This window comes from Hippoglossus hippoglossus, chromosome 5 (assembly GCF_009819705.1).
Source record: "Hippoglossus hippoglossus isolate fHipHip1 chromosome 5, fHipHip1.pri, whole genome shotgun sequence".
Taxonomy (NCBI): domain Eukaryota; kingdom Metazoa; phylum Chordata; class Actinopteri; order Pleuronectiformes; family Pleuronectidae; genus Hippoglossus; species Hippoglossus hippoglossus.
The window spans coordinates 11,037,989-11,319,967 of record NC_047155.1 but is presented as its reverse complement, the minus strand read 5'-3'; the positions used below and the strand labels follow the sequence as shown (position 1 = coordinate 11,319,967).

Below are 281,979 nucleotides of genomic sequence, written 5' to 3'. Positions count from 1 at the left end.
GTTTCTTTTTCCCAGCTCGAGCTGTTGAGCTGGAGTTCTTTTTGTATTTGTTGCTCAACCTTCTACATGTTACAATAAAAGTTTAATGAGAGATGCCAACACTTGCTTTGAACCTGACAGTAAAGATAAGGTATGTGATCTGCAGTGTTGGGTGTGCCTGGGCTCTCCCTCTCATTACATAGGGTTGCCTAATATTGACTTCTTTATTGTGTCGAACCACTCTCCAGTCTGTGCTGACACCAGACAGAATAACGGAAGATGTCAGGGTGTGCGTGTTCACGATGAATACTCACATAAATGGACCATCGTGTTCACTGGGTTCTCCTGTAACACACAAAACACACTTTTACAGCGGCTTGTCTATAGCTATATAACTTTATATGCACTTTATATACACAGTCACACATTAGAACACACGTGTACTGAGTTCAGAGCCTGTAAACCTCACAACAATGTCATTCAACGTTCACAGTGCAGCTCAGAGGGATGCTAGCGGCTAACTGTAGCATCTGTTTGTGCGCTACGTTAAATTCGCTCAAATACCTCAGAGGACGTTGAAGGACATGAAGTCAAATCCTCCCGCGGCTGTCGCTTCTTTCTTAGAGCTCTGAACAGTTCAGGGAACAGATGTTCTTCACTATTTGTTTTCCACACGAGCAGTAGTGTGACATTTGTCAGGGGGCGGCCATGTTTTGAAGGCGGAAGTGACGTGCAGGGCTGCCTCGGCGTCTCTGCGTCGCTAGATGGCGGTGTTGCGCCGCTGCTTGCGACGTGAACGTGGAAGAGTCCAAATCCAAAAATAACACGTTGAGTCAACATGAAATAATTAGTAAACAGTCCTAAAATGTTCTTTAAAAAAGTTCCTTTAAATAAGATAGCAACATTACACTAAAGTTCTTATGAGGCCAGTTTTTCTAGTGTCTTGTGTTTATTATATTCTGTTTTTATAGTTTATACATTTTTTACATTTATGCTTAGATAAACATGCCACAGCAAATTCCTTGTATGTGTATACCTGCTTGGCAAAAAAACCCAGATTCTGATTCTAATTCAGATTTTAATTCTGATTGTGATTAAAATTTAAATTCTGATTCAGATTTTACTTCTAATTTTAAATTCAGATTTTGATTTTAATCCTGATTTTAATTCTGATTGTGATTTTATTTCTGATCTGATTCTGATTGTAATTCTGATTCTGATTCTGATTTAAAATTTTAATTCTGATTGTCATTTTAATTCTAATTCAGATTTTTAATGCTGTTTCTGATTTTGTTTCTGAAGTAGGTCTTAAGTATGTATCATCACTTTTGGTCAGAGGTGGCAGTAGAACTCAGATCCTAACTAACCCTAACCCTATTTTCTGTGACTTGCCAAACATTTGGACTATTGGAAAGTATACAAATAACATTACATTACATTTCATTTAGCTGACGCTAACACGTCCAACAACACTGGTTGCTGGACAGAATTGACAAAAATCTAAAGATGAAAATGTCCACACGCAAGTTAATGCTCCCATAAACGTATTTATTTGTTGTGTTTTGGTCACAGACCCTTCCGCAGGCGAAGGAAAACGATACCTGCCTGTGAAGATAAATGGGAGAATTAACTGGACATTCTCGTCCGGCCCATCCCACACAGGATAACAGAACCTGGTTATTTTACAAAAAAATACAACTTCCATTAATATATATATACAAAGACAAAATAACCCAAAAAAAGGTAAATTAGAAATATTTCTATTTTCTTTTAAATTACATATTCAGGTGGAATATAACATACTGCAAATGCTCTGCAAGCACAGAGATGTCATCATACAGAATTACGCCTTTATAAGTGTTTTCGTTGATTTCTCAGAGAATTAGAGGATCTTTATACATTATATATATATATACATATATATATCTTATACTGCGGCTGCTATATTATACTACTGTATTAGTATTACTATTGTACATTAACATGTGTGCAGCATTTTATATTTTAACTGGTTGAAATGGGGCTAATCTTAGTTACTGTATGTACCATTTGCTGTAGTTGTATTTATATCATGCTGAGATCATACATTATAAAGATCTCACGGTATATTCTGTTAGTCAAATCTTAAACTAGTCACTACATCTGTAAATCCAATTTAGTGAGGTTAAATGTACAACATCTATACAATAACCTATGATATTACCCAGGAGTAGTGCAGTAGAGGAATCAAGTATATACATTGGAAATACTCAAATAATGTAAAACTATTTCACTTAACTATCGTTGAGAACTTACGCTGTATTTTGTTCCACTGTAATTTTAGAGCCTTATTAATGTGCAGTGGCTGCATTTATTCTACTACTGCTCTCAGTGAATGCCTCTGTGGATAAGTACATTAGCTACAAATGCGGCTAAATGCCTGAAATGCATGAACGTGTAAATGTGCTCACATTTACCTACTGTTTATACAGCAACGCTTTCTATTGTTAATGAAAGTAATGGGGCTGAAATGAAGATGCTACAGAAACTGATTTATAATTAAGATTAATGTTACGATCTACTGCTCAGTGTGAGACTCTCTGTGGTCGTTCAATCCTTCACATTGTTGTGTGTGTACTTTCTATTCGACGTGTATCATGTATCTTACATCAGCACACGCACAGTTTCAAATATCCATTTCCACTGGTGACCCCAGAGGAGATGAGACACTGGCTCTTCTGAATGAATTCAGGGGTCACTGCTTAACACCCCCCCCCCCCCCCCCCCCCCCCCCCATCTCCACTCCCCCATCCTTTCCTACAGTCTTGGAACATGGTGATTTCACACTCCTGTTGTGTAAAGCTTGTTTTTCTCTTTCTCTCTCTCTCCCTTAAGTGTGTGTGTGTGTGTGTGCATGTGTGTGTGACAAACACATGGTTTCTCTGTGAGAAGAGGTCACTGGAGACACACAAAAGAGACGGGCCCTTGTTTGTAAATTCTGAAAATATCCCACTGTCCCTCCATGACTCTTCATACATAAGGCTGTGACTGATGAAAAAACTGATAAAAGACACGTTACCTAAGAATATTTACGAAATACGTCTGTTTACTCGCATTGATTATTCGATCAATTGAAAAAACAAATGCTCTCAGTAAAGGAAAACATTCATACTTCACAACTTCATCTGTCACATAGTCCAACTAATTCTAAACCACTAATACAGCACTGTAGTCGTGATGTTTTGGCAAATTATGGGAAAACATGGGAAACAAATGAAACACTGCTTTAAATCACCAGGATGAAGAGCACTGAATGGTATACTGTATGTAAAACCAATCCAATTGACAAAATGCATCACCCTATCCAAACACTCAAACTCGTCTGTCATTGAAAAGAATAACAAGATTATAAGCGTATTAGTTCAAAAAGATTTGAAAATTTTGACAGTATGGTTTGTCACAGAAGTAATCTCAGCGACCAGACAAATAAAGCAACACAAAACACTTTTTCCTCAGCGAGCCAGGGCTGAAATCTTTAATAGGAAAGCCTCATTATTGAGCTGACCACGTTTTTTCTGCGTAAAAATCTGAAAATGAATAGAGGCTTTACACAGTTAGGGAGCAAACAAAATGCATCTTACATGGTGAATCAGCAATGCGTGATTATCTGAACGATGACATTGATTCTAGTTGTGGATAAGTCTCTCGTGAGGACCCCATGCTCTTTGGGATACCAAGACGAGTTGTTCCTCCTCTAATCGTCTGTGACAGTTCAGTTAGAGACGCTCAGATGACCAGATATTTTACTTGGAAAAAAAAAAGAGAAAGAGGAGTCTGCTTTAAACGAAGAATTTAATTTAATTATGTGGAAGATGCCGCTAATATCTTCTAAACACTGAGCTTGCTCTTACATTGTGAACTTACAAACACCTCTCACCATCTCTGTAAGCTAAATTAAAACAGGATTTCAGATAATTCACGAGTTTATTTTTTAGTGCCTCGCTTCTTTGTATTTTCTTTCAGAGTTTTTATTGTCGATTTATGGGGTTAAGTTTAAAATTTCTGGTGTTTGATTGTCTTGTTTTTCTCTGCATGTATTACAAATGTAATAGATCTTCCTTTCTTTCTCCTGTTTTAGAGTCAAAAATATTGTTTTGATGCTTTTACAAGCAGATACATGTAACACATCAGAAACATAATGATATTTAAAAAAAATATTTGCTCACATAATAGCAAAGAAGCAGAACTGACGTGGGACTGAACAGGTTGTATAGTAAAGTTTTAGTAAAGGTACTTTCTGGCATCACCACTGCAGCCAGACGACCTGTAAACTCCTGTTTCCAGTCTTTATGTTAAGCTTAGCTAACCAACAGCCACAATGGTATCGGCCTTCTCATCTGACTCCTCAAAACAGAAAAGCATGTTTCCCAAAAGGCCATGTCAATTGTTGTTTCAATCTTACATTGGATAGAGACCTTAGTTTGGCTTATTAGGGAAATTCGGAGCATATCTAAAGTGAATGGTTTTAAAAACAGAAGTTTGCGTTGCTAGAAAGCATGAAGCAATCACGTGGAAGTCAGCCACTCTCTACAGGAGAATGGTTTTTTAGAACAATCTGTATCATCGATTATATAGATCGCGTACAATCGAGAGAGATATTTACATGAGGGCCTATCGTAGGTTCTTCAAGACTGAGAGATGATCTGTATTGGTGGTGAAACTATTATAAACATGTAATCATTTTTAAACCCTGTATTTCTTTGGGTTTATTGTTAAATTTGAAATTTGAAAATGTAATATGTAAATTTGATATTCAAACTACAATGGCTCTCACTAGAACTCATACTTCTGCCAAGACCCAACAGTTCCCTTCAAAATCCATTAATTACTCCGTTGTAAAACAGTGAAAATGTGGAAAAACGTTAAAGAAAGGTCAAATAAATCCCAGATCCTCCCCCTGATCCAAATCTGCACGGAAATTGAATGGTTTCTTCCCTGACCCATACTGCATCCTACCACCAAGTTCCGTGGAAATCCATTCAGTTGTTTTTGTGTTATCTTGCTCACAAACAAACTAACTAACCAACAAACAGACAAGGGTGAAAACATAACCTCCTTTGCAGCAGTAAAAAGCATCTGTTCTCCTTTTCCCACCTGCTTATTTTCAAAATGGAGCCAGTTGAAGCTCGTACATGTAAGGTAACAAGGCATTTTGGAGAGGAACACAAAATTACTATATACGATCCCAGTCTTCCCCATTCCGCTTGCCGAAGTGTCCTTGGGCAAGATACTGAACCACAAAATTGTCCCTTCTCATAGAGAAAGTGCTGCACATAGATGCACTGTATTGTAAAGCACTCTCAGTGTTCATCAAGAATATAAAAGCTCTGTATAAATACAGACCATCTACCATTTACATTTATTAATACAATTTGAACAATGTTGGATCTTCAGGTCTGTCGATGGCCCTTGAAATGTGGGATGAAGCCATTTGAGTGCACATTAGAAACCCACAAGAAACACTGGGAAGGCGTGAAAACATGCACTACACTCAGAATGAAGCACAGAATCATCCAGATAATGTAATAAATCACAACAAGAAAGATTCTCTGTCCTGATCAAGAGGTGAAAGACACACAAAAATGTAATTTTTCATGTTTTTAGTCAGGGAAACATTAGAATACCACACAGAAAATCACCAGAGATCAATCCTGGATCTTCGTGTTAACCACTGAATCGCTGTATCACCCCAATCTCTTCAACAGCTTAAAGTATTTAATGCTAATTACTTCTAACCACCATTTCTGCACCAAATAATATATTTTCTAAGGTCAATTATCGGGAAAACAACCAGTCAAAGTGCCCGTTCAGACTGAATGACAAGCAACCTCTTTCTCATGGATCGTTTCATTACTTCAACCTCGGTCTAACGTTGTGGTAGCTGTGATATATGATAATGTTATATATAATCATGTATGATTTCTTTACATACATATTCATCAGGGATTAATGCTCTTGACAACTATATCAAGACAGACCTGTTTACAACTACACTATAATGCTGTTTAAAATATTCATGTTTATATATTTTAATTAAACACAACATAGGAGTGTTTGAATTAAAATGTTAATGTTTTTTAACGGTTTAATTTATATTAAGGGATGTGAGAATTTCTCAAGTCATAAAAGAAACTAAATGCTTTAGTTCCTCTGAGCATTGCTCATTAGATAATGCACTGATATCTGTATTTAATGCTTTATTGCAGGTGTTCATATAAACCCACCTTAATTTATGCAGCTGTATTGACGTGCAGTTGGATTGTGAATTGTGCTCGCATGTGAATTTGCATTAAGAATGTTTCTTTTTTTACATTCGTACATACTTCATCCGCACGGCAGTTGTTGTTTCAACTGTTTGTTTTGTTGTTGAAAGAAAGAGTATATGCATAATATTCTTCAGTTCGGTTAGTCGGGATAATGGACCTTTTCAGTCACAGGCACCGTGTGACTTCTAGTCTGTGAGGTCTTTGTGATGCCCACTGCTTTTTTAAGCATCTGTGTCCAGCCCGAGCGGAGATAGACGTTATGGTTGCGGAGAGCACCTAATGGAAAGACAGGGCTCGGTCACAGATGGGGGGTCAAGTGATCTCCCTTCTCCGGAAAGATCTTGCAGATGGTTGTGGTGAGACTAATTGTGATAGCATGCAAAATGGAGGCATTACTTTTATCTTCATTAACAAAGAGACTTCTTCTTTTTCTCTTACTTTTTTTTCTAAGATTTGTCTACTTTTGCAGCCACTGATTAAAGCAGAAATGTTCTGTCTTCTTAGGAATTGAAAGACATGTGGTCGCTTGCCTCTGGCAACAAAGTAGTAAAGGTTGTGGCTGATACACAACTATCTCAGTTGTCATTGAGCTTAAGTCCCAACATTCAGTTTTGAGTTTCATTTATATTGTTATTTAAATATCACATTTTACCACATTTATTGATTACAAATTGTTTATGTGACTCCTTCTTCATACATCTGAAAAGAGTGAAGAGTGACACGAAGGAGAGAGAGTGATGAGATGCAGTAGTTTGTTCGATGGGAGTTGAACTGGGGACTCGCTGCTCTAACCATTCAGCTCTTAGGTCACCCTGTATGGTGTATTATTTGGGTCTTAAACACACTTCAATGGGTTCGTCATTTCTGAAGGTTACCTTTTGAAGACCTAGATGATTGGAGATATTGCAGACATCAGTGAAATCATGATATTCAGGATTATGTAAGATGGAAAATCACATTTTATTCGGAATTCTGTTGAAGAAAACAACATCTGAATCAAAGACAGAAATAGAGAAAACTTATTTGTGCAACTTGGGAAATGCCATGGTCCAGTTATACAAGTACATTTACTGTATGAATTAGACTCTTTATACAAAAAATAAGATGTGAACAATTGTTATATCCAACAGTAAATAAATACTCTGTCCCAACCAACTTATATGTTCATGTATCATTGATAATCATCCATTAATATAATATTATAATATAATATATGTAATAATAAAAGCCTTACAAGGAGGGTTGCACTACATAATGCACTACACAAACTTTTAATTGAAGTACATTTTGCTGATATAACTTATGTTACATCAGTTTCCTTTTTAATGCAATACTTATACTTGTAGAGAGCTGAATACTTCTTCCACTTTCCAACTCACGCAAAGACGCAAAAAGAATTTCACACACCCAGAATAATCAGAATACAACATTTCTCTTTCCATTCTTTAACATTTTTCTTCCTGAACAAAGAAAGATAGTAAGTGCAATAATAATTTAAATATTAAATATTGAACAGAGACGGCTGAATTTGACATCAAACACATATCAGATGATAAAATAACTTACCAAAATGATATATAAATACAATAAAGGTCGGTGGAAGCAGACATAGTGAGTGTAGCTGGCAGAGATTAATATAGAATTGGTCAAACTCAGTCAGCACATCACAGTGTGATTTGTGCTATAAGGGGTCGTGACCTGCTTCCTGTGCCGCTGCTCTCCACAGACCTCTGCTGGCGGAGCCGAAGCGGCGGAACCACACTCGTAGGTTGTGTGAGAGGACAAGTGGATTTGGCATGCACATCAGAGCGTGATACCCAGGCATTTTGGTTCTATCACATGCCACACACACTCACACTCACACACAGTACAACACACACACAGAGCATTCTTGGTTGCGTAAAATGGATTGCAACACTGGCCACTGTAATGAAATGATAGCAGCAACCCCACAGAATTCCTTTACAGCCAAACCCGCTGAAGGGTTCAGTGCCCTCACAGTGTCCAGTGTTGTCCTTACAGCCAACAGAAGGAGTTTCAAATGTGTTGTAAATAATCTGCATGTTTCGTCCTCTGACTGCAGATGAGGTGATACTAAGGCAGCCGTGCTTTATTATTCCCATTTTCAAGTACAAAGAAGTTTAAATTTGACAAATGTTAAAGCATAAATAAAGTTTTACCAGTTTCCCCACTAAACAGAATTCTGATCAATAGAAAAAAGCTTCTGGTTATTTTAGTTTAACCTTTGATTTTCTTCTTAATTTGCTGGTTCACTGATTTAGTCTCAGAAGCTTTTGTGCACGCTTCAGGGAAATTTGCTCATCTGTGATCTTTCACATTTGGGTGTTGGTGGAATCTGTTTATTGAACACCCAGTAGCAACTTCAAAATGTCTCCGTATTTAACTGTTGTGATGCCCCCATTTTATTTTATTATTTTTTTTAGGAAACTGACACTAAACCAAGAGCAACCTTATCTTGGGGACATCGTAGGCGGCCATGACAGGTTATACACCATTTAAAATGTTGCTATTTCTCAATGCGGTCGTGCCAGTCTGCGGCGAATCATCAAAGACACAAGATCAGCGGCTGGCTACGACATGGTACCTTGTTTACGCACAAGTCAGAGTAGCGGGAATCGCGTTAAACTCTCCAGCGCCGTCCCAACAAAAACAAACGTTTAACAAAATGCGCTCGGAGTGGAAGTGTGATCTCATGTGACAGTAACACAGAGAGAGGTGCTTTATTGGTTTCCCTTTTGCGTTAAACAGAGGAGGACAGGTGAGCTCTGCTGTGCGGTGATAAGAGCCTCGGGATACACGGACAACAGGTTTCTTATTGTGTTGTTTAACGGGGGATAAAGGAGCACTGTTGAACATCCCGAGACGCTGAGGAGGACAACAGCCATCAGCAATGCTTTGTCATGTGCCTTGTATTTTCTACTTGTTTGTTCCCTGTTGCTTCCCGGCTGCGAAGCGTGAGATCGCTCTCATTTTCAGACCTCAGATTGTCCGTGTTTGTGCAGCACATTGTCCTCCGTCTCCATTATCTTCCACCTGTTCCTCAGGGATCAAACTGGATTTGCGCTCTCTCCCTCCCTTCCTCCCCAGACCTCTCTCTCCAGTGTCACATCACTAGTTTTGTGCTGCTCGTGCCAAGTGAAGGTGTTACACGGAATTCACACTATAATGAGCAGTGACAGGATGTCACCCGCTCTGCCACAGATCAACCCCCACCCGCCTGCCCCTGCACCCACCTGCACCCATGCAGCTGAGTCTGCCTGTTTGTGTGATGTCACCTGCACCCTCCCAACAATCTTTGCAGAACCGATCGGTCCTGCTGATGGTGGTGCAACAAGGAGGCAACATCTCCCTGCTCCAAGCCGCTCGACTTGCCTCCTCATTTAACACCCCACAGTTTTACCATATTTTGTTTTTCATGTGTGCTTGTCCAAGTTTGACCTCACACTGATCTCTGATCTCTTTGGAAAAATCCACAACGCTGCTCCCCTCTCTCTCTCTCTCTCTCTCTCTCTCTCTCTCTCTCTCTCTCTCTCTCTCTGTAGCCTGTGGCTGTGTTTGATCACTGGCTGAGTTATAGATGTCACCATGACTCATAACTCAACACACCAGACTCAGTTGTCAACATAACATATGTTGCTTTCCCCGCTCCTCTGCCACACATTGAGTCTGTAAAGAGATGATGCAGGACAGAGTAACGTTGTTGTCGGAAATCTTGTGATGAAACAAGAAAATGATTTTGGTTCCAGGTTTTTTTCAACTCTCAAACCCCGTACATATGGTTTCAGGACCGTTGCTCCTCTGAAGCTGTTTGCACATACAAAAATGGGAGTAAAATGGGATCCGCACATTTTCTGTAGTTTGCCTTTCACATATGATGAACGCAGCAGGAGATTTTTCATGTCAGACACAGAAACATTTCTGGAACATAATGCAAGGGGTGGCGCCTGGGTATGCAGGAGTCAGGACATAACTCACACGTAGAAATCCAGTGTTTCATCGACACCAGCGTTGCCTCCTGCTGCCAATTTCGTTGTCTTTCCAAGTGGTCACTTTGTTGGGGTCTCCGGCGTTCACAGCACCTCTTATTCATTCTGAGAGATTGGTAATCTTTGGTTTTGTGTCTGTTTTTTTGCTCACAGTTAATTTTCGGGACCTTCTCCTGCAGTTTTCTCACATGGGCTCACTCTGAATATTTCTGGATTAATTTACTCAGACATTTGCATTCTCACACACAAGCCCTCTGGAAAGAGTCTCCAACCCTGGAAGCCGAAATGGTTTTACACACTCTAGACTCTTTATGGTTATGTAAATTGACTTGTCCTTTTGAGAATTCATTGAATTTTTCCAAACCTTACCAGCCTTGCCTTTGTCCGACTTTATCTCGTCATACTTCTGTGTTTCCTATATATGTAGTGTATTGAGCCACCTCGGAGGAGAGGGAGCAGTGTGAGTTCAGGCAAGGTTCACACCTAGGCTAACTTGTTCCAAATGACTGTGAGGAATTCCTGGGCCTTTGCTCTCCCCATTAACCAAACATCACCTTGTCAGACCCGACATGCCTGTTCAGAGCTTCTCCCTGTGCCACACATAATGAGATGAGTAACTCAAATCAGCTTTCTTTAATTAAAGGTACAACACAAAATAAGCCAGTCTCCTCCTAAGACTCTCTCTCTATCGTGATAAAATAATTCCCATGAGGAAGTGATTACACATTTGGATAATGCCGAGCAGATGTGAGAATGTCTCAACAAGTTAACAAGGCAGTGGCGGACGTGCACTTTGTCACCGTTGAAGCAGTTTGTTGCGGCATCACAGAAACTGTCTCACAAGCCTTGAGCCTGGCAGTGGACGTGATCTGATGATTTAGTATTTCTTTTTTTTTATAAATGATTGGTTTTCATCCACTGAGCAACTTCCTCCTCCTAATATTTTTGGTGGTTTTGGTGGCCACAGAATCAAGATGTGAAAAATGTGGTCGGTCGTTCAGAGTTTGTCTTTCATGTAGGACGCAGCAGGAAATTGTGCGTGAATGACTCGTTCACAACAACAGGGACATTTTCATAACATTGAGGCGAGTGCATGGGAAGAGCACTCGGATTTCGGCGGGAAATCAACAAACCGAGTCGCTGCAGCTCTTTTGAGAATTTCAGTGTCGCCTTATCGTTGTCTTTCCAAGTTGACATTGTCATCGGCGTCTTCTACGTTTATGGCTCCTGATTTTCATCCTGAGTTGTTTGTATTCTTTCAGCTTCACGTCCATCACGTGTTAGAAACGTCATCACTCGCTCGCTGTGAATTATCCGGACATTTTCTCGCTGTATTCTCACATGGGCTCACTCGGACATTTGTTTTTCTTCTGGAAAACAACTTGGACATTAGCGTTCAGAGGTAACATAGTAACCACTCTTTTATTGCATGTATAGACTTAGGCAGTTGCTTCAACTTGAGAAGAATTGAGGCCAGTCATCACAGGAGAAGCAGAACGAAAATAAAGATTATTTTGAAAAATATATCTGCTTTCCTTCAGCATTAATAGGCATATTAAATGTAAAAGAAAAGCTTCAGGATACTAATATAGTTTTGATTTTTACAGCGCAGGTTAGTAGGGATTGGAAAACTGCAGGAGACTGGATGTTTGTCTGAATGTTTTTCGCGTTTTGGGAATGTTTATATTCTGAATTGTCTAATACAGCAGTTTAGTTTTACTTGTGTGTTTTACATATTTAATGTCTGAGTTTAAACCTAGCTCCTCAAGGTTGTTCCCTTTTAATTTCATGCAGTTTATTCATCGCGGGGAAACAGTGCAGCACAGAGGTTTATCAGCTCTGACAGACTTCATTCAGAGCAATGTGAAATATAAAAAATACATAATCTAAAAGACAGAATGTATTGTTTGTTTGGATCTAACGCTTCACCCTCACCTTCTGGAAGATAAGAGAAGTGTTCAAATTCAAATAAAAATAATGTTTATATGCACTTATCGTCTTTGTTCAGCTCGGAAAAAGATAAAGACAAAATTGGCGATGCCTCTAAACCAAGGTGTTTTCTCTTTTGTGCTTCTGTATAGCGAAAATACACGTAAAGAAGAGAGAGGAGGGGGAGAGGGTTCACCTACAAGCAAGAAAGAAACTTTGGTAATTACCAGAACACAAATAATGAGAGGCTATGAGGGAAAGTGTTTGAAGAGAGACCCTGATCAAGATAAGATTGCAGACTGTATCGTGAGAGAGAGGAAGAGTTTTTTTTCTGTCTGCTGCAGCTGAGAGGAAACTTAAGTGACAGAGTTATATACATGAACCAGACGCTGAGCTGAACCCTGCAGAATCAACCACAATAAATGTGGTTTAGGGTGTGACGAGGACGAGTGAGATTCAGATGCTATTCGTGGTCAGACAGTAAGGAAATATGATGCATACACAGCTCTACCTTTACGGGTCTGTTGTTTGGAGCTGCAGAAAAACTCCAAAAGGAGCCAAGTTGAGCTTTTCTGTCCTTTAGGACATAAATCAACTGACAGAAAAAAGATGAAGCAGCCGTCGCCCACTAGTGGACATGGTGCCAATGCCTAAATGGGAACTTATCCCAGCAGAAAACACAGCAAAACCACAAACGAGCATTTGTAAGATTAAAAATCAGCTGTTTTTGTGATACACTCTTACTTTGTGTTACTGAGGGTCTAGTTTTACTTTATTAACCTGCTAATAAACTATGAAAACTCTTAATAAGGAGCCTATGATAAACAGTTTTTGTGGTACACTCTTTCTTTTATTGGCTAAAGCTATCATTTTACTTTATAATCTGGTGGATAAACTGTGAAAACTGTTAATAATGAGGCTGTTATAAAACGTTTACGTGATACACTGTGTTTTTGTCATTCAAGGTTTAATTTTACTTCATAAATCAGCTGATAAACTGAAAACTCTTAAAAGGGACATTGTAATAAACAGTTTCTGTGTTAAACCCAAAGTGTTTGTTACCAAAGGTCTAATTTTACTAAATAAACCTTCTTATGAACTATACATGTCTTAATAAGGAGGTTGTAATAAACTGTTTTGTGATATGTGCTGAGTTTTTTCTTTTTTTGCTAAAGGTTTAATTTTACTTAATGAATCAGCAGAAAAACTATGAATTTCTTTCATAAAAAGAAACACAAACACAATTACAATATAGTGATTTTCAAGAGGTAATAACTGCTGCATTAGATGAGCTCTGTTTTCATTCCACTCTAAAGTCTCTTATACGTTGTAAGGTCGTCGTCCTCCTCCTGCATGTTTGTCTGAAAGGGAATCCTAAATTAGACATTTTGGAATCATATAAAACTTGTTGGGGGATAACAACATTAAAGCTGAAGAAAGATCTTCAAAATAGACAAAAAACTAATCAGAATCTATAGGATAAACTGTGGCAGTGACCTCCAGATGAGAAACACATCTGCCTTTATGTTTGAAAAAATATTACACACCTCACACTTAAATTCACAATAATGTAAATGATGCACATTTCACAGCCCACTCTAAACTCCTGTTGTTTTATCAGCAGCTGCATAACCAATGAATACCAGGCTAATAATGATTAGAATAACAGAGGCCAGACCTGGTGGTGGTGAACCAATGATATTTGCAGGGATACGGGATTATTAGCTTGATGTGCGTGTCCGTGTGATTCTTCTTTTTAAAAAAAAGAAAAGAAACGAAAAGAGAGAAAGAACATACCTGTTGCAGCAAGGGAGAGGAAGAGAGAAGCAGGGGAGGTGGAGTATTTAGAGGAACATGCTTCCCCATAAAGAGAAATTGGCTATTGTTTGGATTTCACATGATTGATGCTTGACTTAATCCAGTGCTCTTTGCGCCTTCCCGGGAGGGTGAGGCGGCCTCTTTGTGCGCCCCTGTCCCATGTGAAGCAAACCAAAGCGGGAGAGTGAGGGTCAGAGCTATTCGGCAGGGTACCAGATCCTTCCCACCGGCGCATCTGCATGTGAAATCGCCATTTCACCCCTCCACACTCCCTAATTGTTGCTAAAATTATTTGTGAAATTGCCTTCCACCAGGAGTGTTTTCCACGGCAATTGTCACGATTTTATATGCACGGTGGGCCCACCGAGTTGACACACGCACCTCTCCTTTCTCTGCCACATGTGCGCTTTTTATCCCACTTTAATAGTAGCGCATCATTTCTCTTTCTTTTTTCTTTTTTTTTTATGAACAATTACCTTTAAGCAATTACTCTCGTGTGTACTCCTGTTGTCATCAAATGGCGGGTCGATCCGATGGTGTAATTACCACAAAGGAAAAGCTATAGGAGCGATTCAGATGTCCACGCTGCGCACATTTACTTAATTGAAAGGTTAACAAGCCTAAAGCATCTGCTGGACCAAACCTCCGCCATTAAGCAGGCGCGCAGCCGCGTGTACACGGAGCCCGGTCCATCCGCCCGCACGTCGCGGTCCTCACCTCAGCTGGTTCAGGTGCGAGGTCTTTTTTGGGGGGGGGTTCACACCAGGCGATGGGTGCCGACGATTCAATATATTTTATCGAAAATGTGACAATTTCGAATATAAATTCTGATATTTTTTCCAAAATGTATTTTTGAAAAGTGTTATTATATACAAGCAAACTATTTTTTAACAACTTTCAATGCTTTTTTTAACTTATGGATTTGCTACTGTTGCATTATGTGTTTTTCATTTGTTTTGATTTTTACATTTACTGTGATTATCAAAGAAAGAAAGAAAAGAAAGATCGAATATCATCTTTTTATAAACGCATTAATATTCCACAGGTTTGAGCGGCTGAATATCAAGGAGGCAGACACACACTTTTTTTTTTAAAGACGGGATTTAGAATAACATTTAGATTTAATAACATTTTGAACTGGGTTTGGTGTGTTGGGGTCTTTTTCTTATGAGGGAGGCAGCAGTGAATTAAAAGTGGAATGCGCGCCTCTGATTGGTCCGCCGGCTACTGGATAAACCCAGGAGAGGCCAGTGAGCCAATGGGAGCGCGCGGCTGTCTCCTCCTACGACATGCACGAAAGTTGGCCACTTAAACTACTTCCAACCAGCCAGCAGACATTATACTCAACCCAAACTACAGCAAGGGAAAATAATAACATTGCCGTTTTCTCCCCCAAATTCCCATCCATAACTTTTGGTGCGTCTCCTCCGGTCTGCAGACTTAAGGGTGTTTTTATTCCATTTGTTACTGACTTTTTATTTTATTTCGTACATTCATCGCAGCAGAGGAGAGCATCAATTTCATTCTTCCCCCGGTGGAAGAAGGGCTCGTCCAGTTTCTCCGCCTGGGATTTGGGATTTGACAGCGCTTAGAGAAAGAAAGAAAGAGAGAGAAAGAGAGAGAGAGAAAGAGAGAGAGAGCATCTTTTTTGAAGCATTTTTAAAGATATTCAGTTTTTTATTCTTTTTGACTTGGACTTTGTGAGCGTATCGCAGGTTTCGAACAGAGTCCGTGTTCTGTGTGAGTAACTGTGGGATGGCTACTTTGCCAGGAACAGTGCCTCGGATGATGCGCCCTGCACCAGGACAGAATTACCCAAGAACCGGCTTTCCCCTGGAAGGTAAGAAAAACATGACACGCAGCTTGTGACTCTGTCAGTTTGTTTTTGTGTGTTGGTCAAAGTGTTTATTGCTAAGAAATAAAACACTGGGTGAACAAATGCAACCTCGATTTAATGATGATTAAAGTTTACAACCAGAATAAAAACTGACCTTTCCTGTGGCTGCAGATCAGCTCACAGCTTTTAAATTCTTTATTTATTAACAATATATTTTGTTTGAGCTTTATGGTGTTTTCCATGTCTGTATTTAATTGTAGCATATTTTAGTTTGAAGCTGCACACACTCCCAATAACTCCTGCTTTTTTATACAAAATAATATTCCTATTAATATATTTTATTTTACATTTTAATGTAGCTGTTTTTATGGGTTTTTTAAATCATGTAATTTAAATTATAAAAGAATAGCTTTTAGATATGCAAGGCCTGGAAATTATTTTATTTTCGAAATTATCCTCTGTATTAAAATCATGCCCATTTACCAATAATTTGCCTTTATGAGAAATTAAACTAGATAATAATCAATGTTTTGGTTCCTTATTTCAAGGAGCACTTTTACAAGTCCATCCTCGATTGTTACACACACAAATACATGCACGCACACACTCCCACAAGCACACACAAGCAATTTAATTGGTAATTTCTGAAAACTTCCAAGCCCGCCACACTCCAGCCGTCTGAACATATGGGCGGAAAAAAGATCACTTTTGTATTTGCATGCATTTACGGGAGCAGTTTTCCCATTACGCCCGCTGCGTGCTCAAGTGCTCTGGAGTGAAATGGACAAAAACCACGTAGCTCGCAAGTGACTCGAGCTGCGGGGATTTGTTCAAGTGTCCTGCTGCTGGAAATGGCAATAACACACACGGCAAAGAGACGGCTCAAAGGATCACATCAATATTTGTACAGCATGACTAGGAATAATCAAGGTGGGAAGTGTCACCCTGCTCAGTGTCTCTTGAATGTGGAGCTGCAGCCTGGAGTGGCCTCGGACACATCCTGTCACTGAGGCTGGATGAATCTGGCTCTTGAAAATGTATGAAATGATAATGTGCGTAACCTGCGTCCTGGTCAAAGTCAGCCACATGGCAAAAACAACGCTGCTACTCCACCACACCTCACAAACTAAAAGTGCATCCACTCAGAACACCCTGCCCCTTGTGTGGTGGTTGTTGTTGTTGTTGTTGTTTGTTTCTGAGGCTGATGTTGTTGTTTGTTGTGGCGCAGTGTCCACCCCTCTGGGCCAGGGTCGGGTGAACCAGCTTGGCGGAGTGTTCATCAACGGGAGGCCGCTGCCAAATCACATCCGACACAAGATAGTGGAGATGGCCCACCACGGCATCCGACCGTGCGTAATCTCGCGACAGCTGCGGGTGTCTCACGGCTGCGTCTCCAAGATCCTCTGCCGGTACCAGGAGACCGGCTCCATCCGTCCCGGGGCCATAGGAGGCAGCAAGCCCAGGGTGAGTGGCGGCCCGTGGTGATCGGGCTCTGTGGGTCAGAGAGGGGCGAGGATGGGTGGGTCAGAGGGGGCATCACACCTGAGGAGCCCTGATCGGATGTAGTGTTAACAGAACGGTGTGATGGGAAGATCAAGATATAAAAAATACTCTGTATTTGCACCTGAAATGTAATAATATTAATATCAATAATATTAGTTATTATTTTTTCAGCTAAAATTTAAGTTACACATACAAGCTCCACTCTTTTCCTCTTCATATAACTTAATTGCTGATTTTTTTTTATGTTTGTATAAATATCTAATATTATACATCATTTATTAAAACAAAAAAAACTGAATGAAAAATATTTATTCAAAAACAACCCTGAAGTTTTAAAATTTAAAACACTGAAAAGTTATTTTTTATCAAATTTTTTTTCACAGGGTGTTTTTGGTAATCAGATGTATAAATTATTATTTATTATTGTATAATAAGAGCATTTAATTCTAAACATTAGACGTATTTTACCTTTTTCTATTAGAGCACATTTGTTGATATATTATAATACATGGGGGCATATGGTTTTTCACTGGTGTCTAATATTTTGTTCATATTTCTGCTAAGACATGTCAATGGGCCTATTGGAATGATAGTGATAATAATACTGATATTTAAAAATTATACATTATTTATAGATCTGTATGTCTTGTACAATGCACTTGCATATTTTTCATGTTCCTTTCAATTAAAAGTCTCTGTAAATTTCTCTCCCTCTCTCTCTCTCTTCACGTTCACTCGCCATTTCACACCTAAAGCAGGTGGCAACTCCCGACGTGGAGAAGCGCATCGAGGAGTACAAGCGAGAGAACCCGGGTATGTTCAGCTGGGAGATCCGGGATAAGCTGCTGAAGGACGGGGTGTGCGACAGAAGCACTGTTCCTTCAGGTGAGGCCTCATCTGGTAAGCTGCACTTTTTTCTCCCTTATTACCAGCGAACACTGCAGCATCACCAGCAGAATGACCAGCACCAACATGTTTTAAGCCCCTTTAAGTTACTGATAATAAAATGTTGGAGAGTGCCAGGAGAGCTCACCCTCAGCTGGTCGACCCAGAAATAATAAAAAAAAAAAGTCATCCTTTTGCTTCTGCACTAGTGAATCTATAGCTGATTATTGTATTTACAGTATGACATTGCTCCTTTTTTTCTTTTACAATTTCATTTTCAACATTTTTCTCAACTGAAAAACTTTACCTGTGCTTTATATTTATATTATTTATATTTTGTCCTTCTAAAATAAATGTATGATAGGATTATTATGGTTCTTCTATGGGTTTTAAGGGCTAATCACCCATTTACTTTTTTATTTGCCATTAGTGAGCTCCATCAGCCGCGTATTGAGGGCCCGATTTGGCAAAAAAGATGACGAGGATGACTGTGATAAGAAGGATGAAGATGGAGAAAAGAAAACAAAGCATAGCATCGATGGCATCCTCGGTGATAAATGTAAGTTAACAGCAGATAGTATATGGCCCTTTTTGTACATGTCTGGAATAACAAATTATCATTCACACCACACAGATATTATTATTATTGTATTGTCATTATTATTATTATCATCATTTAAAGTAAATTGCAGCCTTGTAAGCAGGAAGCAAATGTTTTCCTTCCTCCCTTCAACGTCCTCTTGGGAAAATTGTCCCACATCCGAGCTGCAGCTAAACGGAGAATTTATTCCTGCTTTTAACTCCGAGCCAGCAGTTGTTCATTTGCTCAATTATTTATGAGAGCCTTGGCAGAAGGTATTTAAACTGCAGAAAATTAATTTGTGTGGCGAATGCCTTCCTCATCCATTCACTCATTTAACGAGCCCCTAAACGACAGCTGACAGTTTGACCCATTTCACAATCGATGTCAGTTCACTGACATTTCACCACTTGTCAGTTAAAGAGGAAATCAATGTCCACATTATTATTTGCTCTATTAGTAATGCTCTGCGAGGAGGGGGAATAAAGCTTTGATGCAGGTATTCACTGTCACTATTTGTCAATAGAATTTATAGGGTTTTAATATCCTTAAAATGTATTGGTATGCGATGTGGGTTTCATATTTTCTGTGGCATGTTTGGTGGATTTAAATGTAACTATGATATTGCACCCGGGGACATAATTAGACTCTCAATTATCAAATGTGAGGATTTTCTTATTCTAGATTATTTCCTAACACGAGTAGTAGAGTTTAAAATTTTAACTCACTGCCAAAAATTCTTGATTTTATTCTCATGTTTTATTTGAGCCTTTAGTTTAGAGGTTCCTTTGGTTATGAGGAGTGAAAATGGCACAATGCTATAAAGCTGTCTGGTGATCAAAGATGTGTGAATGGAGTTTAGATAAGAAAGAAACGCCCTCTTCTTTCCCCACCTCAAATAAAAAAAAGACACTTCCAAAAAAAAATTTCAAACTTGAATTTGGACTTCACAAGCAAAACCTCCCCTCTATTGACGCCTTTCTAAAAGTGAAGAGTCCGAGGTACAAAAGCAAATCCTGGAAAGATGGCAGCGGAGGAAAAAAAGAGGAGAGCATGGGCCCGTCCATTCACATTCAAAAAACCGGCTAAAAGAGAGAGAAAAGTTTGGACAAAGGGCGCGCAGAGACATAAAAGGAGATGAATTATTCAGTGCGCCCCGCTGCTAGATAGTTTTGTAATTTTATATAATGGCGTTGGAGAAGAATCAGTTGATAGCGTGAAAACGGTCTCTCTTTTTCTTCTTCTGTCACACCACGCATTAATGTTATGAGAAAAAAATGTCACCGTTTTGTTGGAGATGTCTCCAGTGTTCATTTTGGATCCTGCTGGTTACAAATCACCAGCGGTTTTTTTCTGGAGAGTCTAGTTCAGCCGCGCCCAGGACGCGTTTTCTGGATAATGTGATAGTTTGACTTATGAAGTGTTAAAACACAAAATATCCTCATAATGTCCCTGCTCCTGTGTGTTTTTTCTCGTATTGCTGCTTATGTTTTAAATTGGGGCGGCATTACGCTGCTATAAAAAGAGACGCACCCTCATGCGTAATGCAGTTTAGACTACCAGCATCCGGATGGCATTTAATAATGTTAATACTTATTAGAGTAAGCAGTGGAAACGATGGTTGCTGAATAGGTGGCTGTGTTCGTGCCGGGTGTAATAGCTCGCAGGCATGGTAAGAAATGTATTTATCCCCAATCAGCCCCTCACTCTCCGAGTTTGAAGCACAGCCCTTATGTGGAGAGGGGTTTTAAAGCAGATTAAATAGAGCCTTTTATTTCTTTTCACTTTCATCTCAGAGCGGAGCTCACAGTTGCTCGCCCTGGGCACAAAATTCATGAGATTTTTTTTTTCGTTTACTTATCCAGATTTTAAGACTTTATTTATTTATCTATTTGTTTATTAGGTCTGTGTATTTGATTTTCTCGGAGGTTATATCACGGATTTATCCAAGCTCTAATCTAGCTTTATTAAAACGTGTATTTAAACTGTTCAGCACATTACAATATTTGTAAATTCTATTTTTGCTGCATGGATGTAAGTGTTATTTCTACGAAAATAGTTCCACCTAATCGGCCTTTTTTCTTTTTTTACCGTGTGGTGATCACCAAGCGGAGATCCTGCTCCACCCACCATTCTGTTTGTGCAGGGACAAGTTCCTCATCCATGGTGCGCACATTTGCGCGGCTGTTTAAGTCTGTGCCAAAGTTTAATTACGCGCAAGGAATGGGGTAAAGGTTGCTGTGCAAACTTGGGCATCCCTTTGTTTTGCGCCATGCGCACTCAGGGAGAGAAGGAGAATTTGAATCAGCTGTCCGGCGTCCAACCGCCACCGCACTGACGCATCCAACCTGATCGTAAGATGAGGTGGAGACAGGCGATGGACACTTGAGCGAATCGCAGGCTTACCTGAGTTCTTCAACCTAATTAAACAGATGCCACGTGGGATTATTCCCGAGCGTCAAGGATGGAAAGTGACAGCCCGGTGGAGGCGCGTGAGGGACAACCCAGAGAGCCAGGTTAGGAGTCAAGGGGGAGGAGGCTTCTGTTAATTCAAATATAATTTAAGACTTAATATATGGCACACGCTTAGTTTTAAACATATTTAGAGAAAAGAAAAGTGTTTTCATTCCTGTATCACTTTTTCATGTAAAGTAAACTACATGTAAAGGCTTGGAAATTTACCTCGTGCGTCAAGCAATTACGCACAGATTATTTCAGGTTTATTCTCAATTACCGGGTACAGCCATGTTTTACAGCAATAATAATTATAACATTGATAATAATTATAATTTCTAGCTGGTATTAACACTCAGCCTACAGTGATGAAGAGTGAGAAAAGCTGCCCCTCACTCTTCTTTTCCACGTCACAAACACACATGAGGGCACTCGCGCACGAACACACCAACTATAACACACACTTCCGCGCGCACTCACCCGGTCTCTAAGTGTATGGTAATATAATGTAGCTATATTTCGGGTCTAAAGCCGTGCTGAATGAGAAGGACAGGGGAATGAAGCGAGAGACCACTTCAAACAAATCCATCTGGAACAGTGTGTGAGAGAGATTCAGTGAAAGTATGGGGAAGTTATTTAGCTATTAATAACGTTTTTTCCTCAGGCATTGAGAGTGACTCCATCTGCACTTTCTCGCAGCTATTTGGCTGGGTGGAAATTGAGGGAGACCCAAATGTTGGGCAGAGATAACATACCCATCATAGCCCAGACCCTGCGCTGTGCTTCACTGCATTAAACTCGGATTAACCTCCCCTGTCCCCGCAGCCACTCAAGCCACATTTCACTGGAATTTACATCGGTGGGCCTTCATTTTTTTTTCAAAAAGGGGGCAGGAGCTGAAAGACAGGATGTGATCGATTAAAATAAAATAAAATAAAATAAAATAAAATAAAATAAAATAAAATAAAACAAAATAAAATAAAACAAAATAAAATAAAATATTTTTTTCAATAAGCTAAATTTATGGTTACATTTTTAGGAGAAATTAATAAAACTAATAAATGTGGCAAAATATTAAATTCAACTTTTAGGGTAATTAAATAGTTGGCCACTAAAATAATTTTTCCCCTCAATGTAAACTGACATTCTTTCTAATGTTCTAAAATTCCTCAGCTATTTATAGTAAACACTGTCAATTTAATGAGCTAATTTATGAAAATGTTTTACACTTAGGAAAACACAATATTAGTCAAATGAGTTAGTTTTGTCATATTGCAGTTTAAAATCTGACATAACTCACATTAAATCCATGTGCCTATAACTTCACTGGCAGGTAACTTCGTAACCTACTCCGTTGCTTAGTAACCACTAACTTGATTAAACGGTTTCTCAGTGAGCAGCCTGTCTGCGCCTAAAATGGCGTGACAAATTTCAATTTCAGTTAAGTAATGCACCAAAACTGTAGTTTTTGTTGTCACCCTTAGCATTTAATTGAGAGACACTTTTTTTTGGTTAAACAATAAGAAGACTTAAGATGATAAATATAAAATGATGAATAAGATAAATATAAGTATTTCAACAGAATATCTTTTAAGTAATAGATAATGAGTACAGTGACTTCATGCATCTAGCTCACATTGTAATGGGCCTAAATTGTATTTTAAGTCAATCATTAGGCCACGAATTTTAAAATTAGTTCAAGTAATGAGCTAAAAATTTGCTTTTTGGATGGAGAATAAATTACATGTTGGCTTTTGCGATTTCATTTATTTCGTCAGGGCTACTACAATAATGAGCTGCATTGAAATATAATAACCCCCCCCCCCCCCCCCCATAAAGTAGCCTTTACCTTCAATATTTCATTCAAAAATAAGTTCTTAGAAATAAATTCAAAAGCAATGATGTGATTGGCTGTTCGTGACATATCGTGATATTTGATGACCAGGGCTACAACCTGTGTAATAAATGATCGTGTTGCCTCCCGGGTAACTTGAGCAAACCCTGCAGCATAATAACACGAAACCCTGCTGCTTATATGAGTATAATGAGTAATGCATGAATGTGAAGGTGTGCACTTTAAGCTCGTAGGCCCACCACACCACAGAGACGTGTCAGAGTCGGGGGCTTTAAGTGTCGACAGCATTAGGCTGAGTTAAAAAAAATGGAGCAGGCTTAAATTCAGTCTGTGCTGGCATTTGACTTTGATCACATCAGAAATATTCATGGAAGCACAAACAGTGGCTCTGCCGCCATTATCCAGGCTGACAGTGATACCTCTCAAGGCTGTCTATTAATTAAAGTGGCGCTTACCATGTGGGACGACTCCCTATCTGGGCGCAAAAATGGTTTTTCCATCTCTTGTGGGGCTCTTGAAAAGGAGCAATCTTTCCTCCCCAGCTTCTAGTGGGAAATTTAAAAGTGTACAGAGGAAGACATGGGGATTTCTAGCTCATTTATAAAGACGAGTTTATAATCCTTTCCTGCTTAATAACTTAAAAGGATTCAATTTCTCCCCTCATTTATGGGGTTATGATCGCACATTGTTACACGCAGATAGTAGCATTTCAAGGTTAACATTTCCTGCTCGAAAATATCAGAATATAAGCTGTAAGCCCATAGGTGCCCTTTGTTTAGCCCGCAATTTCCCCCGCACATGCTGATAGACCCGTTTTAGATGTTGTTACTATTAATGTGATAACAACGAAAGGAGACGAAGAAAACCGAGTTGATAAGATGCCTCCACGCCACTGAGCATTATTTTCCCCAACATGATATGATATTTAATTATAGCCCATAATTTAACCATCGAGAATTAAATTTCAGGAGGCTTATGTAGACTCGGAGGATTGGATGTGTGGTTGGGGGTCTCAAACCATACGAGACAAATTAAAGAGGAAGCGTTGCCCTCCAGGTATCCTGTCACAACAGTGGGGTGCTTCAGCGCGTCTCCCGTTTCTGTCTGTGTTTTATTCCGCCAATTTTCACCGTGGGGCTGCGGGATCCTGGACTGTGCCTGCGGGGCTCTGCTCCAAAATAAATACAAAGCTCACAGTCTCCCTTCCCTGCTGCTGCTGCTGCTGCTGCTGTCTCTGGTCAAGTTTGACCTGGGTCCCTCTCTCTCTCTCTCTCTCTCTCTCTCTCTCTCTCTCTCACTCTCACTCACACACACACTCACACACACACACATAGCCTCCACACGTCCCATCAGCATCACACATTCTTGTCAACAGGTGAGGGCGTTAGTAATGAACGTACAGGCCTAAAGGAAGATGGGTTCCTTTTTTCATTTGTTTGTTTTGTTTTCGGTGCAGTCTATCAAAAAGAGTTATTTTGGCTGGTTTATTTTGAAAACGACAATTTATCAATTATTTGCTAACCTAATAATGTAGAATAAAATCAATTTCGTGGTATATCAGGAAATTTGGAGGAAACATTTTTGTGGTGTTTTGGTTGAAATTGGGTTAATATTTTGACAAATTCAATTGTTAGTGTTGTGACAACTATTCTAGGAAATGTTGCTCCTAAATGTCAGACCCATTTGTTGCATTGTTCTTGTGGCAAATATCTAATATAACAACTACAACTTCAGATATTTATATAGACTATAAATACTTGGTCAATTTGTTTATATGTATTATTATGATTATAGTGATTATTATTATGATTATTATAATAATCATAATAATAATTATACTTGTGAGCCTATATATTATACCGACATCACCTCAGACGTTTGCATTTCCTCTCCGGGTACTTAACGCAGCCTCTGGCCCGGATTGGCGTCGCTTTGTGCGCAGTATAAAGTTTAATTGGCTGGAAGAAGATGAATGAGGCTGACAGGAATCAGCTGTCCACAGATTCCCCCTGTGAGTCTGACTCGGAAATCATAACCTGACCAGCTTTTCCTCCTCTGGAACCAGCTCGTTGAACTTGTCACATCTAATTAGGGTGTTAACGCGCACCGAGAGCATCGGTGGGAAACAGTAGGTGGTGAGGACGGGGCAGCCAATGAGGCCTTTTTGGGTCAGATGGTGGAGGGGTGGTGGTGGTAGGGGGGGGTGCAGCCTGGTTGGATGGTGTTGTTGTTGAATTGAACCGCTGCGGGCTTTTATTTCTAAGCAAGCTTTTTTTTTACCCCCCTGCTATTACTTCAATTATGGCCATCCAGCGGGCTAAACAGGCAAGTCTGCACGGACTGCAGCCTTGCTTTAATTAGGTATGAAATTAATTAGAACAGACATCTATTAAAGACTTTTAAGTTTGGCTAATTTTGTTTCCACAGAGTTTAAAGGTATGACAGTGGATTAATGGCTTACAGCCAAAATTACATTTTATTGCATCCCATCATTTTTCTCCTGCTGCCTGTCTAACAGGTGTCAGGCAATCTCCAACAGAAAACTATTAATTTAATACAAAAATTTCCTCTGTTTTCCACCTCCAGCAGTGTTTTAATTTAGACATTCAAACATTTTCATGACTTTCAGCAAACAGCAGGTCATGCAGTTTCTGCAAAACATTAATGTCATTTGAACTCCATGCTCTTACAAAACCTACGAAAACTTAAAAAACAAACAAAAAAACCCAACAACTCGACATTCAGCTCACTCAAAAATCATTTTGTCCGAGTCGCTTTAACCTCCTGTGCAAATGTGAAAATTCAATATTCCTCCATTTCCATTTTAAGAGGTCGCTTTCTCTGTTTGTTGAATACTTCCCCCCCCCCCCCCCCCCCCCCCCCCCCCCTTGTATTGGTACAAAAAAAGCCCTGTGATGTCTGACAGGCTGCTCTCACCATTGTTAGATGAACAGCCACTAGAAAAGGACGAGAGAAAGAAGAGGGAGGAGAAAAGGCCCCTCTGTTATTTTCTGTCTTGAGACTTGCTGCATAGGCTATTCAGGCGAGTTGATGAACTCCTCCAAAAAGTTTATTAAGGGGCCGAAAACAATACGAACTAAAGCCTTTGGGTGCCTGGGCAGACAGTTTATAAACTAGCTGCTATTGTGCCTCAAAGGCAGATGCATGAATACTTTTCAATGGGGCCTTCAAACTGACACGATCAGGCTGGACAGCAGCAGTTTTAAAGGAAGAGAGGGCGCTTCTGCAGCAGCTCACAACGCTGCCTTCTTTTGCATTAATGTACATCTGCAAAGGAAGGAGGAGGAGAAGGAGGAGGAGAAGGAGGAGCTGAGCACTGTCTGTCATGGCCTTGCTTGTTTACTGGTTTTCTCTTGGTCTTTATGTATGTTTTTCAAATAAGAGAGAAAAGTCAGTGTATTTTCATGTTTATTTATCCTTAAGAGGTAATTTGAAAGAAAACTCCAGAAAGTCTGGCTTTATGTGCTGCATCAAATTTTTTCTTATACCACTAATTTTATATTTTGAGTGTGGAAACTACACAATCTGTTGTGTGCAGACCGTGACAGTGAGTTTCCTGTTAATGCTACATTTTAAACAAAGATTTCAAATGTTCCTGCTCATCTATGAGCACATCAAGCGAGGCAGAAGTCTGCTGTGTGCTCTGGTGACGTGGATCCACTGTTGATTTCTTTGGACGGGACACACCAGCTACGCGCACTCAAGAAGATACATTATTCCCCTCCTTTTCAGCAAACAATAGACTGTCACTCTTTATCCCTCTTCCCTCCTCTGTTCCTCCCTCCTCAGCTTTCTCTTTTAGTCCGCTCAGTCTCTGGCTCTGTGCCTCACAACATCAGAGGGAGTCCAGTGATTTGTGACCCCAGCAACCCACACTTAATCTTGCTAAAGAGGGGGAGCATCCAGTTTGCAGCTTGGCGGGCCCCAAATAGACCAAGCCTGCTCTGGCAGGTGTCAACATTAGCAAACAATTGGTCCCCAGTCCCATGCCCCGTACCCCAGTGCGACACTGAACCTAAACTATTTGAGGCGCGCTGAAAGAAAACCACATAATAGGGAATGTGGAGGGGAGGAGAGGAGGGGGAGGACAAGGGAGAGATTACACTCTCAGACAGCTATTAGCAGGGATGAGGCTTTTCTAAACAAACAAAAAAAGAAGACGATCAATACTGTGTTAGTTTACAAAGTGGAGCCATCATTGTGGCTTTGGAGTATTTATTTTCTGCTCCATTGTTTTTCTCGACTTCTCAAATGTCTGTGGGCCGTATTGGCAATCCAATTTAGTTTGGAGGGGGGTCCCTTGGACGCCTATTTCTTCTCCCGGGCAGTCGTGTGTTTGCGCCTGCGGTGGGCAGTTCATTGGTAGATTTGGTGTTGTAATGAATCCCGATTGGTGAGTATTACCTTCAGTGGTGGCGGACAATGACTGGGCTGTCCAGAGGGAAAACAACACTCAGGGATGACAGACCCTGTGGGGTTGCTCTCCTTCATTAGACAGAGGTGTCTCGGCGACGAGAGCGCAGGAAATGAGAGGAGAATGAGTTGACATGTGGACTGTTGCTGCTCTCGAGTGGAAACGTTACTCGACAAGAGGGCCAATGTTTTTCTTAGAGGCCATTTATTTATCTCTCACTGCTGATTCCTTGCCATGCCACGAGGAGAGACAAGTGTTCTCAGCAGGGGAGATTAGCTGCAATGGTTTTAATGGGAAAAAGAAAAAACCTATAGTATTTGTTATCAGACAAAAATCTCATTTAATTGCTTTGAGATGTCCTTTTTGTGTCTTTAACCTATAGGCATCTGGAATAAATACAAACAAGTGTAGTTCAATTCAGGTAACATCCACCAAAACAAACCTCCTGCTGCAGTTGTTCTGTTATTAGAAAACAATGCCATTATTCTGCTACAATAAACAAATGTAATTAACTGACCTTGTCACCTTTACAGACAATGGAGCCTGTTGTCAGAAAGCACCAGTAACAATGTTAACAGGCAGTACAATGTTCACGGTATTAGAGCATCGCACAACTCAGAAAATAAGCCCCAAACATCGACATTTCTCCCGTTATTGTCCTCATGTAGACTGGAGGTTTTTTGTTTTGTCTCGACTTAGGTGAACTGCCAAATGATGACAGACAGTAATGTCAGCTGTAAGCAATATTTAAATAACCATGTCATTTCATAAATCGTAGTCATTTTTGCCTAATAAGTTATCCACCAAACAATATAAATGTTGTCACTGGATCACAGATTAAATAATGACGAAGCCCAAAAAGAGTCCACCAGTGATTCTGCACAGTGCAGGACGGAGTCATCAGGAGACGAGGGCTTACAAGTTAAGTTGTTTCTATGATTTAAGCCAAATAAAAATAGAAATATATTAGTGGGTCCAACTAACTAAATTATGTCTATTTGTAAATGTGCTTTTCAACCCTGTGAAAGGGTTTTGCAGATATCACTTTGATCCCCTATAATAACCACATTGGTGTGTTCCAATACATATAAACGTGTTTGAAAAGGGTTTTTATTATTTCCATTACATTTTTCAGGAATATTTATTAGGATGCAGTCCTGTAATTACCAATATCTGTTTCTAAGAAAAAATTATTTGTCCATTTTGACGAATATAGAATAAACGGTATGGTCTAATTGAATTCCTCGCCTGCCTGAAAAAATCTCAGGACAATGTTTAAAATGGACAGTGTAATAATGACAGAGACCTTTGGCAGCAAAAGGTCTTTGTCTTTGTGATTAAACGCTTGTTATATTTCCAAACAATAAAGCGGAGTGTAGCATGAATGAGTGTGGAGCCCATCGGGACATCTCCAGCTTTATCATGCCCCATGTTAAATTCGGTAATAGATGAGCAGGTCAGAGCCACGTAATTTACTGAAAGAAATGTAGTTTCCTCCAATTTGCCTTGGCGGCTCGGGTTGTCAAACTCTGACAGCTGGCACAGATCACGGTGGTGTTCTGCATTATGACCGTCCACTGGTTACCATGGAGCTGCATTAGAAAAGACAAAAAGCATTTCTGGCTAATTTTATTACAATACAGGAATAGCCCACATAATGTGCAACAGTAATTACGTTTCGCACAGTGCTCTCCCTCAGTGATAAATGAGAGACACTGACCATGGTCTGCTAGTTTAAAAATCGCCATTAGCCCATGCTACTTAATGCCAGAACATTTCACATTTTATGCTCTTGATGTGCTTCACCACTGAAATATTCATTTGTTTTAATTGTGCATGTTTTTTCCCCCTCCACGACCACAAAGACAATAAACACGTTCCCTTAAGTGTTGCGAATCAGAAATGTGTTTTTTCACCACCGAGTTTAAATTTGAAAGCTGTTGTCCAAACAGTGGGGCGGGGCTCCCGTCCTACAGCCGACAAAATAACAACTTCGAATGTTGTCCCCCCCCATTTTCAACTAATGGGCTTATTTCTGCATCGTCAGTCATTCTCTCCTTGGGGAATATGTAGTCTCAGTATAAAAAGCTTTGCTACTGTGCCACATTACAAACCCTCAATATGTGAGGAATATCTCAAACTAATGCCAGGCACAGTGATGCTTCACTCTGCCCAGAGAAAAAAGGACTTAACGGCAAATATTCATTTAATTTCTGACAACAGTTTGTTCACTTGCAATCAGGGGACCATAATACAGTGTAGAATAATAGTATTTTTGATAATATATTACATTATTTTATTTCAAAGCGAGCTATATTGTTTTTATTTTATTATTTTTCATATTTAAAAGACAGGATGTACAAAGGAGTATTCGAATATATGAAGCAGAAGCCAAAGTAGATACAAACCTTTATTTTACTGCACATTAATGAAACGCTTCGTTCACATGAAGGTTTTATTAAAGTTTCCATCAGTCTTCACAACTCGTCCTCCCTCCATAATGTCCTCTGTATCACTCAAAACTTTTCCACAATATTTGCTGCCCAGCCTCGTCCAGAAAATTAGGAAACTTCCCTTGGGCACATAAAAATGTCCGCTGTGCATTCCTATACTGTGCCCAGTAATCTCTCTTTGGCTTTGTTGAGAAAATGATTTGTTCCTCCAGGAGACCTCAGCTCATAGCCCTGAGACATCACTGTTTGATTTCCTGCGTAGGTTTTTTGAGCCTTTTGCTGGGGGACCGGGGCTCTGGCTCCAGTGCCATTTGGCAGAGACCCCCAATGGGCTTTCTTTTTTACTTTCTTGTGCTCTCTGTTAATTTCATTACTTTCGCTGTGACCTCAATTAGTAAAGACTTAAGCTGAGGCGATGACATTCTGCTCTAAATAAGAAGGAGAAGAAGAAGAAACCTGGAGTGAAGCTCAGTCTTGGGGAAGTGACGGCTGGAGACAAGGTTCACATTTAGTTTTCTAGTCTCTATGTAGTTTTGTTAGATCCTCTGTATTCTGACTTTATTCTAAAAACTGCCAAAGTAGAGGAGCATATAAGTAAAACAAACACATTTATGTACATTTTCCCTCATGTTACCTTACAATAAAAAATCAAACAAACTTAAACAATTGTCTGGTGAACAACAGTGTTTCCCTCGTGTAGAAAAAGAGCCAAAAGCAACAAATCATATTGCTGTTAAATTACTCGTTTTAGTCAGTAGTATATTAAAGAAAAAGAATCCCACCCTTCAAGCCCTTCACGCTTTCACACTCAGTGCAGTGCAGAGGCATGGGGAGTCAATATGTCAGCGTTTATGGATGCCCTGCGGAGCTGCACAGGGCTGTCAGGCCCCTATTCATGCTCTAATGGCCCCCTGAGGAGCTCGTCTCTCCAGGCTGAAAAGGCCGGGAGGCCCAGTGGACGCCCTGTTGTTGAAGGTGAGCGTGCGCTCTCATGGACGCGCCGCGCCTTCATCCATATGACAAGAGCCATAAAAGAGCATCGCTCTCGCTGCTTCTCCCTGTCCGTCTCCTCTGCTTTCTCCCGCACCCCCTCCTCTTCACTCTCTCTCACTTTCTCCCCACCTCAAACACAGAAAAGGGGGCTAATTGTTTGTTGTGAGAGCCAAAGATTATAGAGCCTCCCATCTTTCTTCCTTCCTTGCATTTTTGTCCTCAAGCCCCCGTACTCCTTTTCTAAAGAATGTGATTCTGTCCAAGAGACAAGGGAAGAAAAGTATTGGAATTTTCTTGAGGAATGCTGATGTAAAAGAGTCTAAAACTCTGACACCGCCACTGAGGGGTTGTGCGTTTGGTAACAAAAGAGAGGCAGCATTTTCTAACATTTTCATCAATCCACTTCAAGTTCCTTTAAGTGTAATTTCCGTACAGGTAGAGCACAAATTTAAGTTCACTTCCACTTGTCCTCTCGCAGCGGGTACACTCTGGGACAAGTGCCCTTGGCCCGCAATCACCTGCTACTGTATTGACACAAGGCATGAGACAAAACTTTATCCCATGACATCTGTCCCTTAAGGTGAGAAGGATTTTATTTTAGATAGGTGCATTTAAAATATCCTTATATGTAAACTTACACTTCTCCTCCAGATTCAATTTCAGCTAAATGTCAAATCACTGCCCAGAGAAGGTCACTGACAACCAGTGGAAATTGATTATGTATTATGGCATGTCACCAAACCGAGTAACGGATAACTTGATCGGCCACATTTACACTCTTTTTTTGTATGTTGATCTGAATATATCTAATATACAGAATAAAATCTCCACGTTGCCGAGGCTGTACGCTCACGTTGAGAGTTTTGTTTTTCGTTAGCAGGGAGATAACTAGGGGAAGAGATTATTCATAGGGAATTTGTCTTTAAACCATTCTGGTTATCGCTGTCGTCTATCTTGTATTCACATAAGGTTCCTATCTCAGATACATCCTTCGGTAAATGCCTTGAATCACATGCCTCCTTTAACTTGGCAACCCCTTTGGGATGAACAGGCAAGTGCATTAAGCAGAGATGCTGCACCATTCTCGGAAAAATGCAAATTGGGAAGTTGTTAGCTATTTGATGTTGCTGCGCGATCCCCCACCCCGCCCCCGAAAAAACATCCCTCCACTCCAGTGTTAGCGGTTGAATTGCGTGCAGTCCCGGGGACAGGCAGGGCTGTTTATATGCAGGCCTGGAGCAGCAGAGACAGCACAGAGACAGATGCATGTCAGAGATAGCAGATCCCATCTCAGGCAGATGCCTCTTATCACAGGCCTGTTTGCATAATTAGGTCTTTTGATATTCACCCCCTCTGACTGACAAAAAGTATAATTGCAGCATCAACTACGACAAAAGGTAGGCACAAAATAAACAAGTCAACATAAATAGGGAGAAAGGATGCGGTGTTATTTTTGTCCCGTGGGGGGAAAAGAGGGAGGAAAAAACAGCATTTTGAACTAAATCTGCTGTCAGTCACAGTCAACTGGTGTGACTCGGTGCTCAGAGGCTGGTCCTGTGAATGCCTGCAAAACACTGAGCGTGAGGCCTGATTGTAATTATGCTGGAACTAATATGCTTTTCAAAATGAGCCATTATGAGCTAATGCTGCACTGCCAAAGCCCTGTCTGTTTTTGTCCCTGTGTCTTGGATAGTTTGCGAAGGTATGGCTGATATGGAGGCCATGGGTTGTGATATCAGAGACAGTCTGACAAGGTGCAGCTTTAGAGTGCAACTTTACTTTGAGTCAGTACTGCTCACAGGTGAAGGATAAAAAATGCTTTACACCTGCACAGCTGCAAAAGCATGATTTAGTTTAGGGACATTTTTTATTTCTGTTTGTATCTTTAAATGCTAAAATATAATAATTCCCCGACCTTATCATTTGCTAAATGCATTCATATTTGAGGGAATATAGTTTTTATTTTATTATCTTTTGTACATTTTTATATTTTCACATCAGAATTGATACAGTCATTTATTCTTATTGTTATTCTCATTCTTATTTTTTTTGTTATAATATAAAAACTACATATGAAAAGGAATAAAGCAAAAATTATTACATTAGATTACATTAAACACAGCGAACACATAGATATTAGTTTTCATAGTGGTGACAGTAAACGTCTTGTAATCATTTACATTACGGGCCGCGATGTGTTTCATTCAAAACCTCTTCACAGTATCGAGTGTCCTGATGCAGTGTTTTCAACAACCGAGCAGACATGAAGTTCATTGCTGTTGTTATGCATCGTAAATCTGGAACTTTAAATATCACTTTCTTTAATTGCCGGTATTGAATGGACAGCTGCCTGTTTAATCGACGTTACTTCAGCATCTCGGGGGTAAAGGTTTGAGGGGTTGAAGGGAGATGAGCAGAGCAGTGAGTATATAGGTGGGGAGGGGGGGTCGATATGAGGAGGTGATGAGGATCCCATGTGCCTGTAGTCTGAAGAGTCTGTCTGTGAGGTCAGCGGTGAAATCTCCGGGGAGAGAGAGCGGCCTTTAAACCTCGGAGTCACCTCCAAACTATTAACTAGCTGCTTGAGTCCTTCAAGAGTGTAACCCAGTTTTATCCAAAAAGTCTGGTCGGAGTTAGAGCTTCATTAAAACAAAGTCACATCAGGGTCAATGTGTGGTTCTCCACGTCCATGGGATACGTTAATAACTGCACATTAATTAACAACACTATAATTGTTTGTGGACGACAGTTTCTGTGTAAAACTCAAGTTCTCCAGGAGAATGATGTACCCATAAAAACATGATATTTATCAAAAATAAAAAAACTGTTTTAATTGTGTAGAGACAGATTTCTCGCTAATTAGCTGCATGTCCCAAAACGTCACTCCATCCAAATCCCGAACCAGCTTTGAGTATGTAGAGCGAGTACACTTGACTGCACTTGAATGCTGTTGATGCACAATATTCTCTGAAATGAAAAGAAAACTTGATCACAGCTGGAAAACATTTCAAACTAACCGTGAATGATGATGCTCCAGAAACACTTGAGAAAAAATGTGCTGAAGAAAGTATTTTGCTTGGAAAGTGAACAGTAAGGTTGTTGTTCAGTTGACATCTGGCTGAATCAGTACTCTATCATTACCTGTTAGTATAAAGCAGTGCATCATGGTGATTTATACTATAGAGATCAGTATAGTTTATAGATTGTTAGAATGTAATGTGCATTTGGAAGAAAACGGTTATGTTTGTTTGCAGAGATTAACATCAGTCCTCTTATTAGTTTATCAATATTCATTCAGTTGTCAGTGATCGGCCCTCTTCAGTACTGAAGCCGTGTAGTTCAGTCATTTCACTCCCGGCATTCCCGACAATTTAGGTTAAGGTAGTTTTTACTTCAACAAAACCCAATGTTATCTTAAATCATAATCAAGCTCTTACCTCAACAAAGCAATGTGTAAACCTAATTAACTCCTCCGATTCATAATGGGCAGAATATTAAATCAATACCGGGGCAAAACCTCAGAGGGCCCCTGGAGGAGAGTACACGGCAGTAATCATGCCCACTGGATGGCACATAATTAGATTCTAATTGGACGATAACTAATGAGACAAGGCAGGAGCTGTTTATCAATATCCCCTGAACCTTTAAATGGAAATTACACCAGTTGTATTATGCGAAGGCGTAATCACAGTGCACCTTTTTGTGCCGAGAGAACCATCAAGAAACGGACCTCAGCTGCCCTGCAGGGATTTTGCTACCTTCGCCAGGGAGGGTGTGTTTTCATTGCTGTTACTTGGTCTGTCTTACTGGTTTAGCAAAAACTACTGAATCAATTTTATTGAAACTTGGCAGTAGGGTGGGATATGGGCCAAGGGAGAATCACGGGGGCGGATTCAGGATACTTTATTTTCACTTCCTTTAACTCAGTTTAGAGATAGATAAGGTGTTAGCCTTGGCGGAGGTATCCGTTCTCCTAGCACCCTTCCAGTTCGCATATTTCCTCATTTTGTCTCCGATTATTTACTTTGGCATGTGGGTGAGATGAAAACAGACTGACATGTTATACACTTATCTACATCTTGAAGTGTTTCGTTCAGGAAACAGACAGAAAAAGATATTTACTGTCATGCAGCCTTTGAGACCAGTTTCTAAACCATCTGCTTTCCATGGACGGACTTGGTCCTTTATTGTAACACCACCGTATATTAACCAGAACGAAGAGTCTGGACAGCAGACACATGTTTTCTGATGTCCTCTGTCTTTTTATTCACCAGCATATTGATGAGCTTTACATTCAACCCCAATCCCAGTTGGCCCCCATGCATCGTGGGCCACTTTCCATTTTCCCTTACTCATTACAGACAGGGCTGTCGACCTTGTGCTTCTGGTTCATGTACAAGAGCAGATGTGTTGTGCTCAATTGAGAGCAGGGTTATGCGCCATTGTCTGCTGAGGTTTATCAGTCATTAGCCTGATAGCATGCTAAATGTGACATAGATTACCGCAGTGGTTTACTTGCAAAATAAAGTCTGCGAGAGAACCTCAAACAAAGGAGGAGGAAAAGAAAATAATTTGAACAGGAGAAGACTTTGGTGTCTTTCTCCGAGCCCCTTGAGTGCGAGACGACTCGAGAGTCTCCCTGTAGGACGCAGAGGTGACTTTGGAAAGTGATCTGTACACTGCTGGGCCGGTCTCAAGTGTCGTCACGGCAAGTTACCGGGCAAATGGATATACGCATCCTCATGAAAACCAACAAAGGGATATGTGGTGTATGTACATATTCAACTTTGTATGTTCAAGGGTGTTCTGCAGTGGAGAGAGCCTGTGCTTCAAGAATCAATCTTTATTAAAAAGGATAAGACTGAAGAATTGATTTAATGAATGCGGCCTCATGTCCTGCGGCCACATGTAATCCACAGAGAATCATTGAGCATGAGCTCAGGGGGACAAAAATGTTCGTAGAAGACTCATGGAGTGGCCTGTAATGATAGCTTCCATATAATCCCCTAATTCCTTGTTTAATTAAACTCTGGAGCTGGCCTTGAGACTCCGCCAGCTCTGTTGCTCTTTTGTTCTCACAGTTGTTATTTGGAGGCGCGGTCTGAGTATTCTTTTGTCCACTTACGCTGAAAGATTTGATGTTGAAGTGAGCTTGAAACAGACAAATCGGAGCAGTGTGACAATGAATCAGGCGACAGGAACTCACTCAGGCAAAACATTCAGGTGAGCGTTATAGTTTTCATTTGAGCTGAATAGCGAGGGGCCACTGTCAGAAGCGCAAATCTCTTCTTACACCCTCTTCTTCAATATCTCCCTTTATTTTCCCTCTCCCACACTTTCTGGACGGTGCGTGATGCAATCCAAAAGGGGCCTGGAGCAACACTGGCACATCACGCCGCCTTGTCAATGTCTCAATGAGGAAATTATGAAAATGTGAATTTTATGACATGAAATGAAAAGGGCCATGTAGTTTGAATAGACGTGCAGAGGAGGTGAAAATGATGCAATTTTCTAAATTCAGTTATAACGGTAATGTGCAATGGTAATGCGTATTTGCTGTCAAAAATTTCCCTGTCGGCCCGGATTGTGCATCTTTGTGTTGTATCTATGTTCCTCGAGCAAAAATTCAGCTTAGTTGAATGCCTAAAAAGTAATGTAAAATATGTTGTGATTCATTTAATGACAGCAGATGGAAACACATGGCGCTGAATGGTTTCGGTGTGATATTGTGTTCTATTTTATACACTCTGGCTGTGCTGTGTATGAGCAGTGTGCCCTGGGCCACTGAGAGAGAAAAGCAGGGTGAGGAGCAGCAAGGTGGCCTGTGCAGATTAACCCCTCTACCCACGAACACCCCCACTCCCCCTCAGCCCTCTGCCTTCACAGCCTCTGGGGCCCCTTTCAGAGGCAGGATTGTGTATCAGGGCCTCCTCTACATTAAATAAATATCCACAGATTAAGATAATATTCTCCCGGTTGTATATTGAGAGAGGAGAAGCTGTCATTCGAATCTTCTATGTTGCCAGTCCCCCTCTCTTCTGCAACAAAAGAGGCTCCAAAACGCAGATAATGCTGTTAAAACTAATTTATGATCACTTTCAGCTCACATTTGATGCCATTTTCCTCAAACACCCCTCGGTTAATTCACACAAAAGACTTCTCTTTACTTGTTTTCACTCCACGATCACACACAAATGGCCCCGTGTCCCTTTCTTCTCACCTCAGGTAACCGCACAGATGAGGGCTCAGATGTAGACTCGGAGCCCGACCTGCCCCTGAAGAGGAAGCAGAGGCGCAGTCGCACCACGTTCACTGCTGAGCAGCTGGAGGAGCTGGAGAAGGCCTTTGAGCGGACACATTACCCCGACATCTACACCAGAGAGGAGCTGGCTCAGAGGACGAAACTCACAGAGGCCAGAGTACAGGTCAGACTTAAGCAACAGCACACAGACAGATCTGAGCAAACACATTGTTCTGTGACAGGCCTGCATGAAATCACATATTCTCACATCTCTAGTGATAATGTGCCATGTGGAAATCTTTTCCATGTGATTTCGGAGAAATCTAAGGGACGATGGGAGGATTTTGCATCTTAAAAACTAGAATCGCACTAAAAAGATAGTATACCTCCGCAGAGGCCGACAGTCCCCTTACATTTAATCAAGCTGCACCAAACCGTTCACAATCAGTTTCTTAAATATGCTTGATTTTCTTAATATATATCTATTAATTATTCCCTGGGAAATCAATGAAAACATAAAAGAATACCAACATATTAGACTGGCAAAGAAAGTGATAAAAAAATATTCCTGATCCAGATATGCATAAAGATTTTAAAGGTTCTTCTCTGACACGTTCTACATCCTTCCACCATTTTGTAGAAATCCGTCCAGTACTTTTATGTAATGCTACTAACTAGCAGAAAATAAGCGTAGATGAAAACCCTAAACTGTGTGGTTATAACTAAACAGCAACTTGTTTTTCAAAAGAAATGAACATGATATTCAGGATAACTCCTGGAGCTCAATCAGATTTTTCACAGGAACTATTTCTTTGGGAGAACAAAGCTCCAATCAATCAGCTGTTTTGGAGTGTGACATAGAAAAACAGGTTGTCAGTAGATTTTCTTTCTTCCATGTAAACAAAATTACATTTACCTCCATGGTATTGAAGTGGGGGTGGGGTGAGAAATCTCAGAACAAAAATAGCTGCATGCCTATAGATCCCACTCGAGGTAAGTGAGGCAACACTTAGCAACCGTTTCTTTGTTGTTTGAGTGTACCGATCCTTTAAACACATGTGTAATTGGACATTAGCCATGCTAACTCTAAAGGCTGCACCTGTCAACATCAATGTGCTGCAGTAGCTCAGTCCTGAGCATCACTGAGGCAAATATCTGGCTTCTGCTGTAGCCTGCTGTAGACGCTCACACTCTATCACACCTGGTACATGCCTCGCAGGGCTCTGCGCTGCTGTAATTCCCCTAAACACACCCATAAAAAGCATAACACCTGCCTTCACTCACTTACTAAAGGTTGTGAAAATATTAGTCTTTCACCCACGGCAATGCTGCATTCATCTCTCAGGAAGATGTGACCCTTTTTTATTCCCGTATCAGAAAGTGCATGTATGAGAATTTGCTGCTTACCCTTAGACTCCATGTTTTAAGTGTTCTGACAGCGATCCTCCCCATCTTCTCACCTCAGACCCGCAAAACTATTTGACAGCCTGGGTGCCCTGTGGTCGTATGTAAGATTGAAGGAAGATGTGTACAGTAGAGTTATAGCAACAGCTGTTCTTCCAAATACTGAGAGAGGGGGTTGGGGGGTGGGACAGAGGAGAGAAAGGGAATGCATTCCTGATGGATTTCTCATTTCGGCCTTTGGCCAGGATCTCATCCCCATCACTTTCAAGCTCGCCGCTGCTTGTAAAATCTTCCACATATCACACAGGGTTCCTCATCCTCTCTTGGGAACCTATGCCCCGACAACAACATTAATCAATCAGCCGCTAGTAAAAAAAAAAAGGTCTGGGGCACCGCTCTCCTCTTACCACAGTCGTTCACACTCCCTCTGAACCCCCCAAACTCCTCACCGCATGCTAACTGTTCATCACACTACAAACATGCAGTTGGGGGTAACTGATTCCACACATGTCTTTGTCCATCTTAAAAACCCCCAAAATGCAGTGATGTCCTACGTCTGAGCGTTTAATGCCTCACTCAAGGGAAGAGAAATTTATCTCTTGTCTGTTATAGAGCAATATATTGCCTTTTTTTGCGTGTATAAGAAGTAAATGAGGAAAAAAGGTGGGATAACTAAAGGCTGCATCAATAAATCTTAGGGAAAATCTACTCGAGCACATTCTGATAGTATTGATTTAAAAGTAAATTTAATTTCGCATTTGCTTGATTGGGTTCCAACACTCTAATATGATGGAAATTAACCGCACAATTGCGCAAACCAACATATTTATTTTATCGTTAATGCCACGTATAAATACATCATTCTTGTGCGAGTCATAGTGATCACAGAGGACAGTGACACCTCGGGTCTGAAAGAATAATCCATGCCTGTATTAGAACCTGTGTATTTATGGAGGCGAACAAAAATATCCTGAAAGCGAGAGAAGAAAAGGAAAACGGAATGGCTGCAGTCTCTCTGCTGTTAGATGATAGACTTAAATGATGTCATGTGAAGACCTGAGGAATTTGAGTCATGGCTTTAATTTGTTAATGCTGTTTTCCTCCTAATCTAATTCTGAAAGTCTTTGAAAGTCTCAAAAGGTCAACTCAAACTTGATTTTCCAAGAAGGCTACGAAGCAATAATGGCCAAAGTTGCACTTCAGTTCGAGCGTGTTTACGAGAGGATATTCTACAACATGAGTCTGATAGTTGCTCGATGGAGTGCTTGTTTTTCAGGTTCTTACACTACTATAATATCACACTCACATAGAAACACTTAACCCTTTTAAATGAATACAATTATAATAATAAAGATGACAAAAATGAGCTAAGTGCAGATTTTGGGGATTTAAATGTGAAGTTTCTGTGTGTGCGTGTGTGTTGTCTGTATCGCCGTGTTCTACAAATGTCCACCAGCTGCGCTTTCACATGTAGGTGCCCAAATGGCCCATCACAGGGCAGGAGAGAGGAGACCCTTTGGCCTGAGAGCAAAGCTTCTCCAGCACAGCTGCAATGACGCATCTTCCAGATGTCGCTCAGAGACTAATCTGTTTGAGGCTGAGGGAGAAGCTTCAGGCTGGGGGTGTCGGAGGGGTCTCTCACACTCATATTTTAAGTTGAATTTGTGTCCACAGTCATGGTTCACTCGTGTCCGTTTGTCATTAAAAACGGCGTTAATGTGGAAAGTAGTTTCCTCAGATGGAGGTAAACGGTGCTGGTGAGGTGCAGACGCGGCTGCACCGGCTCTCCACCTCTGTGTTGTAAATTAAACTGCTCCATTCTTGTGGAAGTGTTTGGCTTAGCGCTGACTCCAAACCCAAACTCATAAACAGAGCTAATTCCCTTGTGTCTGCCCTCGCCTGCCATTTAAAGACCTTTTCACCATCCATCTTTATCAGTCCCGCTGTCCCTTTCAGCAGAGCTACCAGCGCTGCTCCACCACCACAAGCCTCACAATGGTTTTATCACCCCAACTGACAAATTGTGGGATATGATCCATATCTCTCAGCGATTAGTTCCAGGCTGTCTCGGTGGGAGGAGATACTGCCAACTTCTACCTTCAGTGTACGCTGCGCTGATGCAGTGAGCGCTGCCACTTTCCATCTGATAGCCCCTCAGTTTTAACAGGATCTGGCGGCAAAGCCATTCCATGAGCTATTAGAGAAGAGAGCAGCGTTTGTGTCCGATCCCTCTGTGGGGCGGACCAGGTGGGGGTAGCGGCGAGGAGGATATGGGCTGCAGGCCGCTGTAAATCAGCACTCACAGATGAAGCAAATTACTTTCTCCTCCATTTAGACTGAAGTTTTTAAAGAGACTGACTTCTGAGTCTCGGCTGAGGCTCATCTTCGCAGCATGCCGCCACCGGCTCACTTTACCAAATCTGTCACATAGATCCTCTTTCATTACCAATAAACATTCTGCATGTAGCTATTATAGTTCGTGGAATCTAATAAGGTATAAGCATTGCTTTTTACGAAGCGTGCAAATCAATTTGGTAAAAAGTTTCTCTCTTTATCTGTGGCTTGTGCTGGCCTGTTGATGTATGGAATGAGCACTGCGGGAAAAAAGACCTAAATGGAGTCTGGCCTTCTCCGCTTTTTTGTGAAAGACCAGTGCAGCCAAATTCAAACTCACGCTGGTGCTGTTAAACCACTTTTCAACATAGCTGCTGAACATGTAATCCCATAGGGAGGTATGAGGAGGCAATACACAGTTTCCTGATTGTTATAATATTAGTCAAGTACCAGCGGCAAGAGAGGGAATCACAATGGAGCCGAGTGCTGACAAGCAAACCCAACAGGCAACTGTATTCCCGCCAGTGTGGGTTTATGTTTCATAAAGGAATAAATAGGATTTGTGTAGATTGTCGGGGAGAAATTGTTGCAATGCATCAGTGTGAATGTTCTAACAGTTTTCTTATTATTAGAATTTAAATGACTTTGGTACAGTGCTTCTGTACTCCTGATACTTATCAAGCTAATCCCACTCTCCTCTCAAATTCATACTCCTAGCTACTTTAATTAGCATAGTGCCAGTCTGGAAGGCAAGCAGGGAGGGAATCAGAGAGAGAGAGAGAGAGAGAGAGAGAGAGAGAGAGAGAGAGGGGAAAGAAAAGGGGAAGGAGAGAGGAGAAGGGGGAGGTGTGCGGGTTCGGGGGGGGGAGGTATTGCGTGGTATGAGACAGAAGAGGATTTGTATGTTGAGGCTGGTTGCATCACCCCTCTGTGTTTTTTGTGGATATGAAGTCAGCAGCACATTTTGTTTTGTCATTATCTCGGCTCTCGGTATTCATCTACCGAATGTTGCAAATTGGCTCCTGAAAGGCGTCACACGCATTCAGTACTCGTCTTTGACAAAATAATTCATGGAGGATTGACTGAACGGGGGGAATTCTGAAATATGAGCGATCCTGTTTAAGAGAAAACAACACAGACGTTTTTTTTTATTTTCCCACTGCACTGCAGTGTCACGCGTTTACAATGTTTGCAGCGTATTATCGCTGATCAGAGATGAAAAATGCAAAGTGCCTCTAGATCGCTAGGAATCTATTCTTTTGGTGTGGAGTGAATGGGAGATTGAAAGCAATGAACCGATGCAGGCAGCCAAACTGGAGCTGGAGACTGAAACGTGTCCCTGTACTGAACGTCGTGTTTGCAGGTTTGTCATCCGATTGCAGGTTGGAGGTTTTTGTCTAAACCCTCCTCTGCTGTGGAACAACCTTCACCCTTTGTCCACCTCCAAGTGGATCTTCCTTCAAGCCGTCCTCTTTGGTTCACAAGCAGCTTGACTTCTATAAGATGCACTTATATTCCCCTATTCCCTCTCCAAAATATTCACTCCACAACGATTCAGAGATATGCTGCCAATATGTCCAAGTGTATTGGCCCTGGGAAACCTCTAAGTCCATGACAGCGAGACAGAAGTGAGCCACATGCATGAACTGCACGCTTGTAGGTAGAGGGGGGGACATGGAGGAGCGCGGCGGCTCTCTGTGCAGCAGCGAATTAAACCGGATTGGGGAAAGCAGAGGAGAATCTGTGGTCCAAGGTGACTTTGTGATCAGGTTCCAGAGCGCAGCCTCAAATCCTCAGCTCCGGGCTGTGTGATAGTCTGTGTGAGAGCACATGTGTTTGTGCATGTGTGTGATACCGTATGGGCAGCTGGGCGCATGTGCATCACCACTGGTTCACATGTTTATCCCAGTCTGTGCTGAGGGCCCGGTGATTACTGGAGAACACACTTGACATGAACTCGCCTCTTGTGACTTTTATCAAAGTGGACACAATGCAACCGGAGTTCACGCACAATAACTGAGTAGAGCTGGAGACTCATTGGTATTTTAGCCGAGTTAAGTGTATTACCATCGCAGGAAGCCTGTTCAAGGCCTAAGAAAACTGCCAGTTCCCATAAATTACGAGTATTGACTTCGCTCTATGGCCCTTTTCATATCTGCGTATTGGTTAATATGATCCCACCATGACAGATTGAGATCCAGTCGCTCAGACCACATCTGGATGAGGTCTGGGACACATTCTTGGCCTCTTTTATTCTTTTAGCTGTTCAGCTCTTTTATTCTTTTAGCCGTTGAACACGAATGTATCAACGGGTGTCCTCTGTGTAAGACGAAGAACATCAGCGAGTCAAGATTTGATGACGTCCATACATGTATTTACATTGCGTCAAATGGGTGCTTTGATTTACCTGGAACCAGTCTGATTTGTTTTGATTTCTTCTTCTTTTTTAAATTTCTGGCACATTAAGTTCTGCTGATTGCTGCCTCCTGCCAGTTAGAGCCGGGAAATAAGATCCAATCACAAGTCGACTCAGGAGACATTCTAATGTCAGGTGTGAACTGACGCACTCAGAACTGTCCACTTGTGATCAGATCACTTGAGAGACACTTTGATGTCATGTCTGAACCAGGGACTGTTTTCTGATGTCAGACAGAATCATCTCCCACAAGTTTTAACAGCAAATACATTTTAATAAAATATAAGGGTCGCGACTAAAGAAAGATTAAACTTATTTATTGTCATGTTTTGCCTCTCGCAGGACTTGGTCAGGAACGTCCTGTGAATGTGTCCGTCTCGAACAATCTCCTGCTGTATTCTTCATAGGTGAAAGACAAACTTTCAGAATTTCCCAAAAATTGGATTCAGACATTTTTTGGAGTTCACATCTAAAAACAGCTTAAGTAATTCTGCTAATTATTTTCACCTTTAGTTTTATGATGACAGGCCTAAACATCTAATGATTGATAAATGTTTGTTTAGTGTCTGGCCTCATAAAGACTTTGTCAAACTTCAAACAACAAGCTCAGTGTTTATGATGGATTTCATTATCAAGATTAACATTAAATCCACAGTGATGGGAAATTATTTTAATTAATAATTGAACGATAAATTATTATTGCAAATCGTTATAGAGCAGCCACGAATAAATAAAGGTGCCGTGAACTTTACTATTTTAGTAAAGTGAGGGACTGAAGGAAAAAAGACCAAAAAACGAAAACGATAAAAAGCTAAAAATAAAAGAAGAAAAAAGCGACTTTAGCGTTTAAGTGTTTTGTGTCGGCCATGATTGAACACCTCCTTCCTAAGCCTGGATGACAAAGGGGGAAGGAAGTGAAAGTGCAAACATAAAAGATGGGCGGGGTGAGTGGATGAGGTCGGAGGTGAAGTGGCACTGTGGGGTGCGGAGATGGGGGGGTGTGGAAGGAAGGGGTGTACCCCACCGTACCCCCCCCCCCCCCCTGCAGGCAGCTGTTTGTCTGGCCCAAGTAGAAGCTTAGCTCAGACCCTGGTCCACGCTCCACTACATCCCAATGGCGAACATTTCACCGCAGCCACACACCACATTTGTTTTGGAATACTCGATTGAGGGATTCAGACGGGGGCTTGAGAGGCGACTCGGCCTCAGATAAAGATTTCATGTTGGTTTTTCAGTTGTACGACTGAGGTTTGCAAGTCGTCGCCTGTTGAATCCCGTTTTCTTTCGAGTGAGCGCTCGCCACTAAACTTTAAGGCCCCAAAAAAAAAGTTTTTCACAGAGGCATTGACCGTGTGGGAAAAGAAGCACATTCAAATTGAGATCTCTGTTGGACTGAGATCCCTTGTAGGCCTTTACGAGTTTATATGTATGTTTGTGTGTACAAAAAAAAGAGGCAGCCCCTGAAAAGCAGCGAGTATGTTGCTGTGTAAGTCCCCTTGAAAGTGTCCCTCTTTAAGACCTGTTTAAAAGGGACGCCCTCCCTTTGTGTCCACTGTTCTCTGTGGCGTATGGAGGGGCTTTTGTCCCCCCTCTTTCATGTGTCCTCACAATGGCCCGGGCCGTTTGAAACACAACAGTAGATGAACTGCTCTGACAGTGTATTAAACTCTGATGAATTGCCTGTGCGAGGCATAGATCAATGTCCTTCAACCCTCGGCACACAGTGAAGCCGGGGCCTTGTCTCGGGCTAAATGGAACAGGTTGCTGGCTCCTTTCAAAACAGCCTGATTATATTTGTGTTTTGTTGGAGCAGAAGCCTTTTTAAAATGTGTAAATCTTTGCGGTTCAAAAGACTCCGACCCCCCCCCTCCTGTCTTTCAGGGAGTTGACATTGTGTGTCTGCGCTTTAGTGCTGCTCATTTTGGGAGCATTTTGCCATTTGCTGGCTCAGAACTCAAGAGTCTCAACTCTGAGGTTAAAACACTTTCTGGAAAGTGAATTTTAAAGCTTCAAAAACAACCATGTTTAAAACCGCACGGTGTAGCAACACAGCCAGATAATGTTGCCCTTTGTCTCCAGAGGTGTGATGGCCTCTCGCAAAGCATTTAACAGTTTGAGGTGTGGGATGTGGAGACTGCTCACCTACCTCTGACCTTTGGATGACTTCTTCCCTCTGAAGGAGGCTTAGGGCAGCCTGTTTACACAGATCACAGCTTCAGCCACTTAAGAACAACAGGGACAGACCACTGAGCCTCTGTGGCAGCTCCCACAGGGACGGCAGCTCGCAGCCACCACCAGCACTTGCACTAACCGGCAGATTGATCACAGGTGGCAGGAGCCAGCACACTCTGCAGAGGGTCTGCATGCTCGCTGCACTTAGTGTACACAAGATGAAATAAAAGTATTTGTGAATCGAAGAATTTGAACTTTGTTTTGAAATCCTGACGTTAATTTCTCCTGTGTAGGTGTGGTTCAGCAACAGGCGAGCTCGGTGGCGCAAACAGGCTGGGGCAAACCAGCTAGCGGCCTTCAACCACCTGCTTCCCGGAGGATTCCCACCTACAGGCATGCCCTCTTTACCCACGTACCAGCTACAGGACTCCGGCTACCCCGGCTCGCTATCGCAGGGTAAGACCACCACTTCTGCACCCAGGCACAAAACCCCTTCCATTTTGAGACTCACAGTAGGATCAGAGGTTAATCTAATTTTGGTACAGATTACATTAGTGCTCTTTATTTGGGGTATGCCATCCATATTTTATGTTCATGGTAACATCATTATGAACCATGTGCTGCATATAAGAACCATGCAGCAAGTAGTTATCTTTACAATCACAGCTTTGTCGCAGTGGGACAAAAACAAGCCTTCACTTCTTCTCTTGTGAGACGCAGGTCATTTCTGCAACACTTTTAATGTTCAGCCTTGTGTTTATTGGCTGAAGAATTTGTAGGAAGGACATTTAATCTGTGATTTATGACCTCCTGAACTGGTGATTCATGTTGTTGCTTCAGCGCAGAATTTCAATTTCCGATTTGCTCTTACCTGTGCACTTTTTGTGTTGTTTTTTTTTTGTCAGAGGGCGGCACGTTGCACAGACCCCAGCCCCTGCCTCCATCCTCCATGCACCAGGGAGGTCTGGGTTCCGACGGCAGCTCTTACGGCCTGACGTCCAACCGCCACAGCTTCTCCAGCTACTCTGATACTTTCATGAGCCCCTCGGCGTCCAGCAACCACATGAACTCTGTTGGCAACGGCCTCTCCCCACAGGTCAGTCCAATAGGCTTTACCTCCATATATCACGGCTATACCTTCCCCTATAGGTAGCGCTAACATCCCTCCATCCTCCTCCTCCTCCTCCTCCCACTGCTCAGACTAATTGCATTTGACTGAAATTAAAATTCAGAAACAGCTTGTTCAGCAAAATAACTGCCAGTGTGGGCTTTTATGTTCGCCTTCCAAAGCCCTGGATTTACTCTAGCTATTCTAAATTGCTACATTTGTAAAACAATTGGATTAACATCAACAAATTAAAATTCATCTAGATAGTAGCACAAGTGCTCAAGCTGCTCCAAACAGCGGTTTTCCGACTTTCCTGGGACGTCTTAAATCCTGCGCAGCGCAGTGAGAACACATGCAGATGAAATAATTAGCTAAAGCTTATAAATGTAGACCCCATAATCTTCTGCATATAATTGTCTGCAGCGGGAAGACTGCGGCGCTGTATGTGTGATTTCCTTCTTGTGAAGCTGCATGAGTTCCGCAGGCAGCTCAATGCACAGAGTGATGGAGGTGTCGTGATCTCCACATGAGGTTTTTGTAGACCTGCTGTTCACTTGCCGCGCACTTCCTCGTCTTCTTAGGTTAAGTCCTAATTTGAATCTGCACAAGGCCCTAAACTATTTCCCCTCCCCTGTCATGGAAAGCCATCATCTCTGTTCCCTTAGCGGCAGGCTCCTTTGCATCCTTCTGCTGGATTTTGCATGCTAACCCCTTTGTTAATGCGTCCATTAATGAGCGTTTAAATTCAGCTCCTGTGCTAAGGGTGGAGCTTTAAGTAGCGCGGAATAAAAAAAGTGATTTGTGTCGACGCACATCATGTGTACAGAGCGAATTACACACAATTACCCATCAATACTGGCCAGTCTGGCCCACCCTCACCAACAAGATGTGGTTAACAGGCAGAAAATAAGATTGAAATGGTGTGTAAAGAGTTGAAAATGAATTTCAATGCCGCATTTGTCCACAATTACCCCGTCGTTCACACGTGTTTTATTGGGAGTTTTTTTTTTTTCTTCTCCAAATATTTCTCAAAGCAGATTGGAAACATTCTTGGTATTACCCTCTTTCTTCTGAGAAAAAAAGAATTAAGGATTTTGTGACAAAAAAGAGATTTTCTCTCCTGCCGGAGCGACGGAGGATAACATGGAGGCTCACAGCGTGTTTGATTGTTAATCGTGGCACAGGGGCTTTAACTGCTAATGCTCTCACTGCAAACCTGCACAAAAACACCAGGAACATGGAGTCATTTTTTTTTTCATTAATGGCTCTCTCTAATACTGGCATGGGGCGCACTGTCGCTTTCTCTCCCTCTCTGCACAGGCATTCAAGAATGTGTTGGGATATTGAACATTTCCTGTCATAGCGAGGATTAGAACAGGAGCCTTTGGGCAACTGTACAGCTTGGATTTCCAGTATTCAATTACCCTATCAAGTGGGTTTGACGGAAGTCTATAAAAACCCACCTGAAATGCAATTTATTTGTATTTGTTTTTTAAACTCATATATTTATTATGCAGCTGAAATTGTGGATTTTGTTCATCTTTTCAGAGGGCTGGTATATGAGTGTGGTGTGGATGTTTTGATGTGTCACACCACGTTTGCACTGCGCAGAATTGAAATGTATTGAATGCATGCAGAATGCTGTGTGGCATTCCTATCAGTCTCTCAGCATGGAGATGAATGTTCCCACTGACAGCAGAATCAGAGTTCACTCCACGGTGCAGCGTCCCGCTGGGCCGGGCACACCCCACATCCCCCCCCCCCCCGCCCCCTCTTTCTCTCTCCTCGTCACTTCACAAACATGGAGCTCTCCACAAACACACAAAACTCACTCAACACAACATTCAGTTTCCCGTGTCCGAGTCAGAACTTGCGTTGTCTTTCTCTTTAATTTCGCTCAGTTTCAGCTTAGGAAAACTGTCGATCACACATCTGACTACTTGGCGTGTATTTTTCATGATTTACAGCATGTTTTTCACTCGCCTGCCTTCGCTGCCCTGTAATGGGAAAAAGGGTCGAACACAAACACACTCTCTATCGAGATGGAAATGAGAATTTTGATATTGTAAGTTGCAGACAGCATCTGCTTGCTGGAGATATGCTTGTGCATTTGTATGTGTGGAGCTATTTTCTTCAAGTGTCTGGCATTGATGGCCTCGCTGTACAGAGATTGACAAAAATTCTCTGATTCCCCGGTAAATGGGCCCGCGGTGGCGAGGTGCCAAGTCTGTAATGGAATCCTGCAGCGTTCAGCGGCCCCGACAGGAGCTCGCGTCCATCCCAATCCCATAACCTATCCCGACAGCACACATTTTCCCATTACAGGCGGCGGAGAAGCTATCCACTCTCCAAACTGGTTACTGTCATTGTGGGATATACAACATGTTTGGCTGGTTGAGGGAGGCAGCGTATTAGAGGTGGTGAGAGTGAAGCTGTGCATGGCTGGGCAAAAGGTATGAAACCAGAAGTGCGTTTTGTTGTTGGTCTTGTTTCATTTAGCGACACAGCAGGTGTTGGAAAGGAGGAAAGGCAAGGGCATGGAGGACAAGCATCCAGGTATTTTTCAGCCATGTGCACCTGGAGATTTAAGCTTATTTCTGCCTTTTTATTATGGTCCTTCTCATCTCTAATATTTCATTTGAAATGAGTCTCTGTGTCGACCTCCTTCGAAGCTACTATGATGCTTCAAATCTGAACTTTGCATAGTCCAGACTAGAAAAGAAATAAGCAATATTTGCTTTGGACAGACAGCAGAGCTTTAACTGAAGAGGTCACACTTATTTAGACATTTATGTCTAAAGAATATTGTATATTTTCCACAAAACCGGACAAAAAGAGCCTGTTAGATACTTCTCCAGTGATTCCTAGAAGCCGTGTTCATTGGCATTTCATTTGCAGGGAGACATTTGGCCTGCATTCCTCTTTACTGCATGACAGGGACACCTGCTGGGAGAGGAAAGAAAATAATTGAAGTGCACTGGAGGGCTAAAGCCATGCAAGAGGAGCTCGGTGGCAGAGCTTGGGTTTCATTCCTCAGAGAAATGGCTGGAAATAATGGCTGGGAAAATAGGGGAAAAAAAGCATTTTTCTTACATTGTAAAAGTGGGAAATGCACTGGTGAACGCATGCGGCGATGTGCTGTGTTCCCCCAGTTGGAAGTCGGTGACCTCCGTAGGTTGGTGTGGTGGGTAGAGATTTTATTGCTGTTTTGATGAGGGGAAGTTTGCAAAAGTTTTGTGAGGAACTTTTTTTTCTGTTTTGCAGTTTTTATGAAAGTGTTGTGTGTTTTGGAATGACAAGGATGTGCGTGTGTGTATCTGAGGAGGGCCTTTGGGCTGTGTGAGTGGGCCGGGCCTGCACACATTCACACACACACACACACAAACGCACACGCACACACGCACACACACACACTCACACACGTACACGGGATCAGAGGCAGAGCGGCTCTCAACCCTGCCTCCCTTTGATCTGTGTCCCCAGGCCTGCCTGCCCGCGCGGCGCTGCACCGTACCACGCACGCTGACACCATGCTCACCAGCGACTCCCCACAACTGTCTGAGAGAGATAAGCCAGGGGAGACTCCAAACTGTGCTGCTGCTCTTCCATTAGCTAGTGCAGACGCTTCTTTTAAAAGCGGGATGAATTATTTTTAAGAAGCAAGCTCTGCCGTTGCCAAAAAAAAAAAAAAATGGAGAGGGGAAAATGTACGGAACAATCTGGAGCTCTGGCTTCATTCCGCCTCCCTCCCTGACTTCTAACAAGACATTCTGCACCTGAATACCAATGAGAGGGGGAGATTCATGTAGTCCCCCACATTATTAAAACTTGGGCATTAAGCCTCTCACCGGGCACTGTGTCAGCTGGCAGGCTCCACTGACAACAAATCAAAGGGGATGAGCACATAGCCTGCATTCACAGCTCAGCCACTCGCAGAGCAAGAGGGGGAATACATACTGGTTAATTAGAACTCCCATTAAAACAAATACTGTTTCAATTTGGCAAGTATAAAAAAAGATGTAAGAGGCTTTGAGAAAAAAGAGTCCTGCTGTCGGCAGCTGCCAAGAAAATCCAGGGACTGTAAATCATATCCACTGGCTATACTGTTTCTGAACAGATTATTAGTGTTTGCTGTTGTTTTGCAACACTTTTGAACTCTGAGGAAAGATTCTGCATCTGTGACACAAGAAATCCACGTCTGCACGCACCACCGCTGCTGCGTTGGCCTTCACCTCTACTGTATGTGATAATGCGTTTTGGTTTGTTTTCCACTGAGTCGCATCTGCCGCTTTTATGACGCGAGATAAAACTAACAAACCAGCACTTTTTTCAGCATAAACTCAAAGCGTGTACAGAACCAAAGAGCGCCACTTGTGGAGTACACCGCGGTTGCAGATGCTGCTTTACATGCAGAGACAGTTCGGCAGTTTCCTACTCGTTTTTTTATACCTGTGCCATTTGTTGCTCGTTGCATCTTTCAGGTCTCAGCAGCCCCGAGTGAAGCCATTTTCCTCACTCTTCCAAAATATCTTTGGTCGGAGCTTTGTGTATTCATCGTCTATTTTTCACCTATCAACCTTCCTTCCCTCCGTTTGGCTTTTTGTCATCCCATGATGCCTTGCCAATAGTGCTTTGCTCTCTCTCTCTCTTTCCCTCTCTCTCTCTCTCTCTCTCCCCACCTTCCTCCCTTGCTCCAACTCTCTCCCCTGGAGAGGCGGCTCTTCTCCCATACGCTCAGATGAAAGGCTATGGCGGACAATAAAAATGCTATTTAAATGCAAGGGTGTTTGTGTGCGGGTGAGAGATATTTCCTGCTGAAAGTGAGCTGCTGCATCCTGATAAATAGTAAATATAAGGGAATGTGATTTACATTTATCTTGCAGAGGCAGCCAATATGAATTTCAGTAAATCCTAGAAGATGGGGATTTAAGGAGGAAAATGACTGAGACTGATTCACATGCTGTGTCCCACGCAGTCGAAATGCCTATAAGGTGGATAGTGCCACTGCCTTTATTAAAGTGTAGGCACAGACATCGATCATATCTGAAATACCTATTACACACAGAGCCTCATACATACACACATTTTGAAGGTGACTTGCACCGGATAGAAATAATAATAAGAATAATATTAATAATAATAATATCTCCTACTTGTAGTAGGAGGCTGCAGGGCAGGTGAAGTGTCTGGGGTGCATACGCTGGGTGACCTATCTCTGCAGGGTGAGGGGTCAGGGTGCACAGGGTTATGGGACGGCTGGGGGAAGACAGAGCGCTGGCTCGCTGTGAACCTGCCCAGCTATAGCCGGAGGTTTGGGATGTTGTCGAGCTGCATGTGGTTCCCGTTAGTTCCAGATGCCACTCTGACAGGTGCATAGCCGTGATTAATACTCTCTCTGACTTCATCTCTCACCCACATTTTCTCATTTCTGTCCCTCCTTTCCCGTTCTGTCTCATCCTGCATGTCCTGCACTGATCTTCTCCGCCTATACCCTCTCTCGCTCATGACCCGCAAGCAAAGTTTATCCAAAACTTGTAGTTTTCTTTGCCTTCGTTTAAAAAAGGGGCTAGAAATATGAGTATCCACAAACAGCATGCTTCATTTCACCTGTCTCTTTTCTTCCTCCTTACAATGAGATGAGACTATGGGAGGTGGTTGGGTCCTCAGCTGGTTGTCTCATGCAGAAGCTCGCCCCTCTCAGTCTCCAGCTGAGAGCTATTTCACTATGTATTTACATGTAATTATGGCTATGAGGTGCAGATATTAACACTGTCAAGAACAATTTGACCTGACATTTTTCACTAGACCTGGCCCCTGCTGTTTTTAGCAAACAACCCCCTCCTCCTCCTCCTCCTCCTCCTGCCGCTTTCTCTCCTTCACTCCCTCGATCCGCCTCGCTTTTCCTTCTGGGGCTGCTCCCTCAGTTACACACACACACACACACACACACACACACACACACACACACACACACACACACACACACACACACACACACACAGGCCCTGCCGCGCTGAAACCACTCTCCTGGAATCAGAAAATCTGCCGTTTAATTTAGGAAAGGCGTCAGTGCAAGGTGCGAAGAGTCGAAGGCTGTGCATGTGTGCGTGTGTGCGTGTGTGTGTGTGTGTCTGCGAGAGTGTGCACTTTGAAGGGGCCTCTCTTGTTCCCAGTGGCTGAATCCATCCCATAGTTACTCAAGCATATCACTAGCAGAGAATAGAGGATTGCTCCCCACACGTTCTCCAATTGCAGTCCAATAGACGGCATATTAACCTCTGGTTAGTGCAGGGCCAAGTTTATAGCTCATACTGTGGGATGTTTAGGAGCGAGGGGGGGGGGGCCCTTCCTCCAGCTCCAGCAGCTGTGCTTTCTTCAACACTTAACGCCAGCATGAGCTAAAAGTGGGCTCAAAAGGATTCGGCTTAATGGAAATTTGCAAAGAGACACAGAAGATGTGTAGATGAACCTAAAATAGACATGACTTCTATTGCACTTCCGCTTTGTGTGAATAGAGAGCTTCGTGGAGCCGAGGCAGAGGAGACGCAGGCGCATGGCGGCTAACACGTTGTGAGGAGTGACAGCTTGTTCCAGTGCCCGCTAATCGTCCTCATCTGTGCCTGACTTGTCAATGCCCAGATTCTGTCAGTGCCAATCAGCCACTTAATTGAACACAATTAGCGCCCCGCCCCAGCCCCCCCCACACACACCATATTCTTCAAAGGCCAATTTCTCCCCCTCCAGCACCAGCCCCCCCCCTCCCAACGCCTGCCGCTCGCCCGTCGCCCTTCCTCCCATTCTACCCTTCATTCCGCCTCTGTCTCTTCATCCTAAAGGGCGCATGGCGGAAGACACTTTTCAGTTTTTATTAATGTGCTGCGGCCAATTAACGCAGTGGCATGCAGGCCAGAGCCGTCATCTGCTGCCTGCCACCATCCCGGCTGTCTGCTGTGGCCCCACGCCACCCCTCGCGCCACCTCCACCGTGACCAAAACGCTTTAATTCAATTTATGCAATCACTGTTATTTTTAAATAGTCATTTTGTCTGCTCAGATGAGGGGCCTTACTGCCCGCTGGGCCGGCCCTCTCATGTGAGGGATGGGGGAAGGGTGGGACGTAGTGGGAGCAGGAGTCGACCGACTTGAGCGTGTGTGTGTGCGTTTGTGTGTGTGTGGGTGGGTGGGTGGCTGGTGGGGTCCCTGATATTTTCATTTCTTATTCCTTCATTTTTTGTTTTGTTTCTGGTTATTAGATATTTGGTTCTGGTTTTCTGAAAAGGGGATTTGAGGCAATAAAAAAAAAATTGCTAACAAATTCTCAAAGAAAATATCTACATTTGCTCCACAGTCGCATATTTTACGGGTCTTAGTATTTTGGCTGTTCTCACTGGGTGTGTGTGACTCTTGGGGTCACAGATTTAAACACTATTCTTTTCCTGTAATCACACCCTCAGGACTGGCCTTCAAATATTGATCTGAAATTCAGTGTCATCACTGTGGATCTTTAATCACTCTGCTGGGGCGAGTATCAGCCGGGCAGATCTGCTAAGGTGCAAGATGCTATTCTGCAGCGCTCAGATAACTTACAGACATTTGGAGTGCTCATTTTTCCCCGTCTGCCCCGGTGACCTCTGCCTAACTTAAAGGTACATCTCGGGGGCATTTTGATTTGGGCAGAACGGGGAGCTATCGGTGACAGAGGAACTAATCCAGTCTTGCGCAGATTAAGAGTATTTGTGGAGTGGGGTGTGTTGGCGCTGGCGCCGGGAATGGAACAGAAGGGGCTCCTATCAGCTCTCCAGGCAGGCTAGCCCTCAGGCCAGTGCAGTCCTACAGGAGTCTTTGTACTTCCCAAAGCCTCCACTTTTCCTCTCACTCACTCTATATCACTTTCTCTTCTCTCCTCTGCCCCCCTCGCCCTCTTTCTATAGGCTCTCATATTTTCGCCGTTCCATTTACTCCCCTTACATTTGTGTATTTGTGTTGTTTTTGTCCAACACAAAGGTCTGTGCGCCCAGTTGTTATCGCCACATTCTTGACAAACAGTTGCAATATGAATTTTGAGACATAGACATAGACACGCAGAATACAATAATTAATTGTTCCAGTGACGACACAAACTTAATATTCTGGCACGTCTGCATTTTCTTTCTTCACTAACTTCTCTCCCTTTCTTTTTGTTTGTGTTTTTTTCTTGTCTCACTCGCAGTGTTTCTGTCTCCGTCACATTGTTTTATTCTGGAAGGAAATCCAACAACTCGTCAAACATTAGCACAGACAAAAAAAAAATGTAATTTGACTGTTGAAGAAATTAGGGAGGTATGAAAGAGCCCCTTTTTGTGTCTCAAATGTACTATTTATTTATCTGAAAGGATGCACATTGTATCAATTTACACTTCCCCATTCACTTCGCCACAGGCTGGAGGCTCAGAAGTTGTGAGAATTAATTACTTTTTTATTATTATTTATAAAGTAATCTATCTGTAGAGAGGCAGTGGAGGAATAGAGGAGGAGAGGGTGAGGGGAGGGTGTGTGTGTGTGTGAGAGAGAGAGAGAGAGAGGCAGGGAACGCCCTGGAGCATTGTCCTTTAAACTAGGTCCTGGCTCACATTATCTCCCAAACCAGCACTCACACAACGTCGAACAACAAACGAACTCTGGGCTGCTGAGGACGCTGTATGCAAGGATAGGGAGAGAGAGAGAGAGAGAGTGAGAGAGAGAGAGAGAGAGAGAGAGAGAGAGAGAGAGAGAGAGAGAGAGAGAGAGAGAGACAGGGGGAGAGAGGAGGGGGAGGGAGGGAAGTCATGAGAGACAAGGAAAGGAAGAAGTCGCAAGAGTATGTTAGGAGAAATATTGTGAATAAAGGTTTTTTTCTTCCTTTTTGAATTTTAAACTCCACAAGTCCTGGTTAAATTACCTGGTTTCATACAGAGATGATGTCATTACAATTTTGAGCCACAAGCTGAGTGCCACAGATTCAGTGAAACAACGTCAACAATAACCGATCATCTCACCTTGCTTTGTATAAACTTAACAAAAACCTAACAAAAAGCTTTTTATCCCTCTGTGAGAGTAAATATGCTGAGTAGGAGTTTGAGGGGGATTTTGAATCAACGCCACATTACACTTTATGCCAGATCTACTTTATCTATAAAGTTTTGTTTTACATGTAGTGACAGAAATATGTGACGGTATGCAGCTGCTAATGTTTTTTTTATGACCTTATGTGACTAAGTATCATTTAACACTTGGATGTGAACTTAAAGATCTTTATGGGGACACCAAAGTAGCAACTATAGAATGGAACTCGGTAGAGTTCATGGAACCACATTTAAGTTCACCAGATCGGGAATTTAATTTGGATCTGCACTAGAGTTTACACACTCATAAATAGCAGTCACCTAAACATGTCAGATTTTTTTTCCATCAAGATCCGTGAATTATTATTTGAGGTATCAATGAAAATAAGGAAAAACGCCCTATTCCACAATGTAAAAGAAAGTTAACGAGTTTCATGCTAATCCGTCCAGTAGTTTTTGCATAATCTTGTTTACATACAAACAAACCGACCAATAAACAGACAGGGGTGAAAACATATCTTCCCTTTCCATGGATAACATAAGAGATTTGGATAGAAAACTCTTCACACAGTTTTGAGTCGTGTTTAAAGGCTGAAGTGACTCTAACTCTGAATCCGACCCGGCACCTGAAAGATTTTTATTTTGCTGGATGAGCAAAAAATACAGACTAATGAAAACCCCATTACTCGAGAGGAGCTTGTACCTTTTTCTCCTCCAGTAAAACTTATAATCAGGATGGTCCTCTTCTTTTTGGGGAGGACGTGTGAAGGGTAACTACATCTTCGCAAATGACAAACTTGACAGACTCTAAAGAGGCCGATCCTAATTGGCTAAAATAGCAAAATTGCAACATTGTCGATGATAAGGAGTCATTTTCTTTTGAAGAACTTTCATGAGCATGAATTATAATAATCGAGCCGTTTGTTGGCTCTTCTATTTCACTAGGAAGCGATGTAATCAAGCTTCAATTAAACCAATGACTAAAATGGACTCATGCCCTCCAGCTGTCGCTCTCAGGACACATAAAGAGCGCCCCCCCCCACCTTCGCTCTCAGCCATCACATATACTGCTCCTCATCTTCCTCCAAGTGTGCAGCTCGGCTCCATATGGGAGGGAGCATCACATGTGTCCGGCATGAAGAGGGCCATGAATCTCCCTCTTATGGATACATGTCACATGCTCTGTCTGCAGATGTGGAGGGGACGATGGGGGTTTTCCATACTGATAGAATTAACATGTGGAAATGACTAACCAGCCGTTATGTTTCTGATGTGCTCCGAGTGCTGCAGATTTCCTGGGAGGCCTTTTTCTAAAGATATGATTAATTTGCAGAATATGGTTAATTTTCCCTCTGTGGGATATTCCTGGCTTCGTGCGTCCTTTGTGGACTGTTTGGCTTGCGTTGCCTATATGGTTGTGTTGTAAGTGTGTGTGTGCATGCGTGCAAACATATGTCTGCATGTGTATCACCCCTGTGTAACCACCTCCATGATGGGCTAATTGGTTTAGCAGCCAAAGGGCCAAAGGCCAGTGCAGCATAGCGAAACTCAACATGAACCTGATGTTGAAAGGAAGGCTTCCCTGCAATAGGAGGGAAGCATGTGTGGGACAATTCCCTTCTTACCACCCCCTCTCTCACACACACACACACACACACACACACACACACACACACACACACACACACACACACACACACACACACACACACACACACACACACACTCGCTCGCCACTTTCTCTTTTTCACTTAAAGAAACTCGCAGCATAAGAAAACAAAATTCTTCACACTGTTCTGGGCCTCTTCAGACTGGAGTAGCACCAGAGGTAATCTCTTCCATTTTAACATATTTTGAGACCTTCTTCTGACGAATGTCACATGCTATTACAGTAATCTAGAATATTGAATTGGAAGCTTTTATGCACTATGAATAATATACACACTGTAATATTGCAGCGAGCCCCAACCTGCAGTATCAGCGGGCCCCTCAGTAATGTTTGTGCAGCCTACTTTGTGTGGGGATCTGAGGGGATCATTTACCAGTTCCAACTCCATTACTATTCATGAGATGGGTAGGCTAGGGGCGAGGGATTAGGGACTCCCTTGGTGCTTGTTGTGCTGTAGGCTCGGGCTCAGGCCTCAGGCTCCAGGACAGGGGCTGTCTGGCACGGATGGTGGGTCTATTATCACCCTGGGACCCTTCTGTCCCACAGCAGAACACTTACTGGCACCGCCAACTAATGGAAACAGTCTCTCTTGTTCCCTTTCTCCTTTTTTTAACCTCATCACCCTCCATGTATCCTTTCCCCTGCTCTCTCTCAAAAAAAGAAAAGAAAAAGAGATTGGGAAGTTTTTCCCTTTCCCTATTTCAAACTTGAAATGGTGTATTTCTATCGGCATCTTTACCGTGAAGTGCTAGGATGGCACTATATTTCCAGGAAAAAAAGTACTTTCCCTCAACTCTGTCAATGCTTTGATCCTCAATTTTCCAAATGTATAACATCCTCTGTTCCCCCCTTACCCCCCAGGTGATGAGTATCCTGAGCAACCCCAGCGCCGTACCCTCCCAGTCCCAGCACGACTTTTCCATTTCCCCCCTGCACGGCAGCCTGGACGGCTCCATCCCCATCTCGGCTAGCTGCAGCCAGCGCTCCGACACCATCAAGAGTGTGGACAGCCTGGCCTCCTCCCAGTCATACTGCCCCCCCACCTACAGTGCCACCAGCTACAGCGTGGACCCCGTCACTGCAGGCTACCAATACAGCCAGTATGGCCAGAGTAAGTAAACCCCTGCATGAACATTTCACACTGAGAGACTTGTCTGTCTGGGTGAGAAGAACTAGAGCAGGTCATTTGTTTCTGCAGCCTCCTTTTGACTAAATTTGAAAAAGCATCTGAAGTGATGCCCAGGCAAGAGAACCTCCTGACCTTTGCACCCTGGTTGGTTGAGGCAGACACGTGCTCTTGATAAAGACCCCCCCTCTCTCATCCCACCACCTCCATCCTCCCAGAGAGCTGCCTTAGTCACACCCCACTCCACTTGGATGGGAAAGAGGAGAGGGCCACTTCAAAGAACGGCACACCCTCAGGGGCCACAGTGTCCTCTTGTCCACCTCTCTCTTTCCTTCTCTCTCGTCTCCATCACACACACACACACACATACACACACACGTACCCTCAGGGCAGGAAAGAGTTTGCTTTATTAGATTAGCATAATTGACTGATGCTGTCACAGCCATTCATAAGAGGTAAAATGAAGCACACTTCCCCAGCAAGTCAGCCAGCGTCAGCAGGCCAACATTTGTTTGTATTTATGTGAAGGTTCGAGTACAGATCTGTTTGCATTGTGCATCTGCTGGTTTTTCCTTTTTTTTCTTTTATAAATCTCCCTGGCCTGTGTTGCGGATGCACGTGAGCGCTCGCCAATCCGTCACGTTTCTGTGTGTGTGTGTGCGCACCAGTGTTTTTGTCAGCAGCACGAAACTGATGGCAGTGCGGATGTGAGCTGATGTGAGGTTAATTAAGATGGTGATTGAGCACAGTAGATGGGTAATGAATGGAGGAGAGAGGAGAGAGCTGCTGTCGGCGGAGGAAAATGATCGGCCATGTGGAGTGTGGAGGGCATGAAATCAGAGATGCCAAGTGTAATGAAGACTGGCACATAGAACACACACAGGGAGCCGTGTGAGTGACAGCATGGAGACTTTACCAGGATGCACATGCTCGGTGCCAGCGGCGTGCCAACCTCAGACAAGGGACCGGGGAGGAGCTTTTTTTATCTTTCACTCTCTCTCTGGGAATTGTTTTTTCATTTGACTCACCAGTCTCTGCCACAACTTATTTCAGCCTTGTTCACAGGAATTAAATTGGAGAGAATAGGACGTATGTCTCAGGAATCTACCACCTGTCTGACGTGTGTGTTTTCTTGTCTTTTTGTTTTTCCTGTGTAGCTGCTGTCGACTACCTAGCCAAGAACGTGAGCTTGTCCACCCAGAGGAGGATGAAACTCGGAGACCACTCTGCCGTGCTGGGACTCCTGCAGGTGGAGACGGGACAGGCCTACTGAGGCCCTCGGGACGCAACCCCGGACCTCTCTCCTCCACCCTCTGCCACCCTCCTCCATGATCCATCAAGTCTGGACTCCCAACTCCAGCTCACCTCTTCTGCTGCTCGATGTGCAGCCCGGGCCATGACATCAGCGCACAGACACGCAGCCATGCAGTGTTATCAGCGAAAAGTTACGCTTGGGGGTGTGAGAAGGATCATCTGGGAGAGATGGAAGTAAACTTTTCACACCATCCTCAACCACCAGGCAGCTCTGCACCTGCTCTCCTCAAATCTGTGGGCACCCCTGCCTGCTCCTTGTTCTCACACCCCTTCCCCGAACCCTGTTTTGTTTCACGGGGCCAGACAGGACCCCAGACGACCCAAGAATGGTCGGCTGCCTTGGGCCGGTTTCCTCTTTGTCATGGCTGCAGTCCAACACACATTACGAGCCATCAAAAACATGTACTCTGACCTAGCTGTTCATAGTAGTTAACAAAGCCAATATCATTTCAGTGACTCTTATTCTCGTTCCTTTTTGATATTGTTAAGATTATTGTTGCTGTTATATGATTATGGTTAATGTGATTTACGTTGTTCTTTGATTCCACTCGTATCTCTTTTCTCTGTTAGATGTCGGTGTGTAAAAACACAGTTGGATGACTGAGACCATTTGGGAGTTGCGTGTCTGTTGCGTGTGCATGTTTGCGTGTCGGCACAGTCATACCAGAGAGGATGATTGTTTTCCAAGCTGCTGCTCCTCTGCCTGCTCCCTGAGCTCTAACGCTCGTGAGCGATTTGACCTTCCCACTTTCATATTCGTCTTGACATTCCTAAAGAACTTGGCCACTCTGTGGGAAGTCTGGCTGGATGGATTCTGCAGGGAATTCAAGCGGCGTTTGGTCGGCCAATAGCTTTCCCCTTCTAACCTCCATCCCATCCTTAGCCATGGTCCGTGGGGAGGCGAGCATTGTTTGCAAAAACAGGATTGGGGAAATTAATGTATTTTGTTTAGAAATATGGACCTTGCCAAGGAGGGCTAACTCGATTCCCCCCTCTGCTCCTCCCAAATCCCCCTCTGCCAGGGAGTCTGTGTGACTTAAACAGTGTAAAGCAGATTAAATCACACAAATATAGCGTCGACACTAATTCACAGTGACCCTTCCCATCACCAGCCAGGATTTCTGTTTTTTTTCTTTATAGAGTATTTAGCACATTCTGTAAATGCACCTTCAGTCGTTTTTCCACTCTCAGACTAAATAATCATTCCTTTTTCCAAACATTCCTCAGGCTCCATTTACAAACACATACTATGAGCATTCCAGCGCTCTCTGTTATGAGATTAAAAAGCACGCAAGCTGAGCCATTCACATGCACTCTGGAAAATCATATAATCCAGTCAGTTGTGAAAGGGCACAGGTAACAGCACTGATTGGCCCCCCCTCCCTCGCTCTATGGTTTGGACCGTAGCCCCCCCCACCTCACCTCTAATCCTCCACTTTGACGTCCTCTCTGAAATGTACAAAAAGAAGAAAAAAAACCCTTAAAGAATAGTGAATATGAGACGTTTGTGTAGCACTCATAGTTGAGTTGACACGATCCAGGACCTGCTGTTCCCTTGAGATGTGTGTGATTATTATTTCCTTTCATCGGCATCAGTGCGATATTGATGATGTTTGTAAACTTCATCTCGAGACAGAATTAGGTCCTTGGTCACCTTTTAAAAACTGAAACCTGTACAGTAGCTGGAGCAGATTGTGTATTGTTTGTTTATAAAGAGTATGTTTTATACTAAAACAACACTATGTGGAGTGGTAGGCGAGCAAGGGATCTGTGGAAGTATAAATGTTTGAGTTGACTTTTCATTTTGAGTTTCTTTTACTTGTATTTAATTGGTTTTTAGCTGTTTTGACCAAAAGTTTTTGTTTGTTGGTTGGTTTTTTGGGCCCAGGTGAGAATGAATTTGTATAAATTTAGTAAAATATAAATTCCATGAACAAAAATAATAAAAATTGTATAAAAGGGGATCGGACTGAAACACAGAGATACTCCCTGGACCACAGGACCGCTGTATATTTGAATAAGTGTCCGGACGAACGTCTTCGCACATCAGAGCGTTTTGAGGGTGTTCATGACCACAGACTGATTATTAATGCAGACCGGACGCGACTGGACCCTGGACCTAACACACCTGAACTCCTGAGCCTGTCGGTGTAAGGGGGGACCAGTGATGAGGAAGCCTGCGGAGTCGGCCCCTCGGCTCTGAGGGGAAACTGAACCTGAGTCCTGTTTGATTTGTGGACCAATGAGACTTCACGGAGGAAAAGTCCAAGTCGACTCCGCACTGAACCGCAGCAGTTTCCGGCTGCTCCGCTTAGACGCCTCACTCGTGTATATTTTAAAAAGGAAGAATTTTAGAATTGTCTTTAGTGTATCAAACCCATTTCTAACAATTGCGTCAATAAACATTTGGATATTTAAAAGCATACAACTCCTTATCCCCCTCCCGTCTATGTGACCCTTAACCTTTTTAGTTCCTTTCTGACATCTGTGCTTTGCTTTAGTCCTTCTTTCTGTTCCGCATGTGTATATATTATCATGGTATAATTTATTCTGCTGTATGAAGTATTAGAGTAGTGGGAAACTTGTATTGGTATTTACTACCTTCAGCCTGTTGGTGTGTTTACTGTAACACTGGCGTAACTGTTATCAATTAAAGATCCAAAATTTCTGCCATTTGTCTCCTTTCTTTATACTGTGTGTTTTTAAAAATTTACATTTTCAGTATCTACTACTATAAATGTGCGTATGAGCCCACAGGACAATCATTTACAACTATTCTGATGATTGAAGAACCATTAAAATCATCAATTAGGCAAATTTTATGGTTCCAGCTTCTCAAATCAATTTGTTCGTTTTAGTTTAACGTCAATGTGAATTGAAGATAGATGAGTTCTGGGCTGACAGAGTTCTACCTGGGCTGAGAGACAATTACAATCAGTATTTTTACCTCCACCATGGAGGTGATGTTTTTGTTTTCTTGGTCCTTCTGTTAGTTCAGTGCAGGATCACACTAAAAACTAAAACACTACAACTACTACACTATGACAAATTTCCACAAAACTTGGTGGAAGGAGTGGGTCAGGAAATAACCGATTAAATTTTGGAGCGGATCCGGATCAGGGGTTGGATCCTCTTTAATTTAACAATTCCATATTTTCATTGATTTCTCAGAGAATAATTTCATGATTCTAAAAAAAAAAAATCAGACATGTTTAGGGGACTGATATTTTTTGAGTTTGAGCAATTCGGTGTAGATCCCCCAAAAAATGTGCACATATTGAGAATTGAAAAGTGGTTTCGTTAGGAGACTGTTGGGCCCTCGTGGAGGTACGAACTCTCTTCTAGTCATAGTATTTGCTCACATTTAATAAGTAAATAATAATAAAAGTAACATATATATGCATATAGTTAACTAAATGAACATGCGTGTCCTCATGTTTGCGCGTCCTCCATGTGTTCAAGTACATCAGTGGAGCCAGTGGTGTCTGTTCCAGTGGTGGTGATGTGATTAAGGAGTGATGAGAGCTCAGACGTCCCAGACTCACAGACACAGAGTGTGAGTGTGTCTGTGTGTTTCTGTTTGCAGCTGTAGGAAGTCACTCATTCATGCTCACTGACCAGCAGCGCTCTCCTCTCCCCCTCTGCTGCTGCTGGCCGGGGGAATGTTGTCTGCACGTCTCTGTGGTATGGCGTGCATGCAGGGGAACTAACCGGTGGGGTATGTAGGCATCGGTTGTGCTTTATTTACACTGGAGCTCATTCAGGTTTTCACCCTTAGCACTGTTGGAGGTATGTCGGACACGTCGGAGGCATGTTCACTCAGAGCTGACTGATTTTAAACACATTTCAAACGTGCTGGACGTGCCTGATCAATGAAGACACACAATGTCAACACGTAATCATGCCAAATTATACCATGAGATAAGGTATTTACATTTTATATACAACAAAACAACCACTAATTATTTATTTACAATTAAATGAAACAAATGAAAGGCATCATTAATCACAATGTTTGAGATTGTTTACATCAAATTGTATAAGGACATACATTTTAAGCTTAATAAAGTAAGTACTGATCAGGATAAACTTCTATCAGAATATTTTATTGTGAGGTAAAAACATCATTGATATTGAATAGAGAGTCATTTGAGGACAAGCATGAACAGATGCAAAATATTTAGTATTCACCCAGGATGTATTGATTCAAAACAACTAAACTGCAGTTTTATCACTATGTTAAATAATCAAGGCTCAAATAGAAGATCTCTGATTCAAAAACACACATTTAAAACAATTTGTGTTTTGCAGAGTGGGCTCTGCAGAACTATTTCAATGAGGCAGGAGTATGGCAAATTATTAAATTGATTCCAAAGCATACTTTCTGTCACTCCGAGGAGACTGACGGGTTTCAGTGGATCCCCTCAACACTTTTTTAATAATATACATTGTGAGGTGGCTTTTTGCCTGCCATGTGTCATCCCTGATATATTCCTCTGAAAGTTTGTGTTCTGGTTGTCCAGATTAGACCCTGGCATGTGCCATGGTTGTCCCCTTTGCTCCAGCTCGTCTCCTGAGGTGCCAGCCCGGCAGTTTTGTCTCCCTCTGGTTTGCTGTCACTCAGACTGGACAAGGTGGCAGCTCAGGCGGTGTTGTGTGGGAGAGCTTTATGACACTTCGCTCATCTCCCCCTTTGATCCCCTAATTGATTGACTACAGGAGCAGGGGATAAACAGAGCCCACAAGAGCCGATTCCACTCGCCTCTCTGGAGTGGTTTAGATAAAGTGCAGAGGCCCGAGCGCTCCGTTCTTCCTCTCCTCTCTCTATATGGACACGCGGCCATTGAAGGTGGCTCTGTGCCATGGTAGCTTAGCTGTGGGCTGTGTCCTCAGGCCCGGGGCTTGCGTACTGCCCCTGTGCATAAATGGCTGGCGGTAATGGGTTTGTTTAGATCACAGGGATGGAAATGAAACTCCTGAGCCTCGCTGTAGAGACCAGGAGGCCCTATCGCTCAGGAGGCAGTGATAAAGAAGTCCCAACCTCAGCCTGGTCATACTCACTTTCAATCTGAGCCATGGAATAGGAGCTGTGATTCAGATCTAATTTAGGACCGGGCTCTTCAACCTGACCATGCTGTGATAAATAACTGGCTGCTGAAGAGCAGGAAACCCGTGAAGACGAGGAGGAAGAAGAGGAAGAAGAAGAAGAGGGTAGAACACAAACAGCCACCGAGGGCCTAGGAGAGAAATAGGCCAAAAAATTTAAAGAAATTGTGTTTGAAAACATGACTTTAGAATGATTTATACGTGATATGATAATCATATTCTAATTTTACAAATCTGTCTTCAGAAAGTGAGTTCAGAGCCGTGTGCAGGTATGCTAAGAAATGATTAAGAGATGCTCTGGGGGTCTTGGTTTTATTCTTCGAGATTATGTGTCACAGGGAGTAAAAAGCTCCCAGCTGTCGCCATGAAAGCACTTACAGTATAATAATCCCCCAAATCCTGTAATTATGCCAGCATACGCCGTGTACCTGAGCCTCAGCTTTGTGCTCGTCACCTCAAGGATCCCACTGACACAGACGCACAGCTTGCTGTGCATATATCTTCTTCCCAACGGTGTGTTTTGCATAGGGAGAAAATCATATTTTCAGAACATTTGAGGTATTTTGAATTTCACGGTTACCCCCCTCATGTATTAGACAATCTGTCATGTATAAGTAATAAGTAGAGGCTCAAATAAGGTATTGTCGTAGCTTAAAGTCGTCTGATTTAGCAGAAACTCACAATTGTAAAAATCTTTTACCTATATTGCGTTAGATTCGTTTACATTTAGTTTATGAGAAGAGTCAGACTTTTTTGTTTGGTATTGCAAATACACGTCCTTGCACGAAGACTCACACTAATGCACACACCTCCCTCAAAGCAGTTTAAAAAAAAACGAAAGGAGACGGGGAAAAAAAGTCCAAGTAAAGTTATAAATCTAAGAAATCTGAGTGAGATAAAAATCTCTGTGAAGCCAAGCTTGATTTACATTTAAAATCTGAGCTGTGCTCTCAAACTAATTAATATTAATAACAAAAATGGAAATGAGTGCAGTGGCGGCCCTAAGTGAAGAACAAGCTGGGTGCATTCAGTCAGGAGATTCATATATAAGCCCTTTCTCAGGAGAAGTGGGCTCTAAACAGGCGTGACGGCAGGGCATAGACCGCCATACACAGAGACAATTTTTCTAGATAATAGCCTATCACGCAGGATACAATTTAAATTAAAAAATGCAATTTTCACCTTGAAATGAACAAATGATTACAATTTCTATACAAATTAAGGCATCCAGGCTGTGCCTCAGTACTGTGCCAAGGCCATGAAACCTGACATAATTACCATGAAATACATTTTCAAATATTTGTATTTTGTCCATCGCTTTAAAACATGCCACTCTGCCTTCTGTGGGTTTGTGATCTCACCTTCTGGGGGAAATACATAAAAAAGAGGGAAAATCATCAGAGATGAAAAGCTCTTCAACAGGAGAGATAAAAATGTGGAAAAAAACAGCCTCCCATACACACAGTAAATCAGCGCAGCTCAGCACAGCGGCCCCCAGAGCTATCTCTAAAAGCCAAATTACTGCTCCTTATCTAAGGAATCATATCTACTAGTTATCTGCTCCTGAGATAGGCGCCCCTCTCTCTCTCTTGTGCCTTGTACTCATCGCCAGAAATGCTATTTATTTGTGATTACAGACACCCTTTGAATAAAAGATGTTTGTGTTTGAGATCCAAAGTTTCGGCAGATTCTGAACTCCTCAGATTCTTCAGAGAGGAGAGCACTGAAGGCAGAACACCTTATTTGGGCAGGGTTGCTAGGGGTGGTCTACTACAGAGAGAGGGATGAAAGTGTAGCCGATGGGAAATATGAGACAAGACCTCAAACTTCTCTGACTCTTCATATCACATACGCTTTCGGAGGGGATTCATACTGAGATGAGGTGTCGAATTGACTTTAAATGCAGAACCTTATGTTTGAAACACACGGAGGTAGGACGTTCTGGCATGTATTTTGCAGTAAGCTGCCAAGAGCCGCAAAGTTTGAAGTTTTCCCGAGTTTCTCGACTCGGAGATACGACTGCCCTCGACTGGGAGGAAAAACATGAACATAATGTTTCCAGCACAGAAATGGAGAAGCTAAGCATCTATTTACATGAGTGGGAGTGATTTAAAATGAAAACAAGGCCAAATACAAACGCTGAGTCCAAATATTGAACATGACCTGGAACAAATGGACACAAATTGTAATGATAATATTCAAATTCATGATCACAGGCTCTCTGCAGTTCAGAGCAGTCAGGTGAAGTCACAGGAATGTTTCTGATGAGAACATGTCCACCTCCCCTCAGAAGTATTAATTTCAACATCATCTGTCGTGTTTATTTTCTATTTCCTTTAAGATGGATTTTTTTTCCCAGGTGAAATCAGATCACGTGTCAAAAATGTGACTGTTGCTGCAAAATTGTGTTTCTCACTCCTCTCACATATTCTTTAACTTTTTTATTAGAAAGTGATTTTTTTGAGACACAGCCCAGTAACACACATCTTGTTATAAGATGGTTCTTTCCCTGTTCTTACCTTCCCCTCTCTTTCCCTGCATCTGTTGAAGTCCCTCAGCCAGAGAGGCGCACATCAGATTTCAATAGTTGACCTCTTAATGCTGAGGTCAGTGCTGCACCGGCAGCGATTTCACACTCAAGATGAAAGGGAAATGAACACTGAGGATGCGAGGGGTGACATGGGGCCCTGACCACACCAGCTATTGCCACTCTAACCGCTTCACTGCACCGGGCTGAGATGTGAGAGGAGCTGAGGAGGAGGCGCTGTAAGATGGAGGTCGGCCACCTGTATATTATTGGTTCACTGACCTAAAACAGATACGCGCTGATTGGTTTGTTGATTGATGTTCAGTGGTGGAGGAAGTACTCAAACATTGTATGTAAGTACAAGTACAAATAAATAGACCACAAAGTACCACATTAACTTTTTTACTTGAGTAAGTTGCTTTTAATTAAAGTATTAAAAGTAAAAGTACTTGCTGAGTGTAGCCTATATTCCCTAATGCAATGGTCCATTTTCATCTTTATTATATATTACTACCTCTTCTGAATTCATTACCTCATTACAGGGGGCTGACCCAGGAATTTTCTTATCACTTTCTTTAACATTGCAAGATCAGACGTTTTTTTTGACATTTTCACAAAAATCTGCTAAAGTAAAGTACAGATGCATGAACAAGGTTCTTCACCACGGTAACAGCTACATCCCACCTCTGTTTATGTTAGAAATGTGTATCAACTCCACAGCACTGTTGATTGATATCTGATGCAGCACAAGAAATAGAGACACTGACAGAAGTAGACACGTGTCACTCTACTATCGGCAGGTCTGGAGAGCTGATCTCCCATCAGACTGAAACACATCTGAAGCTCCTGGTGTCTCTAACAGACTCCATCACATTTCCCTCCTCCACCAATGAGCCTGCACCTTCTACAAAGTGTCCTGATGCTCAGCGCCGGACTCACCGGCCCGCCTGCTCGGCTACAACGCCTCATTACTGGTGCATTTCTCAGGGACCATTATTGAATGAACACTGAGACAAGGCCAGCGGTGAATGGACAGTTTGGTTACACCGCCGTGAGGCTTGAGCTCCTCGGAGTAATGTACCGCTTAAGTACCTGTCAGCTTTATAAAGGAGGGAGTAGACTGTGTAAATGTGTGTGTAAATAGAGTGTCAGATCAGGACCCCAGGGAGCGGAGGTGGTGGGGGAGTGCATGTGCCTGAGTGTGTGTGTTGCGTGCATGTGTGTGTGTGTGTTTGCTCTTTTGCTCACTGACACATATGTGTGTGCATGCGAGTGTCACTATAATGATCATTTAACCCTCCTCAGCAGTCCCCAGGGCTCCACGTTCCCCTTTTGCCTTCATATTGCTCCAGCCCCCCCCCCCCAACCCCTACCTACCTCTCTCTCCCTCTTTCTCTCCCTCTCTCCCTCTCTCCCTCTTCCTCCCCTGTCTGCTCCTCACGGCTGGGCACAGTCGGGGAGCGGCTCCTTATTCATTCATGAGAGAAGCACCGGATAAATAAAAAGGTTCATTACTGTGCTAAAGTGTTACTAATGACATGTACCTGCCACTGAGCACCTCCGAAAATCTAATGTGACACACTAGAATGGAAAATCTATTCTGCTGCACCGGGGCCTCCAATGGTGCTAGCGAATACTCTATGGAAATTTCTCTCCGCTTGCCCTCCAATTGTGTCTCCCTAAAACCAATATTTACAATCCCATAGCCATTATGTCCTACTACGCCCTGTGCGCCTGCTGCTGCGACCTCCGTATTAGCTGAAAATTGGACTTTGCAAACTTAGCAGGGGAGGAGAGAGTCTTCTCGTAGATGAGAGGGGGCAGCACCGGGGAGCTCAGCGTGAGGCCTGCGGCGTCTCTTAACTCCCCGCTGCCCCGACCCCTAAACCAACAACACCCACCAGATGACAAACAGAAATAAAGAAAGCTCACAGTGTGGCATTTCATCATTTACTGCAGGCAAATTCAAAGTCTGTAATAGGCAGATGCTAATAAAAAAAACGCAAATATAACACAAGTAAAAGGTTAACTGACCTTTTATAAAAGATAAACATTGAAAAGAACAAAATGAGGAATGCTTTTGCTGTTGTTTAGTTAAAAAAAACAAGATGCAAGCACAGAGTTTATTTGATCAGAAAAGGCCTGGATGAAGAAGTTTAGCAGTATAGCTAAGTATTAATTAGTATTACTCAGTAGTAATATTAAGAACAGCTCCTACAGCTCCTGCAAAGACTTAGATGTCACACTCAAGTACAATTTCTTTTTAAAATCTTTTAATAATATCTTAAATCTTAAACCTTGAATCTTGAATCTTGAATCTTGAATCTTGAATCTTGAATCTTGAATCTTGAATCTTAAGTGTCTTATCTTAAATATAAGCCTGATTTATAAAAACATTTATAAACTATACCACCTATACCCGGGGTCGCAGGGGGCGTTTAAGCCAATCCAAGCTGACATTGACCAAGAACCAGATCGCCAGCGTATCACGGGGCCAACGCACAGCAACCATTCACATTTACACCTCTGGTCAATTTAGAGTCTCAATTCAAAGACCTCAGCCAAACCGTGATTCAAACCAGGACCCTTCTCGCTGTGAGGTGAACTAACCACTAACCACTCTATTACCATGCAGACAGTAAAACATGATGCTGTAATTGTTGTTGCTGCTATAATTGCATTTTATACCTTGCTTGTGCTAGATTTGTAGCATATGTTCGTTTTGTATATATTGCCCAACGAGATTAAACTTCAGTCAGAAAATAAGCTTCCTTCTCAAAGCAGAAAGATCTATTTTCACTTTCAGTAAAGTAACTGACATTAAAGCTGAATGAGACGCTGCTCGGTCACTGAGGGAGAACAGACACCGAGTGCTGGTTTCAAAGTGGTTTCAACATGCGACATGTTTTGAAGATTATATTGAGAGGATAAAAGTCTAATTCAGAAATACATGCCAATACAATTTCCATTACTTGTAAATAAAATATGCTGGATAAGTATTATGCCAGCCGGCCAAGTGTTGAGCCCCAATTCACATGACTAATGTTTTAGAGATTTTGATGTTGCTGGATTTAACACGTGTGAGCCAGTTTCTGATGCAACACGGAGCAACAGCCTGTTGTTTTTGTAGCATGGTTGACATGTAAAATGTTCTAATGTACAATAAAGTTAAATGTGAATTGAGAAAAAGAAGTTTAAATGTTTCCACTAATGAGGCTGTGTTTTACACGTGTGGATATCAAGATGTGTTCAGCCTCTCCAAAACTATTTAACATATAATATTTTGTTATAAGATTAAATATAACCAAAATTCACAATATACATATATATTCATGTTGATATCAATATACCATCGCTGAATGATTTAGCTGGTCCTCGGTGGATGTGTGTGTCTGTCAGTTTTCCGGGTTTCTGTTGAAACCAGCTGTTTCTGTTGTCCTGAGAAAAGACTTGTTGCATCTTTAAGAGCTCAGGATCTAATTGAATCACAGCTTCCATCAGTGTCTCAGCAGAGTCTTAAATGACTGTTTGCTCAACATGTCTGCCCATTTCCACTGATTAATTCATATGAGGCCAAACGAAATGTTCTGCCTTGTTTGTCACGTTACACCCGAGCCATGCAGTCCGTCACCGATCAGAATATCACAGTGTTTCAGAGCAGAAAGAAAACACAGAAGTATAATGAGGAATTTTCTGATTAATCATAATCAGTTTAAATGCAATAAGATTTTCAGAGAGACGCATGTTCTCATGTTATTTATTGTGTGATTTGTGTCTGTATATATCTGAATATTAAATCATAATAATTTAAAATGAAAAATGTGGTTTGTAGGTTTACAGAAGCAGCATAAACAAAGGTATATGTCCCAATATTAAGCTTTAAGTTTCAAGTCATGAAAACTCATCATTTCACACACAGAGTTATTTGACCAATGAATGGATTAATTAACAGTAGACACCAATCACTGCCATTCATAATGAATAAGAGAAGCTCCCTGTCTTGTATAAAATTTTACAATTATCATTCCACATATTTCAACGTGGTGTTTATCTATTACATTTTTCTGATATATAACCAGGGAACACCTTGGCTTCCTCCCATTGGGAAAAAAACCCACCTTGTCATTTGTGATTTGATGAGGCAGAAAAAAAGGCAACGATAATAAAGAACAGGAACAATGTGAGACCAAACGTATTCCGGAGCAGAACAGATTTAACATCACTGCGTAAACCTGTCTGTGTTGTCCCACGCTAATTAAATGGATTATTCAGATTATTTAACATTAGTGATGCATGGTCCAGTGTCCACTTGTCAAATAACCTCACAGCAGAAGGGAAGTCCATTCTGATTTGACATTTTCATGTAAGGGCCCACTGAGCGTGATCAGACTGTGTTTTAAGACGACCTTACAGGCTGCTGCTGGTGAATGTGAACCAGAGGATGCGACGATCTAGATCCCCCCCTGGTGGCACATTGCTGTATACGTCATAAACCCCGCCTCCTCCATGTTAGTAGATGGAACATGGACCAAACAAAAAAAGTCAAAATACATATCAACTTAATTGTATGTTATTTATGATGTTTTCTATAATTTCAGGTGGTTCTTATCACACTGATGTGAGTGCTCATTTTTCCAGGGTGAAACGTCGTGATTGACAGCTGCGACTGTCTCACGATTGGTCGAGCCGTGTATGGGTGGGACCTTGCGACCTGGGCACCACGTTAACTACTCAACAGAATCATGCTCCAAATTACGTCCTTGCGGCAAGATGGTAGCATTTGTATGTGAAATATTTCGGCTTCATTTCTGGATCGTGGGAGGAACTGGAGATGTGTCGTCCATCTTGACAGAAACAGTCTGATTACGACAACAGGTGAAGTGAAGAATTATAATAAATGTTGGAAAGCGACTATTTGCTGAATCCTTTTTATTCAGGCAAGAGTATGTCATACCTGTAAACATATATTTAAATATGTGCTGTAAGTGGTGGCTTATATGTGTGCGTATTTGTATGAGATTGTGGTGTTTTACACTCCAAAGCATGTGTTACGGTGTTATTGTATTTACAACGACAACAGAAATTCAAAGATCATTAGTCCCCTGATTGATCAGTGTGTGGTTTAAATACTTAGTGGTGTCATTTTATCACCAACCTTGTGACAGCCCCTATAATTATCTCCCCTCCCTCCCGACGCTCCCTGGGGTCCTGTAAACCACTTTACCCCAGCAGATCATTATTGAAGGAGGCCCCGTCTCTGAACATTACTTAACCAGTCCACTGCAGCATTTACATTTAGGATTTCAACTGTATATATTCAAATATGATGATTTCAGTCTGTTGTGTCCTCGTTTTTTTATTTTCTGGTATATTTTAAACACAAAACAAACTTGTCATTTACACCCTCGTATTGTAAAAATCTAAAATGAAGGCTTGATTGAGCGTGCATCTGTTGCACTGTGTCTCCCTGAAAGGCCGGCTCAGTCCCTTATTCAGCAACCTGTTCAGTGCGTGATTGACTTTTCCCTCCACACCCCTTCGGCAGATGAGGGAACAGAGCTTAAACCTGTTACTGTCAGCTTCTCACCTGGATCATAAGAACTCCTGCTCAGAGCATGCAAACCAATATCCCCCTATTCTGTGCTCAGCCGCCCAGGATTCACAGCAATAGCTCTTCACAAAGACCAGGGCAGAGCGTGCTCCGTGTTATCTTATTGAGTTACCTGTAGCTAAGCTCTGAGCGAGCACACACAATGGCAGGCGGTTAATGACAGCACAGGGCCTAACCCCTCGTCCCCGGCCTTTCCCTGAGCCTCATTTCCGCGCGGCGGCTGCCATTTCACAGCTGTTAGCCACAGACTCTCTTTGTCATGATTAAGGACAAATTAATAGATGCCTCCTGGTAATCAGCTTTCATTAGGGTTGTCAAACCGTCAGTGGCGTTCGCTCCGTGCACTGGACACGGGATGATCACCTCCCAGTTGAGAGACACTGCGGCTGGCTGTGCTCGGCTGTGGCGCTGCCGCTCAGCTGCTGTATTTGTGCGCTTAGTGTGGCTAAAGTGTGGGTAACCAGTGCATTAGCACGCTCCTTCGTGGCACAAGTGCTTGTAGTTGGTGCATTAACAGTGCTCCGTGTGGAGCTGCAAGATGGAGGTCATCGTGGGAATGACATAAAGAGTAGTCTTTCTGCTGGGTGTAATTGGCCCCAGCATGCTGAAAATGGACTGTGAAATGTAAGGGGGGGTCAAATAATTGATTTTCCCCCGAATGCAGAATCCAGGGCAGGGATGTTTAGTGAGTAATTTACAAGAGCAGTTCAGCTCAGGCTGACTGGCATATCTGTTGAAAGTTCCCAGGGGCACAGGAAGAGATAACACACACCTGAGACCCTGGAGCAGATGGACAGCAGTCACTGTGCTACTCAGAGGGCAGAGAGGATTCACATCAAACTTACCTCCACACATCTATGTATGCAGAGGGGATACACACACACACGCACACACACTCACACACACACATCCACATGCACACGCTCAGAGGTTGATGGACACAGCCTTTTGTGTGTAGAAATGGACTCTCTTCTCTCACTCTGTCCATCTCGCTCCATCCGTCCGTCTCTCTCTCTCTCTCTCTCTCTCTCTCTCTCTCTCTCTCTCTCTCTCTCTCTCTCTCTCTCTCTCTCTCTCTCTGCAGCATTTCTGGATTTGATGAAATAAACTCATCAGACTTCCAGCAAGTTTGGCATTGTGCGCCAGAGCTGAAGTCATTTCAGTATGCAGATTTCAGACTTAAACCCATAACCGTGTTGCGTGGTGCATGACCACCCCCACCTGCTGGAGAGAGAAGGCCAGGGTGTGCATGATGGGATAGGGACATCTGTAAGACAGGATATAGCCTGGCCCTCTGTGTGTGTAGTGATTTTGCTACACCACAGCCGGAGGGAATTAAGACAATAGCCTTATGTCAGATGGCATAATCTAGTGACAAAATGGCATTTTATTTGCTGTGCCAAAACCGGGCTCAAATACATGTGTAAGCTAATTGAGGAGAACCAGCTGCTTAGCCATCTGCAGCGGGGAAATTGGTTTCATCTTTGATTTGGAAAATTTCATGTTAAGTAAAAAATGACGACTGGAGATGGTCAAGATCTGTGATCTCTATAATTTGAATTTATGGAAAACACAATGATTAGCTATTGTTGCACCAGAAAGTATAAAAAAAAAAAGGTGGATGAACGTCGGTGATGCTTGCACATTGTGTTTGTCACAAACGACATTTGTATGGGGCACAGTCACTGCTCTTCAATTTTCATAAGCATCTCAGTAAATTGCACCAAACAATTTTCAAGATCAATTCCGGCATCAAAGAAAAACAATGCACACAAATCCCATTTCTTCAGCCCACATTGTGTTGGAGAGGGCCCCTGTGTTTGCATGAAGGTAATTACAGTGGGATTTGATGTTGTGGTGTGCCCAGAATTCTCCAGCTTTAGATCAGGCTCAGGGTGCTCCACCCCATTAATACTCCATATGGGGAACCCAGCTGTGATCAGAATTGGAAGAGCGGGAGGGGAAATCGATTTCATTTGCAGGATTATTGATGTAACCGAGATGCTGTTTGTATGAAACATAAAGTCTCATTTCAGAGGTTATGGATAAAACTGGATTGAGGGGCTGTGTGTTTGTTTTATTCAATGAAACATTACAGAAAACAGAGAAGTCAATATACACACTGCTGTACAGCCCTCACCCGCATTGCACCACATTACAGCTTTGGAACTAGTTTTTTTTTTTTTATTGTTTTCTTCTCTTTTCATATTTGCCTGCTTATACTGACACAAACTGCTGCATGCAGCCCAAAGAGCACGAGACAAAATTCAAGGTGGAGAAATAATCTGGGAAAATAATAGACTTTAAAAAGAGAACATGGAAAAATTAGCTAAATAAAATAGATTTATTGCATTGCATGAGGTTTTTAAAAAGCGGGTTCAAAGCGACACACACAATGTTGGCAGAGAGAACAGACCTGGCATTCGGCCTTTTTCACCCCTTTGCCAAACTTCCCCTTCCACCTGTTCCCTACATTTTTTAGGAGGCTTTATGAGTCAGGCTGATGGGCTCACCCATATATTAAAAACAATATCAGACTTTCCCAGGGTTCACATGGTCTAACAGCTGGATCTTTCAACCGAATCCATTCTGTTCCCTCTTTCTTCTCTTCCTCCTCTGTGCCCAGTGACGACCATTGTAGTTCCCACACGCATAACAGCAGTTGGAGCGATGGCAAACCAGATGGGAGATTCTTTTTTTTCTTTTTCGGGGGTTCACAGCATTCCTCTGATGACGACAGCGCGGGTCAAGGCAAGGTAAAGTCCTCTATAAAAATATTTCCTCACACTTTTGATTGCATTTTATAGGCAGAGGGAGAAATTCAGCTTCTCATAATGCAAACGTGTTCGATACATGTATGAGACTTCCGTAGCGTGACCACATGTGCGGTCCTTAAGTTGCTGTAAAGTTCACATTAAGTTCTTCCGTCAGAGAGATTTTAACAAGCTCTCCCAGTCATCAAATTAAGGCATCGAGGCGATTCCGCTCCTCTCGACTCACTGTCCTTGTTCAGGAGCAGATGTTCAGTGATGGGCAGTGTAAAAGCAGGCTTACACATGTTCATGTCACCATATCGTTACAACATGGAGGAGAAAGTTATGTCATCGGGCCAGCTGGCTCAAATATGAGCTGCAGCAGTGTGTGAAAAATATGGAGCAGGGGTGGAGCCAAAAAACTCAAGTTTGGCTGCAGTTGAGTTCAGCGTTTCTCGCTCGGGGTTCAAGGTTCAGACAACACGATATATAGGCCACAGCAGAGTTTCTCCCATAAGTATGTCATTAATTGCACACTGATGCACAGACTCACGTGGTCGCCCTGTCAATCCGCCCCGTGCAGCTTTGTTTTCAGTGAGAATAATTATGGGGTTTAACAGTCGCGAAATGGGCTTGTTGCAGATGATGAAGGAAATTGCAGAATTCCATCATAGAGCGTTTGTATTTTGACAGGGAGAAAGCTGAGCCAAGTGAAAAAAGAGAACATGCCATTTTGCGCGGCATGTCTGCGAGGGGGCCGCTGTTTTGATACGGGCCCTGTGTGGAGCGAGGAGGGAAAGTGGGTCCCTGTCTGGGAGAAAGGGCTGAAGCTCTGTTACGGAGCTTAGGCCTCCATCTATCCTAATAAAAAACACTTAAGCCAAACAGCCTCCTCTTGCTCTCCTTGTGTCTGATCCTGGGAGCTACCTGCAGGCCCTCCGCAGAGCACATTTAATAATGGTCTCCACCCCGAGCCAAGGCAGCCATATAGACTGCAGGCTGGGGCCTACGTTTGGAGCAGCAGCGCGGCATTCTGGGAAGGCTGGGGCTTGTCACAGTGGCATGATGGGTGTGGTGCAGGGTCCCTGAAGTGTCTGCTACGGAAATCTAATAGGGCTGTCTTTTTCAATAATGAGGTTTGGCTTTTGCCCAAACTTTATTGAACATATCCCACTCTTCAGCTGACACATTTTATGTTTATTCTTCCCCCTCGTCCCTATTTTTTTAAGTCACTATTCTTTGATGGTGTTTATGGAAGCAGTTTGAAATGGTTTTCCTTTGCGACCGTAATCCCAGTCTCTGTTCCACACAGGCCCCGATGTGAATGAGCGGGAGCGTAATGAAAGACTCGTGCTCTCGACGATTTAAACCTGAATAAAAAGTGGCATTTTTTATTTGTTTTGCCTCGTGTCTGATTCTTGGTAATGCAGACAATCAACAGGGTAGAGGAGTTAAGTGCATTATAAATTACTGAGAGGGAGCCACCTCGCTCTTGGAGCTCATCCTGATGCTGCTGCTGCCACTTTGGGTTATGTGAGGAGTAAAGTACTTTAGTCGAGACCGTGGAGCTGCTCCACAGCACTCCTTTGCATATCAAACAAACAGCAGGGCACGATGGCGGTGCCAACCCAGACAGCTATGTTATATATGTACGCAGCAGCGATGCACATGCATGTGTCTGTAAAGGTGCCACTGAAGTCTATTGAGTGTCTCCTGTGACACACATCATGGTGACACAGTGTCTGAGGTTGGTGGTTTTGTGTATAGAGGAGATGTTTCAAATGGAACCTCAAGATGAATATGGTAATTAAAAACAAACCCATTCATGGAGAATATAATGAGAAATTATACACATGAGAGATTTCATATCAGCACGAGAACTGCACTTCACCGTTCGCACTGGTTTTGTGTTTATAAAACTACATTATGATGATAAATAGATACATTTGAATAGTGCGTGTTTTTATTCTCAGTTTTTTTTAAAAGAGAGAAAGAGAGAGATGGGGCTTTTCATGCTGCAATCCCATGTTTATAGTCCCCTTTTCTGTGTCCTCAATCCGTAAGGTGACGATCCATGACTCTTATTTTCATAACAAAACGTCCCTGGGTCCAGCAAACAAACTGTTGTATGGATGTACTATTGATTTCACATTCACACGTCCGGACTTAAAGGGACTATGGGATTGCCCATGAATCCCAAATCTGTGTGCTACTCACAGTCTGTCAAGTTGACATCCACTCTCCTCTGTAAACTGGCAAGATTATTCACTCAACAGGATCTCCCTCTCTTTCATCCCGCGAACTACAGGCCAATCCGGCCGCTGACAGCCAAGTGATAGCATACAGATGGAAATGAAGGCGAGCGGGGGGGAATGGTGCTGTTTGTCAAATGCTGGAGGAAGGAAGGAAGGAAGCTTCTGGGTTCAGGGAGTATAGACAGCCACTTCCAGAAACTGGGTCCTCTGATTTAGCTTACTGTGAGGTTTCAGCGCCCGAAATCTTATACTTAACACCGCGGTCGTGCATTTCGTTTGTGTGGTTAAACTTAAAACTCGATATGATCTGATTATGTGTTGTGCAAGCTTGTTGCGAGAGAGTACGATTCCAGCCCAAGACACATACAGACGTAAAACCCTTTAATATAAGTGACGATAAAGTACAACAGTGCCAGTGGTTTTACAGGCGCGGAGATAATTTATTTCCTCCCTCAAATGCCCTCCAATCTCTCTATTTTCAACAACATATCCTGAGCAAAGAAGAACCTAAGGAGAACCTTACCGTCTGCTGAAGGAGATGTCAGTTGTTTGTGTAAGGTAAATTACATACAGCCGCTATACTCTGATAACAATCATACAACAACTCAACTGGTCTTAAGAATTGATATGAGCCGTATGCGCTGTGAAATGTATTTCCCTCTCCTTGGGCAACAGATGAAATGCATTCTTCCCCCGTCGTCCACCGAGCGCACACAAAGAATGCATTCTGCCTTTTCACTCGCAATGTTGGCTTCTGCTCGGAGATGGTCGTTGTGCTTTCTGGATCACAATTCACAGCCACTGGAATGAAACCAATTTGAGCTCCTTTCAAGATAATGCAAATAAATATCAGCCCTGATTTGCCAGTTTTTTATTTTTTTCTTCCCTCCACAACTTTTCCTCTCTTCACTCCCTTATCAGCACACAGAGCGTTTCTCCCTTTCTTAGGGGTCGAATGAAAGGTCTCTCTTTTCTCGTGAATCAAGGCAGAGGAGAAGCCTGGTCCAGGGCTGATTCATGTCGCACACACTGGCGGGATGTTATGCATGGATAATTGATTGTCGAAGCAGCATGGCCACCGTTGGATCTTGATGGTGCTGCCGAAATGTCACCTTACTGATGTTACAGCGGTGCCGATATTAAAAAGGCCGGTCTCAAAGGCTTCCATCCGAGCACACTCCTCTCCCACTGTGTCTGGGAGAGACAGTGCTGTTTGTCAGGCTTCTATTTCAGAAAAGGCAGATCTCGCATTGGCAACCTTATCTGCACAGGACAGCGCACCCTCCTCCAGAAGTGCATTGAACATTTCCAATCATAGGAATATATCACTCTGCTTTTAAAGTGGAAATCAAAAGTGTGGGAATATTGAGAGGGGAAGAGACATAATTGAGATTGCATAGGATTTATTTATAGCTAGTTTGTCTCCTTCCGAAACCCGGAAAAATTACACTCCGAGCCGCAAATATCTCCTCCGACTACAATGGAGGAAGCATAATTTTTGTGGGAATGTTTTCATACCAGTTCGAAGATGTTTTAAGGGAAAATTGTTTGGAGACGTCTCAGACATTAAGTCAGATAATGCAGTATGCGTTTGTATAAAAAGTGAGGGATTAAGTGAGTGGAATCCGGTTAATTTCCGAGTTAGGATGGTGAACCAAAAGCTGAGCATGGGCTGGTAAACTGTGTTAATCTATAAAGGCTTATGCAGGTAAATATAGACTACACCTGCATGCTTTTTTACCGCCATAATACTTTGCATGGCGAGACTATTGAGCATCCGTTTCCATTACCAAGGAATGGAAAATGGATGTTTTGCCATCGGTTTTCTGTGTGGCTTTGGTACGTTGTTCAAAGAATGAAGCATATAGAGCCGCCATCATTTCCGAGGCCTGAGCAGGACAAACCAGAACGGAATCAGAATTTTTTGCCACATTTATTGCACCGTGAATTATGCTGAGTTGCAAATACATGAAGTAAGAATCAAACTGCTCAAATCACTCGATGATTTCTTCATAAAACTATTATTTTTAGTAGGAATCATGTTAAGTATGTTTTTCTGCTCTCGTACCAGTAATATGAGTTCCAGAACAAAAGCTTAAATTTACAACATCCCCATTGTGTCTCTTGGGTGGACAGCATTGCTTCCTCTCTGCCATACTGAAACCATTCAGAACTCAGGGCTTCCCCCATAATCAAGTGTGAATGAACATGTAAACTTAGCCAAGTATTAACAGAACTTGGCCTTTCTTCCAGACACAGCGGTTCATGCTGCTGTGTGAATCCTGGTTGGCGTGACAGAGGTAAAAGGCAAACAGCTTGAGGAGAGAAGAGGACCCAGAACAGACAGGCGGGAAGAGACCACGGTGTTGGGCAGAGGGCTGCGGCACAGGAAAAGGGAGCATTAATAGCCACCATATGGCTGCATATTCTGGGGTCTCCGGCGTAAATTTCATTACCCCCCGACGCAAAAAAAAAGGACCATCTAAAAGATGTGTGTAACGTGGCCTGAGACAGCTACCGTGTGAAAAGCGGACCTTTATGTGCGAGAGCCATGGCCTGATCGGTCACGCTGGGGTTTTTAAGGAAAAACGGGGGTAGCAGCTGTTTGGTTCACCTGTCCTGTCCTGTACACGGCTCTCCATCAAACCAGAGGCTTCTGTCCTCGCAGGCCTGCACCCACAGACACGTTCCTCCACACTAATCTCAGATGTAACACTCCTATCTAACCTGACAACATTTTACAAGACCACAGCCACTCTGTTTATCAGACTTGTACAATTATATGGTGCTCTATTTGGTTATAGTGAGAGAGATATCCACAAACACAGTGTGCAGCCTTTTGGTCTGCCTGTGCTCGGAATCACACCGCGTTTTTCCACCGGACGCTGAGTGGGAGAACTCAACAAAGAAGGACAAGGCGCTGTTGTGGACCATCGGGTCTCTGTGTAGGTTAACCTACACCATCGTAGCTTTAATGGCGGCAAAATTTCCAGCGCCTGCTACTAGCTGGAAATTTTGTCTGACTTCACTGTGGGGAAAGTCTTTTCCTCACAGCGCGACAGTGTGATTGAATTAAATGTAACTGTTTGCACATATGTTCCCTTGTTTAAAGGGGAAAAGTTACTACAGCACTGCTTAAGCCCTGGATTATCTGTCTGCGTCCTCTGCCTCTTTAGCATCAACATGAATTCACCCACTCAGAGTCTATCACACATCCACAGAGCTCCCTGAGAGAGAGCGGACCTTAGGGAAGACCGAGCAGTGGGGGGGGGGGGACCTCGACAGAGCCGAGCGGAGCTGAGCAGAGCAGGGCTGCGGTTGAGCCCATGGGCATGGCCCTCTCACTCTCTGGCAACCACTTTGTTAGGCACACAACACTAATCCTCCTTGTGTCTTTATTGCCCTCTGTGTAGAGGAGCAGGCCGGGGCTGGGGCTGGGGCTGGGGTGGGGGGGCACCGCTGCAGGGCCAGTATCACCAGCATTCCTGTTTGAAGATAGGCCACACTGTTTAGCATTAAGGCATCTAATAAACACACTGAAACTCACTGAGACAGAGAGGCAGAATAAAGAGACAGAGGAGTCACACCGGCACCTCCCCCTGAAATAATACGGGCCGGGGCATAATTTGAGGATTGGCAGATTATTGCAAACCAGAAATGACTGTGAGGCAATTCTGGTTCATGTTGCTACACACACTCAGTAATCTAAACAACACATTAATGTGCTGCCTTAATTTGTAATACTGCCTCTGTGGCTGAAAACCATTTGTCATGCATTGGATTTGCAGGAATCTCATTTTGGATAAAGAATTTAACACAGAAGGTTTAATGAAGGCTGAGACGTAACATGCAAACATATCTTTGTTCGGTTTATCTGCTCCGTTCATAGAAAACTATACATCTGAAAACTTCTGATGATTTGACAAAGACAGCTGATTGCCTCTGCCGTCGCCTTCCGAAGTCAACTTTTTGTATTATTTTCTTTTTTATGATGGTTGAAAATGTTCTCACACCATTGGCCTTTGCTTTTGAACCCTCCTGCACCAAGTTGAACTCACTCAGCTGGCGCCATCTTGTGTCTGCACTGCACCGCACGACCCCCCGACACAGGTGCATAGAATTCAATGTCACCTTTTCTCCCATCTCCTCACTGTCCCCCCCAGCTGTTGCCTGAGCTCTTGGCATCATAAGGTAATAGCATCAAGATGCAATCAAGATTATATGCTTGTCACTCATTCCACTGCACAGTGTGTGAAACAGACACTGGATAAAAAACCCTGTGAACAGACAGAAAGATAAAACGCTCCAAAATATTCATCAGTTTTCTGACTGCCGCAACACAAGCCCTGAATGCTGCCATTAGATCACAGGGAAGAGTCACCACTGAGCAAAATGAGGAACAAAATGAGTTGGAATGTAGAAATGCAAAGAATAAATAGAGAGAATATCGTCTGAAAAATGTAATCTCTGCCTGTGGAAGCAAATTTTGTGTAACCACTTTTGAGTGTTGTGGCACTCTTCCTTCCCGGGGATCTGAAACAGGGTTTGCAGCTGTGTATCTCAACTAAACAGAGCCACTGCTTGTAAGCTACATCCACACTGGCAGTTTATTTCCATGTTTACACCATTTCATATTCTTTGCAATAGTAACAGGATTACCTTGTGACAAACGGTAATTTGTGGAATTCCCTCATTTCAGTTTGAGGATTTTCATTTTTTTCCCCCCTCTGTCCCTGTCTTAAAAAAACGTTTCTGTATTCTAGTCGCCCCCCCAGAAGGTTTGGTTTCAGAAAGCCTTCAGGTTTTTCAGCAGACCTCTGTGAACGGGCAGATAAAGCAGAGCGAGGCCTGGTCATGGAGGAACATGGAGCACGAGAAATAATAATGTAAAAAGAAATCCACACGATGAGCACCCACACCAAGTACAACGTAACACATAAAGTATCATTCGTCGCCATGTTACACTTATGGATAATACATATTTGTAGATTTTTCCCAAAAATTTGGGTAAAGATCATTCAGAGAGGTATTTTTTCTAGATGTATTTTTTAATGTTAACAAACCCCATAAAAAGTCCACAACCAAATCTGTTCATAAGTTTGTCAATATTTCCCAACCTCCTTATCCTGTGTGCGTCTCTCAGCCACAAGTCCATTGATTCCAACTGATTACAGATAACATTGGTCACAAATAATTGATAGGTTCATTTAAAAAACATCAAGTAATTTCTTATATGGACTATTTCCAGTCGTGGATTAATGTGTGCATTAGAAGCAATATGGCAGCAGCACAGTGTGTGTGGGGCAAAATAAACTACACTTGTTTCTCATAAAGATAAACAGTTAGGCTCATATTGTGTTTTTAATAGTGGAAATCTATGGCAAGAAATAAGGGTAATCAAGGTCCGGGTTTGTCCAACCAGGCAGTTCTTCTTACTAGGTTCAATCTATTGATAGTTTATAGGATTTTTCTCTAATTAAAAATCCTGAAATCACCACCCTTCTACTTTAATGTTTTATTTTTTTCCAGGAAGTTGTTTTAGTTCATTGTGTTGTATAAAAAAATAAAAACTTAGAGGAGATGAGAAGATGAAGCAAACAGTCAGATTTGATCCTTCATGTGTTTGTTCTCTGCATCTCAGACATTAATTGTCATTCTTTACTCCTGTGTCACGAGTCACTTTGACAGATTTGCTCAGTGTGATCGTGCACTTGATGATCACATAGGCCTACTGGAAGGAATTAGCACACGTATATACGTGAATTAATGTATGGAAATGAGTGCCACCGCGGGTCTGGTTCAGTTGATCCCCAGCTGCATATGTTGGTAATCACCACTGGCTCTTGGATTCACTCGCAGGCACGCAACAAACAACCTGCTGCCAGCACCCCCTACGCTTTTGTCTAATCTGCCATTTCACTGAGCTCGAGCTCGACACACAAATATGAAAGTGGAATCTCAGCAGCAGAATGTACAGAGGCACATTAACTAGGATAGGTGCGTGCAACACTAAAGCCCCAGACATTAAGCCTGGGATTTGATTCACTAACTTTCTGGCGAGTTTGCGGCAGAAGTTCTCAGACAGATTCTGGAGAACTCGGTGAACCTGCAGAAACAAGGCCTGTATTGTGGTGACCTCTTGCATGGTGATGTTTTGGAAAAGCACATTCATCAGCTGACTGAGTTAACCCTGAATCACTCTGACAATTAGAGTGTGATTAACTAACAGGGCTCATGGATTTACAGGGAAAATAACACTGATTTGTTATTGTCTGTGGATTTAAGACTGTGGTGAACACTGATGGAGGAGAAACTTTCTTTTTTGAATCTTGAAGTAAGGCTACCACCTGCTGGAATAAAACATGTACTGCCTGGTATTAGGGACCATAATATGCACAATGAATTCATGGCTGCTCACAGCTGAAGTATCATTAATACTTGCAGAAATATACCACACAGAAATGTTATTTCTCTGACCTTATAAGTGTGTGTTTAATAGCACCAGAATCAATGTACTTATTAGAATGGAAACTACTTTCTGCACTGATACTGCCAGGTAAATATACTGCACTCTTAAGCCAACATGTAATGTGCAAATACACAGTTTGAAAGAAGCCAAGGCACACTGTCATGCAAAACATATCAAAGGGGGTCAAAGGTCATAATTGTATATACATGTAAGGAAAATGATCAATTTTGATAAACGCAAAGCAAATTTGTATCAAACCACACAGGTCAGAATTCTTATCATGAGCTTTTGCACAATGTTTTCATCTGCATTTGCTTGTTTATTTGTTTGTTTATAAGCAGGAATCTGCAAAAATAACTACAAGACTAATTACCATAAACTTTGTGCAAGGATGTGGTATGGGTCCGGATCAGGGGGCAGATTCAGGAATCTTTTTTTCCACTTTCTTAAATATTGCGACACCATTTTCGTTGAGTACATAGATCTTGATGAACAAAAAAATCAAACATGTTTAATTGAATGATATTTTTGAGTTTGTGCAGTTTGGTGCAGATCCACAAAAAAATCTGGATGTGGTGAATTTGAATATGGTTTCATAGGGGGACTGTGAGTGCCGTCCTAGTTTTAACTTTATTTCTCTCTGCAGAGGACATAGAATTAAAGAGTGGTTTCTCTGTATTTGCTCTAAGTCTCTCTTTAGTTCATAAGTTAACCATTGATTAGTTCAGTGTTGACACTCTCATTACGTTCTGTTGTTGGTAGGATGGTGCTTTCTCTTTGAAAAGGGGGGATAGAGGAGCTAACCTGGCAACCCAGCCTCTGTCAAGCTGCCTCACAGCAGACTGGGTCAGTTCCAGTTCCTGCTGCAGGAAGTGACCGTGTCTCTCTGAGTGTGTTTGTGTCCCAGCTGAAACTCCACCATGAGTAAGAAGGCGTTAGTGATCCTGGCTGCAGGTGCAGAGGAGATGGAGACCGTCATTCCTGTGGACATCATGCGGAGAGCTGGGGTCTGTCTGCGTGACGTGCTCTGTGTGTTAGCAGCTAGCTGGCTAACGGTGGTGGTGCACAACCTAGCCTGCTAGCGTCACTTTAAAATTAGCCTGTCCCCTCACGTATATGATTTTTAATGTCTCACTGATGTTAACGTCTCTGTGACGATTATTACCATGTAACCGGTATTAAATACAAGCTAATGCTAACATGAATCAGTCAGCTAAGTGCTCGACTAGCAAGTAGTTACTCACTGACCAGTCCCAGGTTGAACTGGAGTTTAATGGGCTGAGTGTTGAACTTTCTCTCAACCTCTCACATGAGACCAAGTTAAATGTCAAAGTCCAACGTCCTTCCAGCTCTCCGCCATTTGATACCTTTCAAAATAAGAGTCACAGTCAGCCCTACAGGATGCCATGTCTTATTCTAACGTGTGTGTGTGTGTGTGCGCGCGTGCAGGAGTTGGACATGTGTATAAAGGCAACTGGACATGATTGTGTCTCTGGAAGATGTTCTCAGATCATCTTGATGAGAGGTGTCTTCAAGAGACACAAGCAAGTCCAGTATCCTGTGTACACATCACATGTACAACTCCCTCCTGAAGACACCAGTTATCTGAGGCGTATTCACTGATATTGTGTGTTTGTGTTTGTGTGTGTAACCCTGTAGATTTCAGTCACAGTTGCGGGACTGACCGGTAAAGATCCAGTTCAGTGCAGCAGAAATGTGGTCATCTGTCCTGACGCCAGCCTGGAGGAGGCCAGCAAACAGGTTATACACAGTATCTACAGCTGTATGCACACATTCATGGAAACCAGGGCAAATTTGATTTAATATATTAATATGTTGAAATAAAACAACCACTGCTGCAAATAGTCATTAATGACAAGCCTATATCTCCAAATCCATCCCTCCACCCATCTATCAATGATCTGTACCACTTATATTCTATGGGTTACGTGGGAGCTGTCGGTGTGTGAGAGGTGGGGTACACCCTGGACAGGTCGCCAGCCCATAACAGGACCAACATACAGAGACAAACACATACTCAGTGCTAAACACTGCACCACTGTGCCACCCCCATCTCGAAATTAAATTTTTTGAGTTAAATAAAGATTTATTACTCATTGTGGCATGTGTGCAAGTCTGGGCACTTTACTGAGTCAGGATTTATTAACAACCTCCCTTCTTTGCCAACTCCTATATATACAAGAGGGAATATTCTGCTTTGGGGTTGTGTGGCAGTCAGGAGTACAGGAAATATTACACTGATAAAGATACGACCTGAAATATCACCAAATTCTGGATCAGTCAAGAGAAACTGAAAGGACCACGATTCAAAGAAGAGAAGAAACCCCAAAATCCACAAAAAAGTACTTCAAGAAACACAATCTGAAGCTTTTGGAAAAAGCCCTCGCATTCCCTTGATGTGAACATTATTGAAAACCTGTGGGCATTGATAATAGACATGCCATGTGTGCATGACAATCCAAAAATATCCCAGAGCTTGAGATGATTTACTGGGGGAGTGGGTAAAAATTCATATAACAAGAATAGAAAGACTCTTAACTGGTGACAGGAAGAATTTACAAACTGTGATATCTGCCCATGTGTCTGCTAAACTGGGGTTACTAAGTACACATGCCACAATTAATTTAATTTTAAAGAATAGCTCACCATGGATGTTTATTTGCTGCAGGTGTTGCAGTAATCTTTCACTGCAAAAATCAACAAAATATATAATCTGCACACAATGCTATGTTTCATCACTGTCATTACATGTTGGCTTAATGCCCGGCTTAATATTTCGAAGTCAGATGAAGTATAGAGTTTTTTATTGTATGTTAAGTTTGATTCACCATGAGTTCTACAGATCCTGGTTATTGTTATGTAATGTTTAACCTCATCTGTTTCCCAGGGCCCTTATGATGTGGTGTTTCTTCCAGGAGGAATGCCAGGGGCAAAGTATCTGGCAGAGGTGAGAAGCAAACTGCACTTGGTTGGAACAAGTCTCTTCATATTTTGTTCTGGCCGGGTTCCAGCCACATAAACTCGACCCATGCTTCTCAAAATGTCAAAATTTTTGTCAAATTCTCAACTGGGAAAATTGCTACAATGAATTGAAAAATCAATCGATTAGTTTACCAACAGACAATTAATAGGCAATCGGCGCGGACACACCTCTGCATGTTTAGTACAGCTCTATGTGACCCTGAACAAGATTAATGAGTACAGAAACTATCCTCAATATTCATATTTAAGAGTATATTGATTATTGCTGCCATTGGTGGTACTCAAACCTTTTTTTAAAATACATTTTGGGGCATCAGAACTGAGAGAACAAGATAATTACTTAGTGCACGTTTTCTCTATTATATTCTACCCCTCTGTTCTGCTTAGGAAGCATGGAGAACTCTAAATGTTCTAAAATTGAAACTTATTTAATGTTTATTCCAAAGTACAACTTTTAATCAAACTCATCTGATCAATACGATATAGCCACGTTTAGATGTAATATTGTAATAAATATTTTGCTGTTTTGAAACTGTGATGGGTTATTTTTCAATGTGTTCAAAACATTGTCAGTTTGTTTTCAGGAGTATAACGCAGTCAGCATACACACTGTGCAATCCCAAATGAGTCACAGTGCGTCTGGTTTCCATGCTCTCTTGCAGTCTCCTGCTGTGAAGGAGGTGCTGCAGGAACAAGATGGCAGGAAAGGTCTGATCGCAGCCATCTGTGCAGGTACGGTTTGTGAAAACAAACTAAAAACAGGATTACACAGGGCCAGCTTCTTATAGAGATGCCTTTCACTGGGTTAACGTGAAGTTTGACCGACGTGTGGTGCTTTTAATGAAGTCGATTTGAATCACTCCAGACACATTGCTGTTAACTCAGGTCCTTGCTATGTAGCTTTCACTACATTTACACTTAATTAAGACAATAGTCTGAATAAGACACTGCCATTTAAACAGCATTTTTAATACTAATACTAGTAATAAGCAATAATGGAATTATGACATGTGTATTACGATAATCGCATTATATAGACATGTATACATCTAAATCACCTTATGTAGTTTTCACAGCAGTTTTTAACATCGGCAGCATACAGCAGTTAACAACAGGACACATGCCCTGGGTTCGAGTTAAACGGGTAGTCACAATCAGTTGTGCTAGTGATTTGGATTTTCTCACAACTGGAGTTAAAGATCTCAACAGGGGAAAGGTACAGTTTTATATGAACATGGCTCTGAATATGGGGGATTTCCTGGTACTTACCTGGTAAAAGGATGAGCCCTTAAACATGTTTACCACTAACCTTTACCAGATTGTGATACATGTTCAAGGTTAATAAAAAACACGCTCTGTTAACCAGTGGTCATTTGTGACCCTCTCCCTCTTTTGCCGTTTGAAATAAAAGCGCTTGGGTTTGATTAATAACTTGGCCCGGGTGACCCCCATAAGCACTGACATTTCATTTGACGGCCTCTGTGCGCAGAGGAAAGGACACTGGAAGGACATTTTGAATAGGACAGGGAACCAATGCAGCAAAGTGGATTGAAGGGTGTCCTAGAAAATGACTGAAATCCTCTCAGGAATATATAGTTTAATGAACCTGCCAGCATGAGGGCCGATTGCAAGCCTTATTATTTTGCAGAGCATGAAAATTATCCTGACATGTTGAAAAGGTCTGTTTAAAAATGACTTGATTGAAAAGCAGTTTAATAATAGGTGTAAAGAAAAGAATCTGATTAACCATTATTTGCTTCTCTTTTTGATGTGATATTTGTAGATGCATGTAAGGTTTGTGTCCATAAAAAACAGATACATGGTTTTTCTATCAGACGATTGAAAGATGGTCATCGCCCTTCTCTCCCCGTCAGCTTGCTGTCTGTCTCTGTTTCTCAGAAGGTCTCTCTCTCTCCCTCCCTCTCTCTCTCTCTCTCTCTCTCCCTCCCTCCCTCTCTCCCTCCCTCCCTCCCTCCCGCTCTCTCTCTCCCTCCCTCCCTCTCTCTCTCCCTCCCGCTCTCTCTCTCTCTGAGTGGCGTCCTTTGGGGTGGGGACGGCTTGTAACAGGAGTAGCTTGGCTTTAACTGGCAGTCTGCTGTTCTGCCAGGGGAAAGTGTAATCTTTAGACTGCACGGGAAGGCAGCCAAGTAGCATAATCAATAACTTTCTATTTATTAACAGTTTTTGTACGAGCTCACTGCAGTGCTAGGACGCTACCAAAGTTAATGCAGCAGTAATGTCTTCAGCCTCCTCCCCCCCCCCCCCCCCCCCCCCCCCTCTCTTTTCAATGTGGTGCAGAGGCTTCAGGGAGAGGCTGAAACTGTAGACTGCATGTGTGTATTCTTAGAAACAATGGCACAGTTGAGGACACCTTTAGGACATAATGTTGTCATCAAATATTTTGCACTTAAGTCATTCATTTATATTGCCAACTACAATCCCTTCTGTGGTTTCTGTATTTAGATTGTCTCTGGCTGAATATTATTTTATATTTAGTGTGTAGCTTGAAGGGGAGGGTTTTGAGGACACACTATTTTACCCTTGACTCCCGCAACCATTTTAAAACAGCACTGAGATGGAAAACTGGACTGACATAAGCAAAAGAACATGTTCTGAAGTGTCATTTTATCAGAGGAGGCTGTTAAATGAACCTGAACAAGCTTTGCCCTTCCACAGGTCCCACTGCTCTTCTGGCACATGGCATTGGCTACGGCAGCACTGTCACTACGCATCCTGCCATGAAGGAGAAAATGATGGCTGGAGGTAAAAAAAACAACTCAATACAATGAGTAATGTTTTTAAATGAACAACTGTATAAAAAGATGGACGAGACATTTTCACTTCCACACATTATCCAGAAAATAAGCTAAAATATCGGACGCATCGAATTACGAACGCTACCATTTCGCATTTGAAACCAGAGATTGCACAATAATGATCGTGGCGTGGAGCAGCGGTATCGAGGTCCTGACGATGAATCTGGAGTAGGTCCAAGCTGTCATCATGACGTTAAAGATGATAATTTGGACAAACATCTCTGTGATATAGAACTAGACAGAAACCATGATGTGTACTTTGACTTTTTAGTTTTAGTCCAAGTCCCATCCACTATCATGAAGGAGGCGGATTTATGACCTATATTGCAGCCAGATGCTTTGGTTTCACTCTTAAAGAGCCGTCATTTCGTCCATCTTAATATACAATCAAGAATTTATAGCTAGTTGCTTTAACGTGTCCTTCTGTACCTCAGAAGAACCTAAGATATTGTAATTAAAGGTAAAGGGCAGCAGATGGTGCTGTACTAGCTTTTTCCTGCCTATAGAATAATCATGTCACTATGCAGTAGGGGAGAGGCACCACTCAGAGGTGAGAGAGGATGCAGGAATTTGACAGAATATACTAGAACTGGGTCAACTGGAATAGTGATAGATTATCTATGATAAGGCATTTTGGGGGTTTACGCTTGTGGCTTTAATCTCTCATATTGTGATTATCCTTATGCTGTTGCTCTTTGCATTTTTCTTTTTTTAGACCACTATAAATATTCGGAGGCTCGTGTGCAGAAGGATGGCCACTACATCACCAGCCGCGGGCCAGGAACCAGTTTTGAGTGCGCACTGGCAATTGTAGAGGAACTTCTGGGGGCTGAGGTGGCAGCTCAAGTCAAGGCTCCACTTATTTTGAAGGACTGAAAGTAGCTGTGTGTTCATTTTACATCCTGCAAGTCGCGCTTCCTGCTCCACAAGTGTGCCACTACTGAGACAGAAGATCCTGTGTAGCATGGTGCAATGACTCAAAGTCACTAGTCACAAATCACTCTGCCCAGAGAATAAAGGTGTTTCTGCTCTGATAGATTATTGTCTTTCTTAGTCAGCAATGAAATGCATACAACACAGTATAGGCTAGAATTGCACTCAGTAGAGCGCATGCCTCTGCCAAATCGCCTTAAAGCCCTAAATGTGTCTGATTTTTTCATCAAGATCCATGAATTATTCCCTGGGAAATAAGTGAAAATATGAATAATAAACATTATTTATTTGAAAGAAAGTGAATAAAAAAAAATTGTAATCTGATCCCTGATCAAAATGTGAAGGGTCCTATCCTGACCCATACCACATCTTTCCATTTTGTTGTTTTGTGTAATCCTGCCTACAAACAATTAGGGGTGAAAACATAACCTCTTTGGCAGCGGTAACAATGAATGGACATGCTTTCAAAATCTGAAATGTATTTTGTTTGATTGTAGTTTCTCCACTGACACTTCTGTCATTATACTGACTGCTTTATTACTTCACTTGCCATATACCTTCAGATAAGATAAGATACAACTTTATTGATCCACACACACAAAAGAGTATGTACATTATATACACCTTTCATTGTAGTGGTTTGTATAGATAAGTAAAGTGCAGTGGCACGGGCAAGTAAAACACTGTACATAAGAAGAAAACCCTGTTTGTACATATACAAATATAAAGTTATTTTCTGTTATAAATAGTGTAAAGGGAATCATTCGTGGATCTTGATGAAAAAGAATGAGGTGTTTCGAGGGGCTGATATCTATGAGTGTGAGATTTGGTGATGCTTGATTGAATTTAAGGGGCCCCATGGGGACAATAAAGTATATTTGATGAAAACCTTTTGTCTGAATCTGTTTGTCTCACTCTGCTGTGTAATAACACTGGAGGTCACTGGTCTCCATACCCCTGCAGTGGCTGAGAAAAGGCTGCATCACATAATGTGTTGATGCTGCTGCTGCTGCTGCTGCCTGAGACGCGGGAAGCGGAATCCAAACAGATTGGCAGGCGACGCTGGCCAATGAGAGGCCTCGAGCCGGCTGCGGCGCTGTTCTCGTCGGCCAATCGCGGCTGGCGGCTGGCGCCTGGCCGGGGAGGGGCGGGGCTGTGATGCAGCGCGTGGTGGTGGTGGTGTCAGAGCAACAGAAGCTCCTCAGTCAGACACGAGACGGAATCCGACTGAAAGGTAAGAGATGAAGTGCTGTGTGGGCGAATTCACGCTTTTAATGGCGGTGATATTCATGTAGAAAAAGGGTTAACGTCGTCAGGGTACTGTCATGTCTGCTGTTTGTTGCTCGCGAGGCTGTTATCGCGGCGTTAATCACGGTAACTCGCTCCAGACGGTTATCGAAATTGACGCGCTGTACTCATAACAACAGCGGGGACAAGTGTTGTCCACACCGGTGAGAGAGAGAAGGCGTCTGGGAGTCGCCCCTGTGTCTTTGTTAAAGCCGCGGTTAGTGTGTGAACTGTGCGGAGCGGGGAGCCTGAAGTTCGCTGCCATTCCCGGGCTAAAGTGGACCGACACCAGCGTCTCAGATAGACCGGGCAGAGTTGTGAACGTTAGCCCGACGCAGACGCTCCTGCACCGGATTGCGTCCAGCACAGACGTCCACACGCGAGCGGCGGTGGAAATCCGCAGCTCCATCACTGAGGGATCTGTGTGCAGATGTGAGCCGACACGGAGATGTCATGTCCCGTAGGCTCTCCATCCTCAGATTGTGCTGCATTCACTGACTGTAGCTAACACAGTGCGGCAGAGGCCAGGTTCATTCCCCCCTGCAGAGGAAAAGCCCTGTCAAACACATGAAGTGAAATCATCACAACATAATAAAAATGTATTTTAGCATGATAAGAGTTAAACATGATCCCAGGCAATGTCATAATAGCGAGATTAAGGTCACGTGGAAACCGACCATAGCTGTCATTAGAATGACTTAACCTCATAAAGACATTTATTCTTAATAATGAATGTATAATAATAATAATAAATGTATTAAATGTACCTGAGCGGAGCCTGTCTGCCCGGGGCAGCCTTCTGCAACACGAGTTGTCTTCACCGGAGACATTTCCTCCACAACACGAGGCCTGTCAAGATTTGTGCTCATCATTTTTTTTGCTTGAACACTTAAAACAGGAAGAACCAGGGGTGTTATCATCACCTCTTTCACTTTTCACCTTTTTTTCTTCTTCTGGCATATAGGCCATTTGCATTTGCATAGGCATTTGCATTTGTCAGGAAGCTGCCTCTTAGTCACTCTTTGCAAAACATGCACAACCACAGCAAGTCAAGGGGGGTCATTCAAAATCTGTAGGAGGGCAACTTAAGTGTTGTTTTTTTTTATTCCACCCACCATTCTTCAACAACACTAAAGTGAGCCCAAAAAAGACTGAGGCTGCCATTACAGTGCATCAAGAGATTTTTGTTCACTGCTAACATCACATCAAGTCAAAATCTAAATAATCAGAATCATCAGCATGCACTTGTGTATGACTATTACTTCAGGTTGCACTATCAAGGTTGCAGGCTTGTTGTTTGTCCTATGACAGCCTTGAACACTTTAGATGGGGCCGTGCCTGTCACCTTGAAGCAACATCACTGCATTGTGTGCCTGAGCTAATATGCTCTATATCCATGTTCCAAAATGAATCACAAATTGTTTTCCACTCGCTGACAAACGGCAGCTTTGGAAATATGTGTCTCGATGACAGTTGTATAGCAGTCTCATTAATGCTATGTTTTTCAGTCGGGTATTTCTGGAACGTTAACATTTTGCGCTGTTGCACATAACATGTTAGAATTATTCTGCTTGAGCAGCTGTACAGTAAAGAGCTGGAGGCTTGACTCCCTATTTCTGGATGGGGCAGAAGAGGGAGTGGTGGGGGGAGGGTAAGACTGAAGTCACTGTGACTGAGTCATTGGTTTAGCTAATGATGCAATTAGAGTGCTGCACTTTGCATCTCCTGATTAGATCCCGTATACACATGTTGGCCTGCAGACGATGAATGCTGAATTTTTGTGCCCGAGTTACTTCAGCAGATAAATGTCATGAGGTAATAGACAGTTTGCAAGCCATTGGGATTTTGTCAAACATAAACATTTTTTTTCTGTGTCATCAGCAATGAGTGAATAGATTTTTCGATCTTAGCCACTTAACCTAATGTGGAATTTAAATTATGGCTGTATGTCAGTGATTTCCATTCTTAACTTTCCAGTAAATTATGTTTTACATAAAAATAAATTAAATATGGTTTCATTTGAAAGACTCACTTTCTCTACATAGTCACTTGTATCAATATGTACTTTAGTATAACACAATGTTAGCTTTAACATGATTGATATGAATGTTTGTTTTTTACCAACCATTTCCCCCAATGGATTCATCTGTTTGCCAGAAAATGCTTTGATGGACATCTACAAAAGTATAAAGAACCAGTGGTAGTTTATTTTTTAGAAGATAAGATGAGAAGGTAATTGCATCGATAGAGAATTTAATATTGAACATTTTCAAATGCAAAGGTTAATGGGATACGCTGAACTTGGCGGTCCACAGTTACACTTATCACTCTGTTATTAGGCTGTCTGCACAGCTCTTGTAATTCATATTTCCATAAACACAACAGGGGTCCAGGGCTATGTGAGGACAAATACACATAAGTTTTATCTTAATGGATTTTTATGTTTTTTTTATGTATTGGTAAGATGTAGCCACATACTGGAGTTGGGTAATTTTATTGTCCAGATTTGACTGATAGACGTCAAATACTGTCTGCTTTCTGCATTGTATTCTGCTGAGGTAAATACAGTTGGCAGAACTAAAGGTCAAACTTTTACAGGTACAAATTAGGATCTTAAACCTATTCAGCTTGTTTGTTGTCTGGAAAAGATTGGATTTATTTGTCTCCTCTATGCAAGTAAAGATGAACAAATACATGGACATGTGCTGATTAAGGTAACGTCCTGAAAGTTGAATTTGAATCATAAGACCCCTCAAGGTTCTTCAAGTCTTTTTTTTTTTTTGTCAGTCAGTGTGAAAATACGTCTGGGTACATAACAGTCCCCAGAAGTATCTGCAGAGTGAGTGCTCCTCACTTTCACGCTCTAGGGTAAAAATATTCCACTACTGTCAAGTCGACCTGTCCACTTGGTGAAGGTGTCTGTGACGGGTACAGGTATCTGCGGACCAATCGTTTGTCTGAGTGAGAATGAGGCAGCTGATGGTCCGGCTCCATGACCAAGTGTCATCTTCTGCTTTCTGCATAGAGATGGTACATTTACAGCTCACACCAATTTCATGCAATAAGTTTTGTTTGATATCTACGGTCGGTATGGGCCGTCATTAGTGTAGTATGCGTTAGCTTGGAGGGATAACTTGACTTTTGCCATCCGTTTGCTTCCTTCACCTGTATGTACATACTACATATACATGTTTTATATTTGCATTCTAGTGGGAAGTTTTGCAGAGGAGACTATTGCAAAGCACTGGTTTAAATGCATAAAATTATATTTCAATAGCATAATCACTGTCAGGTATGAACCCCGATTTCTGATACTAGCTCACGGCATTTCTTTAGATTATCTGACTCTGTATGAAGATGGAAGTCCAAACCTGTAACACTAGTATGACATCATCATCCACTACTGTGTCAATCTATTAATACTACTTTACACTTATCTATAAAATCAGGACCGGATTACGAATTGTGTGGCCTCCTGTGTTGTACAGGAAGTTGCAGACCAATACCTCAGTGCCTGTAATTTTGTGTACTTGTGTAATGCCTGTCACTTTCTCTGTTCTCTGTAGTGATCCCAGTGAGACCGTGCAGGCTGCAGTACTAAAAGCCTAATGCTCCTCTACTCAGCAATACTCATAGGACTTGAGAGTCAACTCATTATGGGGTTGAAAGAATAACCAACTGCATGTAAACTATTGTGTTAAGTGTTTTTATGCAGAGTGGTAATAATTTGGAAGCCACCTCTATTCTCTTGTCCATTTCCCTTCCCCTGATTCACGTGTAGATAAAAATAAACGGTCTAATGATACTTATAAGTTCTCATCAGTCAGGAATAGGCCTGTTTTTACACATGTGGGCTAAAGTGCTCAGGAAGCCTAATGCCTCATCTCCAAATAGCTCTGTTGAGTCATGCAAATCTACCATTCATTTCTATTGGAATGTCCATGATCTCCAGTGTGTTGGTGGAACTTTTCCCAATTTTCCTGGAGTGTGCTAACAAATTAACAAAACAAATATGGTGGATTTTGGACTATATGCACTGTGTACCACGGTGAGTAAGTATATAAACTAATTCGCAAACAAGCTAGGATTGTTAGCATACTAACTGTGTAACAAACAGAAAACTGGTTGCACAACCACAACAACTGTGACAACTTTTTGTCACATGTTATATTGGTCCTGTTGTCTCGGTAATGCACTGTGTGCCATGGCTATAATGGCGTCCCTCTCCGTCAGCAAAGAAATGCATTGACTTGTGTTGATCATTACACATCATACTTTGTATATTATACAGAATTACAGCCACAAAACTCTGGACCCCCGCACCCCTAGCTACCTTTTCCCACTGGCGGGGTACTCCTTATTCTTGTCTAAAGCCTTGTTGGATTAATAAAACACAGCCTGCCTCACCACTTGCCTGTAATAATTTACTTGGCTGTTTTGTGGCCTTTAGGTTTTAAGGAGTGCCACTGTTGAAGTATTATGGAATCAAAGATTTAAACATCTTATCTTCATCCCTTGCCAGAACCCAATACAGTTTCATAAGCGTTTTCAGTCTGCATCACACTTGGTCCACCTGTTCAGTGAAATAGAGTCAAACAAGGACAGTTTTATTCAAGAGGGTTTTGTCTTCTTGCTGAGGCACTTTGATGCTTGCAGTCAGTGTGGTTATCATACAGCTGGTTTCTGTTAATAATGCAGTTGTACCCAGAACACAGTGGCTTACAGTTAAGGCAGTATCTGTAAAGGATCAGACTATATAGTTGACAGCAGTCCATTAAAAATGCTTTAATCGGCCAAAATATCTGTCCTGCACGTTGTTTTGGGCTGATTTTAATTCGTGTATACACCCACTGACTTTGCACTGCTACTGTCGTGGAGAAAGGAAGAATGGTTGTTGCTGTACATTGTCTTTGGGGCCTCAACCAATACCTCACAATATTAATGGACTGATTGAGTCTTAAACTGCCCACAGTGGCCAGTGGTTATTGAGAAGGGCAAATACTCCCTTCCACATTCAGACTAGATGATCACTGCATTACACAGCACATAATCAACCCTGACACTATTCAATATGAATGTGGACTCTCAAGGTGGGTCATTTTGGGAGGGCATATTTGCGAGTGTGTTTCTGGGTGTCTTTGGACAATGGATTTTGTATCAGAGTTCATGGTCATGTTTTTTCTATGTTCTTCTATGTGCCCTTAATTATTAGATCTTAGGAGGTTGTAGTTATTTTTTGGATGTGGGTGACAATCTCTTGATAGGGCCCCATCAGACAGTCTGTTGTACACAGTGCCACGCTTGGTGTCATGATTGGAGGAGCGAGCTGTGGAGCTACAGCCTGGCTGGAACCAGAAGTTGGAGATGATGTGACTGAGCTCAGATAGAAAGGCGATGGACATTGGTGCGCAACAGTGAAGCTGTAGCTGTCCCTTCAGGCTCTCTGCAACACACACATGCATACACACACATACACACATACACATACACACAGACACACACAGACAGACAAACACATTCACACACGGGGTAAGGCAAATCCATTGAGAAACATTTAGAGGAAACTGATCTGAGCATCACCCTAAAAGCAAGAAATAACTACACAGGTAGTTCAAATCTAAGATTATTTATTTGAAGTGGAAGTACTAAGAAATCAGAAACAAGATAGAGAATACAAACACTTTGATCATTTTCATTTTTTCAGTCATTTAAAATTAGCTGAAAATGTTATCAAACAATCAGACTTTTCCGGACTGCATACTACACCACACACGGTTACTGTTGTCTTGGTGTTAAGTCAGATATGTTTTGACTGGCTGTGCTCTTTGTGTGAAAAAATGTAAAATTTTGACCATGGACTAATCTCATTTCATATTGCTATTATATTGAAAATTATATTGTTATATTATTAAGATTGTTTAATCGCTCAGCCCTAGCTGGGACATAAGTGTTCCAGCAAGTGTTCCTGCTCGACCACCTGCTCAGTTACCTAAAGCCCATGGCAATCTCCAGTGTTTGAACAAATCTGGAATTCCCTGTAATTCTAAATTGTCTATAGTTACAAGCAACCAAAGTCGCCACTAGTTATTCTTAACTGGTCAACTTTGGTTTCTAGTCACCACAACGAAATATATCTCACCTCTCTTCCCTCCGGCTTGATCTGACTGTCTCTTACTCTCATATTTTACCTAATTACCAAAGAGTAGTCAGGTAGTCGATTTCAAAAATCATGTTTATAACATTAGTGAAACTTCCATTCCTGCTATTTGAGAGCAGTGGTTTAATAGCAGACTGATTTGTGCTAGCAATACTTGTAAATGCCAACACTAGGACGAGATCACAGAAACTACAGCACTTTTTTTGAACTGATAAACAGTTGGTTAACAGTATGACTGACATCTTATATCTTAGGTATTCCCATTAAAATGTAAATATTATTCAGGACAGTAAATATGCAGTATCCGCATACAATGGAGTTTTGGGTTTGAAGACGAATGGATTTGTTAAATCTTACACTAGAACACCTTGTTTCACTAAACCACTCTGAGTTGATTGTGCAGCAGTAACTGAGCGATTGTTTTCTTTGTGCAGCTTCCTGGTTAGCATCAACAGATGCCAAGTGTCTGCATGTTCGTATATTGGCAACGATTCATGTTGTTGATGTATGTTATTGAGGCTTGATATTTTACTGTTGAACCATAAACCTTATCATAAATAACTATAAGTAAAGAAAACTGAAATACACAACTCCAAATTTGAAGAACTTGAATAACAAAAGTATATTTTATATCAAATCTAAACATCATAAATGCACAAACTGCCAATATTTTTGACCAACCTATATATTGATATTATTATTATTATTATTATTATTATTAAGAAGACCTCTTCATGCCCTCTGCATGAATGTGAGCGTGAACAGACCTGGACGTTGACGTTTTTTTAGGGTTTGTGTCTCACTGGGTACTACATACTGGAAATCTTTTGCATGGTAGATTCCATACTTTGCGTATCAAAGTTACTCATTGGACTTGGGGTTTGTGGTTGTTTTTCTTCAGTGTTTGCATAGAGCTCCCTACGTGTGGTAACACTATGCTGCCAGTAACTTTGAGCCACTCTCAGTGGAAACCACAGATCTCTCAGTATGAGGAAGGACTGTCATGTCATTGGTTTTTAAATTAACACAAATGCTCTTTGCTTGCTCTTCTCAGGCCCGCCCTTCTTCTCTTTCACCATTTACAGTTCACTCTGATTTACTGAATGCATGCTTTCTTACATGCTGACAGTGCAAAGGGAGGTGTGTGTGTTTGTGTGTGTGTGTGTGTAGAGGGAAGAGGGAGGGGCATTTCCTTTAATCCATCTGCTCTGCTCAGTGACTCTCCAAGCTCACACATTTATTCTCTCTCTTCTCTCCGTGTCTGTCTTTCTTTCTTTCCCTCGTGTTCCCATTCCTGTTCGTTTGTCTTGTGTCACTTTTTAGTTCTCTGTCCGTATTTTTGTCTTTCTCATGTCCAACATACATGCTCATCTCACTCGGGCACATAGTCTGGGTCACACATGATCTCATATACACCAGTCTCATATCATCTTCCCACATCTCTCTCTCTCTTCTCTCTGTTTTCCTGCTCAATCTCTTGGATTTTGGTTGCTGCTGCTCCTCCATCAGAGCTACTGTACTCTGCATTTACTCCCTGGTTGTGCTCACTGCGTCAGGAATCAGCAGCAGACTGAGGTGGGTGTTTTTAAGAGCATCATCGCTTGGTCTGAGGCTACATCTCTCCCTCTCTCTCCTCTCACCACTCTCTCTTCCTGCCTCTCTTCTCACTTCACTCAATGAGAGTTGGGATGATCATGCTTGTGTGTTACTACAGGGGAGTAGATGTACTATCTGTATGCCGCAGCATTTACCATTGTCACACATATGCTAGCGAGGTTGCATATCCTCTCCAGATCTCCCTGACGGTCTCAGAGCTGTCAGTGCGGTTGATGGGGCTGCTGCTGCAGCTGCTGCATTGAAAACCGTCTTTGCATACCTTATTATACTGGCATGTATTTTGCTCTCCCTCTGTTACTCTCCTCTGCCTGAATAGCTGTCATGTTTAATGCATGCCCTGTTCTTTTGAATGCTTGCCAGATACTTGGATATGCTGTAGGATTTATAAAGAACCTCAAAATAACCAAGACATGGGTCCAGACCTTGTGCAAAAATACACTTGCACACACATGCGCATTCACAAATGTAGGAGGTTTGATTCTTTTTCACCTTAACTGCCCTGCTGCTGCGGCGGCTGCAGTAGTTCCATCTGTTGCAGGTACCGCAGCCAGGAACTCCCTGCAGCGATGCTTTAACTGCCAATCTTGAGATGTGTGTTTCTGAGAGGTTGTGACAGTCATGTGTGCCTGACCGAATGTGTTACCGTGTCATTTAAATGTGTTTTATGCGTGGGTGTTCATGCTGAGGCTGATTGTTGTGGGGCCAGTGTGTGTGTGTGACTGTGTGTGACTGTGTGTGTTTGCCTGCCCATGGGCTCTGGTCCAAGAGGAAAGCACAAGAGAGGCAGGTTGCAGGGGTTCAGTTTGGTGCAGTAAGCTGTTGAATGCCCTGTAAAGAGCAGATAAAGGCAGATTCGAGTGCTGGTGTGTCCTTTCACTGGGCTGCTACTTGTATATTGCAGAGAAGCTCAGATTTTTCTGAAATGTCTGCAATAAATCTGTCCTTGTCTAGTCTAACAGTGAGCTTGCTGCTGCTGTTTAAACTAACCTATAATTTGTCTTGTCAACAGACAGGCTTATGATGAGACAGACTTAAGTGTGATCGTGCAAGGACAGTAATATGTTTTTTATCTCATTGTTTTTTTTTAATCTTTCACTTAATGCAAAGGCAGTGACAAGCCCCAGCAAACAATACAACAATGCTTCAAACAAAATCCCATCAAAGAAACATCTAGTGACATCCAGTGACAACAGAAAAGGCTGAATAATCTGGAATTTGCTTTGATTAGATGTCACTCTTTATACTTGTTATGCTGAAAACAAAGGAGATACTTGTCCTGTCAAAATCTTAACAATACTCCTCCCTATGTGAAACTAGTACTATTCAGTTTTTTTTTTTTTTAAGTTGTCGATGCTGTTGGATCATGAATCTGAATCGTCCCAGTCACTTTAACCCTGATGTCCTGGTTGTGCGCGTCATGTCCCGTCTCCTGTGTGAACTGCGTGTGCCCAAACTTTTGACTTTTTCCCCCCAAAGTGTTTAAATTCCATGTCTCGTAAAATCTCGAGCGACTCAAACAAACACAAAGTAAACTTCAAGTACTGTTCAGATCCTAATAACTTCTGATTAGTGATGGTTTTTATTGTTAATGTGTAAAGTGAGCCCAGGTCAGTCGGGGAGGGAGGACATGCGGCAAGGTAATACAACAGTTGAAGGATACCGGATTCATAATGTGCATCTGCCCTGATCCTGAGGGGATAGCTCACCTTCACTTCACTTTCCCCTACGTTCATTTAACTTTTGAACTTTATTAAATGAACATAGGGGAAACACTATGCTACTGTCTGCATCCTGTCCATTGTATTGTGATATTGTACTTTTCTGGCCCAGTTGTTATTTGTGATGGATCCAATGTGTAGCCTTTTATTTCTTGAAATACAGTCTCTTCTGTTTTTAAATACAAAGAAAAAAACACATGTGCAGTCAGTCAACTATTAAATGGTGCCACACTGGCTTAGTGAAGCTACATACTACTAATAGTAATAACTAACTAACTACTATAATTATTTTATTAATGTACAATATCAGTTAACAGATGTTACACAGCCACTGCCCAGGGCTGCATCTCTGGCAGACAACAGTCCCGCTTCACTATCTGCTATTGTCCACATGTTGTAAACAAGCAAGGTAGAAAGTGGGGCAGTTTCCACTCTTGTAAAACAAGTGCAGTTTTGATTTTGAAATGAAAATAAGGTTGTATGTAGGCTGTGTCAGATTAAAATGGCATACAAGCACTCAACTGAAGGCATATGAATGTTCTCCTGCAAGGAGAGAAGGCTGCTTGAGCTAGCACTGCTAATGTTAGCCATCATTAACCCATGTTTGTGTAATTTAGTTTACTCTGAGTGTGGGCTCCAGGCTGCTAGCACATATAACTTGGCAACCAAGCAATGACAGATGAACAGAAAACAAATGACAGAAAACTTGTATTTTCCACTTCTCCTGCTTGTGGTGGATTTTAGATGTTTTGAGAGATTGAAACAATATTGTAGGATCCATTGAATACCGCATTTCAGTACCCATACCATGATGTACAGCTGATCAGGAAGCCTCTGGGTAAGAGGCGTGACATTTGCGACACTCGATCCATGTGGTTGACCAATCACAAACAAGTGGGTCAGGTGACTAACTAGGCTTTTTTGGAGGCGGTCCAAGAGCTAAAATGGAGCATTTCAGATAGAGGAAAGAAAGAGTTGCTGCAGAATATTGTATTAGACGAGTAATTAATATTTTAAACATTACAGCATATAAAGTTACTCTTCTAGACACAGTGAACATCTAAATCACAAAAGACACTTTGAATTACTTATTGTTTCAGTTCAAATCCAAGATTTAACAAGCTTATTAAAGGAAAAACTTTCAAGTATTTTCAGGTCAGGCAGTCATGTGCAGATCATTATGCAGACAGGATATACAGCTGATATACTGAAGTAACTAAATGTGTCACTAATGTAGGTCCTGTCTCAGCCCAGTTTTTATAGCTTGGTCTGCTGAACTCTCCACTTGGGGTGTTTCCTAAACAGAACTCAGTTATCATTCTGCAATTGAGATTCAGTGGCCTGTCTACCTTCATTAGCCCTGTTTTTGAGCTCCCAAGGGGGCATCACCCAGATCTGTGAATTTATCACACATTTGTTTAGCAGGTGTGCTTCCCTCCTCCTTGGCTCCCATTTTTTTTTCTAAATCTATTTCTGTTCAAGAAAAGAGAAGATTGGACTTTTTTGCTTATATCTGTCTTAAAGGCTGAACTGGGTTAATGGTTTCATGATATGTACATTTAAAAGACTAGTTTTGGTGCCACAACTTGGTTATAACTTAACATATTCAATCATTCTCCTGTTTGCATGTACATACACATTTCTGCCACTGATTTTGCCCTTTTTTCCTGTGCTGATTTGTCTATGCTAGTCTCACAAACTGTTGGGTCTTGGTTAGAGAAAGGTGATGTTGAGTACACTTAAAAAATCTCTAATCTGGTCAATCCACTCCCTCATAGTGTTTTTGAGGCTAATTAGCTGGATATGAGTAACGTAGTACAGTTTTATACCATGCGATGCAGAGCAGCAGAAAACGGCACTAAGAAAAACAACCTGAGTGTGAGAGCGTGTGAAAGAGAGGTTGTGTCAGGACAAATGAATATGAGAAAATGAATCCAGAATAAATCCCTGCTGATGGTGGTGAGAATGTGTTTATATATTTGGTAACAATTGTGGTTTAAATGTTTCACTAATAACAACTTTCTGGAGGTCAGTAATCATATAAAACCTTTCTGCAGCAACATAGAACTTGCACAAGAATATTGTATTTATTCTCTTGTTTTTACAACATTTAATTGATCATTGACAAGATGGGGTTTAATCAAGAAAGAGCTGGGTCAGAACCGAACCTGCAGCTACTATGATTAAAGCCTCCGTATTGGGCACCCGCTCAACCAGTTTAACCATTGAATGCCCTGGTGTTGTTTTAAAGGTCTGATTTGGCTCAGATCAATAAAGCGAAAACTGTCAGCAGATATAAAATATCACTTTCGCAGTGTTGAAGGTTCAGCTGAGCCCCCTCATAGGTCAAACAGGCGAGGATAAATGACAGAAAACTCTCAGCATAGTTTTTTATTTTATTCAGTTAAGGTGCTGTGAAAAACAAAAACAAAAGCTTGCGTGAAGGAATAAACATGTCAACCCACAAACCTGTTGTTGTTATGCCTCTGTACTGGCAACAGCTGTTGCTGGAAGCATTATGTTTTTCGGGTTGTCCCTCCATCTGTCTGTCCGTCCCTCCCACCATCGTGAACACGATCTATCTCAGACATCCTGTGAGGGGATTTCTTCAAATTTGACGCAAAGGTTCACTTGGACTGTAGGATGATTCAAATTTGATGGTCACACGTTTATGGCCATAACAAAAATTCATATATTTATTATATTAAAATACACTTACTACCTTTTATTAAATTCCTTTAAACTTTTAAAAAAACATTATTAGTCTGAACAGACATAGTGGAGGCATGTATTCTGTTTTGTTTTAAAAGTTAGGTGTCTGATCTGGTCCGGTCCTGTTTAGTGAACTTGTAGTAAGAGATAACAGTGCAGTGCTGGTCAATGTGCGCACAGTGGTTGTTGATTTCTCTGTAAAAAAAACAGGATTAGTCCCAGTTTGACAGTGGACATGAGAGCATTCTGTGTTCTTATTCAAAGACTGGCTTAGTAGAACATTTTGCAAATCGTGTTAACATTCTAGACCAATGCAACAAAAGTAAGCAGTAGTGCACTGCCCCACTGAATTAAAAACACCACTTTGTATTATTTTATTCCTATCATGCCCTTGCTCTGTGTCAGGTGTTGTGTATACTGTGCGTCGTTGGAACTTCATAAATCCCTGTAATGGGGACAATTACTGCAGAAATATTCCCTCATGAAGCTCGATAATGTGTTGGTTGGTTAATTATAAGAGCAATGACCAGCGTTAAGTGTGATTAGAATACGTGTTTAGTTTGATGAGTGTTTTCAGTTTCAGCACACAAATACCCCAAATGGTCTCATTACATGGATAAACTGATGACAGATGGAAATTTGTCACCTGACTGGTTTAAACCCTGATGAGGCCCAGGTATAGTAATTCAATCATATCAGTCACTGGTATAATTTTGTTGTTTCCCAGCTGGAAAAATTATTTTCTGCTTCTTGATCAATGTATTCACTTGACGAAAGTCTAAACGAAGCTTAACTCATTGGCTGTAAAATATTGCCCCTGTTCATTTCCTCTGAATGCTTAATTTCAGAAAGGTTTTGGGGATTTTGGAGGTGACCTGCCTCTGCTATAAACAGCTGTGAGATTGTTAAGCTCCTTAAGGGAATCTGTCACATGTAAGTGAGGAGGAGTGACCTATTGTCTGAATGTTGCCTTCTAGGAACGAACCACAAACATCACAGGCCAAAATAGCGCAGCAAGCATTTTCAGCTACTTTTAGATCAAAGGGGTCAGTGTTGACATAGAGCTGATCCTACTCAGATTCAGTGTGATCTACATGATTCATGATGCCATGTTAGCCATGTTTAAGTATTGTGTTTCTGTCAGATGGTATTTGTGAGTGTAGGACAAAGCTCAAACCAGGATAATCATGATACACTGCAATACTTTGTGGACAGTCCATATGAATTGCAGAAACAATATTGCATGTGAATAGTGATTGAGCCCAGGCTGTCTATGTGACTTATGAGAAACCGTGGTCTTTGTGATGGCTTAGTTAGCAGGGTCATGTCTGTATTTGGTGGAAATGCGTGAGATTGATTAGAAAGCCTCTGTATGAAGCCTGAGAACTGTGTGGATTATTTTTTGTCTGCTAAATTAGTAAAACCCTAACGCTGCATTGCCTGCTTAGTGCTTAGCATACTAATCACTGCCTTGCACACATAGTGTGTTAGCTGTTTGTTTCATGCTAACACGATGCACCTTAGGCTAACTCACTTTGGTTTAGTTCAGTGTGATGCACACATTAGCGTTGTGTGGTTGTTCTCTGCTTCTCAGTCTTTGGGGACATTAGGGAAAGTGTTAAAAAGCAGATGCCTTGGATGGTGGCGCTGCCTGATCATACATCCCTCGCCCTGGCTCAGGCTATGTCTGTTCCTCTCCTGGTCCTACAGCTATCCATAGCGCTTGTGGGCTGGTCCAACTACTGGCTACATTTGATTGCCCTAAAAGAGTAAATAATTCAGGTTGAGAGGAAACTAAGGCTGTTAATTCTCACACATGACAAGGATGAAATGAGTGGGCACAAATCTCAAGTAATAAGATTAAGCACACATTAGCAAAGTAGCATTATTTATAGAAACAAATGTTGAACACAAATATGAAATCACATCTCAGGTTTGTCAGTCCTAATGTGTGTTAGTGGTGCAGTGAGGGCAGAGGATTGGCTGACCTGGCACATAGCTCTTAGACAGTGAGAGATGGTGAATATAATGTGTGTGTGTATATATATATATATTATAATCAATTCATTAAAATATGAAATGCAGAGAAAACGAGCACTAGAAGAGGAGAACAAATCTGCCAATTAGCATATTAACATATTAGTAATTGCTTATTAATGTACCAAATAGAAGATGGCCTGTAAAATCTGAATATTTGATTTTCATTTCAATCTTTTTCTGCAGATAACAGCAGGTGCTGTTTGATTTTGTTATGTTTTTATTTAATGTCTCTTCAAACAATCATAGTGTTACAAAATGCTGCTCTTATTTACTGTTGACAAAGGTTTTATAAACTGAAACGGCAGTAAATAAGAAGTGTAAGCACAATGAAAACAAGTGTGTGAAAGGGGCTGAGTTTCTTGCGAGTGACGTCATCGTTATCTACTTTATATCCACAGCTGACATGAAATACTGTGGGCATGTCGTTGAGGACAAATATAGGTTTGGCTTCTGAGCCCCTGTGATACCCCTGTGGTTTTAAGTTTTTAGATCACTGGCTGACCTCGTTTGGAGACGAGCTGCTTGTGATCTAAAAACTGTGTCGCTCAAATCTTTCTAGTTTCTGATCAGATTGTGTTTGAGTGAAAGTTCAAACTTGGCAGTAACATGTGTCTCGTGATATGTTTGCAGTGTGAATTCAACTAAGAAGTATTGAGGATGCACTGGAGATCCGATAACTCTGACCTCACTCATTTTGCTGCTATTTTGTTCTGTAATTAGTAAACACCTGGACGGCAGATTTCAATTCACACAGGGTTCACCAGAGCACCTAGCTAACATTTTTTAGTGTTTAAAAAGGCAGGAGAACCATTATTTATTTGATGTTGTTGTTTTTTTGCACAATAGAGAGTAGTTGTAAACGTACAAATTAGTTTCAATGCTTAGTTGCATATCAATAAATTATAAAGTCATAGTAATTTATTGTGCTGTGCAAACTAGCAGAGGTTTGTTCCATTTATCACTGACATGCAACATATGTTCTAACAATGCTGTTTGTGTAAATAGGAATATGTGTCTTTTCATTATAAAATGTGCATTTACCCACTGTATTTAACTTACTTGCATGAGATAGAAGAGACCAAAATGGTAGAATACACTAAATTTTTCTCGAGCCAGGGAAAAGCTTCAGTGAAGAGGAGGATATTGTATGAGAGTAATTTAACAAAAACTGTATAATAAGGTACATTATTCTGAAGTGACTGAGGAGGCAGAGTGATATTTTACAGGGATGGTCTACTTACAGTTAAACAGGTTGAAAGACAGATGGACAGCACACTAGGAGGCAGAGAGACTGTCGAACGGAGACAGAAACAGACACAATATTGATATGAAAGGGGACATATGCTCATTTTTAGGTTCATACTTTCATTTGGGTCCTTACTTGCTTTAATGTTTCAGCACCTGTCATCCCCCCAATAAAAGCCCAAACACTTGCGAGTGTGAGCTTCCACAGGCGTGATCCAGCACTACTTTCCCCGTATCCCATCAGCTCTGCTGGTGTTTTGAAGCAAGATAACCACTATAATCCTTTCAGTTTTACTATTAGTGTAAATATCACCACAATAAACCCAAACTTTCACCGCCCCACATGTTGGAGCAGGAAAATGATCTTAAATAAAGGAGAAAATGACCATTAGGACCTGCATGGCAGTGAAGCAACAACAATCTTTGTTAGCAATGGGCTGTAAACACATGGATTTCTGAGAAGAAATAACAAGTAACAACTCCACTCAAGCCAACACACAGTCAATGGCACAGTGCTGCGGCTCACGGTATTTCCCAACTTCCTACACGTTGCCTGCTGTTAGCCTCACAGTTTACGAAGGTTAATATAACAGTACAGATGGCACGTTGACTCACGTAACACCTGGACACATTGCGCTGACACACAGGATCAAAACAAGTGCCGCTGCCTTTACTCACATATAGGCCCTCTCTTCTCGGAGAGTAGCTGCTGTTGCCTGAGGGAAGCAGGAATCGGTCAGTAAACAAACGCTTCTACACCGATTCTTCAGTGATTTTCTGTGACACAGACTATGGGCAGGCCAACAGCATATACGTGGTCATGAATAAACAGCATGACGTTAACCCTTTATGCCTCAGGAAACCTGGTACTATTCTCATGCTCGACCACGCATGCAGCAAGGGTTTGTGTGGGTCGTCTGATGTAATGTGAGTGTGTTTGTGTTTGAACAGAAAGAGAGACGGGGAGATGGACAATCGGTGTCAATCTTCCTTCTCTCGTCCCATAGAAACTCAAATAGCTTTTGTGTTAAACGCGCTTAGATGCATCCATACACTACCATACAGTCTTTGTGTGGGCCCTTACATGTAGCCATTTAGTTTGTCCTACTTTTGATTGGGGGCTCTGTATATTTTACTATATGCTGGCTGCACTTCTGCTCGTGTTCATTCACAGATTATGTTTGAAGGCAATTCTCCGCTTTCACAGCACGCAGCAAAAACGAGGCAGGAACCAGCAGTTTGAAATCCAGCAGTTTAGCATTTGGCCTCTTCAGTTATAGAGTAACTTTATCAAGCAATTAGTTGCAATACTCTCTGGAGTCAAGAAAGATAAGTGAATGATGTTTCCTCTCTGGAGCCACGACAAAGAGCAGTTTTTGTTTCAAGAGAGCAGCTGCACTAGTGTCCTGAGGTGGTATTTGTGTGTGTGAAAAGTGACCCTGCCAAGTCATCCGTGAGTAAGTCAGTTCTGCACACATATATGTGATCATAAGGTTGGAAGCCTGTGCACTCCATGCTTTATATACGGGAGGATTTTCATAATGTTGGGGCTACAATGATGGCTAAAGGAGGACGTAATGCTGCAGTCCTTCACCATCTCTCAGCTGAAAACCACAGTAAAGGCGGCAACCTCCCTCAGCTGGCATTTAAAGTCTGTGTGAATCACACATACTCTGTCAGACAGGCAGATTGTCTGTGCTTCACAAATCTCCAGCTTTTTTCTGCTATTTTAAAGGCACAGTATGGACCCCAGCTGAACCTGAATGGTCTTTCTGCCAAACAGACGTGGCATCAATCCTTTGTTTGCGTGCCATTTGGAATGCCCCAAAAACTAATCCACATCCCTTAACATAGGAGCAATAAATCTGGTTTTCTCATCACAAGTAATCTTTTGGAATTTGGAAACGTCCTCGACTGAGGCTCTGGGATACGCAAGCAAAGTTGTCGACAAGGATCCTTTACATTTAGTTATTAAGGAGAGGGAGTCTGAAAGAGCTTTCACTGACTATCATTATAACATCTTCAAGTGATTTGCACAAACAGCTTCCTGTTTGTAAATATTTCAGATTTTCCCCAACAATGAATGTGCGTGCTTTTATTAACATGTGCAGTATGTGCTTAATGTGACTGAGTGTGTTGGTCATCCTTGTCAACACTACCACCCTGAGTGGGCAAAGTAGCATGGTCTGTGTGAGTGAAGAATGTGGGTGAGTGGGTGTTTATACTGCATGTGTAATTTGGCAGTTTGTCACAATTCTTCACTTTAATCCTGTGACACATTGACAGTTTATGTACGGGAGGCTGCAGCACAGTGGACAGCGACAGTTCTTTTGAGGGGAATGAATTCATTACCTCAGGTTGGAGCTCTTTATATTTTTTGCTTTTCAATATGTTGTCACATGTCTGTCGAACACAAGTACTTGAAATGGCCAATTTTGTTATTACCCTGGATGCAGGGGGTTTAGTGATCGGTATGTCCGTCCTTCTATGCATCTGTAATGATTTTATTTTTCGAGAGCAGAGCTGTTCCTCAGCCATTAAGAGGTGAATAAAGAGGTTGTTTAGTTTCAATGACTGCTCCGGGAAAATTCTATTGCTCATTGTGAACTGCATTTGCAGATTTAGATGAATTGTAAATGTTTCTACAGTTAACAAATTTCAATTAGATTGAATTGATGATGTCTCCCCAACATATAATCTGAGGTGATATAATGATCAGTATGTCTGTCTGTCCATCTGTAACAATTACAACTACCAGGTAGTAAGGTCATGCTTTTTGATATCTTGGGTTTCTTGAAATTGTATTTGTTTCTTGGCCGGAAATTGAGTGTAGTATCTCATCTCAGACACCACGCAGCATTCTGTTTACAGGGTATGGATATGAAGGGATTCATTTGTCATCGCTGCCAATGAATTACAGAATTAGTCTATACTCAGCACCTGCACACTAAATAAACTATGCAGATAGACAAACTGTAGTGACCATAAAATCCTGGGCAGCTCTCAGGGTATAGGGTAAGAAGATTATCTGCTTGTTTTAGCATGGCTTATTCTATTTTTATGATTATTCTAATTTAAAATGACATGAATTTGATGTGTACTTTTCTGGTTTGTGTGTGTCTGTATTCTTGCTTTATACTGATGACTCTTGTTTGGATTGGAGAGAGAGGCACTCTATTGAAGGTTTGACATTTCTTAAATGTCATCTAAATGTTTTGGTGAATATTTGAATTCCAACCTCATAAAATATTCTGATTTCATTAATGAATATGGTTTAAAAAATTAATCAGGCTTACCAGGCTATTGATCTTTAAATACATTGATAACATGGTTGAGTGAACCTTATAATGGGATACATGTCATGTTGTTGCCTGAATCTCTTGTCTTGTGTTGCAATGACTGTAATCGTATACCCACAGTCTGAAGACAAGCAGATTGGGATTAGGTTAATTGCAGACTCTAAATTGACCATATGTTTTAATGTAGGTAAGCGTGCCCTGCCTCTGGCCCTATGCCAGCTAGGATTGGCTCCAGCCAAGGGTAAGCTGTATAGATAATGGATTGATGGATATTTGTTCTTTAATAGAAAACACATAGAACACATTATTGGTAGACACGGAAAACGAAGATAATGAGAGAGGGAGGATGATTTCCAGCCTTAGGATGTTGTGATCACAAAGTCAGCTTCTTGAACCCCCAGGCCCCCACTAGGACACCCATAACCAATTAATTTAGACTGAATTACCTTGAAACCTACAATGATGGTGCTGAATAGAAGCTAGACTGCATCAAAGTGAAGACCGGGGGTGCTTTTCTTATTGTGCAGTGATCAGCCAACACTGTGGTAGGACTTTAAGTGAGATGTGTGAAAGCACATTCGCAGCAGCACGAGATGTAAAAGTAAGTGCAAGACAATGCCAGCCCCTCTTACATTTTTCAGTTCTTAAGTGACCTTGCAGTGGTTAGGATGACACACAGCGGAATAAGAAAAGCACATCTTGTAACAGTAAAGTGGCAGTGTGGTGATGTACAGAGACCATCCAATCACTTAAAGGTCACAGGTTTCATCTTTGGTTTCCTACATCAAGAAACAGACCTTCTGTAGACTCTTTATTAACACATGGTTAGTAGTTTTTGGTTATGTTGTCAAATAAAAGCATACATTTTTATTAAGATGTTTTGTGACCGACATTCTGTCCCCATGTTTTAATACAGCAGTCGTGAAAATTGTGCAAAAAAGTATTTTAGCATTTTGTCCGAGATATGCAAGTGCAAAACTGTGGAATTAAATTCAAAATGTATGTCACATTTTTACCATGTTATCAAGTATTTAAGTTTTACTTTATTTAGTGAAAGCCATGTGAAAGTTGCTTGAGAAGACGGCAGTGCAGCTCTGAGAGAGACATAGCAGAGGTGATGCAATGCTGTTTTGCACCATAGGGCCTCCCTAGACTAGCCTGCTCTCTAGTGCCTACTCAGCTTTTTCCCCTCGATGTTGACTGCGGTTTTCTCTTCTGCTTTCTTTCCTGCCAGAAAATATAGAATGGGCAATGCACCCCCCCAGTTTTTTTGCTCACCTGCTCCTCTGAAGGCATGTGTTAGTTGCTAGTAGCTGTCGGCTGCCTCTCCTGGGGCCACTCAGACACTGTTTAAGAGCCGCCAGCCACTTGCTGCATTTGCGCCAGATTTCATTAGGAACTCTGGACCAGGCTCACAATGTTTTCCATGTCAGTGAGAAACCGCATCTGTTAGAGTAGCATTGTAGCATCCTGAGGGAGAAGAATTTATTCTGTGTGGCAGGAAAATAAAATACTCGAGATATCAATGGCTTGTATGTGGAGACATTAGGATGATGCATGGGAAAACCTTGTGAGTTAATTGTGACACAAGACATTGTGAAAATAAATATTAAAGCTGCTGAAGTTAAGATTAAGTGTTTTGTTTAGTATCTGATGTACTGTATCAGTACTGTGAATATAAGCTGCAGCCATCGCCTAGCAACACAGCTATGGACAAAAATGTTGAAAAGATGTTTACCGTTAGCTGTTAGGTCAAGTACTTGCATAGAAAAATTGAATTCTCCCTACGTTTTGGTATATTGCCATGTTTTGCTTATCTTACATTTCTGATGCAGTTGCTTGCAGTTGTGATTTAAACAGGCAGTTGAACCAGCCAGGAAAGGTAAGAACTCAGCTCAGGACATATTGCATAAGGATGTTTTAAAGTGCACGTGGGGTGTGGTCTGAAAGCAAAAACCTACGTCAACTGGTTTTATCATATGGTAAAAAGATCAGTCTAACACCATGATCCTACATACAGCTTCTCAGTCCTCGTCCAGTCTTGATGGACACTTGCAGTTTAAATACCACAAGCTAAGTGCAGAAGTGTGAAGCCGGAACAAGACAGTAACATCACACTTGTCTCTCTTAGGCTGAAGAAAAGAAAGATGGTTTCATATTTCTACTGCAGTGTGGTTCACTGCAGTGTGTTCTCTGCAGTGCTTACAAAGGCATCATTTTAGCTTCACAGGCCCATGTTCGCAGTTCAGTCTATACTGTACTTGCCAACTCGCTTGTAATATTCCACTCACTCCTTTTGTATTTGTCTTGACTTGTGTTTGTAGTGGATGATATTTCTGTCACAGCTTCTGTAGCACCATATGATAATGTTAGGGACTGACTATAAGTCAGCACAATATACAGTAGGTATAGCACATAGCACATAATGTTGCGCTAGGACACAGAGTGCTGATTCATCTTCATGATGTCAGTGATACAGGCAACCTGCATGGGGCCATACATCTAATAGCGTATTCAAACCAGGTAGTGTTAACTGGACTTAATCCTTTACACACAAAGGTAAAAGGATTGTTCATGTTTCTGCCTCCTTTCTTGAGGAACATCTAGAATTATTGGACAGTTTGAAAAGTAGTGAAATTTGTTAGTGTAGCATTATCTGATTTGTTTTTCGACACATACCAAAAATAAGATCAGGCGACACCTGACAACACTTTGTTGGGGTGATGAGTCATTACAATAGACTGTATATGAAGATGGACAAGACATGATGGCTCCCAAAAAGTGAACCCAAAGAATCTTGATCACTACATAAACGCTTCCACTACCTGGCTGCTGTGTTGGTCATATCGATAGGACATGAAAAAAGTTCAAAGTTAAAGTACACGTCAAATAAAATGTCATCATATGGTTCCTGTCCTTTTAGGAACTTAATTACACTGATGAATGTCCCAAGTGTTTATTTTTCAGTTCAGTTGGAATTAGATATTTGGTGCTGTAAAAAAGGGCTGAAACATCATGATTTGCAGCTGTGACCGACTAGAAGCAATTGGTCAAGCACGTGTATTGGCAGGACCTCGCTACTGCAGCTCCATCCCCCAATCACTGCTGTGCATACTTTGACTCCAAATGCCCAAGATGGCTGTGTTTGTATCCTGAATATGTTGTCTTCATTTCTGGATAGTGGGAGGAAATGGAGACAATTCATCCATCTCTATATTCAGTCAATGGTCATTGCATTTGTGTGCACACACAGCAAATCCATTAAAAACAAGAGCTTGATTCAATAAAAACTAAAGAAAAAACTAATAATGTAATCGTATTGGTTCTTCAGTGTATAATGCCTTTTATTAGACCTTATTCGACCTTGAACTCTAATCTATGTAGGCTCACTGACAGCAGCTGATGATGGCCATGGCTTAAAGTTTGATTATAACGTGGTAAACCTCTATGTAAAACAGCTGCGGCTGCCCTAGAATTTAATGATTTCTGACAGCAGAGCTCTCAGTTGCGCTTTTAACTTCTTTTAACTGGGGGAGGAGGATTTATATCAGAACTTTGCTGTATAAATAGGCTATTTATGTAAATTGCCGTTAGTTCTTTTTTTCTCTGCTGGCAGCCAGTGACCTGCAACTGCCTCTGTAATCAAGGGCCCTCCACAGCTTAGCAGAGAGGGAGGCCATTTATAAAAGCCTAAACTGTCGGGCCGATGATGAGAGAGTATAGATGATGCACTGACATGGATTCACATCTTTCACATCTTCACATGCTTTTGAGTTGCGTCCTCTGATGAATGTTACTGAAGAAGAAGAAGAAGTAGAAGAAGAAGAGGAGATTCCGTCTGAATCCTCTTTGTAGCCGGATGGAGAACACGGTTAGCTTTTCTCTTTCTTTCTCTGCCTGACTGAACTCCCATGTAGGATATCCCCGGCAGTTCTCGTCTGTTAGCCTGTCTCCCTCTTCCACAGCCATCTGCTTGGGTCCGTGTGTGTTTTCTGCAGCTGCCAACATACTACACAACACCGTGCCGTGCTTTCCAGGCCAGCACTGACTGCCTGCCTGCTTGCCTTGCTCACGTAAGCCCTGTCTCAAGAGGGAATTCACTCAGGCTGGGTGTAGGTGGATTTGTGGATGGAGAGCATGAAGAACTGCCTTTTGTGACTCATTTTTTTCGTTGTCTAGAAGAGACTGAGGTCTATGAGGTAAGCTATCAGAGGCTATGGAGATACATCTTTCCCAGTCCATCCAGTCTTTTCTGTGACAACTGCCTCTGTCTAGTTGTAATGAAATAAGTCTATAGTGGATTTTGTATACAATATATAATATTTGGAGATGTTCTAATACAAATTTCCATTCCCAATAGTGATTCCAAAGATTTTGCACATTGGCTGATATTGTGTACTGATCTGATAACAGTGCATAAAATAAATGTGTTGTACTTGTTGGACTTTCCACTGTGAAGTATTGATAGTTTGCCTACATTTTAGCTAGCTCTGGATGAAGCTTCATCAAATCACCTCTTCTTTGCTGCTCTTAAAAAGAGAATAGTAAAATCTTTTACACAAGTATATAATATGAACAAGTATTTTTGGTAACTGTTAGTGTCTACCCATCCTGTATTTGATATAATGTTGCGCATTATTTTGTGATACTTTTTGCACATTTATACTTTGCACATCTATACTTACAATTTTGGAATATGTTTGTGACTTATTGTACGAAGTTGATCAATCAGGATGTTTTCACTGGAGTGCTATTCATATTATCAGTTTCCCTGGATGTCCATGTATGGCATGTTTAGAAATGTTTAAAAGCTCAACACGAGATTTGCATCATAGACAGAGATTTGGAGATTGGGCAACAAAATACAGATCCTGTGTTTCTCTCTTTTTTATTTTTAGACAACTAAAATGAACAGTGCACATACCTGCGTGGGGTATTGCAGTGAAACAATTTGAAATGACATGTAGCCTTGATGCTTCAGGCTGAGTTCAGATCAACAAAACACTGCATCAAAAACGCAAGGGGTTGTCGTTGCATTGGAGTGGGCGTTTTGCTACAGGATACTGGTGAGATGAGTAAATACAAACCAGGAAGTCGATTTTCAAGGCTCATCAGGCAAAGACACTATTATATTCCTCGTCTTGACAGAAAGGAGCAGATGATAGTTTGAAGAAATTTGGATATGCAAAACTACTATTGTAGGAACAGCCATTGTTTTCCTTTTCGATTGTCACATGGCTTTTAGTTTTTAAATCCAGATCTGAGTGTTTTGACAAAGGCAGCTTGTATTCAAATGTTCTCCCACATTTTCTTTTTACTTTCTTCCTTCTCTTTCTCTGTCGGCAGTTTAATCTGCAAAGTGCACCTTGGCCCATTAGTGCAGTAAATCTGAGCCCTCTAACTTGAGCCAGGATGAGTCTGTAATGTACCGCATTGCTGCAGTCAGCAGCAGCGTCCTCTCAAACTGCAGTTCACTACAGGCAGCTCTGTGAGACTGCTGCATTGCTCTACAATATGCTACACTCCGTGATCCAGTCAGTGATCAGGTGTAAACACTTTTGTGCTGCATCTAAATAGGATAAAACAACTGATCACTTGCTATATCACACTGCAGAGAGTAAAAGTAGTTACTGGACCCAAGAGGCCCCATGTGGTAGCTTTCCTAATTTACAGTATACAACCATGTGCTCATTGGATGGGTCAGGTTGTGCTTCGCAGTTGATTTTAGTTTTGTGCTGCACAACTTGCAGTGAACTGTCTTTTTCAATGATGTATTTTACTCATGATTCAAGCATCTTCCTAACACGGCATTTATTGCACTATTGTACGTCCTGGCAGAGGAATCCCTCACATGTGTCTCTCTGAGGTTTTGATGTTTTTTTCCCCCCTGTTAATAGGGTTTTTTGGTATTTTTTCCTTACTCTTGTTGAGGGTTAAGGACAGGTTCTCAGGAATTATATTTGGTCATACTAAGACTATTCCCTTATACAGTTTCATAAGACTTAAAGATCCTAGCCTTTGCCAATAGCAAACTGACATATGACACAGAAGATGTTGAACATGTAATTTCTATCAGTCTTAATTGATAATTAGCCTAAAAATAACCTAAATTCTAAGAGCAATCGTAAGAAGCCTTTTCTTTAAGACAGGTACTTTCATTGCCCACTATGCAATCCACCATTTTTTTTAAATCCCCACCAGTAACGAATGATCCAGGAGAACTTTGCTGTGTAGTAGATCTACTGCCATGTCTTCCCAATCAGGGTCATGCCACCATCTTCACCTGATGAGCAGGGATGAGCTGTGACCCATCACAGCGTAAGTGAAATGAAAAGGCAGCGAGTGTTAAATGAGTCCTTGGAAACAGGGGACTACTAACTGGCTGTCTGGGAAATTGATGGAGGGAGAAAGTCACCTTCACATTATCGCTATGATGTCTGCTATGAGCAGTGACTCACGTGAGTGCAGCCGCTGGTTAAATAGGGTAGCACGGACTGCTCAACTCTCAGCTTTGTGAGGGTGACAGAGGTACCACGCTCGCCGCTGATCTCATTTTATTTTATCCACTTCAGTAAAGTGGACTAGAACATCAGCAGTGCGGCTGGTCCCCCTCCCAGGCCTTGGTGCTGACTTGAAATGCCTGGATGAAGTATTTTACTTGTCACAAAAGCATCTGATCTGTGTATCCTTAACCAGCCACCCAACCCTCATTGATGCCCAGCTTCCTAGCTGTTGCCCTCTTTACAGCAGTGGCCTGCTTCTTGGGCAGACACTTTGAATTATTCATAGAATCGCATTAAGCAGTGCATTGGCCATGGTTTGCTGTCTTGCACACACAGTGTACAGTAGCCATTGGGATGATGAAGGAGGATAAAGATCCTAATATGCATATGTGCTGCTTGTTGTTTCTGCCTGGATTTTAACCACATTTTACAGTGGTGCTGTTCTGTGTTGTGGTTATCATTCTCTCTGAATAGGTTGATGTTCAGGTCAATCCAGAGTGGTATTCATAGCCCTCTAAAGATGTTAAAATCTCGCAGCTGTAAACTACAGAGGTTCTGTTGGTCCGATGGTTTATTCATTCAGCTCATGTCCACAGAATGAGAACATCACCCCATCTAGTGGTGGAGGAATGTAGCAGCCCCATGAAAAAGGAGAAATTATGTCAAACTAGGATGGGACTCAGTGGAGTCCATATTTGCCAAGGCCTAACACACTCACTAATCAAAATGAATTTCTTGTGTCGTGCACCACCCCTCCACAAAAGTTAATGGAAATTGCTTGAGTAGTCTTTCTGTTATCCTGCTAACTAACAAATAGCAGATGAAAATCGAACCCCTCGGCGGAGGTGATAAACTTACCTACATATCTTTTCTTGACTGCGATTTTTGCTTTACCTAATATTGTTTTATGTTTGAGTGCAGTTCAGCAATATCAATAAAAAAAGACCAAAATCAAAGTGACATTTTTGATCATGTTTTAGTTCCCTTACCTACCATCCTGCAACAGTTGAAATGTTGGCTGTCAGCAACTTCTATTGGCTGCAATTTATCAGCACTACTCCCTGTATTACATTTGCACTATTTTTTACTAAGAAGGATCTTGACATCCGCATTTTACCAAGTGGCTCCTGACCAACAGGACAGCAGGCTGGGTCTTCCCCCCCCCCCCCCCCCCCCCCCCCCCCGTTGTGGGAGTGTTGGCGCGCTGTTGTTTAATTAACCTCTCAGACTCCTGACCTTGTCTGGGACGTGCTGATCATCAAATATGCTTAATATTTTCATGGGGAGGGGCCGTCGACACCGTCTTGTGTGTCTTGTCCAGTCGACATAATAGTAATCCGTCACTAATTAGAATTCCTGGGTTAAATCACTGAACGTACTTGCCAGATCTAAGTGCCAGACAGATCCACTCAGCATTATAGCAACACATTCAATGTTTTCAGATGGCATGACTAACCCAGTATTGGAGTTGACCAGCTGCAACTGAGTGGCCAAGGTTACGTGCAGGTTATATTGTTGCAGACATAAAAACCCCATCACTATCTGACATACATGCGTGTCTGTCTCTCTCTGTTATTTCCAGAAGCTCTGCTCAGTGACAGGCATTACACTGTGGTCCCATTCAAAGAACACCGTCCCTGGCAGGCTGGCCACTGCCCCTCCCTCCTGCCTCCATGTATCCTGAATCTACCACAGACTCCCCTGCTCGCCTCTCCCTCCGACAGACTGGCTCACCGGGCATGATCTACAGGTGAGTCGATGGACACATGCTGTATGCGTAGACATGACACAATTCAGTAAATCTTGTACATGTACACCCATATGCCAGTTATTAAAGTTTAAGAAACTTGTTCCTCAACATTTAATCGAAAGAATCGACTGTAGATTATTTGCAGCAGTTTATTTGCTACTGCACTTTGTGAAGCTGGTTGCTTCTGCCCAGTAACCTGTGTTGTTGTGAGAAGAAGTCAATGCGTGGTTTGCTCTTTACTGAACGAAGACTTTGAGCAGAAACTCATGTGTGTACCCTGTGTTATGTTTACGTCTATTATTACCTAAATAAATCCATGCAGCAATTACATTTGAAATGTTTAATTTGGTTCTGTTAGGCCACCTATTACAAATATAAAAAGAGATTTTCAGAGTACTGATTTACAGAGAGCGAATGACACAAAGCTTCTTTTGTTATGCAGTGTAACTGAAAACGAACACAAATCTAGGAATTCACAATAATCACTTCCTTTGAATAGCTCAAATCTAAAGTCTTTCATAATGGTAAACGTTGACATTTTGTGTGTGAAAATACTTCAAAGTTGATGACATTTATCTAGATTTGGCATCAGAAATCATTTCTTCTTTACCGCACTAAAAACATTACTTGCCAGTGGAAGTACAGCACAACTGCTATTTGTGGTGGCGTAGAAGAAATGATTTCCAAGAAAAGAAAACTGCAGTTTTACCTGACTGAAATTAATATACTTTAAAGGCATAATAACGGATCAGTACATAGATTTGCATATTCACCAATGACAGACATGGCATTTTCAGCATCGTCGGAGATGTGACAACAACACAAACTATGGTATCTCTGACACACACACACACACACACACACACACACACACACACACACACACACACGCAGATTTAATATCAGTCACTTATTCAGTCAATCTCTCACACAGCTCATGGAGAGGAAATTGAGGACATTTTGATTCATGGTTATTTACTGTAGTTATAGTCATTACCTGCTGAACCTTTATCCTACCTTCCCCCGAACTGTAATGACGACTCAGATCACTTTGGCGTGGCTTGAGTGTATTTTACAGTGCTAACACATTAAGTAACACCAAACACCCTGTGTACCTTCCTTGTAAAGTCTGTGTTGCGTTCACTCCATGGGAACAGCAGATTGGACAGCCGTTGCTAATTTGTACATTTTACCTTGCACTTTCATAATTCACCAGCATGTGGCACTAGAGATTCATCAGCTTGTATCATTAGAAAGCATCTGCTCCAATCCTCAAGCAACTTCATGGCTGTGTTACACATCACCTCCAGGTTGTCCAGATTGGGCACCATGGCTGTCAGCTGTGGGTTTTGTGACACTTTTATTAAAGCAGTTTGACAGCTGTTGAAATATTGTGTGTTATAAACCTTTCATTTTGCCTTTACTGGGATATCTGTTGCATTGAGGCATCAGGGACAGCCTGTTATACTGCCATACACCAATCCGTTATACCATTTTCACAGTTTGTCATGCTGGTCATCGTATAATGTGTGTGGCATACACTTTATTTCATGAGTTGAGATGAAGATGAAGTTGTGAAAAGAAGATACTGATCTTATAATTCATATCTAAATTTTTAATCTCAAGAATATTCTGAGATGAGTAGAAACGGTGAGATCAGGTAGCTGGATGTAATTTAGATGCAGACAAAATTATTTTCTTTTGTTTTGAAATCTGCACAATTAACATCGCTTTTCACTTCTAATGCGGTTTATCTATTTCCTCCTACTTTACTCTTCCATATTTTATGCTGTCCGTCTGCATCTTCATTCCAAACCACTGCTAACTTCTTCCCTTTCCTGCCTTTATTAACTGAATCTTTCCTTTTTTCCTCCTTCCCCCTGACGTCTTCAGTGCTCGTTATGGGAGCCCCAAACGACAGCTGCAGTTCTACAGGTACTTGTCTGTCTCTATATCTGCCGGTTTGTTGTCGAAGAGCAGGGTGATTATTTGTGTGTATGTGTGTGAGGCGTTTACCCTTTTCATTTGTATATGATACATTTATAACATTTTGTTCTAGTTTTATTTGACTTTTATAACCTTGCACTAGAGACGCTCTGTTCCGTCATATAAAACCTTACATCCATTAGTAAACCTCTGCAGCATAGATAACACTTATCATCTACTATTTAGCTGGCAATGCACTATCCAGCTTAAACCTGATAGGGGTGATGATGGATTTAGTTGCAAGGCTGCTCACAAAACCTGTGAATCAACAGTAACTGTCTGAGTTTTTGTTTTATATTTTCCCCTATATTTCAGTTTTTTCAGCAGTGACATTTGAGACATCCACCGCAGTGCTTCTTTACTGAACTGATATCGAGGCACTTTTTAAAAAATGTTCATGATTAAGCAGATAGTCATTCATAATTCAGTAATTCAAGTGCATGTGTGGGAGCTGGTACTTACTCCTGCAATAGGGTGTTTTCAGGTGGTCAGTCGTTCCGCTGCTTTAGAGTAGGATCAGGTTTTATGGTCTCATATCAGGCCTTACTTTGCTGATCCAGTTCTAAAAAGCCCTGACTGTGTGGATCTGCTTGTAATGAGCTCACTATTGGATTTTTATCTTGGCGTCTTGCACATTTCTGTCCTTTTTTTAAAGCACAAACCGTCCAACAAGCTGCTCCCCTGCCCTACGTACAGCAGGATCGATTAAGCCCCTTATCTGTTTAGGTCCATCAGTCTGTGACTGCCTCACAGACTGATGCTGGGAAGGGAAGTTTTGGTTCAATTTCAGTGGTCATTTCTATATCATAACACACACAAACTGTAGTGCTGCAAACATAATGACTGTCAGACCCTCACCAGGTTGCAAATAAACTCTCAAAGTTTTATCCCACTATGATGGAATCCAAGTCCTCCCTCTGCTTCAACTTCACAATGATCATTTAGGGCATATTGTTTACATCTTTTTTCACTTTGGTGTTGCATTATTGAGTCATAGATCTTTACTGTTTTGTAACAGTGACTGTTGTCCACAGCCATTTCACACTGGCCTTTATGCTTCTGAACTAAAGATGCTTTTAGTGAAGTATTTCCGGCTCTGGCTATTGTTCAACCTTTTTACAGTTTTCAGGGGACTGAGTGCTTTCCTGACGGGGAGGGTCGTTGACTTGACCACTACAGTCTCCTCTTTATACATCACGGATAAATAGATCATGTGCAATAAAGTCTTGCAGCAAATGGGTCATTTTTAAGACTCGTATTTCAGGGGTGATGTCACCATTTTTGTTGAAACAAATATATTTAGTGTTAATGTTCTTTGCATTTTACACAAGTTCAAATTCTACAACTGAAAGTCACACCTTGAGTTACAGAACTGAGGTATACCAGTTTTCGTTTGGTAAATAACAAAATTTATTAGATTATTAGATATGTAATGCCCATATTATGTTGTATTACCATTCTATGAACATGTTTCTACTTTTGAAAATATTTCAAAATTTATATTGACAAATATTTCACAATAGAAAATGTGCATTGTCTCTGTTTGTTTGCATATATCTGTGCTGTATTTTAAATCATAAAATGCTCTCGCAAATCAAAAAAATGGAAACTTTAAAACTAGAGCTTGCAAAAAACAGTATTTTATTTGTCTGCACTCTGCAGATATCTGCTGTCGCTGGCATTGATGGCAATTTTGTTATAATATATATTTGAATAACATAAAGTAAGTAAGTGTTCATTAGGGTCTTGTTTATTATCAGGGATGATGATGATAAATATGGACTCTCCTGTAAGTACATAGGAAGCTTTCCTCTGTTTTCCAAATAACGTCAATATAGGGTCATGTGTATATATAAATATATCTTCAGTGTCTTATTCAGGTGCTGCACAGTTCTGTGTTCAGATGCATTGTAATGTGAACCACTGATTTTGGACATTGACCTGAACACTGCTGCCGAGATGCTGCAGGCTTAACCAGTGTGGTTTTCGTAGTGCCTTGGTTAGAGAGTCCTTGAACATGCTTGGTGATTTATCTTTCTCTCTGTGTGTGTGTCCGTATCGTGTATGTTTGCTTGACACTGTGTGTTTGTGTGTGTTTCGTATGCAGACAACACTCAGACCCTCATTATAGTCCAGCTCTTAGTATTCTTTCCTGTGGAACAACAATCAGAGGCTTTTAGCGCAAAAGCTTTGGTGAATAATTCAAGGCTGATATTATTTGCTGCGGTTAGCAGAAACAAGACAGGCTGCTAAATGACATAAATGGATTTCTACCATGAGATCTCTCGGGGAGCGGAGGAGGCGGAGAGGTGTTGGTTGTGGACATAGAGTATGGTCCAAGTGGTGAGGGGAGGGAAGGGATGCACTCTCTCATTCACTAATAGGTTTAGACGTTTCCTAGTAAGACACTCCCAGTTTGGGTGGACCCGCTTCATCACTGTCTGCAGTGTGTGTTTATAAGAGCAGACTGGAACCCCACGCTCATGAGCCGACCCCCAAGAAATCGGGTGAGTTTGAGGAAAGGTTTTCACTGATCAGGAGTGTTTGTTTGCGTGTGTTCTGTGTGTGTGAGCGGTTGGTGGAGCATTGATAGTGTGTGTGCGTGTGTGTGCGTGCATGCTGCCTAGCTTGAAGTATGCTTTATTTACATCTTCTGTCTCTATGTGAGGAAACCAACTGTTCAGTATAGCGCTTATTTAAATTTAGAGAGTCGATGATGGCATGATCGGTTTGGATTAATTTCATTAATTAACATTTTGACTCTTGGTATTTTACAGTCTCTATACATTCATTTATACAAGATGTTTTAGATTAAATGCTGTTTCATTACCGCTTTGAAATCTGAGTTTAAGGGAAGGTTTGATGTCAGCGTTACACCGTGAGTCATTTTCCCTGAGACAGCGAACCTTTAGACCTTCCAGGATATTTCAAACCAGCAGTAAATTCCTTTATCTTATTCTCAGTTGTGGTGGATTGACAGTGACCCAAACAAAGACTAATGCTTTGTAGGAATCCAGATTAAATTTCCTTTATTGAAATGCAAGGGTAATGGCACTTAGAGTAATTTCAGATTTTTGTCAGGCCAGAAACTCTTTATCATGTCGTATGTTAATATTTGATGGATACTTTGTTTATAAAAACTTTTACAATCATAATCATATCTATTCATGCTTCAAAGAAAGGGATTATACTGCAATTTAGTCTTAATCTGTGTTTAAGATTTTACACATTGTTCACAATTAAGATTCAACCATTTATTTACCATTTTTATGTAAAGAAAGAAATATTGAACTTTGTATATTATATATTTTTTTTCATAGAAGTCATTTAGAATGCATGTGTATTCAAAGCACATTGTTCTGCAGTATAATATATGTATAATGTTTAAATATAAAAACCCAGTCTCAATACTGTGCATTGTCTTTACCAAGAAAAAGGCTTTGTGGTCAGTGCTCACCAGTGCCTTTGACTTTGTGTTACTTTCTTGAAGTGATATTGGAACTGACACAGTGCTGCCCTCCATTGATTTTATTGAGAACAACACTGTTTAAGAGTTGAATTACAGAGGAATCGACTCAATTAAACAAACTTGTGTTCATTGAAGAAAAGACGTCATCATTGAAACAAAAACTTTTAAGGAAGAAACTCCAAAAACAGAGCAATTGGATGCTATTTGGTTGTTTTGAGAATCTTTTGTGCCTTTTTGTCAGATACACTTAATTTATGTCATGTGTGCAATTCTTTCAGAAAGTTTGCCCCTGAGCACTTCTGTTCAGTCTACTCAGATCTTAGAAGTTACTCCAGGGACGATTTACCCTCCTGTTGCTTGGTGCATGTGTGAATGCCTCCTCTTTGCTGATAGCATGTGCCCTCTTTGGTCCTGCTCCTTAATCACCAGCAAGTCACCTGGATGCTCCCTATCAGTGTAACCCTGTCATTGTGTACCTGTCAAGGGAGGGTGGTGCCGGGCTATGTTGTGCGACTCTGGTTACAGGATGCATGGCCATGCGCTGCCCTGAGCAGGAGAGCTGTTTTTTTTATGGGAGCAGGTGCTATTTAGGGAGGTGGCTGTACCCTGTCAGGTCCTTGCGCCGTCCATACTTTATTCTTCACTGCACGGGTTTGTCTCAGCATCTCGAAGAGGAGAAAAGGGCGGGGGGCATGTTTGCGGGGGGGCTCGCTGGTGGCCCCCGGGGGCCTCCTGGCAGGCGCAAGTCCAGTTACTGTCCTCCTGAAAACCTGCAGATCCCCAAACCACCAGCGCCAAGCAGCGGTGTTCGTAAGAGCAGCAGCAGTGGCAGCGGCAAGATGCTTTCTATGACATACAGCGAGAGCATCCGGAGCGGCATTAACCGCTACCACTCAGACCAGGGGCTGAATCAGCCACCGGCCAGGCCCACCGACCCGGCTGAGCTGCAGAGACTCCGGGAACAGAGAGTTGCTGCTCAGATTAAGAACATGGAAGACTTCCTGAAGATGAATGGCCTGGCGCTGGAGGAGTGTGTGTCCTATCAGACAGGCATGAAGTACAGGTAAGAGAGGGGCAAAGCTTGACAGGGACTCAGATAGTTCTTGTGAGTGGTGGGAGCTGAAAATCAGCAGGTGAGTCAGTTAGCTTTGTGATTGGAGGTGGTCAGACACTTAAGGTTCAGCTAAATGGATGCATGCGTAAGGTTTTGTTAGTGTTTTTATAGTTGGCCTCAAAAATTACTACTATGTGACTCTGCTGTTGATTTTATTTCGACAGATGCTGCCATAAGACACAGAAGAGCAGTTTGGAACATGTTTATCTTCCTCTTTGTTAATATCGTTAACAATCTTGTCCTCTGGTCAGACTGCACTGGGGCTCAAGTTTTATTTTAATCATCTAGGTCGGTGACATATTTGCCCAACTACATGGGAAGGACAGAGTTCTCCTTAAGGAGTTACCTGGCCCCTTAAAATCTCACTCAGACTCTTTCCTTTTCCCCTTGATCATGTTTACAGTCGTCCTTCTTAGGCGCTGCTCTCCTGTTTACTCTACAGAGAATTCTGCCTCATAAAGACAAACGAATAACTACTTCATGTGATCAAAACAGCACTGGGAGATGCCAACAATATGCATATAGTAATATTTGAAAAGATATTGTAACCGTCATGTTGTTGTAATATAGTTTAAAAATAATGGCTTGGTCAAAGTGTTTTTTGGGTTTACTTTAATGTTGTACTTAGGCTTTATCTTAGCTCATGACCTATTTGTGGAGATACAAGGCTTTCATAGAAAGACTTATTGAACAAATTTTATCATCAGGCATAGTCAAGGTAATATCTTTATTACACCAAGCTTCATTTAAAAAAAATCTTGACATTTAAGTGCATATGATTTATACGATTATTTAGGTTTTAATTTCTTTTTGGGGTAGCTATCAAGACAGATTTTATCTAATGTTGCTATTGAGCCCGTACAGCAGGCTGAGCGGCTGTTATTCTGTCTAACAAGGCCTGTTAGGCCAATGTTGTTAATGTAGTGGACATGGATAGCTTGTTATCACACACAGGCATGGCTGCTGTTGTTTTTGACTGAGACCAGTGACTAGAACGAGGTTATGGTCGGCTGCTGTTACCATGTCTGCAGTGACCTGGAGTTTTACTATCAGCAGACAGTGTTGTATATCATGGCATGTTACCTTGTCCGTAGTTATCTCTGTGGTGTGTAAAGCTAATTCAGTGGCCCGTGACTGGTTTGGGTGCAGCTTTGTGAGCATGCATGTAGAAAGGGAGTTTAATATTGCAAAGTGCATGTGTGGTTCTTTACTTACAAACCTCAGAGAGAGCCTGTAACTCTAAGTACAGGTTACACATGATAAACACTAAAACTGTATCTGTGGTTCGAATCATTTTATTCCTTCTGTTCGATCTAATGGAGTTATTGAAAAATCGAAGTGTGATTTCTCATGCTGTTTACCCACTGGAGTGTTGTATTTAACCATAGGTATTGGTTTACCACAGAGGCATTAGTCCAACTGGCAGAGGAAATCCTGCCAGGATCCACTGTTTCTTGTATCGTCATCGCCCGCAATTCTGTAATTAGTGCATGTAACCTCTGACTCAAACTCATCATTATTTCACGTGTGTGCTGAGGGAGGCAGGCCAGCGTTTCTTCTGAAATGTATCTCAGAATCTTTTACAAAAAAGTTGGCCACAAATGTTTTATTGTAGTCCCACTGTTTCTGTTTGTTCACTGCTCTGCACAGAAACCTGCAAACATGTCTTTTTAAAACATATCAACACAGATCTTTCAATATACTACGTTTTATACTAGATTGGTCTTTGTATTACAGCTCAAACACTGATCACTGAACTAATAAATTCCCTTAGAACGGTTGCTATCTTTGATGAGTTTTAAAGTTATAAATATTGTGCTACTTAAGGTAAAGGATGACTCTATTTTATTATGTTGTCCTTGAAACGAAATACTACGATTCAGCAGGTCGCTTGGAGACCGGAGAACTTTCCCTAGTGTCCATGTCGTCCGACTGAACGAGGCAGGCAGCGGGAAAAGGAGCCAGCTTGAGTTCAGAAGGGCGAGACAGGAAGCCTTACGTCTCCTGTTCAAGCTACACAATGCAGAGAATGGCTGATGGAATATAGATTTCTGGAGTGACTTAACACTAATGGGCATGGTAATGACCTCCACTTAGGCTTTCATACAGTACATGGAAAGGTGTGTTTCTCTGTTCCCTGATGTTTTCTCAACCTTTTCTGCCTATTAAAGCTTTAATATGCAGGTGGACACATATTTTTTTAATGAAAAACATTTACCTCATGTGTGATGAATATAATTATCTTAAATCAGAATATCTTTGATATCAAAGCTAAAGTCAAAGTTAAATGCGCTTCTTGGATGTATTGCCTAAGATTTGGCCACCAGGGGGCATACAAATATCAAAAACAATTTGATACAGCCACAGTCAACACCATATCAAACACGCCTACATATTTTTGAAGTTACCAAATGAATGAAAGATTGCTTTTCACTCTATTCTCAGGAAAAATGTGGATTGGTGCTAGTTAGGCAGTGTGCAATGGTTTTTTTTGGGGGGGGGTTGTGGGAAACATCTGACTAGTGGAATTAATAGGAGCAGCTAAGACTCAACTACCTGACGTTTGTTTGCTGTAAAACCAAAACTTAAGGAACAATAAATCTCTGTAGAACTTCAAGGTTGGTGTTAAAGGAATAGTCCAATGAGAAATGAAAATTCACTCTAGCTCCTCAACGAAACACTTTTGGAGTAAACCGTGTAGCTGATTAGTGACCCATCTTCAGACGTAATAAAACAACATAAAAAACATAACATGCCTCCATACTGCTCCTGTGGTGTCATCCAAGTGTGCACAAACCCCAACATTCATATTTGACTGGAAACGAGGTCATTTACACCGTGTTTTAAACTTAAAAGTCCACCAGAAGTGACTAAGCTAGCGGACAATAGCATTACCGACGGTCCCTGAATGCTGCTCAGAGGACATTAAGGTTAAAGACACGATGTTAATGACGCAGTTTCGAGTCGAATGTGAATGTCAGGGCTTGTGGACACTTGGATGACAGCACAGGAGCTGTATGGAGGCATGTTGTGGTTTTCCTTTTGTTTTATTACGTCTGAAGAAGCGGTCACCGTTGACTTAAATTGTATTGGATTCTGCTCGAACAAAGTTTACCCCTGAAACTCCAGAAGTGTTTTGTGGACAAAAATTTTTGGATAGACTATCCCTTTAATATATTCTGGAATTTGAGCACTATTCCGTGGGCATTTTTACAGTTGTCTGGTATTTGATCAATAAAACAATTAAATTAAATTAAATAGTCTGATGACATTTTGCAGGAAAAATTAAACGATTGATTATGGGCATGATTGCAGACTGCTCTTATTGCCTATCAGCCATTGAATTTGTTTTCTTTTAGCTTTAAGGAAACGTGGACATAAAAAAAAGGAAAGATCTTAGCTTAGAAATTGTTCCTCAACTCAAGAATAAAAAACAAAAAGATAAGTACTAACGCAAAGCATATAACCCCATTACCTAGTTGTAAAGCTATAAAATATGTGACAGAATGGGACCAGCGGAAATCCCTTTATATACTTCTGTGTTAATAACCACTGATCTCCACTAGATGATGCAAGTGTTCCACTTAAGCAGCTAAGTAGATGCAGAGAATTGCCTATTCTAAATACCTCCACTGAACTCACCATATTCATGCCTTCACTGAGCATCATTCTAAGACTGACACCGTTGACCATGCTTCCCATCTGCTTTTAATCATTATCAGTTTTTATGAAGCATAGCCTGGTGATGAAACATGAGCAAGATATGACTAAAATCTGTTAACATATAAGCCTGTCACAAGGTGGCAGTGTGGAGGAATGTTTTTTTTTTCTCATAGACTCATTGCTGCTGCTTCAAAGCCTCATTCAGACATGTATTCTTTCTGTTCTCACGTGTCTCTTTCTTGCACACACACATTATGCCAATGTCTCTCATTTCTCACTTTTGTACACACACTAAGTTCTTGGTGAGGACATAAATCTGGACTGAGTCACTCTAAACTGTTAAAATATATATAAATTATTTTTTCTAAATCTCAGCAGTGCTGCAACCTGGGCAACTGTGACGTTTTTCTTCAGGCAATCCCCTACTCAAGTGCTATATTTAGCAACAGACTCGTATCCACAGCTGCAGCTGGATACAGCTGAACGGGCTGCAGCCTAACCTGTTCATCCGCTGTTTTATCTCAGCCTCGTAATCTTACTACTTTGATGAGAGCTGCAGAAATGGCCATTCTTTATCTCCCTCAGCAGAGTGGAAGTAAATCTGTAGGTATTTGGCGTAATATAGGCTCAGTTTCCTGTGCCGACCTCTCCTGCTCCTCTTTGAGCTATCTCTGACTGGCCTAGTCTGACAGCTTGTCAAAATGCTCCTGTCAGAAATGTGAGTGTGGAATCGAGAGGTGGGAATGCCAGGGATGACGCAATTCAGTTTTTGTTGTATTTCCATTTAAAATGCCGGCTCATTTAGATGATCCCCCGTGATCACAATTTGTGGCTTAGTTCTTTATTTTATGTCTCAATTTACCATGTCTTTTTGGGTGACATTGATTTACTATGTGGTAAATGTCTCATTTGTAAGGCTTTGTTTATTGATGTATTAAACCACCGTTTTCACTTTGATGTCAGATTTCTGTCAAGATGCGCTGCCAGGGGGCGTATGCTTGTCACACATGTAGTTAATTTTGCTTTTATTTGACAAGATGTTGCAAAATAGAAGGTATGTGAAGTGCAGCTCCTGATACAAAATTGCCGTGTGTCTGTGTATAATCAATTTACCATTTGTTACATTATAGTTGAAATGGTGATTATGACCAGGATATTGGTCATAATCACATACTGTTTTTTTATTGATTTATTTTTCTCCGTTTAGGAATTATTAACCCTTGTATGACACTGGCCCTGTTGTTAACCTAAACATTAAACAGTAAGAGTCCTTTTAAACCTGTTTTCCTTCATGATGCTGTTATGTAATTTTCAATCAAACATGACTGATCTAGCTTTACATCCATTAACTGCATTTCTGCAGTGACCTTGTGTGTGTGTGTGCACGCGCGGCGGCGACGGTGGCCGCAGGGGGATTGCTCTGTACTGGGTTTGAATACCCAGTAGTGACAGGAGGTAGGAGGCCCTCTCCACTGTCGTCAGCCTTTTAGACACTCAGGCTTACAAAATTGTGCTGTTGTCGCTTCGCATCCCATTGAGGTTGTTACTTAACAACATTCAGCACGTATTTCCTGAACTGTCAAGTTCCATCTCTAAATAGGGTGAGGGGTTGTTTGTTTAAAATTGCACCCAGGGCCGTATCTATTGCTTCCTCTCTCCCATGAACTCCTCATTAAAGATCAGAATGTGCTGCATCAGTGGTAAACGGGGCAGAAACATTCCCCTGATATATTTTTCTTTCACAATGAATTATCGGAGCACTAGGCAAAAACAGTATGTTGGATGTACATTATATATACATCTTGCATAACATGGAGTACTTGACACACATTTGTAGATTTCTATGTTCCTGTGGTCGGGTTAAGAGTCCTATTCAAGTTATCTTGAACTCTTTCATGGAAAGTCCATAAAAGCTTTTAGTACATTTCTGTGGTTTCGTGGCCACTCTTGCAAAATTAATGCAGAGGGAAATTTTGCTTCACACTTGACTGATCATTCAGAAATACTCCAAAAGCAAGCCCTTAGTCTGACTTGGTTTGATGCAGGTATTGTTGTACTGCAGATTAAAGTGATATTTTTCTTTTTCAAATTATGCAATATACATTCTTTCATCAAATGTTTCAAATTTCTCATTGTGACATCATATTATAAGCTGATTGCATGTTTTTGCTCTCTTGATCCTTCTTATCCTTTTATTTTTCATATACTGTTATCGGTTTTATCACTGAGAATACAGAATATCCACTCAAGCTGGATCAACACTCCAAAACCACAGTTCTGACCAAATTTGTTGCTGTACAAACTTAACATTTTTCTTCCTCTAATGCATTTATTGGTTCTCTCTTTTTTCATTTTCCCTTCTTGATTTCTGCTGGTATTTATTTCTTTAACAAAAATGTGTTATGTGCTATATCTTCTTAGACTGGTCCTTTGTTATGATAAGATATCAGGTCCTCGTGTAGACTGACCTCAGACAGGACCACCAGGAAAAAGGTTGGAGCTGGTGTAATCTTTTAGATTTGACAGCTGAGAAATAAAGGAACAATCTGTTTCATAAGCTTAGTTTTACCCCTTTTATTTAATGATTATGTGAAAGGACCATTAAAAGCTTTAGCTAAAAAATTGTCTTCAGGTTTTTAAATCACGTGTTTAATCATTTATTTTAAATTTAAGGGTTCTCGACAACGTCTCGTTACTCGTATTTGAACTCAAGTTTCTTAAAACAGTCTTAGACACCGGGTGCCAAGTGCAAGCAGCCGCATCTTTTCCTCTGGAATGCATGCTGTAGAAAACATTTCTGCATTGCGCTTCTCTGTGTGAACATTCCCTTAGGTATGACAAATGCACACAGGCAGGCAGTAGGATCCTCCGTTGAACGGGACAGATTATTCTGCTCTCTCCACTCACCCCGCATTTCTTCAGATTAGCGAGTGTCCTCCCTGGGACCATGTAACACGGCCCTGTTTGGTTTAAGCACACCTTGTTCTACAAGCTGTGAGGCTGAAATCCCTTCATGGCTGTTAGATTACTGCTGGTCACCATATTGACTTAAACTCACACTCTCCATTAACCTCATTTCATATTTTATATAAGGTGCATTTTTCATAAATATTTATCTAGCTAAGCATCACAGACATGCTGTGTATTTTTTTTTATTACAGAGCATCTTCAGCTAAAGCCAAAAGGCATCATTATGACTTCATATTACATAAGAACAGGGGTTCCCTGTCCTCTATTTTTTGAATGTCTCAGCTCTCCTGCTCTGTTAGATGTGTCAGCAGGGACAGCTGAAACGACAACTCCTCCTGAGCCCTGCTGTCTGTGGGGACTCTGTCATGGTCACTGGAGAATTAAGAATCAGAGCACACGCTGCTCACAGATGTGACCTGTGTTTCTCTTCACTCTTCTGCTTCCTCAGGAATTCCCAGAATTACAAGGATAATACTTCGCCCTTATTTTCTACTTAATTTGTACATTTACATGCCTCGCTTGAGCGTAGAGATGAAACGGTATGAACATTTTGTACCACGATTATAGTGACCAAAATTATCATGATTATCAGTATTATAACGGTATTGTTAAAATGTACTGTAAATTTCAAAAGTGACTGGCCATAGTAATTTCAAGTTTTACATTGACATAATATATATTATCAATAAAATGATAGTTTTTTTCATGATGTATCGAAGGTCGACAATTTGCGTTAAGTGCAGATGTCGACCCCCAATGTCAGGGTCGGGACGAAATATCTGCGTTTGTTAAACACATGCAATGTGGCAACAGTGGACGTTAGCATTGGTAGCTATGGCCAGAGATTACTAACAGTTCTCCTGCTTTTCCAGCCCCCATCTGCCTGCTGCTAATTCCGCCATGTTTAAAAACACAACAAATGCTGCGCTTGCTCCGCCTGCTGCTCCTGCTGCGCCTGCATCTTATAGACTTGCTGACTTTAGATGATGCTGGACAGTATCAACCAATTTATCACGGTACAGTGTTTCCTATAGGATTTACTTTAGCAGCGGGGGCAGTTATCAATTGATGGCGTCTGATCGTGAATCCTGATGTCCTGGCTGCAGCAAATTGACTTTTCAATTCGATTAAATATGTGTCTAATAAACTCTCAGGCAAAGAGTAAACTTTACACATGTGACGTTGTTTCTCACTGTGGTTGATGCTGGACAGTTTTTACCATGAGCTTAACACCGTTGTAATCAACCACGGTTATAATGATATTTAAAATTCACAAGGTAATACTAACCATCGGGAACTTTACCGTGGTTAATCGTTCTTACAAATCAGTCATGATGCTAGGATAAAAAATAAACAACAATACTCTGAGATGTTTTTTGTTTCAGTTAATTGCAGCCTCATTACCGTGATGAAACAGTCGGCCATTAGAAATGTTTAGACACAGCCTCAGGATGCAGTAAGCGGCTACAAAAGCATTACCACATCTGTCGATCAGCACTGTCAGTCTGTCTGACCTCACATCGTTTTCCATTAACTCTCTTAAGCCTGTTCACCCACACACAGACACACACTCTACTACCTCCCCAGCCCTCATCTCAGGGATGCTATCCCTTTCACTCGGTTACTCAAATCCCCACCAATGCTGTTCAATTAAACCCTCAGTAAGTGGAACTTTAACCTCCTTTGAACAGCTGGCCAACACTAACACATGATACAACTGTGGCCATTCTGTCTGTGTGGGCGTTTGCTGCACTAACAATCACCTCCTGCCACAAATGACCTTGTCCCAGCCCGATGCCCCTGGATACGTTTTCTTAAGTAAACAGAGACAGACGTGCAGAAGAACACAGACTTAGTTAATATAAGTAGTGGAACTATCTGTAAAGTGATATTCATGAGTTTAGGTTATTCTGTTTACCCAACTTGAAGGGCTATGCTTTAAGATGTACTCCCCATGTTAAATTGCAGATTTCAAAGGAATCATTTTCAGAGGATCTGTGCAGCAGTCCCTGCAGAGGGCTGCAGAAAGCCAGGGCTTGTATCTCTCGCTTGGGAGAGAGATCAGGCGTAACACCCTGAAGCAAGTCTGGATGCCAGTTCATGTGCCAGTCCCAGCTCGGTGGAGGTACCCAGACTGCCCCTGAGAACAAATTAGTGAAAGACGTCATGAAATGCTCAGTGTGTTGATGAATGTCAGATTTGGGAGTCCTATTTCGCAGCTAAAGGCATTTCTTTGTGCTTTGTCCAGACTCACTGTGCAGCATTGATTCAGAGAGCCTGTGCCTATTTTTAGAGCTACTGCTGCCGTCGTGGTGAAGGATCACCGCTCATCACAGTATCCCGCAGTACCTCTGTGATCAGACTAGTTCCTAACGCTCAGTTGATCAGAGTCGCTGTCCTCCCCTCTGCCACTGTGCTCCCTAGCAGCAGTATGTGGGCTGTAGCTTAGCGAGGTCAGTTGTCTGAGCTAAAACTCCTGTGCAACTAGGACTCTGGAGGCTTCATTATGGTATGGCTTCATTGATTGCCTAAGCCTTGTCCCGATCAGGGCTGCAAGGATGAACTGTGTGTGTGTGTGTGTGTGTGTCTGTGTGTCTGTGTGTGTGTGTCTGTGTGTGTGTGTGTGTGAAGGGATTCTTTCCACAGCTTGCTTGTGTTAACAGTTTTTAGCTGTTGGGCTACATTTTTATATGGTTGTCTTGATTCTTTGTTTTCCTTCTCTGTCTGCATTCTCCTCTGCTGCTGTTTTTTAGTTATGGTGAATTTTACTCCACTGTATTGTCATGATCAGTGAAACACACATTTGGCTGTACAATCTACAGCATTCCTCTCCTCTTCCTCCCCCGCACATTGAATGAAATGCAGGGCCCTATCAGTGCTCTGCATTCGTTCACAGTGATTGATTGTCAAAGGGGGATTTTAGCAGCTCAGTAGATTTTTTTGGGATAACCACAAATCAGGCACTTAATCAAAGCAAGGAAAGGAAGGGCACAACACAACACAAGGGAGGACATTGCGTTGTGGGAGGAGATGGATTTCTCTTCTTTATTTGCTCAGAACTGCTATATAACCACCAGCTACTGAATCCTACGCCAACAATGGCAACTGATAGGATTTGGTTCTCGGGTATTGTTCCGTTGTTTCCTGCATTGATACAAAAATTACTTTTTTATCATAGAGGATAAATCTTTGGCTTGCGCACATTTGCACCTTTTAAACACAATATCACTAATTAGCAATTTAACAGTGACACGCTAAGCCATTATGTAAAGATCACAGTGTCTTATTTTTACTTAAGCAACCTTAATAACTGTTTTATCTTTTGACTTACAATGAGTAGAGGTTCATTCCAAATTAGCTCCAACAGAGTCTGATGAATTATCACAAAGCAGCTTAAAGTTCAGGCCGGCATTTACTTGATAATAGTACTGAGGTAAAAAAAAAACTCTGATAAAGCTGCTTTCAGACATGCACTATCCAGTATGGACATTTTGATGATGTTTTCTAGAGGAAAGTTTATGTGAAAACACAATCGTCTGAGTCAGTGGCTATGAACTAGTTCCTGAATTTTTCCGGAGGAGGTATTAAACTGTATATTGCTTTTAACTCTTGCACTGATTTTGCAGTTTTGTCCAAATACTTGGATAAGTAGTATTTTTGTCAATGCAAGCATTTACATTACGGCTGAGTCAGTAACTTATTTTGCTGTAATAAAAACATGTGATTTCTGCAGTTGAATTTCTGTTCATTTCTGACAACAGCTGAAACATTTGTTTGGACTGACTATGACTGCATTGACTTGCAGGCCAGGGGGCAGTGTGACCTCTGCACTGCAGTTTGATGCGTCATGCATGTTAAAACTTCATTAATAACATTAACACAGTGGTAGTTAATGAAGCATGAGGGGCACGCACATGGAACAATTCCCCTTCAGCAATGTGATGTCTGTACTGCAGGAGAGTTACATGTTGATAGGTGCATCGGCACGAGGTTACTGGGTTCTAACAAAAGAGACATAACAGGTTCCACTAATCATCTTTTCTGTTGACAACAGAGGCTGCAGACTCTTAAAATGTCTGTAAGGCACGATCACAGTAACGTCCTTTTTTTATTTATTTTTTCCCATGAGAACCACATGTCATCAACACAGTGATAAGGTGTCTGTCATCTTTAATGATAGTCTCTTCTATTTATCTGGTCTCTTGGTCCCTCTTTGGTTTCCAGATACAGTCAAAAGGGATGAAATACATGCTGTCAATCTGAAGACAGTTGGCAGATGTGCCTGTTGTGAAAATCATAGGACGTGTGACAGGCATGGGTTATTGGATTCACATATTTGTTTGGGGGTAGCTGTTGATATGGTTTCACTGGTCATAAAAAGTTGTGGCAGGTCAGTAAAAGCCACAACGATATGGTATATATGTTTTGAAAAATGCCAGTACATGAATATTATAAGACATCGACTCGAATTTTGCTGCAATGTTTCCTTTTTGCTGCGGTCGGAATTTTGTCAGTTTTGTTATGTGGACTTGGCATGGAGCAGAAGACTGACACTGTATCTGTGCCGCCTCAGCTCCTGTCCCTGGCCTCTCCCACTTTTCAGTACCTTGCCCATGTCATGACTCCTGGGGCCCCTGGAGCGGAGGGGAGTGGATTGTGGCATCACATTTCCACGGCAGTGGAGGCGAATATGGACCTTACCCTGTTGTGTAGAGACTCTGGTCAAGTGGAGCAGATGGTAGAGGGAATGGCATCAGCCCCAAATCTGTTCCACACCACCTGACCACGAGTGCAGGACATAACTCTGCGAAGGTGACACAAGCCCATCGATCATAAATCTTTTTTCTGCCACTGCTATTGAGATTGATGCAAACAAACACCCAGTCTACTGTTGGTTAGGGCATCCCATTTAAACTCCACACTCTGTCTTTGTTAAGAGAAGGAGCCCTCTTGAGCTTAGCTTGGCTGCTCTCTGCACACAATGTGAAATTTAAATCAGATTTCAGTTGAATTAAACCACCCTTTCCCCTCAGGGTTCTATTTAAGTCCAGGAGACCAAAAGGTCACAGCTCCAAGAATAGGGCTGTCAGTTAGCAACAGCCTGTTTGCTGGATTTCTCTGATGGAGGTCGCTTCTTTGACTATACTTTACTAAACATGTCTGCTCCTGATGGCATCTCTTTTAATTATCTCCTTGGCACACGAGCTGATCCACTCCGATAAGCTTCAGTATTACATTACTGGTAGCGGGTGTCTCATCTAATGTCTCTTCAATCTGTAGCCATAGTTGCATTGAGTCCAATTACTGTGGTGTTTATTTTAATCCTCCAACCATTATATTTTTGCTCTTTACTCTTACCTGCACCCTTCCGGCTCACCTAAAAATGTATTTATTATTCGGATCATTTTTTATTAAGCAATAACAGACGATATACTGAAATTGGCTTTTCAAGCATTATCCTGCCACCTTTTATAATTTATTTTTGGATTGAATAGACTTTGCTCAGTTTAAGAATATGCAACATTAAATAATTTCTTACAACAACTTTGAAAAAATGTATTTGAGAAGAAGGGTCTATGGGCAAAAACATAGCATCTCAGATATGTCTGTGACATCCCTGCCTTTGACATATATTGTCACAGATAAAGTTACATAATGAATATTTCATGGGCAGTTGGAGAGACCCACGTGAGAGTTGCCTTTTCAGGGGCCATAGGCTGTAGTTAGCTCCTGGCCACTGAACACGCAGCTTCCTTTCCTTTTTCCTGACACAATAAACTATATTAGACCACACTGCAGGCTAACAGACATACAAAGAGGAACACAAAAAATGCACTATCCTTTTCTTGAGGGAGCTGCTGTAAACACAACAGATTTCAATGCCTTGCTCCCTGGCTCTGTGAATATTCCTCCTCGCAGCTTCTCTTCATATCCCTCCCACCACATTCTCTCTCTCTCTCTCTCTCTCTCTCTCTCTCTCTCTCTCTCTCTCTCCCCTCCCATCTCTTGCCTGTGTGCTGCTTTATGCTGAGCACAAGGCATACAGATGTAAGTTTAATCCAGGCAACGGCCAGAGCTGGGGAAGTGAATATGGGGTTGCCCTTTTGCTAACATTCTGTAGTTTCCAGGAGATTATTTAGGACCCAGAGCAGCTGTCAAGGTGGGCTTCGCGGGAGAGATGAAAACCTCCTGGAACTGTCTGTCATGTTTTATCCTCTCCATTTCTTTGCGTGGATCTATGCGTTTCCACTCTTGAAGCTCAGAAGCAAGAGGTGTTGTCTCTTGCACTGAGCTCAGCTTAAAACGGAGATTGCAAGACTCTATATCTGCTCGTCAGCTCCTGATGATCTCTGATATAGAGATAAAGCGAGAGGAGGACCCCTGGATGAATCAAGGAAAAACTTGCTGGGGCTAACTCACACAACCCCTGCTTTTTTTGAGCTGTGATTTGTAGAAATTTATATATTTTTTTCTTTTAATCCCTAAATTGTGCTGGATTTGCGTTTTTTTGTATTTGTCTGCAGTGATTCCTAATTTGTTTCTCAAACCAGCGGAGGCAGAGATGCTGTAATTTTGTGCTTGGATTTGGACTTCCTTTGAGAGGATTTAGTTTTCACCTGATCAGCGGTCCTTCAGCCTTTGAATACATTCTGTTCTGCCCTCCCACTTCTCTGCAGTCCTTTTTTTTTCTTATTAACCATTGTGATTTGGTCAGTGACTTTATCGCAACTTCATCAGACACACAGTTTTTGAGGTCGGATTAACATCCTACAGACTGAACAGTGTCACACTCTTCAGTGGATCCTCAGACTTTCCACCTCTGGGACTATCTGCGAGTGTGACAGATCCAAGATGCAGGTGTCACTAGTGTGCACGGACCATCGTGGGGGGGTGAGCCGCACCACGGAGGACCGGCTAAACCGACAGAACGCTAACAGCCCCAACACAGGCACCCGCAGCAAGTTCAGAGCTGTGGCGATGGTGGCTCGCAGCCTCGGACAACTCTCTGTTCAGAGTGTGCCTACCTCCAGCGAGCAAAGCATGAGGACTGGCATGAAGTATCGGTAGGGTACTAAAAAGGTTAACTGATAAATGTGACCCCAAAACTTTCAGGCTATTAAATATATAAATGAAATTACATAGGGGGATTTGCTACCTGCTCCAGTATATTTTAAATGATGATTCATCAAATGCATTGCCTCTTGGTACAATGTGTTTGTCTTTGTTTGTCCTTTCTCTCCAATATGCCACACACCACCTGTTTAAGAGCCACAGTTAAATGAAGTGCTTCATCATGACAAGGACTCATTATTTAACCTTCCCAAACTTTTATTTATCTATCAAGTGGGATCTAAAAAATATTTTCAGTTTGTTATTTCATCTCATCTTTGACTTTAAGATGTGATGTTGCATATAATTTGTATTTGGTTAGTGGCAATTGATGTCTAATCTGCTCTGTGCAGGAGCGACGTAAACAAGCTTTACAAACAAAGCACAGTAAACTGCATTTGTTCAGCTTTGAAGGGGAAACTAATTAGTTATTGATAGAACTCATTTTTTTGACTTAACACTAGTCCTAGTCTTTAATGATAATTTCTTATAGTGTGGGTTTATATAGATTATCACTGCAATACTTCTTTTAAACATAGAGCAGAAATATTCAGATCAACTTAATTTCCAGTCATTGAGTCAAAGCTCCATATGCCACTATCAGAGTAATGTTGTCATATTAAAAAGCCTCTCTAAATGGAAAGGGAACAGACGTTGACATAATTATAGCTTTTATACACAATGCTGACATGATGCTGGGCTGAATATTTATCTACACCCCTTCACTCAGTCGATTACCAATTTCCACTAAATTGTATATTTACAACTCTGTTGCTTTCTTACTGCCTGTGTGGATTAAATGTGTTTTATTTTATTTAAGGGGAAATGATCTGACCTGTTTGAGTGTAGAAACGACCTGAATACTCATGACCATGTTTTTTCTGCCATACCACATTAACCTTTAAGCGGTGGTTTACATGCAGAACAGCATTTGTAGCAAAATTCAAAGGTCTTTTGTTTGTGTGGCGAATTATTTTAATTATTCAGGCTTTTACACGAGAGCTGATAAGGAGGCAGAAAAACAATTACTTGGTGGAATATCTTTAAAAGCATATGGAGGTGCGGCACATAGAGGAGTAAGTGAAAGGCAAATTAACCAGTAGTGCAAGATGACAAATCTGTCGTCATTATCAGTGAGGAAATGAGTTTGAATTATCTTGCAGCATGGTAACGTAGGAACATGATAATGTGCAGCAAGCTGGCCATTCTTGCAATGCATCTGCTTTGCATTTCCAACTTGAATCAGCTTGTCAAGGTTAATAATAAAAACCAACATCCCTATCGTACTAGCACAGCTGGAAATTTTACAATACATTAAAATTACTCACAGTAACTATCTTACTGTTATATTATCAATTGATTTTGTAACATTCTTCCAAGTTACTATCCTCAGTTTGAGTCACTGTTTCCAAGGTGTACTGTCATCTTGCTTCAGGGTGCCGCTATTCATTGTGACAGAGGATAAATGCAATTAAACGTGCTTTTCGGAGTGGATAAAATATGTTTGTTTCTTCAGTGGAATCAAAAGCGGAGCCTTAATTAAAATCATGTAATTTGTTTTCTTTATAATGCAGTTTATCGTTCATACCAAACATTATAATCAGGACAAAATGTCTCATCGGGATGGTATTGGTAAAGAGATAACTGTTCATTTTGAATTTAATCTTTTTAAACCTCAAAGCTGAAGATGATAATGTGCAAAGTGATGTTGTGTCCTCAAAGCAGAATAAATCAGGGTTTTTGTTGTTGTATTTTTGAGGAGGAAATTAGTGCTATGTTAATTGCCGGCTAAGAAACTAACACTTGATTCGAGGAAACACATTACCCACCCTCAGAGCTGTTGTTGTCTGAATGGTTCATCGCAATCCTTTGCATCTGATTTGCTAGCGGCAGGCCTGCCATGTTGGCACACTGTCATTATTGAGGCTAATGATATTGAATGAGTAAAATCATTCTCTGCTCGAGGGCCAGTGGCTGTTTGCATTCTCTGCTTCTGCTGCGTAGTCTTAGATATATATCGGGCTCTTGGTTCGTGAACCCGGGCCTGTATCTTATATAAACTGAAGCTAATGCAGCTCTAAATCCAGCATGAGGCTCTGGGATAAGTGTGCTGGCGGTGCAGCATAGTGTTTTTAGGAATAGAAATGAAAAGGAAGGAAGGAAGGAGAGAGTGAAAGAAAGAAGGGAAGAAAGGAATGGAGAGTGCTAAGGTTAATGTTGGTGCAGGCTCTATGCCCAAGAGGAAGTACAGTAGTGTGGAATGATCTGTCATGTCAGTGTGTTTCAAATGTGCCTCTTGGAGTTGAGGCTACCAACCCCTTTAATGGAAATGTATTTCTCCTTTAATCTATGAGCGCATGATTTTTTTTCTCTCTGTTAAATTCAGTTTGAATTTTTCATTTTGCACTTTTGACAGCTGAAGATGTTTGTGGTTTTATAACTGTGCTCCAGAAGAATACAGTTAAAGCTGCTTTAGCCACCCTACAAAACTTTCCATGGTTATCCAACCTGCTGAATAGTACTCTGAAATTCAGATCAGCCTGATTTGCATACATCCCTTTCTGTTTCCCTGAGTCGCAGCCTTGAGATTCAATCAAGGCCGTCGGCTCACATCTACAGGCGAGGAAGCATCTCAGGTTGAAAGTGACTTTATCCACAAGGCCAGGGAAACCATCAATGTGAACGTCTTTTCAAGGTGCGGAGGGATTGCGGCAGCTTTACTGAGCCGCCTCACCAGAGACGGAGCCGTTCTGTAATATGACACCGGGTCTGCATGGCTGCACTGGTTAAAATCATCAAACTCAGCAATGAGAGCCTGCGCCACCTTCAAGGATTGATTAAATGCCTTCAGTCAGGACTGAATTAATGATGCACACAAAATGGCTTATGATTATGTAAAGTAGTCTCTCTCAGGGAATGGGGGAATATCTGAGAGACTGGTGAGACAGTGCAGGTGGGGAGTCAGTCCCACATGAGCCCTGCTTCACAGGCCGATATCAGCACTTCTCTCCATTGGTCTAACTCGGGAAGCGTCTGTAGAGTATGATTCACATTTTCTTTGCGTAGTCATAGAAAGTAAACTTTTGCAAAGTACTACCGAGGAGATTAAGATCGATAACATATCACCTTTCAGTTGGATCTGCCATTTTTGTGCTTCGTGCAGACAAAATTCCAGCGTTTTTTAGCTTTTTTTGTCAAATCATGATATTGTTTTTGCCACACTTTGCGATAAAACAATTGTGCTGCGTTGCACTCAGTATCATTTCCTGCAGTGGCCATGTAAATCAGAGCTGACTCACCTCCTCCGCTTGTGCAGCTCTACAGATAACTCACCCTAGCCCAGACTTTCAGCAGGATCCCTCACATCTCTGGAGGTCCACTGTTGGTTATAATGTTGACAGTGAGTCACAGCCCCAGTAAATAGCTACTGGCATTGTTATGAAAGCGGATGGCATTTGAATCTCACCACAGTGTTTTGTGGGGTTGTGATGTATCATTATCAATAACTGAGAAACTAAAGAAACTACTTTAAAAAAGACCATTCCCCGGAGTTGTCTCTGTTAGTTCACCTTGAAATTAGTTGTTCTAACATATGGCAAATAGAAGGCCACTTATAGAGCATATTCCTTCATCAATGAAACCACATATAGATTTACTACGTTTACTAGCTTCAAATTACACACACCTCATTATCATATATCAGTTAATTACCAGTATACACATTTAACATTTGCCTATTAGCTGTGGTTGCAGAATGAAAACTGAATTGGTGCTTAATTATGGAGTAGTTTTTCCCTAGTAAGGGAATTTTTCTGAAAGATGAAACTAGGTTTCCATTTTTACAGTATTTTGTTACACACATGCAAAAATCATGCATCACTCAGTGTTGGGTGACAAAAGCTGTGGGTGTAAGATTTGGGGCATCGTCAGTGTGGGTGCACGGTGGGACGTTGCATTCTAAGGGCTCTCTTCACCACGGAAGCCAGCTTTCCACTGCCTCTACTCCCCCTTGAAATATGAATCATAAATAGACTGTGGTTGTTGAACAGAAAACACATACAGCAGCGGTACACTTTGGCCGCTCTAATGTAAATACTAAGACTCATCCACAGCACAGATTTCAGGCCACAGTAGCCACTTAGGTACCATCTTAAATGTGCACAGAACATTCGCCATCTGTTTGCTCTGGGCGTGTTGGGAGAAATTGCCAAACGGTGGGATGGTTCATTTATTGATGTAGGCTTGTGTTTCACTGTATGCACTTTTTTTTTTTTCTGTGTTGGTGTATAAGAGAACAAGTGAGAGGGGGGGTTGTTGAGGAGTATTTTGCCTGTGTCTTTAAGTGTGTCTGCATGCGAGAGACACACTAGTGTTATGTTGAAGGAGAACATGAAGACAGCTGTTCTTTCTTTGCCTCACTGATAGAGTTTAATTAGAGAGAGAGAGAGAGTGTGTGTGCGCGTGCGCGTGCGTGCGCGCGCACGTTATATCCTTCAGGGTTTCATATCATTATTGGGTTTTGTAGCATTGCTTAAATACTGATTTAAGTCCAGTGGTTGAATTAAAGATGCACAAATGCTCAATAGAGGTTATTGAAAACCACCACTGTAGATTAGATATTCCGCATACTGTTAGGAGACGGATTAGCTTTAGAAATGAAATGAGACTTATTTTGATAATGAAATCTGTAGTTAGGTTTTTCGCTGCATTTGAACTGGAGGTTAAGTCAAATCAGTGATGTAGAACACTTATAGCTCAAATAAAAGCGTCTCTTTAGCTTAATAAAGTATTACAGCATGGGCCAGCAGGCAAAAATCCCATATACCCAAGAGCATCATGCTTAGTCATGTGTACTATGAATATTTAACCTCAACATTTTTTTTAGTAAGGCAGATGGACCAGTTTTTTTCTCTAAATTGATACAGTGCCCAATGCAGTCTCTGCTCTGTTTTTATCAGCAAGATGTTCTCTTACAGGCTTGTTAGTACAGTTTAGATCCATTATGCTAATAACCTTCAGTCGCTTACTTATAATTACGGCTGCAACAAACAATATTTTTTTTAAATCACTGATCCATGTGTTGATTATCTATTAATATCTATATAAAAGCTTGAAAATGTCCATTGAAATTCCTCAAAGCCCAAGTTGTCATCTAAAAATATTTTTGTTTAGTCTGACCAACATTCAAAATGCCAAAGTTATTTACTTTACACTCATAGAAGACTAAGAAAACCGGGAAAACTTCATATTTAAGAAGCTGAAACCAGAGTAGTTGGGACACTTTTCTTAGTAACTGACTCAAAACAATAATTTGATCTCTGATTGATTGATTGATTAATTGTTCTATTAGTGATTTTGTTTGCAACCGTGTGCCGATGTACAGATTCTCTGTTACCTTTTTAAAAGACATTTTAATCATTCATGTCACTATATAAAGTTTGTCAGTGTACTTTGACTATGATATTTAGTTTAAAAGGATGTTGGCGCTTAAATAATAAGACTCATTACCTCAGACTTGGAATCCGCCACATTTATATTGTTAGTGTCCCCCTCACTCCTTTTCAACATATAGCAGATTTCCCATCCCTGTGGGCGATGGCAGATTTATTCCGAGACAAGAGCCTGTGAAAATGCCAGGGTTAGAAGCAAAACAAATTTAGCCTCAAGAAAACCCTCTGTGCTGGCAATCTGTTTATAAGAGAGAAGAAGAACTGCCATTGACAACTGTCTCATAGAGCCATTGGCAACAAAGCACTTTGTTTCTGGCTGCTTTATGTATGAAGTTGTTTACATACACAAATGAAATCACATTTGATATTGTAGTCTTGAACTGCTTTCACAGGTGATGCTGCAAAAAACCAATTATACAGTTTATTAGTGAGCATGTGTTCATTTAAAGGGGGAATGGATCTGGATAAAAGAGGCAAAATAAGAACTAACATCCTCAGAACAAGAAATAAAAAATACAAGTGCAATAATTATGGGAAACATGAAATATGTAGGTTGAAGGTTATTGCGTGATATTATTCAGCAGTTGATGACGATTTTTTTTGCAGTTAGCCTGAACAGATGTCAACAGTCTAAGTTTAATGTGATGCTTCTTTTGGGTTTGTCTTTTTTTGCCTGTGAGAACACACGTACTAACTCTTGAATCTTGTATGTGGTAAACCGTCAACGTAAGCTAACCACACTGAGAGAGAAACGTGGCTGACACTCATAATGGCATTTCCCAATAGAAAAAAACAACTGTATTCTTCTGTTGGGTATGATTTACACATAACTATTTTGGCATCAAAGCTTCACCCAAGTGTTTTATGTTTTTTTGCATAAGCTTGTACATACATTGAATGGCATTTTAACAGTCTCATAAACTCGATGTCTGGGACTCAGATCAGTTAGTTACCAAAGACGTATAATATGCAAGTGTCAATAAACGAGATTGGTGAAAGCAGTCGTCAGAATTTATGCCAGGTAGCATTTAGTGTTTCTTCTCTAAGGATATTGCCTTGTTTTGTGAACCAGGAATAATTTAGGATTTAAGAAAATATCTTTATTTACTTTCTCCTGAGAGCTAGACGTGAAAAAACAATACCTCTCTTATAAATGTGTGATCTTAAAAAGCCAGCAGCTGTTTGGCAGATTTAGGCATAAAAACTGGAAAAGTCCCAGGGACTAATCAGGACATAATGTATTCGTTAGTGAGCTTTATAGGTACTGGTCGTCTTATTTCCCATCAGTGTGGACACACCCAGAATAGCTGTTTCTTCTTCTGCATTCAGTCGTTGTGCTGAGCTAAACAAATTGTTTCCTGGCTCTACCTTCATACCCCTTTATCGATCTTCTCTTCTGACTCTCTGCAAGAAAGCAGATTAGCGTATATATCAAAATAAAACAATTTCCTCTTAAAACCACACCTGAATAATAACCCATCTTTTAACATTCACGTCCAGTCACAACTCGCCCCCGCAATTTCCATCTTTGGCTTTATATGAGTAGAGAATTGACTGTTTTTGCCTTGAGTTACTGAAAAGGGTCATCCAGCTGGCAGCAAGTGAATAGAGGCTGGTGGTGAGACTCTGGAGGATGTGCACAACAAAGAGCACAACCATTCATGTGTCAGCCAATGAGGTGGATACTGGGGATAAATGGGAGGTAATTGGATCAATAGAAACAATATTGTTGTTTGACTGTTAAGTCTTAAATACAGAAAAGCAGATAATAATGAAATTTTATTTCAGGGTTGAACTGTTCCTTTGTCTGCTTTAAATGTGCATAAGGAGCTTTTCTGGGCAGAGTGGTTTCTCCTTTGTTATTGCCTAGTCAGGACAATTTTAATCCAATATCTCTCCTTGGTCGCTCCCTCCCTCCCTCTCTCCCTCCCTCGCTCCCTCCACCCTTCCTTTCCTTTATGTGGAATGGATGTTACATAAACCTGAATGGAGGAGGAAACCACCTGCAGCTACCACGAGCCAGTGGAATTCAGCCTGTGTTTTTCCCAAGTTAAATCCACGGCTGAGGTAGTATTAATAGTCCAGCTCAGCGAACATACCTCTCAACACGTTTCTCTTTACAGCTCTGTGACCTTGTTTGCTCATTCATCACCGTGTCCTGTCCGCCGACTTCACCCCGACTTTAAACCATCTCTCCGACTCAGTCCTGCTCCTCCTCAATGCAGCTAGAGCTTCACTGTACTGTTCATATTTTTTGGTTTTGAAATATTTGGCAAACAAAGGCTAACCCCTCTGAATTCTTTCAGCCATAGTTTTAATCACAAAGTTACAGGATATTGGAAAGCGTCAACATTTAGTTGACACTCTGAAGACTTAAACAGTGTCACATACTAAACTCATCTCTAACTGTGGTTGTAGCGAATGCAGTGCGTGTGTTTTTGTGTGATCATGGATACAAACCATGAGACAACAGACACAGCTAATAGGTGAAATAGATTAGATGACATAAGGTATAATAATGGATTGAAATCCATCAATATCAGGACTTGCAAACAAACTGTACATGTGTGAGGTGCTGATGTGTTTTAAACCTTATGTCATCCTACATTTGAATTAAAGTTCAAGCTTCACGATCTAAGGATAATTAAGGTGAATATTTATCATCCATCAATTTTACCCTTTCATGGTCATAGAGGTGGATGATATTGACGAATGAATTATTGTTTGAATCATCATAGCCTAGTTTGTATTCAGGCTGTCCCAAATACCATTTTGTGGCCATAAAGCTAAATTTGTTAGCACGCAGAATTTTAGCAGCTCTGATTTTCAGATGATTTACTAAATAATGTTATGTCAGATTAGAGCTGTGATGAACAAAAATGTCCTTGTCTAAGAATAACACAATAATAAATGTTGATCCTTAATGAATATCGTTGGATTACTATTTCTTATTTCATGGACTAATGGGATTTTTGTGGTTATGCATAAATACTGTAAAATGGCACTCGGCTAACTGCATATCTCTGCTTAGACAAATCCTACATGTCTATTTCTTGAACAACAGAAAAATAAATTAAAAAAGGAAGTAGTCTGATAATCTGCACCACGTTATACAAAAAGAAAATAACATTGTGAATACCTATTTGAAAGTAGATTACCATTTGGATTGACCCCAATTTGTTCCAAATCACTTGGTAAAAATAAAAATGTGTCTTTTAGTAGAAATTATGTTATATTTGACATCATCAGAAGACTGTAGGGAGTAATGTATGTGTATCCATCAGGCGTTTTCATGTCTCCACATCAGTGCATCACTGTAGCTGCAGGCATAATGTGAGTTTTCCTTACATCTGTCTCGTTACATCTCATTCTCGTAAACACAGTATCTCAGGAACGCCTTGAGAGAATTTCTTCAAATTTGGCACAAATGTTCACTCAAGCATGATCTGATCAGAGTCTGCTGGTCAAAGGTCACTGTGACCTCACAAAATGTGTTTATTGCTGTAACTAAAACATTCATACACTTCCTTCTGAGTCTTCACTACTTGTACTATATGAATCTGGACTGATGTGATGTGCAACTTGAAAGGTTGGCGGAGGCATATTACTGTGTTGTGGTAAACATTTTATTGATTGATCTGAAGGGTCACACCCGTGTTTGTATTGAGGTAATTGATTGGCCCAACAGGGGAGGGTGTTATTCAGAGGAAACTACACATTTAATGACCTTGGTAGATTGCATGTTTCTGGCTACAGCTACGTTTACACTAACTTACTTTATTGCTTATTGGGATTGTGATGACATGTGTCAAAACACTTTTATACTTAAAACTCTTGTGGATTGTTATGGAGTGGTGCCGGGTTTCAACGACTATCATATATTAATCCTTGCTATCTATATTACCTTTCCTTCTGTCCTTCCTCCTGTAGTAGTAGATTGTATTTCACAGTTAAAGATTTTGTTTCCTGCTGATAGTTTTGGGGTGTTATGCGAGTACAATTTGAACGCCATTCTAACAAGGTGATTCATACAGTTAGCAGTGCTTACAGTAAATATGCTAAACTCAATGTGTGAGAATGGCTCAGCTAGTAGTAGGAATAACAGGAGTACTAGTTATTTTTATCTATACACCCTTTCTATTTTGTGTTGAGGCCCCTTATTACATCTCTTTTGTATTTCATGTTTTTTCCTCAAGAGACAACAATCCAATAATCTATATTCCATTGATCAATAATAAATGACTCTCTCTTAGGTGTCATCTGCTATTCCTTTTGTTATGTCGACCTTGGTGGAAGGTCTTGAAGCTCCCGCATTTTCCAGAGTTGTTCTTCCTTCACCAGCTGCCAAAGTCAGCAGCAGCGCTGAATGATAGACTTAGACATGCAGAATTCATTGTGTCAAGTTAAAGTGTAATGCAATCTGTGTGTAAACAAGCCCCAAATAGATCTCCAAGCCAGCCCTTAATTAAATAAACCAACATACCAAAATGAAAGCCCTTGCCTCGTCCCTTTGGGCTTTGTGCTGATTGGATTAGAAGGGTGATGTTAACAGCAACCTCAGTGAAAGGTTATCTAGTTCTTCAAACTAAACAAGACCACTGACCATGTGCTGCGGTTATTATGTGTTCTGTTCAGTGGCTGTGTCCCTGCAGCTGTAGTGAGTTTGCTGATCCAGTACTGTACCTGTCTCCTTCATTATTGAGGAGGGTGTGATATAGATGACTTTACTGTTGCGGCTCATGTCTACTGAGGCTCAGCGGGAACCCGAGCCCTGCATACTTACTAGGCCTGGCAGAGGGGTCATCGCAGTAACACACAATGCAATATTCAAGGCCCGTCTAGTAAAATATTGAACACAACAATGTGCTGACAAAGAGACGCCCATGCAATGAGAACAACAGCAAGGGCAGAGCTGTGTATTCTAATATACCTTTAACTTATTTTTAGGATTGGGGAAGTGCTTAACTACACTGGCACTGCACTGTGCAGTGTTCATGGTTAAAACATGCTCATGCAACACTTGCACTGTAAGCTTCAATTTGTGATAACCCCGAACACATGCTGATGAAAAAGACGCAACTCTAGAAGCATGTTATGACAGTTGCTCTCAGTTTATCTAATTAGACTTGTTTACTATGCATTTCAGTGACACACAACATACACGGTGTATTAACATATTAAGCAACGTGGATTCATCTAATCACATTAGGAGTTTAAATCTGGAACAGTGTAAGGCTTAAAATGCTCTGTGCTTAACGTACAGTAGCACAACTGTGTTTCGGAAACCAAAACCCACTGTGTTTACTGCCTATTTAAAGGATGATGCACTCAAGCAGAGTTATTAGTGAAGTTATTTTGCTCTCACTGATGACAAATGGCTCAGTCCATCATTAAAAACACTCTCACAAACATGCTCCACCAAACAGTTTCACTCAGTAAGCTGCTTTTGGTTTTGGTTATCTCTGTAAGTGATGCAGAGCAGCAGCTCCCCGAGGGGGTATTTTACTCATGCAATTAAGAGCCAGTTAATTGTAGATCAGCTCCAGTGATTTGCCAGAAGGGACTTGTGTTAACCTCGTCACTGCGGTGCAACGTAAGGGCACGTGGTCCCTTTAGATTCTCTTATCACTCTCATTCTCTCCCTCACAAGTGGCTGTGTGCGCGTATAAGTCATCGGGCTCCTATAGATGTCGTCATAGCCCCTTGGATTCAAACTATAACACGATTACAGACCTCACTGACCATATCAGATCTTTTTAATGAGGCCCTTAGTAGAAAATAAGTTGCTTTACTTGGAAAATACATGAAGCGGATGTAATTTCTTTGTTTCTTAGTCACACCGAAATCTCAGACAGATCCAGAAATGGTTGATTTTTCCTGAGATATTCAATCTCGATATATAAAAAAAATATGAACAAATAGATGAGTCTCTTTCAGCCTCTAGAGGAGTTCAGTGGAATAAGAGTGGAGCTAATGATGTTTGATGATGTGAACATTTAAGTGGATTAACTCTTTTAAAAAAGAAAGTAGATTTATCAAAAAAGTGAAAATTGAAAGCATTTGAAAAGCTTGTTTTTGTTTCTAGAACAACACAAATGTAGACCACTGTAGCCTGCTTTGCTTTGAGGCTGTATGATACCGCTGAGATTTACATATTTATTTTAAACAGTTTAGTCAGTGGTTTTGGACATGGTGTTCAGACCACATTGAAAGAAGTGTTTTTTTAGTCACTGCAGCAATTCAACAGTCTTATCATGGCTTCACAAAACACCCACACACACTTACACACAGTCCTCACAGGCAGAGCGATGTAACAGACACATCTGGATACGCACACACTCACAGAACACATCTGACCCCTGTCTTCTCTGCTCCTTTTCATTTCAACTATATTTCTATACAGGCAGTTTTATAAAAATATATTAGTTGTCCTCCCACACGCTTACTTTGACTCCTGCCCATGTTACATCATCCCCGTTGGACAAATTTTTTTAATCGTTTAACACTGCCAGCGTATCTCTTGCAGGAGGCTGACCAGAAGTAGCACATTTCGTTTTGTATATTTAATCATTTCTTAGATCAGATATATTTGGGAAAGATTTGAGCCAATACGGGTCCTATGGTCCTCGTTTTGTGTGGAAAAATAACTGAAACTGATGAGTTATTTCAGTGATTATAACACATCTGTGATGATGTTGCTTCTTAACCAGGTACCAAAGGCATCTCGGAGCACTTATAAAGCTTGTATAAAAGAACCTAACCAAATCTGTGATCGTCAGCAGAGCTGCCTGTCCGGACCATGCAGGCTCCGAGATGCCAGCTTTAGTTGTTGTGAGTTGTCGTGCTTCTACGTTGCTGTAGGGGATTTTAGTCAGATGGCGGCTGAGGGATCCTGGTGTGTTGTGTGAAATTTCAGTGGATGTCGTGGTGGGCCTGTTTAAGTCCCACTCCTTCTCTTCTCCTCTTCCCTGACATTTCACACAAACATACATAAACCGCATATTCCCACACACACATTCTCATTGTCAGCTCCTGTTACTCTCTTCCCCTACACATCCACTCGACGTGTGTCAGTGCTGCAGTAGGTGCAGGCTTCAGATCCACACAAAGCCCTGTTTTTCATGTCGTCCATGGCTGTAATATTCCACTTCAGTAAGAACCTTCAGAACAGGCTTTTCTCCCATTACAAAAGTGTGATAGGGTATTCGATTTGATTTATCGGTCAATCAAGGTTGAAAACAAGGCTTTAAGTCCTTCTCTAATGGTCATAGCCACCACCAGGGTGTAAATATCACAAATCACTGCCACCTCAGTTCTGCATTAATGTGAATGATTCTCTCTGTTTTGACAGAAACCTTGGGAAGTCGGGCCTGCGGGTGTCCTGCCTTGGATTAGGTATGCGTCTCTTCGATTCTTAGAAACACTGAAAAGTTTTCTGCACACAAACAACTTTGTATAGCAGATTGATGAGATGAGCAGACCACACCATGGTCTTTAATCTTCTAAGAAAGATTAAATGAGAGAAAAAATAAAGAAGCAAGTTCCAGAACTCTGCAGAAGTTATAAAACAGTACATTCACTATGGTAATAATATGTATTGGCTCATCTGTTTGCATGTGTGTTTGTGTACTTACACTGACACCCACCCCCCTGTCATCCTCTTTAGGAACATGGGTGACGTTTGGCGGACAGATAACGGATGAGGTGAGAGCAGATGGATTTTGTCATCCTCCATCAGTCAGGGGTTGGGAATGAAAACCATCCATATGACTTGGCATATCCTGGATTGCTCAAGACACTATTTTTACTTTTAGTAACAACACACTGAAAGTTCGACAGCCAGTGAATAAACATTTTATACCAAATTAAACCCCCAACATCATTCTGTAGTCTTGTGAAGGGACATTTTAATAATTGAAAAGCGCCAACACCTCAAATGAGTGATCTCTCACCCTATTGTTTCCCTTCGCGCTTCCTTCTCCCCTGCTCTTTTCACAGATGGCAGAGCAGCTGATGACTCTGGCGTATGAAAATGGCATCAATCTGTTTGACACAGCGGAGGTCTACGCTGCTGGAAAGTGAGTAGATCCTGTGCCACGGGTCATGCATCATTGAGCGGTAACAACAGATATTATGAAGCTGCTGAAGCGTGATTGATTAAGTCACAGGCAGAGATTATGAAGTAGTTGCCGTGCCTCAATGCAATTTCCAGGTACTCACCCAAATCTCATGAAACATATTCTTTTATTTTATGGGTGTAAAGCGATGCAGATAGCTTCAGTTAGTCGGCATGATTAATCGTTTTAAAATCAAGATCTCGATACACAGCTATATACAATTCTGCTGCATTTTGAACTTCTTTCTCCCAAAGAACCTCAAGCACCCCATAATGCTACTTCATATTGGCTTTCTCCCTCAACCAATACTAACACGGCATTACTCCAATGCTAACTATGCAGTGTAGCAGAAAACTGAGTAGACAAATAAATAAAAAAACATTGCCCCCCAATCTAAGCAAGAAAATTGTGAGATGCTTTGAAAACTTCTGCCACCAATGGAGATGAATACAGATATGTTCAAGCTGCTCAAAGCTTTGACTTGAAAAGTTATCAGACATGTGTGATAACAGTAACAAAGTCATTAAAACTCACAAGCATCACTATGTTGTTCACATTTTCCCTTTGCACATTAAAAAACAAGAAACTCAGGCAATTCAAAGAAAAGTCGGTTTATCAGTAAAAACAATCTGCAGCAAAACGTAATGGAAACACTATACGCGTTAATCATGAAACAGATGAAATATGTGATGGGAATATCCACAAAAATGCTGCAGAAGAAAGCATTAGATCTGTGTGGAATAATCAGAAAACTGGAACCATCTTCAAATTAACACATGAAGCAATTATAAATGCCGTGTTTCTCTCATGTTTTCTGCCATAACTGTGATCTTTGCTCTTGATTTAGATGGAAATATAACTTCTCTTTGTCAGCAGATTTAATTGTTCATGTAAAGTATTTCCAGTTGACTATTAATGGACACGACAGTCTCTCTCCTTGAACATAGACCTGAAAGTCTTTTTTTATCGGGTCCTTTTCATTCTTGCAGTAACATACACGAGGGTTCAGATATTCATGGTCTTGATCTAAATTTACTGGACAGCTTGTGATGATATTTTTACCCTGAGAAAGCAGCCCCGTGTTGCCCTATTGCTGAATGTAGTGACGGTTTAAATTCCAGCGTGGATTAATCTGGCTTTGTAGTAACTTGGGTGCTTTGAAATAATCTAAGGGATTATCCTTTGCGAACACTATCTCTGATTAACAGCAGCAAGTCCCTTTTTTTTTTAATCCTTCCCAAGAATATTTTAGTTTTGACATTATGTTTAGGAGCTGCGTCAGACTGCTCCTGTGAAAATCAAATGAAAACAAAAAGTGGGAACGATTCAATAGGTGTCAGTGGTATTTCTCATTGAATCCTTCAATGTCATCAGTCCATGCTCCGATGGTCTGGGGAGAATTCAACAATCAGTTTGCCTTGTTGTTAAAGGATGAGTCCAGAAAAAACAGGCACAGAGTTGACTTTTGACACAGAAATATTACCAACTCTAACTTTAATCATTGTGCTTCCATAATACAAAGCACCACTTGACAGAAAGCACATATCTGTTTGACACGTGCAAATGTTTGTGACAGCATGTAACACAGCTCAGTATGTGTTGCACAGGTGTTAATCCAAACAGTTTCCAGCACATAGCAGCGCTGAGGAGCTTATATTGCGCACACACACACACACACACACACACACACACACACACACACACACACACACACACACACACACACACACACACACACACACACACACACACAGGAGTAGGACACATCACACACTTTGCGAAAGCTTTCATGTGAAGTCCTTGGGTTTAGCTTTCTGTGATTTCAGTCAGACTCAGGGAATGTATGTTGATGTTGGAGGCTGCACGAACAGGCTACATCCATACTAATAAGTTTTTGTCTTAACACGGCGTTTTAAAACAAAAAAAAGCCATTCATCCATTCAAGCGTTTTGGCTCTGTATCAGTAGTGATCCCTACTAACACGCGTCAAAAGGAATATTCATGTACACTGGACATGTAAGTGTCAGTGTAAAGAGAAAGCAGATCGTCGATTCTGCAGTTGGTTGCTCAGTTACAAAAAATACTACGAACAATGTAGTTTGTTCTATACAAAACACAGAAACAAAACAAACAGTCAACAAATAAATATTAAATCATCAATTGTGATGCCTAACTAGCGTATCCATCCCATTTTGTAGGCTGTTTTTCTGATATATAAATAAATATGTGTAAATGCACTAATACAAATGTTCTGCTTATCCTGTGTAGCCACTGTTATCAGCAGACACACATTGCTTCAAAGCATTTAAAAGTATGCGAGTAATTGGAAGAATATAAATTTTCATCTTCGTTTTCTTTCAGGCTTAAACGTTTTGCTCTAGATGCATAGTAATTGCATGACACTGAGTGAGGCCAGTGGCAAATTGGAGAGCATAATTACACACAAATCTGAAAGTAATAAAATATTATAAAGCCATGAATAATGCAGCATTGTGTCTTTGCTTGTGCTGTAAGTCAACACTGGAATAAATACCTAATTATGAATGAAGACAGTTAACCTGCTCCAGGCACACTGTACCTTATGTTTGGGCTCTCAAATGACTCACATTTCCATTGTGTGGGTATTTTCCAGTAATACACACATACACACCTTATTATGCACTCAAACACGCATTATTGCTCTCAGGAGAGTGCTTATTTGCTGGTTGTTTAAAAAAGGTGTGTGTGTCCAGCTGGCAGAGCTTGAAACAGATTGTACAGTGGTAGTGCAGCAAATACTCTACTCATGCTGCTTGTTGGATCAGCAGACTAAAACTGGCACACACACAGGAGTTCAGAGACAAAAGAAATTAGACCTCTGGATTACCTGGATTGTAGTTAAATACATTGTAATCCACTACTACAATAAGAAGTACAACAATAAGTCAGAATGGCCCCTGTTATGTAAATAAGACCCTGGTTTAACAAGAGCTGGTAAAAAAAAAAGTTGTATATGAATCAACCCTCTTTGGGTTAAAACTGAAGATTTAAGGTCTTTGCGCACCAAATTGTGTGTGTGTGTGTGTGTGTGTGTGTGTGTGTGTGTGTGTGTGTGTGTGTGTGTGTGTGTGTGTGTGTGTGTGTGTGTGTGTGTGTGTGTGTGTGTGTGTGTGTGTGTGTGTGTGTGTGTGTGTGTGTGTGTGTGTGTGTGTGAGAGATTATCGACCAAAGCACAAGTAAGCATGTGGCAAATAGTGAGATAATTATTATTAATATTATTATTTAAAAAAAGCAAGTATTAGTCATCAATGTACCCAACATTAAACCTCAACAAATCTTAGTAGTTGCTGTGTTTTAGTTTTCAGCATTGCCCAAGTCCATTTTGTTGGGAGCTATGCTACAGGCAGGTGTCTCATTACTTGTCAGGCTGAGAGGACTGCGGAGACAACCTCCTGACAGGTTTCTGTCCAGTCTTAATGAGCCCCATGTTGGAAGTAATGTCACTCATTAGCACCCCTGCGGCTGTTAATGAGTGACATAGTGGTGGCTCCACAGAACAGCTGGACCCAGGCCCTGCTGACTGTGACCTGGCAGCCAGTTCACACTCTCCAGTCCCAAACAGGTGTGCTTTCCATTGAACGCTCCCTCATATATCACACAGAGTTGTCAGAGTTTTTCTTTCTAGACTTGGGGCTTGAAATCATCCCTGTGATAGTGGGCTGTCGAGTCTTTCATCATTTCAAGACCATCTTTATTTAATCATACCTTCTCTCCGTCTACTTCGCAGGGCAGAGGTGGTGCTCGGAAACATCATAAAGAAAAAAGGATGGAGGTATGAGGCACACTTTAATTGAGTTTGGTGTTTTCTAATATCCGTCCCAGCAAGCCTCCCTAATCTTGTATCATCTCCTTCCTTGCACATATTGGGAGGCAGGGTGTTGTGTGCTGGAAAGGTAAGATAGGGAGATAAAAGATTAATGAGGGCCACCGTGCCATATCCACACTCACTCCTGTGTCCCTCTAACAAGACTCTGGATAATGGTTCAACCTCTTGTGCCTTGTCTTATACTTTATCCGTCTTGAATTGGCATTTGTATAGCTTTGTCAGCTTATACGCCTTCAAGACTCATTCATTGGTGCTGGCCAAGTTCTGGCATAATCACACTTATTGTGGAATGTGGGTGAGTGTGACACTGAGGGAATAAGGTAGAATCGCATGGTTACTCAGTATCCGAGCTCTTCATCCTGTTAATACATTCAAACATATGGTTTGTGTAAAGTCCAAAACACATTTTCTGCTGTCCATGTTCACCTGTTGATGTCACAGATTTGCTTTCATTTTTCATTTTTAGACGTTCAACTCTGGTGATAACAACAAAGATCTTCTGGGGTGGAAAGTAAGTTTCATCTGGCTGCTTCCAAATGATAAATGCTTCCGCTGTAATAATTTGTCTCGACCTGTTTGATGTTCCTGGTAATGACATCATGTGTCATCCAAACTTATCTGTTGTCAGGTACTTTCAATAAGCCTGAAACATTTATTAGATCATATTTCACAAAGGATATGCGATATGTATTATTCTGGAGAGGCCGGTAGTTTAGTATTTCAAATTACTGTTTACAAACCAAGATCTATTGTCTTTTGTTTTTTCCAGAGCTGAGACTGAAAGAGGTTTATCCCGAAAACACATTATAGAAGGTAAATATCAATACTGCAAATCACTTGATTAAATGTTGATGCTGCTACAAAATGCTCTTGGTTTCATTTGAGTGGCGACAAAAACATTTTTGTACAATAACCCTGTGAAAATATATTCTTTGAGGATCCCACACACAAAGTTTTTGACAGTATATACTGTAGTTTCATTCAACTGCTATTTACTAACAGTGGTGCTCATTTCCAGGTTTAAAGGCCTCTCTAGAAAGACTGCAGTTAGACTATGTGGACGTGGTGTTTGCAAATAGACCGGACCCTAATACACCCATGGAAGGTAAATGATTCCTCTTCCTCTACTATCATTTATCACTTCTGAGTTACCACCTGTCCTTTCCTGTCCTCTCACACACTCTTAACCATGTCTTCCTTCTGTTTTGTCATATGGGACATAATAAACGCACCTCTTTTCTGTCTCTATGACTACTGCAACGTGTAACTAAAATATCTATATTTAAACGCTGTGTGTGTGTTGTCCTGGCGCTTCCACCTCCATAGTTAGAATTAGGATAGATACTGAGGCTGGAGACCTTTAAATGGCAGCGTGCTCACTGTGTGTGGGCTCAACTGGTCACACGGTATCCATCTGTTCCAGTGTCGGAGTTCCTCCCCGGGTTAGAGTAAGGTCACAGGTCGTCTTCCTGCCTTCAGTTTGATGCCTTATCGACTCTGGCTGTTGCACAATATATTTCAGTGTCTTGTTAGTCACAAGTAGCAGGTGTTGTTTCGTCTAAATGTCGAGAGATTCTTTTGGCCAGTTGGCTTTTTAAATATTGTTCCCGTGGACAGCTCTGAGTCTATGTCTTCAACTACACAGTGGTAAAACCATCTGGTAAATTTGATTCTGACAATCCCTAAAGGGCAGTGTACAGGGTGAAAAGGAGGTGAAGTGCTGTTTACAGAGAAAAGCTCTAAAGCCGAGCACCCACTAGATGATAGAAAGGTTAGTCTAGTCTGAGTGTTCAGAAACTGCACACCAGCAAGGGGGAGTTGTGTGGATGGAGAATATAGAGAAATTATAACATAGAAATTATCAGATTGAGATGCTGATACACCCATTTTATTGCTCTCCTGTGCTCCTGATCTTACCTGGGATGCCCTGATCATTATCTGCTTGGGCAGCAGTCGAGCTAAACCAATTGTCACAAACAAGGCAGAAATTACAGTGCACTAATGTGAAATTTCATTCGGCGTCATACAGTCAGATATAAAATGTAAAATCAGATTCCTATCTGATAGCTTTGAATAAAATGTAGTGATGTGTTGACAGAAGAAAACATGAGATTAATCTTCAGTCACATTAATGAAAAAACTGATCCTTGACCTACCAAGGATGAGTACTTAAATCAAAAAGTACTTTAAATACAGAAGCTGCAGTCCAGTTTGTGAACCTAAGTCTGTAATCAGTTTATTTTACTGGCCTCTTTTTTTTTTTTTAGCATGTGTCAGATTTGAAAAAATAGGATTTTTATTAGATTTTCACATTGATGTGGTTCATGTGTACCCTGTGGTGAATAGATGTCATTCTTTTCAGAATTAATCACTCATGTCGATTCACATAATCAGCGTTTCCACCTCTCTGCTCATTGGCCCGGTCCATTTAGATTGCAAATGATCACAAGATCTTTTATGAGAACACAGAACTCATTGTTTGCTCTATCAAGAGAGATATACAAATATTTTAAAAAGTTGTAATAATACTGTTTTATAAACATAACAGGGTGACATCAGCATTAAATGTGTTTTATAACATTTTGTGTATTTTTATTTACAGAAACAGTTCGAGCAATGACCCATGTGATAAATCAAGGCATGGCCATGTACTGGGGAACATCCCGCTGGAGTCCAATGGAAATAATGGTGAGCCCCTTTTACACACTGGACAAAAACACCTTACAAACACCCACAACATCTGGCTTTTGAGTCCAGGGGCTCTGCAGTAGTGACGTGTATTTATTTATTGACAACTTTCAGAGCGCACACACACACACACACACACACACACACACACACACACACACACACACACACACACACACACACACACACACACACACACACACACACACACACACACACACACTGTAAACACACCTTTTACTTGCTCACCATGGTGCTGAAGAAGCAGACACACGGCAGCCACACCTAATATTGCGTTTTAAAGTTTGTGTATACACAAGACAAAAGTTTTAGAAAATATCACTTTTTTCTTGTTCTATCACGTAGATTGGATAATAATTCGGTCCTGTTTGTGTTTTATGCTGAACTATGTACAGTGGGGTTTTGGGCACTGTCCAATATATACACTACTGTCCTGAATGTGGGCCTGACCTTGTTTCTTCCATGTTTTCCTGTAGGAAGCATACTCTGTGGCGCGACAGTTCAACCAGATTCCTCCCATTTGTGAGCAGGCTGAGTACCACATGTTTCAGAGAGAGAAGGTGGAGGTGCAGCTACCTGAACTCTTTCACAAGATAGGTGAGCTGGCATGGATTTGGATTGTGTAGCATTTAGTCAAGGTCTTCGACCATGAGACTGTACAAGAAAAACCGACAGACCTCGGAAGGTCATCGATTAGACAGTACTCTGATCTCTTATCATTACAGTATGAGTTCCCATTTAACTTTATTTCCACTGTGATTTCTCAGTGGCCATCTACAACTACAGCACATGATCTGTTTCAGACTTTATCTTGGTTCAAGTCTTGTATAAATTGTCACACAAATGATTGACGAGTCCTTTGTGACAGTGCAGTTTGTCTTCAAGCGACTGCTCTAGTTTATCTACCAGGTTAACAAAAACAGGCTCAAATAAAAAGCCAGTTAGAGAGGAGGAATCAGACAAAGTGATGATGACATGTTTGTTCTCTCAGGTGTGGGGGCCATGACATGGTCACCACTGGCCTGTGGGATCATCTCAGGGAAATACGACGGCAGGGTGCCTCCCTACTCTCGGGCCTCCCTGAAGGAAAGTATTTTTTTTTTGCGTTTTTATCCCACTTTGATCCTCTGTGCTTGTGTCACTGTTGTGGTTTCCCCCTCTGATTTGCTGGTGGTTTGTTTGTTTACTGTGTGTTTGTGTCTTTCAGGTTCTGTAACTCTGTGTACACCACGTATCTGTGTGTTGTCAGTGCCATGTTGAAACCATGCACTGTGTACCTCTTCACAAGCAGCGCTGTTTGCCAGCGGGTGTCAGCTTAACGCACATGAGCACACACAAAACATGCACACAACACTGCGTTCACACAGAACAGAAATAGTACAGCATGTGTGCCCAATGAGGAATCTTTGAATAATTTGACACTGCTAGCGCTACACTGAAACTTAATTAAATTGCTAGATGAACCATAAGACAGAAAACAAAACATCCACGTTAACCAAATATTCATGATTTCATTCACTCAGAGACCTATTTCTCTGTAAAGTAATAGATAAACTCAGGAGGTGTACAGTAACAGCAACATTCAACACACTTCACTTTATGACAAATTACTTTCATTATTCTCATTGACTAAGAGCACAGAAATAACTCAACTCTACGAGACACAGGAGCTAACACCTGACTTACTGCAGTGATGTGTTGCTGCTGTGGTGGAGCATGTTCTGTTTGTGTGGCTTGTTTGTCAGTGACTGTCGATGAGACCTCTCCTGTTTCATGAAACTAGCTCTTCAGTGTTTGGTGTTGTGCAGTCTCTTTGACGACTTGTGTGGAATGAGCTGTTTCCTGTTGGTTCACTGTTGCCTGAGGATGTTTGTGGTGTTTTGGCTCTTAATGGTTATGATGCGTTATGAATAGCATTATGGTACAGTCTAATTTCTGACCTTTGATCCCATGTTGCTCTGACATTATGATATAATGATATCTGTAAATACAGAATTGTTCTTGTGTTTGTAACTTTGTAACTATAATGAACTGAATAATCATAGTTTCAGTGAGCGTAGCTGGAGATATGTAGGCGTAGGCAGCAGGAGACAGAGTCACGTGTTTAAAAACAGGCCCTGGTGACACAGGAGCTGCGGTGCGGCCGTGTGAGCAGGGCTGTGTTTTTGAGCAGGTGTGCTGTGTTTTCAAACAGGGCTACCAGTGGTTGAAGGACAAGATCTTGAGCGAGGAGGGCCGGCGTCAGCAGGCGAAGTTGAAAGAGCTGCAGGCAATCGCGGAGCGGCTGGGCTGCACTCTGCCCCAACTCGCCATCGGTACGCAGATACACTCTGCCGCTCTCTCTCTTTCTGTCTGTCTGTCCGTCCCTCTGCCTCGGACGGACCGGGGTCAGCACAGCTCGCTGCTGCCTGGTTTGACTGTGGGTGTGTTGTGTTGTCCTGTGTGTGTGTCTGTGTAGTTTTTAATTATAAATGAATTGTGCAAAAAGGGAAAAGGAAGCAAAAAATTTAGATTAAGAAAATAAAAGGGAAATGGTGCATGTTAAAGGGACTCATTGCTTCTTAGAAACCAATAAGAAAAGCAACAACATTAATAGAATACAGTGTGTCCTCGAGCACAGTCCTTAAAACACATTAACATACGTAAACATCAATGTAGGTAATGTAAATATGTTTACATTATGTGTTTGGATATGCAGGTCTGTGGTTTCCCCTGGCGTTAACATGTATTTAACAATTTCTGGTGTCAGCATAAAAAGAGCATCCTGGACATAAATCCAGCGAGTGACCCATATTGATTCCCTGCCGGTCAGCAGTGTGAGAATATGCAAACCCCCGAAGACGCACACTCCTGTGAGAGCTATTAAAGCGTCAGACTTGAGGGAGGCGGCGAGTAAATCTGGGACTTCGCTTCCTATCAGCGCAGATCACAGCAGATTCTCTCCCCTCGCAGTAATGCAGTGTCATAGATTAGGTTTCACGGCCCATTAGTGGACACCCTCGTCTCTCCCAATTACCATAAATCCTTCTGGCGATACTGAAGGCAACACAAGAGATTTATGTCGGCCATGTAGTCCTCCGCACTATATCGTGGCACTACAGTATTGAACCATCCTCCGCCAAGGCCAAACAATCTTTCACATCTGACTTCCTCTTAAAAGGGAAAAATAAAAGGACAAAAGATCCTCTGCAATAAATTGTACAGACCATATCTATAGAACTTCAACATCCATAGGAAATTGACGAAAGGAAATGATAAAAACAAATTCCTGGATCTGATGCTTTAAGCAAATCTGCACCAAATGTAATGGCTTCTTTTGTTGCTCATGTCCCATCCCTCCACCATGTTTAGTTCAAATCAGTTCAGACACAGGTAAAAAGCATTACCTTCCTGTTGGAGGTTTTGAAAAGTATAAAACAATGACTGAATCCTCCTACTGCTGCTGGATAAGTGGTACATTCAGGAATCAGTCTGTGGATGTGAAGTGAGTATCTCTCTGTCCTGAGGGAAGCTCTTCTCTTCTGTCAATCTAACAAAACACACTGTTTTCATTTTGATGGTGGATTTGAGTCGTAATCTCACTGTTTTTACAGCATAAAATGCTGTCCCTTTATACCATAATCTGTTTAATCTGTAGTCTCTTCAATCCCAACATAATGCAGTTGTTGCATAATACGTCTTAAAATTATAATAGGGTTTGGGTGTTGTTTTGTGTTTCCTTAAAGAAATCACCAAAATAAAGGCAAAATTCAGATTTGGAAGATCAGGATCTAACTCATCTAACATGGGTTTAAAGAGGCTTCAAGTTTTTTTTTTTTTTTTTGCGTGTCTACATTTGCAAGGGAAAGATTATACTTTTTTTTTTTTTTTTAACAGCTTGTTGCTTTTCATATTAACATTTAACACATAAAACATATGATAAATTGATGAAATATGGTTGGATCATACAAAACAACCGTATGAAAATAATTACAATTAAGAACAACAATGATAAAATACTGCATGTTGATGATAAATATATTTCTAAAAACTATAATCTTGTTCAGCTCTATTACACCTACTATTATTTTAAAAATAATTAGTTGAGTTGATCGGTTCTGCTCTGACAGTTGAATAATCTTTCAAATATATTTATTTTGTTTGACTAAGCAAATCATTTCAAAATGACTCCTTGGCCTTTGGATATCTGAGCTGAACAGTTGTGACATTTTATAGACATAACAAATTATCTAAATTATATTCCATCACTCAATATTGATAAATGTTAGTTACAGCCTTAGTCAATACACATTCTACTTAACAATGAATCCTTTTACTTATGATATTTTGAGTACATCTTCCTGAGAATATTTTTTTGTGGTATTTGTACTGAAGTCAAAGACGTGAATGTGTCTTCTACACTGGGAGGATTTTAGTATTCAGGTTGGTGGAGAGAGATAATATTGTACAGAAGTGTTGCCGTAGCCTTTCATGTTATATCAGGACTTTGTAGGAAATGTCATTTAGCGTGATAAAAGAAAATCAATCTGCTCTGAGTTTGTGATGTGTGCAGATGTTGTGTGGTGTGTTTGTGATAGTGTGTCCGTAGCCATGGTGGGGGTGTCATTGCTGTTTACTGGTTTCCTGCAGCGTGGTGCCTACGGAACGAGGGGGTGAGCTCAGTCCTTCTAGGAGCGTCCAACACCGACCAGCTGATGGAGAACATAGGAGCGATACAGGTGAGGCTATGAAATGAGGGTGTGTGTGTGTGTGCGTGCGCGTGTGCGTGTGTGTGTGTGTGTGCTTCTGCAGAGCAAATCAGCGGCTTTATTAGTGAAAATGTGACCTGACCTGTTTCATCAGGTCCGTATTTGTGCCTTCAGCGCAGAACAGCAGCCTCCACCTCTCCTGGGTGCAGCTGAGCCTCTGGGGCGGTTTGCCGCTGCACACTTGGGTGCTTTACTGTACCGAGTTAATAAGGTCAGGGGAGTATCAGTTGCCAGGAGATTGGAGGCAAGCTTAAGGCCACTTCTTCCTCTCCTGATAAGATGCACTGTGTTAATGGGGTTTTCAGACTGGTGGGGGTTTACCTCCTCTGCTCACATTATGTCTGGCCTGAAGTAAAGAACAGCCCTACACTCCTCTATTCGGATGCTTTGTGTGTGTGTGTGTGTGTGTGTGTGGACGCATTAGTAATGTGTGCACACTATATGTCTCTCTCTCTCTCCCTCAGCACATTTGATATTTCGTTTTGAAATGCTATGCCCACATTTCCCCAGGGCTCTGTACTTTTTCCTTTTACTGAGAATTTTTCATCACAAACCCTGAAATAGAAACGGTCTTTCATCTGAAAAGAAAGTGCACATAATATTTCCTTCTTCTTTTGCAGTATTTGTTTCATGTCTGTATGAAAGAGAAAATTTGAAAATAAATGACCTTTTATATTTTCAACTTGGGTATAATATACTTTTAATTACATCATAGAAAAATAACTTATTTTTCTGCTTCAAGAACTCTTGTAAAGAAAATGTCATAATTGTAACATAGCACTTTAATTTACATGATCATTTCATATTTTGTTTCACTTAATACCTTTACATGTATTTACAAACCTCTTGGCCTAAAATAATGATATGACGATAATACCTTTTACTTGTGTTTGTGTTTTAGCTTCTTTACAGTTGGACATTGTCACATTGATTAAATAATCTTCAGATTTTAAAGATGTTATATGACTACCTGCTTTAATAATGATTTTAATTAGTTATTGTATTGAGTATAATAACCACAAATGTTGGCAACAACTACAGGTACATTGAAGTCACCCTTCATGGTCCAATCAGCTCTAAGTAAAGGTGACCTAAGAAGCATTAAGGATGAAATGGACATCCGATCCCTCAGACCACATCCAGAGGTGTTCTGGGATGAATGTGGTGTCATTCTTTTCGTTGAGTGTCACATATGTGTCCTGGGCCACATATGAAGGATCAAATTCTCAGCTGATGTCCTCTGACCTGAATTAATCAAATATATTTTTACTTTCCTCAATGTCCAAACACTGTTTTGTTTGTGGCCACCGCAACAACATCAACACTGACCAACACATACAGTAATGATTGATACCATTAGCAAAGGAGTGTAATCTGTTTCTTCATAGCAGAACTGCATGTCATTGATAATCTCAGCCCCACCGGACTCAACTCAGGCTCTTTCTCTCGCCCTCTCCATCTCTCGCTCGGGCAGACACACACACAAACAAAAACATTGAACGGGGCCTTAAGAAAAAGTGTTCAACAGAAGCTCTGACAGGAAACGTGAAAGAGCAGAAGATGATCATTGTTTGTCTTTCTCTCCCGACACAGGTTCTTCCAAAGTTGTCATCCTCCATCACACATGAGGTGGACAGCATCCTGGGGAACAAGCCGTTCAGTAAAAAGGACTACCGCTCTTAACACGAAGCACAGCCCCGCCCGGCAGGGCTGCACCCGGGCTACAGCAGCGCCCCACCTTTGCCTGATCCTCTGTTTGCTTGAGCTTTTACTAAGTGAGACCCTGGCGCATGAGTCTGGCCACACCAAGGCCACGCAGGGCACCTCATTTAGAGGGATAAGATAAGAAAAAAGGGGAAAAAATACAGTCACCTCCACAGGAAATGAAAGGATTGACAAAGAAAGACAAGTGGATGAGGGATATGCGCTCATACCTAAATCATTTATATACATTCAATTCAGCTGAACGTATTTTAAAACCATAGAGAAAGATTACTTTAAAAAAAAAAAATAAGCACACGCTTGCTTGGCAGCCAGAATTCTTTTTTGTTTGTTTGTTTTTCCAAAGATGATTGCAACTAAAAGGAAGATGAAGTTCATACTGTATGGATATACAAGAACTACTCTGTTGCACATGTACCATTTGTTCCTGGGACGTTCTATTGACAAAGAGCTCTGTGTGTGTGTTGTTGTTGTTGACATGATCAGTATTGGAGCCTGTTTGTGGGCTTTAACAATCAGCACTTTAGTATTGTCAGTAAAGGTGCTGGAGGGGAGATAAAGGAGGGGAGAGGATGGATATTACAGTAGTTTTATCACAACCATTGCACTATTAGATTTTGCATCACCTCCTGATAGTTCCCTCTCCTCATCCTCCCTCTGTGTTTTCACTGGCAGTGCATTTGTCCAGCCTGATGCTCTGACACTCCTGCTGTCGAGGAGCGGTGGTGAAGTCCTGCGTCCGACAGGGGCCAATGGGAGGACGAGGGGTTAACAACTGCACTCTGCCTGGGAGGCTCCTCCTCCGTCCTGACCACTGAACTGTTCATGATAAGGAGTCAGGAGCGAGGCTGCTGTGTGCGGGCGACTGCCACTCAAAAGATTAGCTGTTTATTCACCCCGAACAGTAGGAGCTGCAGTCATCATAAATCAAATGCGGTGTCCTGCTTCACTGTGTTACCCAACCTCTGCTCTATCCAGGCCGAGGATTTGCTGTACAGGAAGTGATCATATCAGTGCTGGCTCCACATCTCATGGAAACATCTCCTTGATCAAATTCTGCTCAAGTATTTTTGCCTTATTTTACAGTTGCATCAGACTGTGCTGTGGGCTTCGGTGTAGACGAGCAGCTTGACAGCTGTCCCCATTGGCCGACTGGTCTCATGTCCCCAGTATTTAGGGCAACGCTGACTTGTAGAAGTGGCGTTAGTTTTCCTGGGCGTGGTCGTGTTTCCAGTTAATCAGCGAGTGGCAGCAGCTCCAAGAACAGAGCAGGTGGTTGTAGTCATCCGTTTCTGTGCACACGGTCCAGGAGGTTGTATTTACTCGTCTGTCTTTCTTTCGTTGGTGGACACTGGGCAGGACCAGGAACATTTTAGCGTGGCTTCAGCCAAAGATCTTCTTATTTTCTCTTTGAGTGTTTCACTCTCACTTCCTGAAAGATTATAGAACTCATCTTGACGCATGTGCTGTCCAGTTTGTTATCTATCTATGGTATGGACTTAACTCCATGTATATCTTTACTTGACCATGCTGTTATACTAGTTAAACAGGTCCTTCGTATACAGAATGCATAGTACCGCTCAAAGCTTTAGGATAGTAAGGTATGTTTCAAGCGACGTACGACTTGAGACGTTGTTAGACGTATAACTGCATAATTTGATGCCACCCTGTATCATTCTTTCTCCTCTGGGTGCTCTCTTACTGTGATTAAAGCACAAGTGGATAGCATGTGAAACATCCTCAAAGCATGGACTCTCTTCACCTCGTCTACAATAACCTACGGGACAAGCCAGGTGAAGCTACTCCCCTAACTAACACGTGTAGATAACCAATCTTTACTAACAGCTGAAACTATTGATCCTTAGCAGGAAAATACAGACGAAGAAAACTCATTAGCACGAATGATATGAGTGAGAGGAAGGGGCTTCTCAGTTTAAGTGGAGGCAATGATCAAAGTGTGGGTGATGATTTACAGCCTCTGATTTTTAACAAGAGCAAAGTGACTTCATGTCTCTACTGTTGATCGTGTGTGTGTGTGTGCGTGTGCGTGTGTGTGCGTGGAGGGGGAGGGGGGGGACAACTCCACGAATCCCTTCCTACAGCCTGTTGTATAAGTTAATCCCTGTATACGTTTTGACGTGTCTCGTATGTCTGAGTCCGTTTAACTGGCGTGAGCCGATGCTGTTTTCTCTGAAGAGAGAAAAAAAAAAAAAGAACATTTAGTTCATTAGTCTGTGAAATTCCTGTGTCTTAATCTTATCATCTGCAGGGAGACGAGAGGAAGATAGAGACTTTAAGGCAACGTTCCATATTTAGGGAAATATGCTTATTTGCTAAATTTGAAGGTTGAAACTATCTTGTCTGCCTAATAAACATGAAGCTACAGCATAAAGCTAATGATAAGGCTAAAGAGGCTAAAGCCGAACCAAACCGTTTCTGTTACAAGCACCTAATGTGTCATGTAAGAAATTATATTTACAATAATTCTTTGATAATTATGAAATGATACGTCATTTTTGCCCAAAGTAGGGCACTTCAATCAAACCACTAAATTTCACACATTCATAGAAATAAGTTCCTTTAATTTGCCTGATTTATTTAATAAGAATCAATTAATTATTTCCTGGAAAAACAGTAGTAAATGCTGAAAAATCTTGCAATATAAAATACAATGTGAAAATACAATTCCTGTGTAATCTTGCTTCCAAACAAACAAATGGACAGGGGTGAAAATACCCTTCTTGATGGAGGTAATTATTTCAGTTCTGGCCATTTTCCCCATCATAGCGGCAAGGTGCAAGTTTTCTGTACAGATTAAAACAAAGACGTTACTTTTTAATTGATAAGCTTTTAAAAGCGGATTTAGTTTCCTTTGGACAGAACCAGCAAACTTTATTCTTTATTATCGTTATTATCTGTCAGCTAAGTGTTGGTTCATATTGATCAGGCAGAACACAACGTTATCAATCTTCTCCCTTGAGTCTGAATAAGAAGACCAATAAGCAAACTTCCCAAACTGTGGAACTTCTCCTTTGAATAATATCGCAGTGCATTTAGTTTGACCATCAGTGTTATCTCACGCTGTGCTGACCTGCCCAGCAAAGACCCCGCTGATGTTCACAGGTCGACACAGAGATAACTGTTAGAGACTGGAGTGTAGTCAGAGGACGTCATGCTTTAAGTGGTCCTAGTTTAACATTATCAACGACTAGTTCAGAAATGAAGCCACAGCTGGATAGAGCTTATTTTACAGAAGGTCAAAGGTTATACAGAGAATATATTTTTTATGTTTTGCCTTTAATGCAGTAGAGATAAACTTAAAGAACAGTTTTTATTTTTTGTTTTTCATCATGCTGCATTTTTCCTATCTGTAATGTATCGATTTTAGGACTGACAAAAAGAAGCAATTTCTTTGTGTTGTGTATGCATTGTGAGAAATGCTCTGAAGACGACGTGCTGAGCGCCTGGTATCTCCTGTACATAGTTTGACCTTTGTATATATATATATTTCTGGTTGTGATCACCTTTGCCTTTTCTCTTTTATTTTTTATTTTGTTTTGCAGGCGTTGCTATCTGCACTGTGCTTGAATCTGAAATTTAGACAGGATGTACAGCTTCGATCTTCAATGAAAATGATAAAATAAGAATGAGAAACAATCCGTCGTGTGTCTGTCTTTATTTGGCATCTGTGTGTTAAAAAGAATAAACCTGATTGTGGGTTGTTCCCTGTGTTTGGCAGAGCTGCAGAATCTCGTTTATCCAGTGGGAAACAAAAACAATGCATTTTAAGTTTGACGTATATTCAACTGTTAAATATAAATAGGAAGCAACTTATACACAAAATCAATTCAAAGGAAAACATTTAGACATTGAAAGCTAACTGTGTAAATTAAGTGATTTCTATAAAAAATCCAAGAATGTGCTTGACTGATATCTTTCTATTAAACATGTGGAGATAAAGCACATTAGCACCATTAGACTGAGGGTAGTACTTCATTTGGTATAAACTGAAAAACAACTTCATTGAACTGGCAAGTTTTATAACATGGCTGCATCACATCCAACAATATTGTTAATTTTCTTACAAAATTAAGAGATTATTTTGATATTTTGTTGAAACTTATGAAACATAAAATACCTTCAGTGGGTATTTGTATATAAAAGTGCAGTAAAAACAAACTGCTGACGTGTTTATGCCTCCGCACCTGTGACAGCCAGTCGCCGGAGGTATGGTGTTTTCTGGTCGTCCGTCCCATTCTTGTTAACATCTCAGGAATGCCTCAAGATCATTTCTTCAAATTTTAACGTATAAAGAAGAACTGATTAGATTTTGATGATCAAAGGTCAAGGTCGCTGTGACCTCATAAAACACAATGTTTGCCTTGTGAACATATGAGGAACCCTTCAGGGACTTTTTTCAAAATTTTGTAAAAATGTTCACTTAATACTCATGGATGAACTGATAAGAATTTGATGGTCAAAGTCTCGGTGTCCTCACAAAACACGTTGTGGCTTCTTGAACATGATTTCTCTAGTCTGTGTGTCGGGCTTTCTTCAAATTTTGACCAGTTGTCACTTGGGCACAAAGATTAATTGATTAGATCACATTGACCTAATGAGAATCTGATAAAATAAAAGTATGTGGACTGAAACTGCACTGGTTGGCAGAGGCATACAACCGCAGGGTGGTATTTCTAGTTTGGAAGTAGTTCTCCTCCTGAAGACTGAAGCTGTTTTCATTTTACGGTGTCGTTCCACTTGAGCTCAAGAAGCTCACAAAGTACCGGTGACCGGTCAGGCTCACGCCACAGAGTCGATCAGTTCAAAGGTCACTTTGGTACCAAAATACAAAGAAATTAAGTATCGTCCAGTTCAGGTCCAAACATGGAGCTGCAGTTCTCATCAGAGAGTCTATTTCCATGAAGATCCTCCAGCTGCTACGACTCCCTTTCACTCGCTCGAGTCACTTAGGTAAAGAAAACATCACTGTCTCAGTTCCAGGTGGAGTCTTTCAGGTAGATGCTATAATGAGTTGTGTTGTGAGTCTCCTCTGCTGCTGCTCCCATAGGTGACACGTGGAGGTCCACCTGCAGACACACACACACACACACACACACAAACGCTGAGCTGAGTCCACTTCTACAAATGCACAACTTTCATATTCCATGTGAAAAAAAGACGACACCACAGAGAAAGTGCAGCCTCGGCAGAGCGAGCACGGTGACCAGATGCTGTCAGCACTAATACTCGTTATTTACTCTCATTTCACAGAGTCAGCGAAAAACTGTCTCCTCTGCTTTGACTGCGAGAGTCAACAGAGCCTGTCACCTGACGTCCCCTGTGGATGTTACAGTGAAGTGAGATGACTTCAGACAGCAGCGATTCACGTGTGTTCTCTCAGTGCTGTACCTTCCTGACAGGAGAGGCCGATCCAGCTGTGCATGCAGCTGCAGCGGCCGTTGCGTCGGTCGCATCGGGCTCCGTTCTGACACTCGCAGGTCTCAGCGCAGTCTGGGCCGTAGTGATTTGCTCTGCAGTCTGACGAGAGAACATAAAATACATTATTATAACTATACTACACAGAGGTGGATGTCTTAAGATGTAGAACAGGTCACCAACTTCTGCATGTTGAATTAATGCTTTATTCAAACATTGTCTAAGGCTGTTATACACTGTCCAAAGATCAGTAATGGGACTTACAGTGACTCAGCTGTCAGTTTATTAGGTACAGCTAAAAATACTGGAGTAACACAAAGATGTGTTTCTGTTTTTTAACAGTCAGTATAATGTAACAACACAGTTTTTTACTCTAAGAGTTTAAACAGGGAAGAGTTGTGTGACGTGATCTTCACTTAACTGTGTTTGTTCTAAAACTACAAAAAAAAGGATCGATGATTACCGATGTCACATGTGAGTCCCGTCTTCCCTGAGGAGCAGAGACATCTTCCCGTCACAGGGTCGCACAGAGAGTCGTCCTCACAGTCGCACACTTTAGCACATCCCAGGCCGAAAGTTCCCTGTTCACACACTGAGGGACAAATGATTGTCAGTAAAAACGACAAAGTAGACGGCCACCTATCACTGTACTGGGTGAGTCAGCAGCACTGTGACTGACCTCTGTGGCAGCGGGCTCCGTAATATCCTGGAGGACAGACACAGTGGCCCGACGCGGGGTGACAGGAGGCTGCGTTCATACAGTCGCACTGCAGCCGGCACAGCGGGCCGTGGAGACCAGGAGGACAGGCTGAGGAGGAGAGACGCGTGGAAAAAGATTTAAGTCGACCTTTATGGTTTAAAATGTTCTCACTGGATTCAGGGTTAGGAAGTATCAACTCCAGAGTCTCACTTTTCAGTTCTGAGAGAATCTGTGTATGTCTGCTACTGGAAAGGTCTGTGTATCTGTCACCTTGTACACTTGACACAGAGGACTGAGCTACATCAGACTGCACAGATAATATAACTAGGATCATTTCGTTGTTGGATTTGACTTTAACTTCATGTATTTCAGTTCTCACCATGTTCACACAGATGTCCATAGAAGCCTGGACCACACTGACACGTCCCCGTCACTCTGTCACACGTGCCGTTATTTTGACACTTACATTTCAGCTGGCAGTTGGCACCAAATCTGCCCACGGGACATTCTGGGAGGCAGATGAGTAAAAAGAACAAGAAAATAAATTCAAATTCCTGACTCAAGACTTGTTTCTGTGTTTAAGTTTCTTCTGCTGCCGCAGATGCAACAAGTAAACGTAGCAGCTGTGAGGAGATATATATATATATAATATAAGATGAATTGTGTTTGTCATCACCTCTGTCGCAGTGTGCGCCGGTCCAGCCCAGACCACAGGTACAGTTGCCAGTTACTGAGTCACACACTCCTCCATTACTGCAGTTACAACGATGGGCACAGCCCGCCCCGAACCAGCCTGGAGGGCAGCCTGAGGACAAACACACACTCAAATTAAATTTAATGTTAAGCTTCTTTATCTAAACAGGCAAAAACTAGAGTAGCACTCAGCAGAGCTCCTACCCACCAAGGCCCAAGAGTCACCATAAATGTAGTTAAAGGTTCAGTGTGTTTAATTTAGTGACATCTAGTGGTGAAGTTGAATTGGGGTCAGCTCGACCTCTATTCTGCTGCAACAGTTGCATGTTGCAGCAGAATACACCTCACTTCACCCTCCCCTTCCAAACATGAAAGAGCCTTCAGTTATAAAAACTCAAAAGGTGTTTAGTTTGTCCAGTCTGGGCTACTGTAAAAAACATGGTGGCGTCCGTAAAGAGGACCCGTTCCAGATGTTAATATAACGTATTTAAATATAAAAGGGCCCATTCTAGGGTAAAGAAATCAACAATTTGTACAATTTAAATCTGCCCCTTCTTTTTTCTTGGGATCCGCACCACAATTGTGTGTGTTGTTTCTTGGCCCACGTTCCATCCTTCCACTTAGTGTGGTGATCTATTCAGTTGTTTTAGTAAAAGAGAAGCGTACAAACACTGCTCAGAACTCACTGTGCCCACAGTCCTCTCCTCTTCGTCCAGGGATGCACACACACCGACCGGTGACCGGGTCATTCTTGGCCCCCTCTCCACACGTGGCCACCCGAGCACAGTCGACACCATAACGCCCCGATGGACACGCTATCAGCACCAGGACACACACACACCAGAGACGTGTCACATCAACTGTAAAACTCATTAATGTATTCACCTTCTGAGGCTGTGCTGGACTCACTGATGTTGCAGCGTGCTCCTATGAACCCTGCTGGACATTCACAGGCTCCAGTGGAAGAAACACACTTCCCTCCATTCACACACTTGCACTGCCTCTCGCAGTTAGGACCGTAACGACCCTCTCCACAGGCTGGAAATAAGTAACACACAGGAGTTATGTCACTTAAATCCTTCACTTATTTGCTCTAATGTTTGTGTCTGAATGGGTTTGTTGTTGTTTGTTACACACCTTGCTCGCATTTGGGACCTTGGAAACCTGGGGCGCAGTAACATGATCCAGACACCGGGTGGCAGAGCTGGTTTGTCCGTGAGCACTGACAGACGTGGTTACAGTTCTGACCAAATGTTCCTGGAAGACAAGCTGAGGGACGAGCACACAGAGTTAGAGATGTTCTTACATCAGTGTGTCAGTGAGAGTAAGAAAAGGATGATAATCATCAGTGGGGGTGAGACAGTGAAGTGAGTGGTGCAGAACTCACTGAGCTCACAGCCGTTGCCGGTGAATCCGGGAGGACAGCCGCACTCTCCAGAGATGTGGTGGCAGGATGTTCCCTGAGCACAGCTGCACTGCTGCACACAGCTCCTCCCGTACGTACCTGGCAAACACACTGACAGACAACCAAAATAAAACAATGTCAGCTGTTTGGAGCAAAACGTCAAAGAAACTGAATTAACCACATTTCACATTTCGTCCTGCATGAGACAATGTGTCCACTTCAGTGATCAGACATAAAAAATAATCGATAAAAGGGAGGGATCATTCCTTGTGTAGACAGAAACAGCAGTGGTAGAATTATAATATGTAGAAAGAAAAAGACAAAACAGGGACATAATGCATCTTATTCAGGAACAAGAGAGTGTTTAAGTCAGCTAAGGCGAACGTCAAAATTGAATAAGCTCTTCTTCGGGTCATGACCCAACTCTCCACAAACTTTCATGAGAATTGTTTCAGTAGTTTTTGTGTAATCCTGGTAACTAACAAACTTGCTAACTAACGCTGATGAAAACATAACCTCCATGTTGGAAGTAAATAAGTGTAACTATCTCCATCAAGGCCCAACAGTCACCTCATGAAACTACGTTTAAATTAACTAGATTCAGATTTGTATTATGATCTGCTGTACACACTCAGAAATATGAGTGTGTACAGCACAGAGAAATCAAGGAAAATGTTGAAAATTATTCCTGGATCCAAATCGACACCAGAATCTGATGGGTTCAGGATCCACCCCTCCCCAAAATATCAGCGTAATCAGTTTTGTAGTTGTTGTGTAATCCTGCTTATTTACCAACAAACAAACGCAGGCAAAGACGAAGACATAAACTTCTTGGTGAAGGTAATAAATGAAAAGTTTTTTCCTCATCCTGTACATTAACTGTGGTGTTTAGAAATATAGAAGCTTCATTGTTGAAATAACAGAAGTAACTGCGTCCACCAGGGGCTGCAGGAGCTCCACAGGGTCTCAAACTGCAGGTTTGTACCTTTGTCACAGAGTTTTCCTCTCCAGCCCGGTGGACACTGACACTCTCCGGTGACGTGGTGGCATGAAACCCCGTGCACACACCGGCATCTCTCCTCACAGCCAGCACCGAACAGGCCTGCTTCACATGCTGAGCAGAGGAAGGTGCAAATTGGAGGTCGTGATTAACAGAAAATAGTTTCCACAGAGCAGCAGTTTGTGCAGGTTCATTAGCTCTGAGTCTCACTGGCTCACCTTTCTCACAGAGCTCTCCGGTCCAGCCGGCGCGGCAGCTGCACCGTCCCGTCTGCCTGTCACACTGGCCACCGTTCTCACATTCACACTGCTGCTGGCAGTCGGCCCCGAACCGACCCGCTACACACTCTGTGTAAACAGACGGCAGCACGCACAGGCAGACACACACACACAGGTGAGACCAGAAACAGAAACATTATGGTGTGAAAACACATGGGACAAAGCTCTGTCCCATTTCTGCTGAGGACCATGTTTTTTTTTTAGAGTTATGCTTGGAGTGAGTGAGGAGTTGGCAGTGAGAGGTGGAGTAGCCACAGGGTTTAGAGGGTGAATACATTCCAGCAGCAGGATTAGTGGTTTCCTGAGGAGGGGGCTGGACCTGGCCCGGCTCGGCAGGGGAAGGTTGTAACAGGCACAGAGGGAGGATAGTGTGTGATGTGGAGCTCAGAGGGAGAACGAGCTGGAATGTCATCGCCGGGTCAGTGATGGAGACTTTTTATAGTCCAGACTCGTCTGTGACGCAAAGCTGTGCCAGCACATAACCAAACTTCAGGAGAAAACAAATGAGCTCAAGCAGCAAATGAGCGTCAGACTGATGAGTTTCCTGAGCTCACTGAAACAACCACAGGCCTCAGCTTTAAATATTTACCTCAGGGCTCAGGTGATGTTATTCTTCTGCATCTCTGTCCAGACTAAGCAACGTCTGTAGGACTTTGTAATATGAAAGAGAGCTGGAGGTCTAACAGGCTGGATTTCACTAAGACTGATCCAGGCTTCATGTGTGTTTGTAAGAGTCTAAGTCAAGATTAAACCTGAATTAGATTAAACATTAAAACAATAATTTGACGTGATCCTGGCTCCCTCATGATGTTTGTTCTGTTTAATTACAGCGTGAAGAGTTGTACATAGAGTATGATTCTGGTCAGTTGCTGTAAGGTCAGTAAAAGATTCATGTCAGTAATGATATGAACTTGAATGGTTCTCAGTAAAGTGCACACTTCTGCCAATCAGGCTGCACCATTTCACACACTCATATATATCACTTCTCTAAATGTGCCTGAATTCTATTATCAAGATCCAGGAATTATTCGCTGTGAAAAATTCCTGGATCTGCCTCCTGATGCCCAAAATGGCATGGGTTCTTTCCTGACCCATAATGCATCATTCCACCAAGTTTCATGGTGATCTAGTTTTTGCATAATCCAAAATAACATACAGATGGAAACACGGTGGAGGTAGTGACATCAAGTAAAAGCAGAAACAGATCCCCTCCACCAACCAGGTCATGATATTCTAGTTTAACAATATAATGAATTCATCAGTGTCTGTTCTGACCAGGGTTGGGGTGAGAGAAATAAGAAATCAGGAGACAAAAAACTCATCTGGACAAAACTGGGGAAACTCATGCACAGGCTGCTGCACATGGAGCGTGGACAGAAGCAGTGGTTGAAGGGAAATGTTGTTTCTGTGCCAGTTGGGTCTTATTTTTATCGTTTTTAACTCCACAGGCAGGAAATAAAATGCTGAGATCTGGGAATATGTTGAAATGGTTACAAAAAAAAGAAACAGTCACTGATGATCACTGAGATTTTCACCTAAAAACGTATTTGGAAGAGAAAGTGAGGGTGAAAGTTTTCTGTTTAAAGATCGATCAGGTTACACACCGACTTCCTGGTTTTAGGTTTTGACCTGCAGAGCTTTAGGTTTAGATTTACTGACAACACACACGAATACATCTGCAGAAACAGTTCAACATATCAGAGCTTTTTCACGGATTAAAACCATAATAAGTCCTGAAGTTTTTTGCCAGTCCACCAACGTCAATACAGAGACATTCAGGGTCCAACTTTAAGATATTAAGAAATAAGTCATAAAACCGTTTGTTTTCAAAAGCACAAGTAAGAGTAGGTTGGCTGTCTGACATAATCCAATGTTCACTTATGATTGATTTGGCTTTACTTCTGAATCAGAAGTAAAGCCAAATCAATCAAATGTTTTTCACATGTCTGATCGATGTTGGTGTTCTCAGATCTGAGAACAGTTTTGTTATGAATAGCGGTCAAAAGCATAAAAAAACCCTGAGTTGTAATAAATGAAGATTTTCCTTTAAACGGTCCATGTGCAGGTGGTTTTGTGGGAACACGGACGGAGACTGTTACTCACAGCCTTTCAGAGTCTTACCCAGTTCACAGGCTGTACCCGTCCACCCACTGGCACATGTGCACTTTCCACTGGTCTTATTACACGAGGCTCCGTTCTGACACAAGCAGCGCTGCCGGCAGTCGGCTCCGTAGAACCCTGCAGGGCATTCTGGGAGGAAAAAACACACACACACACACACACACACACACACACAGGTCAAACCATCTCCTGACCTCTGATTTACCTGATGACCACTTTGCTCTGTTGTGTAAACTCACCTTCTGTGCATCTGGGTCCGGTCCAGCCCGCCGTGCACACACACTGCCCACTGGCCGGGTGGCAGTCGCCACCGTTGCCGCAGCGACAGGTTTGGTTACACGCTTCCCCATAGAAGCCGGGCGGGCAAGCTGCCAGCAGAGGGACAAACAATATCGTTACCTCCTCATGAACTCTGCTGATCAAACGTGGAAATTCCAGCATCTGGTAAGTGATACAGGCCACAGCATGGGGAACATCAAGTCCGGGCTTTCTCATGTGTGACTGGGTTTCCCCGAATAACTCAGAGACTAAGCATGTTCTTGTTCCAGTGTGAGTCAGCACTCAAAAGATCCTGATATGAACAATATGAGTTTATGATTCCACCTTTTTCATAATGTCAGAGTGATGTTGGAGCCTGTCAACATGCTGAGGTGGAGTGACACTCACTCAGGTTGCAGAACGGACCGATCCAGCCGGCAGGACACGAACAAACTCCACGGACATGATCGCAGCTGCCGCCGTTCAGACACGAACACTTCTCCTGACAGTCGAGGCCGTAGAAACCCTGAGGACACGCTGAAACACACACACACACACACACACACACACACACACACACACACACACACACACACACACACACACACACACACACACACACACACACACGTAAAGACGGCCTGCTAATAGCAAATATTCAGAGGGAGAATTTTAGTTTGTGATCAAATATTGTCTCTTACGTTTTTCGCAGAAGGTTCCCGTCCATCCCACCTGGCAGGTACAAGCTCCGCTCACATGGTCGCACAACGCCTTGTTGTCACACTGACACCGGTGACGACAACCGAGACCAAACATACCTGTTGGACACTCTGAGGGAAAAACACACACACAAACTTTAGACTGACCGGACTCTTAATTTGTAGTATCAACATTAGAGGTCAAATTTGATTATAAAATGACAACAGAGAAATAGTTGAGGTTGAAATATTTCCTCTCTGACCTTGTGGTGATTTATTGGTGTATTCATTATTTTTTCAAAGTACGAGAATAAAATTCAAATCTCAATTTTAAAGCCGATGTGGACAAGAAGTCCAGTGTGCAAGAAAAAAAATTGAAATTTGAACAAATAATTAATACATTCAGTGTGTAGTTTATGATTTCCCAGTTTCCCTCCCCTGCAAAAACACGAAGAGTAAATCAAACGTTTCGTGTCAATAAAAGTTTGATATGAAAACAACTGAAAACTTAAGAATTACTGAATGAAAAAAATCTAAATTTTCAAAACAAAAAATATGTAGAGAACCTGAAGGTAATCAGAGACAAAAGTGTGTTTTTATCTTTCTGTAGAATTAGAAACATTAATTTTGACGCCACCTGGTGGTAGCATCAAGAATGACAAACTTGAGAATGAATGAATGAGAAATCAATAACTTCACCAGCTTTCAACTGAATTTTTCATTTTTCTACAATCAAAAGTTGTCATAAAAATTCCACATGCAGCGACTTTAACTCTTCACAGACTGAACACTCGTAAAACAAAGACACCAACGTACTGTGATGACACTGGGTCCCAGTGTAACCAGCCTCACAGCTGCACTGGCCCGTCGCAGCGTCACAGCTGCCGTCTCCGTTTCTGCAGTCGCAGGTTTCTGCACAGTCGGCTCCCCAGTGTCCCACATCACACACTGAAACACAGACGTCAGAATTACGGTTGTCAAACATATCACAAGTCAAAAATATGTTTGTAACACCAATTTTAAAATCCATTTTCCCACATAGATTCTCCTCCGGTGTCTTGGAAATGTTCTATTTCTGGTTTGCAGCTGTGACAGATGTTTTCCGCTCTTGGTACCTTTCCTGCAGTTGTGTCCAGTCCAGCCGAGAGCGCAGGTGCACCGTCCAGTCACCGGGTCGCAGTGAGCGCTGTTCTCACACACACACCTCATTTGGCAGCCTTGACCGAAATGTCCACTTGGGCACGCTGCACCAGGGAAAAAGATGACAGTTTCATGAATCATATATTTGTTCTTCTCAGTGAAAATATATGAAAAATATGTCTGAGGTGTTTTTCAGGCTGCTGAAAGACTTCACCACTGCATGATTTCAATATTCCCCGGTGCCACATCCTTCTCAGCTCAGTGTTTAAGTAAATCCATTTGTTGCTATGGAAACATAAAACCCCAAAATGCCCAGTGCAGATACTCACAGTCTTGGCAGAGTCTTCCCATGAATCCAGCAGGACAGTTACATGATCCGTTGTGTTTATCACACGAGCCGCTGTTCTCACAAGCAGGACAGGTTTCTCTGCAGCCCGGTCCCCAAAATCCCTCCTGACACACTGTGATTCAAAGTGAATATTCTCATCGTTATGTGAACATTTATGAGATATTTTCAGTCATCAAGTTGTAAAGAAGAGTGATGGACTCACAGTTCTCGCAGTGTTTTCCTGTCGTCCCTGCCGGACACTTGCACTGTCCTGTCACTTTGTCACAGGGGGCGCTGGTGCAGTTGCAGGGATGAACGCAGCCCGCTCCGAACCATCCCTCTGGACAGTCTGAGACGAGACACACAGCAGGGAGTCATGTTAAAACAGGAGGCGTGTGAGTCTCACAGCAGGAGGAGAGCAGGTCCTCTGCAGGGACGCCTACCTTGATCACAGTTCTCCCCCTGACGACCAGGAGGACACTTTCGTTGGCACATTCCGGTCACATGGTCACACGACACTCCAGGAGGACAGGAGCACTTCTTCTCGCAGCCGGATCCAAACGTTCCGGGTTCGCACTCTGCAGGTGGACAGAGCTGTTACACACCATGTCAACACAACTGTACATACAGCATTTAGGTTTTAACAACCTTCAAAACACTTTACACAACATCTACACCATCTATCAATCGCACATTGTCATCAGGGAAATGTGGAGATCAGTTTTGCTCAAGGACACTTCGTCAAATGGACCACAGGAACTGGGAATCAAACCACCATGCCATATATTACCATTATTATTATTAGTAGTAGTATAAGTAGTAGTAGTAGTAGTAGTAGTAGTAGTTATAGTAGTAGTAGTAGTAGTAGTAGAAGTAGTAGTAGTAGTAATTTGGCCTTTGGGTGGCGAGAGCTTTATGACATTGTACTCACCTTCCTTGCAGGTGTTGCCCCGGTAACCAGATTTACAGACGCAGGTGCCATGGCGCCGGTGACACTCCAGAGAGTTCTGCTGGACACAGAGACACTCCTCAGAGCAGCCGGCTCCGAACGTCCACTTAGGACAAGCTGAAGAGAAGACAGTGAGACAAAGGAGACAAAGAGGATTTCACTACAGAGGGAAACTGATTCATGTGGAATAGAAAACTGCATCTCTCGTCAGTTTGGTTTCCTGGCAGGGTTTGAGTGTCCGGGTCATGTGACTCACGGAGGTGGCAGAAGCGTCCGTACAGTCCTGGATCACACAGACAGGCTCCGTAGGTTCGGTGGCAGCGTCCGTTATTTGCACAGTTACACTTCTTGTTGCATTGTTTTCCGTAGAAGCCCTTTGGACAACCTGCACACAGGAAAAAAACCAATCGCAATAAACTTAAAATGTTTTCAATAACAAAATGAAGGAATACATTTCTTCTTCTTCTTTTTGTTTTTCGACTCACCATCCTGACACAAGTCTCCACTGACTCCTGGTGGACAGCGGCAGCTCCCAGTGACCGGATCACAGCTGGCACCGTTTTTACACTTACAGTGGAAGGAGCAGTTTTTACCAAAATTTCCCTCGGAGCACGCTGTGAGGTGGATAAATAACAAGGTTTAACACCGCTACAGCTCTGACTTTACAAACTGTGGTGTGTATGTGTGTGCGTGTGCATGTGCCTGTGTGTGCGTGCGTGTGTGTGTGTGTGTGTGTGGTCCTCACTCTGGTTGCAGACGATGTCCGTCCATCCATCGGGGCAGTCGCAGCCATTCTTCCACACGTTACATTTTCCTCCGCTAGAACAGTCGTCACACGTCAAGCTGCAGTCGTTCCCGAAGGTGTCGTCCAAACACACTGGAAACAAAATGACACAAACAATCATCTAAGTTTATAATCGATGGACAATTCATATCGAAGATCTTTTTTCTTTAATCACATTTTAATTCTCATGACTGACCTTTGCAAATATAAAATATAATGGCTGCTGCTTAATTACAATTAATTGCCCACTGGATGTGAGACAGTTGTGATGGTTTTGAAAATAATTAATTGAAAATCAATAGTCTTTTTCGTTTATTATAGAAAAAAATGCAAAATCCAGCTTCTCAAAACTCAGGATTTTATGCATTTGTTATTTATGATAGAATGTTTCATTGTTTCAGCATGTTGGTAAAAAAACACCTATCATGCATCATGTGGGGGACTGGTTCATGAGGGGCCCCATTGGTCCCTTGAAACGCTCCTGATTGGGCCACTACACAACTTTTTTTTGGAGCTGACAAAGAGACCACAGGAACGAAAACACTGTCCATTCAGATTTATGTGTGGTTTGGAGACAGTGTTCAGGTGATTCTCTTTACAACCTTCCTGTGTCAGACCTGCAGCGGCTGCCGGCTCGTATAATCCTCAGCATTCCTGCCAGAGAGGCTGTGGTGTTACAGTACGTACCACCAGTCTGGGAGCGTGCAGCGCAGTAATCAACCCCCACAGTGTGGTCGGTCCCTGGCTGCACTAAATGAGTCTGTCTGACAGCCTCACCTCCCGGGAGCCACACTCAGGTAATCAGATACAGGTTCCTGTTAATGATAATGAGCGCTTAATGGTTTGAGGGAGGGGGGGGGGCTCACCAAACTTCTCTGCCAGGTTACTCTCGGCCCTCAGCTCCCCCTCGTCGTCTTCGTAGTCGTCATAGCGCTCCAGAGGTTGGTTGTAGTCCTGCAGCAAGGTGAGCTGGGGGCGGATGAGTGGCAGCTCGATGGGACCCCCGCTGGAGAGGGCCTCAACTGCATCTTCAAGCGCTGCAGATGGGAAGACAGTGAATTACACACATAACTAAAATATATATATATATATACTGCACATCCTTAAGCTCATCTCTGTTTTCAAAAGGGTTTTGTTTTACCATCATTATCATGAGATAATGTTTATATAATTTTCTTACATTACCACTTAATTCTAGTAAATTTACATATTTGTTCCCATAAAATTACACCTTTCCCCTAATATTAGGATCTTAGATTTAGTTCCCCTTTTAATACTCAGTCATACACATTAAACATGTAGGAAATAATTACAGTAAGTTTAAACAGGCAGGGGCGTTGCAACAGGGTGGGCAAAGCAAGCGATTGCTCCCCGAGCTGAAAGGGGGCGCTCAAGATCGCCTGAGAACATGAGTCCACAGCAACATTAACTTTGTGGTCATTCCTCTGAATGTGTGTGTCTGATGTGTCTGATGTGTCTGTAGTGGTGGTGGGGGTTTCGCACTTAAACTTTACTGCCTTGTTATTTTCAATGTGGCTGCACAGTTTGAACTTTGTTTATAATTTTGATAATAAAAGAATCTTCTGAAGATTGGAATGATGTGGTGTGGTATCATGTGTTTCATTTTGGTGGGTGGGGGGGCTCAGTTTGGTTTGATGTAAGGCCCCCTAGGTCCCATTCTGCATGGGGTCCCTTTACACGCTCCTGCCCAGGGGTAAGTTTTCAGATGGGATTTTAATGATGACGCACAGGACTTCTGTATAAAAGTTCTGCATTCATGTCTAATGAAACATGCTGTTATGCTGTGGTGAAGTTTTTGAATTGATGTAAAAGAACAACTGTAGATAATCAAATGAATGACTGAATTCCATTTCAAGGTCCTGGTATTGCTCAGGCTGACTCACAGGGACATTTAGACAGAAAAGAACCATTGTTGATGTTATTAGTAAAACCTGTGCTTGTCCTCGAATGACACCAGAAACTTCTGCTATTCAAAAACAACATCTCTGATTGGCTGGAATTATCACAATATCGGGAACAAGTCTTATTTTTTCCAGTTGTGGCATCAAGCTGTGCGGCAGCTCAGAATGGTCTTTTTCAAATTTACAACTTCTATTCCATACAAATAAATAAAAGCTTCATGTTTCTCCAGGCAATTCACTTTCAAACTCCCAGAAACAGCCGCCACAGTTCTGCAGGTTTACTCTTGGCGTCTATCTGGTGCGGTTCCCACTCTCTTTACCCTGATTGCTGATACTCACGGATGCAGGATTGCCGGTCGTCGTCCAGACGGAAACCCCGGCGGCAGAAGCACTGGAAAGAACCCGCGCTGTTCTGGCACGTGTGATCACAGCCGGCATTGCCAGCCAGACACTCATCTACGTCTAAACAACACACACACACACACACACACACACATACACACACAGCTCAGACTCAAGAGCTTTGCTGAGAAAAACAAAGTCTACTACGCTGAATGAAACAAAGACGACATTGACTTCTCGTGAGATGAACTGGATCTCGCCCAAGTAAGAGCAGAACTATTCTCTCTTCTGAAAGGGTGAGGGAGGGTGAAACGTACCATCACAGCTACACCCGTCCGAGTTGAGCCTGTATCCCGCGGAGCAGTAGCACTCGTAACCTCCAGGGTAGTTGGTGCAGTCCTGCTCGCAGCAGGAGCTCTGCTCTCCACACTCGTCGACGTCTGCCAAGCACAACAAGCAGGACGACAGAAAATGATGATCCCACTGAGGTCATGTGCTTCTCTGCTCACTGAGAGAACGTTTTTACGAGAGTGTAAATTGTACAGATTGAACTGCCAGTTAAGGTCAGCGCTATTACTTGAGGTAATAGTGCTGCACTTCAACTTGTGATTTTTTTCAATAAAATCTGACTTCAGTAAATGCTTGCGCCTTTATTCTCAAGCCAGAAACTACAGAGAATTTAATCCTCCATCTCCTGACTAAAAGAGCAATTTGGTATCAAAGGTTAGAGACGAAGAAATAAAGTAAAGACAGATTTGATTTAACATTTGATTTAATATTTGTGGAGGTTCTAGGTCATGGTATCTTCAGGAGTTGAGGTGAAAACTGTGACTACAAGACACAAGCACGTCCAGTTGCCTATGTATGAACACATGTACCTCCGGATAATATCTTTTTAAAATAACTTTTGGGCACTTTAGGGGCTCAATAGTTTCCAGATTTTTCTTGTTTTCTAATTTAGTTTTAATAAGTCATTCTAAGTCATGTTGGGTGATGATTTACATGGAGAGGATGTTTGGAAATAGAAAAGAAGAAACGCACTGTGGTGTTTCTGTGACGTTTCACAGTAAAGTGTTCAGGTGATGCATCAGAATTACATCTTCTTATAACTCTATTTAGTAATCTTTAATGATTTCTTACCAAGACAGGTTTTAAGGTCCTCGTCCAGTCTGTAACCGTGGTTACAGGAGCAGGCAGGCCCGCTGGTTGAGTGCTGGCAGCGGTGCGAACAGCCGCCGTTGTTGTTCTCACAGCTGTTCACGATCTCCATCTCAATTCCTGTCACAGGTTCACACAGAGATAAGATTAAAGACTTTAAAACTTATTCTACCAACTCAATATATGAACTGTATTAAATAAAGAAACTGACTGTAACACTGTTTCCCATCAGACCCCAGCTCATAGGCAGTGTGACAAACACACGCGTAGGAGCCCAGCGTGTTGTGGCAGCCGTGAGCACAGTTGGCTTCTTCAGTCTCACACTCGTCAATATCTGTCACAAAAGGAAAAAAAAACTCTGAATTATGAGGAGAAATTCATCTGGTCAGCACAGTTTAATTTACATTCATCACCATGTGCTTCTCACTAATCAAATCCAACTGTCCTTCACACTCACGTCTTACCCAGCGTTAGTTGAAAGTGACAGTGGAAAGACTGGCTTGTAAATTCCACTTTATTCATACTTTTAAAAGAAAAACATACTCGTTTTAAACGTCTGAGAAAAATTAGTCTTTCAAACTCATGTTAGTTTTTCGAGGACTGATTTTGGAAACAGCAGTTAAACAAACTATTCAAGCAGCTACTAAACGAGGTGAAGTTTCTAACCTTTGATGTTTCTTGCTATTTATTTTTCTTGTAATCACTCTTTACTCCAAGTGCAATCAGTTACCATTAAGAAGTCACATTGTTACTGTTCCTGGGGAAATTACCTTCACAGGTTTTCCTGTCTTCAGCGAGGACGTAACCGAGCTTACAGTCACAGTGAGCTTTGCCACCATCGACTTGACAAACGTGCGCACAGCCTCCGTTCTGATCTGCACACGGGTTCTGCACTGTGACACAAAGAGCACACAGTCAGACAGAGAAACCTGCACGGTGTCACAGTCAAGTGGGAAATGATTCTGGCACAGTCGTGGAGCAAAACTCTCTACAGCTTAATGCAGAGCATGTGGAGAGATTTAGTGTGTGTGTGTGTGTGTGTGTGTGTGTGTGTGTGTGTGTGTGTGTGTGTGTGTGTGTGTGTGTGTGTGTGTGTGTGTGTGTGTGTGAATGTGTGAGATCGTGTGTGTTTGACTTGTGTAAGCCTGCCCAGCGTTAAGGATGGGAAACCTTCGGTGCTACAGAAATTAGAGGAAGCCGTTCAAAGCCAACAATTACAAAGTAAAAGCATCTCAGAGGCGGTAATTCAAAAATGCATCAATGTATAATTTCCCACCTCTGAGAGAAAACATGCTGAACCACAAAGCCTCTGAGATCAGAGACATTAAAAGAATCAAGGACGTCATGTTTGGGGAAAAAACAATGAAGAAGAATTCTGTGGTTTCATTTAATTTAATGTCTCATCCCATGAGTGACAGTTACTCCGGCACAGACATCCTGTCAGATAATTGCTACTGGCGACTGATTGTGTTTTTAATGTTACGATCAAATCTTCAGAATGACACCTTCAAAGTGCTCAGTTTTATTGGCGCTGCTTCCTCAATCAGCCGTTATCCGGTTATTATTCCTTCGTCCCGTCTGCTGTGTTTTTTTTTCATGTGTATTCAGTGTTGCTTCCCACCACAGTTTGGAAACACTCACGCTTGCAGTGCTTGCCGTCCTCTGCCAGGATGTAGTTTGCTTTGCATCGGCAGCGGAAGTGAGCGGCGGACTGCTGCACACAGTAGTGTTCACATCCTCCGTTGCTGATGGCACATGAATGGACAGCTGAGAAGAGAAAAACACATTAAGAGACATCACAAAAACTAGAATTACTGCCCTGTGGATGTATGCCTCGGCCAACCTGTGCAGCTTTAGTCTACATACAGTTTTTATCCAGACTAATATGGGGTCAACATGACCTTTGACCTTTAATCACAAAAATGTTATCAGTTAATGGTTGAGTCCAAGTGACAATGGGTCAAAATTTGAAGAAATCCCCTAAAGGCAGATGTTCAGGGCAAAAACATGTTTTGTGAGGTCACCATGACCTTGACCATCATATTCTAATCAGTGCATCTTTGAAATCAATCCTTCACGGTTCCTGAGATGTTGAGTTCACAAGAAACGAATGGACGGGCGAACCGAAAACATAACGTCTCCATAGAGAGGCATGCAAAGCACAGAGGGACCGAAACAGAGGCTGTCACGAAGAATAACAAAATCCAACATCTTTGCAGGAAAATATAATTTTCCAATCAGCAGTTTCATATAATTCTTTCTGAATTCTGATTTGACTGAAAATCTCCCTCTGAAAGATCATAAGCACGGCACTGACATTCCTACACATCCTTCATAGAATAACTGTCAGAACTGAGGTCCATCACCATATAGGAGCCAGGAACCACAGAGCTCTGAACGGCTTCTGTGGTGGACAGGACTCGTCCACTGATGAGGTTAAGGACAGAGTCAATCATCTCCCAGTTTGAGTTCCCCGTCCTGCTGGAGAGAGATGAGGCCCCTGGTGCACGGGCCTGACGCCAACACTACAGGTAGGAGCTGAGCAGCCCAGTGTCAAGGTCCATCCATCACAAGAACACAGAGCGGCTTCCAGCTCAAATATTATGCAGACGCACGCTAAGTGTGTGGGATTCATCTGACCTCTGCTGGCGGATCAAGAGCCAGATAAGATGAGTGGAGCTGATCGGTATGTACTGTCCTCTGTCCGGTATGTATGCTGTCGGCCTATCCGCTGCAAAGTGCACTTTTACACACTTGTTGTATGGAAAGCACGATCTCAGAGTTGGATTCCTTACTGAACGTGGAGATATTTTGCAGCTGACCTCTGCACAGATTTTAAAACCACATACAGATAAACTTCAGTCGCTCCACATGTGCGCAACGATTATGAACACAATAAGTCATTTCTTCATTAAGCAGCTGTCACACAAGAGCCTCTCAGGGCCGGTCGGGTCCCAGCTACAGTATCTGCTCCGTGATACCATGAAACAGCTTTTGCTTTATGAGGCCAAGAAACACACAATAATTTCCACTCTAAATGTCAGACAGGACACTTTGTGTACATTCCTGGCTGCAGAAGCCCAGTGCCTGGTTTAGACTCTATTAACTATTTCTGAAAAGTCTAAACTAATTTGACGCACTAACGACGCACAGACTGAACACTGAAGAGAACAAGAAAAACAGATTTAACAGATTTAAGGAATGAAAGTTTAATTGAGTAGAATTTAAAGTAGGGAAAGTTTAATAACCAAAGAGAGGCACCGAAACAATGGCTTCCACCTTCTCTCATAATAACTCATCCAAAATGTGTTTGTTGAGATTTAATATTAATTCCTAACTGAATACATGTTGATTTAATCTGAAACCCTCTGCACTGAGAGCACTACACCAAGAGTCAACACATTATAAAGGGACTTGAGTACAACAAAATCTGGATCACAAGTATTAATTGTGGTGAAGGGACTTTTGGTGGCGGTGGTGTTTTTAAAAAAAGTTTTGCTCCTGCTTCATCAGGTTCAACTTAAGAGTAAACATCAGCGAGATGACAGAAGAATAAGACAAATTTATTAATTTAAACCTAGTTTGACCTTACGATGTAAAATGCCTTGAGATTGAATTTAATAATTAATTGTTTAAATTATTTTAGCAAAATATCACAAAACCCTCTTTCATTGAGGAGATTGGGTGCTTCAGTTTGTCATGTGTGACCATTTGCTGTTTTTGAACTATTGAACTATAAAGTGGTCATCTAGTGCAACATCATGAATGTAGTTTACATGCTTATGTTCCCATATCATAAACCATATTTTGTTTAACTTCAATGAAATAATAAAACTCACAGTAAAGACTTTAAGAACCGTTCAGTAGAGCAGCTGTTTCATTGTTGATGCAGGTTTTGAATAAGTGAGCTCACCTCTCAAATCGTCTTCATACTCTGGTGCTTATTGGATTTCATGCAGGAGGAGACCTCAAATCCTCCCTGACAACAGGTTGTTTGATCTTTTGTGCATCACTTTCATGTTTTAAAGAAACTGGACTAATGTGCATGTGTGTATTTGCACCTTTGCAGCCCACCTAACAAATACAGGGCTGTAATTCCAGTTTAGTCACTTCATCCTGATAAAAGAAGTCAGGATATCATTGAACAGACTCATGTTCCTTTTCCACAGCTTGTAAAATAAAATCGCCGCCACAGAGAGAGTAGGTTCCTCACCGAGGCAGGTGCGGGCGTCCACATGCAGGCGAGAGCCCGGGTGACATTCGCAGTAGTAGGAGCCCCTGGTGTTAACACATCTGTGCTGGCAGCCTCCATTGTGGACCTGGCATTCATCGATATCTGTAGGGACGGAGGGAGAAAAGAGAAAGACAGAAGCAGGCGGGGGGAAAGAGAGACGGGAGAGAAATGAGTGTAATTTGCCTAAATCCTCTCATTATGAGAAAAAACTTGGTCACAAGGAGGAGTAGAAGCCAAGTTGACAGAGGAATTTAACGCAGGCTTTAAGATGAAGTCTTCCTCCAAGAGGAAAGTGGATGATGGATGAGAAGGGAAAGTATTCTGCAAGTGCATTGCAGCTCAAACAAACAAATCCCCCATGTGGTAACAACTACTGAACATTTAAAACCAAATTTAAATTCCTGTGCTTCTCGTCAAAGTCCCCTGTGTGCAGCAAACATATGGAAACTTAAATCAGAGGATGCAAAACATACACATTCCTCTGAGCCGAGCACCGAGATTATAAACAAATAAAAGAACGGGGGTCCTTCATCTGGGAAAGTGGTGGCGACTGAAAAATGACCGCCTCGCCGTGCGACCAGATTTCAAATTAAACAGCCTGTCTTCCTAAACACATTTTATTTTAGGGGTCAAAGACATAATAAATCGTTTGTGAGTTTCACAGTGGGCCCCCTGTGAGATCTAGGCTGATTGTTTGGACTTAAGCTAACAGGCCGCCATCTTCGTCATCATCATCATCATCATCAGGAAATGCAGGAAATGAAGCCGACTCACGTCCCTTCCGAGCAGCGACAAGTCACATGCTGGCTTCAGCATTACTGAAACTGAGGAGTTTTACAGTGGAAATGTTGCTGACTGAGACGAGTGACATAATACATTAAAGAGTGTGAATGGGCTCTGGCTGCTGTTTGACGGTCTGTAAAACAGCAAACACATCATAAAAGACCATTAGTCATCGCCAGGCGAAATGTCTGCTTGAGAAATGTGTTGTTCAGTACAGACCTGACTCCAGGCGGCTGTTAGAGCTGCAAACTATTTTAAGAATTCAGACAACTCCTGTGAAAAAGACCTGGTTTATTAAGTTACAGACATCATAGTAATTATATCTTTAAATACTTCGACCACATCTTAGAGCGCTGTCTCGTAAACATTAAACAGTCGGGTGCAAACAAGCCCCGTTAATAATTTCTCAAAACACAGTGGAAACCTCCTCCACCGAGTAAATAAACAGACTTTAACCCTTAGTGCTGTGAAAACAATGCACATAAACACATATATACAGTTGAGTTTATCTCTCCAAACACAGTTCAGTTTCTTCCCACACAAACAAAAAGACGTGTGGGCGGGGGCAGGCTAGAAAGTTTAAAGATCATATATGATATTTGAAACATTAACATAGCATCTAGCATCTATCGTGTATTTTGTGTATTTTATATAGTATAGTAGTGGCGAGTGTAGAGAGAATGTATTGTGTATTAGGTGACTTTCACCTTATTGTTTTGAACTGGAACATATATATGTATAGGCGAGACAGCCTTGGCAGAGGGATGCGCTCAGATGAACCATCTGTATCCGAGCCTCATCATGCACATTACACATCACCACTTCACTGCACTCTTCATGTTCCCATGTTAAACACCTACACACAAGCAGTAAGTGACCTGTAGTTTACCCATAAATCAGATCTTTACACGACCCAAAAACCTGATGGAGAAAAGCAGCGTGAAATCTCAGTGGTTAGTACATGAAACACTGATTCTACTGTTCCAAATAAAAAAAGAATGGGATTAGATTAAGGACAAAAATGCAGTATATGAGCAGTAGGGGATTAAAATCTATTTATGAAACTATGAAACCTGCCCAAGACGGTTGAGTTATAGAAATATCCCTCAGCTGAACCCATTTACTCCCAATATCCTCTCACGACATCCTCTCATGCACTGTTTGGGGCAAACACGAGCTTCTAAACTTTCCTCTCCTTCGACTCTCTGCTGCCAAACTAGAGCTTCGCTTCGTCCAGGAAAGCTGGCAGGAGCCGTCCTCTCTTTCCGTCCATGCTGCACACGCTCTTCGTTGGTTTTGGGTTTTCATGAAACGTCTCCAGCCTTTTGCGGAGCTGCTGTTCCTGTGTCTGGTGCAGTGCTGAGTCGGTAAATCCTCTCCAGCCCGGGTTCTACGTCCAGAACATGATCCTTTCTCAAGCTCAGAGCCAAAGCCTCAGCAGCCGCTGGCTTCTGCAGGAAGCACATTAAATCTCTGCCACAGCCACCTACAGCTCGGTGTCATCACCAAGGACAGGTTTGTGTTTGATGGGTTCTTATTGGGAGCATGAGATAAATTCACGAGTGATTTATCTCCAAGAACAACATCTAAATAAAGCAGCAGATCACAGGGGCGATGAGCAACACGACAGTAATAAATGTTAAACACATTTTACCATGTGCATTTATCCCAGAGCCCTGCAGATGTGCCAAACATGAGAAGAAATATTCAGTCATAATAATATTGACATAATCTGTGGAAAGAGTAACTGGTATCTGGCCCTGTTTGCGTTCGGATTACAAAGCGTCTCTCATGATTCATAGCTCATGTTTTCATGTGCTCTAATCTCTGTTGATAAGAGCGATCCTCCCCTGCTCTGATCAGAGACCACGTTATGTGGGCAGAGCCAGACAGCGCGTACAGCAGACTCATTATGGGTGAAACTGATTAAACCAGTCTGGCTGAGCTGCAACACAAACAAATACTCTCACTACTGAAATTCCTACTACTGCTATATAAGAACTTCTAAATAAATAGAAGAAAAAAATGTGCCCAGGATTTTAAGTAAAATAAATATCTTTGCATCGACAAACTTAATCTTAATCTGCATTAAACTGCTGTGAAGCCGTCTCTTACCTGCCGCCGGGTAGCCCAGGTTGTAGCCCTGGTATCCATGGTAACAGTGTGGCCTATAACAGATCCTCCTATAGTAACTTTGTGGATAGTTTGCAGCGGATGTCAGACAGGCCATCACTTCCAATGATGCCAGGAGGAAAATCCACCATCCTGACGACAAAGCCATGGCTGGAGAATAAAGTCTCACAAAACCTCCAAAGTAATTTTTTTTAACTGTTTAAAATCTACAGCAAAACTATTTTCATTGAGGATGTTAACTATGAACTGTTTAAGGTAGTAACCAGTTGTCCAGTAAAGACTCCTGCTCTGATGTTACATGGTAACTTGGTTCTTATTCACTCTGCCTCTGGATTTTTCTCCCTCCCTCCATCTCTCTCTCTCTGTTTCACCCTCCCATCCAAAGCTAAATGTCCAGCACATTAAAGATCCTCCTCCCCCTCTTTTCTCTCTCTCCCCCTTGTCTCCACACTCTCCACTCACCCTGAGTCTCAACTCTCCCCTACACTCAAGGTACATCCAGTGCTCCACAAACAGTCAACAAAGATTTATATCTTCCCCTGAATAATTCATTGCATAACTCTGCTGTGGCACAGTGCGCACATTTGTGACTGCACATCCTTCAGGTGTTGGAGAACAAAGAAGGTAATGGGCTGTCTGCATTTTTCCTTTTGATTTTGACATGTATTGAAAAATAAAACCTGCCACCAAAGGAATGCCATATTTGATAAGAGCCAGAAGTCAAATACAGCATTTTTAATCCAAACATCTGAGAAAGGAATGAGCCTTGCAGTGAAATCGTCCATTCAGGAGCTAAGCTCTGCGCTCTCTCATCTGCTGCCAACACATACATCCAGACACAGCAGCAGGATGGCAGCAGCTCTTTGTGGAGCCTCCACGGCGCGAAGCATGTTCATGGTCACGATCACTTCCCTCATCCCAACACTAATGGCCCACAGAGACCTCTGCCACAGGCGGTGACTACGAGCTCCACTTCTTCTCAGCGCTCCTCTTCATCAAAGCCTCTGTAACGTACACCTGTACTGTCATTACATCAGGCCGCAACCATCTGAGGTGAAGGCATGCTCAGCCAGGACCGGCAGAAACTGATCCAGGTCCTCACTGTGACACGACATGCCAACAGATTCCCGCTCACATCGCACAGAAAAATGCGTATTTGTGCAGACGTGAGAATTACGAGGACACAGGTGCCAGCCAGGTGAGGAGGGAAGCAGCTCAGACAGACAATAGGCTCAGAGCCATAACTGTAGAATAACTCAGAGTATAAATACAAATCCTGGAGAGAAGCGACCAACGGGGAAATGTTTGTCTTTTAAACAAAAAAAACCTTTACAGGAACCATGCTGCTCTCAGGGTTTAACGAGAGCGTATTATACCTGTTGGTTTTGGAAGACGTTTCTCAGCATTACGACGTATGGCGAGAGCTGGCAGACCATCACTCCCGCCTTCACGGTCGTGTTGGTCTGAGCTGTAAAGTTAATTTGGCATGACGGCTAAAATGTTGACAGTGCTATATACTGCGCTCGGCTGACACCACTCGATGTTGGACTCCTCTACACTGATCTGAGCCATTTGTATCAACGCTGCTCGTTCACACCAAAACAAGAATCTGAAAGCAGAAAGCAAAAGTACACTTTGCTGGAATTTGAGCAGGATCTTCTGTGTAGGAAACTCACCACAAGGGAAAGTGGGAAACTGAGAATTTGCTTCTACTGAACAAAAGATGTATTTGTTCATATCCTGGAGATGCCAGCAGTGTTGCTATATTAACATCCCGCAGCAGATGTCTTTCATTGAAAAAATATTACATGTTGCCAAGGACAGGAATCTCCCCCTAAGTATTAATGTGGTTACGCGCGGTCCAGCTCTTCTCAATCATTTATTCTTCACAGCTAACTGAATGGATGATGCCTCTCATCCGGACTAATATGGGCTTTGTGCTGCGGCCGTCCCGGCATCTCGCCGACAATGTGGAGAGGGAAAGCCGATCACTCTCTCCAGGCGCCGTACCACACAAGCAGCACAACATCCACAACATCCATCCAGCTTCTTCTACCTCTCTCGCCAATTACAGACAATTAGGACTCTAATGCTGCGGGTTGCTGTTTTCCTCCCATATGCACCAGTGGCTGAGGGTGAGACAGCTATGAAAGCCAGCTGTGACAACGTTCCCATCAGCCCTCCTAATAACCATGACCTGGATCACATCTCTCGCTGGTTCCTCCAGCAGACAGACTGCAGGGCACTCCAGCATCTCTCCTCAGGGCTTGGCTACAGCACAGAGGAATCATTATTCTGATTAAACCAACCGCTCACGAGAGAGACGGTAATCAGAAACATGGAGCTACGAAGGAGCAGAAAGGAAACCTCATGGGAAAATGCCGGGCAGAAGCTCAGTCTTTGGTTTTGCTGCGGTTTGGAGATGCTCTGTGTCTTTACAGACTGGTAGCTGCACTTTCTTCAACGGTTACACGGAGAGAAAAAGCCGAGAGCATTTAATGGTCTTCAGAGTACGAGTTAAAGAGATGTGGTGCTGTGGTTCGTTTGAGCTAAAATGATCTGGTTCTGATGTTCACTGGGTGCAGGACCCACGTTCACTGAGTCAAATGAATGAGTTCATGAGCAAATAAATACAGAATAAAAGCCCAAAAGCGTTTCATCGGTCCAGTGAAAGTTAAGGATGTAAAGACACAAACCTTCCGAGTAAGTTCAGACTTAAAAGGAAAATTAAATGCCACAGATTCTGTCAAACAAAATAACATTTAAGGGTCATTGTCAGAGTAAAACAGGGCAAAAAAATATGGGATTATTTCAGCTGTTTTTCTTTGCCCTTGTCTGTTTGTTTGTCTGTTTGTGTAAAAACTACTGAAGGGACTTTCATGAAACAAGGTGGGCAGATGGGACGTGGACAAAAAAGAACCAGGTACATTTTTCGTGAAGATCCAGAAAAAAAGGGATCCAGAAATCTTTATTTTGTATCTTTTACTTCTTTCTCCAGCTTTCACAGCTTTCTCAGGCAATAATTGATGGATCTTAATGAAAAACATATTTAGGACTGATATCTGTGAATGCGTGAAATTCGGTGCGGCTTGATTTCAGGGAAGTGTTGCAGAGGTATGCAGTCTACTGAGTGTCATTCCAGTTTGACTTTCATTCAGGAAGATTTTGAGAAAATATTATCAGCAATGTGTATGTGATGATTAAACTGAAAGAGAGACACAGCTGATGAACATCAGAAAAGCAGAAACATTAATGACACCATTAAGCCAATGAACATATATCTGGTCGCGTAATATTGATTTTAATGGTGTTTTTTGTACTTTAATTAATTTCGGGAACCTCACCAGACTTTATAAGACTTTTAAAGGATTGGTTAAAATCCACATTTCCACATAAAGTAACTTAATATGGTCTTTCATGTCAAATCTGCTTGTTATCATCTCAAACATCCAGCTACAGAGCAGCTGTTTCTCTCTCTGACTGACGCAGAGACTTATGCACTGATGCTGTTTTATCCAGCAGGCTTGACTATTGTAATGTGCTCCAGTCTGGCTCATCCAAAATCACATCATGTCCATTACAATTGATTCAGAACTCTGCAGCCCCGGGTGCTAACTTACACCAGAAGGAGAGAACACTTAACACTTATCTGAGAGCCCTCACGTTGTTTGCCTGTCAGTTTGAGAGTTTTAAAATTCTCTATCTCGTCTTTAAGAATATCTGACACATCTGATATGTTTCCAATCTATGATTCAGGATGATCCTCTCAGGTTTGCTGGCACTGAGTCTTTTGGTTGTTCTACAGAGCAGAACCTTTAGTATTTTTCCTCCGAGGCGGTGGAACAGCCTGAGGATCTGAGAGCAGCTGAAAATGATAATAGCTTTAATGCTAAACCTAAAACCAAGGATTTTGCATAGAAGAAATGTATGGCCGATCCCGTCATACAGTGCTTGTGTGCTCTTCTGTCACACACCACTCATACACCGTCAGCACAGCCGTCAGGGGCAATTTGGGGTTCAGTGTCTTTCCCACGGACACTTACTTGCAGACTGGAGGAGTCAGGGATCGAACCACTGATGCTCTTATCCCCCTTATACACGTTTCCTTTCTTGCAAGCACCAGTCTCATCCATTTACTGTGAATTCTAGAGCATTTTACATTTCATGCACTCACCTGCACTAATAAAGTTGAACTGCAGGTTTAGTTGTATTCTTTACATTTCAACAACATTGCGATTCAAGGTACTTTACATAAAATGTAAAAAGCATCGGTACAAAATGTAAGAGCAACATTAGACGATATATAAAAACTCATTTAGATTGAAATGAAAGAGTTTAAAAGAAAATAAAGGAAAGTTATATGTACTGCTTATGACTCGTATGATAAATTCATGGAAGTGCCCCTTTAAAGTGACGAACATCCCAGCGAAGCAACACAACAGCGGATTTACTCACCTTTACATTTTTTTCCATCTTCGCTCAGTATTTGTCCAGAAGGACACCGGCAGTAGAAGCTTCCTATGGTGTTACAGCACAGAGCCGCACAGCCTCCATTGGTCTCCTCACACTCGTTCACGTCTGAGGGACAGAAACAGGGATACGTTTATGACTCTGTCATTCAAATATAAAACAGAAATAAGGACAAACAAAGAAAATCAGACGTGTTTAAAATGCTCGATGTTTTGGTTGAACACAGCAGCGGGCTTTGTTTTTGAGCAGCAACGTTTAAAAAAAAGGAATTTATCTTTCTTTTCATGTCAGTTTGAATCTTTGAAGTCCGACATTGGAAAGTGTGGAAAATGTTCAAGTGACTGGAAATTCATGAGATTCCCTTCAGGAAACTGCGTGTGCTGTTTCCATCCTTAAACCTGTCTCCTTAACTCGCAACTTCAGCAAAGATGAGCGGGGGGAAATTACAGAATACATCCAAACAGAATAAAAATATATTTCAAGTGGAAAGGAAGCACGCAGCAGTAACGTGTTGTCCTCGCTGCCTCTAACCTTGAAACTTCCTCCGACATGAACGCTGCGTTTGTCAGTCACGCAGGACCGAGAAAACGCTTCCACAACAAGTCCCAGTTTTTCCATTTCACTTCCACCGGGCTACACACGCTGCCAAATCTGTCATCGGCCCAACCAGATCAAATCTTTCCCCTCAGTTCCACAAACTGCACATAATGACTCGGGTCAGATACAGATGCTGACAGTTCAGCGTATATACCATAATTTGAGCAATTAAAATTGAGAATGAAAGGAACAATGTGTTGTTGAGTTTTCAGGTGCACATCGGCTCCGTCAACGTGAGATCTGGTTCCTGTGGGAGATTGTCAGGAGAGATTACGCTCACTGCGGAGTTTTAAACTTGATGACACCGGGTTGTTTCATTTGAGATGCCAGTGGAAGGAAATATTGGACTGAAAACTGATGGAGAAAATTAGGAGGGAGCATTCCCTTGGCACCGACTAGCTTCTTCTCCATGTCCATAAAAAGAAGAGAGTTACTGTACACGGGGAAGAGTACCAATGTAAAGAAAATCACTTTATACAACATTTTCTTCCCCCCGCAGCAGATTTTGGTGTATTGCGATGCCAGCGTTTAACCAGCCAATTAAATGATTTCCCTCTCAGTTTACAACATCTGGAAATGTTCACACCACAAACACTGCACAGTGTCTAATGCCAAGATTTAAGAACTGGATACAAGAAGTAAAGCTACCATAGAATAAAAGTTATTACCGCCACAAGAGAGGTTATGTTGTTGTCTGCGTTGTTTGTTTTTTAGCAGGATTACAAAAAACCACAGGACAGATTATCACAAAATTTATGTCTTCCCTTTATATCGTGAAATAGGGCGTTTTTCAAAATTTTTCTTTGATTTCTCAGAAAGACATTCATGAATCTTGATGATAAAAGTCACACATGTTTAGGGGACAAATACTAGTGAGTTCCGATCCAAATAAAAATCTGGATCTAGTGAATTTAAATGTGGTTTCTTAAGGGGGCTGTTTGGTTCTAGTTATACTTTGACATTTATCACACCAATAGTGTGACTAAATAAACTGCAGCTAAAGATCCAACCTGTGACACTCACTGATTTTTATTTGAAAGCCGCAACGCAAGAAACCTCCAGACTGAAGGAGACGAGTGATGCTCAGTGAAGGGAGAGCGTCCTGGAATCAAGGGCAGGATTAAAGACCCCGAGGGATCCAGTCGTGAGCTCTGCAGCGTGAGTGTGTTTGTGTTGAGTGTGTGTGTGTGAGAGGATGTCTATCTCCCCCCCTGAGGCCACACACCTGTGTGTCAGCCAGAGAAGGGGTTTGACCAGGGTCAGTGTCACGCTCATCACTCTCCAAGTCTTTCGGCCCAATGAGCGAGCAGGAATGTTGAACTGCTGAGGGGTCGGGTGGAGAGAATGAAACAACAGTGGAATCTGATTGTCTACTTTGGATCGATCTTTTTTTATTTGATGGACTTGGATTCGCAGAGTTTCTCAGTTTAGAGAATCGCGTTCCGAGGGGAAGAAGAAACTCATCTGTGAAAAGAAATGATACTTGAATGACGCTTGTATTGTGACAGTATCTAAACTTATATTGTCTTTTCCAATGAGGACCACATTTCAAATCAATAAATACTTCCAAAACTTTGCCAAAAAAGAGACGAACCAGATTATTGATCACTTGTGGTTGCAACATGGAAGGATGACTTTATTCTTATCGTCATATCTCTATGCTAAACTGCTTTTCACTCTACTGTAAACACAGAGACATTCCCATCCGTAAAAGTCATTCTCCCTGGATGTTAAACCCAATGACCTCCGAGGACAATGCAGCCTCGGGGGGAGGTTGGAGGCTACACCCTCTTCAGACTGCAGGGGGCAACGGTGAGATCAGTTTACCATACGTCAGCCTCATCCATCCTGGTGTCCGTCACCAGGCTGAGCCTCCAGACGAGTGATCAGACACAACTGAGGCAAGAAACAAGAGCCGGAGTCTCCTTAAAAGATGGAGTGTTTTGAGATCAGGCCCGATCCGTCAACATCAGATCACCGAGGGTTCCTTCTCCTTGACCTGAGCCTGTGGGGGGTGGGTGGGGGTAGGGGCTTCACTTGTTTTTCAGAAAGAGATCAGATGGCTGAAACAAAGTAGTGTGTCTGCAGCCCAATTTATGCCCCAGGTCAGAGTCAAAGGTCGACGGTCAGGGTCAAACTCATGCAGGGAGAATCGCACGGGACCGTTTCACCATGTGTCGGACATTCAGATTCTTTATTTGGGCAGAAGAATCTTCGTGGTAAATAAAGCATAAATTCCTCCTGAAGAATAAACACTGTGCAGAAATCAGATGATTCCTCAGTGAACTCCTACTGTCTCATCGGCCCTGCGTCCTAAACCCTGTTTTTATTATCAGTTCATGTCATCTGTCCATTCTTCTTTTGAATGATTGATTAAAGGATTAGTTCGACAGTGTGTGAACCACTTATTCACCTCATAGCCAAGAGGGAGATGAGAGGATTGATTCCACTGTCGTGTCTGATCAGTCTGAAGCTGCCAGCAGCAGGTTACTTCAACTTGGCGAACTCCTGACGTGCTGGTAAGTGGATTTTATTACTTTCAGACAGAGTGAAGTAAGCAAATTTAATCTTTTTGTGTATAAAACCTCAGGAAAAAGCAGCCATAATAAATTCCCAGAGCTCCCGATGACGTCTTAAATCTACCTGTTTTTTGGTGAACACTCCCAAACAAGAAGATATTTCCTTTTTAATGATGTTAAACAGAAACACAACAGATTCTGACATTTGGGAGTAAATATCTGTCATGTTTGCTCGATAAATGACTCAAAACAACAGCATTTCAATCATTGTACATTAACTTTCTGTTTGGTAACTAACTGAACAGTTTCAGCACTAGAAACTTACAGTATAATGTGGATTTTGTTGACTGCCAGAGAAAAGCCGATTCATCCGGATCCCATTGTGGAGGCAGCAGTTAGTGGTTTTGTGTTTTATTGCCGTTTATTCAGGATTTCATGCAGAGTTTTAAAGCGCGGGTGGGCCGCACTGCCTGAAGCCAAGAGCACCTCTGCTTTAAAAATATATTTTCATGAAAACAAACGAGGGGGAACGAAGAGGATGAAGACGCCATCAAGCACTAACTAACAAAACATCATGGTGTTTCCATTAGGGCCGGGCAATAGAACAATATCAATAATTGTTGCAATATAATTTTCATCTCTAGCCATAAAAAAGTCCAATATATACGATATAATGCTTCTGAATTGTGTAGGCACAGTGAGGAGGTATAAAACACACATTACCTCAGATCTGTTAAAGGTTTTGCTGTTTATCAAGTGTTGGTTATTTCCTGCTCATTTAAAACCACAAGCTTCACTCAGGAGCCAAAATTAGTCTTTAAACTTAAAAGAAACAATAACGTGACATTTATCCTCATAATTATCGATATCAACTGATCTGCATTTTATTAGTTTTTTCCCAGTTTCTAATACTTGTTTCCCTCCTGTACTGTATGAACGGTGGAGTTTCTGAACATTGTTCAATGGAGTCAACAAATTCTCAGCCTCGATATCAAGAGCAAGAGCCAGATTATTTTGCACCGTTGTGTCTTCTTGTTCACTGATTTACAAAACAGAAACATGTCTGTAAAATGGGAAAATGTCCCGGCAGTGGACGCAGCGTTCCAACGTAATCAGGTTGAAGAATGAAAAATAAGAAAAAGCTCCAGTGAAAGTTTTGATGGTGTTTCTGCGAGTTCAGCTGCAGCAAAGCGCTGGGTTTACATTCCTCTGCTGTATTGTGTGACTTCCTGTGATAAGGATGACCGCCACTGCTCCCGCAGGAGGAGGAGGACGGGTCTGATGTTTCGGCAGACTACGAGGGGCTAAGACCCGGGCCAACGAAAACCACCAGACCTCTGATTGTATCTCAGGGGGGTCATGGGCCGGAAAATTGCAGCATTCAGCGAGGAATCAGGAGGAGGAGGAGGAGGTCGGGGGGGAAGGCGTCGGAGATAGCGCTAACCTGTTTCCTTTTAGTGCCGTGATCTAAAAGCCTGCTGGTGTAATAATGTGCTTTGCCATTGCTCATTCTTGGTCACATTCCCTACAGTCCCCACAGCTGCTTTCATTTACCAGGTGCTGTAAAGACGGGGATTGGCCGGAGGCGCCATGAGACGTGTTCGAGTCCGAGGTTTCATTGAGATGATGACTCAGGAGAGGATTTCTCGAACCTGTCCCCCACATGTGAGAACTGGTGAAACACAGTCAACATCTTGTCTGACTAACAAAGTCACCAGCTATGGACTGGAACTGACAATTTACTTCAAAAGTCCTTCAGAGGAAGCTCATCCTCACCTTTGACCTCTAGTAAAAAAAACACCATGAAAAAGCTTATTGTAGGGGACACGCTCGCTTTATTCTATGCGTCAGGCAGCGCTGCAAGGCTTTCTGCCAGAGCGTGAAGTGAAATATGTTCACGCGAGCCCATGAAGGTTTTTAGAAAAGTTATTTTATGGACTCTCTAACTCCTCGTGGGTTTTGATGGATATTCAGTTCCTCGAGTCGGATGCCATGAGAATCCCAAAGATACGTTTAAAGTGTTTTATGCAGCGTTACCTCTGCAGGTTTGGGTCATTGTGTCTACATGGTGAAAGTACTTCAGTTCTCAAGTTTCTCAAGTTATGCTGCTCTCTGCCAGACTGCTGCGTCTGTGCAATGTGACGGTTACAGGTCGACCGCAGGTAAACAGGAGCAGAGACCAGGACGACTCGTCAGGTTTGTGCCAGGTGAAGTCAGGATGAGGCCTTTACTTTCTGAAGATTAGTGAAATCTTTTTTACAATAGTGTACAACTGGATTGTTTGGCTGATGAGAATAATACACAACTGATTCAGGCACTGGAAATCTGTATGTATTCATTTCATTCCTTCTCCTTCACGTTTCGGATAAGGCCCTATTAGAAATTCCTCTGAAGGCCCTAAACTTCACTGTATTAGACTTTTTAGCTATTGCTTGTGTTTCGGCTGTGTCTCAGGAGAGTGTGGGGCATCCGCTGACCAGAATGTCAGCAGTGCAATCCCAGTCACCCCAGTCTGCCTGGCGAAGTGTCCTTGGGCAAGACAGTGAACCCATATCGCCCCTGATGGCTGAGCGGGCAATGTATGAGTGATGTATGATAGAGAAAGTGCTGCAAATAGATAGACTGAATGAAATGTAAAAACTGTACTGTAAAGCTCTCTGAGTCGTCATCAGGAACAGATTTTGTTCTATATAATTTGCTGTCTTTGATTTTAAATGACATTGTATTGATTGCCTTGTTGTCTTTGATGCTTTGTATACTTGTTTTTATTCGTCCTCTTCGTGAAGCACTATGTAGCGGCTGTTCTGAAAGGTGCTGTACAAATAAAATGATCATTTATGAGCTCAAGCTCAACAGTGCCCCCTGCTGCATTAACAACAGCCCAGCTGTTCACGTGTATGTTTATGAAGTTGACGTGCTCTCATTAATCATGAAACTAAAACACAGCTGCCATCATATCATAATTCATGGTGTTAAAAAGACCACACTTAACTTGTCAAAGTGGCCTTTATAGTAACACAGCTTCACTGCCCTGACTCACATCAGAATGCTAATTAAGCTGTATAAAGAGTCCAATAATCCCCCCCCCCCTTCATCCTACTTTGTGCGTTCATGGTGCCAGTTTTGGGTACGGGTTACTTGGAGCCTTGTTATTGTGGCCAGTGTGGCAGCTGAGTTGTTGCTAAGTGGCGCTATCATTCGGACGTGGTGTGGCTCCTTCCTGAAACCAGAGAGGCTAAGAAAAAACCCCACCTTTTAATGACAAAGGACAAACCAAACTACGTCCTCTGGGATGTGTCTCCACTGAGGTTTCAGATGTCTGCACCTCAATTTACAAACCTCCAATGTTTCCATGAGGTCATTAACAATCTGTCTCCTTTAGGGTGTTACAGTAAAGGCATTAAAACACTGCTTCCTTTTCCTTTTTTAAAATATTGTAATTACACAGAAACCGCACCGAAATCAGTGGTGAGCATGAAATATCCAACACACTCTCATCACTCCACAGAAACTCTTCTAGAAAAGTTAACAAAAAAACACTCTGAAGGAAAAGTAGGCACCAACATAATTTCTGATTCTAAATGTGATTAATTTGATGGTTCCAACTTTGAAGAGATTATTTCCTTTCCAATTCTTTCATTTTGATAAAGAGATTATTTTGGGGTTTTGGATTGTTGGTATCAAAACTATATTTGATATATTGCGCGGGCATTCCTCACTGTTAAGCTGATTTCAGACATGCACTGTACTCTGGTCATTTTCCTGAAATTTGATGCTCCCAAGTGAGAATACAGTGGAAACAGTGGAAACTGGAAAAATACAAATATCTCAGGATAAAAAAGAGGTGCCATTCATGTAGAAGACGCAGACGCATCATCATGGAAAGACAACATGATTCAAGAGCTTTCTGGTGATGAGGGCCAGTGTTGATAAAAAGCTGAATTTAAACGTCATGCTCTGCCTCCTGCGTCCTCCACCCAGACGCCGCCCTCACCTGAATGTTCTGGACATTCTCCTGTTGTCGTGATCGTGTCTGACCCAGACGTTCTCCTGCTGCGTTCTTCATATACGTGAAAGACAAACTCCAGACAATGTTCCAGAAAATGACCCAGTTTTCCAGAGTTAGTGGATGAAAACAGCTCAAACAATCAGTCAAAATTTAAGTTAGTTAGTTTCAGCCCTCGTCTTTTATAGATCTTAAATATGTCTGGAGGTGTTTACTTTCTTGACAGGTGTGTCAGACAGTTGAATTTAGCCGTGGTAATTTATTTTCTTCTGTTTTATATTTCTCATGTGAAAACACAGTCTCAGTTTCCTGCTTATCTGCCTATTTATACAGTTGCATTTTGTTGTTATTCAACTCGTCTTCCCAAGGCGAGTGTTGACAAAAAACCACAGAAGAGCAGCAGAATGTTGTGCTGAGAGAAACGCTCACTGACTCTGAGGGGTAAAAAATATCAATCATGCGACTCTGTAGTCGCTGTGCAGCTTATTAACCTGACAACTGAGCCTTAACTCATATTAGTCCTGCATATTTGGCCACAAGGGAGTTGAGTGTGCGACATCAAAGACACTACAATCCACTGTTTGAGTTTGTTTTGTGAACGTTCTGCTCTTCTGAGCCCTAAAGACCTCTAATCCCTGTTTTGATGATCCATTTCACTGCGCCGCAAGTTAAGCTTATGAGAGTGTGTGTGCATACATGTGCAGAGTGACTGTCTGAGCACCGTGCAAGTACTCATGTATGTTTATATGCTGAGGCAAACCCCATTCTTAGGGGCCAGCTGCCTCTCATTCATGAATGCTTTAATTTTTTCCTCACCACAGAGTCACTATGACGACCGTAACTCCTTCATCCCCAGAGACGCAGCTCGTGCGCCTGGCAGAAACGACCTCAAACTGCAAATCTGAACGCTGCGTGCCGGTATAGACCCCAGCGTTGTTTTGCGGCTCTGTTTTGTCACATGATATGATGGACAGCGTCTGACGGAGACACAAGTCTTGTCCTTTCAGAAGTGTGTGGAAAAGCAAAGGTTTCAGACGACATCACTCATTTTTACTGTCAGTATTAGTTACAGGTTGCTGCCCCAAAAAAGGAGGCCAGCTGTATGAAGCTATGCATGTATGCAGAATTAAATTTTATGACTTCCATAAATGAACATGAAGAACAAATACCTGGTGGACCTCGGGGGGGGGGACTGCCCTCTGACCCTTAGCGTGTGCTCTATCTGTGCTCTACCTGTTAGGACCTGTCTTTAACCCAGAAGCTTCGAGTGCCTGGGACAACACATGGAGGCCAACAGGAATCCAAAAATTACTTGTTGTGGTTTCTAGCCTGTCTCCCTCTCAATCACGTGTGAGATATGCCGCGGTGGTATGCGCAGGGCCTTAGCAGACGGAAACTTGCCGGGAGCCATTTAGCTACGGGGGGAAAAGGTGGCAGATACATGACAGATCCTCATGCTCGTGGTTTACGTGGAGGGAATAAACACTGAGGCTCTGATTCACATGCTCCAATGTGACGCTGCATGGTTTTACAGTTGTTCAAAGAAAGTTGAAAGGTACAGCAGTCAAATACTAAACTGCCCCCGGTGAATTTCAAGGGCAACGGGCATACACTCGCTCAGGCTGCAACACCAGGGTAATATTTACCACCACCAAGGGGGCTACGTTTAAATGTGCGACGTTAGTTCACAGGATTACGCAAAAACTGGACAGATGACCATGAAATGTGGTGGAAGGATGTGGAACGGGTCAGGGAAGAACCATTTAAATTCTGATGTGGATCAGGGGGCGGATCAACGTTTTCTTTTTTCATTTTCTTTAACATTGCAAGGGATTTTTAAGATTTTTCCTTGATTTCTCAAAGAATCATGTGTGACACTGTGACTAATTCTATTGATATCTAGGAGTGTCTGCAATTTGGTGCAAATCGAAATAAAAATGCGGATTTAAATGCGTTTTCATGGAGGTGCAGAACTTTTTCAGTTGCTGGTAACAAATAGATCTAAAAACCTGTAACTAGCACCAATGTGTAGCTGAGAAACATAACGCGGCCTGAGCTTTAAGACTTGTTTTAGTTTAAGGGGACTTAGCTTCTAGTTTCATTTTCTCTGAAATGGCGAGATAGCATTAGCCTTGGCAGAGATATGACCTCTTCAATTACCCTTCTAGTTTAATATGGTGATGTAATGCTGAACCATGTATGATCGCATTAATAGACTTTTTAATAATATAACTATAAAATAATGTTGAATAAAGTAAATAAAACGTTTTTACCACTCTCCCCAACAAAGAGGCAAATATATTATTTTATTATATATAGATATTATCCATGAAATCAATATTTTTATAATGTGCTGAGTTAAGATTGATTTTCTGAGCAGTATCAAAGAGCAGAGCTGTTTCTGCTGATCTCTGACTGAAATACAAGAGTAATGTGTCTACAGGCAGAAAGCCAGCGCAGCAGTGTGAGATGACGACCGGATAAACCACAGTAGTGAGACTCGAACTACAGTCTGATTTCAACAAAACAACCTTTGACACGAGAAAGTCGACTGAGCCCGTCTCATAACATTTACGTGTCGATAAGCATCTGCTTTTCACGCCTCACAAGATATCAGTAAGACTCTGGCTGTGCACTGGAATAGAAAGTCCACAGATAATACGCGGAGGAGATAATGTCGTAGATGGAGGGAAAACAGAGATTAGAAGTGAAGCGTTTGGCTCCGTGGATTATACGAGGAGCTGATAAGGAGGAACAAAGGCAGCAAAGGCAGATTAAGTCAAATTAGAGGAAGATGTGGAAGTTCCCCTGATCTGAAAGGTAGCAGAGATAAGGAGAATCAAGGTCCCACCGACAAATCAAGAGATCAGTCCACACTGATTATTCCTCCCTAATTGTATTTTGCAAACTCTTGTCACTGCCAATTTGCACAAACTTGATGCCCTCGCCCCCAGCGTGACCAGGAGGGACCTTTCATCAGGAATGCTGTAAAGAGCCTAATGAGACAGGGTGGGAGCCCAGTCTCAGCGCAATTACAGGAGATTAGGGTGCTGTGCAGGATGCATTGGCAGGTAGGTGGGCGAGGATGTACACCACCCTCCGACTGCAACGCACTCCCTCTCATTAGAGGTGCCTTTCCTGACTTCACACACAGAGCTGCTCTCATGAGGCGACAAGGGGAGAGGAAAGACTGACTGACTTTGAATTCATCCTTCAAGGGTTACCAGGCTATGGATTTTTTTGATTTTCCATAAATTTAGATTGTCCCTCACCCTTATTGTATATTTCACAAATCAATAAATCAAGATCAAGAGCCAAGTTGTATGAAATCCACAAATATTTGCAGTGAGCATTTGCAACCTTTCATAACCCATTTACATTGTTACACTATTTAATGTTTTTAGTGGTCAAAGAAAAAGCAATGGGCATTTCTAAATGCTTAGATTTTTTTTATAGACCAAATGTTTATTCTATTATTCTGCTGATCTAAATGATCAAAAATAAATGAATGTGGAAAATAATCATTATTTACAGACTTTAAAGAGATCCCCACTGTTTAGTTTCAGAGAGAAAGTGAGAGAAATATATAGAAATGAAGAAAAATGTATTGGAAGAATCAACGAGGAGTTCAGGACAATAGATCATTGAAAATATTTGCTTGGAGCTTCTTGTTCTCCTGCAGCGTCTACATCTCCATGGCCTCTGGACGTCACCCTATGCTGGCTGCTGACAACACTCAAAGAACGGCATTAAACCTTCATATGTCCAAAAAACAGGATACTGGATTCCGTGAAGGACCCTTTTAAACTCCGATTTACGGCCGATGGGAGAAATTGTGTTGTAAAGTGTTTTAAAAAATCTAAAGTAATGAAAAGCAAGTCAAAAAACACCTGACCACCTGTTCCTGACACAGCGCTCTTCGCAAATTTCTTCACCCTCAGTTTACGTTTTTTAAAGGTCAGAACCTAAGACGTCGTAATTCTCTTGAAATAAAAGTAAAAAAGCAGACTTCAACCTGTTCACAGCCTTTCTAGCCGCGGCCTGTTAAACCCATCACAGAGGAAAAGGGAAAAGCTGCTGTGATTTAAACTTCTTCTGATCTATCAAGACATTTGCCATCACATTATCAGCCAGTTGACTTTTACAGCTTCTTCTCTCCCACTTAGAAAAAAATGCTCCTAAAAAGTATAACAACCAGATCTAGAGCAGATAAAACAAATGTGGCGATCATTATATAACCTATCGCCCTGATGTTCAACACCTTTTGACCTCTCCGGGGAGGATGGACGTGCCAGCCGTGTGTGACAAACTGCTGCAGCTGGAAATCTCACAGCTTTACAATCTTTCCGCTTTAAGATCTCACAGCTTTACATGTCTCTCATGCCTCACATGGAGCTCTGGGTTGAGGACCAAAATGGAAGGTAATGAGGTGAATTATGGGCGAGTGTTAAAAGCCTTTCAACCACCTCCGACACCTCCCAGGTCTAATGTACAACACGAGAAAACAGGAAAGATACAAATCTTCTTGGAATCCATGATGAAGCGAAGCTGCCAAAGTAGATTTGCACTGATTGCAGCTAGTTTGTGATCTTCTGTCGAAATATAAAATGGATGAAACCACGGTGCTATAGCTGTCACACTGTCGATCTGAAAGTCTGGAACAAGCTTCATGTCTTTGTGACATTGTTTACATTTGATCCGGTTAGTTTTGGTTTGTATGACATACATACTTCCTGTCGCCATCACCTATAATTGACATTGATAAGTTTGTAGAAGGGGGGGGTGGTGTCTGACGTGAGGTGGTTTCAATTTGGATATTTTATTCTCTTACTTTTATTATAAAGTGCATCTTTGTATTTAAATTGAGAAAATGAATGAATCGGTTCACCTCGTTAATTTCAATGCACGTCATTCAAACATATGTCACTGGTGACGAAGACTACAACCAATCCTCTTCTTCATCTTTTCTTGTTTAATGCTGTTTCAATTTCCTGCAACTCGTCAGAAATTCCAAACGATCCCAAAACTTTTTTTCACACTGCAAACAAATTGAACCATGGTTCAGTTTGATCTGGAAGGAGACCACCTCTATTGTTCCATTTTTTTCTGGAGCATTGTCTGAGGAACCTTGAACTGAAATATCCGAGGGTCTGGACCAAACAAGATCAGAGTGAACAGCCTCCTTATGTTTGAATCTATTCCACCTCCTTGTCTTCCTGAAGGACGGACTTTATCACAACACACCTGAGAGCGCATCTTCTTTCACTGCTCCTTAGTAAAAGAAGGAATGACAATATGATCAGCCACACTGACATCATCACAATGGAGTCATGATGTAAATCAATGCTGAAGCAGAGAGTTCGTCCTGTTTCCAGCCATGAAGACCACAGCATGCACGTGTCTTTCATTTCGGGGGAACTTCCTCACGTCCTAAGTGCTCAGCCGGCTCAGCTTGGAGGTTCCTCAAATGTTTTTTCTTCATCCGCGTAAAAAAACCATTCAATGTGACTGAGAGTTCAGGGCTTTATTTTTACAATGGGGAGGTTCCAAGGCCGGTCCACTGAAAGCACCTCTCTAATTACATTCCTCAGACATGAAGGGAGCAGATACACTACATATTTAGCCTCACTAATCAACTGACAGTCAAACTATTCCTCTTGCCAGGGTGAGAGGCATGTGTGAAATGGTTTCACCATCTGGTAAAGGGATGTTCTTTTCTACAACGTGACCCTTGCGGACCTGCACCCCCCCCCCCCCCCACCCCCACCCCCAAACCTGAAAGATACCATCTGTGTCGCCGCTGCTCCCTCCTGTCACTGTCAGTCTCTATACAGGACTCGATGAGCAGCAGTGATGACGTGTTGCATCCCTGCTGTTCATAACCCACGAGTCCAGCTGTGGGTGTTCACGCCACAGACTGGGTCCAAATGTTGGTTGACCTCTGACCTTTCTGCCCCCGTGCAATCTTAGTCCAGAAGGAGAAACATCATAAATCATCTGAATTAAGCAGAATTACACTAATAGCAGCTTCCTGTAATCTTTGGTAATCTTCCAATTTGAAAGGCAAGAAAGAAAATGGCACGTCATTGAAATTAAATTGAAAAAAACACATAAAATTCTCCCCCACATGCCACTAATGTGTTAACTATCTGTGAGATGTGAGAAGCATCCATACGTTTTGGTCACGTTTAGCCTAATACAGTGGTTTACACATCTAATCAGGAGTAAACCCTGCATGAACAAAACATGTTTGTGAGCAAAGATGTAAGAGATTTATCAAAATGAAACAAGCGTTAAGCAGTTACAGAACAGGGGAGACAAAGAGGCAGGTTACAACAGGCGGATGGGCGGTTAGTGTGAGGAAAGACCAGTGCTGAACTTTAATTGCAGACTAGGACAGTTATTAGAGGAGGAGCGGAGGAGAGCAACATCTGAAATCAACCTCATGGACTGAACTCGTCTCTGTCTCAAGATAAACTGAAGCGCACATGAAACATTCAACACAACGAAGAGGAAACATCGTGAGGGCAGCAGCCAGGAATATGATGTGGATCAGTCACATGAGAGAAGTCCCATATGATATGAAATAAACTGTCTCAACTCCTTTTAAACTGCAAAACAAAGACCTTTCTTTCTCTGTACGTCACATTACAGGGAGGAACTTCAGACCTTTTTTTACATTTAGTCCCACAACCAGACGACCCTATGTCAAAGATCGTGTAGAACTCAACAAGTGTCCTTTAACAAGACAATCACTTCTCACAATAGCTCCAGGGTTGCCGCCCTGACCTTGCAACCGTGCTAACAAGCATCCAACTAAAAATGCAGCCCAGAATATCCTGAACTGTTCGGTCTCCCTCTCCTTCCTTTTAAAACACAATTAGATTTGTAGTTGGGGAAACTGCAGCTGATGGAGGACGTGTTCAGAGGCTTTAGCAAAGTAAAAGTTGGAATACCTATGTGAAAAGTACATTTAACATATTTAAATTAAAGTTACAAATGTATCAGAAAAAGTACTTTAGGTATCAGAAAATAATAAAACTTATGTAGATAGCACTTAAAGGATGTAATTTGTTACTGTGTTATTACTAATGCAACACATTACCGTTTAAAATAGGTGTAGATAAGTCAATCTTCGATATTTGCATTTTTTTATAAGCTTAATATACATTTTACGTCATTATGCAGAAAATACTTTTTTTCCTGGCTCAACATATCCCATGTATCTCAACAACTTATGCAGGAAAATAACTTGTGCACTAACATAAGTTATTTTCTTCTTGTTTTCTGTGGCTATAAAGCAGCATCTCTGATGGAGTTCTTTCACTGTGGTTTATCACCGTGTTCCCACTGTGTCTTTTCTCAGCCCCTCGACCACTAGACTGTGGAGGGTTCACTTCATGCTCCAACAGGCTCCAAAGACATGACTGACCTTATTATCGAGAGCTTCAGTCAACTGTTTATAAGCTTGAATAAAACTCTGGAGATATCATACTCAACTTCTGTACTGTTAATCTTTCTTGGAAAAAAGGCTCCATAGCTTCCATATCTGCCCCTAAACCACAGTGGTCGGGTCTTTAAAATTGTGTTTTTGCAAATGTGTCATTAAAAAAAACAATTTCACAGAAAAAGACCTGTCTTGTTTTCATGATATTGGGACTTTGAAGGAATTTAATCAGGTATTCAATCTATCTTATCAGAATTAGCGCATGGAATCTTGAGATATGTCAAAAAACATGTTTAGTGAGGTCACAGTGACCTTGACCTTTGACCAACTTATTCTAGTGAGCTCATCTTTAGAGTACGTGAATGTAAGGAAATTCCCTCCAAGCGTTTCTGATGTATCACGTCCACAAGAATGTGAAGAATGCAAGGTCACAGTGACCTTGACCTTTGGCCACCGAAATCTAATCGGTTCATCCTCCAGTCCACGTGATAAATGCTGCTCATGGCGTTCCTGAGATATGACGTATAGACAACCCGAAAACTTGATGCCTTTGGCCAAGGCCGACAGTTGACACAGCCAAGAAAATAGACGATTTAGTTTTGTTGGATTTATGTTCTTAGTACTTTCCCCTTTTAAAACCATGTTCTATTTGTTTAGAAATACGGGAGTTTCAATTAAGTTATTTTGCTGGACAAGAAAGAACAGACCAAGAAGCTTCCTCCAACTCATTAATAATCTTGCTGGATGAATGCAGCTTGTCAGATGGTATGATTTACTAACCTTTACACTGACTTAGAGAAGGGGCTTAAAGTTCAACATCCTGGGAGGCTGCTTTGAAGCAGGACATTACGGAATAATGATAATGATAGCCATCAGTAGAGTCGAGGCTGTGTCTTGAGTGAAGCTGAGAACAAGCTGGTCCTCCTGGCAACACAACGATTCCAAACACAGCCAAGACATGAGCTTATATGGTTCAGAAAGAAAATACTGTAACAGCTCTGTCAGTAAAATATGTCACAGTTTGAGATCTTGATATTATCAACAAACAAAGGCCTGTTAAACCTGTGGGAACAACTGTATTTTTAATTTTGGTATTACTGACCCCTCATATTCATGACAATATCCATTCGTGTTTTTGATATAACATTAACTTTGCCCTTCACCTCAGAGCAGGAAACACGAGGCAGCTTTTAGACATCTAACGATTCTCGAGCTGAGACAGTGAAGTTTTGTGTTAACAAAGAGTGTCTGTCTGCCTTTCTGTTCATCTGTCTGTCTGTCTGAGGCTGAGCCCAGATGTCAGCTGGTATGAAGACATCTGCCCTGCCAGAGGTCTAAAAGCCTCGGAGGCTGTTGATCCCAGTGGATACCACTTGTCTGCTGATGACAGGCGGGTTACTGAATACGTCAGGCGTAGACAGGGCAGAGAGCTTTTACAAAAGAGACTCCAGAGCAGAAGAGACACTAAAGTTCTGAAAATGATCTTTCCTGAGCTGTTGTTGGGTCCAGAGTTTGCCTTATATGCATGAAGAATGCAGCAGGAGATTATCTGAATCAGACGTGTGCACAATAACAGGAAAATGTCCATTCAGGTGAGGTGTGGTGTCTGGGTAAGTGCGTGACATATGAGTCCTGCTTTTGTTTTGTTTACGGAACACTGACAATGATTCTTGTCCAGTCTTTCCAGTTGAAGTCTTCGTGTTTGGCGCCTCTATTTCATCCTGAGATATTTGTATTCTCTTTGTTCTTTCACTGTTGCATTGATTACAGTCAATGTCTGGAGCAACTGACATTTGCATTCTCACATACAGCCCCTCCAGATATTTCTGTCTAGTGTGTTGTGTGCAGTGCGTTTAGTGCATCTCTGAGAGTAACATAAAAAAATACAGAAAATCTCAAAATTGTTGCAGCTTTGACAGATAATCTCAGAAGGAAGTTTTTTTTCCAGGACCTTACAATACTTGGTTGAATAATAAATACCATCAGACACGTGTCCCGTCTCTGTTAAAACTGCTCCCATCAGGAAAGTTATTTACACAACTGCAATGACTTCTCCTCACAAGTCTCCATCAGTCATGTCCAATTAGTCAACCTTTAAATGAACGAATCTGTAATAATGTCTGATAGTAATGTCTGATATGGTTTGAGTTGCTCAGACAAATGGGATTTATTGAGTTGGAATTGACCTGAGGAGCCTCCAGGCTCCAGCTGTTGTCTTACCACAGAGTCAAGACACAAAAAAGTAATTACCGCCTTGTACATCACTGAGATACAACGCTACTAAAAAGAAAAACAGATGACAGCCTCATAGAAGTATTCCGAACATGGCACTAATTGGCCCCTTTGAACGCCATACACACACACACACCAATCGCTGTACACAAACATGGAGGAACCACATCAAACGCACATCGAGGGGACATCATCACACGCGACTGCGGAGGAATGCTGCCGAGAACGGTCTGTGGTGATTAAACGATGAGGGAATCTTTGAGTGAAGTGCGGCTGTCCTCAACCACAATCTCCTCCTTGGCTTCGGCTTTTCTACGTTGACATGACAAGAGAACAAGCGGTGACTGACAGCTGTGTGAAGCATGTGGACCGCAGCCGTAACTGAATTATAACATCTGCATGTGAGAGCAGCCGTGGCCTCATCCGCACAACCACTGAGGTTATTTATCCAGGGCCCACAAAAAAGTGACAGCGCAACAAGCAAATGTAATGTGTCCGACCACCACAGAGTGTTCTTCATTATGTCGGAACAATATATCAGAGCGGTCACTCTATGAATTGCTCTTTCACCAACGATCCACTTTGTAGTCAGCACGCAGCTATTGCCATTGCCCTCAGGACTCTTGACTCTGACGTGACCTGTATTTGGCCCATGTAGGACCTAAAAAAAAAAAAGAAGGGCAGCTGCGAGACTATTCCTGCCTGTGTCCCACTCCCATCATCCCAAGTTGTTGCCCCTGGTCAGGCGGAGTCACTCGGGGCCCCACGCCCTTCGTCCTGCAGCCCATTCAGTGCCAATCACGGAGCAATATAACTGCCAGACTGTTTACGGACTGAAAGCCTCCAATAGTGGGGAGGGTCGGGGTGTGGGGGTCTGCTGCATCGCTCTATCTCCACCAGCATGGGCCCCTAGGTGCCCATTCACGACAGCTATCATTCACAATGCAGAACAATGCTGCTGGATCTCAATGACGGGGAAGGAGGAGAGCTGATGTCTGCGCTGATATCAAACAGTGTCACCCAGAGGCAGAGCTGAAAGGGATGGAGACCGTGATGGGATGCAGAGATAGTTGAGTGAATATCAGAGATGTTGGCAGAAAGACAAGTAACCAAACATGATGAAAAATAAAATAAAACCTCCGCCAAGGCCCAACACTCCCTTAAATTCAATCAAGCTGCGCCAAATCTAAACACTCATAGATATCAGTTCCCTAATTGTGACATATTTATTTCATCGAACTGCATAAATTATTCCCTGGGAAAGTGGTGAAAATGTAAAAAGAAAAAAAGGCTGCAACATTGAAGAAAGTGATGATTTGAGCTTCTTTCAGACACACACTGAACTCCAGGTATTGTCCAGCTTTACGTGAGAACGCAAATCACTGAGTCAGTTGCTCCGGACATTCTCCATGAGCACATGTGAGAATACGGCAGGATATTGTCGGGAGAATTCATCACACCAGAGTCGGCGTGTAGACAGCATCATGTCCTGCCTCATGCATGTTCTAGCCGGACGTCACTTGAATACTCATTTGTCTGACGGGCATCTGACTCGCACAGTCTCCAGCTGCGTTCTTCACATGTGAAAGGCAAACACCGGAGAAAGTCCAGACCCGGTTGTCCGGACATGTCTGAAGTTGATGTCTGGCTTTGGTTTCCTACAGTTGATATAGGACAGTGTGCGTTGATGGAATTCGAAAAATGGTCTTGATTAAGGCCAAAGGCCAAATCACATCCGTCGTGTGATAAGCTCTCAATACTACAAGTGTTGCTGACGTTTCATGCACATTACAAGAGGGTGACGTTGTGCCAGAATCCCTACTGTACTTCTCCCACTCGAGAAACAACTGGTGTCAGACTGCAACACTTTTATTTCCTTTATTTATGTCCTGCTACATAGTTTAAAATAAGAACCATGAATAAAAGCACTGAAATGTGTCAACAGCATGAGCGAAACTGTTTGAGTTTCAACAGCACTGTTTATTTTTCGAAAGCCAAAACTGCAGAGAAGAGACATGTTTTCGTTTGATAAGATTTATTTATATATTTTGGAACTCATTACTCATTGTGTTTTCGTCCAATAAATGTGTTTGACAGGTTAATGATCTGGTGTCTTGGGGGTGGTTTTGATGTCAGAAACAGGAATCCTAAGACTTGTTCAGATATTAGACCAATAAATAAAATCGTACACAAGATATTTATCTTTCACTTCTTTTTCTTAATTATTTGTCTGATGGGACGATGTTTTGACTGATTCCTGATAATGTCCACTCTCTCTCTTCCCTGATTCATTACCTCCACCAGGGAGGTTTTCACCCCTCATCGTTTGTTGGTTGGTTGGTTTGATTAAAAGCAAGATCACACACAAAAAGGGGCAGGTATACAATCTACTAAGTTCCATTGTAGTTCTGTTGAGTTTCTTTCCACAAAAACCTAGACTTATATGTATGTCTCTCTTGTACATAATAAATCTCACATCAACAGCAGATGATAAAGGAACCTTCAATTACACCAAATGCAGCAAATATATGCATCTTGTATTTTATATCTAGTCAAGAAGAGCTCTAAATAATCTATCCTTCCTCAGAGAAGTTATGGTTTACTGAACATGTCAGTGTTGAACGTTAGATTAACAATTCACTTTTTATGAGTTTGGTCGAGCAGCATCCAGCAGACGAACATAAACGTTGTCTCCCACTGTCAAGAGGGAAGGAAGAATGAAGAGAATTACAGCCCCCCCCCCCACCAGTGATACAGTGGTTACCCGACTGTACATCATTATGTGTCAGGGAAAAATGCAGCGGTGTTCTGCAGTGACTGATGAGCTGCTAGTGCTGAGATCAAGGAGGGCAGGCATCCTACACAACATACAGTACATGCAATAAAGGAAAGCACCCACACATGTGTCGTTCAGATAACATCATTCAATACATTGATATAACACGGGATTCAAACCCAATAACCTCGTTCCTGGGTATTTATGCAGAGTCTACTACTTGTATCTATGTTTACAGGTATAACTCTGGGTAAACGTGTTCCTTTAATGTAGCACTGATCCGCAACCAGGTTCAACACATGGTTTCAATCTTCTCAAAGATCTCCACTAGGCCCATCAGGTCCTGCCTGTTAACGTCCAGTGGCCTTAAGCTGTGCTCAGCAGCACCTCATTGTGTGTTCATGGATCCTCAGTCCTTATGATTAAGTCTTTTATTCAAGCATGAAGAAATCAGAAGTAAGCTAGGTCAGCTTAGCTGCTAGCGAGAGCTCTAATCATACGGAGGGGCTGTAAGTGCCCGATTTCCCAAAGCTTGATAATCAGTCCTATAGTAGCCAAGCAGGAAGTGAGTGTATCGTATGTTAGGGGACGCCACTGTCACACCACAGAACTCCACAGAAAACAGACTGTTGATGGAGGTAAGTTTTGTGCTAAGCCAGATATCAACTCTGGGAAATTTCCGGAAAATTTAGTCTGGACATTTTCCGGAAGAGCGCAGCAGGAGACTGTTTGAGTCCGACACCACAAAACCTACAGTAAAATGTCCACAACATTCAGGCAAGAGGTGGCATCTGGGTAGAGCATGTAGGAGGCAGGACATGTTGAATAAATCCCACGGAGGAAATCATGTGTTTTTGTTTACAGCACATCAACACTAGCGTCGGCCATTATTGTCAAAACCTAGGAAATCTCATTGTCTTTTCAACTTAAAATCTTTGTCAACATCTTCTACGTGTATGGCTCTTCTTTTTCATCCACATTTTCCTGCTGTATTCTGACATGGGCTCACTCAGACATTCTCAGGACATTTGACTTTAGGGTCTGAACTGACATTTGCGTTCTCACATACAGCCCCTCCACAAAATTTCAAGAAAATGCCCAGAGGTCGGTGCATGTCTAAAAGCAGTTTAACAATAGTTCATCAAATATCTTTTTGGGACCAAAAGTCCAAACCTGTAAGGAAATGATCACTTTAAGGAATGTGTAACCATCAAATAAATCGCATTTTACTTCAGAAATTATTTATATGGTTGTTGAAATGGTTGTCCGGAGTTCAGTGCATGTCTAAAAGCAGCGGTGAGCTGGGAGATATTAGCTGCTGGTCGGAGAGTGTAAGGTCAGGTCAGACCATCGTGAAACAAAGGAACCAGGCTTTTCAGTTGTGTCTACTCCTATTCAACAGAAGTCAGTGTCGTCTGGTCTAACTGGAGGGAGATGGATGATTCTGCTAAATGGGTTACACAAAGAGGAATTTCCTGTCGTGTGGTGCTATCAGAAAAACAACAGAATCCTCCACTGTTTTTTACTTCAACAGCAAATTCAACAATGGAGTTGCTGATTAAATAGTTGGGCTGCTGGTAAAAAAAAAAAAAAACTAAACGCTTATGTGAGGAGATTCTCATTCACTCGAAGCGAAAGGCGATCTCTAAAACGGAGCTCAACGAGGAGGCCTGGAGAGCTGAGTGAAACGGATCAGAAAAACAGGCAAAGAGCCAGACGTTTTTTATAAATCAAATGGTAAAATGTGATCAGTTTCAATCAGTCCGTGAGGAGTTTTTAAGGGTTCCTGTTTTTACTGAAGCTATTTTTCTAAACTTCATACCACACAACTGACAAGGGATGAGAAAATGAAATGTGTTAAATGCTGACAACGCAAACAAAATAATTTAACATTTTATTTCTACACTCAATACCTAAAAATTGCTTGAGTGTGGCAGATTTAACAAAAACAAACTTCTGCTTTCAGACATGCACTGAACTCGTGAGAGGGGCTGTATCTAAGAACGCAAATGTCTGAGTCAGTTGGTCCAGACATTTTCCAGAAATGTTCCTGCCACAACCCAAGTAAGATGTCAGGAAAATGTCAGAGTGAGCAAGTTGACTTGTTGATGACGTTTCTAACATGCGGCGGATACAAAACTGGAAGACGTCGCTGACGAAGACGTCAACATGGAAAGACAACGAGATTCGAGAGATTTTGACAATGAGGGCCGATGTTGATCTGATGTAAACAAATTATACGTTATGTTCTGCCTCCTACATCCTCTACTCGGACACCACCCCTCACATGAATCCTCCGGAAATGTTCCTCACCTGAATGTTCCCGTTGGTATGTACACGTCTGATTTAGACAAATTCCTGCTGCGTTCTTCATGTGTGAAAGGCAAACTCCAGACACTTTTCCAGATTTCATGTCTGCGAACAGCTTAAGAAACACAGTGAGGATGTTGGTACTCACCATACTGGCAGCTGGGTCCATTGAACCCTGCAGGACAGTCACAGAGCTGGGTGGAACCCGCCCGACAATGGCCCCCGTTGAAGCACACACCGTAGCTGCACACAGCTGCACGTGTCCATGTGGACAGACAGGTGAGAGAGAAGAGAGACAGGACAAAAACATAGGTGAGCAAAGCAAAGCAGACACCTGGCTGTTACCATGAGATGTCAACATCTGCATTTTCAAACAGTGACCTCTTTCTATCAAAGCCTCATCATCGCCTGTTCCCTAAAGTGGAGCCTTGATTCTCCTTCATTCACACTCTCCAATGTAGGAGGAATCCATCACTTGGTTCCTTCTGAGCAGAGATTCAGGCATTAAGCCAAATGAAACTTCATCTTCACAGAAACAGTGTTTAACACGACTGGCAGAATTGGTGTGTGTGACTTTTAAGGAAAAGGGTCTTCTTTCCCGCACAGTAGGAGAATGTTAACTGAGAATGAAATGTGAACTCTTGATCACTCTCACAAGCTGTGATCATACAGAAGTGCTTGTGTAAATCAGGGGGCTAAATGAAAGAGCTACAGGGTGAGCGTGTCTTTACCATCTCTCGGAGCCGACGGCCGTGCATCCATAAATCCCTGTGACTCAAACTGCTCTCGCTCATTACAACGTGAAATTCAAAGAATCCAGGACACAAAAACAGTGAGAGGTTCCAGGAAGCTCAAAACATGTGCATCCACCTCAGAGGTGCACCATCACATTCCATACGCTCACCTTACACATTAAATATGACAGTTCTTCACCTATAGCTGTGTGTGCACGTACAGTACATGTGTGCCGGACGCTCACTGTATCTCATGGGTTCTGAGGCTAATATCCCTGGGACGTCAAACAGCTGTTTAAGCCAGGCCTGTTGTTTGCACTCTGCTGGGCAGGGTACAGTGGTTAGTGATGACAGGTCTCGAGGATTGATGTCTGTCATTGCTCCTCCTGACTGGCAACACATGGACGCCGGAGTGAGGGAGCACAGACCAGGTATAATCACAGGAGTAATTTAAATGCCCGTCCTTTCCTCGTATGATTGTGAAGAAAACGTCTGAGAGCCAGTTTCACTGAGCGTCTGAGAGCCAGATACACATTTTTCAGCCCATCATCACACCAGGTGATACGTGTTCGGACGCCATTTACAGGCCGTATACGGTCATGATATATCAGAGTGGCCCCAACTGCTCAATCAGAAACTGTGTAATAACCGCTTAATCTACAAATTTAAACTTTACATAATCTTTGTTCTTATTGTTGCTATTTTATATAAACTTTTTATTTTCTGTACTGAGTTTATAGTTGCAACAAATCCTGCAATCTATTCATATGAATTGAATAGGAAGGATGCAAATGGCTATTACAGCTAGTGCTGAAACAACATCATATTCTTTCCATTCATTTTTAAATATTTAAAAAAATCTCACATTATATGACATCTGCAGACTAAGAGACATAGACTAATTTAATTGATTTCACAAAGAAAAGAACAGAGGCAAAGGTATTGCACCTTTTCCTCGGTGCTGAGGAAATGAGGAAGTGCTTCAGGGTGTGTAAATACAGGCTGTATTTGCAGATGGCAGCCACGAGGAATAACATAAGAATTACATTTCCAGACAATAGAGGAGGACTAGTAATGACAAATGAGCCAAGTTATTACCCCATGTCTCTCAGCAGAATTCCAGTAAGACTGGCGCCTGCTCAACAGTACCAATAACCAACATATAAACATACACTGCACTGTACAAAACACAAGCCAAAACAAGTATGTCAACACGGAACACCCTGCAAACATTAGAAACCCATGTTGTGCTCGATAACTAATAATCCTACATTTTGCCCCCTGAAATCGTACTCCAGCAGGAAGACCCTCTCACCACAGCTAATCTGCCCGTGATGACTTCCAGTCCCTCTGGACAGTGTGTCTACGATACGCTGCAGTGCTTCAGTGTACTGTAACACAACGATCCCCACTTCTGTGATTATCTCATGTGAGGGAGATTTGATGTGGTGAAAGCAACAGATGAGAGACGAGCAGAAGGAGAAAAAAATAAAGCATCGCACAGTGGTCAGGTTTAATTGCACAGTTTCGACTGGATCCAAATTCTTCGGGACAATGATATAAAAACCTCCAGCTGTGAGGGACATTCCTGAGAAAAAGCTGGAGATGAACTCAATCACAAGTAACAAAGTACGAGGTCAGATGTCGCTCAGAGTCACTTTGGGGGAACTTCTTTAAGAGACAACATGGGGAAACTATACCCTTGACCTTCTGAGATGTGAGACACAGGATTTCTGGCAGCTGACCAGGGCATTTTTGGGCCGCCCCCGCCCTGAGCCCCCGCCTAATCTTCCCTGAAATAATTCCATAATGTGGCATGCAGCGTGGCACAAAACCCAACTCATCTGTGGCTGCGAATGCCTCAACTCTATTACAAAGACACCTTCCCTGAGAAGATTTAGCAGCTTCCCCAAAAAGGCAGAGACAGCCAGGGACCAGGGGTCAGTGGCTCGCGGCGAGAAACTGCAAAACAAACAAGCAGGTGTCACCACTTCTGAAGGGAACGACCACATCCACGCAGAGAGGCGGCCCTGTTTGTCAAGGCTCCCTCGATCCGTTTAACCCCCAGAGTGCGGCCCAGAGGGAGACCGCATTTAGGACAATTCACAGACACAAAGGCCCTGCGCGAGGGCTCCGTTTGGTGCCGTAATTGGTACGCGCGGAGCCAAGCACTGTATTTTGAGGCAACAAATCATGTTTTGCTTCGCAGAGGAATGTGTCATTTCAAAGAGTTCCAGTGAAAACCAGGGCCAGCTCTGTCAGATGATCTCTGACAGGTTTCTTTGAAAGATTTAAATACCATTTGAGCAAGATACCAGGTTGGTTTGACAAAGGAGGCACAATAATGCTCAGCAAAAATGTCTTAGAGTGCAAGACCCAACCATTAGAATATCTGGGGCTTTTTCCTACATCATATTGTATGTTTATAACACACTTATTTTCATCTTTATTTAAAGGTAACCGGATGAAATATCAATTTTGTCACTTCACAAATAAAAGATACCCTGATATCACATAGTTGTACCCGATATATTCTTTCTCTTTTTCTTTCTAATGTTCCGGAGATGTGAATCAGACAAAATGATGGCATGCATATCACTCAGACTAAACAGGAAACTTTCTGTATATGCAGTAGAATTTGGACAGTTTTCTGCAGCCTCATTTATTCCACCCACTGTTTCAAACTGAAAAACAATGTCATGGCACTAAAGCTTTTTATTGTTTTTGGTAAACTTATTCATCCCCTAATTAACCAGTTGACAAATATATCAAATCTGTTGTCCTAAATCATTTTCCTTGACGCCATTTAAATGCACAAAATGTAACTTCAGCCACTAGGGGTCTCCCAATCAAATCAACGACAATGTACCTAGTTTGATGATGTCGATAAGAAGCTAGGGATGCCGTGCCTCAGGTGCACATAATGTTTACGGATGAGGTCATGTATTAATGTTTTGTTCACGTTACGCAGCAAAACAAAACAAACTAAATACAAACAGTGGAAGGAAAAAACGCGAACTGGCCAACTGGCTAGCAGCGTGATTTTCCTTCATCGTTTGTCCCAGAAGTTAGGCTATAGGAGAACCCGGCTAAGCCACAGGTAAAGGAAAGGCAAGAATAAAATTGGGGATATCTCGGGGTTTGAACATTGTAATAATTTGGATAAGTACACAGGTCAACAAATTATATAACATAGGTCTTGTGGTTTTGGGGAAATTTTAATGAAGAAGTGTTACATATTATATAATTTGTGTCTAGAGTATTATTCAGCAGCAGTCGTTCAATTTCTTTGGGCCTTTGTCTGAGGTCTATGAGAATCATGGCTGCTTTGGACTCTCACACTAAGGAATGTGCAATTCCACAATCAGCTCCCATAACAAGATCTTACACTTAGCATTTACAGCAACAAACAGTCCTCAGTTTGCTGAGTAACACTGTATTTGCTCCCCACCTGATATTTGACAGCTATTCCACACACACTCTTAAAAAATGCGTCCGTTTTGTTTTGGGTATACTCCACTGACCTTATTTCCTTCCTGCACATTACTCAGTAGATCAAAAGGACCGTGTCCGTGTAACCAGGGGCCGTATGAACAGGGAACAAACTATTTAAATTATACAACTGTGTTGGTGTGTAATTCTCCATGTTATGTCTCAGTTGGGTGATTTCTGTCTGCTCCTTTCTATGGATCTGGGTCCGTGTCTATTTGTGTTCAGCTGTGCACGATGCGGCCCCCATGACTGCTGACACAATAGTTGATGCTGTGTTCCATGACACACACACACACACAGACACACACACACACACACACACACACACACACACACACACACACACACACACACACACACACACACACACACACACACACACAAAGACCACCCATGGACAGAAGACCATTTCCTCTTTCCTGGCTACTGAGCCTATTTCACATGTACCTTCACCCGCCTGGTCCCCGCCACAAAAGGGGGCCAGTTCCCATTGAGCAGTTAACGAGGACAACAAACTGGAAAAGCCATTGTCGCTGCTCTTCAGCCCCTGTCACAAAGCTTATTGTTGCCGTCAATCAACATAACTGCTTGTTTCCACTTTAGCTGGGGCTAACCCCATCCATCCTCACCCGGCCCGTGGCTACTGGCCGAAGTAAAAAGGTTTAACTCGTTGATTGAGTGGCCCTCGAAACGGTTAAGTGGAGGAAGTCGCCACCACAGTCAAGAGCTCTTCACTTTCAGGAGGACGAGATAGTCATCGAGCCAATTGGATTCTTTTCAAACCACACAAAAGTCTCCTCAGCTGAACTTGGGGGGGTTTTCAGACGATCCATTCTGCCTCTGCAAGTCTCCTCACTGACTCTGAAGACATAAAGTCATTTGACTTTAAACTATGGAATAGATCTAGATCATTAGATCTTAAATAGGACAGAAAACAAATGTTTAACTACTTAATATAAAATATAATTTTAAAGTAAAACTGTAAACCATCCTCTGGTTCCAGCTTCTCCAATGTGAGATTGAATCTCTGGTTTATATCATTGTGTACTGATTACTTTTGGCTTTTGGACCAATGTATTAACAAAATGCGACATTTGAAGACATCACCCTTGAACTTTGATGACATTCTATAGACTAAATGATTAATCAAGAAATTTGCTGATTGATTAATGAAAAATAAAATGAAAATAAAAATGGAATGCAGCATTCATTTTCATTTCAAGTCCAAGTCTATTTTGTGAAAGAACTGCAATGGAATTTAGTTTGACTCCCCCAGATGAGCTTTATTCTTTGTTTAATGCTGCTGGAAAACATTAAAAATTGGAAAACAAAAACTCCAAATATATTTTATATATACTTATAAGGTATTTGCAAGCTGCTCTTAATCAATGCCATTGTTTAACTGGAAAACTCACAAACCATCATAATTAAATGATAGTAGCCTGAAACAGAAAGATATGGAAAACAAGAGGGAGGGGGTCAACATAACGGAATAAAATGTTAAAATAACCAGACGTTTGCTCTGCTGTGGTATATTCTCTAAATATGTGACTAATCATGCCAAGAAGGGAATGCTGGAGAGCACAAGAAATTGCAGGGAGGACGTCAACATCTGCACAATGGAACAAAATAAACAACTGAAGTGAAGGAATGACAAACTATTCAACTTGTCACTTCTCAGCCACTGTGTGCTGCATCTACAACATGATTAGACCCTCAGTTCCACTCTAATGCCTCACAATACCCACAGGTCGTTAACCTAATTACCTTACACTGACGTTTTATTAGGGAACATACAGAGAGAGAGAGAGAGAGAGAGAGAGAGAGAGAGAGAGAGAGAGAGAAGGAAGTTTAGTGCCAGACACTAAATCACTATCTCAACAAAAAGCATTCCCATCTTCCTCTCATTTGAGGGTTTTTCAGGGGGATTTGCTCAAGGCTGTAGATTTTTTGCAGAGCAGATTTTTTTCCTTTTGAATGTTGGAGACGCTGTTGAAAACTGCCTCCGCAGATTATACAGTGTTGACTGAGGTACAGTACAGATAGCGCATAGCAAAGTGCGCAGGAGTGGGAGAGGGAGGATTGTGGCGTGAGCTTCCTTTTATCCGGGTTCAATGGCTCGGAGAAAAGGGTGATTAGTTTGTCCCATCTCAAAGTGCGGCAGCTTCTTTGGTTACAGAGATAAAAGCCCTGCCTCATGTCGAAGAGAGCAGCCATTGTCACGCGAAAGGTGAAACAAAACCCCGCCGTCTACTTCAAGTGAGGGGAGACACTGTCCTGAAGGATGTCTCTTTAAGACATTTCTTTATGAGTGTTTTAAAACAAACCAGACCCAGTGAAAAGTAGACGGGGCAATGCTTCCTTGTATAATTTAATACTGTAACCTTCTCCCCGGACACAAAGGTCGCTTTGAAGAGAGCACTGATGCCATAATAAGACACTGATGACAGGCGCATCCAGGAGATCTTCCCCTGCTCCCCCGGCTCAGCCACATCCCATCAGAGGGCTGCCCCACAGACTAATGTGTCTGCAGTGGGGGTGTGAGAGCTGAGCATTAGGCTCACACAGTGTTTCCAGGCAGGGCGCAGAGGACAGGGAAGTGGGAACTCACTTGTCAGTCAACCGGACAGGGGACAAACAGTTTACAGGAAGCCTTTACCATGGGTCTGTCTATGGTATGCAGGCTATGCAATCTGGATCACTGGCTGTAAAATCCCATCAAAGGAGGCTTCTTGGTCTCAGTGGAGTGAAGCTAAGCTTATCCACAAGAGGGATGAGCTCCTGGCAGCTTCAGTGTGTCCAGCAGAAATACTTGTCCAAACATGGACTAGTGGGTCAGATTTACGGTGAGAGGATTCACTTTAGTTTCCCTTTGTTCATTTGATGCAGATCAGCAGGTGGTCTCCGCTGATGGGTATTGTTTTGGGGGCTTCACCGTGATTGGTTGGAGTAGACACTGGACTGTTTTCTCTGCCATAATGGAATCCTCTGACCTGCACTTCCAATGTCACACCTCCGCATGATGAGAGTGGCATAACTGTTTAGATGAGAGCCAAGATTGAAACATGCTGCAACATTATGAGCTGTGCTGCGCGATTTAAAATGACAACTGCCCGAACATGCTGTATCCATGACCTCACTCACATTCAACTGTTGATGCAAATCTAATTTGAGGGAGAATGTTCACACGTCAACACTTTCACCACTGGAGGATTATTCTCCCAGCATCCACATTCAAACCATGTGGGAATATAAAAATCAAGTGGAAACCCAGCATGATGTCACACATTGGTTTATGAGCTGCCGTTCTGAAGCCTCGAGTTTGGCATTTTGTCCGGCGCCAGCTGTTTTTTTTTAAACCAGAAGTAAACATATTTAGAGGAGCGCTCACCTACACCTGTAACCTGCACCCATTGGAAGGTACTACCTGTCAATCACACAGTGTCCACCCGCAAAGAGATACCATATTTTATCATATAGAAATCAAGTGAGAAAACAGGTCTTTTTCTCATAGACTTCTTTTTGCAACAGTTGGAATCACCCTCTGCTGGTCATTTGAGAGAATACCGATTTCAGACCCTTCCGCATTAGCTTCACTAGAAGTCTACGTCCTCAAAGTCTATGGAAACCACACGAGAGCTGGGGACACGTTGCCTCTTATCAAACATACCTACCTCCATGTTCTCTCTGTTTCACATCAAAGGGTCATAATCAATAAAATCTGATAAAGTTATAGAAAAATATAAGGAACAAGGATACTTACGATAAAGACAACCCGCTTCTCCATTAAGTTGAGACCATCCAGGGCAACACTTGTACACAGTGTCATAATCCTGTCTGTACACTTGTCTGTATGCCGTGTAGTATGCCGTCCTGTTCAAATGACAAATATTGAGTTAAAACTTTCAAACTTTCCGAAGTGGCAAATGTAAATCTAATCTAATCAAGAGCAGATAGCAGAAAAGAGTTCTGTGGTATTCCACTGTAAAACAATGGCGTGTGAGTAAGTGAGACTCATAGACTTTATATAAAGATGGAGGTCATGACAGCTTCCCAACAGTGAAGCCAGAGAGTCTTGATCGCCACCTGGTGGTTGCCGGCACTATAAGTCATAAATCCCACCTCCTCCAGGTTATTAATGGGACATTGACAAATTAAAAATTCAAAGCACATGTCAGAATTTTCTCAAAGATTGTATCTGTCATTTCAGGTAGTTCAGGTTTAAGTGTTTGTTTTTCTGGTAAGTTTGATTTTATTTAGCTATTTGATGCCATAAGAATTGGGAAGAAATGTGATGATTGACAGCTGAGATTGCCTCATGATTGGTCGAGCATGTGCATTGAAGTAGACTTGACACTGCGGCTCCATCCCCCAGATCCAGGATATTTTAGCTTCATTTCTAAATTGGAGGAAGTGGAGACATCTTCATATACAGTCTATGGTGAGACCATACATGCATACATAAGCATTAGGGTTATCTTAATATTTGGTGCATTCATTCTTAGTTTTTCCATCATGAAAAATAAACATGCTACCTGTTCAGAAAGCAAGGGGCAGCATATTGTTCAGCAAACATTTTCCCAGACTCTAAGGACACAGTTTTTTGAGTGTGACACCGTCCGACTACATCAGAGAACGGTGCCTCTCCCTGTACTTTGAGACCCCTCTCTTTGCTCCATGCTTATTACACATTGTGGGAACGCATTCCGTTTACAGTGCGTAATTGTGGCCTTGGCTGCCTTCAAAGTGGGCTTTGACTTGGTAACACGATAAATAACGCGCAGAAAGCGAGTGTGAGCGGCCGACTCCTCACACTGACTCAGAGAGACAGGCTAAAGTGTTAGCATTCAGACCCTGCTTCAAAGGAATGTTGGCTGCAGGGACGACTGCGCGTTAAATAGATGGTAACTTGGGTGAAGTGGGGCTACACCTTGCACTTAAACTGATATGAGAGGTTTAAAGCGGTGATTACAGAACAAGAGTGAGAGAGATGAAGAGGGGAGAGGAAGGAGGAGATCAAGGCGTCGCAGCTCATCCCGTCTGATACTGCCCTCTGTGATGAATTCTTTTGGTTGCGAGACTCTTGCAAATCACACAAAACCATTAATTAATGCTTTGTTGTAGCCGGAGATTAGTCCACGCAGCATGACATCCCCTGCAGGTGACGTTGGGGGTGTTTGCAGTAGGAACCGAGCCAAAGGATTTGAAAGGGTGGAGTAGACCGACTAGAAGCGAGATGTATTACTCACCTCCTCTCGTATCCCATGCACCACGACTGCCCCACACAGCCTTGCTTCCACACTTTAACCATGCGTGTGAAGGCCTGCACACACGGCTGCCTCTGGGCGACCAGTGTCACCTCCCTCTCCACGCACACATTGGGCCTGCAATGGAAAGCAGTTGTAAAAATAGTTAACGTGTCAAAATGCTCTGCGTTGTTTTTACAGATGAACACATGGCAGGGAGAGAATTTATGAGCACTGCAAAGAAATGGTGCATGTAAAGATAGACAGGGGAGCTTGAGGGTTTTCAGCTCTGACCAACTTAAAGCCTGTGAGGGGCATTACCTGTGTTCAGGTGCAAGGCTGCTCTTACTGTCTGGTTTTGGTAGTTTTAAAGACTTAAGGATAATTCCTCAGACATCACCCCTCCGAGCGCTTAGCACAAGTTAGTGCCTGTAGTTCGACTTAAACTCAATAATCTCATGAAATGTGTTACCAGAAAGTCTTTCAGGACATGAAAGCAAAACAAGATAAACAAAAAGGCAAAAATCTAAGAAATTATATCCAGACAAAATGTCAAAGTCAAAATGTGTTTTAGATGGGAGCCAGGTTTGCCAGGAAACAAACACATGTGAAGTGCAACCTCTGTAAACAGTTACCACTTAAGTTCAATTCATTGTTTTCAAAATCATGGCAAAATTTTCCAAACAATTCAGGTGAAACATTTTAAGTGTTTTCACAGGAAGTACAGTAGAAGATAAATGTATCCACTTGAATGTACATATATGAGACTGAGCGTCAGCAGAAAGAGGAGACAGTTAACATTTTCACCCCGAGGTAAAATACGCTGAGCTGTCTAACTGTGATGTTTTGTCCTTTTTAAACAAAGTCTGTCTCTGTGAGGTGCCACTGATGTCTTCACACCGCTGGACAGACTGAGGACTCTGAAACGTTTACTCCCCTGGTAAATCTCCAAGGACGGACAGGAAACGTATGGAGATCAGCCGGAATCTTAAGACAACATGCAGCTGCTCATCTCATAAACAATAGTAATCACTGTCACCACCACCTGTATGCATAATTGCATATGAAAGACCTTAGTGGCACAGCAGAGAAACTCTTCTCACATAATTTAAAGCTGTGTATTTATTATTTTGGTGGTTTGAATACCTGCTATAATTAACTGGCGCGTGGCTTAGAGAAAACTAACAGCCTCTGACAGAGTTAGGAATGCAATGCACATCCACAATATATAATCATGTATATCCAGTTGATGTTATGCTTGAACACAAATAGAAAACATTGGGAAAATTGACGCACAACAGCAGATTGAAATTTACAGCACAGATCTGTGAACCAGCTGCTCTTTGATTCCCCTGAAACATGTGAAAACATACAAGCATGTTTTCTGCCTCTGGTTGAGACTTTGGCACAAGTTTGTGCATGTGCAGGTGAATCAGGAGTTTTCTCATGTTCAAGCTTCAAAAGGAAACGTGAGGCTGTAAAAACACCTCGGGAAAGTTGTTAAGAAAACATCCTCTAAAGAAGGAGTAAATAATATAGTTAGAAAAACATATGAAAGAAGGTTACTCACATATATGGTTGCAGGTCTCTGGCGGTGCCATAACGCAAAGTGTGCGCCTCTTGGATTAATATTAGGAAAAAAGACAAAATAACACCATCCATTTTCCTCTTCTTGGATTAGACTAAAGTTTTTAAAAAAAATCATGAACTCAGTCATGAGTGTAGATCAGACGTTTACGGATGAAAAATCATCTAATGGACTGAAGAAATCATCCAAACGGTCTTGAATGAACTTAAACGGCGCGTAAAGGATCTCCCGCGTGGAAATGACCAACAGTGACCACAGATGACACAGCCATCGCAGGCGGTGCGTAATCTCGGTCTGAGCCTGTGCGGGTGTGTTGACTGAAAACTGCAGCTCACCTATCTGCTCTCTGCAGATGTTGGATTTACAGGGCAAAGACTCGCGGCGGCGGCTGCGCGTACCCTGCCTCCCTCCATTGACTTGGTAATGATGGGGGGGGGGGGGTTGGAGGGGAGGACACCAAGAGTGGCCTCTATTATTCAAAGCTTCTGAAACTCACTTGAGACATTCCACAGTCTGCAAAGTGCACTGACAAACTGACAGAGTTTTCATTTTAACATTTTAAAAATATATCATTTTACGCAACCTAGATAAAAACGCAGGATAAGGTTTCATCATGGTATTCAACTACACACTCAACTAGACATTTCTTATGTGATGATAAGAAGCCATGGTAAGTTTATTTGGCTCAGTGAGCAAGTAATGAGGAAAAGACGATTAAAAGCTGTGCACTGGACTATTTCTGCGCGCCCTGACGCACAGAGGTCTGCGCGTAGTCGGATGTTCCAACTGCTCCTGGTAGGTGTGGGACCATCTAGAAGTGATGTAAAAATGGCCAGAGGATGTTTGTGGTGGAAGCAGGGGGGGGTGCAAGGGTCCGAAGCAGCTACACGGTCACTCTGCAGGGCAAACAGCTGATGGTGCGGTCAAAGGGTCAGCCGCCTGCACCCGCTACCGCTGCTCCTCGAAACAAAGCCTTCATTGCTGCTCATGTTGTGTGTTCGTGACCTCGGAGAGTCCCGGGTCACCGCCGTCCGTGCACCCTGCGAGGGTGGAGGCGAAACGGCACGTTGTTTGAATTAGACCAGGGCCTCTCAGACACAAGATGTGCTGCTGCTGCCTGTTGGGATGTAGATCTACTTTCACTGCAACAAGTTCAGTGAGTTATGCAGTGATCACGTTTCTTTGTTTGTTGATTTCTTTGCCGTAAAACACACAGAATATCCATGACTGTCAACCTGTTGGGAGGCGCCGGAGTAATGATCTACTGGGGCCAACATTTTATAAAGTTAATGCGATATATTGACCTGGTTATTAAGCATTATACACATTGGGTTCATTGGCCGTGAAGGCACCGGTATAGTTGTCTCTTTGTTAGACATTGTTAGTTTGCATCTTTTTTTGTGCTTATGTATGCATTTCATTCTATGTAACTGTACTGTATGTTATACACCTGAGTGTCAAATTTTCATATTTCCTAAAATTGGTGCCAATTATTCTTAGTTGTTTCATTTGTATTTGGCTGACAAATTACATATCATACTAAGTTTATTAGATTGTTAATAGTTTGCATTTGTTTACGGGTGTGTCTTGAACAACGTCCCCTTGCAAAAATACTCAAAATTAAGTTTGCACGTAATAAAAATAAACATCTGCATGGCTGAGCTCTTTGAAAAATAAACTACTGCAGTGGTTTCTTTTCTCATGTCACTCTACTCATAGTATTTGCACTATTTCTATAGTTTTTGCACATTTGTGTCATCTGCACATCACAATATGTGCTTATGTTTACGTACACACAGTTTTTCTTCTTTACTCGTGCAATCATCTTGTGCCACTGCACTTTACTTTATAACATTTCTATACAAACCACTACAGTTTTTTTATTATATTGCCTTTGCCTTTAGCCTCTATTTGCCTGTGGATCAATAAAGTTGTATCTTATCTTTGCTGGAGGCAGGAGAGACTTTGGTATTGTTAGCATGATTAGTCAAATGCAGGGATTTGCTGGCACCTTGTGGTTATAAAGGAGAAGTGCACTGTCAACGTGCTAGGCCTTTGACAAGTTACCTAAACATGATGAAACGAAGAGACTTGTGTAAACATTAACACGTGGGTCTAAACAAAACCGGAAGTAGTTAGAGATTATGAACTTTGCTCAGGCTCAGCAACAACAGAGATGAGAAAACCCGTTAACCATCAGATTTGACTGCGCGTGTTGCGTTTTGAAGTGGTTCGGTAACTTCACGACGCTCCCTGATCAGCCTCCTCCTCCACGACCTTTGCCCTCGCGTCGCTCGCTCGGGATCATGAGGGGAAGAATATCCGGAGGAGCGCGACAGATCGGACAGATCCTCCTTATCAGAGACTCTCCGTTACTTTCGCTGAGGTTCGTGTCTGGAAGGAACATGGCGACTCAAGCGAAGCGGCCCGCGTCCTTACTGGGAACGATGGCGTTCGGCGGCCGAGCTGACGCCGAGCAGAGCCTGGAGATGGTGCAGAGGTTCCTGGGCAGAGGACACAAACATGTGGACACAGCCTTCATGTACATGGACGGAAAGTCTGAGGCGGTCATAGGCGGCATGAAGCTCCCAGACACAGGTAGAGACCCCCGGCTCTCTCCCTAAGGTGTCCCCTAAAAACTACCTGCCGATTGGAGGAGGGCTGGAGCTGAGAGTTATGGGAACACGAAGTGACCCCTCTTACCAAAGGCTCATATTAACTATCACTGTGTTGCTGTTTTAATCACCATGGCAATTCACTGGTAACTATCTGAGTTATGGATTGTAATCATTAAGCATATTTAGTTTAGTTTAGTTTGTTTGTTTTCTATTAATTTCCTTTTTTTTACCCAAAATTTGTTAAGAAAAGACAACTGAGACCTAAAAATAAACATAATAGCTGCTTGTATTGTTGCTTTTCATATTCTATTTCTGTATATTTTTACACGTGTATATATGGATTTTTCTTACAATTTCATCATAGCAAAGTATGATGACAGTAAAGATCTTTGAATCTGTGGAGGAGCCATGAAAGTCAAAAAAATTACATCAATGGTGCAGATTTCTAACAACATATTAAAATAAATAATATTTTGTGCAAAGACAAAACAAGAAAATGTAGATTAATTTGTTAAAGAGTTAAATTGCTGCCAGCAAACATATTAGATTTTGTCATTATTACACCTGTGACCCATAAGCCGTTAACTTACTCCAGAGATTAGTGTTGCACTCAAGTGAGTGCAACACAGAAAAAACTCATAGAGCAATAAAACCCTTATGACATGGTCGGTGTTCAGTGGTGTCACCTTGAACATTATGCATGCTGTCAGGGTTTGTGTTCAAACTACCACTATTCTGGTGATGTTCTGATAACAGTTTTATGCTTGTATTGAAGAAGCAATACATCTGTTTTCTGTGATGAACTTTGAAATACATAATGTTTTATTTATTGTCTCTGTGTCACAGTAAGCATCGCGACCAAGGCCAACCCCTGGGACGGGAAGACGCTGAAGCCAGAGAGTGTGCGCTCCCAGCTGGAAACCTCCCTTCAGAGGCTGCAGGCCGCCTGTGTGGACCTCTTCTACCTCCATGCCCCGGACCACCAAAACCCCATCCAGGACACTCTGAGGGCCTGTGATGAGCTCCACAAAGAGGTACAGAGACCGGAGACCTGGTCTTCTATGAGAAACATCTTTGTCTGCTGTGTATAAATTGTAAAATCAGTTGATGATGCTTTACCTTTCATGTTGCAACACTATCGTCTACTCCACATGAATTCATTACATGTGACTCAATGTTATAAATTACCCTCAGGGAAAATTCAAGGAGTTTGGCCTGTCGAACTATGCATCATGGGAAGTGGCTGAAATCGTGACCATCTGCAGACACAACAACTGGATCCAGCCCACTGTTTATCAGGTATTGTGGCACTTCTGAAAAGGACACTGTAGTAATATCTCCCATCAGTTGTGTCACCTTAGAGTAAATCAGCTGTTAATATACTGTATGTCACGTTGCATCCCTCAATGCGAGAAGCTGTGTAAATGTTCCGTTAATTTATTTGCTTTCTTTAATCTCTTATTTGCATTCTAACGGAGACACTCATCCACTTCACAGGGGATGTACAACGCCACAACAAGACTGGTGGAGACCGAGTTGCTGCCGTGCCTGAGACACTACGGAATGAGATTCTACGCGTACAATCCTCTGGCAGGTGCTGTTTATCTCTTTCTCCCTGTGATGCAACTAACAGACACATTTTCTTTTATTCAGAAGAAAATGCCCATGTGTTTTAAGGTCACAATACACTTGTTATGCATACAGACATTTTATATTCAACTCAGTATGAATTCCAATTACGGTCGTAACCTCTGAACTGCATTTGGGTCAGACTTTGTGTTTGTCCAGTAGTTTGGTTTGTATTGGAAAAACTAGTGATGGCCGCACTTTGTTTTTAGCACGAATTAATGTTAGCATAGCATGCTAACACAATGAATGGTGGCCATGACATTAGCATTGACTTTAGCTTAAAGCACAATTGTTCTTGGCTAAGCACACTGCTAAAGCAAACATTTTTTACAGAGTAGATGTTGGACCAAAGTCTTGTTGTCCTCAAAATGTAGCATGGAAATCCTTGGTTTTGTTCGAGTGACAGCTCTGACTACATAATTATAAGTATCCCAGATAATGTAAACTTGAACTCTGACATTGTCCCTCCTGGACCAGGTGGCCTTCTGACAGGGAAGTATCATTACGAGGACAAAGACGGCTCCCAGCCTTCAGGACGATTCTTCGGTAACAACTGGGCTGCAGCGTATAGAGACAGGTAAACAACCTGCAGTTTGTTTTTGAGATTCTTAAACAAGCCACATCATTCGTGTTCCGAAGTCTTTAGTTTCCACATCAGTGTGTTGGTAACGCAGACTGTAACAGTGACTGTCTTCTTCTGTGTAAGATACTGGAAGGAAAGCCATTTCCAGGCCATCGGCTTGGTTCTAAAGACGTTGGAGTCAGTGTACGGCTCAGAAAAACCCACCCTGACATCTGCTGCTATGCGCTGGATGTACCACCACTCCCAACTAAAGGTAACTTAATCTACTGAGACTTGATTTAGTTCTGAGAGTTGTTCATATTGGGGAGATTATAATATACAGCAAATTATCAAAATTCAAATCCTAATAGTTAGTAATTTCAGATTAAGATAATTATCTTACTCTTAATAAAGTTAAATTTTTGTATGCAATTACTGAATAGGTCCTGTACTGACATTCTATTCAGACTGATAAGCCAAGATTCTCAACAGGCCATCGCCCACATTGAAAACAGGAACTTAACTGGACATGACAGGAACTTAACTGGACCTAAACCTCTGTTATCATCAGTTTTATGACTTTCCATTATTCAAACACATTTTTTCAGTAGTGCATTAATAGCCAGTGATCTAGCATATAACTTAATCATTAAATGCATGATTCCCCATATTGAACATTAGCCTTTGTACCATACTTTATTATTACATCATAAGGATTTTAAGCCCTGTCGTAGTTCTTGGTCATATGTTAGTTGATTTGTATTTAATTTCCAGCAAATCCTTTAGAAATAGTCAATACTTAAGCGTATGTGGATAAATGCAATTTCCCACATTTTGTTTTATAAAACCTTTCAAGTTATGGCTTGTGCTAAAATTCAGCTCTTACCATCTAAAAGTATCTGGTCAGTTATTGTGTATCCATCTTCAAAACTACAGAGTCAAAGACTGAATTGGTGGTTTGCTGGAAAATGCTGTGTGCTACCTTGAAATGAAACCTATCTCCTATCACCTGTGGTTACAGGGGGATCTTGGCGATGGAGTCATCATTGGCATGTCAAGCATGGAGCAACTCCTGCAGAACCTGGATGCTGCCGAGGAGGGTCCTCTGGATGAGAGAGTGGTTGCTGCTTTCGATGAAGCCTGGAATCTCGTAGCCCACGAGTGTCCAAAGTACTTCAGATGAAGACCCTCTTCTCACCACAGAGCCGAAATCTCCCAATCTAACTCATTTACAGAAAATAGATCTGCAAGAGACCCGATGATCGCAGATACTGATCGCAAGCTCTAATTTATTTTTACTGAATCAATCAGAAACCAACATGTGTTAATGTCACTACTAATGTATAAATGTAAAAATGACAATATAGTTTTTCAGGGAGAAATAACCTTTTCTTGAGTCTGCCTTAATTAAACGGTTACATAAAAAAGAAAATAAAATTTCTTACATCAAAAAAACGTTTTTCTTCCACATAAAATGCATCAAATGAGTTGGCCTAACATATTAAACAGTGTTTGTTTTAGCTGAATGACAAAGTACTTGAATGCAATGCAAGACATTTTGCCAGTATGTTTCCAAATCTCGACATCAAGTGGCATCCAGATAATTTGGTTGTTTAGTCTTGACTCCAGTGATGAGTATCTCCTGAACAACCATTCAGCCCGGAGCTTGAATTCAAGGTGATGGAGAGAAGTTCATGTTTGGGGTAAATGAAGGAAATAGGACAAAGACTAGAGTCCACACACAGCACAGGCTGTCCGGGTGAATGGTTTCAACATCAAAGTCCTTTTGGTGCTGAGGTTGGCAAAAAACATGTGCAGATCCCTGCTGATGCAGACATTTTATTTTGCATCAATACCATCTTCTTCATCGTCGTCATCCTCATTCTCCTGCACAGACTCTTCCTCACCAGCAAAGTTCTGAAGCTCGCCTGTTTCTGAGATCCACATACATTTGATCTGTACTTTGAATTCTGCCATTTCGATGCCGAAGAGTTTCTGTGGAAAAAGAATTGGAGCCAGGTTGAGCTTTCAGTCAAATGTAACTTGAAACACTGTGGATGTGTTCTTTAGTTTGACGGTCAGGGACTCACCAGAATGCGAGCCTGCTCAGGTGTGAGCACATCTCCCTCCTTACAGACCGCATGGTCCTTCAGCAGTGTCACCACCCCTGGAATTACAGTAGAAGAATATGTCACAGATCCAAAAGATATGAAACACTGACTGTTTCATCTTTGCACTCAAATATTGTTTATCTTGCCTTTCTTGAGAGCGGTGGGGAGTCCTAATTGCCTCAGCTGGGGCTCCATCGAGTGAGGAAACTTCTCCAGGGGTCCCTCATCCAGAGTTAGGTCCATCTGTGCCGGGTTGCCTGCTCGCGCAAAATCCATCTCTTTGAAATGACTGAAATACCTAATCAAGAAAGAACGTCAATCAGCAAATTTATGATTAATGTTTATCACAGCAACCGTTGGTCTGTGAAGCGATACTTACTCTTGTACCTCATCCTTTGTCTTATTCGTGAATAATACACCAACTTCTCCTCGTAGGTACCTGCTGACCTACAGATGATCAAGAGCAATACAAAGTCAAGCATATGCAACAGATAAGAGCGGCTGTCGTGGTATTTTATGACTTGAAACCACTCTGAAAGATCTCACGCACCTTGTGCAAATTATCTTTGTATTCGTCTGTTACTCCTTTACCCAAGGCCACCATTATGACTTTGTTTTTGCCGAAGAAGAATCTGTGATGGAGAGAAGAGTTAAATCATTTCCTGTGGCACCTGTTCAAGGGATACTCCTGTTAGGTGTTGAGCGTTAATGTAGTTGGGAGGTTTGCAGAAGACAAGAAAAAAAGTAAAGGAAGCCAATATAGCTTAACTTGAAGTCTAATATTGGATCCTCACTGACTTGAAACTCCTTCAAACTCCATGTACCCAGCTTCAAACACAAGCTGTTTAATAAGAATTTGGAATTCCAAGATGATCCTGAAGAAACCATCTTTAAAAAGCTCCCCCAACAAAAACACAAGACATCACACCACCGGTTTCAAACCATGACACAGATGACTGATCTCTGTGTGTAAAATTAGGAGAGCACCTCTTGAAATGAAAAACCAACAGGCTGGTTAATGTGCCATTTTACCTGCTGTGTTTCCATGCTGTCCTGACGTCTTTCAGCTTGTTATTCCTCATGTTGGCCACAGAGAAGATGAACAAGTGGCTGTAGGTGTCCACACATTTTCGTACCTACAACCACAAACAGGAGCATAGTTCAGTGTGAATCGTGTTAACAGCTTGAGCAAACTCCTCATAACACAACATACACATAGCTGACATGAGAGCAGAGCAGAAAACACTCACCTCCTCGATGAGTTTCTGTTTTAACTCTAGCCCCTTCTTGGCTGTCTTCGTTAATGAAACTGAGAGAGAGAGAATAAATAAAGAACAATAAGTTAGCAATAACTTTTTAGATTGACAACTTAAGTGGAAAGTTATGTTAATTTACTAATACTTTTTTGTGGTTGTGAGATGGTGTTAGACATCCTGATTAAAGCCTTAACATTTTAAGAAACCTACTTTCAGATGTGTGGAGACTTTTACTTAATTCATGAGTAAAAAAGGGGAGATTTAGCGACTTCGATCAAACTCAAGACTACATCAGAACTCGTCTGGATAATAAACATTAAACCTGGATTTGTCAACCCTGAACCAGATAAAACACGGTTTCCGATCAGGGAAGGGTGTGAATCAGGAGTTAGCTTCAGTGTGGTGTGTAACTCCACTGCCATTTCCCTCGTAAGCTAAGCTAACGTTAGCTTGTTCCTCGCTTTCATTGATTTTCTGTTGTTGCTGTTACACAACAAAACCAGTTAACTTGGTTTCCCACTAAATGTGCGGGTCCGTGTGATAGTCTGACATGTTTTCTTACTTTTCTTGTCTCTCTTTGACTTCGGCATGGTTCCCTCTCACGATGGCAGCGCAGCAGACGCACACGTGAAGTAAAAGGACCCCAAGTGTTTCTGTTCGACGAAGCTGACCGAGAGGTGCCTAAGTCAAAATAAAATAAAATAAATAAATAAGGAGTTTTAAGGAGGCTGATTATTTGTGATACAGAGATAAAACACTCTGGACGGTGATAGTTGTCATTTTAAAAGCAACACGATCTTTTAAGTGTGGACGCAGCCTCAGAAAAAAATGCAAAGAATGAAAGGGATGAACAGAGAAATATGCAAACCAACGATAGAGATGGAAAAACAGTCAAGAATTAGGGTATATTTGAGTTTTTATTATTTATTTATTTATTTTAATTTTTTTTTTTTTCATACCGGTTCTGAATTTGCTCTGCCAGATAGCCAACATGAGCCAAAACAGTAATATAATATTTAAATATATAAATACAGTTTATTGTTGTTGTTGTTGTTGTTGTTGTTGTTGTTGTTGTTGTTGTTATGAGCAACATATTTGTTTGTGTATTTCCTGCTTCTACTCATTTGTTTTACATGTGTCATCTGTCTGAAGTAAGAGGTATGACCCACCAGAGGTCTCCTGAGCCAAAGCAATAACTTGCATGTGGCTCAACGAGAAACAGATTGACAAAGATCTGTGTGCAGGTGAAGTAAGGTCCTTGGCTGCGTGTAGACATTTGAGCCTCTTGTTCTAGTTTATGTAACGTTGGAAAGTCGCAGATTCATTCAGCTGCACATGAATGTTTTTGTCTACTTGGTTAGTAAGTGCAGTTGCCAGTTCTGCCCTGTGAGTGACTTTATAGTCAACATGTCAAAGACTGTCCTTCAGTGGCATCAGGAGAGTTATAACTTCCCTGCTTCTTATAACAAAGCTTTGTAAAAAAGAGATGCAAAACATTCTACGCAATATATCTGCACACAGTCTAGTGCCATAACCATCCCAGTGCAAGTATTCTCACAATGTAGTAAAGTAAATGAGAAAGGTTAAGACTTTAGTGATCATTAGGGGGGGGGGTGAGAACACACGTAACAGCTCTATAGTTTCAAACTGATGAGTTAAAAGTGAATAAAGGACAGAGTCAAGAAAAGAAGAAATATTAATAAAAAGTAATAATAGTAAATTAATGAACCAAAAGTATTACGTTATTTAAAGTACATGTGCTTTCATTTATATGCAAAAAGTTTTACCAGAATAGGCAAATGCAGTATTTCTGAATTTGTATGTCTACACAAGGCAGCGTGTATTCATGTATCTATGTAAAATATAGGCTGTTAGTTATAATATAATACAAGGAAGTGGGATTTTATTTCTTTGAAGTAATATGCAGTGCACCTATGGCAAGACAGGACAAAACAGGACAAGTCAAGACAAGACCGGGCAAGACCAGATAAGATAAGATAAGATAAGATAAGATAAGACAATTCTCGTTACAGATCCTGCTCGAAAGTTACAATAACAAAGAATAACATAATAGGATAACAAATTGTGAAGTAGGTTTTGAAAATATCAACTGTAATGAGAAGAAAGACAGGACCTGAGCCTGAATATGTAAAAAACACAAATAAGATAAGTTAAAAACGAGAAAATATAAAAGAATAAAACAGGAATAGAAAAAGTAGTATTGGAAATGACAAATGAAAAGTAAAAAGTAAAGTATATACCCACATATAGGCTATATAACTGTAAAGCTATAATAATGGACTGGAGGACAGTAAATAGAAAAGTGTAATCATATAGTTCGTCCCTGAAAAATATTATTATTATTGAATATGTAGTTATAAATTCTTCATCACTTTAAAATGACAGGCCTCAAGACAATGTGCAAAAACCAAATGAACTGGAGAGGCTTTGCTGTTGTTGCAGTTTATTTGATCCTATTAATCAGGCTTGTGTTGATGTCTTCAGCCGGGATGCGATGCCTCCCATAAGGGGTGAGCGAGGGTGAGGAACAGGGGGAGGAGAGAAGTGGGAGGGGCCGGTGGCGCACAGGGCCGAGTTTAGCACTTTGCAACATGATCCGCGCACAGCAGCGAGAGGCCGGGCTCTGCGGTCCTGCCACCTGCCGCCCCAGCGCACCACATGGAGGAGACTGAGCCCCAGTGAGCCGGGAACGAGCAGGAAAAGAAGGTGGAACCTTTTAACTCGCTATATGAACTCCTCACACAGCGACCGGCGGACACAGAGATGAGGCTGACGGACACAAGTGCCGGTGCCGGTGCCTCCTACTACTGCGGTCTGCGTCAAAGCTCTCGCTGCTCCAGGAGATGATGCCCTCGGTGTCTCCTGAAGGACTCCCCGGGTTTATCGCTTGCTTTTGAGCACCCTCTCTGGGACGACGAGGAGGAGGAGGAGGTGGTGCTGGTTTCCATGTTAGTATCTCGGGGTAAACATCCAGCAGGGTCAGTGATGGCCACCCCGTCTCCAGCCGCGCAGTTCGCCCCAGCATCTGCATTGTAAGGAGAAACTGGGAAGGAGGATTATGCACAGATAAAAAAAAACACAACAACAGGTTTTTTTTGTTGCGTCTAAACCAGACAGAGCCCACACTTTGGATTACAGGGTTTTGTTGTTGTTGTTGTTGTTTTTAGCCAGCATGAACTCGCTTTATTTCTCCGACTCCCCGCCCGGTCCCGTGTGCAACGTCCCGGGAGCCGGGTCGGGCGCGGCGACCAGCGCCCTGCGTAATGACCTGGGCTCCAACATCCATGTGCTCAAAACCCTCAACCTGCGATTCCGATGCTTCCTCGCCAAAGTCCACGAGCTGGAGCGGAGGAACAAGCTGCTGGAGGGCCAGCTCCAGCAAGCCCTGCAGAGGACGAAGTACCGGCACCTCTACACCCGGGAGGTCGCGGTGCAGACGGACGGCCCCGAGTCGCGGCTGCCGGGAACCATCTGGAGCTACACCCACGTCCGGAGGCAAGGGGAGCGCGTCGAGACCGTGCACGGGCCCGGGGTGTCGTGGACGCACCCGGACGGAGTTGGGGTCCAGATAGACACCATCACCCCAGAACTCAGGGCTCTGTACAACGTGCTGGCCAAAGTCAAGAGGGAGAGAGACGAGTACAGGAGAAGGTGAGTGAAGTACCCCTATGTGAAGTATGTTGTTGTACATGTATGCAGTCCCCCGACAAAGTTGGAGTTTGTTTTCATTGTAGCACAATACGCTTCAGGCTTACATACACACATCCTGATGAATGTGAGCAGGAATCACTTGAAGTGGAGTAACAAGGATTTAGGGTCCTGAAAAAGTGAAGTGTCACCCTCCATTCGTTTTTGTCAATGGGCTGTGGGCCCCTATTATCACTGCCCTCACTTCAGATGCACAGAAAGAGAATGAAACTCAGATACAACATTTCACTGTACAGAATACCTTTAAGTCATTAAATCCTCTTTATATTCAGAAGTTCAATGGTTGAAATGTTCAATGGATCTGTGGTATAGTTTATCAGCCAAGATGTTGTTGTACATCATTACATTATATTACATGTCATTTATCTGACGCTTTTATCCAAAGCGACTTACAATTAGTGCATTCAACATCCATGAGCGGCCATTTAGGGGTTCAGCGTCTTGCCCAAGGACACCACGGCATGGGCTGGGATTCGAGCTGCCAACCTTCTGGTTGGAGGTCAACTGCTCTAAATCGGAATACATAAACAACGCTGCTTTTAAAGACAAACAGTCCACACGCAGGGAATAGTTCACATTATGGATGAAACCATTACTAGATTAAGTCAGAAACTACTTTCATTTTATCTTTAAGTCTTTCATTAGTAGTTAAGCCATTTTAAACAACATTCCCAGGTTCAAGCTTCTTTATTGTGATGAATATATGTTTCATATCAGTGTAAGTAGAATGTAATTGGGTTTAGAACTGTTTGTTGGACAAAACAAGACATTTGAAGATGTCCCCTTTTGGCTCTGGGAAACCATGATGGTAAACAGTGATTCAGCAGAGGCTATGTGTTTTTAAAACGACATCACATGAGATGTACTATGAGTCAGTAGATAAACAGGAGCATGGAGCTATTTTCATCTCCCCATCACTTTGTGACCTATAACTCGTCAGTGAACCTTTTACTTCCCCCTGGTTGTGATTGGCCGATGTCTCGTTTGGCAGTACAGTGGAGAGATGACAAGCATCACAGTGAAAGTGTCATGAAGGTAGTGTTTCACATGAACGATGTGAGATTGGCTTCTCAGCATTCACACAAAGACTTTAGTTGTGACCTGAACCGATCCTGTTCTTTCACACACTTATTTGAGGAAATTCCTTGGTATGCTTCATTGTTCCGCTCCCTTAGTCATATCAGCTTCGCTTCCTTGAGGACCCACTGCAGCCTCCCTGGCTGACCCATGCACGTCACTGCTGGCCGGCTTGGCTTGGCTACTGGAGGGAGACATGCCTGCTTCTGTTTGATATCATGATTCAAGCAGATAGGCATTTTAACAGGCCTCTGTCTGCTTGGTGAGGTCGGCTATGACGGCGGCTGATTTCCCTGCGAGAACACTGACTCAGTGACACAGAATGTGTGCACTCTCCCACCCCTTTGGGAAACTGGATATCCTGTCTAGTCATTCCCTGTAACCGGCATATCCTTTTTTGTGCATTTCTGCTGGAGAGGATGAACAGCAGAGGCTGGGACGGCAGCCAAAATTTAAAAACTGCTGCAGCTCGGGTCAAAAATCTGGATCCTCTTTAGAAAAAGCAGGAGCTCTTGACTTTCTAAGTAATCGAAACAGCCACATCATTTGCTTTTTAATCAGGGATTTGGTTAGAAGAAGATATCAGTCACTTCCCTTTAAACAATCACTATTTAAACATATATCATGCCTCCAAATAGAGGTTGTTCAGTTGTCTGTAAATAATATAACAGGAGTTCTGTACTTATTTTCACTGCGTATACTTTATAGCTACTGTAGATGTTATATTTACCTTTTCCCTAAATGACACTCCCAGTATCAGACATGTTCTTCGTGGTGTATTAACATGCACAGAGCTGTGGAATACAACACATTCCTGGCCTCTTTTCATTGACCAATATTCATGGTGATCAATCTCTCTCCCTGCCTCGTTCCATCCCAGCTCTGAGCTCAGGAGCTACATCACCCAGTTGTTTTCTCTGTGAGTCCCAGTCTAAATCCTCTTTACTACAGTCACGTTTCAGCATTCAATCCCCGAGCCCCATCCCGCCTCGCCGCCCCTGTTCGGTGCCCTTTGTGTTCGGCCATTCCTTCGTCCTTCCCTCCGCTCCTCTACAGCCCCCCTCCTCCCCTCCGTCCCTCGCTCCTCTCCGTGTCATACAGACTGCTTTGTAAGGCATCCTCAATCCCGATGGAGGGCCCCCCACCCTCCCCGTGCTCCCACACCGCCCTGGTGATTTATTAAAGCTTTACTAGTGCAGACACACACAAGGAGATGGACGACCAGCCAGTCCAATTCTGATCCGGCCACTTTCATGAATAATATGAAACACGCAGAGGTTTCATTTCTGAGTCTGAGGCAAAATGGCGTGACTTGTCAGATGTGGTACTTTGTAACACTGCCGCCTATAAAGTTGTATTCTGAAGTCAGGCCTTGAACACACATAAATGTTCCTGGGTAATGGAAAGAAAATAGTCCCAAGGACTATATCGACAAATTGAGACGATACAGTTGTATTCATAAAACATCTGGAGCCAGAGTCATAAAGTTGTTCCCCAGGACAAAACCCCAAGATGGTAACATTTTAAACCCGAAATTTTCTCCTAGAAAAACATACAATTACTATTCACTCTTAACTTATTGTTCTAAGATAATTATGCTTGTGGACATACGCACATCATATGTTATAGTCATTTCAAATATAAGACTATATAGTGTCAGACAACCCAGTTTAAAAACAAACGGAACTAAACAGCAGTTTAAAATTATACAAGGAATTATTATACTATGTATGAAATACGTACTTAAAAATTTTAGAATCTGAATTTTGACAATTCAAATGATAGTATTATGTTTACACTACAATAAAACCGGTAACCTTCACTGGTTAAAACCGGTACCCTTCACTGGTTACCGGTGGCTGCCCGCATCCGTTTCAAAACATTAGTACTTGCGTACCGTGGTGCGAACGGATCGGGTCCAGTCTACATCCAGGACATAGTCAAACGTTACACCCCAGCCCGTTCACTCCGCTCTGCTTCGGCCAATCGGCTTGTTGCTCCCTCACTGCGAGCTAAACACTCATCAAAATCACGACTGTTTGCTGTCCTGGCTCCTAAATGGTGGAATGAGCTCCCCATTGACATCCGGACATCAGAAAGTTTACACATCTTCCACCGCAAACTAAAAACACACCACTTCCGACTATACCTTGAATAACATTTTTAAAACTAACAATTTAGTAGCACTTACTTATAGCACTTTGTAGTTTTGCTCTTTTGAAGAAATTGTACTTTCTCTATTCTTGTTGTTCTGGGTTTGTACCCTCATGGTTGAATGCACTTATTGTAAGTCTCTTTGGATAAAAGCGTCAGCTAAATGAAATGTAATGTAATGTAAAAAAAATGCATAGGATTTTATTCAATCAAGTTTCATTTTGGAGCAAAAGAGCAACATTTAAGAAAATACTTAATTATTCAGAACCTTTTGCTTTAGATGAAAGTTTTTTTATTCGTATTCTCATATGATTTTATATTGTGTGTTGTAGTGTTTTGATTTGTTTTGTATTTGGGGTGTGTTGTGTTTTTTGTCAGACAGATCCAGACTGAATCAGACTGTCTCAAATAGTAGAAATCAGGATCTTGTGGGCTGTGTTTTTCTGGGCAGAAAGGTTTAGTGATATAAACTATGGTCTTAATCAGCTGCTCACATTACACAAGTAGAGAACAATATGATTCTTTCAAAGTTGCTGGGTTTATTTGTTGCACTCTGAAAGCTCTTTAACCGATTTGATTCACATTCTTAACTTATTACTCTGATGTGTTCATGCTTTGCTTGTTCTGCCGAGTCCTTCACATGCAAACATTAAGTATGCACAGTTCACATACAGTTGTCTGAGGAGAGGCTTCATAAATTAGACAACCAGCGTATATGAACAACCACTTAGTGCCTCGGTGGCTTGACTGCGAGGTTACATACCTCTCACACTGACAAACGACCGTGCAAAGGATGATGGGTCAAGGTCAATGCCACTATCCTGTTTTCATCCCGCTGTCTTGCGTCAATGTGAAATGTATCACTAGTGGGGTCAATGAGTCTCTACCTGAAATTGCCACCAGATTGCAGCAGGGCTTGAGCGGCTGCGAAAACAGCGACTGACACTGACGAACCATATTTGACAGTCGTCAGCTCGCTGTATTTTAAAGAGGAACGGAGACTGTGACAGCTACACCTCTATGTGGCCAAGGAGGCAAATTGCCCATTTGTATACCATTTGCATGTTCTAACATTTACATGTCTTACTTATGGTGCAGAGATATCACAGACAACTTCATCCATTATGCATATTAGTGCACATACAGACACGTCAGGGCTAAAATACAGCAGATGAACTTGACAGCAGTTCATTGTCAATTTAAACTGATATCACAGTGGTTTGCATGGATATCGATTGCACAGTAAGAAGACATGCAGAGAGCAGTATAATGGCTGTATTATACAATATTTTTAGGTGCAGTGCTCACTGCAGTGTTTTACTCATTGATGAATGTGAAAGGACACGTCTCTATTAGCTCTACATCGGCTGAGATCTGAGTCCATTACTGGCCTCTTTTAACTGGTTGTTTATCCCGTCACTGAACAGAGGTAAAACAACTGTCCTGCTGCAGCTGAATGTCAGTGCAAATGTAGGACGTGTAGTGAACCAGTACAGCCTCCGGGCCTCCATGTTCATAATACACAAGTAATTCACATACACCGCTGAATTTAGCCGTCTGCGGGTCAATGCAATGCACAGACTTTATTCTGAGGCTTTATCTCACTTCATGTGCTTAAAGGAGGTGACAGGCCGAATTGAGACCCACTTTGAAAGGGACGTAATAAATAACTACCTAATTAAATGGTGAAGTAAATTGTTAATCCAGAGCTGAAGTCTCAAACATCATATTTCCCTCCATGAAGTGCACCGTGCCTCACCAATGAGCTCTTCAGCTTCTGCCTGTCTGTCATTGCTGCTGACCTGCCCCCTGTATAATCCAGGCCGTCTATTTGGGAGAGGGATTTTCTCTAAGCCGTCACCTAGCAGCGCCGAGGCTCCAACGACAGCCAGCGCTGCACCACATCCTGGCACGCAGCCGCTGCTCTGCGCTGGGGCCTCTCGAAGTGGAAGACTTCCTGCTGCTGAGATACAGTGAGAGATACAGAGAGAGAGCTCAGTTCACTAAGACCATTCAGCTCCCGATTAGAGTTTATTATGTTTCTCTCTCACTCCCCCTTCCTGTCTGTGTGCTGCTCTTCTCATGAGGTCACAACCTTTTTTGTACTTTCCCAGGCAAATAGCATCAGTAGTATTATTCAGGTCATTTTCATTATTTAAGAAGTGTGTTTTGTAGATTTTCAGCCCATATGAGCCTTTTCACAGTGTTCATTATTCTATTATACTGAATAAACAATGCAGAAAAGATGTGCATTTATGTTTATATTTCATGGAAAAAAAGGGGAAATCTGCAATTCAGTATCTTGACACTTGGGCATGCAGACTGGAGGAGCCGGGGATCAAACCAGCGACCTTCTGGTTCGTCGACGACCCGCTAGTCCACAGCACTAATGTATTTTTAATACAGTTTATGGTTGAATTGTAAAATATTAAGCCTAAATTGCATTTCTTTGTCATAAGAGTTTGATAACGACATCTCAGGAATCATTGAGATTTGATCGGTATCAGTATCAGGATTTTTAACGACCAAACATCGGTATCTGGATCGGCCCCCATGACACCATTGCAAACTTGGATTGTCCTCAGTGATTAAATCATTCCTGCCATAAGTGTCTGAGTAAATACCGGATACTATCTCACTGTTGTATGTACTAAAGCAGTGGTATGAGGGTCAGAGGTCACGAAATAAATCGTAAGAATCATGAAATAATTATTGACCTTGGAACAGGGAGGGAAGCACATTCCTGCAACACAAAATGTTCTGGATTCCCTCAACATTTTTCTTGTGAAATATTTAAGCTTGAGACACAAGCAACTTGGGATGAGCTGTACTGAGTAGAAGTCTCAAACAACACACGATTTAGTGCTGTTTGTGTCACGTTTGCCTAAAACTACATGGACCAGCACTTTTAGGACATTACCAAGCATTTTGTAAATCTGAAAGCAGATATTTGTGACATGTTTTTAAAAAGATCTTTAGCTGATACAAACTGGATTGGAACTGATGCATTGGTTTTGGTATTTTTGTGGGATTTGTTGACGATAATAAAAAATAAAGAACAATGCCAGGCCAAAATAATCAAGACAAGAAAAAGCCAACAACTGTGTTAAATTTAGAAATTGCTTTAAACCTGGATAACACCATTGTGTGTGCTCTGTTGTAACTTTGCTCTCTCAGCGCTTGTGTCCGTAGCTGCGGCTGTTGTTGATTATTCATGGGTATCGATATGGCTGAGAGCAGTGGTGCGTTGCCATATTTAAAAGTGCAGGAATGCACCTGTCTCTCGAAAGCATTGACTACACAGTGAGAGCTGCACAGGAGGTTTGGTTGGTGGACTGTTTTGGAAAAGCACAGCTTCGCCTTGCAGCAGCTGTGGCCGGAGGCGAAGCTGCACATGTACAGTTTGTCAGGTGAATGTTCCTGCTTGGGATATAATCATCAGACCTTATTTTATTTACAGCTAATAAATTTAACAGGAGTCTTAACGTCTCTGCTCAGACCTGCTCTGGTTGAAAAGCTATTGCACCTTTTCTAAAGGCCTGGATGTGCTGACACAGCATGCAGACTTAATAGCCTCTGTATTTCAAAAGCGTATTATTCCAGTGGAAATGTTGGTTGGTTGCGTGACACCTTTGAAAACAAACACGCACACACACCCACATAAACACACACACACACACATTAAATCTGCCTCTGCGCTCTTGCATGCTCAACATAAAACTAAACCAGATGTGTTTCTCCCCTGAGTCGTCTGCAAATCTTGAGGAGATAACGTCTGTAAATCTCCTGTGGACTTGTTTTCATAACAGCAGGAAAAACATAGTTATCACGGTAAAGGGACATTCTGTGATCAAAATGTGAAGAAAAACAAGACCTTTCTATTACGACCCATAACACTGACAGATCTCTATAGTGCAAAGGCTAACAGGCTATTTTTGTTTTCTGATAGTGTAAAGCATAGATTTTATATAAAGATGGACCACATGACATTTTCCCAAAAGTCAAGCCAAAGCGTCTCAATCGCCTCGATCGCCTCCTGATCATAAACCCTACCTCCTCCATGTTAGTGGGTGGGACATGGACCAAACTAAAAAGTCATAGTACTCGTCATATATTTTTTCGCGCAAAGATGGTTTCTGGCATTTAAGGTAGTTCTTATCGCACTGATGTTTGTTCAAGTCTTTATTTTTCAGATACGTTTTTGTTTGATGCTTTAAAACTGGGTTAAACATCATAAGTGACAGCTGAGACTGACTCGCGACTGGTCGACGGGACCTTTCTCTCGAGCCTCATACCCTGATCACTACTATGCAGACTCCAAATGCACCAAGATGGCGGCGTGCATATCTGGGATATTTTGGCATCATATCTGGATAGTGGGAGTCTGCATCGTCCATCTTTATATACAGTCTATGGTGTAAAGGCAATGGTGTTTGTAAACACTAAAGCTCAATAGCTTCAACTTTCAAGTTGAGAAATATGCAGATGATGCTATTACATATTCTTGTCACTTATATGGCCAAAGTTCTACAGAACAAAATACACTGAAGAATAATAAGTAGCCTCACAGTAACACATAGAGTATTTCACATCCTGACAATATGTTCATATTTGGCACACAGCACATCTCAAGCAAAATTAAGTTTGCTGGTTGTTAAATAATACAGAGGAATTAATGAAAGCTTACCGTGCATAAATGTTGATTATTTAAAGTTGTTGGATTTTCTCTGGTCTTGTAAAATTCTGTCCGTCAGGGGTCTCAAGCTCAAAGAGTGAGGCACTGGAACTCTTGCATGGTAGCAGATGACATCACTAATGGTTGGAGATGAGAAACACTCTGTAAAACACTTTAGAAGAAAAAGATGCCGTCCTTTTATTAAAAGACAATCAATAGAAAATAACTGTCCATTGTAAACATGCATTGGTGCGTTATTAAACTGTCTCTTAGACTTGGTCTTTCCCTCAGGTAGTTTTATTTGATTCAACATGATTGACGGAAACATGTTGTGGTCGAGAAGCCAGATTTCACGCGAATAGAGCGGTTTTACTTTTGTATTCACTCCCGGGGGTTCATCCCACAGGTGTGTGTACCCAGTGGCACAAAAGATATTTGTCTAGTGGCGATGTCTCATGGCTCTATTATGTCTCACATAATTTGTCTGCCCACACCCTGGCATGTGAGGATTTGTGCCAGAAGTGAACATCCTCATCTTCTTTTCTTCTGTTATCTGTCAATCCCGTAGTGCAGCTCCACCCTAGCATGGCCTGGGCATGCGTGTCGCTGTTTGTGCTTGATACACATGTGAGTCATTTCACAAATCCGTGTCATCTGTTAAGCGGAGCATCCAGCTCAAAGCCCCTCATTATGGGATTGTAAAGACTGTTTTCACAAGTCAGGTCTTTATTCTTTTTGTGCAGTTATGTATCTGGTACTTGAACTGTGTGTTACATAAATAGCCAGGAGCCCATATTATGACGGAGCTATAACTTTCACCGCAGCAAAGGGAAATCAGTGTGAACACAATAACACAGCAGCACAGCACTGAGCCCTGTGAGGTGGGTGGGGTCGCTTTGATTTCTAGATGGAAACTGCAGGCAAAACTGATTTTCTGTCACAGTGCTCTGTCACCCTCCTCTCCGCCTTCACTGCTGCAGAGAGCACTAATAAGAGTCCTGCTTCCTGTGTGTGAAGTTCAACACCTCATTAAATAGTGCATGTGATGAAATGGCACTTTCCAGGTGCTTATCAGTAATTTAGTAAATCAGTAATAAACTCGTGTTGTCTGAAACTCCTTTGGACATTCTCTGCCAGCGAAGACATTCAGCTGCCAGTTGTTATAAAAACAATCAAACTATTAATTTTGGGTTTGTTTCAAGGGAGCAGCAGCTGAACATGTCCTGGCAGCGATTTAACGGTTTGAAGCACCGTTGCCATTACAAACAATTGCATTGAAAGCAATTACTCATTTTAATTTTCATGGTGCTTTTAGGTCATACCTATTAGTTGGTGTATGTCACCCCTTCAAAAAAAAAAAAACGTCTGGCGCTAACCTGACAGCAGAATCCGTCAGGGCAGAGAAAAGAGGGCTGGGACAGGCTTTGGGAGTTAAGCAATTAGAGAATGCAAGTGCAGTTTGCGCACAGTGCAAACAAGTTGAGCTCACACCCATATTGTGGGGGAAAGTCATTGTGGCAATGTTGCTGGGCCAGATCAACCCTGAGGATTTGACATGTTACAACAGTGGCTCCAAATTATCAGTCCATCAGTATGAAGGGAGGATCCATTGGTCGTGTACCAAACCTTCTTTTCAGCGGGATGCTTTGATCAGTGGTAATGAGTTTGTTATGGTCTCAACTTGTTCTAAACTATGACAGAAACACAATTTGTGCCCAGGCTGTATTTTTCTTTTATTGTTGCCCGGTTGTGTTGTATCTAGTCCTTGTTGTTGCTCTGCCTCAACTTGCTTCTCAATGTCTGTTGAAATCCCCCAAAAAATGTTTTGTCATGCAAGGATTCTACAGTAGATTATATGTAATGTTTAGTTTTGTCTGGGAATGATTCACGAAGATATAAATGATAAACAAAGCTTATAGAAGCTTAGTGCTTGTTTGAGTGCTGAGACATAAGCTGCTGCAGCATGAATTTATAAATAAAGATGTAATATAATAAAGAAGTCAGGTTTAAGACACAGAACATTCATTCAAACTGATTACATTTCCCAAATCCTACAACCCACCATCCTCAGTTATAGTGTTATTTTATCCAGTCTGAACATGCGCTATTAATATTGTATTTTAATGTCCAACCCTCATGGATTGTGAAGACACCAGAAAGTTGCAATATAAGCGGTTATTTTATTACTTTTTATAAAACTAAATATTGTGCCCTTTCTTCCAAGCTTGGCAAATAAAATCTCTTTGGAAAAATAGTTCCCTTCATGAAGAAGAAGTTTCTAGTAAATTATACTATTCTGCTGGAAATGTAATAGCTTGTCTATTACAGCGTCATTAAACGTTCCTGTCAAATCATTACAAAATATCTTGTTACCGAGATGATTATTGCCTAAAGCTCTTCCATCATTATCCATCATTTTCCTAGTTCACATTACAAAGAAATAAGAGATGAGAAAATCCATGCATACATACAGTGCATATACTGCATATACATATTTCAGATACAATATTCCCATAAATAAATAGCAGTTTGAATAATAATAATAATAATAATAATAATAGGTTTAAGAAAAGGGAAATGTACTATTTATTACACATAAATTCCATCTAATCTGATGTTTTTGTTAGTGGTTAACTATATTTAAAAAATATATACACATATATACACAACCATTTATATCTACTGACCTTCAGCCTACAGTACCCGTCAAAACAAGATTTAGAGCAGTAAATAAATACTAGCACTGTCCCCTACATTACTGACTGGCAATGTTTGGTTGCTCCCTGAGGACCAATGATAGTGATGGCTTGGGAAAATGTCTGTGGTTACTTAGCAACACGGACAGTCCTCCAGATCAGCCCATAGCGGTGTCTGTGTCCTGTCTGGGTCGGGGGGGTCTACACTTAAGACTGACCATGCTCTCTGCACACACCATGTGCACAGTTCACAGCATGGAGGGAACCCAGAATGAAGACTCATGGACAGAAGATGGTTTGAGAAGATGGTGGAGAAATTACATGAGCTTTGACCTTGGCATGTTGATTTATCAGCAGAGGCCCTCGGGCAGCCAGATGCTGCCTGGGCTGCTTTGGCTGGTTTATTAGCAGGCTGCACATGTCTCACTGTGGAGTCTAGGGAGGCTATAGATTACACACAGCATCATGACATTCAATCAATGACCTACTACAGTCACCCTCCCATCCCCCCTTTTTTTTTTCCTCCCAGCAAAGCGTCACATTACTCACAATTTCACATCTCAGTGCAACAGACGCTCCCTCTCATCGCGTTCATCTTATCCAGCCAAGATTACTGGAAGAATCTGAGCTGAAAGTTAATCCTCACGTGCACCTTTTTATTGCACGGAGACGATGGGGAATGTTGGTGTCATGGTGAAGACATTATACAGAAACGCCTATAGAGAGGCAGGCGAGGAATCATGTGCGCTCTGGACTCTCTGACGTGATTTATCACGGCTGTCAGTGGCCTCATTTCATATGAGCAGCTGAGTAGTGTTTGTCCTGCATGTAGCCAGATGTATTGATCCTCTAATTGGTTATCATGTAACACTTCCTGTATTACTATTGCCTGCTCTCGTGACAATTCATTATAATGTTGCTATTAAAATCTTTTAAGCTTTTAGAGTTGGACTTGCAGAGGTTTGTTTTAAGAGAGACGCGACAATTTGTGTCTCAGTGAAAATGTAATGATGTTGTTAAAACATCCAGGGGAGGAAGGTTTGCCACTAATTAGAGTGAGGTATGATTATTGGTGTGATTTGATAATATCTTTACAAAACAATATTGGTATAATTTGTACCGAATTACTATGCAAAGATCTCCTAACTCTTTTGATATTTTGCCAAACATTTCTACATACTTAGATGCCTAAATAGTTATATTGCTTTTTAACAACCTTATATTCAAAAAAACTTAGCATTTTGATACAATCAATAAAAATGGTTGGAAATATTTATGAAAATTTGATCCAAACTGAATGGTAGAAAAACATCAGGTAAACTAGAATGTCACTCAGTAGAGCCCGTACCTCTGCCAAGGCCCATAACAGTTCCCGTATGAAACTCATAATAACATTCCCCTAAACATGCCTGATCAAGATGCATCAATTATTCTCTTAGAAATAAATAAATAAATACATTTAAAAAACTCAATGTTAAAGAAAGTGAAAATTAAATTCCTGGATCTGCCCCCTGATGCGGATCAGCACCAACCTTTTTAGAGTTCCTGAGTTATCCGTCAAGTAGTTTTTGTGTAATCTTGCTTCCTAAAAAACGTACATGTATTCAAGAGTTAATCTACTCTAATACATAGGATCAGTTTTTAAGCTTGTAATTTAGATGTCTGATCACTCAGGAATTCTAATCCCTGACACTTTCCAGAGAATCATATCGTTTGAAGAGGGTGTTGTCTGACTGACTGGATTATGACCAACAGAGGATTTATGGAAACATGCACTACCACACCTCAATGTTTTCCCTGAACTCTTTTTAGGTGTTTGCAGCCTGTGCGTGTAAGATCTTTTAAATCTGAATATCCAATAAACATTTTAATTACCAAAGTAATTATTAAAACATGTCTTTGTTGCCTCCAAGGCTCCTGTCATTATTTTGATTCTGGCAGACATAAATCATTGAAAGGTATTAATCATTAAAGGAAAATAAAAAAGGAAATAAAAAAAATCTAGCACGATTTCTCTGCAGCGGTGGGAAAACACTGAGGCAGGTCGCAGACAAGCGTAACTCCCAGGCATACCGCACAAGGCAGGGAGTGTTAGCTGGCAAGTGCTGCAGGAATGTTATTGTTCATCAGAGAGAAATTGTATGAGAAAATGTCTGTTTGATGTCACACACTTTTGGTTCTTCCCTCAGAGTCACTGTCCAGGTGCTGTTTGTTCACACATCACAAAACACAAAGTCGCACCATTAAATAGAATCTTTTTACATTTCTCTATTTTCTTCTGTGCTTGTGCAGATAACGATGTTTTGCTGCCTGAAGAAAACAATTTCCTGATGTTCATTATTAGATTGGTAGAGTGCAATAGTTCCATGATGACTCATTCTTTAAAAGGCATTTAATTTTCTCAATGAAACACTAATTAACTCAACTTGGGAATGATTCAAATTTGGAAACCACTTAATCCATTTCTGCATTTTCCGTTGTCATTGTAAGCTGAGTTAACATGTGTGATAAACCAGAGTTTCTGAATAATCGGAGCAGGAATGAGGAGGGTAAGTCTGGCAGTAAACACACGTCTGTGAGTTGACACAGGCTCCAACCCTCCTGCCGTCGCTGTCCTTGTAAGGAGACTCCGGGTGTGTTCGTTTGACTGAGTCAGGCTCAAGGTTCAGCAAAACCAGAAGCAGAGAAGGCCAGATTGAATACCTCCGCTGCGGCCGCGGTGTCGTCTTTGTTTGGATTAGCCGTTTTAATCTGCATGCTTGAAAACAAGGCAACGATTTTCCATTTGCCTTTTACGGGCGGCTGAGTTGTAACTGCCTCAAAACAACGTGGAAGCAGACTTCAACGACTCCATTACCTCTGATAGATCACATAAATAGTCTTGACATATGGTCGACAGAGAGAGGCTTCCCCTCCATCAGCGGGTCGATTTAATCACGTCGTCCCTGTTATCGCTCCTTAAAGAAAAAGTTGTTCAGGAAGTGACAACAGCAGCGATGCAGATGCTGTGACAAACCAATTTGTGTCTGCGGAGGATGTGATGCAGTTGTGAACTGCGATGACCTCAGCCGAGTTCCTGCGGCAGACAGTCGGAGTGTTGTGGACCCCGTGAAGCAGCAGTGCCAGCGTTTTTAGAACAAGGCTTCAATCACAGTGCGAGCTGGCACGCCCCTCCGAGGAATACTTCTCCCTAATTAGACAGTGTACATTCAGTGGGTCCTGAAAGGAAACAAGCTGAGTTTTGTTGAGAAAGTGAATTTCCAGTGACGCATGTTGTGATACCAGAGTGACTTGTGTCGGTGTTTGTGTTTCTCCATGGTGTCGAAGCTATGTTGGTGAGCTAACGCCCCAGTCCGTCCTGGTTATCGGATGTCAGCTTTTTCCCTTATAGGCCATATAGGCCCATGGTCAGGCATGTGCAACTTACACCAGTATATATACATTTTCCCACTGGAAACCTAATATCTCAAACACGCAGCACGTAAGCACACACACACACACACACGCACATGCACACGCACACACATACAAACACACACACACACATAAACACCTTAGTTACTACTTGTCTAAGCCTAACTTAACCTTAAAGCAATATTAAAACATGTCTTCACCTTATGGTTTTAAGATTTATGTGAAAGGGACTTGCTTTTTGTCCCCATAAGGAAGACAAGTCCCCACAACGAGAGTAATACTTGGAACACACACATATCCCTATAATTCTATCCTTATCAGGACTTGATATTGACCTTCAGAAATGATGTTTTGCCTCATTAGGACGAGGCTTTGGTCCCCATGACGTCTACTGGTTCTGTAAAGGTCATTATTTGAACTGGAAAAGGTCCTAAAGAGGTTAAAGAAAAATGAGTACACACACACACACACACACACACACACACACACACACACACACACACACACACACACACACACACACACACACACACACACACACAAACAGAACCCCCCCTTCCCAGTCACTGCACATGTGTCCCTCAGTGGCTCTTTGTCACATCAATGTGTCTGATACTCTGTGGTTCCTTTACATAACTGAGTGAGTTCCCTCTTCATTCTGAACCTCATCCTGTCTTTTGGGAAGCATCAGTGACTCAGCAAGGCTGCGATCTCATCTCTCAGGGAACCAGATGAGTGTGTATTAGGAGCACGTTGAACTGACTGATGCTGTGTTATAACCACACAGAGGCAATCATGGACGATTCTAATTCTGTTTGTACATAGCTGCCATGGTGCGGAGCTGCGATATGACCCATCACGAGAGGAGAGGAGATCTATGTTGCTAATCATAGTTCATCATAGTGCAGCTTGCAGCCATTGGGGGCATCTGGCGTTTTATTTTTAGCCATGTCAGCACCGCGGCATTAGCAAAGGCAGTATCTGTAACTGAAATATCTCATCACGTTAATGTCGACATCAGGATTTTTCTTTCAAACTTTGTCTTACACAAAACACTTATTAAACTAAGGCCCTTCCCATCAGCCTCAGCTGTACTTTTGTGGATGATTCATAGCCTGTAGACAAAGATTACCAACATGTCTCCACTTCTTCCTGTTAAAATATTAAGCTAAATTATCTCGTGTCGATACACGTGCTTCCATTTTGCACTTTTGACATCATTTGGAGCCAGAGTCTGTGCAGGAGTTTACTTTTGATTTTGGTCCATGTCCCATCCACTAACATGGAGGAGGCAGGGTTTGTGGCTTACACTGCTGGAGATTATGAAGTGATGAATAATTCAGTCCATGTCAACTTCAGGAAATGTCAGAACTGCTATGATTGTGTTTGCTCCAATATGTTCAAACTCTCAGTATGTTTTATCTCTGTCAAAAACACGAGATTTGCGTTTGCTTTGTCCCGTTGGCAGTGAGATCATAGACTCTCTCTCCTGTGACTTCCTGAGGAATGAAGCCGTGAGCATGAAGGAATCCAGTCTGCAGCAGAGAGACACTCCACCCTTCAGGGTGTGGTGAAGCTCAAATGTCCCTCTGCAGTCATTCACAGGTCCAGAAACTATTCATGAGCAATGTTTACTGTATTTGAAGAAGGATGGGACTGTGTTCTCTTTTATCCTTTGTATTGAGGCAGTGGGTTTGCAAAGATTAGTCCACAAAAGAGGAAAACAGACAAAAGGTTGAAAATAGGAGGAGGAAGTGGGTGTGAACCCGCACTGCCAAGGGCATTTTGTAATCAGAGACCAGAGTATTATTCCCTCTAAAGTACCATTACCCTGTATAGCGGCCCCCAGGGGACCAGGACCAGCAGTAACTGACCAACCTCTGTGCTGTGTGTTGCAGATGGGAGGAGGAGGTGTCCAAACGGGAGAAGCTGGAGTCTACGGTGGAAACCATGCAGCAGGTCTGGAAACATAAAATATAAACCAGTAACACGCACAGTCTATTTAAAGTCATGCTAAAGGTCCTTTAACAAACACACACAAACACACACACACACACACACACACACACACACACACACACACACACACACACACACACACACACACACACACACAATGTGTAACATCTGAGGGAAAGACTGTGTTCATGTCTAAAACAGCCACCACAGCAGGTGCATTTAAATATAGCTCAGCGTTTATGCAGCGTGAACTCAGCTTAGCAGGCCGACAGGAAGCTAATGCACCAGGAGGATATGTGTCAGTTTAGAAAAACCACATTACAAACCCATCAGGAGGAGTCAGCTGACCGAGATATACATATAAACATTGAATATAACCTGCAGCCTGCCATCATGTTTCTGTCCAGAACAGGCGAACAGAAATACGAAAATCAATTTCAAGTGTCACACCATGGGGCTACATGACAAAGAGCAACGCCATCCCAGCAGCCGGCGTGAGGAGCTCATCTGGCCGGTGTCCTTCCCCGTTTCTGCTTTAGCACAGATCGATCGGTGACAGCACACGTGTCTGTCTTAGATTCTGGGTCAGCAAAACAGCAGATAGAGTGAGGGAGTGGCATCCCCCCCGGGGGCTTTAACCTCTCAGAGCACACGGGCAGATGTCGCTGTGTACGGGGGAGCCGGAAATCTGCTCACACATAGTAAATTCAATGCAAACAGCCAGTTATCGTCATGGGCCCGGAGCCAGTGGGGGGCTGTCGCTGTGCAGTGACTTACTACAGCAGCACAAACAGGCTCTTGCTGTGACAGATTCAAGTCAACAGCTTTTATCGCCCTTTTAGTCTTTGTTTGTAAAAGTCAGTCTTTAGATTAGAGCCCATGTTAAATAGCTCAATAGAACAGCCATCCACTGAGGGGGACATTATGGGAATAGCTGCTAAAAAAATTATTATCTTAAAAGTTAAAACAAGTAAGGCTCAACTATTTAGACTAATGTTTATAAGATCGAAAACGATGCCAGGCAGTGAATTAACAGTAACTTGACATTTTTACACTTCATTTCTGCACGTATTAAACAAATGAGATTAGTGTGTTAACCATAATTGCATTCACCACAACAAATACCTCACTCAAGTCCCAACAGTTCCCTTGAATTAAAACAAGCCTTGTGGCTGAGGCCACATTACGTTTCTCAGCTATATTTGTGCTAGTTGCAGGTTTCTAACTCTATTTGTTACCATACAGCTGCTGAGAAAAGCCCATGAAACCACATTTAAATCCACTAGAGACAGATTTTTATTTGGATCTGCACACACTCATAAATATTTCATCAGAATGCACACCCATTCTCTAATAAATCAAATTCAATGTGGAAAAAACGCCCCAATGTTCTCTCCTGAGTCAAACCACAGCCTTGCACAGAGTTTCATGGAAATCGGTCCAGTAGTTTCTGTGTAATCCTGCTGCCTAACAAACGCAGTTCAAACTACTGCCTCCTTATAGCGGATGCAGGGACGTGCACAAACATTTTGGGGGGCAGGGGCTCAAGTGAGAAAAAGGGCACTCATAATTATTTATAACAAAAATGTTTTAAAACCAAAAGTTAAATAATAATACCCTTAATACCCTCACACTCACAATTGTTAAATACTCAACAGTAGTAGAATGAATAGTTATTAGATGAGGAGCCCACAATCAAATTATGCAGTTCAAATTTATCAAATTTTTCAATTTTGGTCTATTTTTCGTCCATGTCTTCTTTCACTCTACTGGAAAGAAAACTTCCAAAAATAAATATTTAAATGGTGTTTGTTTCACCCTCTGTCTGTTTGCTAGCAGGACACAAGTTAACTATATTTGTTTTTGTCTTTAGGCTAATTAGCTGTAAACTTGAGGCACTGGTAGCTTAGATCATCACCACTCAGGGGGAGGTGCTGCCGGTCTGACAGGACTGTGATGACTGTGTGCTCACAAGTGCACTTTCACTAGCCTCACAATTCAATTACGATTCAGCAGTCAACAATTCAAATGCACAAAAATGCATCACATCTACAATTTCCTACATTACTGCACATGGCTGCTTTTCATCAATTAATATCAGTTAATAAAATCAGTCGGACAAATATGAACTGCCTTTTTATTTAGAAAATGCTTTAAAAAGTATTATAGACTGTTACTATTATGACAAGTGTGCTGTAATTTACAAAATAAGGTTTTCAATTCAACAATCAGACTACAACAGTAACTATATGACACACATTCATTCACGTTAGACTTGTGTGCTGCACCTAAGGCTTAAAAGAACTCTGATAACAGCCTCTACTGTATCAAGGTGGCTCCGCCTGTGATTATTGAGCTGAAGGGTTCGTGTTGGGGGGATTTTTTTCCCCTTTCGACAGAGCCATGCTAGCAGTTTCCCCTTGTTTTAGATGATCCTCTCATCTAACTCTTGGTCGTAATGTGAATATGTCAAAAAATCGATTTAAGTTTCAGCCGTTTGGAAATAATCCACCGAATCCATACTTGTACATTAACATACATTAAGTGGCTGCGTTCCATTACCTCATTTGCATCAGGTAAATATAAAGAGGAGAGTAAATAATGATCTCATGGGTACTGAGCCAACAGTAACTAAAGCATCATAAAACAGTGTAAATGTATAAAAGCTTTATTTTCTTATATGGGCCTTATCAGATCGTAACCAGTTCTTTATCTACCGCACCTGTAGCCACATCCTGAACCATGTCATACAACAATGATGTCGGTCCCTTTGACACTTTCACTTTGAATAGATTTTATCAGATGTTTGTTTAAATGACTCATTTGACTTATTTAGACCAGTTAAGAACCGGTAACTGAATAAATTCAATCCAATCACGTTGGTAAGCAGAGTTCATGCTGTCAAACACACATGTCACTCACCCGATTAGGAGGTTTATTTACTTGTATGTGACATTTGAACTCAGAGTGCCCAGGAGTCGACGGAGGTCCAGGACGAGCTGAGCGAGAAGGTGGACAGACTGAGGGCGGAACTCGTGGTCTTCAAGAGCCTGATGACTGATGTAAGTATTTGTTCAGCGACAGGGTGACGTCGTCCTCAAGCCTGACAAAGATGTCACATCATAAAGAAAACCTGCTGGGTTCACTCCCGTGCTTAAACACATCATGATTGATATGCGTCCCAGCAGCAGAACACTTCCTACACATTCCGGGGCTTTATTCTAATGGAGGTTGTTTTTCACACAGGTCTGAGGATTAACACTGAACACACCCTTTCCTTTCCGACCTCGTTTGAATTCGGGAAAAATCTATAAATCCCCCCCCAAAGACAAGCATTCATTGAAAATAGCTCAAATGGCAGCTGTAGATCAAGGGCACATCCTGTCCTGTACAGCTCTGTATTGTTCCCTGGCAGCTCTGCTCTGGTGTGATATTCAGCTGTAATATACTGCACTGGGCCCAGTCCCAGCCTGTGCTCGCCCACTGATAGATATAGTCAGTTGAAGTATTTGTTTTTGGAAAGCCATGTTGTTTATCCTGCTTCTCTCCACTGTGGCATCTGCTACCTTGTAGATTTTTTCATGTTATTTTCTGTGTTTTACTTCATCCCCCAATGCGTGATTCCAGAAGCGGGTAAGTGACACGGCTGTTGTGGAGCTCTGAGGTTGTGTGGAGACATTTGAAGTCGAGTTGTAGTGGTAGTTTGACATCCTGTGTCTGTGGATGTGTCTGTGTTTGTGTTGACCCTCTTCTTATATTCAAAGAGGAAACAGTGTACATGAGACATTGGTCCCGTCCATATCTGCCCCAACAAATCTGATCATAACAGAAAATTGACCTCCGAAGGTTGTATCCTTTTATTTGGCTGACTGGTTTTCAGGTTGTAAGCAAGATTAGACAAAAACATCAACAAACTTAGTGGACGGATGTGGTTTGGGTCGAGGAGGAACCCATACTGGTGCTGATCCGGGGACGGATCCAGGAATCGTTTTTTTACTTTCTTTAACACTGCAGGATAGAGAGGGTTTCAACATTTCCCCCGTTTCCTCAAGGAATAATTGATGGATCTTGATGAAGAAAATCTGGCACATTAAGGGGACTGATATGTATGAGTGTGTGAAATTTGGTGCAGCTTGATTGGATTTAAGGAGACTGTTGGACCTTAGCGGAGGTATGTGCTCCACTCAGGGACATTCTAGTTGTAATATAGACAAAATAAAGTCTCAAAAGTAAAGTTTGAGTACTATAAACATTCTTATTTAACCTGCAAAGCTAGTATACTGGGAAAACAGTCAATTGGAGACTTACAACACAAAATAGAATACGCAGAATTTGATGAAAGACCATGTTGAAAAATGCAATATGTCTGTACATGAAGGAAATTGCCAAAATGAATCTTACAAGCACCTTAAAGGGGTATTTTATTGTAAGGTTTCAAAAAATTTGGTGTCTGAAAATTTATTTTGATCGTTTGGGGACAGTATTATGTTATGGTTTATAGTCATAGGCTTTCATAGATTTACACATTTGAAATCTCAAACTAAATCTACGGAAAAACATGCCCCCTATGGCATCACTGGGATTACAACACTATAGATAAATATATGTGAAACAAACACTTAGCCACATATAATATCACCAAGTTCACAGCCTCTGATACAGAGATGGATTAACCAACACGAACTAACTGAGAGATGCAATATGACCATACATCTATTAGCTAAACATTTCCGCTGCCACAATGAATCGAGTTCACATACTGTAGTTTATACAGTGTGAGAAGGTGCATATGAATCTGTAAAATCTCTGTTTATCTAATTTATAGCAAATGTCTGACCTGGACACCAAGATCCAGGAGAAAGCCCGGCGGGTGGACATGGACATCTGCAGGCGGATCGACATCACGGCCAAACTGTGCGATGTGGCGCAGCAACGCAACTCGGAGGACATGTCGAAGATGTTCAACATCAGTCCGGCCCGGTCGCTCGCAGAGAAGGTGGGTGTCCGTCCGTCCGTCCATCGGCAGTGCGTCCGTCTGTCTGTCAGAGGAGCTGAAAGTAATCTAAGAAAAACGCTCTGTCAATGAAACCACAGCAGGAATGCATGTCTGTGAATAAACTCATAAACACATCAACATACACAGACTCATATATGCACAAACGCAGCACACACACACACACACATAAAAGTGAAATGCTGATGTGTTATCTTCGCCGCACACAAGGTTATCACATTGCGCCTACATTTCTGGCTAAAAGCCCAGTGTAAAGTATAAAGTATAAATCTGCTGTGAATCAAGCTGGAGGCTTCATTAATGTCATATTTTGTAACGTGTCTCTGCCTTACATGAAAAATGTGCAGATAAAACCGTCTGATTTATGTGTTCTGCTGTTTGTTGCATCTTGAATCTGTCGAATCCACTTGGTTATGTCTTTGTGCTTAACCAGAGACAAGCATCACCAATTAGCTTCAGTTGGACATGGAACACACACGTTTAGTTTCTTTCCTCAATGTTTGCAGATGAATAAACACATAAAACAATGTCTGTGACCGAGGATTAAGTGAGAAATTGACACCAGTTGTCTTCTTTACATTTTGCCTCTGGGTTCATTGGGTTCATCTTGGATCCAAAAGCTAAAGAGTGTGTTGTTGTCTGTGTGTGTGTGTGTGTGTGTGTGTGTGTGTGTGTGTGTGTGTGTGTGTGTGTGTGTGTGTGTGTGTGTGTGTGTGTGTGTGTGTGTGTGTGTGTGTGTGTGTGTGTGTGTGTGTGTGTGTGTTGCAGGGCGCCATGGCCTGCTGCAGGAGGAAAGAGCGTAAAGCGGTGTCTGATGAGGAGAGTTCAGAGATGGATGCCGAGCCCAGCCTTTCAGAGGAGGAGGACGTTTCAGAGGCGCTCAACATCACGGACGAAATGAAACGCATGCTCAACAAGCTGTAAGTAACACACACACACACACACACATACACATATCCACAGTGCACATTCATCAGAAGCACCAGGTACTCTTAGCTGTGAATGAAACTGCATGTTTTACAGCTGCATCACATCAGCACAGTAGATGAGATGGAATTGTTGTCATTATTCCTTCATCTCCCTCTAGTGTTTTTATGGAGTATTGTATCTCATATACAGAATGGTCATTTAGCAAATCTCTGCATCTATACTGTACTGTAACAGTCTCTGTTTATGCCACAGTGCTCCCTTCTTCATAAGTTTGTGTTACAACCCTCTATATTTTCCACTCTTATCAATCATTTCTTATCCCAATCATCAACAATCGTAATCATTTCAATCAGTTGTCCATATTGTTTCCTCTCCATCTCCTCATCCTCATTAAAAGCATGTCTCCCTCTTTGCATGCGACCTTCATTGTATCTGGTGGCTGTTACACTTCTCCCTTGCTCTCCTCCCTCTCTCTTCCTCCTCCTCTTTCCGTTTCTCTGTCCTTGTCCTACACAGACATTGTTCAGATAACTCCTTTGTTGCCAGGCGCGAGACGTTCGAAATCGACGACGAATGCGACAGCCTGACGTGGGAGGAGAACGAGGAGACTCTGCTGCTGTGGGAGGACTTCACCAACTACAACGTGCCAGCCGCCATCGCTGCAGCTAACGGCACGACCAACGGCAACGGCACGACCAACGGCAACGGCGAAGCGGCTGATCCGGTGAGTCCACGTTTGCACTTTGGCTCCTTCAACACAGCGTTGAGGGTTTTCGAGCTCATGCAGGTCAGAGTGTAGATCATTGCTGCGTTTGCAGCCTAAGACGTCTGCTAATGCATGATGAATGAGGCTCTGTCTGTGCTCTCCAAGGACTCCCAGGATGGAAGCCTTGGCAGCCTCATCGATGAGACAGAGTCACTATTTAAGACCAGAGAGCAGGAGTACCAGGAGAGCATCGGCCAGATCGAGGTACACAGCCTCTGTCTGTCTGTCTGTCTGTCTGTCTGTCTGTCTGTCTGTGTGTGTGTGTGTGTGTGTGTGTGCGTGTGCGCGTGTGTGAAATAATAACCCTACAAACAGTATATTTATGTTGTCCTTTAGTTTTTGCTGCATCTTTCCCCATTCTCTCTCCCCATTTTCACATTTGCACTGTAAATAACACTATAAAGGCACAACAGCCCAAAATATCTTAAAGATAATAAATATACTTGGGAATTATTGTGGTTCATTTATTAAACAGATTTTTCTTGTATACACAGAAATCCAAGAATGTTTGCTCCTAAGATGTTTTTAAGTAATTGAAATCTGTGCCCAAAATGTAAATATTTTCTTGCTATCACACAAACTAGATGAAAGTTCATTAAAATCAATATGAACTTTTCCTTAATTCCTTAAATGTCCTTAGAGGTTTCATGAAAGTGATTAGGGTGGGAAATGGCATCAAGTTATATAGTTTTCTTTTAGTTGGAGGAAGGTCATTGTGACTGTGTTATTTCACTGTTTGAGTTTCTGGAACGTTTTGTAAAACCTCTGTTCTACATTTCACATCATTTCTGTGAATGTCTTCTTTTTAACATATTCATTTTTAAATGATTCATCATATTATATTTAACATTGTTTTATTATTTTGAAACATGGGCCTATCTCTGAACGCTGTTAATGACGAGGCTAATTTACAATAAAGGGCAAGTTAATTTGTTAGTTACAGTTGGAAAGTACCTACTCATTATATTCCAGTTTTTAATTGTAAGAATTTATGTAGTTGGTAAGAAAATGTTCATTAACAAATCAACATCTTTTAGACTCATTATATCATATTTTCTATGTAATTAAACATTTTGTTTACCTTTTAAGGAAACTAATGGACGTTGATGTCTGTTTATGGATTTATTTCATTTACCTACAGCATAATTTCCCTAACTTTTTGATTAAAAACTTAAATAGAACGAGCAGCTAATAACTGTAGCAATTAAACGTTTTTTTTAGCTGAAAAACACAAAATCCATAAAGTAAAGCAGCAGTTCCCCTTCAATCCATCTATTGTCTTCCTTTAGATGGAATTGGCCACGGCAAAGAGCGACATGAACCGACATCTGCACGAGTACATGGAGATGTGCAGCATGAAGCGAGGCCTGGACGTGCAGATGGAGACGTGTCGTCGGATGATCAAAGGTGGCAGGAACTCTCCCTCTGTCAGCTCTGTGGCCAGCAGCGACTCAGGGAACACGGACGAGATCCAGGACGAGATCTTGGACAAGGACGGAGAGGCAGAAGCCTCCGTTAGTTGTCCCGCCTCCTCCTGACCACCGCTCGTTGTCACAGGGGTTCAAAGTGTATGGAGCTCCACCCTGCTCGAGGTGGACCAACTTAACTCTGGGCCTGTTTGACCTGTTAAAGTTCAGATGGTCACGGTCACTGATGCAGGCCCAGAACTGGTGCTTTTATACTCTTTCTGTTGTTTAAGTGGTTTGGAGGCGTCTTTGCTTTACAAGGAGAAAAAGGGTGCACATAGAGTCCGAGCTGTTTTCTTCCTCATTGCTGCCTCACTGGATTCTTGTCCAGAGCTTCACATCATTTTTGACGGAGAGAAAAAAAAACAGAAATTCTCAAACGTTTTAAACTGGCTGAGAAATATTTTCTACAAATTCTTACCCAATTAAAGTCCTTTTTTTCTAAAGGAATTGAAAATAGTACATATTGTGCTTCTTGTTCGGTGAACAACGAATATATTCACACATACACACACACAAAAAAAAACTGCATCCATCTTTTAAATTTGAATATTTATGATTTTAGATCGCAGAAAGTCACTTCCCCTCGATTGGAAAGCTGTTTTGTTTTTGTATTATTTAAGTCCCGGTCGTGTGATTTGCGATCCAGTGTCTCTCCTGCCAAGGAGCCAAAACAACGAGCGGAGACAAATGGTGTTGGAGTTCTGCTGGTTTCTGGGGGAATTCTGCAGGGTTGCCAAAGTTGACAGAGGAACGGAGCACAGCCTTTTGATGCATCAGTGCACTACTGAAGTTCTATGCAATTCAGCTGGCCTTATATTTTCAGACTGGCTTTCACCCTTCATCGGTTCTCTTCAAATACGATTAGCCTTTTCAGCAAAGCAGGTGTTTTCTATATATCATTTTGAGCGTTTCAGTGTGAAAAAAAATCTACTTTTGTTTTGTCGTGCACATCAACAGTAAAACTGGAACAGCGCCCCCTAAAGAAGGGACGAATCACGCCAATAACACCAATGCTTCTTGCTACAGAAACAGTGCATCGCTCTGACTCAGATGTATTTTACAGGGGAAAGATTGTTCTCAGCTTGTGCAGTTTATTTTGAGCACATAAAGACATATCATCCCAAACAAGTCAAATACTGTTGTTTTTATGAAAGAAATCAAATAAATTGAAGTTATCAAAGCCAAACAAGGCTCTGGAACCTCATAAGCAAAGCCAAAGGACACATATGTCACACAAGTATAATTGTTAGATATCATAATTCATTGTATGTTAGAGAAATATTCCTTTGATTATGTGGTGTTATTATTATTATTTCCTGCTGTCCTGCAGGGGGCTCTGTTCCAGACGAGTGGCACATCCTGCTTTGTCTCTCCTGAACCGGGGCTCGACTGTAGTGTCAGGCTGTACATAGAGAGCTGTAGGCATGTGATCGTATACCCCAGAGGCCTTTTTGTGTTGGTATTAAGTCTTTTGAAACCGTTCGAGATGTCCAGCAGTTTCAGTGCTTCCACTGGATTAGCGCAGAAACTGACCAACGCATGGGGACAGAGGGGATCTTTTGAATCGCCTCTTTGTATTATAATGTATGTACAGTTTGCTGGATCAAAGATTTAAGTGCTACTTCTTTCTTGGAAGATTCACAGAAGCAGAATGTCAAAACGCAGGCCTTTTCTTATTTCAGCATGTTTCTCCCGAGGAAAAGGAGCTATGGGTCCTTTTTTTTTACAACTTTATTTTTTTTAACTAAATAGCTGCAATGCAGACTGTGCGCTACGTTTTTAATCAAAATCATATCTATTCTAATCATCGATTAATTTGTGGCAGAAAAAATGCTTTTTTCACAGATTACTCTGTGTTAACCAATGTTAATGTTGCCATATTCAGCTTTTATTATATTTTCAGGAATAGTTAACTTCTTCCAGATGTTTTGACCACAGCAGATCACCCATTATTAAAAACGAATTTATTTTATCGGACAAGAACGAGGAACGTAGAGAACGTCACATGCATTTTTTGTTTGACTTGATGTAAAACCAGTCTGATCAGTAACAAAGAGCCATACTTTTGTCGTTACTGTACTTTTCAGCTGTGACATCAAACACATTATTGATTGTACGGTTGTAACATCCACAAACAGCAGGTCTCACTAGAGCGCAAACCTCCGCCAAGGCCCAACAGTCCCCTTGTGATCAGATCCAGATTGTTATATTTACATCTGCCTTAGTCCCCTTAACATGCCAGATTCTTTTCATCAAGATCCATGAATAATTCTATCAACGAAAATGTCTAAACAGAATCCAGGATTTGCCCCCTGATCTGGATCCACACTAAATGGGCTCTTCCCTGAGTCATACCACATCCCACCACCACGTTTGTGTAAATCCGTCCGGTAGTTGTTGTGTAATCTTGCTCACAATCAAACAGACAGGGGTGAAACCTGGTGTCCTTGGCGGAGGTAACAACACACCACGCTGTCTCTCACTTCACTCAGAGCGTCACACTCACCAGCCAACCAAAGCAAACATGTACAGTAACATACGACAAAGATGTAAATCAAGCTATAGAATCCTACTAACTCAGTCTCAGTGTTTGTACAGCCCTGCCACACACACACGTTAGTTTGACGACTTCCCCATGAAAAACATGCTGTCGTGTTCCAGAATCACAAATTCTTGCAGACTATCAGACATGTCGGTGTATTGTCTCCACTGTTCCATCACTTGAAGCAGGTCACATCCCAGCTGTGTTGTTTAAAGATACTGTAGCACTCCTCCTTGCTGAATGTAGCTTCACTGGAGGACTCCTCTAAAGACCTTACAGGTAAACGCTGAGAAAATGTAGCCGTTTCAATCCAGGGATATATGGTGCGCTGTTACTTCAACGGAGACCTTGGTATGTGTTGCTTTACTAAACGGGTTCTCACCAACTTACAGTATGTGACCTGGGTGTATGTAAAGCAGATCCTGGTGGATGTGAATGTTTCCTACTCAAATGGTTTTATACTAGTGGGTTTTATCAGTGTTGACCTGGGATTTAATGGTTGTGTTGACATATGGTTTCACGTGTTAATTTGCATACATGTTTGTCGTCATTATTGCCTTGACTTTTGATTCCATAAATATAATGGGGAGATGAAAAAAAAATAAATAAAAAAGGTGCAGCAATACTCGTGGCCATATTTGGGTAAAAATTGACGGACGTATTTCAGATACTGGTCTTTGTGTTTCATTTGCAGCACAGGTTGATCCATGTAAGAGGTTCATTTAAATGGTTTTCTTTTCTTGTTTTTTTGGGTTGAAATTACTGATACTATGTATTCATGTTGGTCCGGGGCAGATCGTTTGAAAATTATGAATGTACTCGGTTGATATTGGGAATAAATGAAATAAAATGGTGGATTGGATAAAATGAAGATGAATCAGATTCTTTTCTTATACTTCACATTCATTATATTCCACTCTAATCTGAGGAGTTTGAGGTGACAGATGTGTCCAGTTCACTCAATTTTACACGTGAAAGCCATTTTTTTATTAAATCCACTGAAAAAAGACTGAATTGTCTTTTAACAAATCTCATGCAATCTATTAATTATTTATCTGGCAAAGCACAAAACATATTTAAAAAATGACAGCAAGAGTTATCAAACAGAAACACATTTTCAAGCAATTTAATGAGACAAACAAACAAAAATATTAAAAACACATAAGAATTAGAAAAGTATTCCCATGTTGAAATGCATTAAAAGCTTCTGTTCACAAATTAAATGAAAATTGCCGGATAGATTGTCATTTACATACAAACTTTACATTTTTAAAACTTTTTTTTATCCTCAAAATGTCTCCAATTTAAATTAATGAAAATTCTGCAGAGAAAGTCTGCTATTCATTTTTGAAAGAAGAGATAACTGTCATACTAGTTATTCAATGTACATTTCTAGATCTTCTCCTTCATCCCTCCAGCTCGAGAAACACTACTCTTTTGGCCAACTCCTTCTCACCGTACTTCTCCTGCAGCTGCTGGCGGACAACAGGATCGGCAGAGATCAAGAGACCGTCATCAGAGCGAATCCAAACGGGTTCATAAATGGTGGAGGGATTCAAAAGCAGATCCAGCGCAGCAGAGAAATCTCCGCTGGTCCTCAACAGGGCTTTGGTCACATTGACTATGTCCTAGAAGAGAAAGCATTAGTGGAGGTTAGAAAGTATTTCAAACAGACAAACAGAGTAGGAACCAATACTATTAATGAGTTAATGGCAATAGATTTCAGTCTGAACATCTGTTTCATGGATTTATTTCTTTGAATCCAAGAATAAAGAGTAAATGAGAGTAAATAAATGCAGTAAGACTTGTTCAGCTGATCTATAGGAGGCCGTCTATCTTTTAGAAAAACACAAATATAATAAAGTCTAACTCACACTGCGAAAACAAATGGAACACTCACCTGATTTGTCTGGTTCATCAGTGCGCTGAGTTGCTTCATGTCTTCCTCTACCTGGACCTGAGTCAGTGATGGTGCAGCGTCTTTCCTCACTAGTGGCTGTGGGTTGGACAGAGCTGTAGCATTGTCACCAGTGATGGGCTGGGAGTTTTCTTCCTGAGATTCACTGTCAAATATGAAAAGGTGGGCCCTGGAGGCTGCATGCAAAGCCTCTGTGGCTGCAGGACCAGACGCTGAAGGATCACAAGCTGCAGGACCAGAAGCTGCAGGATCACAAGCTGCAGGACCAGACGCTGAAGGATCACAAGCTGCAGGACCAGAAGCTGCAGGATCACAAGCTGCAGGACCAGAAGCTGCAGGATCAGAAGCTGCAGGACCAGAAGCTGCAGGATCAGAAGCTGCAGGATCAGAAGCTGCAGGACCAGAAGCTGCAGGACCAGAAGCTGAAGGACCAGAAGCTGAAGGATCAGAAGCTGAAGGATCAGAAGCTGCAGGACCAGAAGCTGCAGGACCAGAAGCTGCAGGACCAGAAGCTGAAGGATCAGAAGCTGAAGGATCAGAAGCTGCAGGACCAGAAGCTGCAGGACCAGAAGCTGCAGAACCAGAAGCTGCAGAACCAGAAGCTGCAGGATCAGAAGCTGCAGGACCAGAAGCTGCAGGACCAGAAGCTGCAGGACCAGGTTCAGGGTGGCCCTTCTCTGGTGCACTGTCACTGCTGACAGCCTGGGTCTGTTGCGCCTCCTCCTGGAGGGGTGCAGTAGGTCGGGACTTTGCAGAGACAAGGTCTGCAGTCGAGTCTGAGGGCTGACGAGGTGGTTCTGCTGATGTGGTTGGTATCGCTGCTTTTTCAGGTGGGTTCTGGAGATCTGCAGCTTCATCCTCAGAAGACTAAGAGACAGCAACACAACAGTGTAACGTTTAAAGAACAACTTCTGATTCTGTCACATGGAACTAATTTAGGTCTGTGACTCAGCATTTGTGTTTAAGAGATTTGGAGTTGGAGGAGAACAGATTGAGCGAAGATACAAAAGATATTAGCTATTCCTGAAATTAACTGAATATTCGATGACCATAACAATATTACAGAACTTTTTGTTTTATGATTGTTTATGTAATTTTTAAGCAAAGTAACAACATTCCCTTGTTTCAACCTCTCAGTTGTGTGTGTTTGCTTCTTTCAGACACAAACAAACAGGCTCAACAGACTATTTTGACCTCTCTCTTCTTTAAGTGGTGTTTATATGTACATAGAAAAGAATAAGATCAAGACATTTCACTCCTGCTGCCCAATGACCTGCCATCTCTCAGAAATTCAAAACCAAACTGTGAATGATTCTATTTTTCAGGATTATGATTACTTATTGCATGTAAATGTCTATGGGGTGGATCATTTTTCTTATTTTTTACTGTGCTTGGGTGTATGTGTAATTGCACAGCTATTTTTATTTAATTTGCAATGTCATGCTGACTGGAGAAAAAGTCTCACCTTGACATTATAGGTCACAAGGGGACGTGCTGTGTTGTGTAGTCGTACCTCACTTTCATCTTCAAACTCCTTTGTAGCCAACTCCAGAATCCCAAACTTTCGCTTCCCTTTTCTCTTCTCTGGTTTCTCCAACGAGTTTGACTCTTCCTCTGAGGAACATGATGGAGAAGAGATCATACAATCTGACATGACTGGACATTTTATTCAAACTCTAGTATAAAATCTAGTATAAAATGAGTCAACAAATAAAAACCTGGTTGTGGTGTTTCAGAGACGACAGTTTCTACGCTCTCCAATTCGTCACTCGATGCTGCTGCTGCCACACTCAGTCTTCTGGCTCTCTTTGAAGGCGGTGAGTCTGTTGTTGTTTTCTTTGCAGACTGGGGAGAGGAGGACAGTTTCTCAGCAGAATATGATGATCTGAGTTTTTTGCCGTAAGGTTCAGGCGATGATGACGCCTCAAGCTGCCTGCGCGTTGGTTGACGCTGTGGTCTTTGTTCCTGCTTGGGGGAAGCCCCCTGCTTCTCTTTCTGCTTTTGGGGGGTAAACGAGCTGAATGGGGAGTCCTCGGGCACATTTTCTTTCTGTGGAGAGTTGGTTGCTTGTGTCTCTGCTGCTTCTGGTTCGGTGCCATCAGCTGGAATAGGAGCATCTTCCTGTGGATCCACACGAGGCTCCTCGGGCTGAGAGACGTTTGTTGTTTCAGCTTCGACATTTTCAGGTTGTGAGCTTGCAGCTGGTACGGGCTGATCATCCATCTGCAGGAACACCAAAACTGGTCATTTCAGTTCAGCTAATTATCAAATCACATATAAACATTATGTCATTGAATCTCTGCGTTTAATACCGATACAGTATACAGGGTGTACTTTAACTGTGGTGTTAAACAATAAGCTCTGGTTCCTACTGCACCTGTGTTAGATCCGTCTGAAGAGCTTCTGGCTGTGGCGAATGTGTCTGAGGAGAAGCAGCATTTTCACTGGAAGATTTTGGAACTTCTGTCTGTTATCAACAGAGAAGAAGTTGCAGGCTACATATTTATAAACACTACAAACTATGAGGTGGTCTGCAGGATCGTCAGTATTAGGTATGTGAAAAGGGGCTGTTGGAATACACTGTATATATCTTCATGTGTGTTATAATAAAATTTAAGTCATCGTGTGTACAATAGATTTATTAAAATGTGCTGCCATCTAGTGTTTGTATCAAAACATACACTCCTCCTACAGCTTCTGCAGCATCACCCACAGTTAATCCGAAGCAGAAAAGAAATTCGGGAAAATTACAATATTTAAAGTGTCAAAATTATGGCAGTTTAAAGCTTAACACACAAGATGACATTTTTCATATCTTAACAGCCTTAACAGCCCTGATCTAAACACAAAGACATATGACAATATACAACGAGAGCAGCTGTAGATGAATTGGACTCCATGCACGGACCTACCTGAACCTAACTCTGAAAGAAACATGTGATGTGTTGAAACAGGTGACACCCACTTTCAGGAAAATTACCTTGGTCTCCTCCTCTGTTGTTCTCTCCTCCTCAGAGTCAGACAGCTTCTTAGCCAGTTGTACCCTAAAGCGATACTTCATCGACTGCCAGCTGTGACTGGTCACATGCTGCTTCTGCATCTCCTGCCAGAGCCGGTTTCCCCCCGTCTCGCTCCTGTGCTTGCTGACATAACTTAAGATGGCTGCATCTTCATCAGGGGTATAGGGAGCCCTGCCTACTTATAATGACACAAAGTATGTAACACAAGTCAGTCAAACACAAACAGAATAACACTTATTCCTAATGTGACAACAAATCTTACAGGTAATACAAAAGGTGTCTACACATTACAATACAGAATCAATGGCAGAATAAATCCTGACAAACAGTAGTGTTATGTGTTTATATTGTACCACCTGTGAGTCCAGAAGAACCCTCTTTCTTGACGTGTCTCGCAGAATGTCTCGGGATGTCTTCAGGATTTAGTCTGTAGTTCTCAACGTTTAGATGTTTACCCTTCTCGATACAGTCATGAATGTAATTGATGGACACATACCTGAGGAAAAAACAGACAGCAACCTCATTTCTGACTGTTTCAATTTCTTTTAGTTTGTTATAACTAATTAAAACACTGTATTCTTTCTTTTAAACACTTTCTACCAGCATCCCAGTCCAGCACCTACCAGTGAGCAGCAGTTTCAGGAATAGAGCCTCGATCGTCTTGGTCAATCAGCAGGATTGCTCCTGGCTGCTGGACACTGCACATCATCCCTCCTCCAGATATGATGAGCGGCTGCAGCCTGCGTTTGACGGGACCCGGTCGTAGGAAGAAAGACATGGGTTCACCGTCCGCGGTCAAGAAGAGTCCGGGGGAATTATTAGATTTGGCCACATCCTGCTGCCTGGACCGCATGGTCATGTGTCCCCTGGTGGAAGAGATGAAATTACCGACAGTACTTAATACAGGTTAATTATAGAAAATGGTGCAATGTGAATGAACAATGATGTAGCACACAATTCTTTATATCAACCAAAAATGAAAACAAAGAATCAAGTGTTAAGTTATTTACATAATACTAAACAAACTCAAACCGTGTTCATGCCATGTGTCTAGTTCTGTGACAGTGAGGGCCTAAATACTTGATCAACAATATTTAAATAATAACAACTAATATTAAAATATTAACATAACAAATGAATTGATAATCTATTCAGTCTCTTTCTTATAAGTAAAAATGCCAAACATTAGACGCCTCCACCATATTAGACGTGAAGATATTCCTCTTTCCTTGACTGACAATTTAAGTTGTGTGTCAACCAAAACAAGACATTTGACATTTTTTGATGGGCATGTTTTACTATTTCAGGATGTTATACATAGAAAATTATAAATTACTATATAAAAGTAACAGATTGATCGTAGATGAAAATATTTGTTACTTAGTTGGAATCTTCCATAGCCAGTTAATTTATTCAAACAGTTTGCTGCTCTACAGTTATATCTGAGCTTTGGTTTACAAGTTACAGATTACATTATAAATATTTATAAAAATATATATAAAATAAACTACCCAACAGAATATACAAGTAGAGCTGAAGTGATGATTGATTGAAAAAAATTTCAATTTTCTTGGATGAATACAAACTTTTCCAAACTCTTAAATACATGTATTTACTATGTTTTCTTTCAATTGTTTATATATTTTGGTCTTTATTTCTAATCACTTGGACAAAACAAGCTTCTATTTGGGTGTGAATTGGATGCCTCACTAATTTCAGAATGTATTTAATTTTTGGAAAACCAATCCTCAAGATATTAAATCAATTGAGAAAATAATTAGTAGATTCATCCATGATGGATAGCATCATTAGTTGCAGGCCTATAACAGCAAGATCCTGCTTTTACAACATGAGTAATAATAGTCTAATGATATAATGTGTCGCAGTAAAATCATGTAAGAGTGCCTTTGTCCAATTATACTTAACGTTTTTTTTTTACATAGAGTTGTAGTTAAGTGAGTAAAGCTAATAACCTGGTTACAGCTGCTAACTAGTAGAGAACTACTGACAGGAGAACTACTGACAGGAGCCACACAGAGCTGCATCACATCAGAGTCAACATGACTTTAGATAAGAAACTAAACCTCTAGTGGAGTTTCCTCAGCTCACAGACACTGGAGCAGGTTTCCGTCAGTAGCTCGTCTGCTCCTTTAGCTTCAACGTATCCAGACTACAGACAGATATTCAGCACAATACACTGATGCTGTGTTTATATAGAAAACGACATTTTGACTAGATACTGAATTAGAGGTTTACCGTGAGATTTTCCCGCCGTGATAGAAACCAAAACACAGTCCACTTCCGTGTTTCTCTTCTTCGTTGAATTGTTTCCAGTCAGTGTGTCATTACCGCCCCCTCTGTTCGTCTATGATACAACATCACAAATATACTACACATTACACTGTATATTGCTCTTATTCAATTGAGTGGTAGTTGATGCAAAAACTAACAATCAAGCTGAATTGTGATGTCGCTTCAGGTCAGAGAAAAATTACAGACCTGGAATCGAACACACAAACAGAATAGATGATACATTAGGTTGTTGTAATGTATCATGTATTCTGATCAGCTGATTGTCCTCTTGAGGCTGCTGCTACTCCTGCTCTGATTTCAAGCTCCACTCTGTCCAGGGCCTTTCTTCCTCTCTGTGTGGAGGTTACATGTTCTCCAACCACATATGAAAATTATATACATGTAACATACAATGTGTAGTTTAACTTATTCCATCTCAACACTTATTTTGTGGTAACAGTCGAGTTTTGTTTCTTGCGTTCATCAGTTCTTCGATGCACCAAAAGCTTACAATAAAAAAAGAATCTAAATGTTTCATATATACTATTTCAATACAATTAGATCCTGAAGGCCAAACCCAAATGACGACATTTTCACTCCTTAAATTCTAACTTGTAGACCTTGTGTATTTATGAAATACAAAAACACATATTTCTCTCTGCTGGTTCATGGTTGCGTTGGGTCAGGAGGTGAAGGGAAGGAATTGGGCTGGCCTGTTTACCGTGTCACCTTGCTGACCTCACCTCCCTCACAGCCCTGACAGCTTCATTATTGTTATTGGCCTCTATTGTTCAATCCCTCTGCAGCTCAACCAGCTGAAACAATAAAAACAGCCACTGAGGTGTTGCAACTTGACAAAATCTATGTATGTTTATGGACAATCTCTAAATATTAGATACAGTCACTCCTGCAAGCTGATGATGATCCATCCTTCACTTGAACCTCTATCCTGAAATAATCCACATACTCCCGAACCATCATCACACAAAAGAGCTGATCTGTTGAGTAAATATCAGGTTTTTATTTTCTTTTTCAGGGAAAAATGTTCAATAGTGGAAAGGGTGCGTGGTCGGGTCAACAAAACATAACACAGTATAGTATGGTTTGGTTATGACAGAGGAAAGCCCCCCTGTTGTGTGATTGGGTGCTTGTCTGAGCCTGCAGAGGGCGTCCCTGTACAACTAAACTCAACACCAGAGCTGTCAGTCAAACAATATCCTTAATACTGATCAGTGCAGAAGAATGGATTCATATTCTTACTGTGTCTGAAATGAAATTCATTGCATCAAATACCTTTTAACATCCATCAGGAAGAATTAACATTTGGAAACAAGTCGAGGAAACAGATCCAACCTCTAACAGGATAATACACATCAGTACGAAAACTTCTCACAGTACGAATCCTTAGCTCCTGTTGGAATCGTCAACTGAAGCTTGTCAGGGAAACAGTTTGAGGCTCCAGTGTCGTGTCACCTTGTTACTGGCAACTTTCCTGTCGATGTGGTAAATAAACAGTGGATCTGTAGGTAAAGTGATTCGTTGGTGAACCACAGCAAAGCTTCACCTTCATTTTTGTGTCATATGAAGCAGTGTCAAGCTCTCCCCGAAGAAATGTAGCAACATTTTAGGCACTTTTTGGCACTTTTGTCAACTTTGCAGATTTTTTATTTGGTCAGAGTCAATACTATTTCCACAGATTTGGGAAAAACAAAAACAAAATTGACACCAGTTTGGCATTTGGAGAAATATGCTTATTCACTTTCTTGCGAGTTATGATCAGTTTTGCTGCCTGTTCTTTGAATATGGGCCTTTAGTTAGCCTAGCTTAGCATAAATACAGGAAACATGGAGATACAGCTCTGTACAAAGACAAGATTTGCCTACAACATATCTCACTGTTCACCAGTTCACACATGTTCTCATTAGTTTCATTAATGACAAAACTAGCTCTTTCCCTGTTGCTGGCTGCTATGCTAAGCTAGGCTAAGGTGAGCTAAGACAAGTGAAACCTAACTGTAACTTACTTGTTAACGCACAGACAAGAGAGTTGTGTCAATCCATCAAACAATCTGCAATATAGTCGGATTTTACAAATACTTTATCCATTGAGGATTTGATAAACAACCAGTAACCACATTATAGTTATGTTTATTTTTTTAAACATGTGAGAGTTGAAAATATTGTGGGTTTGTTTCAAACACATCTGAATAAGTACTGAGGGTTTACATCAATCCTTTCTCTAGACGAGACAAATTGATGAATGTTGCGCAATATGTTTCACCAGCATGGCCTCGTCTGAGTCATCACAGGTCACGTCATCCACGGCATTGCATTAACTTTCCACTCAGGTTTCAATTAATCATGTTCAAGTGCAAGTGAATCAGTGAATCACGTGGAAAAAATCCACCTGATCCACCTTGTCAGTTCAAATCTAAGATACACAGTGTCGGAAAAATGTTGGTGGGCGGAAGGACGCACGTGAGGAATTTCCACAGTGTTGCAACTGAATCAATATCCGTCATGATAAGATGACTTAATGGATTCATGTTGGACAGATTATCCACAAACCCAAATGTCTTTATTTGATTTTATTATCCCAAAAAGATTTGAAAAAGAGAAAGCCATTATAACTTAAAAGGAACAGAGATCTTTAAAAATAAAAACGAGATTCAGAACCAAATTGATGGAACGTTGCATTACAGTGGAAGGAATCAGGAACAATCTCAACTAAGAAACCAAAGAATCTAAAACATTATTTAAAAAAAACTATTTAAACCAGTATGTTGAGGAGATACAATGACGTGTTAATTAAACTTTAAATGGTATAAAATTAATTGTAACTTTAGAAACAGTTTTATTTAATTGAATTATTTGCTTTGTTAATTAATGTATTGCGAAAGAGGGGCAGGTTATATAAGATTCTTCTTCTTTCTGCTCCTTTTTGTTCAAGATTTGAGCAGTCGATGAACTTATAAATAAATAATTTTATTTATTTATGTGTTAATTATAATGGCAATGTGTGAATGTGTTTTATTCTGCAGTCCTTGTGCATTAAAAGAAATATAAAGCACAACACAATACATTTTTTAACAAATTTAGTACTAATTAAGTACAATGCAGTATTTGTATCACAAAAAAACAGTAATAAAGGTTATTGGAAATAATGCTGATACATGAAGCTATATAAAGACACGTTTTATTACATTATAAAACTACAATGATTATAATTTTACAATGGGAATATAAACCCGCTATCGTCGTATCTTGGTTGAAGTTTACCTCTACACATCTAAAGTGTTTTTCAGTAAAATCCTAAAAGAACATGAAGTGCCTTGATACAAATTCCTGAGTTGTTTTCTATGTAAACACCAGATTAAATGAAAATAATGTCTGATGAGCTATATTGGTCTTACAGTGGCAGGTGTATCACTTCACGCTCGCACGAGGACACACAAACACATATCAGGTATCACACACTGGTGGGAGTCAAATTCTTCTCTGATACCAAAACAATAGAGAATAAAAAATGAAGCTGCCGTTTCTTAAGGAGCCCGAAGAAAAAACTAAACTTCCTTGTGTAAATCAAAAAGTGCTGTCTTTGGACCCGGCCCCGTGCGGACGGACAACAGCAGAAATATACTTTCTGAAAAATGATTTGGCAGATCGGCTCAGGAATCTTGGCAGGGCTGGGTCAGCAGAGACCAGCCGTAACAAAGTGAGGATATGCTGACTCAACATAAAGCACACATTTAATTACCATCATCATCAGCCATCCAAGAGGACCATCCGGCCCCGAGCCAGAAACCCCCCACCATCAGCTGCCAATCCAAAAGGCTTATTTTTAGGGGCCATACTTCCAGCTCCTCTCTCACCACTGGCTTTCCCCCCTCGTCTCGGCTTTTTCACCACTCACACATGAATTCCTGTTGTTCCTGATCAGGTCTTTATGTTCCCATCCTTTTTCTGTTTGTCTTTATAACGAGAGAAAATGAGCCCACAGGGACAGAGTCAGTACAAGTACTCAGATTATTTACACTATACTACAGTACACTGTAAAACAAATACTCTATTACATGTTCAAATCCAGTTTTTTATACGTATAATGAACTGAATAAATCTTTAAGAAAGCATAACTAATGCTTTTTATATATATTAACACAATGGATGACACAAGTCTATCTATCTATCTATCTATCTATCTATCTATCTATCTATCTATCTATCTATCTATCTATCTATCCATCCATCCATCCATCACTCAAAAACCACAAACCTAACAGAAGGAGGCTATAATATATATTTCTGATGCCAAGAATCATCCATATCTGCTGTTTTATGTTATTTAAACTATGAACATTGTTTTGCAAAGTGTAGCCTATGGCGGAATCGAGTGGAACTAAGAAATAGGATAATATAAAACCATACAATAATATTGTGTTTATTATGCAACAGTAGAAAATGTGATGCCTATCTCTGTTTCACGACCAAAAACAACTATTTGCTGAAGCTTCAGACAAACCACAAAAACAATCTGTGCTCCATAAAATAAATGTAGGAAAATAAAACTACATTTCTTTCTTGAATGAGACATTATCAGAACACCACTCTTTTCTTTAGATTTAATCACTGCACATCTATAGTCATACAGAATATCCTACACATAAAATACCTTTCATAGTGTATAATATGTACATTATGTACACATTAAGTGTTGTTAATGAGGATTATAGGTCAGATTTATCCTAAAGACAGTTTACCCTGCAATTATGGCTTGGTCTCAATGGTGGAAAAATTACCAATGTAAAGAAAAGCATGGTCTGTGAGGGAAAAGGAAAAAAAATGTGTAATGCATTCAAATGATTTCAGTTCTATTGAATTTTTAAAGCACATAAGATAAGACCACACTCTGTTATAAACACAACATTTCCCACAGTGAGCCAACACTTGGAGTCGTGGGCCTCCTGCCCTAATTGGTGGGGTTGAAAGATGAACAATGGGGGGGAGAGGAGGAAGTGGGGAGAGAGGGAGAGAGAGAAGAAGGAAAGAGAGTGGGGGGGGGGGGCCCAGGAGAAGTTTTAATGTTGTCAGAGAGAGAGAGAGAGAGGCAGAGACACAGAGGGATTAAGTGCGTCATGCGAGTCCCATTCCACCAGAAGTCTGGGCCTTTAGCAGAATAACGAACGGTTCAGGACTCAACGTGACGATACGTTTTAAGAAACAGGAGAGTTTAAACTTTGAATGTAAAGAGCAGGGCGGTGTGGCCTCCAGGATTGAACACACGTGTCTGTGTGAACTTTCTCCGTGTACTTTCCTCCTCCCACAGTCCAGAGACATGCAGATTGAGGTTAGATTCATTGTAGACTCTAAACTGACTCTATGTGTGAATACAGGTGTGAATGGTTGTTTGTCTCTGTATGTTGACCCTGTGATCTGCTGGTGACCTGTCCAGGGTGTACCACGCCTCTCACTATGTCCAGCTGGGATTGGCTCGAGCCTGGGACCCTTGAAAGGATGAGCAGTATAGAGGATGGATGGATGGATGGATGGATGGATGTGTGGAGGGTGTCTCCCTCCTGAAACCAACTTGGGAGCTGGTTCCACACGCTAGGACAGCTGTGTGTAACTGAACGTGTGCAGTGTGTTGAGGTGACCCGGCGTCGTGGGCTTAAGTGTGATTTCATGAGTTTCACCCGGACTCTGACCCTGCTGTTGCACACGACCGCCTCTCCCTCTATCATATGTTTTTTGCC

General features: G+C 41.8%; 8 protein-coding genes across 21 annotated transcripts; 5 read left to right on the top strand and 3 right to left on the bottom strand.

The window, feature by feature from the left end:
* The first annotated feature begins 15,369 nt into the window (after positions 1–15,369).
* pax7a (paired box 7a) lies at positions 15,370–62,569 on the top strand. Of its 6 annotated transcripts, none has more exons than XM_034585686.1 (9): positions 15,370–15,878; positions 17,104–17,339; positions 18,134–18,263; positions 18,694–18,822; positions 37,259–37,458; positions 45,894–46,056; positions 46,506–46,696; positions 58,318–58,567; positions 59,740–62,569. In XM_034585686.1, the coding sequence occupies exons 1-9, from the start codon at positions 15,794–15,796 to the stop codon at positions 59,853–59,855; spliced, it is 1,500 nt and encodes a 499-aa protein (XP_034441577.1). In that variant the 5' UTR covers positions 15,370–15,793; the 3' UTR covers positions 59,856–62,569. The 6 variants fall into 6 exon arrangements, with proteins under 6 accessions (XP_034441577.1, XP_034441576.1, XP_034441575.1 ...); XM_034585685.1 differs by having other exon boundaries at positions 18,134–18,278; positions 46,509–46,696; XM_034585684.1 differs by having other exon boundaries at positions 18,134–18,278.
* A 22,861-nt stretch (positions 62,570–85,430) lies between these two features.
* Positions 85,431–91,477, top strand: park7 (parkinson protein 7). Its single transcript, XM_034586470.1, has 6 exons — positions 85,431–85,624; positions 86,277–86,378; positions 87,526–87,585; positions 88,283–88,352; positions 90,297–90,383; positions 91,152–91,477. The coding sequence occupies exons 1-6, from the start codon at positions 85,538–85,540 to the stop codon at positions 91,310–91,312; spliced, it is 567 nt and encodes a 188-aa protein (XP_034442361.1). The 5' UTR covers positions 85,431–85,537; the 3' UTR covers positions 91,313–91,477.
* A 1,037-nt stretch (positions 91,478–92,514) lies between these two features.
* On the top strand, positions 92,515–169,252 carry kcnab2a (potassium voltage-gated channel, shaker-related subfamily, beta member 2 a). Of its 4 annotated transcripts, none has more exons than XM_034586468.1 (16): positions 92,515–92,603; positions 119,530–119,697; positions 121,591–121,632; positions 152,811–152,854; positions 153,126–153,163; positions 153,458–153,537; positions 157,343–157,387; positions 157,908–157,952; positions 158,211–158,254; positions 158,460–158,546; positions 160,044–160,129; positions 160,627–160,747; positions 161,142–161,236; positions 162,345–162,465; positions 164,780–164,868; positions 166,492–169,252. In XM_034586468.1, the coding sequence occupies exons 2-16, from the start codon at positions 119,621–119,623 to the stop codon at positions 166,579–166,581; spliced, it is 1,104 nt and encodes a 367-aa protein (XP_034442359.1). In that variant the 5' UTR covers positions 92,515–92,603; positions 119,530–119,620; the 3' UTR covers positions 166,582–169,252. The 4 variants fall into 4 exon arrangements, with proteins under 4 accessions (XP_034442359.1, XP_034442360.1, XP_034442358.1 ...); XM_034586467.1 differs by lacking the exon at positions 92,515–92,603 and adding an exon at positions 100,012–100,388; XM_034586469.1 differs by lacking the exons at positions 92,515–92,603; positions 121,591–121,632 and adding an exon at positions 100,006–100,388.
* Positions 169,253–171,428: 2,176 nt separating this feature from the next.
* On the bottom strand, positions 171,429–230,745 carry megf6b (multiple EGF-like-domains 6b). 2 transcript variants are annotated; one of them, XM_034586464.1, is made up of 38 exons: positions 230,382–230,745; positions 228,815–228,949; positions 227,329–227,438; positions 219,488–219,592; positions 197,438–197,560; positions 190,046–190,168; positions 187,474–187,599; positions 186,603–186,725; positions 186,044–186,166; positions 185,815–185,952; positions 184,992–185,114; positions 184,672–184,794; positions 183,277–183,447; positions 182,372–182,503; positions 182,112–182,240; positions 181,883–182,011; positions 181,609–181,743; positions 181,121–181,255; positions 180,901–181,026; positions 180,679–180,810; positions 180,325–180,453; positions 180,026–180,157; positions 179,213–179,341; positions 178,920–179,048; positions 178,493–178,621; positions 178,254–178,382; positions 176,073–176,201; positions 175,840–175,968; positions 174,837–174,965; positions 174,587–174,718; positions 174,359–174,487; positions 174,136–174,264; positions 173,433–173,561; positions 173,136–173,264; positions 172,736–172,864; positions 172,520–172,648; positions 172,030–172,158; positions 171,429–171,707 (listed from the first exon to the last, which is right to left on the bottom strand). In XM_034586464.1, the coding sequence occupies exons 1-38, from the start codon at positions 230,471–230,473 to the stop codon at positions 171,643–171,645; spliced, it is 4,797 nt and encodes a 1,598-aa protein (XP_034442355.1). In that variant the 5' UTR covers positions 230,474–230,745; the 3' UTR covers positions 171,429–171,642. The 2 variants fall into 2 exon arrangements, with proteins under 2 accessions (XP_034442355.1, XP_034442356.1); XM_034586465.1 differs by lacking the exons at positions 197,438–197,560; positions 219,488–219,592; positions 227,329–227,438; positions 228,815–228,949; positions 230,382–230,745 and adding an exon at positions 192,965–193,274.
* A 1,814-nt stretch (positions 230,746–232,559) lies between these two features.
* On the top strand, positions 232,560–236,709 carry akr7a3 (aldo-keto reductase family 7, member A3 (aflatoxin aldehyde reductase)). Its single transcript, XM_034586462.1, has 7 exons — positions 232,560–232,997; positions 233,864–234,051; positions 234,212–234,316; positions 234,515–234,611; positions 235,124–235,223; positions 235,353–235,482; positions 236,230–236,709. Exons 1-7 carry the CDS (start codon positions 232,706–232,708, stop codon positions 236,389–236,391), a joined length of 1,074 nt encoding a protein of 357 aa, XP_034442353.1. The 5' UTR covers positions 232,560–232,705; the 3' UTR covers positions 236,392–236,709.
* On the bottom strand, positions 236,576–239,262 carry mrto4 (MRT4 homolog, ribosome maturation factor). The gene is made up of 8 exons (XM_034586463.1): positions 239,138–239,262; positions 238,570–238,628; positions 238,352–238,455; positions 237,870–237,951; positions 237,699–237,766; positions 237,466–237,617; positions 237,299–237,375; positions 236,576–237,203 (listed from the first exon to the last, which is right to left on the bottom strand). Exons 1-8 carry the CDS (start codon positions 239,163–239,165, stop codon positions 237,048–237,050), a joined length of 726 nt encoding a protein of 241 aa, XP_034442354.1. The 5' UTR covers positions 239,166–239,262; the 3' UTR covers positions 236,576–237,047.
* A 1,886-nt stretch (positions 239,263–241,148) lies between these two features.
* Positions 241,149–269,867, top strand: iffo2b (intermediate filament family orphan 2b). 2 transcript variants are annotated; one of them, XM_034586460.1, is made up of 8 exons: positions 241,149–242,247; positions 258,219–258,279; positions 261,246–261,341; positions 263,105–263,275; positions 264,062–264,213; positions 264,740–264,947; positions 265,095–265,193; positions 266,279–269,867. In XM_034586460.1, the coding sequence occupies exons 1-8, from the start codon at positions 241,769–241,771 to the stop codon at positions 266,525–266,527; spliced, it is 1,515 nt and encodes a 504-aa protein (XP_034442351.1). In that variant the 5' UTR covers positions 241,149–241,768; the 3' UTR covers positions 266,528–269,867. The 2 variants fall into 2 exon arrangements, with proteins under 2 accessions (XP_034442351.1, XP_034442352.1); XM_034586461.1 differs by having other exon boundaries at positions 241,151–242,247; positions 264,770–264,947.
* Positions 269,868–270,111: 244 nt separating this feature from the next.
* Positions 270,112–276,279, bottom strand: LOC117762027 (telomeric repeat-binding factor 2-interacting protein 1-like). Of its 4 annotated transcripts, none has more exons than XM_034586457.1 (9): positions 276,195–276,279; positions 274,562–274,804; positions 274,295–274,434; positions 273,899–274,113; positions 273,296–273,385; positions 272,637–273,141; positions 272,432–272,532; positions 270,901–271,785; positions 270,112–270,628 (listed from the first exon to the last, which is right to left on the bottom strand). In XM_034586457.1, the coding sequence occupies exons 2-9, from the start codon at positions 274,795–274,797 to the stop codon at positions 270,407–270,409; spliced, it is 2,394 nt and encodes a 797-aa protein (XP_034442348.1). In that variant the 5' UTR covers positions 274,798–274,804; positions 276,195–276,279; the 3' UTR covers positions 270,112–270,406. The 4 variants fall into 4 exon arrangements, with proteins under 4 accessions (XP_034442348.1, XP_034442347.1, XP_034442349.1 ...); XM_034586456.1 differs by lacking the exon at positions 276,195–276,279 and adding an exon at positions 276,023–276,047 and having other exon boundaries at positions 273,899–274,116; XM_034586458.1 differs by lacking the exon at positions 273,296–273,385 and having other exon boundaries at positions 273,899–274,116; positions 276,195–276,258.
* Between the last annotated feature and the right edge of the window lie 5,700 nt (positions 276,280–281,979).

Coding starts and splice junctions, on each gene's coding strand:
- akr7a3 (XM_034586462.1), top strand. CDS start 232,706: ATGAGGGGAAGAATATCCGGAGGAGCGCGACAGATCGGACAGATCCTC. Junction 234,317..234,514: donor TCCAGCCCACTGTTTATCAG/GTATTGTGGCAC, acceptor TCCACTTCACAG/GGGATGTACAACGCCACAAC. Junction 234,612..235,123: donor CGCGTACAATCCTCTGGCAG/GTGCTGTTTATC, acceptor CTCCTGGACCAG/GTGGCCTTCTGACAGGGAAG.
- iffo2b (XM_034586460.1), top strand. CDS start 241,769: ATGAACTCGCTTTATTTCTCCGACTCCCCGCCCGGTCCCGTGTGCAAC. Junction 242,248..258,218: donor AGAGACGAGTACAGGAGAAG/GTGAGTGAAGTA, acceptor TGTGTGTTGCAG/ATGGGAGGAGGAGGTGTCCA. Junction 264,214..264,739: donor AAACGCATGCTCAACAAGCT/GTAAGTAACACA, acceptor TGTCCTACACAG/ACATTGTTCAGATAACTCCT.
- LOC117762027 (XM_034586456.1), bottom strand. CDS start 274,797: ATGACCATGCGGTCCAGGCAGCAGGATGTGGCCAAATCTAATAATTCC. Junction 274,117..274,294: donor GGGTTCTTCTGGACTCACAG/GTGGTACAATAT, acceptor TGTCATTATAAG/TAGGCAGGGCTCCCTATACC. Junction 273,386..273,898: donor CAACAGAGGAGGAGACCAAG/GTAATTTTCCTG, acceptor TGTTGATAACAG/ACAGAAGTTCCAAAATCTTC.
- pax7a (XM_034585684.1), top strand. CDS start 15,794: ATGGCTACTTTGCCAGGAACAGTGCCTCGGATGATGCGCCCTGCACCA. Junction 15,879..17,103: donor AACCGGCTTTCCCCTGGAAG/GTAAGAAAAACA, acceptor GTTGTGGCGCAG/TGTCCACCCCTCTGGGCCAG. Junction 18,279..18,693: donor TTCAGGTGAGGCCTCATCTG/GTAAGCTGCACT, acceptor ATTTGCCATTAG/TGAGCTCCATCAGCCGCGTA.
- megf6b (XM_034586464.1), bottom strand. CDS start 230,473: ATGGATGGTGTTATTTTGTCTTTTTTCCTAATATTAATCCAAGAGGCG. Junction 228,950..230,381: donor AGAGACCTGCAACCATATAT/GTGAGTAACCTT, acceptor TTTCCATTGCAG/GCCCAATGTGTGCGTGGAGA. Junction 174,966..175,839: donor AGGAAAACTCTGTGACAAAG/GTACAAACCTGC, acceptor GTTGTCTGTCAG/TGTGTTTGCCAGGTACGTAC.
- park7 (XM_034586470.1), top strand. CDS start 85,538: ATGAGTAAGAAGGCGTTAGTGATCCTGGCTGCAGGTGCAGAGGAGATG. Junction 85,625..86,276: donor ACATCATGCGGAGAGCTGGG/GTCTGTCTGCGT, acceptor GTAACCCTGTAG/ATTTCAGTCACAGTTGCGGG. Junction 90,384..91,151: donor GGAGAAAATGATGGCTGGAG/GTAAAAAAAACA, acceptor TTCTTTTTTTAG/ACCACTATAAATATTCGGAG.
- mrto4 (XM_034586463.1), bottom strand. CDS start 239,165: ATGCCGAAGTCAAAGAGAGACAAGAAAA. Junction 237,767..237,869: donor ACAAAGATAATTTGCACAAG/GTGCGTGAGATC, acceptor GATCATCTGTAG/GTCAGCAGGTACCTACGAGG. Junction 237,376..237,465: donor CCCCACCGCTCTCAAGAAAG/GCAAGATAAACA, acceptor CTGTAATTCCAG/GGGTGGTGACACTGCTGAAG.
- kcnab2a (XM_034586466.1), top strand. CDS start 124,167: ATGAGCCGACCCCCAAGAAATCGG. Junction 124,191..125,928: donor GCCGACCCCCAAGAAATCGG/GTGAGTTTGAGG, acceptor GAAAACCTGCAG/ATCCCCAAACCACCAGCGCC. Junction 158,547..160,043: donor CCCTAATACACCCATGGAAG/GTAAATGATTCC, acceptor TTTTATTTACAG/AAACAGTTCGAGCAATGACC.